Source organism: Tachyglossus aculeatus, chromosome 15 (genome assembly GCF_015852505.1).
Source record: "Tachyglossus aculeatus isolate mTacAcu1 chromosome 15, mTacAcu1.pri, whole genome shotgun sequence".
Taxonomy (NCBI): Eukaryota; Metazoa; Chordata; class Mammalia; order Monotremata; family Tachyglossidae; genus Tachyglossus; species Tachyglossus aculeatus.
Window position 1 is genome coordinate 9,880,922 of NC_052080.1, and position 288,358 is coordinate 10,169,279.

The window sequence follows — 288,358 nt, forward strand, 5'->3', positions numbered from 1 at the left end:
CACAGTAGAGTAGTGGCATAGCTGGGATTAGAATCCGGGTCCTCTGATTCCCAGGCCTCTATGCTTTCTCTTAGGCCATGCTGCTTATGGGCAGCAATCACATCTACCAACTCCAGTACCTTGTACTCTCCCAAGAGCTTACTACAGTGCTCTCCACACAGTAAGCATTCAATAAATACCAGTGGTTGATTGATTGAAATGAGAAATCTCACTTCCTGAGCAGGGTGGAGACACCCTAAAGGCCATATCAACATTTACTCAGTGTTTGTGAGGTAGCATGAGCCCTGGTAGCCTGCCCCAACTGCCACAACCCCCCAACTCTCCAGCCGTGTCATTAACCCTCACTAGCCTTATTCCTATAGGCCCTCCCATTGAGCACTCACAGTATCATCCGCCCCTGCCAACCCCCTTCTGGGTGACAAGGTCTGACCTTCGCTTTGAGCTGAAGGTTTGGGAGCCTGCTGTCAGAAAGAATAATGAATGCTGAGGCTTCTATTCTGCACCTCCTGCAAAAACTGCTATTTTACATCTTGGCACACTAGCAACTGCAGCTCAAATTCATTTGCTGGGCAGGCCCAGACAGGAAGTAGAACCTAGACAGTCAGGGGGAAACCTATTGGAAAACACGATGAAACTTGGCTCACCGACTCTGTAGCCCTCTTCTTCACTTAGGGGCTCCACTGCTACTGAGCTGGAAATGCTTGGGCCAAACTGGGTATCAATGATCACTCACTTCTGGGGGCCACAAAAAGTAGCACCACGGGCTGCTGGTAACCACACATAAGCTATGTGGGCCTTTCAGGAGCAGGGGCCTTCCATCTTCTGATTGGCCAGGGATTTCTTTGACAATGTACAGAGGTTGTGTCAAGGCCTACTACTGGGATGAGATGATAGAGCAGCAGCAGAGGTGGGTATCACCATCCACGAGATGGTGCTGGATGAGGTGTCAGTCCATTCAGTGGGAAGAGCTCAGTAATGGTGGACATGCTGGGAAAATTGAGGCAGAGAACCCACTCTGCTCCCTGCCCATGTTGGAGGGGTGGCTACGGAAGCAGGAAATCTCAGGGCTTGAAAGCATAACTTTCCTTGTTCTGAAAAAATGATGTCATCCTTCTGGAATTGTTACTTTCCCCAATCGTAACTGGAGTTCACATTCTTTTCCTCCCCTCCCAGGGGATCTGTTGGTTTGTCCAGATCACCCACATTTTTTTTTACCTACCCAGAGATACTCTCAAAAGAGGGTCTAGAGGCCATGTCTTTTAAAAGGCACATCTAGATCCAGATGAAAGATAGTAAACTCAATGATGGGGCATGCCATCAATGGTGCCTTGGGGGGAGGGGGTCAGCATTTTTTTAAGCAAATTTGTTTTGCTCTAAGCATCCCTCTCCCTGTCCACCTGTTTCCGTTGAGAATGAAACTACCGCTCTCAGGTTTTATTAAGGGCACTGCTGGAGTTTCTTAGAATGGGTTTTCCAGTTAGAGGAGGTTTTAAATTGTTCTTTCCGTCTAGAATTCCTCTAGGTTGTAAAACTCCTTGTGGGCAGGGAACGTGTCTACCAACTCAAATGTACCGTGCCTCTCTCGAGCACTTAGTACATTGCTCCACACACAGTAAGCATTCAGTAAATGCCACTAATGATTTGACCATTCTACATCTGGGGCGCTCACAACCTGCCCTGACGATCAGGGTGGGGTGGGGTGGAACTGATGCTTTCCATTCTTGGGAATGAGGATGGTTTATCTATAGGCCCAGGATGATCCCGAATATCTTGAAAGCGGGAGAGTTCTAGGGCTCCCACCTGGCTTCTATTACTGACTTGGGATACCACAGGTTGTCTCTGAAAGGTCCAGAAAAATAACAACAATAATTGTGGTGTTTGTTAAGTGCTTACTATGTGCCACGCTCTGTAATAAGTGCTGGGGTAGATAGAAGATAATCAGGTTAGACGCAGTCTCTGTCCCACATGAGAGCTCACAGTCTAAGGGGAGGGAGAACAGGTGTTGAATCCCCATTTTACTTGCCCAAGATCACCCAGCAGGAAAGTGGCAGAGCTGGGACTAGAACCCGGTTGCCCTGATTCCCAGACCCCTGGTCTTTCCACTAGGCCACACTGCTAAGGACCAGGAAGGGGAAGACATGGCAGATCAGTGAAGCCTCATATAGGAAAAAAAAAAGCATCTTCAATATGCCATTCCTTATCTGAGTTCAAAATGCATTTGGCACTCAAGTCTCCAGGAGACTTGGGTGTCTCCTTCCCGGATTGGATTTCTTTCCCTCACTACCAGTCACCCACAAACCAACTGGCAAGACTGTGCAATTTATTTTGTCTACTACCCTGGGTTCCTTGCTCTATGTACAACATGAGAGGCCTTTTCTAGACATACTGCCTAAAATGGGGGTGGTGATGGTGTGTGCCCCTGCATTTGTGTGTGTGTTTATGTATTTCTGTTAGAAGCTCGATGCCCCCCATCCAGTAAAATGCTGAAGAAACAATGCTTGAAAACCTGAAAGCCCCAATCAAGTCTTAGATGGATTCTCCTGGGGATTGGACCCCAGCTACAGTCTTTCCTTATCTAGCACCCTGCTGTTAACCTTCCTGAAACTAAATCCCGAGCTATGCTCTTGGATAGCAACTACCCAGGCAGAGACAGCAGGTGACAAGGACTCAGACTACAAGGGGATCAAATTCAACACCTTAAATTACAGCCTCTGCAGGTGTACTTCGGTGGCGGGGGAATCCCAAAGAAGCCAAGCAGAGGGCTAAAGAGAAGGAAACAGAAGCAAGGCTTTCAGGGGGACCACATGCTGCTGGAGCAACAGGGATTTGGGTTAACAAACATCCCCAGGGTTTAGAAAAAGTGTCAAGCATACTATTTTGACAATTTTCACTCTGGCACTTGGGTAAAAACTGGAAAAAAAAGACCCGGGAAATTTTGATGATTGGCTGTAAATAGTCCTTCCTGGAGAGCTTTAGGCTCAGGGTAAGAGTGATGCAGGTAAGGGTGATGTTAGAGCAGCAATCCACTTAAGGGCAAAGATGACTTAGGTTAACTTTTAAGCAGGAAGCTGTCTCTAAATTCCAGGAAGGATTTCACTACAGAAACCTCTGTGCAAGAAGCCCTTGTTCTTTCTGAAGCAGTGACCAGACAAATTTTCTCTTCAATAATAATAAAACAGAGAAGGGGAGAAGAAAAGCCCCTCAAAGCCCCAGTGCTCAGTGATGTCTACAAAGCACGAGGCTGTGTGTGGGAATGTCCCAGGCTTAGACTTTGATCAGATGCCACCATGTGATATTATAATCTACATTTTTTCAAAAAAAACACATAAAACTCATGCAAGTTCCCACGAGTTTGGGACTTCAGAGAGCCCGGAGTTAATTGAGATCATTCAGCGCCTCTTATGGCTTCTGTCACCTCCTCCTTTTTCTCCTGGGATGTAATCAGAGGAGCCAGAATGACAGGAAGGAGGAATAGCCCAGGCCATCTAGATTATCCTCCTCTTCCTGAATTGTAGGCTTCCCTAAAGGATTCTGGGAGGATGGGCCAAATTTTGCTCCATTGCTGGGCTACTCCTCGGGGTATAGGGATGTCTGGTGACTTGCGGAATTAGTTGCACTTCTCCAGGGGTTGGAAGGGGTGTATGTGGGGATGGTGAGAATGGTAGCTTTTCCTTCCAGATGCAAACTTGTGAATTCCAGGGTAGTCTCACTAACTCCAGCTTCGTGCTGTACTTAACAATGAATGGCAAGAACGGATCCCAAACAAAAGGGTTCTCGTTCTAGCAGGCATCCAGATCCATTGGCATCCAAGCAATTTTTGTCACATCTCACTTTCTCTGAGCATTTCTGGACACCTGTTCTCTCTCCCACTGAGTCTGCGAGCCCCATGTGGAGCCTGATTATTCTGTATCTACCGCAGCCCTTAGTATAGTACTTGACATATAGTAAGAACTTAAATGCCACAATTATTATTATTATTGTTATTATTTGAGAAGAATGAATGACAGCAGGATACCCCAAGTACTGCTGTTCAATGAGTTGAAATGGGGAATATAAACAGGGAGGACCAGATATGAGATGAATCTGACCCATAAAACAGTCATGAAGTACATAAAGGTAACAGAGATTCATCATACAATGTATTTTCATAGGGGATATCATTCATTGGGTGGACGTTGAACTCAAAATGGAATTTGAAAAAACTCCATCCCAAGTTAAGAACCTGAAATGTGCCCATCTTTTCCCAGGAGATGCAGTGCTTCCCTAGACATGAGATTTGTGGGAAGTAACTGACTGGTTTCTCCATTTTGCCTCTAGGTTCCGATGCCAGGACGATTGAAATCCCTATTGCGAGTGCATCTTATAACCTAAATGATGTTGATGCCACTCCAGAGACCCAGGGGAATCATGAAAAGCAAGCGCTGGTGAACTAGAGAGTTGGATTCCAGCGCCATTCTGAAGGACCTATTTGAGGATTTCCTGTTTTACCATCATCCTACTTTATTCCCCACAGCACAATTGCCTCACCGTGACTCTTCCCTGCAGCCTGAGTTTGAGGGCTAGAGAGGGATGTCTTAGTGGAGAATTCTTTAAAATTCCTCTTTTTAAAAATTATTATTCTAGTCAAGCTGATTGTGTTATTTTTGTGGAGGGGGGGGACATGATCCCTAGGTGGCAAATCAACCTGGTTAACTTGTCTAGCCAGCTTTCCCTTTCCTCTCAGTGAGCCCGAGAAAGTGTAGGGTTAAAGTTCCTCAGCATTCTGGGACGTCTGAGCTACAAATCCCCAACTGCTGAAGACAGGAAAATGAGCAACCACAAAAGTACTATTAATTTATTGAATGATCAATCAATGCTACACACTGAGTGCTTACTGTGTGCCGAGAACTGTATTAAGTGCTTGGGAAAATGCAACAGGGTAATGTGATATGCCAGAGCAAGGCTTAGTGGAAAGAACATGAGCCTGGGAGTCAGAGGACCTTGGTTCTAATCCTAGCTCTGACACTGCCTGCTGTGTGACCTTGGACAGGTCACTTAACTTCTCTATGCCTCAGTTTCCTCATCTATAAAATGGGGATGAAATACCTGTTGTCCCTTCTTCTTAGCCTGTGAGCCCCTGTGGGACAGGGACTGTGTTCCATCTAATGAACTTGAATCTACCCCAGCACTTATTACAGTGCTCCACCCATAGTAATCATTTAAAATGAACTACAATAGCTTAGGGTTGGTGGAAGGAAATTGACCAGTTTACTTAGCACAGTCCCTAAACTTGGTTATTTGTAAATTTGTTTTTATCTGCCCTGTCTAGCCTGTAAAATCTAGGGCTGCCCCTGCTAAACTGGAACATAAGGCTAACCTGGGTAAAGTCCAAAATGCCAAATTCAGGTACCTTCTTGAATAAATAAAATGCTCTGATGTTTCTTATCAGGTATGGGATTCTGTTTGTGGGATGCAGCTCGAGTCATCTAGCTCCAGGAAGATGCGAGTAAATAACTACTACTAGGCACTGGGCGTGCTCACATCACAACAATCAGGTTGTAGTGAAAATGTCCTAAATCTTGTATACTGCCATGTACTTGAGGTGGAACAATACCATAAGTAATGACAAACTTGTTTCCTGTCCTGATGCTTTGTATTTTTAGAAAGACACTTAATCTCTCTATGGGGAGGCACTGAGGTCTAGTGGAAAGAACATGGGACTGGGAGTCAGGACACTGGCTTCTAATCCCAGCTTCACCATTTGCCTGTTGGGTGACCTTGGGCAAACCACTTTACTTCTCTATGCTCAATTTCCTCATCTGTCTCAGACTATGAACTGCATGTGGGAAAGGGACTCTATCTGACCTGATTATCTTGTACAAAACCCTACTTACTGGTTGGCACAATGCCTGGCCCACGGTAAGTGATGAGTATATACCATCATCATTATGATCTTTGTGTATCTTTCTTCAGTGGACATTGGCTCTACATCACCATTATCATCAGCTACAGAACTTATTAAGTGTCTACTGTTTTTAGAGCACTGAATTAGGTGCTCCGGAATAGTTGCTAAAAGTAGAAGATATTGTCTCTGCCCTTGAGGATCTTTCAATCTATTGGGGAAGCCTGGCAGACAGATAGTTTACACAATAGAAGGAAAGCAGTTTGCCCATTGAAAAGAGCATGGACCTGGGAATCAGAGGACCTGGGATCTAATCTTGCCTCTGCCACTTGCCTGCTAATTGATCTTGGCAAGTCACTTGAGACTTCTTTGTGCCTCAGTTAACTAACCTGTAAAGTGGGGATTCAAGCTGTGAGTCCCATGTGGGATACAGACTGGGTTACACCTGATTATCTTGCATTTACCCCAGTGCTTAGTACAGTGCCTGGCATATAGTAAGTACTTAACAAATGCTATAAAAAAAGAACAATCCCAAGAGCCCTGTTCAAGTGATCAAAACAAAAGTAAGCAAGTCTCTAAATTCTTCTGTTAGACTGTAGGTTCCTTGCAGTAAGGGGTCATGTCTACCAACTCTGTTGTATTGCACTCTCTCAAGCACTTAGTACAGTGCTCTGACATAAATTTCTCGATAAATACCAATGATAGACTGATTGAAGAATAAATGGAAAAGAGAAGCAACAAGAGGTGGACCTCATCATACTAAATGACAGTCTCAGATGATGCTCATAATTTCCCCAGCAGAGAAAATGTTTCATTTGGGCAATCCTAGGTATGTGATATATGAGGTTTTGGAAATGAGAAGTACTGCTGTCCTCTATACAGTGGTCAGTCTGGGTCTCCCTGGTGGTCTTGTCTTGTCTTTTTGAAAATGTTTGCAGAGCAGTTTCTACTTACACAGAGTGGTAATTTATAAAATGCCTAAGGCAACTCCAGCATGTTTGCCCTTTTTGGTACCTAAGTTCCTGAGGACTGAACACCTGCTTTGGGGGGGATGCAGAAGGAAGGACCACTTCTCTCTGATTCCTTCCAATTCTCTGCTGGCAGAAGGCACTGTTTACTTCTAACAATCACTCTTCTGCAAGCAAGTGATCTGGGCAGTGCATTCTCCATCCCAAAAATTTACCAACACAACTTTCTCAACCCCATGGTGAACCACAGGCATTCTAGAGGCTTAAAGATCTGCAACTTGCCAGTTTTCAACTTTCCAGGGTCCAAGGCTGTTCTGCTACTTCTTACCCAAATATTCTTGGTCGGGAAACTTGGAGAAATGGGTGCCAACTTCATGGTAGTGAAAGGGCTGATTGTCCCCATAGGTTTTTGAACTGGGCAAGGGATAACAAGAAAAGAACATGTTTGAGATAATAGTAATAATAATAATAATATTTGTTAAGGACTTACTTCATGCCAAGCACCATATTAAGTGCTGGGGTAGACACAATATTATCACACTAGACCCAATCTTTGTTCCACATGAGGGTCACAGTCTAAAGAGAAGCAGTGTGGCCTAGTCAAAACACCATAGGCTTGGGAGTCAGAGGACCCAAGTTCTAATCCTGCTTTGCCACTTGTCTGCTGCTTGACCTTGGGCCAGTCACATAACTTCTTTGTCTCAATTACCTCAAAATGGGGATTAAGACTGCGAGCCCCATGTGGTAGCTAGACTGTGAGAAGCAGCATGGCTCAGTGGAAAGAGCAAGGGCTTTGCAGTCAGAGGTCATGGGTTCAAATCCTGGCTCCACCAATTGTCATCTGTGTGACTTTGGGCAAGTCACTTAACTTCTCTGTGCCTCAGTTCCCTCATCTGTAAAATGGGGATTAAGACTGTGAGCCCCCCGTGGGACAACCTGATCACCCTGGAACCTCCCCAGTGCTTAATACATAGTAAGCGCTTAATAAATGCCATTATTATTAAATTAACATGGTATCTTCTCCAGTGCTTAGAACAGTGACTAAATACAGTACAGTAGAAAGGGAAAGGAGAAAAAGTATTTTACCCCTATTTTACAAATGGGAAAACTGAAGCATAGAGCAGTTGAGTATCCTACCCAAGGTCCACAACAAGCAATTAGCAAAACCGGCATTAGAAACCAGGTCTCCTGACTCCCAGCCCTTCACTTTGTTCCCTAGGCCATGCTACTTCTACCAGAGACCAGGCCAAGTCTTCAGCACATAGGTGGCTACTCCACCAGGCTAATGGAGATGATTCCATCATCCATCAGAACTGGACCCCCAGCCTTGCTCATCTGAGTCTCTGAAAAAACCCAAGAGTTCCCAATCAGGGTGGAAAAGATCTTAAATGATGGCTTTCTGGCCTTGTAGCTATGCTGGGACTGTAGAGACCAGGTTGCTCTCTGTCTCCACAGCCCACAGGGCAGACAGGCATTGCCCCATTCATCCCCCTTAAGTCCTACTCCCATGCTAATGTCCCATAAGCCTTATGAAAAGCCACATCAACCATCTGCTTCCTGACCCACAATGCAGCACAAAAGTACCCCCTTTTGTTGCGGCCCCACTGCTTCTTAGCCTTTTGAGTCTCATCCTACAAGTTGGTTAAGGCACTCGGCATTGCATTTTTTCTATTTCCCTCTCCACGGTGAATTCATTCACTACCCTCCTCTCTCGGGTATCTGGTAATTTTATCTTCATTCACTCAATCGTATTTATTGAGCGCTTACTGTGTGCAGAGCACTGTATTAGTATTTGTTACAAGTTGGCATTTAGGATCCTTTGGGATTTTGGGCTATCAATCTGTCTTCCAAAATATAGCTCCATGATCATCTACATCTCTCAGGAACAGGCCTCCCTTCCTGAAGAATGGCAGAATGATCACTGTTTTTCATCCCTTCCCTTAGCCACTTTTCCCATGGACTTTGGCAAAGGTTTCTTTTCCACTTGTGTTCCACTGTTTGGTCATATTTGATGCCCTTACCATTTCCCCAGACCTCTCCCTATTTTCTCCTTCTAGCAGAGGCCCTGGACAAATCAGCATCTCTAATGATGGTATTCATTAAGTGCTATATGTCAAGCACTGGGATAGATGCAAGATAATCAGATTGGACACAGTCCCTGTCCCTCATGGGGCTCATGGGGGTGGATAATAGGTATTTAATCTCCATTTTACAGAGGAGTTAACTGGAGCACAGAGAAGTTAACTGACTTGGCTGAGGTTCCACAGCAGGCAAGTGACGGTGCCACACTAGAACCCAGGTCCCCTGACTCCCAGTTCCCCGCTCTCTCCACTGGTTTACAAGGTATCCAAGAGGAAAGTTTGATCCTGTGTGGGGAGGGCAGCCTGCCCCCACTCTCCCTGTTTCCAGAATCTCTGAAAGCATCGGCTTGTAGGAAACCTGCCGAAGTGGCTTGGAATATATTATGGCATTTGGGCCTCTCACTGCTCTCCCCTCCTTTAAGGTCTTTCTGAAATTACATCTCCTCCAGGAAACCTTCCCTGATATATAAAAGCCATTCAATCCATAATACAGAGTGCCCATGTCTAACTTTTCATACCCAAGCCATCTTACCTCCTTCCCTTCCCCACAGCACCTGTATATATGTATATATGTTTGTACATATTTATTACTCTATTTTACTTGTACATATCTATTCTATTTATTTTACTTTGTTAGTATGTTTGGTTTTGTTCTCTGTCTCCCCCTTTTAGACTGTGAGCCCACTGTTTGGTAGGGACTGTCTCTATATGTTGCCAACTTGTACTTCCCAAGCGCTTAGTACAGTGCTCTGCACACAGTAAGTGCTCAATAAATATGATTGATTGATTGATTCATGCTGATGTCTGAAATCCATCAGCTGGAGCCTGTTCAAAGTATCCCTCCTCCAAACCAGGTTATTTCACTTAGCGCCACCCTCCCATCACCTCCTGTCCTTACCCCCAGCCATCACTGAAGTGGGAGTGATCTCATCACGCCACGTTTCATGCATACAGACTTTAAAGGAAAGAGATAATAGTTTTGATCAAAACGAAGCCAATTCTCCAAATCTCAGGATCTCCAAGTTTACCTAAATTCAGCTCCTATCTTTTCTGATGTGTACACCGTGACTCCTCAACTGGGACGCTGTTGTGATTGTCTTCATCTTATTCATTATACTCCGGGATGCCACTGACTCACCAACTGCCCCCTTGGGGATGCAGAGATTGGTGCTGGAGGAGGAATAAGGACCATATGCAAAGAGTTCTCTAATATCAAAATATAGCAATTTATTCAAGACACTGAATATATCTGTTGATTCTCTCCTTGAAACAAATGAGCTACGACACACAAGGTGATTCTTGAGAATGTGTGGGTGGCTGAAGGGGAAAAGAAAACAGGGGTCGATGTTACCTTAACTGAACCTGGGAAATGCTGACAGAGAACTAAGTCTGGCTGCAAGTCTGACACAGACAATAAAAACTGCAGAAGCCAGAATTCAAAACTTCAGTGAGTGGCTGAAAGAACATTTCTGCATTGGACAAGAAGCACAGTTCCCTCCCCCCTGAGGAAAAAAAAAGGAAAAAAAAAGGCAGCAAAACAAGGATATTAAAAAAAAAAGACACAAAGAAGGGAGGGGGAAAAAATAAGAGAAAGCCAACCCTTACATTTGACAAAGTGCACGTCACTTGGCTCTAATATGATCTATTTTTTTTCAAAGACAAATCAAAAGGAACGCCCTACAATGAGCATGGGGTTAGTGCGTGTCAACCCTGAAATGCCAAGCCTCTTTTCATCCCTGGTTGCCCAGTGCTTTCTGGATAAAGATGCAGTCCCCTTTCTCACACTGAGCTCCGGCTAATTTGTACATGGCTCAAAACACCAGCTGAAGACAGTCACTTTAGCACAGCTGCACTGTGTAGGTCCACAAAATTACAGTTCAGCTCTGTGGTTGTCTGTCCAAATTCATGTTTCTTGGACTTTTCAGAACAGTAAACACTGCTTAAGCGTGGAATCAGGTTTACCAGTTGGATTGACCACATTCTTGAGCATGACCCTGGATGCTTATATTCATGGGAAGCATATCTGCTGGGCTCTCCAAGAATCCCTCTTCCTTACCCTGTCCCAGGAGAGGTCACTGACCTAGTGGGAACACAGCATTCAGGAAGGGCTGCCATCTTTGGCTGCTGCCACTGCCAAGTCCTCCAGATTTTGCTCTCTGATTTGGAACTTTTGGAGCTTCCTTTCTCTGAAGGGCAAATTGGAAAAGGTGTGGGAAGGGTTGATTTTTTTTTAGAGCTCACCTACCCTGCACCACATTCCCACACACCAATTGTGGAGGACACTTCGAAGGGGGCAGACAAGCCACACCCTGGGCTAGGAGAGCCAGAACCTCACGCAATGGTTCCCATGGGATCCAAGGTGGCCCCAAGATAGATACTGAACACCACCCAGCCTGCAGACTTCAGTCTGGAGCTTCGACCTCACGCTGCTAGCCGCTCCTGGAAGTACTGACTGAAGGACTGAGTCATCGTAACCTTCGGCTTGCAGTTCTTCCTGGACAGAGTTACAGCTTACACTTCCCACCTGACCAAGTGCCTTCCCTGCAGCCCGTGTGAAAACAGGCCAGGGCAGGGCTGAGACAGCGGTGTCTCTCAATATCATCTGCCCAGAGAAATCAGAGCATTCTGGGACACAGAGCGGGACCATGGGCATCACCTAGGGTAGCCCATACCCTCCAGGCGAGAGGCAGGACCCAATCTCACCTCATAAGAACCAGCCAGTTTGAGTCCAGACAAAATTGGGCTCAACTTTTCAAACAGGAGTAAAGACCTATTTTTTCCAAAAGAAACATCTTCCCCTTACTTTCCAAGAGTGGAAACGCTATCAAGAGCGGAAGAGGGTGTTAAACAAATCCTACCTACTTGATCTTCAGGACTGATAGATATTCACTCATTTTAGTGACTGTTTCACCTCTGCCTTTGAGCCTTTGCAAATCTGTCTTTGCTATGACCTGTCCAGGTGAGATGACAAAAGATATTTGCAAAACAATAATGAATAGCAGTAGAATTCAAGCTGCCCTCTGAGTGGTAGTTTCTACTTCCGTGGGCAAAATATGAATCCGGGGATATTTCTACAGGTTAGAATGCACCTATTATTTCACTGATTTACTGTTAGCTACTCAGGGAAATGGGAAACTCAAAAATGAATACTGTCCTCAGTATCAAAATGCTCTGATGGCTTTTTCAAAGAAGCCCCATGCAAAATCTGCAGTGAGGGAAATCGGGTGATAGTCACCCAGACCTCATTTTTCCTCTAGAATTTCATGAGGCAAAGGGGAGAATAGGGAGACTGCATCTTTAGGAACCTCAGACTCCACCTGTGTGTGTTTATTTGACATGAATCATACAAATCTGCCTAGGTCTGCTGGCAATTTCGCTTTTTAAAATTGTCTCCAACATAAAAAATATTTTTTTTTATTTTTCAAAAATATTCCAGATTCTTTCTCTTATAAGTCATCTTTCTCCTGTAAAAAGTTTCCCTGGACCTGCATTCTTATATAAAGCACTTATTACACAAGTCATTGAAAGTGCCTTAGCGACGCTGAAGATCTGAAGCATGGAGAATGGAAATAAAAGGAAACTGGGGGGAGGGAGAAGCATATGGGGAGTGAGAGACGGTGAGGGGAAGAAAGAAAGCTGTCTGTCAAACATTTTGTCATCATGTCCACCTGTCTGCATCTATTCTGGGCATCCTGAAACAAAGGGGAAAAAAAGAAGAGAAAAACAGGAAAAAGAAAAAAAAAAGGCAAAACAAAACAGTAAAGAAAAAAAACAAAACAAAACACCCAAACAGTTCCAATCTAAGCCTGGAGATTCCTAGCTGATAGAAAAACCACTGAACAAAAAGGACCCTAGAAAATAGAAAGAGTTGTGATTACAAAGTTGCGCGTTTTATCAGTATAAACTGGTCTTAAACGTCCTTTGGGAGAGGAAGTGTAGTGTCCAAATTGGAAGGAAAAAACCCAGCGCCAAAAGGAGGAGGGTTTGTTTTCCCTTTTGGTTTCTCACAGCGTTTTGCTATTTCTTTTTGTTTGTTTTTGGCACAGCTTTTTTGTTTGTTTTGATTTTTTTTCAGCCATCAGAGCGAGTTCTCAGATGCAAACCAAACAGTGCGTGTGTCTAGCTGGTGGCTTCATGCTTTCCAAGGCTGATTGTTCCAGTTGGAAACCATCCTGTCCCCTGTGATGTGACTGTGGTTTTTACTCCATGATGAAGATTACAGAAAGATACTAGGCTCCCGTGGCCAGGGAGGGTTGGTTTCATTGTACACTCTAACTGGATTCAAGTTCGTACAGTTTTGGAGCTGTTAAGATTGTTTTTGAAGAGTGCCCACACATTCACTGCTGGTCCATTTAAAATTTCTTCTAAAACGCTTTGCTGCTACTTCCGCAGATCTAGAACACAAACCTGTGGGAAGACGGTGGGGGTGGGGAGGAAGAGACATATATCGTGATTTGGAAACAACTGTGGTACATTCCGAACCTGAATCTGAAAATCAATTTTCAAATGCAAACGGGTAAGCCACTTCAGTGATGACCGCTCTTCCAGGGGCCCTGGGTTTGTTTGCTCACCCTCCTCACAGTGGGGCATTAGAGGATCTGCTTATTTGTCTGGAAAGCCTTCAAGCTCTGGAATGGCTCTGAGGCCCCTCTAGATTCTGGGGCCGAGACCTTAATCCTCACACTGCCTGGGCGACAGGCTGGAAGAATCTTAACATTAAAGCCAACAGGTCTAAAACAGGCCTCCTCATCTTCCCTAGTATGGTTCCTCTTTCTCATGGTCCCTTCCTGGCCAAGAATGCCACAAGCCTCCCTGTCCTGCAAGTTTACAACCTTGGATAGTCTCGACTTTTTCTCCTTCACCTCGCCACCAGTTCGAAACTGATATGGACTCTTGTTTAACTCTTTTTGTAACAATGCTTCATGACTCTGTCCCTAATTTCACAACTTGGAATCAGTGCTGTGGATTATTTGGAAACGTCCTGCAGCCCGTGCCTCTAACCTTTTCCCTGTTCAGTCTACTCTCCTTATAGTCACAAGAGGGTCCAATCTCCTCTCCCCAAGGACAGCCATGATTTCCCTGCTGCTTCTCATGTAAAAAAAGTCCAGGAAGATCTCCTCAAAGATTCCCTAGCTACTTGGCCCTGTCCTCTTATCCCACTACAAACCAAACTGTGTTCTGGGTTCCTCCCAAGGAAGTCCCTCCTGACTCTTTTTCCTCACACTCACGGCTCCCACCTTTCCCCCTACCCAGAACATCCTCCCAAACAGCGTTTCCAGAGAACAGCCCTTTCCTCCTTCACAGCCCCTCCAGAAACCTGCTTTCTCCATGAAGACTTCTGTGCTGTGCTGGCTTGAATTTATTGGTTTCTTCTTAGTTTTTACTTTGCTATTCAGACGCAGGCTTATCTTCTTCATAATACGAGAAAGCCCACAGTGTCCAGTCCCATGCCAGTAGATATGCACTAAATAGTTATTGCTACTGACATTCATCTAATGCAGTAATCATGGCGGCAGCAGAAATTAGGGACAAAGCAAGTCAGCTGGTTTGAGAGCTGACAGGTAACTGGTTTGCAGGCTGAACTTCACAGTTTTTAGGGTGTGGCAATGGACAACACCAAGTCACATATAAACAGATTTCATGTGTGACAGACACCGAATATTTTCCAAGCTTCAAATCGCCCTTCTTCAACATTCCCAGAAATCTTTGGATATGTGTTTATTGCAGGGAAGGAGAAAGGGGCTTGAGGAGGAGATATTGTATTGCTTGGCTGTACAGAGCTGAGATGTCAAATATCTTCAATTAACAGGTATAAATGCAGTAGCTAACCGAGAGATTGTAGGCCAATACCTGAACGCTGATATATGGGCACAGGTGAGCAGGCACACACACACACACACCCCAAGATAATATTGGAGAGGTTTTCATGGCTGATGATAGACATAGCAAATGGAACTAACCCTATATGCAAAGCTTCTCCGTAAACACACCCAGACATCTATTGGCTCTACCTGATGTGCTCTCTAGGCCAAGTCTCGATGAGGAGGATGGAAATCAAGCATGCTGGGAACTCTGCCCACATGGCTCTGATAGCCAGCCTCCCTTTCTCCCCGCCTCCCAAGAGCAACGATGAGAATTAGTGAAGGGAGGATGCTTACGGATCCGTCGGATGCACTGGCTCCCACTTTGTCTCCTCGAGCATTCCAACACACTTCAAAGATCCCTCCTGTGCCTCTGTAGCTGTGTACTAGGGTCCCACTCTGCAAGACAGAGCAACGTTCTCATGTGAACCACAGTCCAACACTGAAAATACTGCATTTGGGAAAGGGTTTGCCCATGGGACGGAACCCAAGAGCTGAGTCCTTATTCTGGCAGGATGAAAATATGGATTGTTTTAAGGAAAAAAAGTATTTGGAACAGGAAGCTTGCAGCCGCTCACGCAAACCGACAGAAGTAATTCAAGATGGAGAAACCACAACATCCGCCTTGCATTTTAAAATGAATACGACCCAGAAAATGCAAACATTTGGCTAGAGAATGGAGGGCAATGGTGGGGGAAGTTGCCCTCCACAGCTTTTGAGCTGGACTTTCAGCCTTTCTCATTGCAGGTCTCAGAAAAGAGCTTCCAGTCAAGGCTGAAAGGATCTGAAATGGTGGGGTTTTAGCCTGTTGGCTCTTGGAAGCTTGTTCTGTCTCAGGCCACTTCCTCTTAAGTCCCCACCGCCTCTAGGCGCCTACTCTCAAAATAAAGCATAAGCACCGATGATTATATTGCTGAGAGCTCTAGCTTTAGTTCAGTGGGCAGACAAGCCAACTGTGTGCTTGTTAAATCTTCCCTGAAGGTTCATCACAGGCCTAATAAAACCTTCATTTTCCCCTCCCCACTGCCCCCTGACCCACAAACACTGCATTTATATTTCATTTCTAACAGAACTAGGAGCTTACTTGGGTGTTCCAGATGTGGACACATTTATCAAATGAGCCACTGGCCAGGTATTTTCCATCAGGGCTGAAAGCTACACTGTAGACAGGCTCTTGATGCTTGGTTAGTGTATGGATGCAAACTCCTCGTTCAACATCCCACAGGCGGACAGTTGAATCGAATGAAGCGCTAGAAACGAGGACGAGAAGGAGAGTGAAATGGTGATGACCTCCTGGAGAAGGTTGCGGGTTTGCAGCCTGGCTAACTCTTGCTTTGTTTTCTGGGTTGCCCTCTGGAGCAAGACATTTGATCTCTTGAGGTTTGGAGTTTGCTCAGGGGCCCGTAGAAGGATTCTTGCAGTACCGTGAAGCCAAGACTACTCCTGAGCTCCTGAAGCAGCAACCTCCCTGATCTGCCATGGGCAAGAATGGGGGTGGGTTCCTACTGACACAGCCTTACCTGTGTGCGCACACATCAGGCACGGGTAGCAGGGTGGCCTAGTGGAAAGAGCACAGGCCTGGGAGTTAGAGGGCTTGTGTTCTAATCTCGGTTCTGCCACCAGCCTGCTGTGGGACCTTTGTCAAGTCACTTATAACTTCTCTGGGCCTCAGTTTCCTCACCTGTAAAATGGGGCTTCAAAAACCAGTTCTCCCTCTACTTAGATCATCAGCCCCATATGGGATAGGGACTGAGTCCCACCAGGTTAACTTGTATTTACCCAGGGCTCAGTACAGTGCTCAGCACAGTGCTTAACAAATGCCATAATTATTATTATTAGTTGTAGTAATAGGTAGTATCTAATCTTGCCATTCTGTGGATGAAATTTATCTTCTAAGAACAGAAGGCCTCTTTTCACATCCCCAACATATACAAGGGGGCTTCTTTAGAAAATGTCTCATTTATTGCTAGATCTCCCATTCCAATCAGTCATGCATCTAATGCTCCAATGTCAAATGTCAGGATAAGCAGTTGTACTGTTTACTGGCTTGTGACTTTTTGGTGGTTAGGGAAAACAACTTTGCAGTTACCACAGAGTGGCGTGTCCAAAAACCCTTGGTAAGTCCAAATTAGGCTGATGCAAGAGGCTTTCTGTCCAGTCAATCAATGGTAATTACTGAGCGCTTTCCCAACTGTAGAGCACTGTTGTTTGGTCTTACCTCGCTAACATAATGTTGGAGTTTGGATTGCTGGTGCCTGGGCCCGTGGGACTCCACTTGATGGTATAGATCTCTTTGCTGTGAGCTTGAAGGTCGTGGACGCAGGTATCTTGCTTCATACTCCAAATCTGAAAGTCGATCACGGGAAAAATGAGAACTTTGTCTTTGCTCTTTTCATGCCCATGTCCTGCCCCACTTATCATCGGTTCTCTTAACTGACATTTGGTCACCTCTCTCCCAAGGGGCTTTCCCTGATTAAGCCGTCTTATGCCCAGCCCCGTCTCCCCTCTGTGTCATCTATGCATTTGGATTTATAACCTTTGGGCAATTGATTCCACCCTGTACTCAAACCCACAGCAATGAAGTACACATTTTAAAATTATACATTATAAATGTTTTTTTTCTATTAATGTCTGTCTCCCTCTCTAGACTAAACTCATTATGGTCACAGGGAACATGTCTGCCAACTCTGTTGTACTGTAGTCTCCCAAGAAATAAGTGGTGTTTCTGCTTAACAAGTGCTCAAGAAATACCACAGACTGATTACAGTGCTCTGCAACAGTAAGCGCTCGATAAATACCACTGATAGATTTATTTCCTCTCCTGAGGAAAATTCTCTCTCACTCTCAATCATCCCATATTCCCAAAGGAGAGAACGGAGTCTAGCCCATAGAGCCTAAGGCGTGGTGATCAGTGGGCTCAGGGTTTTGATTCTCTACAGCCACAACAATAAATCCCCCTGAGGGGGGGATGCAAGAACATATGAAAACAAAATACATTTTGCTACATACATTTGGATGAAAGAAGAAAAAAATGAAAGCTGAAGAGGCAGGTTAGTGGCAGTCTTTTCTCTAACAGATTTCTTTGGAAGAAATACAGCATTAGAGTGTTGACTCAAAGTGTTGGGTTTTGGCTTTTCAGAAAGAGGTCACTTTAGGGAAGTGGGGAGTCTATCTTTTGGAAAACAATAAAAGCACTTTCCTCCTGGCTAATTTTGCTACCAAGATGCCCTATTTAACACCGGAGAAAGAAAAGGAATCTGCTACTGTGTTTTGGGGGTCCATTTTTAATTACCTTTAATGTCATGTCATCGGAACAGGATGCTAACAGCATGCCGGAAGGATCCCATTTGATTGCATTTACCTCATTCTAAAACACAACACATTTTTTTTTTTAGAAAAAATAAAAACAAGTGACTTTGTCAAGCCTCTGCTACACAGCAGAGGGCACTCTAGCTTTTCTTTAGGGAAGCACACGGACTGATTTTAATCTACCATCCATGATTCCCAAAATTCTCACTGAGCAAGAAGGAAGCAGAGGGCGTCTCATTCTGTTTGCCTGTTTTCACACACACTATCTCTCTTTCTCCCCCGCCTCACCCAGTCCTTCTCACACACAAATTCTGTACCTACACCACATCACCCAACTGATAAGTTTTGGTACTCATAAAGGAGGGAGTCTCAGTCTCCTTTGCCGGCTCCTCCTCCCCCTCCCATCCCATTACTGTAGGGGTTCCCCAAGGGTCAGTTCTTGGTCCCCTTCTGTTCTCTATCTACACTCACTCTTGGTGAACTCATTCACTCCCATGGCTTCAACTATCATCTCTACGCTGATGACACCCTATATCTCTGCCCCTACTCTCTCTCCCTCCCTTCAGGATCATGTCTCTTCCTGCCTTCAGGACATCTTCATCTGGATGTCTGCCCACCATCTAAAACTCAATATGTTCAAGACTGAACTCCTTATCTTCCCTCCCAAGCCCTGCCCTCTCCCTGACTTTCCTGTCAATGTAGACGGCACTACCATCCTTCCTGTCTCACAAGCCCTCAACCTTGGTGTCGTCCTCGACTCCTCTCTCTCGTTCACCCCACACATCCAATCTGTCATCAAAACCTGCCAGTCTCATCTCCACAACATCGCCAAGATCCGCCCTTTCCTCTCCATCCGAACCGCTACCTTACTGGTTCAATCTCTCATCCTGGATTACTGCATCAGCTTTCTCTCTGATCTCCCATCCTCCTGCCTCTCCCCACTTCAGTCTATACTTTGCTGCCCAGATTATCTTTTTGCAGAAACACTCTGGGCATGTTACTCCCCTCCTCAAAAATCTCCAGTAGCTGCCTGTCAACCTAAGAATCAAGCAAAAACTCCTCACTCTCGGCTTCAAGGCTGTCCATCACCTCGTTCCCTCCTACCTCACCTCCCTTCTCTCCTTCTACAGCCCAGCCCGCATCCTCTGCTCCTCTGCTGCTAACGTTTTCACCGTACCTCGTTCTCGCCTGTCCCGCCGTCGACCCCCGGCCCACGCCCTTCCCCTAGCCTGGAATGCCCTCCCTCCACATATCCGCCAAGCTAGCTCTCTTCCTCCCTTCAATGCCCTGAGAGCTCACCTCCTCCAGAAGGCCTTCCCAGACTGAGCCCCCCTTTTCCTCTCCTCTTCCCCACCCCCCCCGCCCTACCTCCTTCCCCTCCCCACAGCACTTGTATATATATTTGTACAGATTTATTACTCTATTTATTTTACTTGTACATATTTACTATTCTATTTATTTTGCTAATGATGTACATATAGCTTTAATTCTATCTGTTCTGACGATTTTGACACCTGTCTAAAACGTTTTGTTTTGTTGTCTGTCTCCCCCCTCTAGACTGTGAGCACGTTGTTGGGTAGGGACCGTCTTTATATGTTGCCGACTTGTACTTCCCAAGCGCTTAGTACAGTGTTCTGTACACAGAAAGCACTCAATAACTACGACTGAATGAATGAATGAAAAGGAGTACCTGCACATTATTCCCAAACTGTACTTAGATTAAAATGTATTTGCATACTCTTGCTTCATGTGGGGAAAAGCTGGGCATTAGGTGAGGAGGATGAGTGTGAGGTGGGTTCTGATAGTACTGGAACTAATTTAGTAATATTCATCACAGTAATGATAATCATCATCATCATAATAATATTTATGAAGTGTTCTCAATGTCCCAAGAAATGTTCTAGGTGCTGGGGGTAGGTACAAGACAATCAGAGCCAACACGGTCCCTGTCCTACATGGGATTCACAGTCTAAAGGGGAGGTAGAGTAGGTATTTTATGCCCATTTTACAGGTGCCACAGGAAAGTTAAGTGATGCGCTGAAGATTACACAGCAGGCAAATGATGGCATCAGTACTAAAACCTGGGTGTCCTGAGTCCCAGTATCTTTCCAGTAGTCCACACTGACCAGAGTTCTTTTGCTGACCAAGAGGTCTTAGAACCACCTTCCAAAGATGTCTGTGGCCTGAAGAGTTGCAAGCTGGATCACGTGTAGCCTATCACATCCTGCTGTCAAGCAACCACTCTCCCTCTCCTTCAATCACACCCCTCCTCCCTGACCTGCCTATCACACGTCCTGAACACCACATTTCCTCTGCCTCCAAAAATTCAGGGCCCAGTTTGTTGGATCTGCCCAAGAAAAGGGAGGCTTAGTGGAAAGAGCACAGGTCTGAGAGTCAGGGGACCTGACTTGTAGTCCTAGCTCCACCACTTGCTGCTTGTGACCTTGGGCAAGTCACTTAACTTGTCCAAGAATCAGCTGGGCTTAGTGGACAGAGCACAGACATGGGAGTCATAAGGACCTGGGTTCTAATTCCAACTATGCCACTTGGGCAAGTCACCTCACTTCTCTCTGACTCAGTTACCTCATCTGTAAAATGGGGATTAAGAGTCTGAGCCCCATGTGGGACAGAGGGCTGATTAACCTGATTAATTTAAATCTACCCCAGTGCTTAGAGCAGTGCCTGGAACATAGTAAGCAAGTACCACAATAATAATAATAACTATTATTATTAACTTCTCTGTGCCTCTGTTTCCTCAACTGTAAGTCGGCAATGATACAACTGGTCTCCCTTCCCCTTAGATTGTGAGCCCCACCTGGGTTAGGGGCTGTGTCCGATCTCATTATTTTGTCTCCAGCTCAGCATTTAGTAGAGTGTTTTGGCATACAGTAAGCACTTAAATACCATCATCATTATTATTAATATTATTATCATAAATATTCTTAAGCCTCAAAGGCTCTCAAACAACTGGAGAGAGAGATACTGGAGTCAGACTACTCACTGTGTGTCCTTGAAAGGTTTTGACAGGGCGATCACAGCCAAGTCTGCACACGTGAATACACATGTCAGTACTGCAGGAGGCAAAAGTAGTGTTGTTCTGCCAGTCCACATCCAAAGCAGGGGCTGTGGAGCATAAATGACAAGAGTCAGGTAGGAGCCTTTGGATAGGAATGCCTGCCCCAGCTTCCATGCTGAATCGTGAAGCTCTCAGTTCTATGGCAAAAATACCCGAGGGAGAAAGGAGGGCTGGGATGCATTTATTCTCAGTTACCAGGGGGCACAGCAGAACATTTTATTGTAATAACAAGTCTGACTCCCCCAGGAAAGCGGGCCGGAACCCAATGCGAGGAGGCTATTTTATAGGCCTGGGCACACGCAGCACTGTCCAAGGGGCACCTGGGGGCCAAACGGAGAGAGCGCATTAGAGATGAACCTGTTGCCGGCCACAGTTTCGCTCCTGAACCACAGCCCAACGGCACCGGTAAAAAAGACATGTGGTACCCTCCAATGGACACCACCACCGAGTTTAAGACTGGAAAGAAGGGAGCTTCGTGTCCTTTATGTGGCTCCTAGTGACTCAATTCTGGGCCCTCGGGAACCTTGGATGGGACAATTCATCTTATTACTGTTATTCTTGCATTTCACCAATTGGTACAGGATCGGGATTCCACTTGGCTCTGCCTAAACAAGTGTTTACCGCAAACATTTTTACCAGAAAACTCTTAGGGAATGGTTGGACACTGAGAGCTTATTTGGGCTCGCCGGGTTGTGTTACAGAGGAGCTTGTGTGCACACATATGGTGTCTGAACTACTGAGCGAGTCTTTCTTAATGCGAGGTTGTGCGAGAACACAACCCTTGTGTTGTTCATCCACTGGTTTCATCCTCCAAAAGACTGTAGTGCTTAAACAGTACTGCTGAACAGAACTAAATTCAATTAACCTACTCTGGCAATGAGAAAAGTTTAAAGTACTTTTTCCCCAAGTGAATAAGCAAACTTTTTCAGCTGTCGCTCAACACATCATAGCCAGAATGGCACAGCATTAATGCAAATCTGGAGCTTGAGACTATCTTGATAGTCTTCCTTTCAGCATCATGAAAGATGTCCATTGGGTCCATGCCTGACAAACTGTATGCACTCAATAAATATTATTGACGGATTAATTAGTAGAGCCAAGAGAACAGGTTCTGATCTCAGGAAGATAGTGGAGGAGCCCTTAGGGTCTCAGAAACACTCCAGGCCTCAGTTTATAGGACTCATTACATATAGTAGATCTGCCTTGTCTATAAAACACATGGTACTCGAACCACATAGTACACCTATAAGTGTACTTAAAATACCCATGCCCCACTCTGAATATATACGATACATGATATACTGGCCTTGTCTATGCCACACTTCAAATGCACACTGCTCTTAGTTCACCTGCCCAGCCTGGAGTGTCCATTTCAATTTGGATTATTTGGTAGAAATCATAGCTATGTGAGCTCTCGGGGCTTTCCCGTATTATTCAGGCATCTGCTTGTTCACTACAGAGTCCTCAGAATAGCCTGTAATTGTGCAGATTGGTGTAATCACCTCTAGTTATGAGATGAAAGAATTCTGAGAGGCCACCTGGCCTACCATTAACAGATGTCACTAAAGCACAAAGGGAGGCCAGTTCTGCACCAGGTGAGAAGTCACCAAGGGCTAGAATGACTAAGGCCATTTGGAAATGGATCCACTAAAAGGCATTCATTTAACAGAGGCACCTCAGTGAGTCTGCATCTGAGTCAGAATGAGAATGTAGATTTCTAGTTCTTCCGACTCAATCTCTTATTTCTTTATTTAATGGGCTGAACCTTCCCACTTTCCCTTCTAATTGCAGGGATTCCATTAACTTGACTGTACAACTCTATGCCCAGAGGGAAGAAGCTAGGTGGGAAGAGCAGGCTAAAGGTTGCTAAGGGAGTTTTTAATGATATGAATCACAAGAGCAAAGGGCTTCCCTTTTTATACTTGCCAAGCGGTAGTCCTAACTACAGCACCATTATCCATATAGCATCTCCCCTATTTACCCAGAGGAATCAAAGACATCATCAGTCCTGTCAGATTGAGAGATGATCCAGAGGACAAAAGCTACAGTTGATTCTCATTTGAAAGCAGAAAATTAGTCCAATAATGGACTCTAGAGGGGTGCTTTGCCAGGGAGGTTCTAGGAACCCATTAGGGAATGGGAAGTTCTGACTGGGGAATGGGAAGTTCTGATGAATGAATACTAGACAGTAATGACTAAGGCTGAGATACACCAACCATTAAAATCCACGAAGAAAAACTCTCCATCGAGACTTGTCCCTTGGTTAGAATTTTCCCAGGCCCTGGGAGGAGACGCACATCTGAGCTCCAGAGAGCTGTCATCAGCCAGATTTCTCCCAAACAAAGGCTTGTTTTGAGAATGCCAGGTAAAATGGGAGACATGGAAAGAACAGGTTCTCAAGGGAGTGAGAACACTTTGGTCCTGGCATTGTGGCTGGGAGTGGTTGTCTCCCCAACTAGATTGCAAGCTCCTTGACGGCAGGGATTATGCATGGTAACCACGTTCTCTAAACTGCACAGTACAGTGATCTGCCTATGCTGGGTGTACAACAAATATGATTGATTGAGGCTGAGAGGATTCCACTGTGAGCTGGCAGAACTGCAAATCCAGCTTGGGAGAATCCATTCTCACCATGCAAGAGTGATATATGAGGGGATGGATGACTCAGAAGGGAAAATTGTCCCTCTAATAACCTTCACATCTTAGCTGTAATCAATCATTGGTACTTATTGAGCACTTACTGTGTGCACAGCACTGTACTAAGCTCTTGGTAGAGTACAATAGAACAGAGTTGGCAGATAATTTCCCTGCCCACAAGGAGTAATTCTCACCTGGGTTCAGCAATATCTCTTAATAATCAGACTTTCTTAGAGGACCAGTGCCCATAAAATCATATAAAGAATCACTCTGTCAGGGGATGTGGAGCTGTTTGGTCTAAGATGGCAACAAGTGCATCTCAGCGGAAGCATAATTATTAGCTATCCCAACATGGGTCAAATGAAAATATCCTCCCTGAAGGCTTGGCAATGGCATTTGAGGGCTATTCCTTTATGTCCAAACACTGGAATCAAATTACTAATTAGCATCCAATGTGTTACAGCATTCAAAGCACTTTGGGCCTGAACATATTACCTCAGTTTCATCTCAACAACAGAAACATTTAGAGTTTTAGAATTCTCCAAACACAAAAGAAATCCACAATGAATGGTGGGCATGAAGTTTTGACTTGTTATTTCCCTGGCCCTCAAAGGATAGATTGGAAAAGGCCAGGCAAAAAGTAGAAACAGTCTTGTAGTAGCAAAGCTTGTGATACAAAAAGAAGAACATCTATTTCTGTAAGTGTATATGATATGAGGACAGCACCTCTGAAATCACAGAAATAATTATATATATATATGTATATATATATATATATATATATATATATATATATAAATGTTTATATTTAAATCAAGAAATACAAGTGTAGGATTTTTTTTTCCTACACCAGAATCCTGGCTTCTTTTCCCATATTTTCCTACCCATTCTCTCAATTCAAAATCACAACCTTCAACTGGCAATCTAGCCATCCAATGAAAATACTAAAAAGAGGGACAATTGAAAATACTCCTAAAATATATGGGCACACATGGCTTCAGTCCTTAGGGACCTATTCAAAACTGAGTTGCAAATCCCCTTCTCGGGTGAATGAATTCCTCTCAGGGAAGCTTACTGGCTAAGGAGGAGAAATTTTCTATTCCATGTCTTCAAGAGCCTACTTCTGTTTGCCTCTTACCCCATCAGGTATCTAAATTACACTCAACTAGTCGCTTAAGCTGCGGGGCAAATTGAATGACAGATTTTTTATATGACTCCAGATTTCTATTCCCAAGTAACAGAAAATTAAAAATTACCTGAGTGAAAAGGAAACTGTTGTTTAGCCTCTCCTGTATGGGCATCCCAAATTATTGTTGTCTGTACTCCGAGGAAAAAAAAAGAAAGAGAAAAAGTTAGTGACTGCTCTTTCTTGGAAGTTACTTTGGGGAAAAAAAAACTGTGTTTTAAGAAATTTAGTAGGATAAATCAAGTTTTAATTATTACCAGTATTTCTAAATATATTAGAATCTACCATCTTGGATGAGGATCAGAAAACAGTAGGATTCTTAAATGCCTTTTCTGTTAATTAAATAAAAATCACCAAAATCTAGGACAGCTAGAAGCAGCGTGGCTCAGTGGAAAGAGCACAGGCTTTGGAGTCAGAGGCCATGGGTTCGAATCCTGCTCCACCACAAGTCTACTGTTGACCTTGGGCAAGTCACTTAACTTCTCTGAGCCTAAGTTACCTCATCTGTAAAAATGGGGATTAAGAATATGAGCCCCCCGTGGGACAACTTGATCACACTGTATCCCCTCCAGCGCTTAGAACAGTGCTTTGCACATAGTAAGCACTTAACAAATGCCATCATTATTTTATTGGACAAGGAATCGTCAAGAACTAAATGATGTTAAAACTTAAATTCCTTTTTTTGTCAGAATTGGGCCAAATAACGCTTAAAGTTAAGGTATTTAAACATTTCCAATGGCATAACTTTATTTTCCAGAAAGATAATCTTATTTTAAGCATTGTGGGGACTGATTAACTCTTAAAACACTGGGGTCCTATTTAGTGGATTGTGACAGTAATCTATTGTCACAATGAGAAGCAGTGTGGTCTAGTGGAAAGAGCCTGGGCGTCAGAGGGCCTAAGTTCAAATCCTGCCTCCAGTCACTTGTCTGCTGTGTGACCTTGGGAAGTGTCACTTAACTTCTCTGTGCCTCAGTTAACTCAACTGCAAAATGGAGATTAAACTGTGAGCCCCAAGTTGGGCAGGGACTATTTCCAACCTGATTACTTTATATCTACCCCAGCACTTATTACAGTGCCTGGCATATATAGTAAATGCTTATAGTAAATGTCATTTAAAAAAAAAGCAATTCTCCATTTTGGGGTTTCTACATCCAGGGACTTTATAAAGTGTGTTTTGTAGCTTTTAAAAATAGTTAGAAAAGCACATTGCCACTGCTTTGTTATCCCTGGGCAGGACATTAAAATTTGTAAAATAAAACTTAGCAAGTAGCATGCTATCACAGACACCAAATGCAATTTGCATATTTTCCGTATTTGCAAGAAGGCAGCATGGCCTAATGGAAGAGGACAGGACTGGAAATCAGGAGTCCCATTTCTACCACTGGCCAGCTGGGTGACTTTGGGTGACTCACTTAACCTCTCTGGGCCTATCTCCTCATCTATAAAATGGGGATAAGGCAGATTGCGAGCCCTCTGTGGGTCAGGTACTATGTCCAATCTCAAAACCTTGTATTTATCTCAGTGCATAGCACGCAGTAAGTGCTTAATAAATGCCATAATAAAGATGCTATGGGTTTCCCTCATCAATCAGGATTTCACCAACCATATTATTTATATTCAATGACTGCTCTGCTGCCATTCTTGCTACCACGATATACAATATTGAGCAATCACTCTTTTCTGTGGCTGCATATCATCCCATAACCTGCCCATTCAAGTGGCCCAAAGTCTCATTCGCCACCTCAGTCTTCAACTGCTCTGTGCTTCAGGCCAGTAGGGTCCCAATTTGGCACATTGCAGTTCACTGTTACTCTGGCTGCCCTTCATTATGGCCCCTAAAGGAAGAGCGAGAGGGCAGTGGGTGAGGAGGACAGAGACAGTGATGGATTCGGAGATGTTGGAAAGCCTGGCATGCAAATTTTGTCTATGGGAAAGTGTTTTGGTGTAAACAGAACCATTACGGAAAGGGAGAGATGCCCAGTAGGATGGAAGCCACTAAACTGCCTAGTCTATTTGCTCTATAAGTCCTAGGTCTCTCCCCCTACAGATTTTCACCAGCAATGGGGACTTTCAGGAGCCTAACTCCAGCAGTTGGTGGGGAAAATCTGTATAAAGTGTTTATATACAGATCATTACTATGCGCTAAGTGACTGTAGCACAGAACTAAATAGAACTCTAATGGCCCAAAAGAGTTAATGTGCCTTTCAAAGTACATCATTTATTTCCAGGGAGTCACTCACACCCTGAAAGAATGTCTAATCATGTACAGCATCAATAGCTGAGTGATCTCAACAATCAAGTAAGTGTTTACACATATATTCTTTGGAATCAGACACACACACACACATACATTAATATATTGTCAGTGTACAAAAGAGATTAAATCCTTAGCTTGTTTTGAATGCCTGTTTTTTTTAAACAGGAAAATTGGCAGCTATAATTTGATTGAGGGATATCTTTGAAGAAAATAAGCAGTGTGGCCTAGTGGACAGAGCATAGGCCCGGGAATCAGAAGGACCTGGGTTTTAAACCCCGCTCCGCCATTTGTCTACTGTGTGATCTTTGGCAAGTTACTTCACTTCTCAGTGCCTCAGTTATTCATCTGTAAAATGGGGATTTAGACTATCTGAGCTCCATGTGGGACATGGACTGGGTCCAACCTGATTAGTTTGTATCTACCCCAGCACTCAGTACAGTGCCTGGCACGCTGCTGTTGTTGTTTTATGCTGTCGAGTCATGTCTGACCCCCATAGCACGGTCATGAACACATCTCTACCAGAATGCTCCACCTCCATCTGCAATCATTCTGGTAGTGTACCAATACAGTTTTCTTGGTAAAAATACGGAAGTGGTTTACCATTGCCTCCTTCCGCGCAGTAAACATGACTCTCCACCCTTGACTCTCTCCTATGCTGCTGCTGCCCGGCACAGGTGAGTAGTTAACAAATACCATTTAAAAAAAAAACCTTGAGAATGAAGGCTTAATGGTATTTATGATAACCACAGGAGAAGAGCAGGAATGCCAAAGTACTGGCTTGAAAAGTTAGTGTTTCCCAGAAGGATTTCCGGTACTCTTCCAGTGAGCCAGTGGCCCATATATGAGCAACTCTGAAAAATGTGACATACCAACTTTAAAGGCTGATCAGTTGATGTTACCAAGACTACCCATGATCAGCATGGCCTAGTGGATAGAGCGCGGGCCTTGAAGTTAAGTTGTCATGGGCTCAAATCCCAGCTCTTCCACATGTCTGCTGTGTGATCTTGGGCAAGTCACTTCATTTCTTTGTGCCTCAGTTACCTCATCTGTAAAATGGGGATTGACACTGTGAGCCCTACATGGGACAAGGACTGTGTCCAACCCTATTTGCTTGTAACCACCCCAGCGCTTAGTAAAGTGCCTGGCATATAGTAAGTACTTACCAAATATCATAATTATTATTATTACTATTATGAATAGCTCCTGATATTAGGCAACTTTCCTGTTCATCAAATTAGAAAGAAAATGAGTTGTTGTTGGGAAGAGGGTGATCTTACCCACTCAGTTATATTGTTCTCTTCCAAGAATGTAGTACAGTGCTTTGCACACAGTGAGCACCAAATTCATCTGTTGTGAGAAGAGCTAGGACAAGGTTCAGCAATGTCCATAAGCACTGAGTGACACCAGGGATTAGAAAAATCATAGGCTACACTGTCAAGTCTAAGGTATATTGGCAGATGGGAGAAAGAGGGAGGGAGAAGAAAAGAGGGAGAATATGAAGGGAAGAGAGAGAAAGACAGCGAAGGGAGTGTGGAGAGCATCATAAATGTCTTTGGGACTCATTTAGAGTGGATTCCAGCTTGTACAAACAGACTGAGAACTTTACCAATCTCCTGTGAGATGTATTTCATGCACATTTCAAAAGAAGATAATCCAGCTCACCACAGGGTATAAATTTATTCACCTTCAGAATAACCCACCCTCTTCTCTTCAAAGAGATGAAGACTCACTACAATCCACGAACCTCAAGTGTATTCTTATGACTGCTCGAGGCAGCCCGCATAAAAATTCAAAGTAAGGATTCTTTAGCTTTGAAGGCCCACAAGACATTCTTACTCAAGAAATAAAAGTTTTCCCATACTCACTTTGTCAACACCGGCACTCAAAATGTAATTCCCCTTTTTGTTCCATTTCAGAGCAAAGATGGGACCTTTATGTTGACCTAAGGTGCTTGCTAAATTACCTGTTATTGAAAACAGAAGATGAATCAGGCTGAGCACATTGTTCGGTTACTTGAATCAAAAAAAGACGATCCCAGCAGTGGGTGTTTTATACTTTAAAAAACACATGCACAAGACTTACCATCTTCGGTCCATATTCTTGCAAAACCATCATATGAACCAGTGGCCAATAGCGTTCCATCACTCTGTTAAAAGGGAAAAAAGCAATAAAATGATTTTGGGATAGGAAGAGACTACAGAGGCAGCTTTTGCCCACCCTTCATTATTTTCTGATGTGACTGTCACCCACCAAAGATCCTAATGCTAAGGAGAAGCACCTAGAGTTAGAAGAGGTAAACTGGGATGGTGATAATAGCATTTTTTGAGCTTATGCCAACTTCAAATATGCCATTAAATACTTTTACTGTAATTTAACATCTGTCTCCCCCTGTAGACTGCAAGCTCCTGGTGGGCATGGACTATGTCTACCAACTCTATTATACTGTACTTTCCCAGAAGCTTAGCACAATGCTTTGCACACAGTAAGCACTCAATAAATATGACTGACTGTGGTTGTCGTATCTTCCCGAACCACCTAGCATGGTGCTCAGCAACCTGTGCCCACTCTTTGTGATAAAGGTGACCACCTGATGGAAGAAAGAATTCTTCTGTGTGACCTTGGGCAAGTCACTTAACTTCTCTGTGCTTCAGTTACCTCATCTATAAGACTGTGAGCACCAAGGGGGACATGGACTGCGTCCAATATTAGCTTGTATCTACCCCAGTGTTTAGTACAATGTCTGACACACAGTAAGTACATAACAAATACCATAAAAAAAGAACTTGAAACCAAATGCTGAAAACTAAATGTGTAGTTCTTGCAGGTCTATTGATTAGTAAGCCTTATTTTTTGTATGAGTCATCAAATAACTTCTACTAAGCCTCTTTGATTATGCTTGCTCCTAATTAAAACCTGATGCATAGAAGAATAAAGCGGAGCAATAAAAACATTATAAAAGCTTGTATTTTCATCTCCTTGGAAACACTATAATGTGCAAAACGCACTATGGTTTTAATTAATGAAAGCAGTAAAATCACCCAGTAGAGAAGGTACAGAAAATATTCTTGGCTATTTAAACAAATGTTATCTTTCTTGCCCTTTTCAAGTTAATAGCTAGAATGGAGAATTACTGACTGGGTCATAGCACTGCAAAATTTTACAAAAACACTGCGAAATATGTTGTGGCAGTCAGAGAAACACATCAAAGGAAGAACAAGATGACAATGGAGGGGGCTAAACTGTCTGGGATGTACACAAATGCGCTCTTAAAAAGACCATCCTTTCTAGTAACACACTTGGTAGCAAGCTACAGTCGGTCTCCTAGACTGTACCCTCCTCAAGGACAAGAGATCGTCTTTATTTATTCTGATGTACTCTTCTGAGAGCTTACTGCAGTGTTCTGCATGCAGTAGGACCTCACTATATACTACTGATGGATTCATTGACTGATATGCAACTGACAGTTTCCTGCTTTTCTAAATTCCACTGCCAAGAAGCATCTAGAACAAAACTCTGATTCAATCAATCAATCAATAATTAGTCAATTGATTATATTCATTGAGCACTTACTCTAATAATACTACTACTAATAATAGTTGTGGTATTCATTAAGTGCTTACTCTGTGGTAGGCTCTGGTGGTAGAAACATGATAATCAGGTGGGACGCAGTCGCTATTCCACAATGGGCTCACACTCTAAGTGTGAGGGAGAGGAAGTACTAAGCAGTTGGGAGAGTTCAGTTGTGTAAGGAGGCATGATCCCTGCCCCCAAGGAGCTTACAGTCCAATGGGGGTGGTGAGAGTTTCTTCAGCAGTAGCAGATTCAGGTCATCTGACCAACGGACTCCTTCTGGAGAAGGTATGCACGTCCAGCAATAACAATTCAACTGGCCAATGCCTCAAGTGCCATGGAGAAACAGCGTGGCTTAGTGGAAAGGGCATGGGCTTGGGAGTCAGAGGACCTGGGTTCTTTCCCCGGCTCTGCCAACTGCTTGCTGTGGGACATTGGGCAAGTCACTTAATTTCTCTGTGCCTCAGTTCTCCTGTTTTAGACTGTGAACCCCATACGAGACAGGGATTTTGTCCAATGTAATTCACTTGTATCTACTCCAGCACTTAGAACAGTGTTTGATACATACAAAGTGCTTAAACATCATAAAAAGAAAAAAAGAGCCCAAGAGAGCCCTTTCGGAATGAAAATAAGGAAGACGCATGTATTTCCAGGAAGCACATGCAAGAGAGGCCCTGCTACATCACATGCCGTTGGCATCCTCTAGACTGTAAGCTCAGTGTGGGCAGGGATTGTCTCTATTGCTGGATTGTACTTTCCAAATGCTTCATACAGTGCTCTGTACACAGTAAGTGCTCAATAAATACATCTGAATAAATTAATTACAATGATATAGATGCAGAATGGTTATTAGTCGGTGATCATCTGCAGACAGTGAGACCCTGGATGGGACACATTTACTTACATTCCAGTCCAGTGAAGTAACATCTTTATTACTAGGGACGTCGTGCCCCCCTTCTCTTATACAGTGCCTCAAAACAAGCTGGGTCGACCCACCATTGCTGTTTTCGTTCAGATTCCATATTCGTGCCGTCGAGTCTCCAGATCTACAGAGGAAAACAGCACAAACACAATGAGCTCATGATAAGGCATTCTTAGTGAAATCCTTTCCCATCGACAGCTCTTGTTTCTTTTTCCACATCTGGAGCTCTAACAAAAGAGGGAAAAGCTCTTTTTGCTGATTTCAAATGTCACCCCAGTGTCCAGTTTTTGCAAAAGGAAAGCTGCAGTTGGCAGCCCTAACTGGTGGTCAGTATAATCCGTGGAAGATCAAACTTTTATTTTCAGAGGGGGAGGAAGGGGGGGGGAAAGAAAAGCACGTCTGGGAATTAAGCTCTGGCAGAGTTAGGGAAGGGTATGTCAAAAATTTGCAGTAGAACTGCTGTTTCTCCATTAGCCTATCACATTCTGAGGTCCCTGGCCACAGGGAGACTGAAGCAGTGTGTGCTGAAGGCAAATCACATTTGCCAGGCTGGTTGAGAGAAGTAGAATGTGTGGAGGGAAGAAGAGCGGTCCAGTGGAAAGCTCGTTGTGGGCAGGAAATGTGTCTGTTATATTGTACTTTCCCAAGCACTCAGTCCAGTGCTCTGCACACGGTACGCACTCAGTAAGTACGACTGATTGATGGATTGAAAGAGCATGGACCTAGGAGATGGAGGGCTGGAATAGAGACCCAGCAGTGCCACTGGTCTACTTACTACAGTGATATGGGACAAGGCTTGAGACAGTTTCCTCAGCTGCACAATGGGAATAACATCACCTGCCTTTCCCCACCTCCCCTCGCAGCGATGCTCTGAGGAAAAAGTGAGGTAATAAATGTGAAAGCACTCCGGAAATGACCAACTGCTGTATAAATTCAAGCTATTAGTATGATAATATAATAATAATAATAATAACTGTAGTATTTGTTATGCATTTGCTATGCGATGAGCACAGTACTAAGTTCCAGGGTAGATACAATACAACCTGATCAGACACAATCTCCATCCCATGTGGGGCCCAGTCTAAGGGGGACAGAAAGTATTTACAGGTAAGCAACCTGAGGCACAGACAAGTTGTGACTTGCCCAAGGTCACACAAAGGGGCATGAGGAGTGGCCTGCAATAGGACCTGAGCCTTCTGACTCCCAGGCCTCTGTGCTCTTTCAATCAATCAATCAATCGTATTTATTGATCGCTTACTGTATGCAGAGCACTGTACTAAGTGCTTGGGAAGTACAAGTTGGCAACAAATAGAGACAGTCCCTACCCAACAGTGGGCTCACAGTCTAGAAGGGGGAGACAGAGAACAAAACCAAACATATTAACAAAATAAAATAATAAATAAATAAATAAATAAAATAAATAATATAAAATGAATAAATAAAATAAAATAAATGCTCTTTCCTTTCCACCATGCTGCTTTCTTGAATAGTGTCCAGGAGTGGGACAAATGCTGGTTCTTTCTGGTGCCGGACAGCCCCAGCCCACATGCCCGTAACAGAAATAATTTGTAATCCATGTGTAACCTTTGAAAACCCCTGAGATTTAAACCACCCCCTCCCCTATCGTGCAGCTCCATACCCAGTACAATGACATGACTGGCCCTGGTGGCCTGGGATTCTCCCCGAGTCTGGCTGAGGCAATGAGACTGTGGCTTCGCTCCCATCGAAGGCCATGGGGGAGCTATCTGCTGTCCCCACAGCCCAAGATTTCAGCCTTCCCAATGCTAAGAACGCTTGGGAAAATTGAAAGACTTGGAGGCCCTGGGCCAGAGGGGGCCGTTCATTTGCCATTTGGCTCATCTCCGCTGTTCTGGCTATTTGGCCGAGTTACGCCTTTTGAGTACCCACAAGGACCCTACTGGAGTTAATAATGATAGCATTTATTAAGCGCTTACTATGTGCAAAGCACTGTTCTAAGCACTGGGGAGGTTACAAGGTGATCAGGTTGTCCCACGGGGGGCCTCAGTCTTAATCCCCATTTTACAGATGAGGTAACTGAGGCCCAGAGAAGTGAAGTGACTTGCCCAAAGTCACACAGCTGGCAATTGGCAGAGTCACACTGATACTGCTCCTGCTAGTGTCACAGCTGGGTCAGCAGGCCTGGGGCTAAAGGATAAGCAAATAAGCACCAAGTACAGTTCTTGGCATGCAGTAAATGCTCAATAAATAGCACTGACTGATTGACAGAAAATCTGCACCCACTGTTGCCCTCCCCTGGGTCACAGTTCTGGGAGGTGGAAATTGATGGAGGCTGAAAGACTGGGATTGGGGTCACTCAAGCCTCTCCCACTCAAATACGCTCAGGTTCTGGTCTTCAGCAACCACAAGGTCTACCCTTGTGGAGCTCTGGGAAGTGAACTTTCACCTGTCAGGACAAGCCTCCAGCAGGAGTCTCTAAGACAACAGTGTGCCGGCTCCTCTAAGGTATGGAGAACTTCTTGGGGGGAATCCACGGACCCCAACTCTAGGGGCACTGGGGGAAGAGGAAAATGTGCCCTATGGACTTGGTACCTTGAGCTTCCTCTATCCACTCCCCGGATGCCTTTTGCGTGGTCTGAAAGCTGAAGCCAGGACAGGCTTGATGGCTGGGACTCCTTTCATTTGCGGTTTTAAGCAGGGGATAGGCAGTGCAGCCCCATCAGTACCCTCTGGCTTTGAGGGGTGAAAGCACTGTCCTGAGTCCAGCTGGCCTGGACTGTTTCCTGTGTGTTCTCTTCCTAGCCCTGGCTGCAGGGAGAGTCCATGCTTCCCTCTCCCTGACCTGAGTCTATCAATTCACTTCCCTGAATGCGTGCTTGTGTGCATGCTTGTGTGTGTACATGTGTATGCTTTTCTGAGTGTCTCCTTTCCAGGGTTTGGATGGCTTCTCATAGATCTAGGGAACCCCTCCCATCCCCAAAATGAAAGCCAGCAGCCCAGAGCATTTATGGGCAAATCCTTATCCTCTGCTCCTTCCTCTCTATGTAATTCATTTTAATGTTTGTCTCTCCCTGTAGTCTATCAGCTTCTGGAGGGCAGGGATGGGGTCTCCCAACTGTATTGTACTGTATGTTCCCAGGCACTAAGAACAGTAGGCACTGCACACAGGAAATTCTGAATATATACCACTGATTGATTGAGTGGTTACAGCTGCTGATGGAAAGAGTTTCAGTCCTGATCTTACCCAGAGGCTAGGAGATCACTGACAGGGTTCCAGGCACAAATAAACACTTCAGATTCATGACCCCGGAGGACCGTGGCTTTGTTGGGTGGAATCTCAACATCTCCATCAATTTCCATTGGTTTTGAATGATTATCTGAGGGAGGAAAGAGACAGCAAAAGGCATAGGGCTTGAAATCAAAATGCAACTGAGTCGTAATGAGGCTTAGCTAGCTCATCATTTGCATGCACAAATCAAAGTGTCACTAGGGACTCCCACAAGTTCTCTATTCTATGTGTTAATTGAAACTTTCATTATTTAACATTAAGCAAGCACCAAGAGCGAGGAGAAAGTATAAAGGCAGGCTTCCTGCTCTGGGGGAGATTCCATTATGAAATGTTCCAGGTGACACGGCCTTAAAGAGATTGTAGTGAGGGCCTCCCTGCCGTGAATATATGAATTTTCTCATGACATATTTGCTGCTGCATACTGGATATTATTTTTCAATTTAAACACTCTATTGTTTAAGCATTCATTCACCCTCAGTTTCTGTCCGTCTCTTCCTAGATTATATACTCCTTGAGGGCAAAGAGTATATAACAGTATACTAATAGTAATGAAAACTGTGGCACTTTTTAAGCATTTACTATGTGCCAAGTACTGTACTAAGGACATACAGACTGGACATAGTCCCTGTCCCACATGGCCTCACAGTCCAAGCGAAAGAGAGAATAAGGATTTAATCCTGATTTTACAGACAAGGAAATGGAGGCAAAGAAGTCATGGGGTTTGCCCAAGGTCTCACAGCAGGTAAATGGCAGAGCTGGGATTAGAACCCAGGTCCTCTGACTCCCAGTCCTACACCTCCTCTATTACGTACTCTCCCAATTGCGTAGTACAGTGCTTTACACCCAGTAGGTGCTCAGTAAATAGTATTGACTGACTGCATTCTTCAGTTTTTCTACCCATTTCTCCCAAAATGAGAAAAAGGGGCTTAATGAACCTTGGAGAAATAAAATTCAGTTAATCACATTTTACAGTAAATGAGACAGTACAGTCAAGGCTAATATGCAATTTGAGAGCAAATTTCGCCCCATCATGAGAGTGAGGAAAGGTTTATCACACTGAGCATTTTAAAAAGGAACATCTTGCCCCAGAGAGCTGAACACACAGCTGCCTCATCCTGGCTACTTCCTGAGTGGTTGCTTGACCTTTGCAAGTCTCAGCTTTACCATCTGCTAAATAATATTAATGTTGGACCTTCTAGTTTTTGTCTTTGTGGAGGGAATTTGGACTTTTCTTTTTAATTTTAAGGCACTATATGAGTTTAAAGTGTTACTTTTATTCATTTGATTTTACTGAAAGAAACAGGCAGAGAGAGAGGGAGATGAAGCATATAACAGCACATTAAGTGTTGACATTAGCTAAGGATTTAGCGGCTTGCTCTATGTGCAATTCGCTGCTCTGAAAACTAGACAAGGCTTCTATTGAAAAATGGAGTCCCTTTACGTAACATATTCTATTGAACAGGCAAATTTCCAAAGGCCAGGGCCAGGGATAGATTTGGGTTTACCTGGACAGTAGGGTACTAAAAAAAAAAAGAACCCAACAAAAAATCAAAACCATCCCTAAAATTGTTGGGTAGGGACCGTCTCTATATACATTGCCGACTTGTACTTCCCAAGTGCTTAGTACAGTGCTCTGCACACAGTAAATGCTCAATAAATACAATTGAATGAATGAATGAACTAAGTTTATTTAAAAGTCACTACAAATGAGAAGCAGATTGCATTTAAGTTACAATGTCAATTTGGCAATATATAGAGAGTTCCAAAAGGGATTAAAACCTTGGAATTTTGAAAGAGTCCTTTCTTATCATTTCAAAGTCTGCAAAGCTCTGGTGACTTCTAAATATCACAATATGTTTAAAAAGGTGAACTATTCTTTGTAATGGCAGAGAAAAAACGTGACAGGGATGATTGCTATTTCCTAAAAGTGAGTTTAATGGACTCAAAGAGATCATTGAACAAACAAAAAATGAAAAAGAACATTAGAACCTAAATTCTATCTGTCTCTCCCTGGGCAGCAAAGCAACTTGTTTGCCTGGTCTCTAGGAAGCAATCCCAGTGTTGACCAGTTTAAATTCCTCTTCCCTGATCCTGAGTTTTCCCAACTCAGACAGCAATACATTTTAACCATTCTTTTTAGGAAATTCTAGACTTGGCCCTCTGGTGGGAGAAGTGACTTCATTAAATGATGTGCTCAATCCCCCGCCCCTGCTGCTGGGCAGAGTATCCGTCCAGCTGCTATGGGGTGTGGACACCGGAGGCCTCTTAATCCCCATCAGCTGTCAATTTTACATTTTCCTTGGCCTCAGGGATATGGACAAGAGCATGTGAAAGGTATGTAGTCTCTGTGGCAACCAACGCAGCCGGTAAACCTTGCTGATGGTTAGCAATGTAGCTGTCATAAGCAGCATTTTCAGCAAACAAGGAAGATTCATTATTTAGACATATCCCAGGGTCTAGAGCCAAACCCACATCTAAATAAGTAACTGCCATCAGACAAGAGCAATCTCTCTCTCTCTCTTCCCCCTAAACCCCCTACCGGGTAGGAGGAGCAAGCCCCACTCTGCCCCAAGGTAGAAGACACAGTTCCAAGAATATTGCTGGGCTGCCTTCCCAACTGGTTCCCAGATTTCTGAGGGCAAGCCTGAAGCTTCAGAGTTGTTCTGGGGGAAGGGGAAGTTGGGGGCTTGTAGTTGAGTGAGATTCCCACACCAGCAGAAGAGTTTTGGGGTTTATTCACTGGAGCTCCATGACTGATCCTCCTCATCCTCTCTCTATTGTACCAGGAAAGCCAGCAAAAAGAAAAGATGGGAATGAAGTGGCATTTGTTACGCACTTATTCTGTGTCAAGCCCTGGTACAATAAAATAAGATTCGACAGAGTCCATTTCCCACCCAGGGCTCACAGTCTAAGGGGGATGGAGAAGTACAGTGACTTGCTGTAGGTCAAACAGCAGACAAGTGGCAGGGCTAGGATGAGGACCCTTGTTGCCCATGTCCCAGTCCCTGGCTCTTTCCGTCAGGCCTTGCTCCTGCTCTCCAAAATGGTGTCTTTCCAATCTGTTAACTCTTGACACCTTCCCCACCCCCAGCACTGCCAAAGTTCCCCTTTCACCCTCACACTCGGAATGTAAAGTTGGCAGCTCTGAAATTGCTTTTACATTTTAGGGGATAATTGATATATCATCTCTGTGGGCCCTGCATATGAAAGCAACACTTTTACCAAGGAATTTTTGATCAATAGCTTTCAGCCCCTTTTCCGATAAAATCCTGTTATTTCCCAAGAGCCGAACCATGAGCATACTTATTGCATGGGCCCCGTTCTCCTCTCCATTCACAGTGGCTTCTCCATTCTTTGGTGGGGTTTGCTGCGAAACGGCAACAGGAGTAGCCGCTGCCGCCGCCGCCGCCGCAGCTGCAGTTGCTGCTGCCGCCGCTGCCGCCGCCGCCGCACTAGCTTGTTGTTGAGCTAATTTCTCTCGGAAGGCTTGTTGCCGGGTCTGCACAACGTCGGGCATCACGGCATCGATCAGAGACAGGGATTCTATTGGCCGACCATCGAATACTGTTCCATCCTGAGAAAGAAAGAAGATACGGTCCATCCTGGGCCAAGAAAAGAGATACGGGCTGGTGGTTTCCTTGGTGGGGGGGGGGGGGGGTAGAGGGAGTGGGGAGCGGGGAGAGAAAGAGAGGCGCCACCAGGGAGCGGTGGGAGAAATGTTCACCTTGGGTGGGCTGCAGTCTCACAACAATTCCGTAAAGCAGACTATTGGAGAAATTTGAAATTCCCAAGAGCAAGGGGAGTCACTCCTACCACACCAATGGACATAGGGAATAGGGTGACCAGCCAGTGGACTCTGACCTAGATACTGAAATAAGGAGCACAAGTGGGCACAATAATAATAGTAACAATAGAAATAGTATTTGTTAAGGACTTACTTTGGGCCAAGCACTGTACTGATCCCTGGGTTAGATGCAAACTAATCATTTGGGACATAGTCCCTGTCCCACATGGAGCTCACCATCTAAGGAGGGAGAACAAGTATCGGCTCCCCGTTTTATAGATGAGGAAGTTGGAGTACAGAGAATTTAAGTAGCTTGTCCAAAGTCACACAGCAGGCAAGTTGCATAGCTGGTCTCAAGTCTTCTGACTTCCAGCCCCATGCTCTTTGTGCCAGACACCACTACTCCAGCTGGCAAACAGCTCTTCTTTGTAAACTGCTTCTCTACCACCTCTACCCTCCCCACCTTCGGGTACAAATGGTCCTAGGCAGAGTCTAGACAGGATCTGCTAGGGGCCACCAGAGAAGTCAATAATCAGGGAGAGTAATCTGTTTTTTCTTTCCTGTGCAATGAGCAACATATATCCATCACCACCATGCTCAAGAGGCAAAATCGACTTCTCATCTTTACCACCAGATCATTCTTTCATCAAGGCACTTAAAAACCCCAGACACCCCTCTGCCTTCTCAGAAGCAACAGATGCATATTATTTTGAAACACAAAGGCTTGGTAAAGTCATGTCATGGCATCATAAGGACACACGAAGAGATCCCTTACAGAAATCGGCAGAATGTGAGGTCTGTGGTCAGGATGACTTCTGATTCCCACCCTTGCTCCAGAACTACTGTGTAGTCCTCCCGGTCAACCTAGGCACCGCTTCTGAGCTGCGGGGCAGGGGCTGAGCGGAAGGGAGGCTGAGTGTTTCAAATAAAAAATTGGACAGAAAGGCACCTAGCTCTATACCAGAACAAGACAAGGGACAGAGTAGCTGAAAATTGGGCCGGTACGATCACGTATAAAACCGGACAATTTGGGCCACTTAATTTTGCCCTCCCTGTTTGTGTGGAAATCAAAGAGAATAGGGAATATGTCAAATGAGGTGTAGTCGAAAATATGGAGTGTTTATGTGGTTTGGCTTTATTTTCACACAGAAATCATTACCCTGTTTAAAGCCCTGAACAGTCCTCAACAACTTCCTATTTTTATTTCAATATAAGGAAGAGCCCCAAATCTATTAAGGCAATGAAATAATGTAAATAAATCCATAAACCCCACCCAACGTCTCTCAAGGGCCCTCTGGGAAATCTTCATTAAATTAACACTTGTTTTCAAAGACAGGAGTTTTGGAGCCATCCACCGGTGCTCTCCAAGGGTGTGATTTCATCCGCTGCCTCCTAGCCCGAAGTTAATTGCACAAGTGCACTTTGGGTCTGCCGCCATGGCAACGCGGGTACTTACTTCATTGATGCTGATCTCGGCCTCCACATACTGCAGGCCTTTCTGGAGAATGGAGATGAGGGCTGCAGGGGGCACTAGTGTTCCATTGATGTTGGACTGACTGATGTGACTTTCAATCCCGAATGTAAAGGCCGAATGGGAGAAGCCTGAAAGCAGAGAAGAAAGGCATGACACCAAACCCAAATTCACTGCCATAACGCACACCCCTTCATGTCTAAAGCTAATATTGTTTAAAGCCACTAGAAATGGGACTAGAAATGCGGGTAGGATATAAGGTTACCGGCTCAGACACAGAGGGAGCGTCTTTCGTTTTTCGTGGAGGTAGTGAAAAATAGGCAGAGAAGAAAATTTGCGTTAGAGGAGACAAGGAAACAAATTAACAAGCCAAAACAGTATAACAAATATGCTGCAAACATTTCTCTGATAACAACTGGACTCAAATCTCTTTCCCCTTATGTTAGTAAGTTGTCCAGAAGCTATGACTTAAATATTCATTTTCATGCAGGTCGTCTCTGCCAAGGGATTGGGGTAATTCGCACAGGGGAGATATTTTTCCCAAGAAGATAAGCAACGGTGAATCCTCTGCTCCCAGCTCTAATCGGTCAGGTGGAGCAAATTAATTCCAATATAAGATGACAAAAATGAAAGAAAGGCTCTCCGGGATCTATTTTTGGAGAGAGAAGCATTTTATCAATAAAAATGAATTAAGATTTATCCCTTCAAAGGCAAAATTGCAGTTCACCGATATTAATGTTCTGCTAAGGGCAGGTTTTCTTCCTCCCTCTATCTACTTCCTTATTACTGTTGTCTTCCTAAGAAGCTGATCATAATGAAGCACATGACAACTTAAATTAAAGGAGAAAGTGGAGTTGTGAAACAGTTTGGAATTGAGCACTTGGGAAAATGGGCAAAGAGTAATATATGATTATCTATATACATATATATATATATAATGTAAAGATAAAAAATGACAAGGAGCCTACATTAGAGAGGGGTGTGTGCATGCATGTGTATGTGTAAAAGGAAAGAGAATGGCATGTGAATTTAATTGTGGGAACATATTCATCAGTACACCGCACAGAAGAACCACAATCAACCATTATGGGCCTTAGGTGGTAGGAGTAATAACAATTTCATTCTTCAGAGGGAAGATTTCTTCCATGATTACGTAAATGACAAAGGAGAAGACTTCAAAACAAAGGTGCAGTAAAAACATGAACTTAGTGGGTTTTTTTAATCCTTTAATTGCAGAAATACCTGGGTTGTGGCTGGATGGCTCTGCCTCAGGACCTCCCGGCTCCCCCCTACAGTCTTTCCCCACTCCCTGTCTGGTCAGTGCTCCCACTCCCACTGCAGCCCCTCCCGCTTCTCTGTCTGGTCTGTCCTCCCCCTGCTACCATCCGCTCCTCACTTGGGCTCTATGCTCTAGAGTCAGCATGAACCCTCACCCCTCTCTGAGGGCTCCACACTAGTAAGCTCTGATTCTGATGTCTCCATTGCTCCATCTTCCTTTTCTCAGCTGCCTTAATCTTCCCCTCATCCCTTCTTTTCTCCTACTTCAGCTCCTCCCTTCCCTCTTGGACTGGCTAGCCTCCCCAATCATCCCTTGTGAGATGTCCCTCAGTCAGAGTACAGAGCAAGCCTACTACAATAATAATATCATTATTATTATTATTATTATTCTTTCATCTGTATAATGGGGATTAAGACTGTGAGCACCCCCGTGGGACAACCTGATCACCTTGTAACCTCCCCAGCGCTTAGCACAGTGCTCTGCACATAGTAAGCACTTAATAAATGCCATCATTATTATTATTATTCTTTCATCTGTAAAATGGGGATTAAGACTGTGAGCCCACCCGTGGAATAACCTGATCACCTTGTAACTTCCCCAGCGCTTAGAACAGCGCTCTGTGCATAGTAAGTGCTTAATAAATGCTATTATTATTATTATTACAACATTACTACTACTACTACTACTAACAGTGCTTACTATGTATCAAGCACTGTGCCAAGCACTGGTGTTGCCTTCCCTGTTCTCCCCACCACCCCTTAGACTGCGAGCCCCGTATGGGACAGAGATTATGTCCAGTGTGATTATCTCATATCTACTCCACTTCTTAACACAGTGCTAGACACATAGTAAGTGCTTTACCAACACTACATGGAAAAAGGAAGGCAATGCCAGGCAGGCCCAAACTCACCTCAACACACATTTATTACCATTATTTACCCGCATATATTTTGTTGCTATGTTTACGTCATGTCTCCCATGGTCCATCTTTTACTCTGTACCGGTTTTAAGGGTAGTACAATCACAACTGAGAAATATGAAAGCTGGGAAAAGGGATAGTTCCACTAAAAGTTATGCCTGGCAACTTCCTTAAGGAGTGCAGAGAGGAAAATTACTCTCGATTGAGATATTTTACAAGGGACTTGGACTGTGATTTTATTAAACTGTGCCTGGATGTGGATTCGATAACAAAATCTGGTAGTGACGAGAAGACCAAGCAGATACCTTTAGCAGTCCCTTGCAGTCGCGGGTGCTGGGCTCCTAAAGGCTAGGGTGGCACACTCATCCTTCCTCTCATTACTGGAATGCAGAAGACTGATTACACTAAGAAAGCACTGGGAAGATTATGGTGGTGGAGACAGAGGGCAGCTCTTTCTGGAGCAGTGAGAGGAGAATGAGGACCTCTCCCATTCACCACCCTAATTCATATAGATAATAGTTGTTTTTGCTGAATTGACCCTATTATTTATTTCCCAGACTGTCTGCTCTTCCCCTGCTATTATCATTAAAAAAAATCAATGGTATTTACTGAATGCTTACTGCCTGCAGAGCACTGTACTAAGCACTTGGGAGAGTACAACAGAATTGGTCAACATGCTCCCTGCCTACAACAAACTTAAAGTTTACCATGAGGACAAATTTTAGGCTGGGAGCATCCTCTGGGCCAAGGATGCTATTTTTCCCTCACACAGTCTAATTGCCATCACACTCTCACACCTCTTTAACCAGCTTGAATAAATACCAATAATTGATTGATTGATTCAATCTGCTATGCAGTTTAACCCTGTCACACCCAGCTCCCTCCAGAGCTACCCTGTTGTAATCGACCTTGCGTTTTCCTGCGACTCCCACAGAAGTGAAACACAGACAGAATTTGTGTCAGCGCCTTATTAAAGTCAGCAACAGGCAGTTCCCCAGCAAAACAGCAATCGCTAGGAGCCAATAATAGGATGTCATCAAGGGGGATGGAAACGCTCAGTTACATCCCAAGAACTGGAGAACTTGTGTTAAAAGGAGAAGAGTAAAGAGCTTTGAGATACTTAGATGAAAGACCTCTGTGAGTAGAATTGGCCAGATTATCCCAAGTGTGTACTTCCCAGCAAACCTAGAGCTTTGATTGAAGTTAACAGCAGGAGACCTGTGAACTTAGTGAGATTCACAGCCAAAAGGAATGCGGATACCACAAGGCAGAATACCCAGGAGCAGGTCAATCTGCAGCCCAGCCGGGAGGCTCTTGGAATCATTCTTTACCTGATGCAATCCTGTGACAGACAGACTCACTGCAGGAAACAAATTAGCCAAGTCTTACCTCTGATTATTATTATTATAACGATGATAATAATAGTAACAATCGTATATATTGAGCACTTTACTGTGTACAGAGCACTGTACTCAGTGCCTGTGAGAGGACAATATAACAGACACATTTCCTACCCACAATAATAACAATAATAGTAATATACTCCCTCTTACTATGGTAGTCTCTTAATGCTATGTTCTGTGTCTCTTTCTTGTCTCCATCTACACACACATTCCTACGGCTTCAACTACCAGCTCTAATAATTATGGTACTTGTGTCAAACACTGGTCTAAGCAATGAGGTAGACACAAGTTAATCAGGTTGAGCACAGGCCCTGTCCTGCATGGGGCTACAATTCTTAATCCCCATTTTACAGATGAGGTAACTGAGGCCCAGAGAAGTGAAGTGAAATGCCCAAGATCACACAGCAGACACGTGGCAGAGCTGGGACTAGAACTCAGGTCCTTCTAACTCCCAGGCTCTTGCTCTATTCAGTAAGCCTTATTCCTTAAGGCTTCTCTGGATGAGACCTCTCCAGGCCCGGCCTCTTTCCTTTTCTGTAGGCTCACATTTCCGTCTGCCTTCAGGACATCATTTCTTGAATGTCCAACTAACATCTCAAATTTCACATGTCCAAAACAGAACTCTTCATCTTCTCACCCAAACCCTGTCCTTCCCCAAGCTTTCCCCATCACTATAGGGAACACCAACTTCCCTGCTTACAAGTTTGTAACCTCAGCATTATCCTTGACTCATCTCTCTCATTCAACCCAACTGTAAGGGTCTGTAATCCTTAAGCACTCCGATTCTCTCCCCATCACTGTTGCAGATCATTTGTGTAAGCATCCTACCATTTCGCCTATCCGCATTTCATGTTAATGTCTGTCTCCCCAAGTGCACTGTTAGCTCAGGCCTACCAACTGCTGGTTCAATCTCTCATCCTATCCCGACTGGATTACTGCATCAGCCTCCGCTCTGATCTCCCATCCTCCTGTTTCTCCCCGCTTCAGTCTGTACTTCACTCTGCTGCCCGGATTATCTTTGTACAGAAATGCTCTGGGCACGTCACTCCCCTCCTCAAAAAATCTCCAGTGGCTGCCCGTCAACCTACAAATCAAGCAAAAACTCCTCACTCTCAGCTTCAAAGCTCTCCATCACCTCGCCCCCTCCTACCTCACCTCCCTTCTCTCCTTCTACAAACCAACCTGCACCCTCCACTCCTCTGCTGCTAACCTCTTCACTGTTGCCTCGTTCTTGCCTGTCCTGCCGTCGACCCTGGCCCACATCCTTCTCCTGGCCTAGAATGCCCTCCCTCCACACATTCTAGCCAAGCTAGCTCTCTTCCTCCCTTCAAAGCCCTACTGAGAGCTCACCTCCTCCAAGAGGCCTTCCCAGACTGAGCCCCCTTTTCCCTCTCCTCCTTCCCATCCTGCCCCTCTGCCCTACCTACCTCCCCTCCCCACAGCACTTGCATATATTTGTACAGATTTATTACTCTATTTTACTTGTACATATTTACTATTCTATTTACTTTGTTAAGGATATGCACATAGCAATAATTCTATTTATTCTGATGGTTTTGACACCTGTCTACATGTTTTATTTTGTTGTCTGTCTCCCCCTTCTAGACTGTGAGCCCACTGTTGGGTAGGGACCGTCTCTATATGCTTCCGACTTGTACTTCCCAAGCTCTTAGTACAGTGCTCTGCACACAGTAAGTGCTCAATAAATACAATTGAATGAATGAATATTGTACTTTCCCAAGTCAATCCATCAGTTATACTTGAGTGCTTACTGTGTGCAGTGCACTGTACCAAGCACTTGGGAGAGTATGGCACAACAACAGACACATTCTCTGCTCACAATGAGCTTACAGTGCAGAGGGGGAGAAAATTATGGATATATACATAAATACTAAATACTGTGGGACTGGGGTTGGCAGGGAGTAATGATGAGTAAAGGGAGCAAGTCAGGGTGATGCAGAAAGGAGTGGGAAAAGAGGAAATGAGGGCTTAGTCAGGGAAGGCCTCTTGGAGGAGATGTGCCTTTAATAAGGCTTTGAAGGTGGGGAGAGGCATTGTCTGTCAGATATGACAAGGGAGGGCATTCCAGGCCAGAGGCAGGATGTGGAAGAGAGGTCGGCGGCAACATAGATGAAACAGAGGCACAGCAGAGGGTGGCATTAGAGAACGAAGTCTGTGGGCTGGGTTGTAGTAAGAAAGTAACGAGATGAGGAACGAGGGGGCAAGGTGATTCAGTGCTTTAAAGCCAATGTTAAGAAGTTTCTATTTGATGTGGAGGTGGATGGGCAACAACTGGAGGTTCCTGAGGAGTGGGAAAACATGGACTGAGCATTTTTGTACAAAAATGATCCAGGAAGCAGACTGAGTGGGGAGGGAGAGAGAAGGCAGGGAGATCAGCAAGGAGGCTGAAGCGGTAATCGAGGAGGGATAGGATAAGTGATTGGATTAATGTGGTAGCAGTTTGGATGGAGAGGAAAGGACAGATTTTAGCCATGTTGTGAAGGTTGAACTGACAGGATTTAGTGATGGAATGAATACGTGGATTGAATGAGGGAGAGGAGTCAAGGATGGCACCAAGGTGGTACTCTTGTGAGACAGGAAGGATGATGGTGCTATTTACGGTGATGGGAACATCAAGGGGAAGACAGGGTTTGGGTGGGAAGATAAGGAGTTCTGTTTTAGACATGTTAAATTTGAGCTGTATTAAGTCCTCAGTACCAGGCTCTGCACACAGTAAGGACTCAATAAATATCACTGAGTCAAGGATTGATTGGTATTTGTCAAATACTTACTATGTCCTAAGCACTGTACTAGGTGCTGGATAATCAGGTCAGACACAGTCCCTGTCCCACACAGGGCTCAAAGACTAAGGGGGATGAAGGACAGGTATTTAATCTCCATTTTATAGGTGGGGAAACTGAGGCACAGCAGCTAAATGGCTGAGCTGGGATAAGGACCCAGATCCCGACTTGTCTGCCAGTGTCCTTCCCACTAGACACAGTGCTTCCCAATTCAGGAACCACATGAGTTAGAGGGCTGAGATGAACCACTACTGGCCTCCCTTCAAACAAAAATAGAGAAACCTCAGGTGAGACTAAAAACTGTTATTCATTCATTCAATCATATTTATTGAGCACTTACTGTGTGTAGAGCACTGTACTAAGCACTTGACTGTCCTTACTGAACCAACTGGGTAAACGAAGCTTTTCCCATTGGGGACAACACTAGATTTTTGATTTGCTCATGTTTAAGAAGCTCTTTGAAAACCTCAGAGGCATTCTGTCCTAAGTTTCAAAATGTTACCATTTCACTAAAAAGGAAACATCCTAAAAATTAAGCTCTTAATCCCTAAATTAGCTTGCCAACAGATTTAAAACGGAACAACTGGATGCTTTATTTTATTTCAATTTCACATTTATTAAGCAAGTCACATTACTCCGTTTTTGAACCAATTCACGGAGGTGATCGGGTATTCACATTGTCTAACTGATGGGATTGCTCATTTATCACCTGCTAGCCCACAAAAATACGATTGAGTCTGCGGGAAAAAAAGCTTACTTTCAATACAGTGAGCTATGGGTTTCATTTGGAATTTTCAGCTGAAAATGATGCCTAGTAGCAAGATACGAAATATATAACAGGATCTACATTAAACTCAATGTGTCAGTCAACTATTAAACAGTCACAGTGTGACTTTAGAATAAAAAAAATTAATGTCAAATCAGCAAATTTAATGTACATGCATTCACACACACATATATATACATATATGTATGTATATACACACACACACACACACACACACACATATAATTGTCTTTCACATTAAAAGACGATGCCACTTATGGTAAAGCTCACCTAATACACAAGTGGCTGCCAAGGCCAATGTGGGTGGGACCCGCAATTCTGGCCACAGTTGGCACACAAAAATGCTGTACTTTGGGTTGCCATGGTTAATGTTTGCAGTGCCTGGTGCTGCCTTCTCTTTTGTCTCCATGTCTCTCACTTCTTATGAAGCTTTTGCTCAAACAGAGCCACTCCTTTCTTCACTCTAAAATGAATATGTTGCTATATAAAACTACTTTAATACACACACACACACACACACACACAAATCTATCCTTTGAGTTTGCAGATCTGTCTACTGGTGATCAGATTTTTCTCAGAGTGGGCGGATGTGACAGTTAAGGCCAATGTGTGTGTCTGGGAATCTCTTCTGCCTTGTTTTTACTCAACTTCAAAAAGCAGTTTCTCACCCCAATTCTTATGAGATCCTTCGTATGCTAAAACCAGATTCCTTTCAGGGCACAAGGTAACAATTCTCTTCCCCCCACATCCATAACCACAAAGTTTGACAGGAAGTGAAACAGCGTGGCTCAGTGGAAAGAGCACGGGCTTTGGAGTCAGAGGTCAGGGGTTCAAATCCCGGCTCTGCCAATTGTCAGCTGTGTGACTTTGGGCAAGTCACTTAATTTATCGGTGCCTCAGTTACCTCATCTGGAAAATGGGGATTAAGACTGTAAGCCCCCTGTGGGACAACCTCATCACCTTGTAACCTCCCGAGCGCTTAGAACAGTGCTTTGCACATAGTAAGCGCTTAATAAATGCCATAAAAAAACTTTGGGGTAAAATGGATGAAAAACTATTAGAAAAGCATACTGTAGAAATGCTGTAAAAAGCTGCAACAGATCTAACAGGGGTGAGCATTTTTAAACCAACATTCATGGGGGTAATGTAAATGGTCTAGTCACCCAAGTCAATCAATCAATGGTATTTATCGAGTGTGCTTACTATGTGCAGAGAGCTGTACTAAGCATTTTGGAGAGTACAATATAGTTTGTAGACAAAATCCTTCCCTCAAGCAGCTGAAAGTCTAATGGAGGAGCTGAAAGTCTAAATGAAGTCTTAATATGAAGAATCAGCTTGTCTGACATAATAGTCATTTATCGCAAATAAATGGCAATATAACATAAGGGATATCTTGAAAAATTCTCCTTGTCTTACTGATCATCCCAAAAAGAGAATCAGGAGAGAACTTGTCCTTGATAAACTGTTAAGAAGGAAGGATCCATTTATGATTCAGCAGCTGATCAATTTTTTGAGTCCTATTTCAGACAGATGAGGATAATCCGGAACTTTAAGAAGGCAATTTTATAGGTGTAGAATTTGGAAAAGTGCAATGGAAGGAAAGGTGTAAATCCACAGGCGTGAAAAATGGTTAGATGAGTTTTGTCTACAGTTTCAGAAGTAGAGGTTTTGCCGTATGCATGCTGTAAAATATCACAGTATTTGATAGTTGACGAGAGTGTATTCGATCCTAATTTTTGGTACTATAAAACAGAATACAGCAACTTCTTGGTTTTACATATATATTGCTGCCCCTTCTCGAACAAGATGCTACTGATGGCCAACTTCACATATGGCTGTGCACACAGACAGTCAGTCCTTTGTTGTGTGGCTGTGTTTGCTTTTTGCAGCGTCTGGCACTGTTTTTTCTTGAGCTTCTTGATATTCCCTTTTAAATGTCATTTGTAGGACAAGGCAACTACGCTTCTGGGAGAAATGATACATCAACAAAGGACAGATTAAGCAAGTAGTTTGAATCCTTTCCAAACTGTAAGCAAGACCAGGTCAATACGGACCTCTCAGAAATTCAGGTGAAAGAAACCAAAACTAACACAAAAGCAAGAGAGGAATGAATCAAAACAGATATGAATGAGAAAAAGTGAAAAATTAAATGAATTTCTTCCTGGGTTGCAAGCAGTTTTCATGGCTTCAGTGAAAAACAGCACAGCCCTGGTAGACAGGAGTTCTGATTCTAATTCCAACTCTACCACTTGACTGCTGTGGGACTTTGGGAAGGTCACAACTTCTCTGTGCATGCTTATTCATCTGTAAAATAGGAATTAAATGCCTGTTCTCTCACCCTATAAGACTTGAGCCCCATGAGAAGGAAGACAGGAGATAAGATCAATTGGCACATATCTACCTCAGTGTTTAGCAAATACAGATACAGCAACTGTTATTACCCCTGTGACAACTGGAGAGCCCTAACATACAGGTGGAAATTTCTGTTTTTCAACAAAATTCCTTTCTGAGAATTCCCCATTCCCTAAGTGATACAACATGCCAGTAGCCACCAGTGCTTTTCCCAATCACAAGCAGGACCCACAGAGACTAGGTACCTTAAAGGTTTACCATCTGGTGATGGATTCAATGCCTAGGTTTAAACTAGGGTAATGATAATTATTAATAGTATCATTTTGGTATTTACAAAGCATTTAGAGAAGCAGCATGGCTCAGTGGAAAGAGCACGGGCTTTGGAGTCAGAGGTCATGGGTTCAAATCCTGGTTCCGCCAAATGTCAGCTGTGTGACTTTGGGCAAGTCACTTAACTACTCTGTGCCTCAGTTACCTCATCTGTAAAATGGGGATTAAGACTATAAGCCCCCTGTGGGACAACCTAATCACCTTGTAGCCTCCCCAGCGCTTAGAACAGTGCTTTGCACATAGTAAGCGCTTAACAAATGCCATCATTATTATTATTTACTGTATGTCAAGCACTGTGCTAAGCACTGGGGTAGATACCAGATCAATGGGTTGGACACAGCCCCTCATCCAACAGGTATTTAATCTTCTTTTAACTGGTGAGGAAGATAGAGGACTATGAAGACGAGTCACTCGCTCAGGGTCAAGTGATTAGAACCCAGGTCCTCTGACTCCCAGGGCTATGCTAATTCCGCAAGGTGATATGGCATATTAGCAGCTGGACCTTAGACAGAACTCTGGAACTCTCCCCATATAGACTGTGAGCTCGCTGTTGGGTAGGGACCGTCTCTATATGTTGCCAACTTGTACTTCCCAAGTGCTTAGTACAGTGCTCTGCACACAGTAAGTGCTCAGTAAATACGATTGAATGAATGAATGAATGAACTCTAAACCTAGCTCTCCTGGCTGGATTCTACCAAACTAAAAGGAGGCTCCACAGTCAACTGGGATTCACAGGCAATCTGATCCGATTCTCTTGTATCTATCCCAGTGGATAGCACAGTACATAGCACATGGAAAGCACTAAATAACTACCATCATTATTGGTAGTCAAATACTTTGGAATCCACAAGACCAGCAACATTCTGTCCTCGAGGTTGCTCACGGCATTTGCAGCAGATGATCTGGGTTGGCTCCCAAACCACAAGGCTCCTCCAGGCCTAATGATTCCCTCAACCGGAACCCGTGAAGGGCTCTAAAGATTGTGGGTGGAGGGGAGAAGAGGTGGGAGGGAGAGAGAGAAAGAAAGAAAAGGAGGAAGGAGGGTAAGGGAGAGGAGGGGGAGCCAAAAAGGAAAAGGGGAAGCCTCTTGCTCCAAACCAGATTGCGCCAGTATTTCAAGGCACTAGTTAAGAGTTGAAATTTCAAACCTTTATAACTTCAAAACTGCTTAACCGATTCTCTGTCATTTGTCAAGCTAAGTAAACACCACATTGTTGTCACGTTTACAGATTCTCTCAGTATTCATCCATGTACATTCACTCATTCAATCACATTTATTGAGCGCTTATTGTGTGCAGAGCACTGTACAAAAACATTCAAAACAATTCATTTATAGGAATACACACGAACCAATGTATGCATGCGCCCCCTCCCCCCCCCACGCACACACATATACATACTTTTTTTCTCATTAGGGTAAGCTTAGAAAGTTCACAAATTCTGAAATTGAATTTCTGAACCAAAAACCTGTATGGCTCTCCTGGCCCACACCCTACATGGAGGTGGGGAGGAGTGAAAATACAGTTAGGCTGGTGTGTGCGAATCTGAAGATACAGTATGGTGATGAAACACCAGGCCCCATTTCTCAGGGTATATTGTTAGACCTGTTGCAATTTCTTTTTTGGCTCAAAGAGAAGAGACAAACCAGAGTGAAGCCAAGAAGGCCAAGTTGTTTCCTGTGTCAGATGGGGGAGAAGCCAGGTACCAAATTGCTTCCAAAACCTAGTGGGCATAAACTTCGTGCCATCAACTGGTGTGGCTGTGATACTTGATAAGGGCTTTACTACTGCTCAGAAGAACATGTCCATTACAACTGGTGTATTCCTTTCTTGGTCTGACTTTTTTTCTTTTCTCAAATACCCTAGGTGGGAAGGAGCAAGATCTACTTGGTGTATTTTTCCAATAAAGGAATGGAGCCTAGGGAGATTAAATTGTTTGACCCAAGCCACCCAGCGGGCCAGGGGCTGTGCTACTACTAGAAACCATCAATGTGAGTTCTAGATCATGCCTTTTCCATTAGAACATGCTGCTTCCCATGGTTGGAAGAGTATAAGCTTGTGAAAGCTGTGGGCCTCTGAAGCATTACAAAGAAAACTGCATGATGGCATTTAATTTAAAAACATCAGAGGTTTACCTTTAATTTTGATCAATTCCATTAATATTTATTATTGAACCATCATGGAATCATTCATTCATTCATTCATATTTATTGAGTGCTTACTGTGTGCAGAGCACTGTACTAAGCGCTTGGGAAGTACAAGTTGGCAACATATAGAGACTGTCCCTACCCAACAGTGGGCTCACAGTCTAGAAGGGGAGACAGAGAACAAAACAAAACACATTAACAAAATAAATAGAATAAACATGTACAAATAGAGTAATAAATACATACAAACATATATACATATATACAGGTGCTGTGGGGAGGGGAAGGAGGTAAGGCGGGGGGGTCATCCCCTTCTAGTTCTCATGTGACACCAAGGCAAAGTCGAGGCAAAGTGTGATGGAAAATGACATTCATAACACATCAGGTTTAATGGGGCCAAAACCAACATCTAAAGATGTTTTAGACTGTGAAACCAAATGGACAGAAACTATATTATCTAACTTTATTTTTTATCTACCATATTACTGGTACTCAGTCTGTTAAATAGAGATTAACAATTTTCAGTACACTTAGGTATTCTTTTTTCCTTTAACAAGGAGTGCAGATTACTGGCACCAAGGCTGGGTTTTGCTCTTGTAAAGTAAAAACGGTTAAGGGAGGAACGTGTACTTGGAAGCTGGCTGGTTCTAAGACTCAAAGAAAAAATCTTAGGAGCATCAAGGGAAGGCAAGCTGTCATTATTTCCATAAATAGGCCCATGTGGAGTTGTCAAGAGAGACTGAGGTCCAGCAAAGAGATGCACTGCACAGGATTACAGGTCCACAGTGGTTTTTTTTTTGTTTGTTTGTTGTTTTTTGCAGGGTTGGGGAGGGGGGGTGTGGGCAGGGGAGAGACAACAGTTCCATCTATGGCAAACTCATGTCACCAACCTCAGAAAAAAACCAAACCTACTTGCAAAACTGCTCCACGGACATAGGGAGCCAGATTCTAGGCTAGATAAAGAGACTCCACAGCCCAACATTTGGGTCATTGGCTGCTACCTTAGAAGGGAGACCTGCCTCATCAGGTCATGGCTACAAATGAATCGCATCTCTAGCCCCCTCATTGCTACTCCCAGGGCCTTCGGTGTCTTCTCTATCAGACCACCATGCTGCCTTCTTCAGATCATCATCATCATCATCAATCGTATTTATTGAGCCCTTACTGTGTGCAGAGCACTGTACTGAGCGCTTGGGAAGTACAAGTTGGCAACATATAGAGACAGCCCCTACCCAACAGTGGGCTCACAGTCTAAAAGGGGGAGACAGAGAACAAAACCAAACATGCCAACAAAATAAAATAAATAGAATAGATATGTACAAGTAAAATAAATAACTAAATTTTATCCCATCCCGGCTCTCTTGTGCATCACCAAGGAGAACCCACCCTGACCTGCTTCCCCCCAACCCCCACCCCCGGATGGAGAGAACAGCCACGTCCCAGTGCCGCCTCCACAAAACCTCAGGGCCACGGTCACAGCTGCTGCTGGGGCGGTCACTGCGGCCACTGTTGTGACTGTGGACTCTGAGCCATGAGGAGCACTGTACGAAGCGCTTGGGAGAGTATAAACAACAATATAACACACACTTTCCATGTCCACAATGAGGTTACAGTCTAGAGGAAGAGCTTAGTGTCTAGAGGATGAGCTTACAGTCTAGAAATTCTGCTCTGCCTGCCACAGAACCCAACTGATCTTAGTTGTTATCTTCATGGTCTACTTGTGTTTTGTTTCATCAGTCTGTAAGTGTCTGTAGCCAGTCCCCTTTCCCCTTTTTAATATTAGATTGTAAGCAAACTGAAGAACATGGATCATGGCTAACTCCCACTGCTTAGTACAGTGCTCTGCCCAAAGGGCAGTAACATGGCCTAGTGAAAAAAGCACAGACCTGGGTTCCAAACCCAGCTCTGTCACTTGCCTGCTGGGTGACTTTGGGCAAGTCCTTTCACTTGGCTGTGCTGCAGCTCCCTCATCTGTAAAATGGGGATTAAATCCTCCTCCCTCCAATTTAGATTGTGCACTCCATGTGGGACAGGTATTGTGTCCAACCTGATTCTCTTATATCTTCCCTAGCACTTAGTACAATGCGTACATAATACACATTTGACAAGGACCATAAAAAAGGAATAGACACTCAATACTAGTACTTCTACAGGAAGACTCCTTGGATGCTGTAAATCCTCACCCCCAGTTTCCAAAGGCAATCCTAGATGGAGTAAATAAGGGCGAACACTATCACACATTTTCATCAGCAACAACAAGTAGATCCAGAGCACCCGCAGGGTAACCTAGCGTTGTGTGCATTTTGTATATCACTTAGATCTGGCCTCGGTGTTCTAAGATATCACTACTGACTGTTAACTTTTATCCACTTTGGGTGAGACATTGCAGTCACACTTAGTCCTGTGAGAATAAACAGATGAAGGGACTTGTGAAACCAATTTCAGGGCATTCAGAGCAAAATTAAACAAATAGGAGGTGTGCCCTACATCTCAGGAAAAACAAAATTAGAAGTTATATCTTTTGGAACCCCTCTTCTGATGAAGTTCCAAGGAAAGCAAATTACCATGACCATGTCTGGGTCATCTGAGATTCTTTTAATTGCATATAGGGTATTGTTCTTATGTAAAACATAGTAGTGTATTTTGAAGGGCTCTCCTCACCTTTACGTTATATTAATTCTGAAGACTTAGCCACATTGTTTCACGAGTCTACAAGCATAACACAATTACACCCACTTCTCCAATAACCCGAGGGTGGTGTCTCAGTAAAACCTTGCTGAGGGGACATTTGACAATGCAGGGTGCATATAGACACCACACAAAGTATTGCCTCTGATAATGTGGGGCATTCTTCCCAAGCAGGTGTGCGTTCTGACAAACATTCTCTAATAATGTTCTAGGAACCACTTTATAACAGGGAAAAAGACAATCTTTAAATTTTACTACATAATGACTACAATAAAAGCTACTTGCCTAAGGAGGGAATGTTGGGAGAGGTGTCAGCAGGAGGGGCAGTACGGAATGTGTCTTTTTACTGTTCTATTATACTCTCTCAAATGCTTAGTACAGTTCTCTGCACATAGCAAGTGCTCAATAAATATGAATGAATAACAATAATATTAATAATAAAAATAAAACATTGTAATTTGTTAAGCACTTGCTATTTGCCAAGCACAATACCGAGTGCTCAGGTTGGTGCAACAATTTGGTATAATACAGTCCTGTCCCACCTGGGGTTCACAGTCTGTGGCCTATTTTACGTATGAGGAAACTGCGGCACAGAAAAGGTGACACACACCCACAAACAGGGAAGTGGCAGAGCCAGGGTACCTGTAATTTATTATATCTGTAATTTATTTCTTTATATTAATGTCTGTCTCTCCTTGTAGAATGTAAGGTCACTGTGGGCAGGGAATGTGTCTACTAACTCTGTTATACTGTACACTCTCAAGTGCTCGGTACAGTATGCTCAGTACAGTACTCTGCTACAGTAAGCACTCAATAAATATCATTGATTGATTCTCTGGGCCTCAGTCCCTTTAAGTGCAAAAGAGGGATTCGATATCTGTTCCCCCATTCTACTTAAGACTGTGAGCCCCGTGTGGGACCTGATTATCTTGTATCAACCCCAGCATTTAGTATAATAATAATAATGATGATGATGGCATTTGTTAAACACTTACTATGTGCAATGCACTGTTCTAAGCACTGGGGAGTATACTAGGTGATCAGGGTGTCCCTCATGGGGCTCACAGTCTTAATCCCCATTTTACAGATGAGGGAACTGAGGCCCAGAGAAGTGAAGTTACTTGCCCAAAGTCACACAGCTGACAAGTGGCGGAGATGGAATTAGAACTCATGGCCTCTGACTCCCAAGCCTGTGCTCTTTCCACTGAGCCATGCTGCTTCTCTAGTATAGTGCTCGGCATAAAGTACACACTTAAATACCACAATTATTACTATCACCAAAGACATAGTTTTGTACTTTCCAAGCGCACTGTAGTACAGTGCTCTGCACACAGTAAGTGCTCAATAAATACGATTGAATGAATGAATGAATGAGTTCACTCTGCTCTGACACAGAGGCTAAAAGCAATTGGAAAACCAAAACAGGACTAAAAGATACAGTTCCAGCCCCTGAGTAGTTTACAGCCCAATGGCGGAAGATAGACATTATCCATGTTGCCAAAGACATTATCCAGGTTGCGAACTTCCTGATCCTCAGCCAAAAGTATCTACCGAGTGCCTAGTCTATGCAAAGTACTTTGCTAAAGGCTTGGGAGTGGATGATGGAGTTAGTATACACTATTCCTGCCACTGAGTTTACAATCTAGCAGGGGAGACAGACACTATGATAAACAACATAGGTAAAGGGAAGCATAGACTTTAAATATATCATCATTGGTGCTATAGGATGGAGTGGGAGGGAATGAGCTTTCTTGTGCTTAGGTAATGGGGAAGTGCTGAAGTGGGGGTGGGATGCAAAGGATGGGGTGGGGGCACCCAAGAGCAAGGTTTCCAGCCTCTGTCGCCTCTAGATTGCAAGCTTTTTGTGGGCAGGGAATGTGACTACAAACTCGGTTATACTGTACTCTCCCAAGCACTTAGTATGGTGCTCTGCACACAGTAAGCACTCAGTAAATATGACAGTGACTAACTGATTGTGCACCAGTTCTCAAGGCAAACACTGGAGGTTTGTTGGGTCCAATTCAGAAGTTCTGGCTACACCCCTCCTCTGCCACATTACCTGTAGGCCAAAATTCATTCATTCATTCAATCGTCTTTATTGAGCACTTACTGTGCGCAGAGCACTGTACTAAGCTCTTGGGAAGTACAAGTTGGCAACATATAGAGGTGGTCCCTACCTAACAACGGGCTCACAGTCTAGAAGGGGGAGACAGACAACAAAACAAAACATGTAGACAGGTGTCAAGTCATCAGAACAAATAGAATTAAAGCTAAATGCACATCATTAACAAAATAAATAGAATAGTAAATATGTACAAGTATAATAAATAGAGTGATAAATCTGAACAAACATATATACAGGTGCATATACGTATAGGTGCATATATGTATACATATATTCATCATCTTCCATTGTATCATCCTCCTTGGAAGGTGTACTTGTGCGTGCATGTGTGCACATATACTCACACAAGCACACATCAAATCCCTTTCCAACACAGCTGGGGCTTCACTGCGTTCTTCTCCAATGAGAAAGGCTATTTTCAGAAGTAAGATTTTAGGTCAAATAGCATGCTTTATTGACCGCAAGCTTGATATTGAATCTCCCAAATTTCCGGCTTGCAGTATTTTCCCCTCTCAATTTTTAAGTAAGTGTGGGCTCTTCAGGAGATTCTCATCATTGTTCCCTCTTAACCAGAGCAACTTCAGAAGCACAAATTATCTGCTGGGATGTGATGTACCCCGAGAAGTCTGGAGGCTTTTCAGATGAACCTGTGGTATCTGGGGGAGTATTTTGAAATATTGGCCACACACCCTTCCTGGCCCCTTTTTTCCACCTACAAAGATGTGTGCAATTGCTCAGGTTTTGAGGCCAAAAGTTGATGTGACTGGCTTCATATTTTCAGCATATGCAATGTCTGGATTGCTCTTGCTGATTTAGATAAAGCACTGATTTGAAACAGCTCAACCAAGAGCAAGCCACCCGCAGCGTACATAGAAAATGTGAAGCCACTAAAGCTAAACAGATATATAAAGCATATTAACCCCTCCCTTGGCTCCTACACGGATCCATTTTAAAAGCATATTCAATGGTCCCTGTTATTTAATGCATATTTTGTTTATCATTTGGAGACAATTCATTTATTCCTTCAAAACAATACTACCTCCTTGTCCAATAACTTTAAATATGTTTAACTTCACCATTACTTATTTTTAACAGGGATTCATATTAGCAATGTAAAATAGGTGATGCAGTCAAACTATATTTTTAGAGTCAGCTGAACAATAAGCCTTGTACTTTGGCTTAGATTAAGATAGCTGAACGACTGAAATAATTTGCACAGCTCCTGCGAACCAGCACTGCATAAGAAATTCCTCAGGAAACATACAGGAGACTGTACTGCCATTGGTCGGGTGCCAGATTTGCAGTGCGCAGAGTTGCCTAATAAGCTTTGGGGAAGCAATTATTCACAAATATTAGAAGTTACACCCGTTTCCTTAGATATCCAACCCACTCACTGTGAGCCAAAAATTCAGACTGAACGTCTGCTATCCAAAATGATTTTATTATTTGCCAAAGAATGTTTCTGGCCGACTTTCTCCTTCCTCAAGCAGGAAAATTCATTGGAAAAGATTAATAAAACTTGGATATGATCCTTCACTGAGTTGCATTTCATTTAAGTCTATTTGAATACTACAGCTGAGGGAATCAAAATACAGGACTGAACAGGGTAAAAGTGCAAAACATCTTGAGCTCCCAGTGGGTGATGAATAATAATAGTAATTAATAACTGTGGCATTTGTTAAGCACTTACTACGCATCAGGCACTGTAATAACCACTGGGATAGATACAAGACGGTCAGGTCAAACACAGGGGCTGTCCCATATGGGGCTCACAGTCTAAGTAGGCGGGAGAACAGGTGTTTAGTCCCCAATTTGCAGATGATGAAACTGAGGCAAGTTACGTGACTGGCACAATATCACACATCCAGCAAGTGGCAGAGCTGGAATTGGAACCCAGATCCTCTGTCTTCCAGGCCTGGGCTCTTTACACTAGGTCAAATTGCTGCTCAAGACCAATTTTGCCCTTCAATCACATGAACAACCATGAAAAATAATCACTTTCCAGGTATATATCATATCAACTTTTCAAGTGACCAATACTGTGAAGGCAGCTCACTTGTGTAAAGCCACACGATCACCTCCTTTGAGGTCTTTGGAACCAAAGGCCATGTTGAGGCATTATGGTATAGTGGATAGAGCCCGGGCCTGTGAGTCGAAAGGTCAGGGGTCCAAATCCCGGCTCCATCACTTGTCTGCTCTGTGACTCTGGGCAAGTTACTCTGGGCAAGATCACCACAGGGACTAAACCGACTTAGCCGGCCCTGGCATAGCACTGGCACTCTGCTGCAGTCACCTAGGCCATTACTGGGATTTGCAGGTCATCATCATCATCATCATCAATCGTATTTATTGAGCACTTACTATGTGCAGAGCACTGTACTAAGCGCTTGGGAAGTACAAGTTGGCAACATATAGAGACAGTCTCTACCCAACAGTGGGGTACCTGGTGCACTTTGCCGCCCACCAACTCCCCTGTAGCACCCTCTGGCCCAGCAGGAACACAACTGGCAGGGAGGAGAGAGGGTGAGTAGTGTCGCATAAGCCACTGACATTACAGAGAAGCAAAGTGGCTACAGAGAAGCAGTGTGGCTCAGTGAAAAGAGCAGAGGCTTGGAAGTCAGAGGTCATGGGTTCAAATCCCGGCTCTGCCACTTGTCAGCTGTGTGACCTTGGGCAAGCCAGTTAACTTCTCTGGGCCTCAGTTACCTCATCTGTAAAATGGGGATTAAGACTGTGAGCCCCACACAGGACAACCTGATTACCTTGTATCCCCCCAGCACTTAGAACAGTGCTTTGCACGTAGTAAGCGCTTAACAAATACCATCATTATTGTTACTATTGGAGGCCTTCCCAGACTGAACCCCCTTTATCCTCTCCTCCTCCCCATCCCCCCCACCCTACCTCCTTCCCCTCCCCTCAGTACCTGTATATATTTGTACAGATTTATTACTCTATTTTACTTGTACATATATATTATTTACTTTGTTAATGATGTGCATATAGCTTTAATTCTATTTGTTCTGACGATTTTGACACCGGTCTACATGTTTTGTTTTCTGTCTCCCCCTTCTAGACTGTGAGCCCATTGCTGGGTAGGGACCGTCTCTATATGTTGCTGACTTGTATTTCCCAAGCGCTTAGTCCAGTGCTCTGCACACAGTAAGTGCTCAATAAACACGACTGAATGAATGAATGAATGAAAGTCAACTCCTGCGTGCAGGCTCTTAGTCCCACAGTCTCTGTGCTCAGATCAGGTCTCACCTGTTGTTTACGACCAGAGACTCCAATGATCCTAATTGTGCTGACACACACACTAGGCATAAGGGAGAAGTTGACCCTGCACCGACAGGCTGATTGGTTCTCGAGTGGCATGCGGGTTGGCAGCACTGAGCCCCAAGAGGGGAGAGGTGCAGGGGCAGAAGCTGGGGAGAAGGGAAAGGAGGATGAAAAGTAGCAGTGAAGAGGAGGAGTGATGAGAACCTGGTGCCACTACGAGAGCAGGGCATCAGACTGCGGTAGACTCGGCCATAGGGAGACTGTTGGGCCACAGTGGGAGGCCACAAGGATGCCCGATATCTCACTCGGAATTTGGGCTAGAACTATATAATGGATACAGTCTACTGTGAGTCCTTCTGAAAGGTGAAGACTTGAACACACATATGGTAACCACTAACCCACCCAGGAACAAATGATCCTGGAATGGCAGCATTCTTTGACATTGATGATGATAATGTTATTTGTTATGCGCTTACTATGTGCCAAGCACTGTACTGGGATAGATTCAAGATAATCACATCAGTCCCTGTCTCACGTGAGGCTCACAGTATACGTGGGGGAGAGAACAGGCATTTAATTCCCTTTTTACAGATGTGGAAACAGATACAGAGAGGTTAAGGGACTTGTCCAAGGTCACACAGTAGGCTAAGGGTGGAACCAGAGTAAGAACCCAGGCCTGGACTCCCAGTCCTGTGCTTTTTCTACTATGCCATGCTGCTTACCAATGGCAATGTAATGGCATTAATTTAGTGCCTACTTTGTGTATACAAACTGTTTAGAAAAGATACAGAATCTGCCCACAATCCATCAATCGATGGCATTTACTGAGTGCTTACTATGTGCAAAGCGCTGTACTGAGTTCTTGAGAGGGAACACTAGAATAAGGATCTTAGTATCAACCTGTACAGTGAAAAGGACAATAATCCCAGTAAGCAATCCCATGTAATAAGAAAATCTTAACAAAAAAAAGGACAGGGGCTTTTACTAGGAGAAAATAATTAAAACAGACTTGCCATTGCATAATCCCTATGCTGTGGTACAAGACTGACAAATTGCAAAATATATCCCCTAAAACACGGGAATGTCTCATTTTGTTAGTAATTAATCATTGAATGGAATGTATTAATTAGGTACCCACAAGTTCAAAATGCTGTTCTGGGTGTTACTCCGGAAATGAGAGGGAGGAGTTCATTCAGATATCATGCTACCTCTTCTGCACCTTGGAAGAAAGTTTCAAATGCACTTAAGCTCAAATTTCTATTCTGGGTACTAAAAACTTAGGTGTCTCTCTCTCCATCTGAAAGAATGCATGGAAGATCATATACCTTAGCCCAGAACCTAGCTCATTTCTTCTCTGTAAATTTGGCTGGATTTCAAAAACTTCTATTTTCATCAAGAATACTGGACCAGAAATTGCTGTAAAGGCAGAGGAGTTATGTAAATAAGCAAATTCACTTATTAATCAGATATCCTGTCACCATATGTTAATATGCCTTCAGCACAGGAGGCTAAAGACTCTCCTCTGTATACTAGTCCAATTAAGTCCCTTATTAAGTCTTATTAATTGCTCATGCACACAAGCTCTAAACCTAGATGAAAAGGATCCATCAATCAGTGGTATTTTATTGAGCACTTATTATGTGCAGAGCACTGTACTAAGTGCTTTAGGAGAGTACAACAGAATTAGCAGACACATTCCCTGCCCATAACGAGCTTACAGCCTAGAGGGAGAGATAGGCGTTAATATGAATAAACAATTTATAATACATAATTTAAAGATATGTACCTAAGTGCTGTAGGATTGGGGCTGGGGCAAATATCCAATGTCCAAAAGGATACAATTTAACAGTGCCGAAACTACATTTCTAACTGGGTAATAGTTCATGGATGTAGTTCATTGATTAAGTCTAATTATACCAAGGGGCATATAGATAAAACATTTGGTCAAGTGCTTCTTCCTTTAGACCTGCATCCTTCCCATAGAGCATCATGGTCCAGCTACTGGAGAGATTATTTTTCCTTCTACTAGAACTACTGGAAATATCTCTATGGAATTAGACATCTGGATTAATCAGCATGGGGCGGGGGGAATCACCAGGAACCATTCACCAGCTTCTTGAGGGCTCTGGAGACACTGACTTTTCCCTCAAATTCCTCTTTTTCCACAAGCTGCTGCAAAATACCAACCATTTCCAAGCTAACAGTCATCACTCCTTTATAAGGGCTTAGCATTTGCCTCTCTCATCTACCGTAACCAGATATTGTCCAGTTGTGGATATTGAGTATTTACAACTCGAGCCCACTTTTCCTATGATTCCAGCATCTAGTAATAGGAAGGTATGTAAAGCGATGGGTACATAAGACTCTGAGTGCAGAAGTGTTGATGTGGTAATCGGGGAGATTTAACCTGGGAGGAAGAAAATTTCACTGAGGAGATGCCTGGAGGAGGTGTAATTTCTTAAGGGCTTTCAAGGAGATAACTCTTGTCTGGTGGATTCAAAGAAGCAGAGTGGAGAAGCAGCGTGGCTCAGTGGAAAGAGCACGGGCTTTGGAGTCAGAGTTCATGGGTTCGAATCCCGGCTCCACCACGTCTGCTGTGTGACCTTGGGCAAGTCACTTAACTTCTCTGAGCCTCAGTTACCTCATCTGTAAAATGGGGATTAGACCGTAAGCCCCACATGGGACAACCTGATCACCTTGTGTCCCCCCACCCCCAGCACTTAGAACAGTGCTTTGCACATAGAAAGTGCTTAACAAATGCTATTATTATTATTATTAAAGAAGGAGGAAATCCCAAATGGCAGGAAGGGCATGAGCCAATAACTGGAGAGGAGAGAATGAGAAGCACTGAAGAGACTGGCTTGGGAGGAGCACAGGGGATGGTGTTGGAGAATAGTGGGGGAAGGAAATATTTAAGTATGGAGGGAAATGGTGGAGACCCCTGAAGTTAATGGTTGGGAGTTTTTGCTTGATATGTAGACACAGGGTAGCACTGGCAGTTTTGGGGTGGGAAGAGAAGTGTGCAGAAGGAATTTTAGAAAGAGGATTCGGAAGAAACTAGATGAGGAAGCTAGGAGAGAGGCCCTCAAAGCCACAGAAATCAGTGTTCAGTGGTTACTATACCCTCCAGTGAAAAACAGCTCCACATACATACCTTTACCCTTATATATTTACAGAGATCTCAATCAGCAAATGAGTACTTACTGAGTGCAGAACACTTTACTGGTGCTTAGGAAAGTACAATACAGTAGGGGCTTAGGAAGGTACAATACAACAGACGTGATAGACATGATCCCTGCCCACAAGGAACTTACTGTCTATTGGGGGAGAAAGATCAAAGTAAATCACAGATAGGGGTAAGAATCGAGTATATACTCCTATTATTATTACACTCTGATCTCATAAACTGTGTGGAAAATGAAGTCCCGTGAACCTGTTTCCTAAGAATTACTCATATGGCCAAAAAATATTTTAGGACTCCAAGGAGACCAAGGTAGCTTAGCTTTTTATATTAAAGCCAGACTGCCAGAGCTAATTCTAGAATAAATTCAAAATCTGTCATCACTGCACCTGGTAATCACATTAACCACTTTTTTTTTATGACTCCCTATTCACCATCTAAGGCATAGCTTCCCAACTGTTTCTCTACCCCTTAAAGAAATGGTCCATAATGCTAGAGACAGCCACTTAGTACAGTGCTCTGCACACAGTAAGCACTCAATAAATACGACAATGAATTTAAGAAAACTGGACCAATAGACCACTGCAAAAGAAAGGGTCCTTATAAGAATTTAGATTTCGGCTTAATTACAGCCCTGCATCAAAGCAGGGAAAAAGATTACATAACCTTGTTGTTCCTTTGATTCTGGGATAGTCTCCTTCTAGATTTTCCCTGGAGGTCTCCTAGAAACCTGTAAATGCATTTTTATTGGTGTGCTGGACCTATAATGACTATTGATACCAACTGTCTTCACTCGAAAATATTTGCAGCAGTGAGTGATTTCCTTTTCTACTTTTATTCATTTAGCAAATTAATAAATGATGATGGAAACCTGCAAGCTAGAGGAACTAGCTGCTAGTTTCCATCCAGAAGAATGACAGGGAGCTGAGAAACTGAGAGCAGTCTTTCTGCCTGAAAATTCTGCAGGGAAAACAGAGCTATAAAGGCCCAGATGGTACCACTGCCTAGCAAAGAGAACGGTGGAAGGAGAGGATGGGGCTGGAGCACAGAGGATTCAGAAAAAACAATCATGATAATACTATTTTTAAAAAGTGGTATTTGCTACGTGCTTCCTATGTGTCAAGCATTATAATAAATGCTGGGGTAGATACAAGAAAATCAGGTCAAACAAAATTCCTTTTCTACAGAAGGTTCACAGTATAAGTAGTATACTGAATTCACATTTTGCAGTTGAGGAAACTGAGGCACAGAAAAGCTAAGTGACTTGCCCAAGGTCCTACTTAAGGCAAGTAATATAGCTGGGATAAGAACCCAGGTCCTCTAACTCCAAGACCCGTGTACTTTCCGCTAACCCACCCTGCTTCTTCCTGAACTTGGGTGTCCTTGAGAGAGAGTGTCACTTCTCCAGATGCTCAGTGTGCTTACTGAAGAAAGCTTTAGGACAGACAGAAAACACAGACCCCTCAGAAAGAGACTAATATTCATTCTTGGGTTTAAAGAACAGAGAAATGAATTGCCTGCTTAGTAAAAGTCCCCCTAGTCATTCAAAAATCCCACCCCAAAATGCTTTCAACTGATGACTAATTTTTCTTGGTTTAAAAAAAGGCTTGAAACATTTTCAGTGCTGCCATCTGAAATTTCTGCAGAAGAGCACATCAAGCACTCTTTAACACTTTTAGTACAGTAGTTGAGTCTGTAAAGCCGTTCTTACACATGAATACACACAATGATCTAGGAATTTCCCAGCTTTTTAATCTTTGGCTCCCTTGTCATTTTCTCCTCATAAATAAAAAGAACACCTTATGTCTTGAAAAGAAGCACACAAATAAGGGAGACACAGTGAAGAGGAAATAAGAAAGATCACCTCTTTATACTTTCTAAATTTTTGAAATGACTGTTTAAAAGCCCTTCAACCTCAAACAGTACTACTACTACTACTACTACCAAACATGGTATTCATTAAGCGCTTACTATATGCCAAGTGCTTAGGTAGATACAGTAAAATCAGGTCACACAGTTTCCTCTCCCACTTGTATTGTGAGCCCCATTTGAGACAGGAACTGTGTCTGATGTAGTTATCTTGCTTTTACCCCAGCACTTGGCTTATGGCAAGCACGTAGGTACCACAGTTATTATTATTTTTTCATTCACAATAAATGATAGTTATTCATAAAACAGTTTATTTTACAAATTCCACCTAGAATAACAACCCAAATGTACACTGGGAATGGATATGGAATAGTCTGGAACTGTTACCCCATTAAATTGAACAATAATAAAAATCATGTTTCACGCCTCAAACATATAAGCTTCGTGCAGCATCACTGTCATCTTCTTGGTGTGGTTTTCTTAATGTCGGTTACAAGCTAAATATGAATGCTTAAACAATTCCTTTGTAAAAACATAAATATATTTTATATAAATATATACAAACTTCCAGAAGGCCACTGAGCCTTGCACAGAAAATCAAAAAGCCCTTAAAAAAACAGATGGGTTGGCACAATATTCCTTTCCTAATTACCACCATAAAATTCCTCCAATTGTCTACACACAAATGTGTCCAATATTTACTCGTAGCTTTCCCCCATTAAATCTTTTTGAAAATGAGAACAGCTCTCATTTTCTCCCTAATAGAATTCTGTTGAGCAAATACTATAGGGAGACATATTTTTGGAGGTTTCAATGGCCAGAATCGATTTGGCAATATCTTGTCAAATAACTGGAGAGAGTTAATGTTATATTACAGATCAAATCTTGATTTAAAACTAAATCTGTATTTAGTTTGTAACTGCATTTGAACTTCTGACCAACAGTAGCATGTATGCGAAAATTTCCATACCGACCCTCTTTGTATTAAATTGGAAATTAATGAACACAAATTCCAAGAAAAGCCATCAGCCCAACACCACTTGACTATGGATTTGATACTCAAAATCTGGGCCCCAGTAAACCAAGGGACAGGCAGTCAGGTGTGGGCCTGTGCAGAGATGGGAAAACGCCCTTCATTCCTCTCCCTGCTACACCAAAGCTGAATGCAGGAAATTACACAGCAACTAGTCTGCAGGAGTTCAAGCCCCAAAATGCATCCCTGGACTGTGCAATTTGAGGGCAAAACTTGGGGTGAACTGGGGAGCTGGGGCAATTCACCAGAGGCAAATACGCCACCCCTAACTAAATGGATTCCATAAACCAATAGATACATATAAATCTTGCCTCTGCCCTGGGAAGTGATGGGCTCCCAAGTAAGTGACTGATGGTTTCTTTGAGGGGGAGAATAGGGCTCAGTGATAACTTGAAGAAGCAGGTGGCCCAACATTTAGAACCGGTTGCAATAGCTACTAAACAGTACTAGTATGAACTCTTTTTAGCATCCCAATAGCATTTTTCCAAACAAGAGAAATCTGTTTTAACTATACTGTCGAACATTACCCTAACAGTACATCTTGGACCTGTGGATGTGTGTCACAGGCTTCCTTTGCCTTTACAGGGGGAATAAAAAATACTTAGTCTATTGTTTTCCATTTCCCGTCATAAAACACAATCTGAAGAATGACTCAAATGCATGGTTCTAGACATAGCTTCATTTTAAATGAAAGACGAGTCATTTACCTGACTCCTGGAGATATCGATATACCAAGAAATTCACTTCGTCACTGGTTATGCTCATTTTAGCCCCACCTCAAACAAATGAGGTTTACAGGAAGTGTGATCCACGCTCTGTTAAAATGGGAACACAAAAACAGGTTAGTTAACAGCCACTTGGAACCAAATTTATTCTTGTAAATCATCAAGATGACCTAGAGGAAAAATTTTCAATGATTGCATGGACTCTATTTGGGATTACTAAACATGAAATATCTACCCAATAGTTAATTTAGTCCATTTTCTGGTGCTCCAGGTTTATAACAGACATACACTTCAATTTTGAATAAAATACAAGTTTCACAGTAGTAATAATAATAATTGTGACATTTGTTTAGGGGTTAGTTTGTGCTAAGCTTTGTGGGAGATACAATACAATCAGATAAGACTGTCTCTGTCCCACATGAGGTTCACTGTCTAAGAGGCAGGAAGAACAGGAATTGTAACCCCATTTTACAGAAGGGGAACTGAGGCAAAGCATTTAAGTGACTTGTCCAAGGTCAGAAAGTAGAAGAGTTGGGATTCGAACCCAGAACTCCTGTCTCCCAGGGTTACTGTGCTCTCTCCACTAGGCCACAACTATCTCAAATTCATTTCAAAAGAAAAAGTTTCATTTTCATATTTTCAGACAGACATCACAGAGACAATCCCATGCAAAAGAGAACTGGAAACTCTTGTGAATAAAAATAAACGATGGATTCTTTGGTCAATAAATATCTGTGCCAATACTATGCTTGTATTGTTTACTGTATTTTAAAATAATTATCTTGATCATTAGGCAATAGTATTTATTACCCCAATTAAAGTTGTGTTTTTATAAGAGAATGGCCTGCTACTCAACAATACAGTATAACCAAAGATTACACCGAACAATAAAGGAAGAAAAGAGAGTGTGTGTGCTAGTAGCTGACAAATGTAATCTGCTCCTTCAGGTATTTGGACTATCAAATTCATAACAGGTTATTTGTCAAAATATGTGGATACTTAAAGATTGCAGTATTAAATGTACTTCCTGTTCATTTCAGTGGATCTAAACCTCTCCTACTGCTGTTAATCCATTTTATTTATTGAGCACAGACTGTGCAGAGCACCGTACCAAGTGCTAGGGTGAGTTGGTAGACATGCTTAATGCCCACAACGAGTTTACAGTTTAAAGGGGGAGACAGATATTAATATAAGTTACAGATAAGTACTGACGTGCTGTGGGGTGGAGAGGGGGTCAGATAAAGAGTGCAAATCCAAGTGCTAATGCTAATTTTCACAGATCAGCTAACACTGGTGGCACCCTGACACAACCTGACAAGCAGTGTGGCCTAGTGGATAGAGTACGGGCCTGGGAGTTAGAAGGCCCTGGGTTCTAATCTCCACTTCACCACTTGTCGGTGTGACCTTGGGCAAGTCACTTCGCTTCTCTGTGCCTTGGTTACCTCGTCTGTAAAATGGGGATCAAGACTGTGAGCTCCACGTGGGACACGGCCTGTGTCCAACCTAAGTACCTTGTATCTACCCCGGTGCTTAGAACAGTGCCTGGCACAAAGTAAGGGCTAACAAATAACATTTTTTCTTTTTTGTTTTAAAATAGGCTTGTGGAGAGGTAGCGGTCCACGGTGTCCTTGCCAATGAGTTGTTCGGCTGGGGACACTGGCACCTTACTTTAGGCTTCTCTAAGGTCTCTCTGAGGGGGTGTGAGCCTTGATCTAAACTGTCATTCATTCATTTATTCAATTGTATTAATTGAGCATTTACTGTGTGCAGAGCACTGTATTAAGCGCTTGGGAAGTAGAAGTTGGCAACATACAGAGACGGTCCCTACCCAACAGCGGGCTCACAGTCTAGAAGGCAGAGACAGACAACAAAACAAAACATATTAAAATAAAATTAATAGAATAAATATGTATAAGTAAAATAAATAGAGTAATAAATACGTACAAACATATATACAAATATACAGGTGCTGTGGGGAGGGGTAGGAGGTAAGGCGGGGGGATGGGGAGGAGGGGGAGAGGAATTAGGGGGCTCAGTCTGGGAAGGCCTCCTGGAGGAGGTGAGCTCTCAGTAGGGCTTTGAAGGGAGGAAGAGAACTAGCTTGGTGGATGTGTGGAGGGAGGGCACTCCAGGCCAGGGGCAACGGCGGGACAGGCGAGAACGAGGCACAGTGAGGAGATTAGCGGCAGAGGAGCGGAGGGTGCGGGCTGGGCTGTAGAAGGAGAGAAGGGAGGTGAGGTAGGAGGGGGTGAGGTGATGGAGAGCCTTGAAGCTGAGGGTGAGGAGTTTTTGCCTGTCAGCTTATTGTGATCAGGGAATGTGCCTACCAACTCTGTGTTGCGGTACCCTCCCACACGTTTGGTTCAGCGTTCTGTGGACAGTGTGATCAAATGATTGATCTAGTCAGGTTTCACAGTTACTGATGCGCCCCTGGAGCCGCCAGGCCGCTGAAGCCTATAGGCCCAACTGCCAGGAGACGCCCAACTGTCAGCGCGAGGCCAAGGATGGACCGGAAGGAACAGCCTCTCCTCAGCCCGCCAGGCCCCCTGTCCACCAGGCCCCGCCCTCTATCCACCAGCCCTGCCAGCCGAGAGGGTATGCGAGGCACAGAGAAGTGACTTACTCAAGGTCACACAGCAGCCACGTGGCAGAGTAGGGATTAGAACCCATGACCTTCTGACTCTCAGGCCCATGCTTTCTTTACACCACGCTGCTTCTGTCTGTAGATTATGGTTTTTTTTTTTTCAGTTGGGCGCTTGCTATTAGTTTCTCTGTGCCTCAGTCCCCTCATCTGTAAAATGGGCCTCATATGGGACCGGGTCTGTGTCCAACACGATGAGCTTATATCTAACCCAGAGCTTAGTGCAGTACCTGGAACACAGTAAGTACTTAAATACCATTAAAAAATGTCTCAAACAGTGTTCTAAAGGCTGAGGTAGATACACGTGAATTAGGTTGGACACAGCCCCTGTCCTGCATGGGGATCACAATCTAAGTAAGAGTGAGAAGAGGAGAACTGAGCCACAGAGAAGTTAAGTGGTTGGGCAAGGTCACACAGCAAGCGTTTGGTAGAATGGGAATTAGAACTCAGGTCCTCTGACTACGAGGTCCATGCTCCTTCCACTAGGCCATGCCGCTTCCTTGTGGGCAGGGACCATTTCCACAAACTCTATATTGTACTGTACTCTCCTAAGCGCTAGTACAGTACTCTGCACACAGAAAGCGCTCAATAAATTCCACTGATTGAAGAATGAGAGAGTTGGGACTCAAACTTCACAGGTTCCTATTCCAATACAACACACCCTTTTAGAATGTCCGCCAACTCCGCTGTACTGTACCCTCCCAAGCGCTTAGTATAGTTTTTGCACATAATAAGCACTCAAATACCATTAATTGATACATATATAATTTATTCTATAGTGATGAAATCAGTCCTACAGTTTGGTATCTTTGTGATTTTTAACAGCCATGTTTCTGCCCTTTGACTAAATCTGTCATGAAATTACAACTGTTTCTCTAAAGTGTAGTAGACACACACTATTTCTCAATCCACAATTTATAAACCCATCTTCTGTTTCACAGCCCATGCACCTGAGAAATGGATTGCTGCCTCTTAAAACAGGAGCATGGCTCTTCCAGGAAATAAATAAAAGGCTGTGAAATCCAAAGTGGAACCAATCGAAAAAGTAAAGAACAGTAAACATCAATGGAATCATTTAAGCCTCCACATACGCTATCTTGAAGATTTCTACTGAGATTCTAAGAGAAACTGATGGGTCAATCTGTTTCGTGAGGTTATGACAGCACACTTGCATTGGCCAATCAGCAAGTGTCAAGCAGCATTTAGATTTCAGGAGTGGTTTAATCCTCTGCCCTACAACTGTAATTGCTGGCTTCTTTGGCATTCTATACTTATTGCTTCCGAAGGGCTGGGCTGCAAATCAATCCACTGATTGATTGCAGTACCGATGGCTGGGTGACTGGCATTGTGTTTATTTTCACGACAACCCTATATATGATTTACTGTGGTGGTTATTATCTTTTTAGACCAGACCTCTTCTTTTGGTTTCCATCGTTATATGAAACAGACAAAATACTGTCCACCATGACTTCCCTTTCTCACTCTATTTTTAGCAGCCTCTTCATTAAGTGATTGCCTGTCCCCCTCCCCACCCCCATGGCAGAAATCCTCTAGAAGGCCCCTGCCATAATGGGGTGGCGAAGTGGGGAGAGGAAGTTCCTGAAATAGTTTCCAGCTAGAACTGTAAACAGGTTTTTTTTTCCGCCTTGACTTGTACTTTCTCCTACTTGAAGCTAGAAGGTAAACAGACTCCCTTCTCCACTCTCCAGTCAGCATATGCCAGAACAGGAATCCTGTTTGAGGAGAGGCATTCAATCGTATTTATTGAGCGCTTACTGTACTAAGAAGCAGCATGGCTCAGTTGAAAGAGCATGGGCTTGGAAGTCAGAGGTCATGGGTTCTAATCCTGACTCTGCCACTTCTCCGCTGTGTGACTTTGGGCAAGTCACTTAACTTCTCTGTGACTCAGCTCATCTGCAAAATGGGGGTTAAAACTGTGAGTCTCAAGTGGGACAACCTGATTACCTTGTATCCCCCCCAGCACTTAGAACAGTGCTTGGCTCATAGTAAGTGCTTAACAAATACCATTACAATTATTATTATTATTCTTATTATTATGAGGAGAAGGAGGAGGAGGAGAACCTAGAACCCAGGTCCTTCTGATTTCCAGGCCCAAACTCTATCCACTAGGCCACGCTGCTTCTCTCTCCTGGACACTAGGCCCTGCTTGGAGTCTGATAAATTATTGGAATAAGTGGTTACTTGTTCCCAGGAATTTCAGGGACTGTGCCTGACCAGATGACCTCGTATTCATTCATTCATTCACTCAATCATATTTATTGAGCGCTTACTATGTGCAGAGCACTGTACTAAGCGCTTGGGAAGTTGGCAACATATAGAGACAGTCCCTACCCAACAGCGGGCTCACAGTCTAGAAGACTCATATCTATCCCAACACTTGGTACACTCCTTGACACATAGTATAAACACCTAAGAAATACCATGATTATTATTCCTCACAGGGGCACAGACGTTTAATCAAGGAACAAGTTCAGAGTGAGGTGTTCCCGGAAACCAGGTCTCAAAGAAACCTTTGGAAGAATATTGATGGATAGGTTCTGAAATATGTTTCATTTGAAATTACAAGACAGAGTACTGTACTATGCATTTGGGAGCGTACGGTAACGTTAGTGGGCATGAACCCTGTCCTTGAGGAGTTGACAATCTAGTGGGAAGAGGCAGACATTAATAAAATTTACAGGTAAGAGGTAGGAGGGTGGATGGATTGGCAAATAACTGCAAGCAGATCTGCCAATTGGAAAGAGCATGGATCTGGCAGTTAGAGGACCTGGGTTCTCTGACATTAGCTAGCTGGTGTCCTTGGAAAGACACTTACCTTCCCCATTCCTAGCTGCCTTATCTGTAATATGGTGAATAAATCTTCCTCCCAAAATGCCATGTGGAAAAGGGACTTCGTCCAATTTGATTATCATCTACCTACCCCAGTGCTTAGTACCTGTACCTAGCATGTAGTAAGGGCTTAACAAATACCACTTCTTTTTAAAGGGTATATACAAAAGTTTCATGCATTATGCAGTTGGAGCAGGTGGGTTAAAGAGATCTTTCTCTCACAGACTTCCCTGAGACTTGGTTTCAAAGATATCTGTTTTATTGCTGTGTTCCATTTTTTATTTTCCCATCTTGTCACTTCAAGCAGCCTGACCGGGTGCTATTTTAAAAGGCAAGGCCCATTTTTGACAATAAGTAATTGTAGAATTTGTTATGCACTTACTATGTGCTAACTGAGGAAGATACAAGATAATCACACATGGGACTTGCAGGCTAAGGGGAAGGTAGAACAGATGTTTAATCCCCATTTGGCAGATGAGAAAGCAGGCACAGAGAAGTTGCCAGGTTCCCACAGCAGGCAAGTGGAAGGACTAGGAATAGAAGTTGGGTCTTCTGATGCCCACGTCTACGTTCTTTCCCCTAGGCCATAGAGTCTTTCATGTTGTTTTTAGAGTACGGATAACACTGATTCAACTGTCCTTTTCAACCATTTCCGTAGCAAATTTTGCGCCACCCCCCCACTCAAAAAAATGCCTACAAGTCATAGGAGGGTTTTATTTCGGTATTATTTCTCACAGTTGTAGTGAGAAGGGAAACAATAACTCTATTTTTTAACAACTTAGATTTCAATTTTGTTTCTGTTCAAAGAGCTCCAAAGGTATGAGTTATTAAATATCAGCCAATGATGCTTCCACAATTGTATCTTGGTCAGTATAAACTTGGATAAATGGATTTGCAGCATTTGAGAACAGGTGAAACAGCACCTTTGAAAAATGTGATTATGCACCAGCTAAAACAGTCAATTTTCTTTAGCTTTAGGTCAGAATTTCAAGTACTAAGTATACGAATTTATATCGCATTCCCTGTAAAGTGAAAGATTAGGAATGATCTTGCCATATGTCAACTCATATCTTTTTCACGGACTGTCAACCGGCTATAAATAGCTAAATGGCCCCTGGGTACATTAAGCTCTCCTCTTTCCTCACCCCTTGTTTCTCTATTTCATTGTCTTCCTCTATGCCCCTGTAGCACCAATGACATAATAATAATGAAATAATCAGTGTATTTTGGTTACCTTTTAAAACGATCACTTTTCAGATAAGTTTTTTGAGCCTCAAGCCATTCATATATACACTACCAAATCACATAACCCATATTAACGAGACACAAATCCATCTAAGAACAATATACACTACATATAATCTATTAACCATTAAGTAAGCACTGAAGCTTGACTTGCTATAGCTTGACAATCCAAATTTAAGCTAAACTGAGTGGGAGGTTAAGGAAAAAACTAGAGAAGAGGGAAACAGAGCAAGCTATGTTTTCAGCATTTTTTTTTTCAAGCAGAGCTGAGCTCTAGCTTTAGAGTCAAGTGAAGAAAGAACACTGAGTTAAAATGGGGCTCAATCTATGTGAGCTCCATGTGGGACAGGGACCGTCCAACATAATTATTTTTGATCTACTCCAGTGCTTAGCACAACACTTAGCACATGGTAAACACTTAAATATCACAATTATTAAATGCTTTCCCTGTGCCAAGCACTTTACTAAGTGCTGATCACTTTGTAACCTCCCCAGTGCTTAGAACAGTGCTTTGCATATAGTAAGCGCTTAATAAATACCATAATAATAATTATTATTATTACAATAGAGTAAGCAGGTATGGTCCCGGCCTTCAAGACGTTTACAATCTGGTGAGACCTACAATCTATTAATTAGGCACTTATGAACACTTAAGTAATTTATGTTAATATCTGTCTTTCCCTCTAGTCTGTAAGATCCTTGTGGGCAGGTAATGTGTCTATCACCTCTGTTGTCCTGTACTCTCTCAAGTGTTCAGGACAGGGATCTGCACATATTACACACTCAATAAATACCACTGATTGACTGGTATTAGGCTAAAATGGAGAACAGGGAAAATAGTACCAGCTGTTCTTCCTCCCCTGCACCCCCAAAACCAGGAAAAGATGGGCGATTGTAGATGTTTGGGAAAGATTAAATGTGAACAACTGATCCAGGGCAAATCCCTTTTTGTAGTAAGCAAAACTAGAACCTAGGGGAAAAAAGTATATAATAAAACTAGCTTTAAGTTAGTAGGCCCACACATCCTAGGGAAATTGAAATTCTTTAATTAGCATTGGTCTGCCTAGGTATCAGATTTTAGTGACAGCATTAATTCTGTGTCACCAAAGGAGATGATCTTTCATGGATGAACCCACAGAAAATTATGAATTGCTTTGCCACAATATGGACTTAAAATTAGTCGACGCCCAAGATGAAGTGTTGGCCTGTATTTGACGTAGCACTATATACTCCTTAATAACACTTCACTCGGTATGGTCTTTTTCTTTTTTTTTTTTTTTTTTGAAGAGTCAGAGTATCCTTACTGCATACCAGAAATTAGAATCTCTTGACAATTTTTTTTCAAAGTTAACTTAAAAAATATTTGTTTGGTTATTTCTCACCCCCCTTCTCCCTCTCCCACTCCCCCACACTTCTCAACTGGTTTACTTCATAGCATAGGCCTCCAGCATTTTAGAAGTGAGAGCTCAAGTGGTTGTTTTCCAATTCCTCCAGTTCTTAAGTAAAAAAAAAAAAAGGCTTTTGCTGAATTAATCAATCCTTCTTGGCACTAAACAAAGAAAACAAGCCCTGCTTAATTAGTGCAATTGTGCTGACTTTTCTTTCCTGACCTAGTTTTGAGTCAAGGCACCTTCAATTAGGTTGATGTGGGCTTTTCTCTGCTTTGATTTTTATAAAAGGTAAATAATGAAATCTCTCCCCCTTTGCCTCCAAATGTGAGAGTGATGGACTAAAAGCATCCAAAAAGCTGGAGAATAATCAGTGAAATGATGCAGTGACATTGAATACAACCACGTTTTTCTCCCCCCAAAGCAAACTATTTTACGATAAAAAGAAAAAGTGACTAGAGGGTTAAGAGTGGACCACAGTGAAATTTATTTATAATTGATTCTGCTTTTTAGCACTTTGTTCAAAACTCTGTGGCAAAGGCCTACAGAGTGTTAGCTTCACGTCACATTTTCCTGAATATTACCTTCTAGTCCCTGTCTTGGGGAAAAGGTGATAGTGCTGATTCACATTTTACTTTTTAATAGATTAGAACAGAGTTTCTCGCACAGCCACTCAGAGCGAGGGCGAAGTAGAATGAAGGAGATAGGATTTGCAGTGGGTCTCAGTACTAGCTGGATGGAGGGAAGTGGGCTAGAGTCAGGGTGGAGTGACTTCTATCACTATTTTGGAATTACTCAGATCTGGGGGAAGGGCAGGAAAATACACAGGTGCCTTTGTCCTCAGCAGGAACAGTTGATATCACACCACAGTGATGCATGGTGTCTAAGTGAAAAATCCTTTTACAATCTTTGAGACTAAATCTCTCTGCAGCCTCTAGGAATCACACTGTGTGCATCACCCCTGCAGTCTTCAGCCTACCAGATGTGAAGTTACACCTGGCTATTAAGGCTGGACACTGGCATGACACTCCAGAGGATTAGCTCAGACAGGACAAGGTCAGGCCCCAGATTTTCAGTTTGGGCAGAGCTGAAAATGGAGGAGCAATCAGTGTAGGGTTTCAAAAACGGTGAACAGGATTGTGCAATTTCTTGAGTTATGTCGTGCAGGCCTTGAGCATAGCAATGCGATTTGCCTTTCCTTCTGGATTTAGAAGTAAACGAGTTTGAGAGCAAAATCTGGGATCCTTATTAAATGTGCCCTTTTTTTGTTCTTTCGAGCTTAATCCTAGACAACGTGACAAAGAGTTTTAAGAGCTTGGGGACTAAAAGTATAGTTTTAATCCTACTAGAGGTTAGATGAGGACAAAAGCTTGTTGTCCAGATAGTGAAATTCAAGGTTGGGTTTTGAGTTTCAAACCTCTACCCAGATCAGCAAAATGAATCGTCCAAAACACAGAAAAAGAGGTGTGAGTGAAAATAAAACAGATATAATTTCTGGTATGGTGATTAAAAAAAAAAACCTAAAGGAGTGTACTGCAGCACCCCCTTCTGCAATTCTAAATTTTGGTTATGTATCATGACCTCCCTTTGACACATCATGGTGAAGGAATATATCCATTTTCATCAAGAAAAACCAGGAATCATTCCAATTTTAAATTTTTCCTGAATCCGGGAAATGACCTGATCCAAATTTGTTATTTTTTCATTAATTCATAAATGCTGACTATAAAAGGATTCCCCTCTCCAACTGATAGTCCAGAACCAGTGCCTCACTGGCAAAAATGTTCAAAGCAGCAGTTAGATTCTGGTTTATCTCTTCTCTGATCTTTTTATTGTCAGTAATCTGAACGGTGTGAGAAATGCACCCAGAACACCCTAGACAGTATCTATTCCTTGCATCGCCTCTCAATTTAGTTTAATGACACAATTTACAAAAATGGATACTGTAGTTCATTTAGATTTCCAGTACCACAATTGTCACCGAACACGAACAAAGATTTGCAAAGTCTGCCCCTCCTGCAGTTTGCTTTGGCCCCCACACATGGAAGGAAACTAGAGAATGTGGCCCATCACTGCCAAAGCTTTAGGCGCTGCAGGGAACAGTCATAGCAATAGAAATAATATTTATTAAGCGCTTACTGTGCACAGAACATTGTATATACTATACTAAGCTCTGGGAATGAGACAGTCCCTGATAGAGTATTTTTAATAATAATAATAATAACAGTGGTATTTGTTAAGCACTTACTATTGCCAGGCACTGTTCTAAGCTCTGGGGTAGATACAAGACAATCTGGTTGGACACGGTCTCTGTCCCACATAGGGCTCACAGTTTAAATCCAGCGCTTAGAACAGTGCTCCAGCGCTTAGAACAGTACGCTGCACACAGTAAGTGCTTAATAAATGCCATTATTATTATTTTACAGATGAGGGACCTCTCAACAGACAAGTGGCAGAGCCACGATTAGAACCCAGGTCCTCCTGAATCTCAGGCCCATGCTCTATCTGCTAGACCATGCTGTTTCTCACCTCAGCTCATTACTGCCATATTGGGAGCCAGAAACAAAGTCCAGCTTCCACATCAATAGGTGTTTTTGATATGCATTAGGAAAAGCTTACAGAACTGCCCTCAATACAGAAATGGCATGTGCTTTCCCGAAAACAGGCATTAGACTGTGAGCCCTATATGGGACAGGGACCGTGTCCAACATAATTAACTTGTATCTGCCCCGGAGCTTAGAACAGTGTTTGACACACAGTAAACACTTAACGAATACCAGAAAAAAAATCACATTTCCTTAATATTGCTATATTGTCCCAATCAAAATGCTAGGCTCTACAGCACACAACTTTTTATAAGTCAGATGGGGCATTAAAACTTTTTTCTATTTCTGTCCAAGGTGACTAAAAACAGAGCTGATGTTAAAGAAGATGGACTGCAAAGGAAATGAAGAAAACTGAAATGAGACATGCACCTTGTGAATTCAGAATTTCACGTAATTTTCTGAGAAAGAAATTGCATGCAAGGTGGGCGAGGAAAGAGAAGATGGATAACTTGTCAAATAAAAACCTGGCCTTGATTCTGCCTCTTTTTCGGGTGTAACCAACTCATTGACGGGTTAGAAATAAGAATAAGCGGGGAAGCAACATGCCACATGATACTGCTCTTCAAACTCACAGCATATAAAATGAAGCTTTGTGCATGTTGGATGAACACCGGAAAAATTAGCCTTTTTAAAACCAGAAAGAAATTTTAAAGGAAGTGGTGAAATGATAGGGGCCTTCCCTCACGACCCTGACTTGAGGAATTATTTCATGTAATTTGTTGTAACTATCAAATGAGAGTGAGAGTTCTCCGTTTTTGAGTCCCAAAATTGGACTCAAATTGAAGTCAGTCAAATCTTTCGAAATTCTAGTCTTCAGACGTCCTGGGTTAAGTACACAAGGTTTCAGCAAAGCATTCTTCGACAGGTCAGGCATTCAGATACCACAAATGGATTTACTTCTTGCTTCCTGAAACAAAAACTAAACAATCCTCTAAATTTCAGTGTCCCTCAGTTTCCCACGAACGCTAAAATGAACCCAAGAGTCCTATGGTCGTTCAGGTTTCCTCGGGAAACTAGTGCCATGATGACATCTTTTTGCTTTTGTTCCTGTATTTATTTCCTCTTCCTTGATATTGGCTATTTTCATTCTGCATTGGTGAATGCTGAAGATTGGGGATTCTGTTTTGAGAGGCCTTTCATGCATGAGTCTCTGCAATGACTCATCTTAATAATCACTGCTTCTCACTGATTTTTTCTACTGGCCTGGAGCAGCACATGCTGCCAGCAGCCAAAGAGGAATGACTATTTTCTTTTATAGCTTTATGGATGCAGGAAATTGTAGCCTGGTTGTGTTCTACTTTCCTCTCACAATGCTAGCTATGCTTGGGAAATTCTGCTTCAAATGAATTCTTGGGAGGAAAGCTTCCCTAAGACAATCACAAAACAGTAGTCTAGAAAACAGTGTCTGAGAATTGACAGAGCTTTTAACCAGGACACTAGCATAACAGCCAGACTTTAATGTAAATTAACCAAGGTGACAAAGGGATGAAAATAGAATTTTAAATATTTAGTTTAAGTAGGGATAATAGCTCTCAATAATGTGTTCATTCAAAACAGTCCTCAAATATACACTAAATTCCTAACATGCCACAGTTCAAGTTTTTATCCACCACACTGAACATTCCAAAGTTAAGATTTAAATTGAGGAACATATCAAAAGATTTAACATTCTCTCCCTCCCCATAACGGGAAAAGAGGGAAGGTGCATTGACTAGACAGCAATATAATCTATCAATTAGTCACATTGGATTTTAAAGTAACCAATCAATGGCTGACTATCATCACTGTGGCTTCTAGCTACAAATGGTTAATCAGTTTACAAATATGTAGCTAAAATAGAAATATCTGTTCAGGTTCAAAAATCATATTCAAGAAAAGCTTATACAAACTGTTCCCATAATGACCCGAGTCATTATGGGGAGCCAATGGGGACCTGGTGAAGAGAGTTTTAGACTGGTGCATTTTTCTTTTTTTTAAATGGTATTTGTGAAGTGAGTACTATATGCCAATCACTATACTAAGCACAAAATAGATCCAAGTTAATCAGGTTGGGCACAGTCTCTGTCCCACATTGGGATCACAGTCTAAGTTTGAGGGAGGAGGATTCAATTCCCAACTTACAAATGAGGCAACTGAGGCACAGCAAAAAGTTAAGTGACTTACCCAAAGTCACATAACAAGCAATTCGCAGAGTCAGGATTAGGCCCACCCTCTCAGGCCCATGCTCTTTCCACTAAGCCATGTTGTCAATTCATGACACAAATGTGCTAAATTGATTTAAGTAGACTTTAGCAGATTTAGGATGGATTAGTACTTTAATTTGTATCCATTTGGGTATTGAAAATGTTCATACAAATTTATTTTAACAAACTGAATGATCGATTTTGTGAGGGGAAACCACCTTGGTTTGTAAAGGTGCTTCTCAAAAAAAGCCTCCCAAACTCCCAAAACCTTGATTCTAATTATTCCTCCTCTTAGGAATTTTGCTCCTCATTGTGAGAGAATACCACTGTTTATGTGAATACAGTGAAAGAATGACATTGCAGCTAACCATTGAGTAAACACAGAAAGAAGTAGTCCAGAGTTTACTTCAGTGAAGACATCAAGTCCACCAAAACTCTAAGATCTATAATTAAAATTCTCTTCAACTTAACTTTTCCTTACTTCATAAAATGTGGGAGAATTTAAAATATAAAATAAAATAAAATAATGACCATACTCTTCTAGCAGTTAGACCAGTTATGTAACTCCCACATCCATTTTAACTCCAGCAGGAGAAAGGACCTGCACATTCCTTCCCCAGAGGCTGTAGCTTCATAATATCTGCAGGCTTCGATGTGAAGTGACCTCTGTTTGATTTTGTGTCTTGACCGCATCCTCCTACCTCATTTTGGATTCACCCCTTAGGTGGCCTCCAACTCAAAAGGTGGTGACAAATTCAAAAGAGGGAGAGAGTTATCAGGTCTCCAAAAATCTCTTCAACTACCTTTCACTTCTCTCTAGGGTTCACGCTGTATTTAGGTACCCCATTCGGTAAGGAAAGAGAACAATCCCAGAGCACTCATGCACATATCTATTTGTAATTGATTTTAATGTCTGCTTCTCCCCTCTATAGTCTGTAAGGTCCTCAGGAGGACGGATCCTGTCTACCTACTCTATTATATTGTATTCTCCCAGGAGCTTAGCACAGTGCTCTGTACACAGTAAGCACTCAATAAATACAATTGATCAATATATTAATATACACTAAAATCCAAACTTAAATGGGAAAAAACTGTTCGCCAGTCTTTCAAGTTGAATTAAATGCCAAAAATTAGTATGTGAAATCCGCTGATTACACACATTTAGGATACACGACTGAAAACTGGTTTCTGAATTTGAAGAAAATGAGCAGCCCAGAAACACAGTGCAAATGTTATAAAGAACTGTTAATGTCCTATTCAGTCTCCTCCATCTGCAAGCTTATGGTCTAGTGAGGTGAGATGAGACTGAATATTTTTTTCCGTAACTGTTAATGCATTATTCTATATCCGACCCAGTGTTTAGCACATAATAAGCGCTTAATAAATGCCATTAAAAAACAACACAGATAAAGGTTGAAGGGAAAAAAGGGGAAGTGTGTCAAGTGGGCACACCTGATAGTCAAATGGACACGAGGCGACTAGCCAAAATAGAAAATCAGCTTTGTTTGAGGGAGGATTTAAATTCGCTTTAGACCGTAACCTTGTTGTGGGCAGAAAACATGTTGTACTATACTCTCCCAAACCCTTGGTACAGTGCTCTGCATATAGTAAGGGCTCAGTAAATACCATTGATTAATTGGCAGTATACAGGGGCACAAGGGCCCTTGGAGGTCCACTGAAGGACTCTAAAAAGGGATAGGGCAATACAAGATGCAGGTGAGAGTAGGAAAGGGAGTATATTTGTAATCATACAAAATGAGTTGGATCCTCTCTAATTCTGAAGGTTATGTAGCTGTCAACTCTCATGCAGCAAACACCTACAAAACTCCACTATGTTCAACACCTTTGCCTTGTGAATCCCCAAATTAACATCATCTCCAAAATCTGATAGAATTTAGTTGCAGGGGTGGAAAGGGCGGGGGGGGGGGGGGCGGAGAGAGAGAGAGAGAGAGAGAGAGAATGCATGCCAACACACTTACTAATATAATTTAGATTGAGAGGTTCCAAAAATAAATCTTTGGAGGCAGATAATTGTTAACAAGCTCCCTAAATGTGGTGCTGACCACATTATAATTCCTTTTTGCCATTCCCACATATTAAGCTAAAGAGGTTGCTGCCACCACATTAAACCCTGGAGGTTTTAGATTTCATTTTCTCTCCTATTGGGATAATTCAGATTAACTTTAGACCATAGGAAAAGTAGGCAAATATACCTATTTTCAAGGTGACCTAATGTTTTGGGAATCTCTGACCTCTTAACCAACACCTACTCATGGCAACCAAGGTGCATATTTCATGTTCAGTTTTCCATTTCAGGACACTTGTCTAAATTCCTAGGGCCAGACTCCACATGCATAGTGAAGAGGGCATTTGATCAATTCAGTTAACTTGATCTGTGATTTCAGTCCAACTGGAAAAATCACGCTAAGAAAATCTCCATTGGATCTGACTGTTCTGTGCTGTGTAGCAAATTAACTGGACAATTTCCAACTTTTCTCTCTCATCTGTGCAAGGGAGGGTAGACTTTATCCATATTTTAATTCACCATCTATACCTTCTAGCAAAACCTAGCCGAATTAATTGGTGTGTCTGTCAACTCTTAGTACAAAGCCCACCAGAACAAATAAAATGGAGTAGAAAAATCACAATGTAGAGTCAACTTCAAGACATACACACACACATTGAGCAGATGAAACATTTATCTGGAAATGTTCATGTTAATTACAGGGTATAACATTAATGTATGAGAACAACGTTAGGGTGAGATCATTACCATCCATCTTTGCTATCGGTGAGGCCTAAGAAAACATAAATGGCTGACTCAAAATCACATTGTTATTCAATCTCAGACATATGGAGCATGTTTCAACATCTCCACTTAGCTGAAAATTGGCTATTCCAACTCACAATCATTTTAATACCATCTATAGGCCTGCTTATCTTTGCTTCAATTAAAGGAAGGCATACAACCTACATGCTTCATTTTGGCAAAGGTTTCAGGGTACAGAAGGAGACGGTCAGTTTTTGCAATGAGGTTGATTCGGATGTTTAGAACTAAAAGCTAAGTGAGAAGAATCAAATGGTAGAGGTGATTTGATTACCTTTACGGTGACTTCATGGGTAGACTTTTTAAACAAGTGAACTTTCAAACATCCAACCACATAAACAGCACAGCATCTGCCTGGAGGAGACCTTCCTAGTAATTCATGAGAAATGGGGAGAACTTATTACAAAAAATACTACTATGATTTACTGTCTTTTTTAGGTTCCTTCCATCTCCCCACTTCCTACCCAGCCTCCCCCAAGAAGGACCAATAAAAAAATTGACTAGATTGTTTTTTTGCAAATCTAAACTGCAGTGACACCATATGTGGATCACCTATCTAAGCACAAATCAGTTTATCTCAGGGTTGAACCTGATCCAGTTGAATGACATCTCAAGAGGATGCTGAGCCTAGACTGTGAGCCCGTTGTTGGGTAGGGACCACCTCAATATGTTGCTAACTTGTACTTCCCAAGTGCTTAGTACAGTGTTCTGCACACCGTAAGAGCTCAATAAATACAACTGAATGAATGAATGAATGCTGAGGGATCAGGATGGGGGAGGGGGAGCGGAGAGAGGAAGGGGTGTCTGTGGATTCAAAATCCCAAATTTGAGGAGTCTAAGATTCCACACTGCAAACAAATCTAGGTAGAGGACCTTACTGTGTATGGGGAGCACTGTACTAAGAGCTTGGGAGAGCCCAATACAATAGACACATCTGGGAGACACAGACTATGGTTGTTTAGCCTAATGATCGAAGTTTCCAAACAACGGAACATCATGTCTAGAAAAGTTGTAGAGGCAGAGGGAGAAGGAAGGGATGCAGGTCAGAGAGTGAGAACGGGTCATAGATGTGCACTATTTTTATTTAAAAAAAACCCCACCACTAAGAGGATTACTGAAAGGCAGTGGCCACAGTTTTTTAAATCCAAGTTTTACTTAATTCTTTTTCAAAATAATCATAAACATATTCAAAAGAAAATCGTAATCCCCAGGGTAGTTTACGTAACCAAAGTCGGCATCCCAATCTCTCCTCCTATAGCAAAACAGAATTGAATCACATTCATCCTTTTGTGTTTTCTTGGAAAGTCATTTTCCAACTTTATAAATGAAAATGGAAAAGTGTGGAAATGAAGAGGACATTAGAAAATAATTCTGATTAAACTCCAAGGAAATAATTTTTGATAAATGTGTGGAGAATAAACAAAAGTAAAAACAAAAATCTGTTCTCAGGATAAGAACCTCCATAATAAGCTTCTAAGCATAGCATGAGCCCCTTTTTTTTCCATGGTGGTGGTGTAAAATGTGAAACCACAAGGAAACTAATGAAATCCTCATAAGTATGAGCATGTTTACTTCCAAGATAAACTTGCTTTTTGACAAAGAGTTTCTTAAAAAAATTGATAATTTGATTATTCAAAGATAGACACCACTTTAATTTTTGTGCAAGAAAATCATCCTTCAAAACTTATGAAGATGAAAGGCTCCTTAAAGGCAGGGATTGTTTTGTACCACTATTTTAGCCATACTTCTGTAGTAGGTGTTCTATAAATCCTTTTGATTAATGGGACCAAAAGTGAATCTTTCTTATACCTTGCAGGGCTAGAAAGATGTGCTTACCTTTCCACTTGTGAGGTATTTGTGCCAATACTGCTACGAACAATAACTGTGGCATCTGTAAGAGTTTACTATGTGCCAAGCACTGTGCTAACTGCTGGGAAAGAAACAATTCAATACTCTACATATTTCTGTCCACACGTATCTCAGAGTGTAAGGGGGAAGGAGACTGATAGCTGGTACTACTCGACTAAGCTCCCTCACTAGAATGTAAGCTCTTTGTGGACAAGGTCTCTACCAATTCTGTTGTACTCTTCCAAGTTCTTAGTACAGTACTCTGCACACACTAAGGTCTGAAAAAATACTACTGATTGATGGATGGCTCTATACGTCCACAGTAACAGCATATCTTAGGTTCAGAGGCAGACAGGCCCTGCCTGGTTTTAAACTTTACAGAAGCACAGGAAATAAAACAAAAAAAAATAAAGTTAGACTACCGAGTTAGTTCTTTATATCAAGAAGTGAATTTATGGTCACTTTAGACTTCAATGGACAATCAGGAATTGAGTACCAAGCAGCCATGACAGAAAATTTACAGCCCAAAACACTTATGGTGTTTAACATAAAATTTAGACCATCTGAAGGTTTGAAAGTAGTCACAAAATCTGGCTGTATTTTAAACTATGTTCCATTATCTGCGAACCACTACTTATTCTTCTATTTATCCTTAATGCAGCTGTAAACTAGTTTTCCCCTTTGTCTAGAAACCCCTTGAAGGCTATTTTGTGATATAAGGCATTAGCTTTGGCATAGTGGATAGAGCACAGGACCGGAAGTCAGAAGAACCTGGGTTCTAATCCCAGCTTCACCACTTCTCTGCTGTATGACCTTGGGCAAGTCACTTCACTTAACTGAGCCTCAGTTCCCTCATCAGTAAAATAGGGATTATGACTGTGAGCCCTATGTGGGACACGGAACGTATTCAACCCAAGCATCTTGTATCTACCCCGGGGCTTTAGAATAGTGCCTGGCCCAGAGTAAGCTCTTAACAAATGCCAGAATTATTATTCTTGTTGTTGCATACTTGATCCAAAAGACCACTATAATGCAACAGTTTTGGGAAAATCATTGCTAACACTTGTTGTCAGATGTTTTAAGAAAGAGTAGGTTGGTAACATATTTTATAGCCACTTTTCAAGTGTTTTTACTACCTATCAAGTCATTCATACAAATAGTAAAATTGGATTTTGAGATAAGCATGTGAAATCTATAGTAGTCCAAATTACACGTTTTCTCATAATATAGTTCAATTAAAGAGTAAATCGAAACTGCTGAGATTTTTTTTTTTTTTTCTTTTTTTTTTCAGACAGTGGAAAACTTGTCTCCTGATCAAGGATGGCCATTTGTGAAATAGATTTTCTGTATTGGGCCTGGATGGAAATCACATATCAAAAATAAATAAATTCCATTTCCTGATTTAGTTGGTGGAGCTCAGCTTATTCAAATCAATTAAACAGGGACTAGATCAAATTCATTTTTACAGATTTGTCCTACATTTACCAATTTCTTCTGTAGGCTGTACAGTGATCATTGCACAGTTTTTTTCCTGAAGGGAAAAAAAGTAACTACTTGGGAAAAGTCACTTTTCCCTTTTCATTATGCTTAATGAATTCTCTGAATTCCTATTTTGGAAAGCCCACACAGCTCCAGCAATTTGAGAACTTGCCTCTGTCATCTGCTACCAAGAGATGGGGTTGCAATTTAAAAGCTGTTCCTGGCTCAAGATTTCCTTCTGTTGGCTTCCCACAGCTGCCCCAATCTTTCAGAGTAAAACACCAGAATAATTAAATTCACTTGGTGGAGTGTCATCGTTTTATGGAAAAAAAACCCAACCTTGCTTAGAGCATTCCACTCTGGCAGTTCCTTAGTCTGGCTACTTCACCCAGTTTATTTGCAGATACTTTGCCATGCCTTCCAAAAAAATGATAATGTTTAAAAGATATTTAAATCATAGTCTAAATATCTTAGTAACATGCCACTGTAACATGGATTTAAAAAATGGTAAACTGATAATGAAATGTAGATGCATTAAATCCTGACTCACAGTTCGTTTCTGAGCACAAGTATTTGTGATTTGAAATTCTGAGGACAGTCCTTGGTGAATGCTACTCCTGCATCTATGCAATGAATAGCTTGCCTTCAAAAGTAAATATTTCCTTGTATTACGGGAATATATGGAATTTCACTTTAAGTCTGTAAATAAAAAAGGAGTCCATGTTCATTATGATAATAATAATAATGATAATAATAATAATAATAATAAAATTGTATTTGTTAAGCACTTACTATGTGCATGGCACTGTTCTAAGTACTGGGGTAGATACATGATAAGTGGGTTGGGAACAGTCCCTGTCCCACATAGGGCTCACAGTCTTAATTCCCCTTTCACATATGAGGAAACTGAGGCACAGAGAAGTTAAGTGACTTGCCCAAGGTCACACAGCAGGCAGATGGAGGAGCCGGGATTAGAACCCAGATTCTTCCGACTCCCAGGTTCGTGACCTATCCAAAGGATTTTATGTAATTACTGTTCATCTATGATTTTTCATGCATTTTTAAAAACAGATGTGTAAGATCTTAAAAGACATTCCCTATGAACTCCAGTATTTGACACAAGCAGCTAGGCTGTAAGCTCGTTGAGGGCAGGGATCATGTTTACTTTATTGTATTTTCCCAGGTGTTTAGTCCAGTGTTCTGCACACAGTAAGTAATCAATAAATACCACTGATTTATTGTTTGAATCAGTCCACCATTGCAGCAGTTACTAAGCAGACTTGTCTACTTGGAGAAATTCAGCAAGTTCTTTAACGTTACTTGAAGCAACTTTGATCATCTGAATCCTGGTTCAAAGTGCCTCATCTGCCCCTTCACCACTGGAGTGAAGCACGTCTGTAATGAGAACCCTGGAAACTGGCATCCAAATCAACTTCCATCCATCGGAAAACTCCTGCAACACAACAGATTGTGCCCACAATTAGAGTGTTTAAGATAACCTATATGGTGCTCCTCAAACAATGTAGTGTTTGAGTAGTAGCATGACCTAATGGATAGCATATGGGCCTGGGAATCAGAAGGATCTCATTTTTAATCCTGGCTCTGCCATTTGTCTGCTGTGTGACCTTGGACAAGTCACTTAACTTCTCTGGGCCTCAGTTACCTCATCTGTAAAATGGGGAGTAAGACTGTGAGCCCCATGGGGGACAAGGATTATGTCCAACCTGATTAGTTTGCATCTATTCCAGCGCATAGTACAGTGTCTGGGAAAGTGAGAGCTTAACAAATACCATAAAAACAAAACAAATCAAAAACCCTCCAGAGGCTGCCATGTAGAGATGGCTGCCCTGAAGCACTTAGATATTCATAGGTAACTCTGCAGAGCCTACACCATGATAGGGACTCAAAATAAATGAGAAAAAGACTGAGGTTAGACACCAGTTCAGAGAATCCCTAAATTACCATCATCATCATGAAAGTTGTGGTATTGATTAAAGCTCCTACAACTAAGTACATCTTAAAATGTACTTAAAATATACATAAAATGTACATCTTAAAATTGATTAAAGCTCCTACAACTAAGTACATCTTGGAAGTACAGCGTGGCTGGAAGTACAGCGTGGCTCAGTGGAAAGAGCCCGGGCTTGGGAGCCAGAGATCATGGGTTCGAATCCCGGCTCCGCCACATGTCTGCTGTGTGACCTTGGGCAAGTCACTTCACTTCTCTGACCCTCAGTTACCTCATCTGTAAAATGGGGATGAAGAATGTGAGCCCCACGTGGGACAACCTGATCACTTTGTATCCCCCCCCAGCGCTTAGAACAGTGCTTTGCACATAGTAAGCGCTTAACAAATGCCAACATTATTATTATTATTATTATTAAAATAACCAAAGGTTTTCATTCATGGCTCAGACCCGAAGGCCACCCCAGATTTCTGCAACCTTATCAGCACATAACTTGGTGGAGTCGCTTAAGTGTTGGTATGGTTTGCATGATTTTAATTGATGCATAGTACGAGTGGCAGGAGAAGATGCATTATCTGATTAAACTGATGTAATACTTTCACTGAACTCCTTCCATCTCCAAGGATTTGACATCCTGCTATTCTGCTAATTTTGAGGCAATAGATTTGTTGTATTCATTGAAGCAACAAAATCCTTTTGGGCAGGGGAAGTAGGTGCACCTAATGGGTACTTTATCAATGCTATCACTACTACTACTAATTCTACTACTACTGTTAGAGCATGATTAGGCCAATCAAATAATGATTGGACATACTTGCAGAACGTGCATATTATTACCTGATTATTTTCAACCTCAGGACTCAGTACAGTGATTGGCACATAGGAAGCACTTAACCAATACCACAATTGATGGGTTTTTACTGCATTTTGCTTCTAAAAACACAAAAGCATGTTGCAATTTACTTAAATAGTTCATGGTTGTTCATTTGATACTTTGTAGTCTTACAATGCACTCATAATTGTCAAAACAGTTTCTTATAAACACTGTTGCAATGTATCATTTCCAGTTTTACCAATAAGCTTCTTAAAATTCTAGTTAGTAAACCAGCAGTGTACCAAGACGATTCATCAATTCTGCTTTTCTTTCCTCCTTGTTTTAAAGATTTCGGTAAAGATTCCCAAGCTGAGCAAAATATGCTAATAAACCAGCAGGTTGAGTTTCAAACTCTTCCTTTAAGCATTACAGAAACAGATGATGCTTGCTAGTTCTTCCTTTTGACAAAGCCTCGTTTAGCATCTCTGCTTTTGGGATGATAAAAACTAAAGTGTTCGATGAGAGGCTATTCTTTATGGAAACGGATAAGAATTCAAGGGGATTGACCATCATCTCTTTCTAATAAACTAAAGTAATAACTGACGTGTTCAAGTTCTAATAACATCAAAGAAAAAATTCATTTTCCAGATACACTCTTAGAACAAAGCCCTATTCACATCTCGGTGTTTTGGTTGGCTTTTTGATGACTGCACTCGTGATCACTGCTGAGATTGTCAACAGAGTATCAGCACCGAGTAAAAACTGGAACATCTAATTACGTGTTACAAAAATACCTTTGATGAGACTGAGTCAATCAGCAGATTAACAGGAGAGCAATGTCTACGGTGATGTCAGGATCAGAGTTCAGAACGCAACTGCTGTTTCCCACTCCAGTCCTGACTGGACAGAGGAGTGAAGTTTGCTGAGAAAACATGTGCTTGAAACCAGAGGTCAGATGAGGGAACTTCTCTTGCAACCAGGATGACTGACCCAAGCCATGTGGATGAGCTCAGTGAGAAACCCTAGCCATTCTAAGGCAAAACACCAGGTATTTTACGTTCCAACCAACTGGATTCCCTCCAGAATTGTCTACATAGCCCCAAAAGGAGAAACTCATGCACAGAGCAGATGGGAGTGGAGAAGAAGAAGAAGAAGAAAAGTGGGTGAGGGAAAGCCCATTCGAGGTCATCCCTAATAAAACAATTATTTACCATTAGAGGTATATATGTCAGTTGTGTAAATGCTTCTGACCGGTCCCTATGTTGATGGGAGATGGAGAAAGCCAATTCAATTTTCATACCTACTGTCAACTGGAGAAGTAGCATGGCCTGGGAATCAGAAGGACCTGGGATCTAATCCCAGCTCTGCTAATTTCTTGCTGTGTGACCTTGGGTAAGTCACTTGACTTCTCTGTGCCTCAGCTTCCTCAACTATAAGATGGGGGTACCTGTTCTCCCTCCTACTTAGACTGTGAACCCCATTCAGTAAAGGGATTGTGTCCAACGTAATTTATTTGTACCCATCCAAGCCCACAGAACAGGTTTGGTACAGTAAGTGCTTAACAAATACCATAAAACAAAAAACAAAAACAAAAACCTTCTTCCTTGAGCCAGCTCAGTTAAGTGGTTTTTGCTTGCTACTCTATTAGACTAGAAGTTCCTAATAAAAATAATAATACTTGTGATATTTAATAGTTTGCTATATGCCAAGGCTCTGTTCGAGAGATAGGTACAAATTTATCAAGTCAGACACAATCCCTGTCCCATTTGGGGCTCACTGACTAGGTAAGAAGGAAGATGGGTATTTAATCCCCATTTAGCAGATGAGAACACACACAATCGGAATTTCAGTGACTGGTCCTAGGTCACACAGCAGGTAAGTGGCCTAGCAGGGATTTAGAATGCAGGTTCTCTGATTCCCATGCCTGTGCTCTTTCCACTAGGCCGGACTGCTTCTTGAGGTCATCCTATAGAGCATCTTTTCCTTCTATTGAATATTACGCTATGCTAGTACAGATAGCACTGACTGTTCTCTTTTTAGGCTTCACAAAATCATTTGCTACCATAGTATATCTGGGTCATTAAAACGTTTAAGTGTTACAAGGGAGAAACAGCATGGCCTAATGGAAAGAGTATGGGCTTGGGAGTCAGAAGGATCTGGGTTTTAATCCTGGCTTCACCATTTGCCTACTGTGTGATCTTGGGCAAGTCCCTTCTCTCTTCTCTGTACCTCTGTTACCTCATCTGTAAAAGGGGAATTTAGACTGTGAGCTCTATGTGGGACAGGAACTGTGTTCAATCTTATTAGCTTATATCTACCCCAGAGCTTAGAACAGTGCCTGGCAATCAATCAATTGCATTAATTGAGCGCTGACTGTGTGCAAAGCACTGTTCTAAGCACTTGGGAGTAAGTGCTTAAATGCCATAAGACACACATACACACACACACACAAACACATACATATATATATATATATACACATATATACGTATATATATGTGGCTCAGTATGTGTGTGTGTGTGTGATGGCATTTGTTAAGCGCTTACTCTTTTATATACTTGTATATAAGTATATATACACACATATATGTAACTGAAAAAGTATACCAGGATTCTGAGAATACTCCAACATGGGGGAAGCAGCATGGCTCAGAGTTCATGGGTTCGAATCCCAGCTCTGCCAATTGTCAGCTATGTGACTTTGGGCGAGTCACAACTTCTCCGTGCCTCAGTTACCTCATCTGTAAAATGGGGATTAAGATTGTGAGCCCCCGGTGGGACAACCTGATCACCTTGTAACCTCCCCAGCGCTTAGAACAGTGCTTTGCAAATAGTAAGCGCTTAATAAATGCCATTATTATTATCATTATTATTATGGGCATATTTTTCTCCCCTCCTACCTTACTTCTTTGAATTCCTACTACAACCCAGCCTACACACATCCTGCCTCTTGTTTGGAACTCTCTCCCCCTTCACATACAACAGATGTTGACTTTCTCTGCCTTCAAAGTCTTATTAATTGGTACATCTCTCCTGAGAGAGGCCTTCCCCTAGGAAACCTTCACTTCTTCCCTCACTAACCTCCTGCATCGCCCCTGCCCTTGGATTTGCACCCTTTACTGAACACACCCTCAGCCTCACAGTACTTACATACATAACTAATTAATTTATATTTATGTCCATCTCTCCCTCTAGACTGTAAGCTCACTTGGGGCAAGGAGTGTGTCTACCAACTCTGTTACACTGTACTCTACCAAGTGCTTAGCACAGTGCCCTGCACACAGTAAGCAGTCGACACATGTGTTTGACGGATTGATTAATGGTGGCAAGACTGGTCATATCAGAGTTGAGGGTTTAGAATATTCTACCTCGACAGCCGGATCAATGTTTTATGTACTAAGGTCAATTTCTCAAGATGTTTACTGTACCATGTCTGTCACCCACATAAGGATGAATTTGTTTATCTTAAAACATCTCGTACATTCTCCGGAATCTCCGCCAGACTTCCTTACTTATTAATTTTTGCATTCTAGGAATGTTTCTGCTTCAAGAACCACCCAGATTATATGCCTCATTATTTCGCTAATTTTTTTTTTTCAAAAAGGAGAAGTTATGTTGTTATGGAAGTTGTATCCCAGGATAGTATACAGTAGCTATTTTCTTCCATGCCCTTGGGTTTCTAACATGGCTAGAAGTTAAGTGACCAATGTCTCTGCTGACACCATCATCCACAACTGGCACTAAGCAAGTTAGTATGTTCTTACTGTGACCAGTATAAAGATTGTTTGGATCTACCACTAACCCTCATCAAACAGCAATGTTTTCTTCAGCCAAAATCGAGTCAGTTTTAGCTTTGTAATTTAGGCAAAGGTGATGCACCTAAATAAGAAGCAAAACCTCAATCAAGGAGGCATCATGATGAATGGCTGGAAGATACCAGCTCTAGAAAGGCCATTCAAAATAGCATCCACCTCCTTAAGGGCTGAGGGTTCGATAGCCTTCCCAACTGCCGGGAGCAGAACTGAAAATGGCACCACCAACTACAATCATAAGCATACAAAACCATCTTCACATACGCCCAATTTGGAAGGAAATGCTAGCAGCCACATGCACACAAAATCTCACCAACAGCCTCACCTTCAAAGCACAAAAGGATAGCTAAATGTGTATATTATTAAAAGTAATTTGAAACTAAAGAACTGTGTCTGTTGAATGCACACAATGGACTAGTCACTGAGCAGGACATCTATTAGACTGGGTCCCTGATTCCCACGGCTCCTGAAGTTGGAAATCCGAGCAAATGCAGGGGAAGTGTCCATAATGGTTAGAGCTGTCTTTATGCTATTACTTTCATTGCAATAATAGTATCTTTAACTAGGACAGTTCAGCTTGAGACGCTATCCACTGGGGACCAGATTCAGGCCACAATCTCTACTTCTCCTTTCTTACCCATCTATTAAACTGCTATTCAGAGACGATATCATGAATTAATTGGTCCATCGGCATCTCTCAGCTCTTTTGCCTTTTGTCCTGGACTGTACAGAAATGAAGGTATTACCATCAGTTGCACGCTCTCTTCTATCATTTGGGGCAAAACTTCGTAAGTAACTCTAAAAAGAAATGACTGCCAGTCTTTTCACCGAAACAAAATCTTCTTCACATGGGAACAATGTTTTGTGTCCTTTTGAAATGACAAACAGCAGTAATATTTTCAATCAGTTCCTGAGGGAAAATCTTCAGTGGCTTCATGAAAAGGGAATACAGGACAAACTGCTTTGCACTGTAGCTAAATTTGGCACAACTCTGCAAAATTTGAGAATTCTTAAAAGTATAAAAAGTTTCCTAAAAATAGACACATTGACTTGGTTAAATATATTGGCAATATGTCGTGGCAAATGATTTGGCCCACTAACTTTTTCAATGGCTTACAATTTGGTATTTTAATTTCCACCTTCTACACTTTCACAAGGAAGGGAGAGGAGCCAGAAAGGAAACTGAATCACAAACTTCAATCAGACTCAATGCAAAACACGTAGCCAGTTTCCCTAGTAGCCAATTGTAAGAGAAATATTTTAGTCATGTTTCAACCAACACAAATGACGTGGATTGTAGGCAAGGCAACACATCTGCTTAACATATTATGCTAATCAGTGCACATATTTTAGCCAGATTTCCCCCTTACATGAACCACTTCCTGAAACTAACGTGGGTATTTTACGCAGTTGCAATAATTTTTTCAGACCACTACTATTTATTGCACCAAAGCCGACATCTGTTAAACCAATCAGTGATAATTATTGAGACCTGGGCGTACGATACTGTACGCTTGGAAGAGTATAATACAATAGGTGGTAGGCAAGATCCCTACCCACAAGAAACTTACAGTCCCGAGAAAGAAAGACATTGAAATAAATTATAGATAGGGAAAATGGCAGAGTATGAGGGTATGAACACAAGTGCTGCTGGACTGAGGGTGGGGTGAATATCAAGTGGTCAAAGAGTACAGATTCAACAAAAGAGAGAGTGAGCAGGGAAAACTTGGGGTAAGTCGAGGAAGGCCTCTTGGAGGAAATGGGATTTTAGGAGGGCTATGAAACACACAGTAAGCTCTCAATAAATACCACTAATAGACTGATTAATTGAAGGTGAGGAGAGTGGTGGTCTGCTGGATATGAAGGGGGAGGGCGCTCCAAACCAGAAAGGGGACGTGGGCAAGGACTTAGTGGTGAGACAGACAAGATTCACTGTACAGTAAATTAGGTTGGTGTTAGAGGAGTGAAATGGGTGGGCTAAATGATCTCTTATTATCCACACTAGTTAACACAGTTTCCAAAAATGCTTAACAAATCTCAGGGCAAAAATGGCTGTGAAAATGATTTTGGATGATGCTGATGAAGGAAAAGAAACAAACACTGAGTTTTCCAATAATGCCAGTCATCAATGAACTGTGAACATGGGAAAACTCCTGCTATGGTAAGTGCATCGTTACCAGGGTTGCAGGTACACTTGAAGCCATTTCTCCCAACGTTACAATCATATTTTAGTCAGATAGATTTGTGCTACTGGAAGGATGCTCCCAAACTCCCTAACGGCATCCTGGGCAAAACTTGCAATGAGAATCCATATGAGGCAAGAACCTGGTTCAACATCAAAAGGAGAAAATTAATCTGCTGGTTCAGACCAATGGCCCGTCTATCCTATTGCTCTGTCTCTGATTACAACATCAAATGAAACTTAAGGAAATTATGGTTATTGATAACCATCCCCACCAAATCTTCTTACATGCCTAATTTTTTTCCTCCAATAGCCCTTTACAGATTTTTTTATTCCTACACAGCTCACTGAGGTCAGGGATTGTGGTCACTAATTACTGTACTCTCACAAGCACTTTATATAGTGCTCCCCACAAAATATGCTCGATAAATTATGGTATTCATAATTGATAAATTTATCCAGACCTTTCTTAAACCTATTGAAATTTCCTGCTTGCACTATGTTATGTGGGAAGGAATTGAGTGTAAGCAATGGGTGAAGAGTATGTCCCATTTATTCACCTTGGACCAATGATCTTATGAGAAGCAGTGTGGCTTAGTGGAAAAAGCCTAGGCTTGAGAGTCAGAGGTTGTGGCTTCTAATCCCAGCTCCACCACTTGTCTGCTGTGTAACTTTGGGCAAGTCACTTAGCTTCTCTGTGCCTCAGTTACCTCATATGTAAAATGGGGATGAAGACTGTGAGCCCAAGGTGGGACAACCTGATCACCTTGTATCTCTACCCCAGCGCTTAAAACAGTGTTTGAAGCAGACAAATGGCAGCAAACCTTTTGACTCCCAGGCCCGTGCCCTATCCCTATGCCATACTGCTTTTCTAGCGATGGTTATCTATCTCTGTACTGAGCGCTCGCTTGCTTTGTGGAGAGCCCCATACAAAATGCTCGGGAGGGTACAGAGTTGGTAGATGGGACCCCTGCCCACAAGGAGTTTAGAGGAGGAGTTGGGTGTTAAAAACAGATTATTGGATTGGTTTCATCACACCCCACAGACAAACGTTTGAAGTCAATGCCTGCCAATGACAAAGGAAGAAATCATCTTTAGTAGGCGTGAAGATGGAGCCATCCAGTCTCGGCTGGCTACCGCTTCAGCAGAACCCTTTAATTTTGGCCTCTTGATGGCTTCTGCTTAGTTACTCGGTTTTATGAAGAAAAATTGGATCTTGCACCTGCAGTATTGGGGAACATCCAGCTCCTCCATTTTACTCGCTTTTGGCCCCGCTACACATCCGCCATACATCCCCCGGCCTGGAATGCTGTCCCTCCCGTCATCCGCCAAGCTCGCTCTCTTCCTCCCTTCAAGGCCCTATTGAGAGCTCACCTCCTCCAGGAGGCCTTTCCAGACTTAGCCCCCTTCCTCTCCCCCTCCTCCCCCTCTCCATCCCCACCGCCTTACCTACTTCCCTTCCCCACAGTACCTGTATATATGTATATATGTTTGTATGGATTTATTACTTTATTTATTTTACTTGTACATATCTATTCTATTGTACGGATTTATTACTCTATTCATTTGACTTGTACATATCTATTCTATTTATTTTATTTTGTTAATATGTTTGGTTTTGTTCTCTGTCACCCCCTTCCAGACCGTGAGCCCGCTGTTGGGTAGGGACCATCTCTATGTGTGACCACCTTGTACTTCCCAAGCACTTAGTACAGTGCTCTGCACACAGTAAGTGCTCAATAAAGACAATTGATTGATTGATTGATTGATACCCCCTTCTAGACTGTGAGCCCACTGTTGGGTAGGAACCGTCTCTATGTGTTGCCAACTTGTACTTCCCAAGTGCTAGTACAATGCTCTGCACACAGTAAGCGCTCAATAAATACTATTGAGTGAATAAGCGCTCAATAAATACGATTGAATGAATGCATAATAATAATAATGAGCCCATTGTTGGACCCTCTCTATATGCTGCCGGCTTGTCCTTCCCAAGCGCTCAGTAAATACGATTGAATTAATGAATGAATAATAATAATAATAATAATAATAATGAGCCCGTTGTTGGACCATCTCTGTATGTTGCCGTCTTGTCCTTCCCAAGCACTTAGCTCAGTGCTCTGCACAGAATAGATGACTAAGGCACAGAGGAGTTGAGTGACTCACCCGGGGTCACGCAGTAGATAAACGGCAGCAAACCTCGTGACTCCCAGGCCCGTACCCTATCCCTATGCCATACTGCTTATCTAGCGATGGTTATCTATCTATATACTGAGCACTCGCTTGCTTTGTGGAGAGCCCCATACAAAACGCTCGGGAGGGTACACTCCAACAGAGTTGGTAGATGGGACCCCTGCCCACAAGGTGTTTAGAGGAGGAGTTGAGCTTTAAAAACAGATTATTGGATTGGTTTCATCACACCCCTCAGACAAACGTTTGAAGTCAATGCCTGCCAATGACAAAGTAAGAAATCATCTTTAGGAGGCGTGAAGATGGAACCATCTAGTCTCGGCTGGCTACAGCTTCAGCAGAACCCTTTCATTTTTGCCTCGTGATGGCTTCTGCTTAGTTACTCGGTTTTATACAGAAAAATTTGATCTCGCACCTGCAGTATTGGGGAACATCCAGCTCCTCAATTTCACTCGCCTTTGTCCCGCTACACATCCGCCATACACCCCCTGGCCTGGAATGACCCCCCACCCCACATCCGCCAAGCTCGCTCTCTTCCTCCCTTCAAGGCCCTTCCCTGACTGAGCCCCCTCCTTCCTCTTCCCCTCTTTCCCCTCTCCATCCCCTCTACCTTACCTCCTTCCCTTCCCCAAAGCACCTGTATATATGTATATATGTTTGTATGGATTTATTACTTTATTTTACTTGTACATATCTATTCTATTGTACAGATTTATTACTCTATATATTTATTTATTTTACTTGTACATTTCTATTCTATTAATTTTATTTTGTTAATATGTTTGGTTTTGTTCTCTGTCACCCCCTTCCAGACTGTGAGACCGCTGTTGGGTAGGGATCATCTCCATGTGTGGCCAACTTGTACTTCCCAAACGCTTAGTACAGTGCTCTGCACACAGTAAGCGCTCAATAAAGACGATTGATTGATTGATTGATTGTCACCCCCTGCTAGACTGTGAGCCCACTGTTGGGTAGGAACCATCTCTATGTGTTGCCAACTTGTACTTCCCAAGTGTTAGTACAATGCTCTGCACACAGTAAGCGCTCAATAAATACTATTGATTGATTGAATAAGCACTCAATAGATACGATTGAATGAATGAATAATAATAATGAGCCCGTTGTTGGACCCTCTCTATATGTTGCCGGCTTGTACTTCCCAAGTGCTCAGTAAATACGATTGATTGAATGAATGAATAATAATGATAATAATAACAATAATGAGCCCGTTGTTGGACCGTCTCTGTATGTTGCCGTCTTGTCCTTCCCAAGCGCTTAGCACAGTGCTCTGCGCAGAATAGATGACTGAGGCACAGAGGAGTTGAGTGACTCGCCCGGGGTCACGCAGCCGACAAATGGCAGCAAACCTTGTGACTCCCAGGCCCCTGCTCTATCCCTATGCAGCAGACAAATGGCAGCAAACCTTGTGACTCCCAGGCCCGTGCCCTATCCCTATGCCATACTGCTTATCTAGTGGTGGTTACCTATGTACTGAGCGTTTGTATGGATTTATTACTTTATTTTACTTGTACATATCTATTCTATTGTACAGATTTATTACTCTATATATTTATTTATTTTACTTGTACATATCTATTCTACTTATTTTATTTTGTTAATATATTTGGTTTTGTTCTCTGTCACCCCCTTCCAGACTGTGAGCCCGCTGTTGGGTAGGGACCATCTCTATGTGTGGCCAACTTGTACTTCCCAAGTGCTTAGTACAGTGCTCTGCACACAGTAAGTGCTCAATAAAGACGATTGATTGATTGATTGACTGTCACCCCCTTCTAGACTGTGAGCCCACTGTTGGGTAGGAACCGTCTCTATGTGTTGCCAACTTGTACTTCCCAAGCGCTTAGTACAGTGCTCTGCACATAGTAAGCGCTCAATAAATATGATTGATTTATAGAATAAGTACTCAATAAATACGATTGAATGAATGAATAATAACAGTAATGAGCCCGTTGTTGGACCGTCTCTATATGTTGCTGGCTTGTCCTTCCCAAGCGCTCAGTAAATACGATTGAATGAATGAATGAATAATAATAATAATAATAATAATAATAATGCGCCCGTTGTTGGACCATCTCTGTATGTTGCCGTCTTGTCCTTCCCAAGCGCTTAGCACAGTGCTCTGCGCAGAATAGATGACTGAGGCACAGAGGAGTTGAGTGACTCGCCCGGGGTCACGCAGCAGATAAATGGCAGCAAACCTTGTGATTCCGAGGCCCGTACCCTATCCCTATGCCATACTGCTTATCTAGCAATGGTTATCTATCTATATACTGAGCACTCGCTTGCTTTGTGGAGAGCCCCATACAAAACGCTCGGGAGGGTACACTCCAACAGAGTTGGTAGATGGGACCCCTGCCCACAAGGTGTTTAGAGGAGGAGTTGGGCTTTAAAAACAGATTATTGGATTGGTTTCATCACACCCCTCAGACAAACGTTTGAAGTCAATGCCTGCCAATGACAAAGTAAGAAATCATCTTTAGGAGGCGTGAAGATGGAACCATCTAGTCTCGGCTGGCTACAGCTTCAGCAGAACCCTTTCATTTTTGCCTCGTGATGGCTTCTGCTTAGTTACTCGGTTTTATACAGAAAAATTTGATCTCGCACCTGCAGTATTGGGGAACATCCAGCTCCTCAATTTCACTCGCCTTTGTCCCGCTACACATCCGCCATACACCCCCTGGCCTGGAATGACCCCCCACCCCACATCCGCCAAGCTCGCTCTCTTCCTCCCTTCAAGGCCCTTCCCTGACTGAGCCCCCTCCTTCCTCTTCCCCTCTTCCCCCTCTCCATCCCCTCTACCTTACCTCCTTCCCTTCCCCAAAGCACCTGTATATATGTATATATGTTTGTATGGATTTATTACTTTATTTTACTTGTACATATCTATTCTATTGTATGGATTTATTACTCTATTTTACTTGTACATATCTATTCTATTTATTTTATTTTGTTAATATGTTTGGTTTTGTTCTCTGTCACCCCCTTCTAGACTGTGAGCCTGCTGTTGGGTAGGGACCATCTCTATGTGTTGCCAACTTGTACTTCCCAAGCACTTAGTACAGTGCTCTGCACACAGTAAGCGCTCAATAAATACGATTGATTGATTGATGATTGTCACCCCCTTCTAGACTGTGCGCCCACTGTTGGGTAGGAACCGTCTCTATGTGTTGCCAACTTATACTTCCCAAGCACTTAGTACAGTGCTCTGCACACAGTAAGCGCTCAATAAATACAATTGATTGATTGATTGAATAAGCACTCAATAAATACGATTGAATGAATGAATAATAATAATAATAATGAGCCCGTTGTTGGACCGTCTCTATATGTTGCCGGCTTGTCCCTTCCAAGCGCTCAGTATATACGATTGAATGAATGAATGAATAATAATAATAATGAGCCCGTTGTTGGACCGTCTCTGTATGTTGCCGTCTTGTCCTTCCCAAGCGCTCAGCACAGTGCTCTGCACAGAATAGATGACTGAGGCACAGAGGAGTTGAGTGATTCGCCCGGGGTCATGCAGCAGACAAATGGCAGCAAACCTTGTGACTCCCAGGCCCGTGTTCAATCCCTATGCAGGAGACAAATGGCAGAAAATCTTGTGACTCCCAGGCCCATGCCCTATCCCTATACCATACTGCTTATCTAGTGATGCTTATCTATCTATGTACTGAGCGTTTGTATGGATTTATTACTTTATTTATTTTACTTGTACATATCTATTCTATTGTACAGATTTATTACTCTATATATTTATTTATTTTACTTGTACATTTCTATTCTATTAATTTTATTTTGTTAATATGTTTGGTTTTGTTCTCTGTCACCCGCTTCCAGACTGTGAGCCCGCTGTTGGGTAGGGACCGTCTTTATGTGTGGCCAACTTGTACTTCCCAAGGGCTTAGTACAGTGCTCTGCACACAGTAAGCGCTCAATAAAGACGATTGATTGATTGTCACCCCCTTCTAGACTGTGAGCCCACTGTTGGGTAGGAACCATCTCTACGTGTTGCCAACTTGTACTTCCCAAGTGTTAGTACAATGCTCTGCACACAGTAAGCGCTCAATAAATACTATTGATTGATTGAATAAGCGCTCAATAAATACGATTGAATGAATGAATAATAATAATAATGAGCCCGTTGTTGGACCCTCTCTATATGTTGCCGGCTTGTACTTCCCAAGTGCTCAGTAAATATGATTGAATGAATGAATGAATAATAATGATAATAATAATAATAATGAGCCCGTTGTTGGACCGTCTCTGTATGTTGCTGTCTTGTCCTTCCCAAGCGCTTAGCACAGTGCTCTGCGCAGAATAGATGACTGAGGCACAGAGGAGTTGAGTGACTCGCCCGGGGTCACGCAGCCGACAAATGGCAGCAAACCTTGTGACTCCCAGGCCCGTGCTCTATCCCTGTGCAGCAGACAAATGGTAGCAAACCTTGTGACTCCCAGGCCCGTGCTCTACCCCTATGCAGCAGACAAATGCCAGCAAACATTGTGACTCCCAGGCCCGTGCCCTATCCCTATGCCATACTGCTTATCTAGTGATGGTTATCTATGTACTGAGCGTTTGTATGGATTTATTACTTCATTTATTTTACTTGTACATATCTATTCTATTGTACAGATTTATTACACTATGTATTTATTTATTTTACTTGTACATTTCTATTCTATTAATTTTATTTTGTTAATATGTTTGGTTTTGTTCTCTGTCACCCCCTTCCAGACTGTGAGCCCGCTGTTGGGTAGGGACCGTCTCTATGTGTTGCCAATTTGTACTTCCCAAGCGCTTAGTACAGTGCTCTGCGCACAGTAAGTGCTCAATAAATCTGATTGATTGGTTGATTGATTGATTGAATAAGCCCTCAATAAATATGATTGAATGAATGAATGATAATAATAATGAGCCCGTTGTTGGACCGTCTCTATATGTTGCCGGCTTGTTCTTCCCAAGCGCTTAGCGCAGTGCTCTGTACAGAATAAGCGCGCAGTACGATTGAATGAATGAATATCAATAAATATGATGGAATGAATGAATAAATAATAACAGCAATAATAATAATAATAATGAGCCCGTTGTTGGACCATCTCTGTATGTTGCTTGCTTGTCCTTCCCAAGCACTTGGCGCAGTGTGCTGCGCAGAATAAGTGCTCAATAAATACGATTGAATGAATGAATGAATGAATGATAATAATAATAATAATGAGCCCGTTGTAGGACCGTCTCTGTATGTTGCCGGCTTGTCCTTCCCAAGTGCTTAGCACAGTGCTCGGTGCAGAATAGATGACTGAGGCACAGAGGAGTTGAGTGACTCACCCGGGGTCACACAGCAGACAAATGGCAGCAAACCTTGTGACTCCCAGGCCCGTGCCCTGTCCCTATGCCATACTGCCATACGATTGAATGAATGAATTGATGAATGAATGAATGATTGAAACAATCAATCAATCGTATTTATTGAGTGCTTACTGTGTGCAGAGCACTGTACTAAGAATGAATGAATGAATATCAATAAATACGATGGAATGAATGAATAAATAATAACAATAATAATAATAATGAGCCCGTTAGTTGGACCGTCTCTGTATGTTGCCGGCTTGTCCTTCCCAAGCACTTAGCGCAGTGCTCTGCGCAGAATGAGCGCCCAATACGATTGAATGAATGAATGAATAATAATCATAATAATAATGAGCCCGTTGTTGGACCGCCTCTGTATGTTGCTTTCTTGTCCTTCCTTCCCAAGCACTTAGCACAGTGCTCTGTGCAGAATAGATGACTGAGGCACCGAGGACTTGAGTGACTCACCCGGGGTCACGCAGCAGACAAATGGCAGCAAACCTTGTGACTCCCAGGCCCTTGCTCTGTCCCTATACCGTACTGCCATACGATTGAATAAATGAATTGATGAATGAATATCAATAAGTACGATGGAATGAATGAATAAATAATAACAATAATAATAATGAGCCCTTTAGTTGGACTGTCTCTATATGTTGCCGGCTTGTCCTTCCCAAGCGTTTAGCGCAGTGCTCTGTGCAGAATAAGCGCGCAATACGATTGAATGAATGAATATCAATAAATATGATGGAATGAATGAATAAATAATAACAATAATAATAATAATGAGCCCATTAGTTGGACCGTCTCTCTCTGTATGTTGCCATCTTGTCCTTCCCAAGCGCTTAGTATGGTGCTCTGCACAGAAGAAGTGCTCAATAAATACGATTGCATGAATGAATGAATGATAATAATAATAATGAGCCCATTGTTGGACCGTCTCTGTATGTTGCCGGCTTGTCCTTCCCAAGCGCTTAGCACAGTGCTCTGCACAGAATAGATTATTGAGGCACAGAGGAGTTGAGTGACTCGCCCGGGGTCATGCAGCAGACAAATGGCAGCAAATCTCGTGACTCCCAGGCCCGTGCTCTATCCCTATGCCATACTGCTTATCTAGCGGTGGTTATCTATCTATGTACTGAGCGCTCGCTTGCTTTGTGGAGAGCACCGTACAAAACGCTCGGGAGGGTACCCTCCAACAGAGTCGGTAGATGGGACCCCTGCCCACAAGGAGTTTAGAGGAGGAGTTGGGTGTTAAAAACAGATTATTGAATTGGTTTCATCACACCCCACAGACAATCGTTTTCAGTCAATGCCTATCAATGACAAAGTAAGAAATCATCTTTAGGAGGAGTGAGGATGGAGCCATCTAGTCTTGGCTTGCTACCGCTTCAGCAGAACCCTGTAATTTTTGCCTCTTGATGGCTTCTGCTTAGTTACTCGGTTTTATGAAGAAAAATTGGATCTCGCACCTGCAGTATTGGGGAACATCCAGCTCCTCAATTTTACTCACTTTTGGCCCGCTACACATCCGCCATACACCCCCTGGCCCAGAATGCCCTCCCTCCCCACATCCGCCAAGCTCGCTCTCTTCCTCCCTTCAAGGCCCTACTGAGAGCTCACCTCCTCCAGGAGGCCTTCCCACACTGAGCCCCCTCCTTCCTCTCTCCCTCCTCCCCCCTCCATCCCTCCTGCCTTACCTCCTTCCCTTCCCCACAGCACCTGTATAAATGTATATATGTTTGTACGGATTTATTACTTTATTCATTTTACTTGTACATATCTATTCTATTGTACGGATTTATTACTCTATTTATTTTACTTGTATATATCTATTCTATTTATTTTATTTTGTTAATATGTTTGGTTTTGTTCTCTGTCACCCCCTTCTAGACTGTGAGCCCGCTGTTGGGTAGGGACCGTCTTTATGTGTTGCCAACTTGTCCTTCCCAAGCACTTAGTACAGTGCTCTGCACACAGTAAGCGCTCAATAAATACGATTGATTGATTGATTGTCACCCCCTTCTAGACTATGAGCCCACTTTTGGGTAGGGACCGTCTCAATGTGTTGCCAACTTGTACTTCCCAAGTGCTTAGTACAGTGCTCTGCATACAGTAAGTGCTCAATAAATATGATTGATTGGTTGATTGATTGATTGAATAAGCGCTCAATAAATATGATTGAATGAATGAATGATGATAATAATGAGCCCGTTGTTGCACTGTCTCTATATGTTGCCGGCTTGTCCTTCCCAAGCGCTCAGTAAATACGATTGAATGAATGAATGAATGAATAATAATAATAATAATAATAATAATAATAATGAGCCCGTTGTTGGACAATCTCTGGATGTTGCGGGCTTGTCCTTCCCAAGCACTTAGTGCAGTGCTCTGCGCAGAATAAGCGCTCAATAAATACGATTGAATGAATGAACAATAATAATAATAATGACCCCATTGTTGGACTGTCTCTGTATGTTGCCATCTTGTCCTTCCCAAGCGCTTAGCACAGTGCTCTGCGCAGAATAGATGACTGAGGCACAGAGGAGTTGAGTGACTCATCTGGGGTCCCACAGCAGACAAATGGCAGCAAACTTTGTGACTCCCAGGCCCGTGCTCTATCCCTGTGCAGCAGACAAACGGCAGCAAACCTTGTGACTCCCAGGCCCGTGCCCTATCCCTATGCCATACTGCTTATCTAGTGATGGTTATCTATCTATTTACTGAGCGTTTGTATGGATTTATTACTTTATTTATTTTACTTGTACATATCTATTCTATTGTACAGATTTATTGCTCTATTTATTTTACTTGTACATATCTATTCTATTTATTTTATTTTGTTAATATGTTTGGTTTTGTTCTCTGTCACCCCCTTCTAGACTGTGAGCCCACTGTTGGGTAGGGACCGTCTCTATGTGTTGCCAACTTGTCCTTCCCAAGCGCTTAGTACAGTGCTCAGCACACAGTAAGCGCTCAGTAAATACGATTGATTGATTGATTGTCACCCTCTTCTAGACTGTGAGCCCACTTTTGGGTAGGGACCGTCTCAATGTGTTGCCAACTTGTACTTCCCAAGCGCTTAGTACAGTGCTCTGCACACAGTAAGTGCTCAATAAATCCGATTGATTGGTTGATTGATTGAATAAGCGCTCAATAAATACGATTGAATGAATGAATGATAATAATAATGAGTCCGTTGTTGCACCGTCTCTATACGTTGCCGGCTTGTCCTTCCCAAGCACTCAGTAAATACGATTGAAGGAATGGATAATAATAATAATAATAATAATAATAATAATGATTCCGTTGTTGGACCATCTCTGTATGTTGCTTGCTTGTCCTTCCCAAGCACTTAGTGCAGTGTTCTGCGCAGAATAAGTGCTCAATAAATACGATTGAATGAATGAATGAATGATGATGATAATAATAATAATAATGAGCCCATTGTTGGACCGTCTCTATGTTGCCAGCTTGTCCTTCCCAAGCGCTTAGCACAGTGCTCTGCACAGAATAGATGACTGAGGCACAGAGGCAGCAAATCTCGTGACCACCAGGCCCGTGCTCTATCCCTATGCCATACTGCTTATCTAGCGATGGTTATCTATCTAGGTACTGAGCACTCGCTTACTTTGTGGAGAGCCCCGTACAAAACGCTCGGGAGGATACACTCCAACAGAGTTGGTAGATGGGACCCCTGCCCAGAAGGAGTTTAGAGGAGGAGTTGGGTGTTAAAAACAGATTATTGGATTGGTTTCATCTTGTCCTTCCCAAGCGCTCAGTAAATACGATTGAATGAACGAATGAATAATAATAATAATAATAATAATAATAAAGCCCGTTGTTGGACCGTCTCTGTATGTTGCCGTCTTGTCCTTCCCAAGCACTTAGCGCAGTGCTCTGTGCAGAATAAGCGTTCAATAAATACGATTGAATGAATGAATGAATAATAATAATAACAATGAGTCCATTGTTGGACCGTCTCTGTATGGTGCCGTCTTGTCCTTCCCAAGCACTTAGCACAGTGCTCTGCGCAGAATAGATGACTGAGGCACAGAGGAGCTGAGTGACTCACCCAGGATCACGCAGCAGACAAATGGCAGCAAACCTTGCGACTCCCAGGCCCTTGCCCTGTCCCTATGCCATACTGCCATACGATTGAATGAATGAATTGATGAATGAATGATTGAATCAATCAGTCAATCGCATTTATTGAGCGCTTACTGTGTGCAGAACGCTGTACTAAGAATGAATGAATGAATATCAATAAATACGATGGAATGAATGAATAAATAATAACAATAATAATAATAATAGTGAGCCCGTTAGTTGGACCGTCTCTGTATGTTGCCGGCTTGTCCTTCCCAAGCGCTTAGCTCAGTGCTCTGCACAGAATAAGCGCTCAATAAATACGATTGAATTAATAAAATAATAATAATGAGCCCATTGTTGGACCGTCTCTATATGTTGCCGGCTTGTCCTTCCCAAGCGCTTAGCACAATGCTCTGCGCAGAATAAGCACTCAATAAATACGATTGAATGAATGAATAAAAATAATAATAATAATAATGAGCCCATTGTTGGACCGTCTCTCAATGTTGCCGGCTTGTCCTTCCCAAGCGCTTAGCACAGTGCTCTGCGCAGAATAGATGACTGAGGCACAGAGGAGTTGAGTGACTCGCCCGGGGTCACGCAGCCGACAAATGGCAGCAAACCTTGTGACTCCCAGGCCCGTGCTCTATCCCTGTGCAGCAGACAAATGGTAGCAAACCTTGTGACTCCCAGGCCCGTGCTCTACCCCTATGCAGCAGACAAATGGCAGCAAACGTTGTGACTCCCAGGCCCGTGCCCTATCCCTATGCCATACTGCTTATCTAGTGATGGTTATCTATGTACTGAGCGTTTGTATGGATTTATTACTTCATTTATTTTACTTGTACATATCTATTCTATTGTACAGATTTATTACACTACGTATTTATTTATTTTACTTGTACATATCTTTCTATTTATTTTCTTTTGTTAATATGTTTGGTTTTGTTCTCTGTCACCCGCTTCCAGAGTGTGAGTACACTGTTGGGCAGGGACCGTCTCTATGTGTGGCCAACTTGTACTTCCCAAGCGCTTAGTACAGTGCTCTGCACACAGTAAGCGCTAAATATAGATGATTGATTGATTGACTGATTGATTGTCACCCCCTTCTAGACTGTGAGCCCACTGTTGGGTAGGAAGTGTCTCTATGTGTTGCCAACTTGTACTTCCCAAGTGCTTAGTACAGTGCTCTGCACACAGTAAGGGCTCAATAAATACAATTGATTGATTGAATAAGCGCTCAATACATACGATTGAATGAATGAATAATAATAATAATGAGCCCGTTGTTGGACCCTCTCTATATGTTGCCAGCTTGTCCTTCCCAAGCACTTAGCTCAGTGCTCTGCACAGAATAGATGACTAAGGCACAGAGGAGTTGAGTGACTCGCCCGGGGTCACGCAGCAGATAAATGGCAGCAAACCTTGTGACTCCCAGGCCCGTGCCCTATCCCTATGCCATACTGCTTATCTAGCGATGGTTATCTATCTATATACTGAGCACTCGCTTGCTTTGTGGAGAGCCCCATACAAAACGCTCGGGAGGGTACACTCCAACAGAGTTGGTAGATGGGACCTCTGCCCACAAGGTGTTTAGAGGAGGAGTTGAGCTTTGAAAACAGATTATTGGATTGGTTTCATCACACCCCTCAGACAAACGTTTGAAGTCAATGCCTGCCAATGACGAAGTAAGAAATCATCTTTAGGAGGCGTGAAGATGGAACCATCTAGTCTCGGCTGGCTACAGCTTCAGCAGAACCCTTTTGTTTTTGCCTCGTGATGGCTTCTGCTTAGTTACTCGGTTTTATGCAGAAAAATTTGATCTCGCACCTGCAGTATTGGGGAACATCCAGCTCCTCAATTTCACTCGCCTTTGTCCCGCTACACATCCGCCATACACCCCCTGGCCTGGAATGACCCCCCACCCCACATCCGCCAAGCTCGCTCTCTTCCTCCCTTCAAGGCCCTACTGAGAGCTCACCTCCTCCAGGAGGCCTTCCCAGACTGAGCCCCCTCCTTCCTCTCCCCCTCCTCCCCCTCTCCATCCCCTCTACCTTACCTCCTTCCCTTCCCCACAGAACCTGTATATATGTATATATGTTTGTATGGATTTATTACTTTATTTATTTTACTTGTACATATCTATTCTATTGTATGGATTTAATACTCTATTTTACTTGTACATATCTATTCTATTTATTTTATTTTGTTAATATGTTTGGTTTTGTTCTCTGTCACCCGCTTCTAGACTGTGAGCCTGCTGTTGGGTAGGGACCATCTCTATGTATTGCCAACTTGTACTTCCCAAGCACTTAGTACAGTGCTCTGCACACAGTAAGCGCTCAATAAATACGATTGATTGATTGATGATTGTCACCCCCTTCTAGACTGTGCGCCCACTGTTGTGTAGGAACCGTCTCTATGTGTTGCCAACTTGTACTTCCCAAGCGCTTAGTACAGTGCTCTGCACACAGTAAACGCTCAATAAATACAACTGATTGATTGAATAAGCGCTCAATAAATACGATTGAATGAATGAATAATAATAATAATGAGCCCGTTGTTGGACCCTCTCTATATGTTGCCTGCTTGTCCTTCCCAAGCGCTCAGTAAATACGATTGAATGAATTAATGAATAATAATAATAATGAGCCCGTTGTTGGACTGTCTCTGTATGTTGCCGTCTTGTCCTTCCTAAGCGCTTAGCACAGTGCTCTGCGCAGAATAGATGACTGAGGTACAGAGGAGTTGAGTTACTCGCCAGGGGTCACGCAGCCGACAAATGGCAGCAAACCTTGTGACTCCCAGGCCCCTGCTCTATCCCTATGCAGCAGACAAATGGCAGCAAACCTTGTGACTCCCAGGCCCGTGCCCTATCCCTATGCCATACTGCTTATTGAGTGATGGTTACCTATCTATGTACTGAGCGTTTGTATGGATTTATTACTTTATTTATTTTACTTGTACATATCTATTCTATTGTACAGATTTATTACTCTATATATTTATTTGTTTTACTTGTACATCTATTCTATTTATTTTATTTTGTGAATATATTTGGTTTTGTTCTCTGTCACCCCCTTCCAGACTGTGAGCCCGCTGTTGGGTAGGGACCGTCTCTATGTGTGGCCAACTTGTACTTCCCAAGCGCTTAGTACAGTGCTCTGCACACAGTAAGCGCTCAATAAAGACGATTGATTGATTGATTGACTGTCACCCCCTTCTAGACTGTGAGCCCACTGTTGGGTAGGAACCATCTCTATGTGTTGCCAACTTGTACTTCCCAAGTGCTTAGTACAGTGCTCTGCACATAGTAAGCGCTCAATAAATATGATTGATTTATTGAATAAGCACTCAATAAATACGATTGAATGAATTAATAATAATAATAATGAGCCCGTTGTTGGACCGTCTCTATATGTTGCCGGCTTGTCCTTCCCAAGCGCTCAGTAAATATGATTGAATGAATGAATGAATGAATGAATAATAATAATAATAATAATAATAATAATAATGCGCCCGTTGTTGGACCATCTCTGTATGTTGCCGTCTTGTCCTTCCCAAGCGCTTAGCACAGTGCTCTGTGCAGAATAGATGACTGAGGCACAGAGGAGTTGAGTGACTCGCCCGGGGTCACGCAGCCGACAAATGGCAGCAAACCTTGTGACTCCCAGGCCCGTGCTCTATCCCTGTGCAGCAGACAAATGGCAGCAAACCTTGTGACTCCCAGGCCCGTGCTCTACCCCTATGCAGCAGACAAATGCCAGCAAACCTTTTGACTCCCAGGCCTGTGCCCTATCCCTATGCCATACTGCTTATCTAGTGATGGTTATCTATCTACTGAGCGTTTGTATGGATTTATTACTTTATTTATTTTACTTGTACATATCTATTCTATTGTACAGATTTATTACTCTATATATTTATTTATTTTACTTGTACATATCTATTCTATTAATTTTATTTTGTTAATATGTTTGGTTTTGTTCTCTGTCACCCCCTTCCAGACTGTGAGCCCACTGTTGGGTAGGGGCCATCTCTTTGTGTGGCCAACTTGTATTTCCCAAACGCTTAGTACAGTGCTCTGCACACAGTAAGTGCTCAATAAAGACGATTGATTGATTGATTGATTGATTGATTGTCACCCCCTTCTAGACTGTAAGCCCACTGTTGGGTAGGAACCGTCTCTATGTGTTGCCAACTTCTACTTCCCAAGTGTTAGTACAATGCTCTGCACACAGTAAGCGCTCAATACTATTGATTGATTGAATAAGCACTCAATAAATACGATTGAATGAATGAATAATAATAATAATGAGCCCGTTGTTGGACCCTCTCTATATGCTGCCAGCTTGTCCTTCCCAAGCGCTCAGTATATACAATTGAATGAATGAATGAATGAATAATAATGATAATAATAATAATTAGCCCATTGTTGGACCGTCTCTGTATGTTGCCGTCTTGTCCTTCCCAAGTGCTTAGCACAGTGCTCTGCGCAAAATAGATGACTGAGGTACAGAGGAGTTGAGTGACTCGCCTGGGGTCACGCAGCCGAAAAATGGCAGCAAACCTTGTGACTCCCAGGCCCGTGCTCTATCCCTATGCAGCAGGCAAATGGCAGGAAACCTTGTGACTCCCAGGCCCGTGCCCTATCCCTATGCCATACTGCTTATCTAGTGATGGTTACCTATCTATGTACTGAGCGTTTGTATGGATTTATTACTTTATTTTACTTGTACATATCTATTCTATTGTACAGATTTATTACTCTATATATTCATTTATTTTACTTGTACATATCTATTCTATTTATTTTATTTTGTTAATATGTTTGGTTTTGTTCTCTGTCACCCGCTTCCAGACTGTGAGCCCGCTGTTGGGTAAGGACCGTCTCTGTGTGTGGCCAACTTGTACTTCCCAAGGGCTTAGTACAGTGCTCTGCACACAGTAAGTGCTCAATAAAGACTATTGATTGATTGATTGACTGTCACCCCCTTCTAGACTGTGAGCCCACTGTTGGGTAGGAACCGTCTCTATGTGTTGCCAACTTGCACTTCCCAAGCGCTTAGTACAGTGCTCTGCACATAGTAAGTGCTCAATAAATATGATTGACATTGAATAAGCACTCAAATACGATTGAATGAATGAATAATAATAATAATGAGCCCGTTGTTGGACCGTCTCTATATGTTGCCGGCTTGTCCTTCCCAAGCGCTCAGTAAATACGATTGAATGAATTAATAATAATAATAATAATAATAATAATGATAATAATAATAATAATAATGAGCCCGTTGTTGGACCACCTCTGTATGTTGCCATCTTGTCCTTCCCAAGCGCTTAGCACAGTGCTCTGTGCAGAATAGATGACTGAGGCACAGAGGAGTTGAGTGACTCGCCTGGGGTCACGCAGCCGAAAAATGGCAGCAAACCTTGTGACTCCCAGGCCCGTGCTCTATCCCTGTGCAGCAGACAAATGGCAGCAAACCTTGTGACTCCCAGGCCCGTGCCCTATCCCTATGCCATACTGCTTATCTAGTGATGGTTATCTATGTACTGAGTGTTTGTATGGATTTATTACTTTATTTATTTTACTTGTACATATCTATTCTATTGTACAGATTTATTACACTATGTATTTATTTATTTTACTTGTATATATCTTTCTATTTATTTTATTTTGTTAATATGTTTGGTTTTGTTCTCTGTCACCCGCTTCCAGACTGTGAGCCCGCTGTTGGGTAGGGACCATCTCTATGTGTGCCAACTTGTACTTCCCAAGCACTTAGTACAGTGCTCTGCACACAGTAAGCGCTCAATAAATACGATTGATTGATTGATTGATGATTGTCACCCCCTTCTAGATTGTGCACCCACTGTTGGGTAGGAATCATCTCTGTGTTGCCAACTTGTACTTCCCAAGCGCTTAGTACAGTGCTCTGCACACAGTAAGCGCTCAATAAATACAATTGATTGATTAAGCGCTCAATAAACACGATTGAATGGAAGAATAATAATAATAATGAGCCCGTTGTTGGACCGTCTCTGTATGTTGCCGTCTTGTCCTTCCCAAGCGCTCAGCACAGTGCTCTGCGCAGAATAGATGACTGAGGCACAGAGGAGTTGAGTGAGTCACCCGGGGTCACACAGCAGACAAATGGCAGCAAACCTTGTGACTCCCAGGCCCGTGCTCAATCCCTATGCAGCAGACAAATGGCAGCAAATCTTGTGACTCCCAGGCCCGTGCCCTATCCCTATGCCATACTGCTTATGTAGTGATGGTTATCTATGTACTGAGCGTTTGTATGGATTTATTACTTTATTTATTTTACTTGTACATATCTATTCTATTGTACAGATTTACTACTCTATTCATTTTACTTGTACATATCTATTCTATTTATTTTATTTTGTTAATATATTTGGTTTTGTTCTCTGTCAACCCCTTCTAGACTGTGAGCCAGCTGTTGGGTAGGGACTCTCTCTATGTGTTGCCAACTTGTACTTCCCAAGCGCTTAGTACAGTGCTCTGCACACAGTAAGCGCTCAATAAAGACGATTGATTGATTGATTGATTGTCACCCCCTTCTAGACTGTGAGCCCACTGTTGGGTAGGAACCGTCTCTATGTGTTGCCAACTTGTACTTCCCAAGTGCTTAGTACAATGCTCTGCACATAGTAAGCGCTCAATAAATACTATTGATTGAATAAGCGCTCAATAAATACGATTGAATGAATAATAATAATGAGCCCGTTGTTGGACCCTCTCTATATGTTGCCGGCTTGTCCTTCCCAAGCGCTCAGTAAGTACGATTGAATGAATGAATAATAATAATAATAATAATAATAATAATGATAATGAGCCCGTTGTTGGACCGTCTCTGTATGTTGCCGTCTTGTCCTTCCCAAGCGCTTAGTACAGTGCTCTGCGCAGAATAGATGACTGAGGCACAGAAGAGTTGAGTGACTCGCCCGGGGTCACGCAGCCGACAAATGGCAGCAAACCTTGTGACTCCCAGGCCCGTGCTCTATCCCTATGCAGCAGACAAATGGCAGCAAACCTTGTGACTCCCAGGCCCGTGCCCTATCCCTATGCCATACTGCTTATCTAGTGATGGTTATCTATGTACTGAGCGTTTGTATGGATTTATTACTTTTTTTATTTTACTTGTACACATCTATTCTATTGTACAGATTTATTACTCTATATATTTATTTATTTTACTTGTACATATCTATTCTATTTATTTTATTTTGTTAATATATTTGGTTTCGTTCTCGGTCACCCCCTTCCAGACTGTGAGCCAGCTGTTGGGTAGGGACCGTCTCTATGTGCTGCCAACTTGTACTTTCCAAGCGCTTAGTACAGTGCTCTGCACACAGTAAGCGCTCAATAAATACAAATGATTGATTGATTGATTGTCACCCCCTTCTAGACTGTGAGCCCACTGTTGGGCAGGAACCGTCTCTATGTGTTGCCAACTTGTACTTCCCAAGTGCTTAGTACAATGCTCTGCACACAGTAAGCGCTCAATAAATACTATTGATTGATTGAATAAGTGCTCAATAAATACGATTGAATGAATGAATGAATAATAATAATGAGCCCGTTGTTGGACCCTCTCTATATGTTGCTGGCTTGTCCTTCCCAAGCGCTCAGTAAATACGATTGAATGAATGAATGAATAATAATAATAATAATGCGCCCGTTGTTGGACCATGTCTGTATGTTGCCGTCTTGTCCTTCCCAAGCGCTTAGCACAGTGCTCTGCGCAGAATAGATGACTGAGGCACAGAGGAGTTGAGTGACTCACCTGGGGTCCCACAGCAGACAAATGGCAGCAAACTTTGTGACTCCCAGGCCCGTGCTCTATCCCTGTGCAGCAGACAAACGGCAGCAAACCTTGTGACTCCCAGGCCCGTGCCCTATCCCTATGCCATACTGCTTATCTAGTGAGGGTTATCTATGTACTGAGCATTTGTATGGATTTATTACTTTATTTAGTTTACTTATACATATCTATTCTATTGTGCAGATTTATTACTGTATATATTTATTTATTTTACTTGTACATATCTATTCTATTTATTTCATTTTGTTACTATATTTGGTTTTGTTCTCTGTCACCCGCTTCCAGACTGTGAGCCCGCTGTTGGGTAGGGACCATCTATGTTTGGCCAACCTGTACTTCCCAAGCGCTTAGTACAGTGTTCTGCACACAGTAAGTGCTCAATAAAGACGATTGATTGATTGATTGTCACCCCCTTCTAGACTGTGAGCCTACTGTTGGGTAGGAACCGCCTCTATATGTTGCCAACTTGTACTTCCCAAGTGCTTAGTACAGTGCTCTGCACACAGTAAGCGCTCAATAAATATGATTGATTGATTGATTGATTAAATACCATCATTATTATTAATATTATTTAAGCTTGAACAAGTGGTTCCCTAGTCCTGGGGCTGGGAGATTTAGAGAGCAACCATTTTGGGCTCACCCTAGTTCATGGACATCATCATCTTATAAACTTCAGCCATATTCTCTGTCAGTCTGTATCTCTTCAGACTGAAGAGGCCTAAAAGGCTTTTTTTTTTTCTGGTTCCCTTAGAGTGCTGGGCAACCAGAGCTGCACAAAATCTCCCGGAAGAATGGTAATTATACTTTCTCTTTTGTGTTCACTAGCCTAGATGATGATTAGGGTATTTGTTAAGATTTCACTAAGTGTTAAGCACTGTTCCAAATACTGGGGTAGCTTCAAGTTAATTAGGTCAGACAGTCCCTATTTCAGATGGAGCTCATGTCTAATTAGGAGGGGGAACAGGTATTACATCCTCATTTTACAAATGAGGAAATTGAGGCAGAGAAGTGAAATGACTTACCCAAGGTCACACTGCAGGCAAGTGGCAGAGTTGGTATAGAGCCCAGGTCCTCTGACTCCCAGCCCTGTGCTCCATCCACTAGGCCATACTGCTTAATTAATGATGCCCAGCATACCATTAGCAATTCTGGTAGCTGCCAGTGGCCAACAAGAGTGGTAGTAATAACAATAATGACATGAGTCACAGTGGTAGTAATAAATACAATGGACATAGTAATATTGTTAGTATTGATGAGTGAGACATGATATGAGTAATAGTAGTAATATTGTTAGTAGTTGTAGTAGAAGTACTAATAATATATATAATAGCCATAGTAGTAATACTGTTAGTTGTAGTAGTAATGAAGCAGTGTGGCCCAATGGATAGAGCACAGGCCTGGGAGTGAGAAGACCTGGGTTCTAAACCCAGCTCTGCCACTTGTCAGCTGCATGACCTTGGGCAAGTCACTTGGCTTCTCTGTGCCTCAGCTTTCTCATCTGTAAAATGGGGATTAAGACTCTGAGCTCTATGTGGGACAGGGACTGTGTCCAACCCAATTATCTTGTATCTACCCCAGTGCTTAGAACAGTGTTTGGCACATAGTAAGCTCTTAAATACCATGATTAATGATGCTTATGGAGGATAAATGGGTCAAGGATAATTTTCTATAGCGACAGCTTACCTCAAGGTAAAAATTTGTAACTGCTGAGGAGGATTGCCATGAGTGGTTTGGGATGGAGAATCTGCTGCAATCAATAGTCACCCTGGGGCAAAGGGGACTGGTGAAAGTGAGCTGGGCTGGGGGACTCCCCAAGGGACCAGGGCCTTGGAACTGGAGGGAACCTAAGCCACAGCCACCCCGGATCACGACTCAAAGCACCACTGAGGCCCAGAGAAGTGAAGTGACTTGCCTCAGTTCACACAGCAGACACGTGGAAGAGCTGGGATTAGAACCCATATCATTCTGACTCAGGCCGGTGTCTATCCACTACACTACGCTGCTTTTCAGGTGCCTTCTGGGTGACCATGGGCAAGTCACTCCAATTCTCTGTGTTCAGTTTCTGTCGCTGTAAAAATGGAGATTCGATACCTGTTCTCCCTTCTACTTAGACTGTGAGCCCCATTTCCAACCTGATTAAATGCTCTCTACCAGAGCCCAGCACTTAACAAATACCATAGTTAAAACACCAGAATTGTCTGCGTCGATAAAAGGGCCAGACTACCCTGTAACCTAATGTCACTCACCTACGAGTAGCTAAATCTCTGTTATGGTGTTACACTTCCCGTGTTTTGCAAAGTGAAAGAAAAAAGAAAAAAGTCAACTCTGAGTTTCATGTACTGAACTTCCTGGGTCTGTCAGTTAAGAATACAGCTGAGCGCTTACTGTGGCTTCATATTTTCATCTTGGCCTTGATAATATCTAGCAGAGAAACATCCTTTAAGGACGATACCATAAATTAGAAATGATACAAGTTGGCCAAGTGAGAAGTGGAAGCACGAACTGTGTTTGAGACAAATTGTCCCTGGCCTAAATTTTCTCTTGATTAATAATATCACTGAAGGGAAAAAAAACCCATAAAATTCCAATCTAATCTTTCAGGGTCCAAATATGGCCCAGAGGTAAAGTTTATCAGGTTTCTAGATTAGCAGAATTTTTTTCTCTTTGTCTTTTATGCTTTACTGCAAGGATTTCTATCTTTTGCTTTAATTTGGAGGGAACAAACCAACACCCACAGTGTAAGTTCTGTGTTATCCAACAAAGACAAGAAAAGTGCTGCCTCTGAAATCCCATTTCACAATGAGATTTTCTTCAATTTCTCAACAAAACTGCCTCTCATAAAAGCCACTTTTTCTCCCTCTTAAATCAATCAATGCAGGGATCTTATTCAAACATTTAGTCTTTTTGAAGCCCAACTTTAATAATCACAAAAATATCTTCACCTCAATATGTAAGACTGCTTTGATGTGGAAAGACCCCACTAAATCATCTTTTAATCTGACAGAAACCCGGGAACCAGGTAATGACCAAATCTGGCTCACCTAAATGCTACTTTGTTTAATCACCTACTCTGTAGTAGGATTAAAAGCCTTTGCCTTTTGTTTCCCATGCTACACATCTTAATGCGGTAAATAGCACATCTCTTGGAACACGTTAGTTCAGGGGGAACAGAGAAATGAGCCACAAACTGGTACAAAAATACAGATGAGGCAGTCAAAAAAAAAATAATGAATTTAAGCTTTTTGCCCTGAGAATGGGTTTGTGGTTTGAGGGAAAAACTGATAATCAATACTGGCCATTTGAACTTAAAAACACACACGCTAAGTGGTGTGTGATGTTCACGTAGCCTGCAGTACAGATGACTAACTACTCATTTGCTTTGTCTAGGAGAAAAAAGAAAAAGAACATGAAAAATACGAAGCTAACAGCCCAATCAGAATTAAAGTGTCTAGGGGAAGGAAGACCTACTAAGCTGAAACTTTCACTTAAAACAATTTAGAAATCGCCTGCCACCAGGCTTGACAAATAAATGGGAAATCAGTAGGTGGCAGTCTCCCCTTTAATTTAGTGCTGAATGAATGCGATTTGTTTTACTCTCCCAAAACATTGTGCATGGGCACTGGGTTATTGAAATTGTTGTGTGCGGTGTGAAATACAAAACCCTCGCCTTATCCAGACCCGTATCCCAAAGAACGTGTTTTGATGAGTAGGTAGGTATATGAGCTCTGAATCCCTGTTTCGAAATTGCCATCGGACGATTAGAATTTGCCCTTCCCAAAATCTGCCTTCAAGTTCATTTCTTGTCTTAGACATATTTGTCTTGCTGCCATGCACCATTAAACAGAAGCTATGTTTCACTGCAGAGTTGTGCATGGTGTTCCAGCAGAAGAAACGGCTTCTGTTTATAAGCCGTAGCCCAGTTTTAAGTTATTTTGGTTCCTTTTGGATAAAAATACCATTTTAAAGCATCGGCGTTCTGCCTAGAGGTTTAAAAGGGAAAGGCATAAGTTGCTCAATAGACTTTCACTATTTAAACTGGTATTAGTCCTATTAACCCTGTGATAGATTTGTGTAATTTAGAAGTATTTGTTTGGTTTCCATCATGCACTGCCAAATATTAAGGCCGAAACAGTTTGGTTTTCCTGTAGTGATTCGCTTAGGACCACTGCTAATTTATCTTCAACAATGGAACTTTGTTTATTTGCTCTTGATGTAGTGATGTTGACCACTGCAGAGAAAGATTTTTATGTCCCTTACTGCCCCACCCCCAGCCATGTTTTTGTAGGATAGAGGATTATGGGACAGCAGTTACTGAATCAGGACATGGAACAGAGTCAGAATTAAAATGTCTTTTTAAGTATTGATTCCCATTCTCTTTTTCATGTTGGCTTCCTAGAATCTTCCCCAAGTAAGCATGAAAGGGTAATGAGTTTCTGAACACATGGAGTAATGGTGCACCCTTACATCAAAGCTTTCAGCAAATGCCTGGACGCTGCTTCCCAGCAGTACTAAACAACTTAAATATAATTAGCTGGAAGCCCTATGGGCAACATTTCCCCACTGGAGCACCTCTTACACTAATCCATTTATCAAGCTGACAGATGACTGAATCATTGATATTGTGGGCCCCATATTCCATTACTATTTCTCTAGTCAAAAACATCAGAGTGCTCCTTATTCTGTCTTTTGAGAAGAAAATATGGATTATTTGGGCAAGAGAGAAATCTAACAGTCTACTCTCCTTGGTGGCCAAAAGTGACATTATCAATTGACTGAAATCAATGTTGGTATTACAGCATCACACTTTATCCCGAAGAATTTTCTCAGTGTCACGACTGTAAAGACAGAGCGGGTGGGGTTACAAGGAAACGATAAGAGTGACTGCAAGGAGAAAGAAAATTGATCAAAGTTTTCTCTCTGGGTTTGTTAATATCACATCAATAATGGAATTTGGGAATCCTCCCCATCGGGCTCACATGGCAGTGTGAGCTGAGTGACTTCTCCCAAAATAGTGTTGCCAGGAGCAGGACTGTGAAATACCCTGCAAAGAAATCATGTCATTTTTTATTCCATTATGCCTGCCTCAGTGGGAAAACTGTTCCTTGAAATACATTCAAATTCTCTACCACAATCATTCCTACAGAGATGAAAACACAGTCAACATTAATATCTTTAAACAACATAAATAATAATAGTAATAATCACAATATCAAAGCAGCTAAGCAGATATGGAGGATATCCCTATTCCCTTCCACTGCTACTTCAGTGCATCCATGTCACTCACCTAAATACTTCCCTATAGAACTTAGGTACTATTTATAATTTATTTTACTGTCTGTTTCCCCCCCACCAAACTTCAAGCTTCCTGTGGGTGAATACAGTGTCAATTAACAATTGAATTGTACTTTTCCAAGTACTTAGCACAGTGCTCGGCCCAGAGGTACCCCATGTGGGGTAGGGTTAGGACCTGAGCAGACTACCCTGTTCCTTCGCCAGCACTTAGTATAGTTCTTGGCGCAAAGTAAGTGCTTAACAAATATCACCACTATTTAAGTAAGCACTGAGTATATACTACTGATCGACTGATGATCTCCTTAGCCTCCCCAACAGCACCAGAAATCTCCATGTTCTCTCAAAAGAAATGATGCCCAGGGATACGTGGGCAAGTCAGAGGTTGTGGGCCGGGTGGACTGTTAAAAAGGGTCAAACCTCCTGCATGTTTTGTCCATTGAGGTCTTAGTCTCATATCAGCAGGAGATATTATATCTTGGCCCACGGCAGGAGTGACTCAGTGGGCTATGAATTTGCCATATCTTTTCTCTATCACACTGTGAAGATAATATAGTTCTTGGCAATGATACTTGGTTTAGCCTGCAGGGATTTGGAAATATTGGCTGGCCAGGGCTTCTTCTGGCTCTGGTAAAGGAATACATTTGCTTGGTTTGTGGCTCGGTTTGTGAATTTACATGAGACCTGAAAAGGAAACGAGCAGGGAATCCTGAGAACTCCATATCCGTTTAACATCCCATTTAATTTCGAGCAATGACCAAATTTCCTTCCTTTGCCCAGAAAGGAAAAGTATACTCCCATTCACATCCATTAGATTGTCAGGCCCTAGGGTCAGGGTCCTTGTATGAATCAACATCAACGTGCTTTTCATTGCATTTGTATAGTGCTTCTCATACTGTAAATGTGTAATAATTGTTGTTGATCTCTTTAATACAATACCTTTTTTTGTAATAGCAAACATAAAAGGGTTTTATCATTATAGCCTGATGATTTTCTTACAGAAACATACACCAATTAAAAAAATCTTAAGCATGGAAATGAGCAAAATTGACTGGAATGCCATTATGATGTTTACTGTTGGTATTTTTAGAAAAAATTTTAGAAGCTAAATCTAAGCCTCTCATGCATATTATGCCCATTTGGCCTCTGAATAACACACACAAGAGGCATATAGCTCTGCAAAATGAAACAGAGTGCTGAGAATATCAATTGAATTGGGGACATTGAGATTTCCAGTCTGGCTAATTCAGATTTTAGTCCTCAATTACTTATTTGTGGACATAAACCTTCTCATGGTGAAACAGTCTATCTTCGCTCACCTCATGTAGAACAAATTTCTGGTCCTATGCAAGAATCTAAAGAACTGTTCTTTTTAACACCACATTTATAGAAAAACATTTGAAATTGCTTGCTTTACATTTGTGTTCCATCCCCTCTCTTAAAAAGCTGCTGAATTGAGGCTGCCTTAAACAGAAAATACCAACTCAGCAAATGTTCTGACCCAAGATACAAGGAAGCAGTTCTGCCTATCGTCAATTCCTGGATAGATTGATCAATTGGCTACAGATCACCTTTCTGGTGAGGGTTAGAATTGTCTGTGGTGTCTCAATATTCTGCCCTCTCCAGGGGAAAGGACAGCTGATGAATGGCTAATTCCACCTCTCCTAAGGAAAGGGGCCCCAATTTGGGAGCAAAAGGCAATAACAGTGATAACTGTGTCCCCTTGATTTTGAGCGGGGCTCTTTCCCAGAAGATCTCAAGGAGCCTGACTCAGTCATCACCAATGGTATTTACTGAGCACTTACTGTGGGCAGAGCCCTGTACTAAGTGCGTGGGAAAGTACAAAACAACAGAGTTGGTAAACTTGTTCCCCACAACGAACTTATATTCGACTTCAAAACATCCCTTGCAGTTAGTCAGGACACCATACAACACTCTGTATGAGATAAGTTCCTTGAGGACAGAGGCCATGTCTACTCATGCTATTGCATCTTCCAAGCACTTCCAAATACAGTGCTCTGCCCACTGTAGGTACCCAATCAATACTAGTGATTGGTTCATTGATTCACTCATTCGTTCAACTGATGAGGAAATGAGCTCACCCCAGTAGTTAGTCAGTTGTAGAACTTGTGTAAATTGTTGAGTTTTCAGTATTTCTTCTTCTGACTAGGTATTTATGCATTTTTATGAGTATGAATTCATGGAAGGAAAAAGACAATGCATGCTTAGACCATGGGCCTCAGAGTCCGATGGTCCTGGGTTCTAAACCTGGCTCTGAGACTTGTCTGCTGTGTGACCTTGGGGAAGTCACTTCACTTTTCTGTGCCTCAGTTTCATTTGTAAAATGGGGATTACATTCTTAGATTGTGAGGTCCATGTGGGACAGGGACTGTGACCAACCTGATCATTTTATATCCACTCCTATGTTTACTAGAGTTCTTGGTGCATAGGAAGTACTTAAATGCCAGTATTCTTATACCACTATTATTAGTAGTAGTATAATAATAATCAGAAAATCCATATTCCTTTCTATATCACTGCAGCAAAGATGATTTTGGGAGACCATAAAAACTTGAAGGAAAAATATGACAAACATCTTTCTAAGACTTTCTTGTATCAGTCCTGTGGACAATTTTCTTGTTAAGATGGTATCATTAGACATTCTCATTCACTCAATCATATTTATTGAGCGCTTACTGTATGCAGAGCACACTCTCCCATTCCAGAGTTCAATAAGTTGGATGGCATTTCTTTAAAACCTAGTGATTCAGGGTAAACCTGAAAATTTTGGGAGGAGGGTTCTAAGAAACCTCCTCCCCCAAAACAATAGCTTCATTGGCAATTAAAACTCTCAAACCTAGTCATCTTCTGTTGGGCAATTCTGCAGTTCAGTTGCTCTTTCACGAGTATTTCAGCATTTCAGTAAACCTCATTTTAAGGATGGGTCCTTGACCACATTTTAGGATGCAACTCCAATGGACGGAATAAGAAAACTTGCTCGATTGGTCTGTGTGTGAATTTTGAGTATATTTCCAGAAATAAAAACACATTATCCCATAATGAATATTTTGATATATGCTGTGCTATAATGAAAGGAGAAGTTAAAAGACGGAAAAACTATGCTGCATCAAATTTCCTGGTCCTTGATCAGAATTTTTCAAAAGACCTCCAACAGACCCATTTTACTGAGGAAGAATGATTTTGAAACACACACACACACACACACACACCCAAACATATGTTCCAAACATAACTGCAATAAACCAAAGGAAAAAATGAATGAGTTTTAAAGTGCCTGTTATACTGTACTCTCCTAAGCGCTTAGTCAAGTGCTTTGCACACAGTAAGCCCTCAATAAATATGACTGAATGAATGAGAAACCTCCTCAATTTGATTGGAATTCTGTGGGCATTCTTATGTTTTGTAAAAGGATATGGCCCCAAAACAAAGGACTTAAAATCAAACTTTAAAAATCCAGACAGAAAAAGAAGCTAGGCGACCAATCTAGACTTCACTAGCGTACCGTAAATCAATGGTATTTATTGAGCACTTACTGTGGACACAGTACTGTACTAAGTTCCTGGGAGAGTAAAATACAACTGAATGTGTAGACATGATCTTTACCCCCAAGGGGCTTACCATCTAGTGGAAAGAGCTTAAGATCTATTGCCTTAATGAAGCAGCAACTATGACAGGTCCTCTTAATCAATTTCTAATTACATTTTAAATGGGAGAAACATGCTGGGTATGGGTGACTTTGGACCGATTTCTGCAAAATGGTATGCACGCCATTATAATGTTACATTGTGTGCCCCACACTATGCATAGTATTCCATGTGTGTCTAGATCCAATACTTTGAGGAATATCAATTACCAACCCTTTAATAGCATAAGCTTCTAAATATGAAGAAAATGTTAAAAAAAAAGCTGACAACGTGTATCTTCTCAACGTGTTAAAAGGTGATGTTAGAAGGACCTGGGTTCTAATCTAAGACTCTGCCACTAGTCTGCTATGTGAAATTGGGCAAGTCACTTACTTTCTCTGTGCCACAGTTAACTCATCTGTAAAATGGGGATTAAGACTGCAAGCCTCATCTGGGACATGGACTATGTGATTAGCTTGTACCTATCCCAGTGCTTAGTACTGAGTCTGGCACAAGGTAAGGGCTTAATAATAATAATAATAATAATAATAATAATAATAATAATAATAATAATGGCATTTGTTAAGCACATACTATGTGCAAAGCACTGTTCAAAGTGCTGGGGAGGTTACAAGATGATCAGGTTGTCCCACCGGGGGCTCACAGTTTTAATCCCCATTTTACATATGAGGTAACTGAGGCACAGAGAAGTTAAGTGACTTGCCCAAAGTCACACAGCTGACAGAGCCGGGATTTGAACCCATGACCTCCGACTCCAAAGCCCGGGCTCTTTCCACTGAGCCATGCTGCTTCTCTAATAAATACCATTAAAAAATGGAGACTCTTCCCAACCATTCTTGAACGGCGGGAGCAGAAGAATACAGAATAGAAATTTCCTACTTCGAAAATTATCTTAATATTTATTCCGCGTGGCTCAGTGGAAAGAGCATGGGCTTTGGAATCAGAGGACAAGGGTTCAAATCCCGGCTCCGCCAACTGTCAGCTGTGTGACTTTGGGCAAGTCACTTAACTTCTCTGTGCCTTGGTTACCTCATCTGTAAAATGGGGATGAAGACTGTGAGTCCCCCCCATGGGACAACCTGATCACCCTGTAACCTCCCCAGCGCTTAAAACAGTGCTTTGCACATAGTAAGCACTTAATAAGTGCCATCATTATTATTATTATTCCCTAAAATGTGCCATGTAGACTTCTTAGGGATTATGGCCAACTGAAAAAATATGTGCAAATATGCTTTGCACATAGTAAGCGCTTAATAAATGCCATCATTATTATTATTATTCCCTAAAATGTGCCATGTAGACTTCTTAGGGATTATGGCCAACTGAAAAAACATTTCAACTTCTGTCTTGGCGATAGCACTAAATGCTACCTAACTTGTTGGCCAATTAGCACAGGTTAACTGGATGTTATTGGATGCTCGGAATTCTTTTCACAACTTGGTAGAGATGGGCTGAAGAGCCCCTAGGCTCAAAGGACTGGCACCGGGAATGATTTTTGGAAGTTGCCACCTCAGATATGCCTCCTGATTGGCTCATTCTTCCACCCAATCAATAAATATTATCTGGGTGCTGTAAAGCCTAGGCTCTCCCTTGTTCCTTCCCATTCCTCATCAGTCAGCTTCGTTCTTGAGCACAACACCATGACTTTCTAGATGAGCAATTACTCCCTCCAGTTACAATTACTCTCCCCACCTTCAAAGCAAATCTCCTCCAAGAGGCCTTCCCTGACTAAGCCCTCATTTCCTCTTTTCCCACTCCCTTCTGCACCTCTCTGATTTGCTCCCTTTATTCACCACCCCCAAGCCCCACTTCACTTCTCTGTGCCTCCGTTCCCTCATCTGTAAAATGGGGATGAAGTCTGTGAGCCCCCTGTGGGACAACCTGATCACCTTGTATCCTCCCCACTGCTTAGAACAGTGCTTTGCACATAGTAAGTGTTTAAATGCCATTATTATTAGTATATATACATTTTATTTACTTACATTAATGCCTGTTTCCCCCTCTGCACTCTGAGCTTCTTATGTGCAGGGGATGTGTCTACCTACTCTGGTAAAGTCTACTCTCCCAAGTGCTTAGTATAGTGCTCTGCAACACAGCAAGTGCTCAATATATGTGTTGATTCAAGATTGATTGAGCTGTAGGGGTAGCTCGATAGGGAGGAAAGAGAAAACAAGGAAGGGGTGTGGGAAAACCTAAAACACTTAAACCAAGGTTCCTCAAAGATTTGGGGGTCAGCTAGAGCCACAAAATGTTGATTCTGTCAGCCAAGTGTTGTACATTCCCAAGTGCATATTGGTGGCAAATTTCAAGTGTGGTGGGAATCTACCAATGTGAAATTTAGAGATTCCCAGAGGAAAATGCTTTTCCTGAGTGATCTGAAGCTGCCTACACTTAAAAGACAACATCTTACGGCTAAGCTTATTCTTGTCAGTTGCTTGGTGTTTACAACGTGATACCACATTAATCAAAAAATATTTCAACATTGAAATGTCTCAGGCTGCATACTGAGAAGTGATTAACTCACCACCTTCAGTGTGCTACAAAGACAAAAGGTTGAAGGTTGAAAAATGTTTAAACCCAGAAGAAATGCAATATCGTTAAAATATATTGCTTCTCTTCCCTCTCTGTGGTTGCTATACTGTGCTGCTTATGAGAAGCAGGGCGTGACCAAAAGGATACCCTGTTTAATGACATTTTTCCTCCCACCTCGAGGGCATCCCTAGAAGGATGGCCCACTGGCACATCGAACACAATATATCCTAAACTAAACACTGCAACTTCCCTCTCACATCCTTGTCCATCTAACTTTGCAATCACAGCTGACATCACCATCTTCCCCAACTCCCTGGTCTATAATCTTCCCACAATCCTTGACTCCTCTCTTTCTTTCAAAGCCCACATTCAATCTATTGCTAAATCACAGTGGTTCTTCCTCTGCAATACTTCTAGAAACTGTCCCTTACTCTCTGCCACAGTGGTCTAAACATTTGTCATAAACCTGGTTTGAATAGTGCATCAGCCTCCTCGCTGACTCCCTTGCCTACCCTGTATGAAATCTTTCACTTTGCCCAGAACATTCGGACAAGTATGGTGTCTGCCCACAGTATCTTGTATCTATCTTAGTGTTTGGCACAGAGTAAGCACTCAACAAATTCTATTATAATAATTTTTCTAAACCATTTTTCTGTTCATGTCTCTCCCCTCCTCCACAATCCTCCCCACTGCTGATTGTTACCCTTTCCCCTCTGCATCAGACACTCCTGACCATTGGCTATAAGAAACCAAATCAACTCTTTCCACTTTACTTAGCCCTCCTTTTCCCTCACTGCTCCCCAGATCACATATTTGATTTCTCTCTGAGGGAACAAGGCCTGCAAGTATGAGAGCTTCTGAGTGCCCAGCACCAGCCCATAATTCTATAATCAATTCCTCTGCACAAGTTCTCAGTCCTGAGGCTGGAGGCTCACCGTCATTTCTGACGGGAGTCATCAATTTCTACTCGATCCCGACTCTCCGGTTTACATCGATACGGGTCAACTCCTGGTTCCTAGAGCAGTCCAACCACGATAACAACCATAGATCATTAAGGGGATACCTTATCTGTACTGCCAAATCATCAATAAATGTGAAATTTGGTAAGCCTTTACCATGTGTCAAGTACTGTACTGTACCAAGTGCTGGGGTAAAATTATATAATACAAGATAATCAGGCTCCTCATGGGGCTCACAGTCTGAGTTGTAGGAAGAACAAGTACTGAATCCCCATTATACAGTTACAGGAACTGAGGCAGGGAGAAGTTAAGTTGACTTGCCTAAGGTCACACAAGTGGTGGAGCTGATTAGAAACCGGGTCCTCTGAGTCCCAAGCATTGCTCTTCAGCAACTTGAATTGTTTAAGCTCCATGACAATAGGCTTAAAGCCAGCCAATAAAAAAGAACAAGTCTAATGGGTCCTCTTTCCAGAAATGGAGAGAAACAGATGAAATGTTTCCTGCTGCCTTCAGCTCGGGGTGGGGCACAGGAGGTTGAAACTGGTGAGCCAATTCCCTGTGGAATTCCCTCTGTCCCCAGGGGGCTTTTTAATGATGCAGAAAGTCATCCTCAGCAGACTCCAAGGGAAGAGACTGTCTCTGAGGGCAGAACATTCTCAGTGCTCTAGCAAAACATCTTTGACAGGGCAGCATCAATTTACAACAGATCCCCCAATTAGATGATCATTAGGAATTTGGGGGCAATTTTTTCAAATGCAATGGATCGATCCCAAACGACACCTCATTTCCATGGCTGAATGGTCGATATTTCAGAAACTTTTTCCCCCTACATATATGGCACTGATTATTTGTCATAATTTGAATGGAAACACAAATTGTCAGCTTTATCACCTACTTATCTGTAAGTCGATAAGCCTACTTTCAATAATCCATTTCTTGCTAATGGCAAATTAATTGCATTAGTTAAATAATCACATTCAGAAAGAACTAACCTGGGTAAAAATAATGGACTTCCACACTATCCAAACAGAGACTATCTATAGACTAATGGATATTAAAAGTTTTTTCCCTTATGAAAATCATGTTTGATAATAATAATAATAATGATGGCATTTATTAAGTGCGTAATCTGTGCAAAGCACTGTTCTAAGCACTGGGGAGGTTACAAGGTGATCAGGTTGTCCCACGGGGGACTAACATTCTTAATCCTCATTTTACAGATGAGGTAACTGAGGCCCAGAGAAGTTAAGTGACTTGCCCAAAGTCACACAGCTGACACTTGGCGGAGCTGGGATTTGAACCCATGACCCTGGCTACAAGATTAAGACTGTGAGCCCCATGTGGGACATGGACTGTATCCAATCTGATTAGCTTAGTACATGACAAATATCATAAGAAAAAAAAAGACATCTATAAGCAATGGCAAAAGAAATTTGGAGTCTCTCAGAACTGTTCAGTTTTCCATTTTCTACTGCAATGCTTTATGTCTCACAACGTACATCATTTCAAAATCTTTACCCAACTTAAAAGGAAAATCAAGAGGTGGAGGAATTTTCTGAGTAGAGACAAAAGAACCAAATGTTTTTTTTAACACACCTTGATAGATCCCATTCACATTCCTTTTATTGGAACACTAATGGGAACTGCACAGCACCCTGCATGTTTTAAGTGGCAACATTTAAGAAAGAGGAGTTTACAAAGTTAAGGGATACAGAGGGGTATATGGTGTATGCCCTCCAGGAGAATGAGTAATGGTGAGTTAATGAGCTTCCATATTTTAATCTTGTAATCTATTGTTCTGACCTTCAGCATTGTCATTCTTTGAAAATTATGGTTTTAAAATGACAAGATCTGAGGCAAACATTTAGCTAATGTGAGCACTTCAGCAAATAAACGTACCCTCCTAAGCACTTAGTACAGTGCTCAACACACTCAAAGCGCTCAAATACTATTGACTGATTGACTAAATGGCAGAGGCTACTCCTTGAGTCTTATAACTAGGCTCTATGATAACAGAATTTGCATTTCTATAACAAAAATGATGCCACTGGTGCTTTTTAATTTTTCTTTTTCCCTGTGTCCTGTGATGGTCAGTTCAAGTGCCCAGAGCCATATGGGCCTTTCTCCACATAGGGAAAGATTCCATAAACCGCAAAACAAACCGAAATCTAGACCCATTTCTCTCAGCTCCTCTGGAAGTGGAGAAGCAGCATTGCATATTGGATAGAGCACGGACTTCATCAGAAGGTCACGGGTTCTAATACCAGCTCTGTCATTTGTCTATGTGACCTTGGGCAAGTCACTTCACTTCTCTGTGCCTCAGTTACCTCATCCGTAAAATGGGGATTGAGCTCCACATGGGACAGGGACTGTGTCCAACATGATTTGCTTGTACCACCCCAGTGTTTAGTACAGTGCCTGGCACACAGTAAGCTCATAACGAACACCACAATTATTATTATTATTATTACCATTAGGGGAAATAGCCCCTTAGCAAGATTGCAAATTTAGCATCTCCTCTGTCAGGAAAAGATGCTTAGAGGGCTATATGAGCTGTCACAGAGTTAAGGTTTACTGATTGCCATCATAGATTCCCCTCAAGGTTTCCAGATGATGATGATGGTGTATGCTGAGTGCTGTTCTTTATTAAGCGCTGGGGTAGATACAAGATAATCAGATGGAATCTAAGCTCTGTTCCCATGTAGGGCTCACAATTACTGAACAAGAACCTTCACTTCAACGACACTTGTTGATGCAATTCTATAATGTCTTTGTTACGGTACTTGTTAAGCATTTACTATATGTCAAAAACTCTTCCAAGTGTCGGGGTAGATACAAAGTAATCAGGTTGGACATAGTTCCTGCCCCACATGGGGCTCACAGCCTAAGTAAGAGGGAGTGGGCTTTAATCCCCTTTTTAACAGCTGAGGAAAATGAGGCACAGAAAAGTTAGGTGACTCGACAAAGGTCATACTGCAAACAAGTGGCAGAACTGGGATTAGAACTCAGATCCTCGGATTCCAAAACCCGTGTTTTTTCCATTAGATCATGCTGTGGGTGTGAGCCAGAATGTGAAATCCCAGAGTAAAGCAATTATATTTTGCAGCTGGGTAAATATACCACATTTAGGGCTGTTGGATGTGGGAGGAGAGGGAGAAATAAGCCATTAGCGGCTTCTCTGCATATTGTTCAATATCAGAAAGGCTATGGGTTTTCCTTTGTGGGGAAGAAATGTCTGCAGTGTTCTACAAGTGAAAAGGGAGTCTATAAATTCATGCAAGTGTCCTCACCAAACATACACGCTGAAATTCAAGTTCCATCTCAGAACCGTTAACCTTTAGTTACATTCTGACAGCAACTGAAAACTTGAAAGGCACTTCTCATTTCCCAACTTCCAGCCTTCCTGTGCACTTTACAAGATCTGAGGCAAACTTTCAGCTTATGAGAGTAAGTAATTCAGTAAGTAAGGTTTAGTGAACTGCTCAAAATTTCCAGCTCAGGAGGAAACCTTTTCTAAACCTTTTTGCGTGCAACAATATCAGAGTATTTAGGCCAGAATGACGACACCACAACCATTGTGTGGCTTCAATTCTTCCTGCTGTTAAGGATGAATCATCCAACTGCAAAGGTTGTGAGACATTGGGACACACTCTAACAGTCAGCTTTTCTTGGTAAGATTTGTCAAAAACCCACAACTGGTGATTCAGGTTCTATACAGGCATCCTGAAACAATGAAACTCGAAGGGGCCTCCAGTAAAACTGCTCATTTGTCCACTCCACATTCTACTTCTCCCCACCTATTCTACTGGTGGGACAGCCTCCCAAGTTATCTCTTTTCCCTTTATTTTATTTTTTTCAAAATGGTATTTGTTAAGCGTTTACTTTGTGCCAGATACTATACTAAGCACTGGGGTAGGTGCACACTAATCAGGTTGGGCGCAGTCCATGTCCCACATGGGGCTCCCAGTTTGAATTCCCATTTTACAGATGAAGTAACAGGCACAGAGAAATTATGTGACTTACCCAAGGCCACACAGCAGACAAGTGGCGGAGCTGGGATAAGAACATAGGGTATTCTGACTCACAGGCCCATGCTCTATCCAGTAGACTTTGCTGCTTTTCGGGGCCTGTAGCAGGTATGAACCCTTTCTAGATAGTAAGGATGGAAACCAAGGACACAGAAAAAGAGAACGCGGCAGGAAGAGAGGGAAGATGAGAAGAAGAGGAAATACTTCTAACACACAAATGGAAGCAATGTTCCTTCCTTCATTCTAGGTCTCCAGAAGCAATTGGGCACTAGCTCTATATTATATGCCCCCAAGTGTTTAGTACAGTGCTCTGGATGGAATAAGTGTTTAATAAATACTACGGATAGATTGATAATTGGGTACCACAAGCTACTTTGGGGTCTTCCCTAAAGCAGGAGCGGCATAGCTGAGAAGAGAGTCCCTCAAAGTAGGTTTCCCATAGCTGCATCAACCCGTTCAATTCCATCTTATCGAAACATTGTTCCCTCTGCCTTCACCGTCCCAGGAATACCCTTCCCCCTTTCAACATAACATCCAAAACAAAATTAATTCATTTGACATATGTGATATTTGTACATGTCTGCATCATCCCCCCACTTCCACCCCAACAGCACTTAGGTACCTATCTGTCATTTATTTATTTATATTAATGTCTGCCTCCCCCTCTAGACTGTAAGCTCATTGTGGGCAGGGAATGTGCTTATTGTTGTACTGTGTTCTCCCAAGCACTAGTTAGTACAGTGCTCTGCACACAGTAAGTGCTCAATAAATGGATTGAATGAACTGGACAGACGGTCACCATTCCAATGCTTTCTTCAGAGCCCACCACAATCCCATGTAAAGTGAATAAATTATCTTGCTGCTGACAAACTCCCTGAGTCTGAACTATTTCCCGTGCTTCCTAATCTACTGCAACATGGAGTCACTGCCTCATACAGGCATTACGGAGCAGGGGATTGCCTCTCTAGATGAATTCAGATCTGGGTGATAATTTGTGTTATGGTGAGGAGGCACAGAGGGTGGAGATTGAGGTAGGAAAGGAGGGGAAGGCTGAGAGTGGATTACTGAGAAAGGTCTCCAACTCAGCTTTGTTAGTCTTGGTTTGGGGAAAGTACGCACTGAGTGCCCTACCACATAGACTACTTTGCCGTATTATTGGCTCCCCTGAGTCATGCTCTTCCCTCGTTTCCCCCTTGAATTGATTCTAGAATAATGATGTCCAGATGGGGAGTGGAGTGCTCAGAAGCAGCAGAGACCTAGTGGAAAGAGCACAGGACTGGGGGAGGGGTGGGGGGGGCAAACAACCTGGGTTCCAATCTCAGCTCTGCCACTTGCCTGCTGTGTGACCTTGGCAAAGTCCCTTCACCTCACCATACCTCACTTTCCTTATCTGTAAAATGGGGATGAAATTATCTATTCTCTCACTCCCTTGGACTATGAGTGTCATGTAGAATAGGGACTGTGCCTAATTGGATTATTTTGCATCTATCCCAGCACTTAAAAACAAGCCTTGGCCCTTGAGAAGCAGTTTGGCCTAGTGGCAAGAGCCCGGGCTTTGGAGTCAGAGGTTGTGGGTTCTAATCCCTGCTCTGCCACTTGTCTGCTGTGTGACCTCGGGTAAGTCACTTAACTTCTCTGTGCCTCAGTTACCTCATCTGTAAAATGGGGATGAAGACTGTGAGCCCCACGTGGGACAACCTGATTACCTTCTATCCCCCCAGCGCTTAGAACAGCGGTTGGCACATAATGAGCATTTAACAAATTCCATCAGTACTATTACTATTTCGAGTGCTTAACCAACACCGCAATTACTATGTTATTCAGAGTAAATACCACGACCTAAAATTAGCACCTAGTAGCCGCGGAGGGGCGGTTTCGGGGGAAACTGCTCCTAGCGCCCACAACTGGTAAAATTCAGAAGCCCTTGCGCCTGCCTTGTTTCCTCTTTCCTTTAAGCCCCAAAGACCCTAAGACAAAATGTGACTTTTCTGGTTCAATTTCAACTGGTGAAAATTTCCTGGTTCATCCCCTACCCAGCACTCTGTCTAAGCTAATTTGCTCCTGAGTTTTTTTTTCTTCCTTGGCCTTCTCTTCACTGTAAGATGCCATTAACTTCCTAACCAGGAGCTGACCATCCATGTGAAATTTGAATTTTTTCTTATATTAGGAATCCAACTGGCTGGGTGTCAAACAACATTTGCCACTTATAGTAGTCTGAAGCATACTCTATATTTATTTCCATTTTCTCACCAGCCATTTAACCAGGTTTGCTTACATTTCATCTTATGAATACAGCTACATTAATTTTTTTTCTCTTGAAAGAGTGCACCTGCTTTTTTTCTTTAGTGATTCTATGGGTTATTAGAAAAAAGAAACCACGGAGAGCTCAGTGCATTTGGAAATTCAAAATGAGGAAATATAAGATAAGAGAACAACATAAAATGGGGAAAAATTTGAATTGTCCATTATTAACGCTGATGGGAAACAATATGCCTTCTGACCTGTATGTAATGCCAGCACTTTACTCTCTACTGTGGCAGCCACAGAAAATAAAAACATTTTAAATAAACAGATTAAAATAAATGTTCCAAGACATTCCTTGTTCACTGAGTTCAGAAAATTGGCGATACCCTTACCAATTTAATTTCTTTCAATTCCTCACCCTGCATTACTGCATTAAGTCTGAGCTACGTCTTTCCATTTTAGTGTCATAAATACCAGGAGAAAAAAAAAAAAGAGGTGATATCTACCAACTCTACTGGACTTTCCCTAGTGCTTAATTCAGTGATCTGCACACACAATAAATCTTATAGATCTTATTAACAGTGGAAGACTATATTATAAATGTTTGGAAAAATACCATTTCCCTGTTTCATTGACCTCTATTTAATTTTGACCTATGGACACAGAAAATGCAACTCTTTCATTGTATGTTGCACTACCACCAGAAAGGCTTCTAAATTGATCACTTGTGAAATGTAAAAAAAAAAAAAAAAAAATTACAGCTACAGGAAAAATTCCATGGTAATAAAGAACTCATGACAATAAAATGTAGTCAAACCCTCAACCATAATCCTTAGCTACAACAATGTCCGACCTTCAATTAAAATGATCTTAAAGTTCTTCTCTTAAGGCAGGAACTAGCACCTGGCTGGCAGCTTCTTATTTTTTCAGGGAAATACATTCCAAAATGTGCATTTTGGGGAAGAGGAGAAAGATGGACCAAAAAGAGGTCCTAAAGTATTTCCTCTTCATTAGTATCATCTGCCCCCTTTCGTCTTCCATCCTGGTGCATTTTTTACTACTCTACCACTTACCTGCCAGGTGACCTCGGGCAAACCACTTAACTCGACTGTGCCTCAGTATCCTCATCTGTAAAATGGGGGTGAAATACCCATTGTCTCCCTCCTTTAGACCGTGAGCCCCATGTGCAACAGGGACTGGGTCTGACCTGATTGTCTTGTATTTACCCCAGTGATCAGCACTGTGTTTGGCACATAGTAAGCATTTAAATACCACAAATATTATTATTATTATTACTAGGCTACTACCCAGAACAGAAAGAGTGGAGTTATTAATGTGGTCATCTACCCTTAAACCTCCCTTCTCTCCCAGACCTTCATTTGGAGTGCCCTTCTGTGACCTTGTCAAGGGCTCACATTTAAGTTTCCTCCACTGACCAGGAGTGGGTGTGGGTTTGGGCCACTCAAACCTTGAGGGTCGCCAGCACTTCTCATTCTCTCTCCCTCCTCGGACCCCTTCTTTCTCCCTCTTTGCCCCCATCCAAAGCCTTTTCCAGCCCAACCAGAAACAGAGAAGTCCTACTTTCACCTATCCCCCCCAGCCCCAACCTGCCATCTGTGCAGAAAGGGCCATCAGTGCTAGAGAAGGGCAATTGCCATACAGATTAATGTTCCAGGCCTGAGAGGAAGGGTAGAATTGGGCATGGGAAGCCTGAATAATTACTTCCAAACAGGTCAATATATCAGTGGTATTTATTGAACACTTATTCCGTGCCCTGCACTATGCACTCCACTAAGCACTTGAGAGAGCAGAACAGAGTCAAACCATCAAGAGTCTTTCCAATCAGTGATATTTACTGAGCGCTTATTCTGTGCCCTGCCACGTGCACTGATATTAAACACTTGGGAGAGTACAACAGAGCCAGATCTTATTTCTTCCAATCAATCCGTTTGGTATTTGTTGAGCACTTCCTGTGGGCAGAGCACTGTTCCAAGCACTTGGTAGAATACAATACAGCAGAGTTGGTAGACATGTTCCCTGCCCACAAGGTGATGAGTCAAGAGAGGGTGACAGACATTAAAATACCTAAGATGAGCTGTGGGCCAAAGGACCTTACAATTTACTAGTTCTCTCTCCTTATGCTCAGACTTATGCAGATCCCAAGGCTTGAATCCGAGGGCAAGGAGGTCTAGTACAATGGCAATCCCATAGTCTCCAATGATATCTGAGGTAATGGGGTTTCAAACATCTTTCTTTGACATTAACTTGGGTTTGCTAGGTGGGAAGGCCTATCCGTGACATGCAAGGTCTCTTACATTGTTATCATGGCTCCTTATCAAAGATGCAGGAGGTGAGAATGGTGATGAGGAAGAATAATATTGCCATTCAGGGGTAGTGACTGATGCAGACAAGAAATGCATTCAATCGTATTTATTGAGCACTTACTGTGTGCAGAGCACTGTACTAAGCGCTTGGAAAGTACAAATTGGCAACATATAGAGACGGTCCCAACCCAACAACGGGCTCACAGTCTTAGTGGTGATTCATACCATTTTCCCTGAATTTTTTTCTTATGTTCCTTCCTTCCCCCACCTCCCTCCCTCCCTCTCCCTCTCCCTCTCTCTCTCTCTCTCTCTCTCTCACACACACACACACACACACACACACACACACACACACACACACACACTCTCTTCCCCTCTCTCTCCTTTTCCACATAGAGGGAAGGAGGGGAGAGAAGGTGGTAAAAATCAATTAATGGCACTTTTGAGCACTTTCTGTGTGCAGAGCCCTATACTACGTGCTTGGGAGAATACAATCAAACTAAGCTCAACTCTCCATTTGTGCTAAGTGAATGTGAAAGGGCAAAACTAAACTCAGTTTGTAAAACTTCTCCTGTTTTCCTGATTCTTCTTATTTCAGAAAGGGATCAAGAGGTTTTCATTTGTGTCTGCCTTTAATCGTGAGCCTTGCTGAGAGAAGACAGAAGGGAACTTGAGACAGCTCTATTAGCAACAATTGGAAAGATAATTTGATTCAAGAATAATTTGATTTTTTTTAAAGGTGAATGCTGTACCCTTTGAGTCAGAAAAGAGGAAATTAAATAGGATTTCATGCATCTTTCTAAATATTATAATCCACGAGGCATCAATACAATTTTAAAGGTCTCAACTTCACGGAGCTGAAGCGAAATCCTGGCCAATTGGATTTCTTGTTTATCTCCCCAGCCTTATGTAACCAAAGAACCCAGACTGATTTTTCATTCATTCTAAAACACTTGCTCATCTAAGTTAAACGTTTACTGAACCAAGTGGTAGACCTGGTATTGGTTCTCTAAAGGAGAGTTGTTTTAAGGTTCCTTTTCGGTGGTTTGTGATTTACTATCGTTGCATTTGTAGTGTGGATAGAGAGATGAAAATGAGGTTTGTCACATATTCTGCATCAATACTGAGGAACAGATTCGCCCTGGGATAAAGGTTAAGCCCTTGTGATCTTTAAAAACTGCTTGGCTGAATTCATTTAAAAGATTTTGGAATTTCCCCTCAAACAAAATAGGTTTCCATTTTCTAGCTGGGGTGTTTTTGGGGAGGGGCAAGCCAGAAACTGCTGTCATTGTAATAATATTAATAGTGGTATTTTTTAAATGCTTATCATGTGCTATGCATGGTACTAAGCACTGCAGTGTACAATGCAGTCAGATCTGACAGTCCCTGAGCCATATGAGACTCACAGACTAAGAGGGAGGAAGAAGAGGTATTTGATCCTCATTGTAGAGATGAGGAAACAGAGAAATTAAGTGACGTAAGGTCACACAGCAGGCAAGTGGCGGAGCCAATATTAGAACCCAAGTCTCCTGACTCACAGTCCTGGGTTGTTTTTCTTATTCTTTGCATGCATTGAGCATAAAACAGAAAATTATTACTCATTAGAGACCACACTCAAATTTCTCTGGAGTTTTCAGTGCCACAGGCTGCAGTGACTGGGTTCATCCCCAAACAACCCCTGTTTGTACATATTTATTACTCTATTTATTTTACTTGTACATATCTATTCTATTTATTTTATTTTGTTAGTATGTTTGGTTTTGTTCTCTGTCTCCCCCTTTTAGACTGTGAGCCCACTGTTGGGTAGGGACTGTCTCTATATGCTGCCAACTTGTACTTCCCAAGCGCTTAGTACAGTGCTCTGCACACAGTAAGCGCTCAATAAATATGATTGATTGATTGATTGAAACTGACACACCCACTACTCCTGGATGGTATGCATCGATTGGCCTTTTCCACTAACCTTACCCCCAAGCTGCTTCCTTTCCACTGAGTGGCTCCCAACATGCCAGTTCGAGGAAACACGTCCGACGTAGCACACTAACAAGGGAGACTTCGAAATCAGAACTTTGTTGAGATGTTTTGTGTTTACCTAACAGTTCCCTGAAAAGAGTTGCCATCGTCTTGAAAGATGAGCAACTTATCAGAGAACCAGCCAGTCAACTGGGCTAAACTGTGCAAGGCTTCGTGAAAAAGCCTTTTGACTGCACGCCTACAGGCAAAAGCAATGCTCTGCTAACTGCTTCTCTTCCTGTGACCCTTCCCCGCCTCAAAGCATGTAAGAAATGGGGGAGACAGGCTCAGAAAAGGTCATAATCAAGTTATCCCTTAGTCGTGTTTGACCCTCACAGAGTTAATGTTTTACAGTTGATCCCTAATTTACTCCCGAAGACTAAGTCACAGTGGGAATATAAATCCAACATATTTGCTGTAATACTATCAACGCTTAATAGTAATGCCTCCAGTTCAGTCATGTGGAAAAGCTTGTTTAAGGTAATGTGTAACTAAATTAAGTTTTTTTAGAAAAACTTGCAAGCCTGACAAATGGGGAAAATCCACATTTTTAAAGAAAGGGGCAGATCTAAAAGCCATTTCACAGACCTAGGAGGATGAATACTTGTACGTCCATATACAATCCCTCTTGTAATTTACTTAAATTTTAAAAAGTTGCTCTAATGATCAAGAAGTGTCCAGATCCGTGGGAGAAGAACATAAATCATTGTGTTAATAACCTCTTGAACATTCAACTTAAAAAAAAAAAACAACTACTTGACACCCCACATTTTCTAGGCAGCTTCTTGGGATACTTTAATTACTGTAAAACCTAAAGTACTTGGAGGTTTACAAAAATAAACTATGCTACAAGCACCAGTGAAGCAGAGGTGTGTTTGCAAATTTAATAATGTACTTTGTATAACTTTATAACAGGATCACTGAAAATATTAAAGGATTTAAGATGATAATCCATGAACTAGAAGATCCATTTGTCTAATCAGAGACACAGCAGGTGGTATACATCTACATACTGATCGAAAAGTCTGCTTTTACCCCAACTCTAGGGGGACAGTTTCCGAAACCTGAAAAATACTAGATTCTTCACTCAAACTTTGAATTTTTTGGTATGTCTTCCAACAATAATTTAATATGATATCCTAATGTTTTGCAAACATGTAAACAGGTCGCAGATCACCAATTTCATCAGAAAAGACTTTCAGTACCAAATGACTTGAGCTTGATTTAAAAGCTTCTGCGTCCTATTACTAATTCCATAGGCTATCCAGGACACCAATATTTTCAAACACAAAACACATGCCTTTTCGAGTGATTGAGACCTTTCTGGCATTTAAGTATCTACCTCTTGTAGCTTAACATGAAGCCTGAGTTTATGATCCAGGTGATCCAGTGTCTAAAGCTGGAGGGTTTATTTATTTTTTTTTTAGTTGAAAAACACAGCCGGCTACATCTATACAGCCATCCGCTTGCCTGAACATGGAGCTGAGTTTTGTCATTCTGAAAAGATGGAGATACTAGAATTTTATTAAAATTGCTTTGGGTTAGCACTTCTAGTGCCACAGTAACAAAAAAAATCCTGATTTTTTCAATGATAAGACACACCACTTCTAGGAGCTCTTCCAATCAATCACCTTAAAACTCAAAGGTCTTTGGCAGAACAGATAGGTTCTGATAACTTACTCAATTTAGTAGAGAAACCAGATCAAAGGCTTGTGCATAAGTCCCATAGCAAGCAGACTAAACAGGCTATAAATGTTACAAGAAATAAGGACCATCAAGAAGCACATGTGTTTTGTGCTTAATTGTAATTTCTATTCAGTTTAGACATAACAGCATTAATTAGATCAACTGCCAATCCTGCTTAAGAAATATGAGAACCTTAAACAGAGGAAGTGATCAACAAATTATTTCTACCAATCTAAGCAAGTCTGAAGAACAAGGCAATACCTTTCTAGTCTTCTGGTTCAAAAACTTGAACCCATTAATCATAGTTAACAAGAAAAACGAAAAAGGAGAAATAAAAACAAAATAACAATAATAATATTTCCTAAGTGTTTACTACGGGACAAGCACTACGCACTGGGGTAGATACAAGACAATCAGGCCCCACATGGGGCTCACAGTCCAAGTAGGTGGAACAAACAGATATTGAATCCCTGTTCTGCAGACGAGGGAACTGCGGCACGAAAGTTAAATGATTTGCCCAAGGTCACCCAGCAGATTCATTCATTCATTCAATCATATTTATTGAGTGCTTACTGTGTGCAGAGAACTGTACTAACCACTTGGAAAGTACAATTCAGCAACAGAGACAATCCCTGCCCACATAAGTGAGAAGCCAGGAGTAGAAACCAGGACCTCTGAATCCCAGGCCCGTGTTGTGTCCACTAGAGAAGCAGCGTGGCTCAGCGGAAGGAGCCCGGGCTTTGGAGTCAGAGGTCATGGGTTCGAATCCCCACTCCACCACAAGTCTGCTGTGTGACCTTGGGCAAGTCACTTCACTTCTCTGGGCCTCAGTTACCTCATCTGTAAAAATGGGGATTAAGACTGTGAGCCCCCCGTGGGACAACATGATCACATTGTATCCCCCCAGTGCTTAGAACAGTGCTTTGCACATAGTAAGCACTTAACAAATGCCATCATCATCACTAGGACACACTGCTCCCAAACCACTGGACTTCTCTCTCTTTCTCACATCCATATCTGCTCTAAATCCTTTCATTTAAACCCTTCTGCTCTCTGAGAGCCAACCCCACATTTGGATCTGAGCCAAGGCTGACAGGGGGGTTGGGTACAATGTAGGTGACTAGGACCATTTCCTTCACAGGCCCAAGTCTCACGTGTGGAGAATTATGTTGAAGCCCTAACCACCCACGACTGCCCTTGTCACTGTGATTCTAAACTTGAGTTTCACTGTGTATGGACTGGGGGATTTTTGTTTCACTTGGGGTCTCTTGTACAACTACGTATTTTTCCCAATGCATCTAAACCCTGAAATAAGAGTGGGAACTACTTTTAACTCTGGATGCCTATTTTCTGTAGGATTAACTGGTTTATAAAGGCATTCCCCCTCCAGTTGGTAAGCTGTCTTCTTTCAGAAATACAAAGCCTGTCATGTTTGCTTCTCAGATGGCAAAAAGCAAAGGAGCCCCTTGGGGAGCGTTATTGATTTTATTGAGCTAGACATATCAGAGGCTGATGCTTAATTCCCAATTTGGATTCTGTTTTAAAATATCTATCCACGGTAAAGAATCACAAGGTAGAAATAGTTCTGGAAATGACATCCTATCTGTCTGTTACCTTCAGGCAGGAATCAAACTAAATCACCTCAGAAAGGGTCTTTTCTGTTGTCAAAGATCTCTAAAAATAGGAGCTCTCACATGTGCTCTTGCAAATTTTAGCTCGCTACAATATTCAACAAGCCCTCCCTTTCCCTTCCCAGAGAAGCACTGTGGCCTAGTGGAAAGAATACCCGTCTGGGAGTCAGGTGACCTGGACTCTAATCCCAGCTCCACTGCTTGCCTGCTGGGACTTAATTTTATTGTGCCTCAGGTACCTCACCTATAAAAATGGAGATATTACTACTACTACTACTACTACTACCACCACCACCACTACTACTACTACTAGCATTTATTAAGCACTTACTATGTGCAATGCACTGTTCTAAGCATTGGGGAGGCTACAAGGTGATAAGGTTGTCCCACATGGGGCTCACAGTCTTCATCCCCATTTTACAGATGAGGGAACTGAGGCCCAGAGAAGTTAAGTGACTTGCCCACAGTCACACAGCTGACAAATGGCGGAGCCGGAATTTGAACCCATGACCTCTGACTCCAAAGCCTGTGTTCTTTCCACTGAGCCATGCTGCTTCTCTGAAGATAAAATACCTATTCTCTCCTCCTTAGACTGGGAGCGCTGAGAGAGACAGGAACTGTGTCCAATTCAATTATCTTCTATCTACACCAGCATTTAGTACAGGGCTAGGCATATAGTAAGCACTTGAATACCACAATTACATATGCCCTCCAAAACCCTTGACACTCATCCTGTTTCTGTAATCTACCCTCTCTTGAATCCCAAGACAATATTCACTTTTTACACTATATCATGCACATGCTGATTCATGCAATTCTAAAATTCATGACATAATTAACTGGTCCCCGAAAATTGCATTTTAAGTCAGAACGTTCTAAGTAGAAGCCGATTTTCTCACAGGGGCAGTGTTATAAGTGGGAGATTGGTTCCAGAACCAAAGCTAGGCATACTATTAAAAATGAACTATAATCTTGGAAGAGAAGAAACACTTGAGTCGAGAAGCAGCGTGGTTCAGTGGAAAGAGCACGGGCTTTGGAATCAGAGGTCATGGGTTCAAAACCCTGCTCTGCCGTTTGTCAGCTGTGTGACTTTGGGCAAATCACTTAACCTCTCTGTGCCTCAGTTACCTCATCTGTAAAATGGGGATTAAGACTGTGAGCCCCCCGTGGGACAACCCGATCACCTTGTAACCTCCCCAGAGCTTAGAACAGTGCTTTGCAGATAATAAGTACTTAATAAATGCCATTATTATTATTATTATTGTTATTATTAAATATCATACTTACAACCCACTAGATTGCCAGCTTAAGCTCTTTGTGACAGGGACTGTGTCTATCAACTCTATTGTACTGTCCTGAGTGCTTATCAGAATGTTCTGCACTCAGTAAGCTTGCAGTAAATACCACTGATTGACTGTTGACAACTAAGTGGAGTACACTTGGAGCTCACAGTCCAAGTAGGAGGAACAACTGATTTTAGCCTCCATTTTAAAGATGAGGAAACTGAGGTGCACAGAAGTTAAGTGTCTTGCAGGAGAGGGGTGAAAGCCTTACATATCTAAAGAAAGGAAAGGGACAAAGGCACCTGAAATGCTGCACACAATAAATTTTTCTACAAAATCCTGAACACATAAAGATTAAGGACCTTAAAAGGCCCCTGGAACAACAATGGGCTCACCCCTCTCTTTTTCTTTGCTATCCCAGAATCCTAATGTTTCGTAAACTAGCAGACACCATTTGAATTGTTGACGTAAAAAATAATCCTCTGAGTGTCCTGTCAATTGGGCAAAATGGGGCTGTTCAGTAAATGGTCAAGAATTCCAAATGTTCCCTGGGAAATAAACTAAAATACGACAAAGCTTTCTCCAAAATGATAAGGTGAAAACTTAATATTGTCTTTGCAAACACACACTACTGGGGGCTGTGGGGTCACTCGCTTGAAATTTATAAGTGACTGGGGAATAAGGAGTGGAAGAGGCAGCTTGCTATTTTACTGTCTTTCTCTCCTGACAGGAAAATAATATGGACAGATTTTATAGTTTCAATCTGTGACACTGAAAACAACGCAACCAAATTGCCAATACTTCTGTAAATAAACATGTACTGCAAATTTTAAGCATCTAAAAACCACACAAAGGAAAGTCTGTTAAGTCACTGGGCTGCAGATTTTAAACATTTATGACAGATATAGATGTCATTATTGCTATCTAAAGGGTATCAGATGGCTTGGGCTGCTTTGTGAAACATTTTCCATGAACATCATGCATTTCATAAACCTTTTTTTTTATTTTTTTTGAATGCCCATGACTTCTGACATTTAGTAGCATTGCTTGTTAGTGGGAGGTTGAATATGTAAGTGGGTGGATGAATTATCTGGATATTGTCATTCAGGGCTGTTCCAAGTTAGTACTGAAAAGAATAGTGTGCACACTCAACAGCATGAAGGCTATTTAGAAGCAAGAGGATCTGGAAAAGGCCCGAGGGGGAAAAAAAATCTGGGCTGGAGGGACCTTTAGTACACTTAGGGGGAGACTATTGTCACAGCGGATAGAACTGTTGAGTCAAAAGCAGTGTAAGCAGAGGGCAGGGGGGCTCTAAAATGATAACATAAAATGAATTTTCAACTGAAATTTGTCTTATTGTCATCTGCTTTCAAAGTATTTTTCCATTCCTGATGCTCTGTGCTTGCTTCCCCTCTTCTGACTCTAGTGTGATGGATCCTCCATGCTTTCCAACACTGACAACTCAATTTCAATTTTCACCCCTTTCCGGAACGTAATACCTGTATTCCTGTTGACAAGGAGAGAATCCCTTAGAGGTTGGTGTTAGAGGAGCAAAGCAAAGTTGTGGTGTTGTACTGATAGAGGGAGAAGTTTAGGTAGGAGGGAGAGAGCTGACAATGCCTTAAAGCTGATGACCAGCTCCTTGTGGCGAGGGAATGTGTATGTTTATTGCTATATTGTACTCTCCCAAATTCTTAGTACAGTGCTCCACACACAGTAAGTGCTCAATAAATATGACTGAATGGATACATGCATAGGCAACCATCAGAGGTTTCGGGGGAGTGGGAAGATGTGCACAGAATGATATTTTAGAAAAATGACCTGAGCAGCAGAGTGAACTATCAGAGAAGCAGTGTGGCTCAGGGGAAAGAGCCCGGGTTTGGGAGTCAGAGGTCGTGGATTCTAATCCCGGCTCTGCCGCTTGTCAGCTGTGTGACTTTGGGCAAGTCACTTCACTGGGCCTCAGTTCCCTCATCTGTAAAATGGGGATTTAAAAATGTGAGCCCCACGTGGGACAACCTGATTACCTTGTATCTTCCCCTGCACTTAGAACAGTGCTTGGCATATAGTAAGCAATAAATGCCATCATGAGGATGATGATGACGGGAGTGGTGGGAGGTAGCAAGGAGGTTGATGAATATCATGATGGGATATTTTTCTAAAGGAAATGGTGGGGGGAATGCTGAAAGGAACTTGAAAAATTTGGGTTACACATACAGAAGAATTTCCCAAGATTACGGGTTGTAGAATCTACTTGTGACATCTTTAAAACTAGAAGACTCATTTTTTTGAAGCAGTTTAAGACAGTATTCTCAAGTCCCTTCCAATTCCATGAATTTTATGAATTGAGGACTCTCTTAAATGGGCTAAAATTATTGTACAAAGTTTTGCGTGACAGACACAACTTGACAAATTGAGATATACTTCAGTGCAGTTCTCAGATCTGAGTGTGCAGGTATTATTAATAGAGATAAAGCTAGAAAAATAGCTGAGGAATCTGCTCAGCTTAACACAATTTTGGCATGCGGACACCTGGCATCTTCCCTTCATATCAGGGAGATTTGTGTTATATGTTATGTTAACCTCGGATAACAGTGCTGGGAAGAGGTTTGTTTTGGGTGTGTGTTTTTATAAGCAAGAAGTGTTTGAAAAATCAGGGTTTGGTTTACTGTTGGATATAGTAACTCCAGGGTGTTGACTTAGAGGAGCATGTGAAAGTAGCTGAATATCTTATTAAGAAGGGCATCTATTATTTAAACCAAAAGATCTAAGAACCTGAAGAAGAAAATGGCATTTATTTTAAGAGAAACCTGCATTTGAATTTCAAACAGAAAAAAAAAAATCACTTGTAATTTCTCAGACTAGAATTGTGTGTGTGTCACCCACAGGTCTCTCTCCGTCCTACGTGGCCAAACAGGTTGAAGTGGTAGCTAGTTTAACCTGGCTACTGAGAAGAATACTTTCAAACTTCTCACTTCCATGGTAGAGTCCAGAAAGCTGGGAAAAATGGAGAAAGAGTATGCTTTGTAGAATAAGAAGCTGCACCACTCAACAACATACCTGTTGAAGAAGAGAGTGTACCACCAGTTGAATTCATGTCACTCCGAATAGCGAAAAAGTGCACGAGCAAAAATCATAGTTACAAACGAAAGAGGTGTGAGACTATGGCAGAGGGGATTCCCTAAGAGCCTATGACCTGATGCTTCTCATCCAAAAAAGAATAACAAATCCACTCAACTAAAAAAAAGAAAACTCACAGACAAATATATAGGAAAAAATAAGGATTTCTGATATGATGGTTGTATATATTTTAAACACTTGAAACTTTGACCCTCAAAACTGGTTTGATAGCGTACACTGTGGTTAGAATGAACACAAATTCTGAAACCTCAGATCTCCAAAGAAAGGGTTACATTACGGCACAACTTCACAAAAGAAAATGGTGCGGGTGTGGGCAGAAAAAGAGAACCAATGTTATGAAGAGACTCTTGAATCCTTATACTAACAATCCAAAATATGCATCCAAGGTCAAAGTCTGGCATGGTGTGGAGAAAGACTAAGGAAAATTATGGATGGGAAACCTGAAAATCATTTCGGACAATAACCGTAGGTTTCCGCAACCCAGTATTATTCTTCCGATCTTGAGCTCAAGAAAAACATGTTTTGCTAGGAGCCCTTTTCAAAAGATTAAAAGCATTCCAAGCTCTTGAAACCCATTTCCCCTGCTAAAGGGGACAGATTCCAAACTGTCTCCTGTTCCACTTGCCGGTTTGGCTCTGCAGGACACACCCAGACCCCAAATTCTCCAGCCCCCTCCTTCCCTGGAGCCCTCTCCCCAAAAACCAAGGAGAAAAAAGGGTAGGGGCTGGCAAAATAAACCAAGAAGGTTTTCCTTTGCCCTAAACATCGAGAAAAAGCACCTCAAGACAAGGAACCCCAAACAAAAATGTGGACAATTTATCACCATGTCATCATCTTTTTATTTACAGTGAAAGTCGAAGGGAGTGGCCTGTCTCCGTACTTTCTTATGACCAACGTGTACTTCACAAGTCCTGGCATATCGGAACACTTTTTCCATAGGAAAACTGAGGAGTTCTGCAATGGATTCAATCCCTTGCTTGAATAAAAATGGTGCTTTTCAGGAATCACAATGTGTTAGTAGAAGGATTCGGTTTAAGTTTCAGAATATAACTCCATCCATTTTGGGCAACTGCATTCAAAATTCTAGCGTGCGTGAATGTAAGAAAAATGCTAATATGGGGACAATTATGAAAGATGCTTGCCAAGTTAGATGTTTACAATGATATTCCTCAATTAAATAGTTGAACCCCAATTTTTTGCCTTGTGGTTTCAGGTGTCTTTCAGGGTGCAGGACCATGGCTTGTTCCGTTAAATACTAAATTTGCTAAGCTTTTATTCTAGGAGTAAAATCATTCCCCTGGCACCCTGTGATTGGAATAAGCTATCTTTCAAATAGCACTGCCTGGAGTCATTGTCATATGGGCAAAATCTTAGAGTCATGCAGCTACCTGGAAAGAAAAAAAGGATCCTTCAGAGAGAGAGTATTTATAAATGCTAAATGGCACGGGAAACCACTGAGTTTTCTCAGGCTCAGATCCTCATTTTCTCCTGCATGGTCATCCCTGGGAAAAAACACAGGAAAACAAGGCAGCCATTTTCTCAAGCTGTTACACTCAGCCAACTCGATTGAAGGGCTCGATAAGCCGCCGTTCTCTTCCGCCGTTCTCTTCCGTGCCTGCAGCAATCAAGGGGAAAACAACCATTCCACCACAAACAGGTAGCAACCACAGCCATTTTTGTACTGGCCTGATATGACTCACAGCTCAACAACAGATGGGGGCAAGGAGAGATGGGGGGAGGAGGTGAGATGGTTGTGGGGAGAGGAGGGCAGGACAGTTGAGGAAGGATGCTGGCAGCAGGGGAGAAGAGGCAGGGGGAGGGGACTCGATATAAACAAATCAATATTCTCCTTCATGCAAGCGTAATGTATGATTGGCTGATTTTATAATTGTTCCCAATAGTCTTTCATAATAAAATTTCCTTGACCAAACTGAATGACTTATTTCATCTTCTTTCATCTCCCCAAAAGGTTTTGAATGAAAGTATTACTCGGGGATACTATAATAGGGTGTTTTACATCACTCATGTTTCACTTAGAGAATCAGATCGGTGCCCTTTAAAAAATGGCTAGTGGAAAAAAACCAAGAGAATGAACCCCCTTTTTTTCTGGAAATTCAAAACAAACATTATTAAAGGCTGGCTTACAGTTGAATTTCGACAAGAAAAGCATAGTTTTACCACCACGTTCTCAAGATAATGAAGGTGAATAAAATTCTGGGAACTGTAATTTTCCTCTATATGAATTCTTAAGCACCATCTAAGGCCTTGTACACATTTTCATGACACTGCTTTCGGGGAAATACAAAATGAGGTCTGAAACGGGAAAAATGGTGAACCAACCCTTTCAAAGATTCAAAACTGGAAAATCTCATCGGCCATTAAAAGCCATCCTTTTTACAGCTATAGGTGTCAGCATTTGAAAATGGCTTTCAAACAATCAGTCATTGACATTTACTGAGCAGAGCACTGTGCTTGGGAGAGTACAACAGTTAGACACATTCCAAGACAAAAATATTCTTCCCGACCCCACTATATGCTAAATGCAACTAAACCCACTCACACACCCAAAACTTTTTCTTTATTCCTCCTGTGGATGCAAAAAAAACAACAAAAAAACCCCAATACAGATTCTAACCCCTTATTGCATACTGAACAACTGAACCATTGAAATCCTTCCTAGAAGTCTCCCTTACAGAGAAGGGCAATAAATCTATTAGTTACAAGGGTGTGGGGGCATCTATCTTTCAGTGAAAGAGTAGGGTGGGGGAAAATAGGTACTGAGTGTCCTAGTACAGAGAAGATAGCAAAACAACATACAACCAGAAAAAGTAATCGAATATTGGAGCTCCTACTCTGGTGGAGAAGATGCAGTAGAGCACACTATTACAACTCCCTTCATTTGGCTATGCTCTATAATTTCTTATAAGAGCAAATCAAGCATTATGGCCTAGTACAAAGAACATGGGGATGAGTCAGGGAACCTGGGTTGTAATCCAACTTCCATCACTTGGCTGTTTGGCCTTGGGCAAGTGCTTAATTTCTTTGTGCCTCCATTTCCTCAACTGTAAAATGAAGATAAAATGCCTGCTCTCCCTCCCATTTGGACTGTGACTTGTACTGTATTGTATCCCACCTGATTATCTCATATTTAACACAGTGCCTGACACACAGCAAGCATGTAATAAATACTCCAACTCTTATCACTGAGAAGCAATGTGACCTATGGGACTGAATCAGAGGACCTGGGAACTAATCCTGGCTCTGTCACTTACCTGCTGTGTGACCCTGGTAAAGTCACTTAACTTCCCTGTGCCTCAGTTCTCTCATCAGCAAAATGGGGATTCAATACCTATTCTCCCTCTTAATCAGTCTGTGAGGCCCAGGTGGGACCTGATTATCTTGTATCTTCCCATCTCTATTACTTTATTGATCAATCAATCAGGAGAGCAATGCCTGAACCCCCTTCCTTCTAGATAAGCTGGACCCGCCTTCCACCAGATCCTGGCAAACTTCTACCTGACATCTTGTCTCTTCTCCCAACCATGCCCAGAGACCCTTCAAAGACCACCAGTAACGCAGCGACAACTAGAATAGCTGCTGCAGCTCTCCCTGCAGGAAAGCAGAGTGGCTCTCCCTGCAGGAAAGCAGAGTGGCCTAATGGAAAAAGCATGGGCCTAGGAGTTGAGGACCTGGGTTCTAATTCCGGCTCTGCCACTTGTCTGCTGTGTAACCTTGGGCAAGCTTTACTTCTCCGTGCCTCAGTTCCTTCTAGACTCTAAGCTCGTTGTGGGAAGGGAATCTGTCTGCTTATTGTACTCTCCCAAGTGGTTAGTACAGTGCTTTGCACAAAATAAGAGCTCAATGAGTACAACTGAATGAATGAATAAGTAAAATGGGGGTTAAATCTGTGAGCACCATGCAAGGCATGGACTGTGTCAAACCTGATTAGCTCGTGTCTACTCCAGCGCTTAGTTCAGGATCTGGTTTAAATACCATTAAAGAACAAAAGAAAAAAAAAACCAGTGGGCTGGGTGGGACAGTGATGAAGAGCTGGGGGAAAGAGGAGGAGAGAGGAAGGAAAACAGGGGAATTGTGGAAGTGGAAAGGGAGGTAAAGGAGGAGGTGGAGATATTGTAGGATGCAGAAAATAAGGAAGCATGCCACAACTGCTTCACTCTGCAGTCTGGTAGCAGCAAGAAAATAGATTTTCCTAATGATGACTATGAGCAAGAGTCAGGAGGAGAAAAGAACAAGCCTTGCTACAAGCTGGTGAAAAACATAAGTTTTGGAAACCTGAGAATTTACATTAAAGGTGGGAGCTTATCACATAGTAAGCGCTCAGGGACTGTGTCTACTAATTCTCTTGAATAGTATTCTCCCAAGTGCTCAGTACAGTGCTCTGCACATAGTAAAATACCATTGATTGATTGGAAAGAGGCTTGTGTCATTACAACACTTCCAATTAAGGGAATAAGAACTGGATACTGTATTTTGGGTTCTTGCCTGAGTTTCTTGCCTCTTTGCCCACTGGATTAAGAAACATCACCTGTATCTAAAAAAACGTTCCACAGGAATTCAGGAAGCTGGCCTAGGTTTGAGTCATGGAATAAGAAAATGAGGTCTGGAGGAAGAGGCAATGATTTGGAAACTGGTTTCCTTCTTTCCTTTCCTCCCCTTGTTCCTTATCCTCCTCCTCCCCCCTCTGTGAAAATATCGATGGAACCAAGTTTAGTTCCTGAGTCAATGTTTGATACTAGTGAATGAAGAAGCATTTGACACACATTCTCTAATATCAAACATTAACACTGATTCACCAATGTCTGCGACTTCAATGGCAATTTAATAGACATTTTATGACATGAAAATGTTCAAATTGTCCTGGCCCCTTCCTGGATCCTTTTTGAAAAGGAAAGTTTTTGTTGTCAAGCCTTCAAAAAATGCATTGCTCTCACATGAGAATTATAAATGTGGAGCTCTTTTCTTCTATGTGTTGAAATGTGTGTGTCTATACACACACACACACACAACCATCCCCTCGGGGGCAGAAGTGGAATAAACTAGAACCCAGCAGTGATGTCTTTGTGTTTACAACACCTTCAACCCTTCACAATCCTGCACACCTTAAATTCACCCACTCCCAAAATATGGGATAATGAAACAACATAAAGGAGAGCACTTTGCTCAGAAAGGAAGGGAAGGGGAAATGTTTTGAAAGATTTATTTAGAAAAGTTGCAACCAAGAGGAAAACCAGGGAAACTAAAGACCAGACAACACCACAGGCTTAATGAAAGCCTAGTGCGGAAGCCCACCTCAATGGGCTGAATAAGTAGGGATAACAAGTCTGCTTATGCAAGGTCTCCAATGTTTTGGACCACAGTGGCCTGGTCAGCAAATTACCACAAAACCCAACTGATGCACCCAATCAGCATTTAAGTGCATGTACAAAAGCAGTGAGAAGGAGTGGGGAGCTAGGGGATGGAGCATGGGCCTGGGAGTTAGAAGACCTGGGTTCTAAACCCGGCTCCACGACTTGTCTGCTGTGTGACCTTGCTCAAGTCACTTCTCTATTTCCTCAGTTACCTCATCTTTAAAATGGGGATTATGACTGTGAGCCCTATGTGGGACAGGGACTATGACCATCCTGATTATTTGCTATCTACCCCAGCGCTTAATACAGTGCTTGACATATATTAAGTGCTTAACAAGTATAATTTAAAAATAATTCACACAGAATCTTGTCTTCTACTTAAAAATTAGCTTACTATGTGCCAAAGCACTGCACAACTGCTAGGGCAGATACCCAGCAATAGGATCAGACAAGTCCCTTTCCCAGCAGGGTTGACCATGAAAGAAATGGGGAGAGCAATTTACTATTATTGCCATTTACTAGATGAGAAAACAGTCTTAAGGAGACACAAAAACTTGCTCAAGCTCATACAGTAGACCAGTGGTAGAGCTGGGACTAGACTGTAAACTCATCCCTGTAGACTGTAAGCTCGTTGTGGGCAGGGAATGTGTCTGTCATTTTCTTATATCGTACTCTCCCAAGTGCTTAGTACAGTGCTCTGCATACAGTAAGCAGCATGGCATAGGGGATACAGCACAGGCCAGGGCGTCAGAAAGGCATGAGTTCTAATCCTGGCTCCACCACTTGTCTGCTGTGTGACTCTGGGCAAGTCATTTCCCTTCTCTGGGCCTCAGTTACGGCATCTGTAAAATGAGAATTGAGACTGTGAGCCCCATGTGGGACAGGGACTGTGTCCAACCCAATTTCCTTGAATCCACCCCAGCGCTTAGTATAGTGCCTGGCACATAGTAAGCGCTTAACATATATCACTATGATGATGATGATGATGATGATGATGATGATTACTGTTAGTAAGCACTCAAAAAATATGATCACTGACTGGCTGACTAGAATCCAGGCCTCCTGACTCTCAGACCCAAGCTACTTCTGCATTCTGTAGCAAATGCAAATGTAATTAATATCAGTGAAATCCACAAGCAATGACAACTTATAGTTACAGAGAATAGCACACATGACTTGTGTATACAATTCACATCCTCTCACTCAGGGTCTCAAGCAACGAAAACTTTGAAAAAACAATCAGCATCACTTGTGTATATGATTCCTAGTTGACACAATGGTACATATACATCTATCAAACAACGGTTTACTGAGTACCATCTGTATGCAGAACATTGTACAAAGTGCTTATGAGAGTAAGCTTGGGAAGAAGCATGGCCTAGCACAAAGAGCATGGGTCTAATCCCAGCTCCGCCACCTATCTGCTGTGTGACCTTGGGTAAGTCGCTTCACTTCTCTGTGCTTCAGCTTCCTCAAATGTAAAATGGGGATTCAGTACCCACTTTTCCTCTTACTTAGACTGTGAGCCCCACATGGACAGGGACTATGCCCTACATGACTAACTTGTTTCCACCCCAGTGCTTAGAGCAGTCCTGGACACACAGTTAGCACTTAACAAATACAATTAATAATAATTACTATTATAGTAGATGTCAAAGATACAATCACTGTCCCCAAGGTGTTTATAATCTAAGCACTTAATATAGTTCTCTGCATATAGAAAGCGCTCAATGAATACCATTGATTAATTGATTAAAAGGGGAGACAGGCACAAAAGTTATTCATGTTTTATTCATGTTTCAGCCGTTCAGTTATTTGTTCAGCTGCTTTGTTCTCACGTGTTTCTACTTATTCCTCCCGTTTTTCCTACATATAAATAAATCCCCACTGAAACTGTAAGCTTCCTAAAGGCAGGGAACTAAGTCTTGATTCTTTTGTACTCTCCCAACTGCCTAGTCCACTGTCAGGCACTAAGAAGGAACACGGTTAAAAATAGAGGAAGCTGAGTAGCCCAATATAATCAACATGTTCCCAACGTTTTCCTACTTAGGACATTTTCTTATCGTAAAAATTCTACAAGTGAACTTCAATGAATGGAAATGCAAGGTATCAGCATCCTATTTGACAGAGCACCGGAAACAATAATTCTCAGAACCACTGAGAGTAGATAAAGAAACAGGAATGGCAGGAAAAATAGAAGTCTAAAGTCACAAATCATGCCACCGTTCCAAAAGCAATGCCACTAGACCTAGGAGAAAATGCTATACTAAATCTCCTTCACTAAAAGTGTTTGGGGCCTAGTACTAAACAGTGAAACTGCAAAGAGGAAGGATCAAAATCTAGTGCTCCACCCTAAATGGTGGACTTGACAATGGTCCTATGGAAGCCCCGCTGCTGGCCCACTGAAAAGGGCACCACTGCACTCTGGGACTTGGAATAATAATGATAGTAATAGTATTTGCTAAGTGCTTACTATGTACTAAGCACTGTTCTCAGTGCTGGGGGAGATACAAGGTTATCAGGTTGTCTCAGTTGGGGCTCAAAGTATTAATCCCCATTTTACAGATGAGGGCACTGAGGCACAGAGAAGTGAAGTGACTTGCCCAAAGTCACACAGCCAACAAGTGGTTCAGCCGGGATTAGAACCCATGATCTCTGACTCCCAAACCTGACCAAAAGTGCCACCTAGGGAATTCTGGGAACTGGACAGGAACCATCGGGTGTCCTTACAAATAGGAGGCCAATGAAGGCAAGAGGAAAGACAGTCTTTTGGGTTTTTTGCACCCAGTGTAGCCAGAACCGTGGGTCCTACGTGGGCCATTTCAGTAACACATGGACAGTGACTTCCACTGTCAGAGCTGTTTTCTTCCAATATGAAGGACAGATTTCCCTGTCCGTCTCTCTCTCTCTCTCTACACACACACACACACACACACACACACACACACAGATTAAAATGTGCCAAGCATTACAATAATAATAATAACTGTGGTATTTGTCAAGTGCTTACTATGTGCCACACAATGTATTATGCACTGGGGTGGATACAAGCAAATCGGGTAGGACACAGTCCCTGTCTCATGTGGGACCCTCAGTCTCAATCCCCATTTTTCAGATGAGGGAACTGAGGCCCAGAGAAGTGAACTGACCTACCCAAGGTCACACAGCAGACAAGTGGTGGAGCCAGGATTAGAACCCATGACCTTCCGATTCCTAGACCCAGGCTCTAGCCACTACACCACGCTGCTTTGCTAAACGCCGGGATAGATAAAAGATAAGGAGGCCCCATATGGTGCTAACAGTCTACGTAGGAGGGAGAACAGGTATTTAAACCCCATTTTGCATAAAAGGGAACTGAGGTTCAGAGAATAATAATAATAGTAATAGTATTTGTTAAGTGCTTACTATGTACCAAGCACTGTTCTCAGTGCTGGGGGAGATACAAGGTTATCAGGTTGTCCCAGTTGGGGCTCAAAGTATTAATCCCCATTTTACAGCTGAGGGCACTGAGGCACAGAGAAGTGAAGTGACTTGCCCAAAGTCACACAGCCAACAAGTGGTGCAGCTGGGATTAGAACCCATGATCTCTGACTCCCAAACCTGTGCTCTTTCCACTAAGCCTGGCTGCTTCTCAGAGAAATGACTTGTCCAAGGTCACACAGCAGGTAAGTGGCAGAGTCCGGATTAGAGCCCACGTCCTCTGACTCTCGGGCCTTCTTACCACCAGGTCATGCTGCCTCTCTTGCTTTTTGACCCAATATTAAACAAAAAAGGTCCAGGAAAACCCAAAATCTCAATTTGCTCCACTAAATCTACATTGTACCAAGGTTTCCATGAAGGCTTCCAGAGGCATGTCATCGGTGAAAAGTGGAATAACTGTTTATTGTTATCAGACAAGAACACTGCAGGGACCACCCCCACTGCTTCTTCAAAGGATGTAATACACTTAGACAGACTTCCTGGCATCCTTCCATCCTAAAATTTCCTACCATTATTATACCGATGAGTCAAATCTAATTTTAACAAGCGAGCCTTCTGCTGTCAGCATCCATTGTTCCAGGACTCAAAGAAAATACATCTTCACATCTTTAATAACATTGTTTTTGTATCTCTTGATTTGTGGGACAGAATATTTGTGTGTGTGTGTGTGTGTGTGTGTGTGTGTGTACACGTATATGTGTATGTGTGTGTGTAGGGAAGGAAAACAGGGAAGAATGTTTCCACTGTGGGGCATGGGTGATAATGTCTGCTACCTAAACAGCTCACTTTCAAAAATGGAAAGTGTCACTTAAAATGTCATGCGCTTTTAACATGAACACCCCTCAGACACTTTGAGAAGTAGCTCAAGCAACAGTAATATAATATGGATGTCAAATGGTATACCTAAGGAGAAAAGTAATAGTATTTATAGTACTAGTCATTGTATTTATTAAGTGTTTTCTGTGTGCAAAGCAATCGGGTGAACACTAGGAAATGAAAGAATACATGGGTGAGAATTAGGTAAGATTCCTGACCCTCAGGGGTCTCACAGTGTCAGAATAAAGGAAGGCAAGAGGGGAAGGCACCAAGCACATGAAGGATAAAACAATGAAAACATGATACCTTGCTCCTCACTTGAGGACTTGAGAATCGCCCAAAGTACCGATAATAATAATAATTACGATATTTGTTAAGCGCTTACTATGTGCCAGGCAGTGTACTAAGCAGTGGGGTGGATACAAGCCGATCAGGTTGGACACAGTCCCTGACCCACATGGGGCTCACTGTCTCAACCCCCATTTTACAGATGAGGTAAGAGGCACAGAGAATTGAAGTGACTTGCCCAAAGTCACAGAGCCGACACGTGGCAGAGGCGGGATTAGAATCCCTGACCTTCTAAGTCCCAGGTCCATGCCCTATCCACTATACCATCCTGTGTTCCTACGCCGATAGCTATCATGGGCTAGTGCCCGCCCCAGACCTCTGTAGCAGAGCCAAGGGAAATGGCATTAAGGTCAGACTAGGACTGTCTCTTGTAACCTCCTCAGAGCCCATTGGCACTACCAATGGGCCAGAGGTGCCTCTAGACGCTAAGCTTGTTGTGGGCAGGGATTGTGTCCGTTTATTGTATTATACTCTCCCAAGTGCTTAGTAGAGTGCTCTGCACACATTAAGTGCTCAGTAAATAAGACTGACTGACGAACTGCCCAATGGAGGGACAGAAGATGGAAAACCTTGGCCTTAGGTACATAATTTATCTAGCCTACCAACGCAGAGCTCACCCACCAACTCTAATTTATTCTTGAAAAGTGAGTACACGATTTCACATTAAAATTCAGTGTGAGGGGAAGGGTACATTCTTAACCCAAACTGAGGTAGAAGACCAGGCTCAGATGCAGACAAACCCATGGTCTGTTTGATGCATAGAGATGAATCGGTTCGACTGCACTGCCTTGCATGCAGTTTTCAAAGATTATCTGGTCTACCAAGTCTGCACAAGCCCTTCTCCCATTACCAGTTGCATTTTGCTATCATTCTTCTTCAACTGTATTTTCTGAGCACTTACTCTGCGCAGAGCACTGTACTAAGCGTTTGGGAGAGTACAATACAACAGAATTAGCAGACACTTCTGCCAATAAAGAGCTTACAGTCTAGAGGAAATAAATTTCTTTTAGACTGCTGCCTGATTTCTTCTTGGATTCCTCCATACCTGGACTAACATGTGCTTTTGAAGTTGGACTACTGCATGCCGTTTTCCATGTAAAGATCATTTCTGATACTTCAACAGCTCAGCAGGGCACTATTAGTGATCAACAGATGCCAGGGAAAGAAAACGAATGGAAACATATTAGCAATCATTTCTATAAGCTGGAAAGGTAGATTCCATAAAAGCAACGTATAGGTCTCATAAACTGGATTGCTAGGATATATATGTTATTAGAATCATATGGATTAATTATAATAATTAATGGGGATTCATTCTAGTCCTGCATATCTAGGCTAGTCTCCATTCTTTTTGTAGTTCTCACTTTTTAGAAGGCATTTTCTGCTGTACGACACTTCTGTTTAAGTTTCTCTCAATTTCAACGGGGCAGAATTATCAAGAAAAACAAATATTCACAACACATAATTTGATAAAGTTCATTAGTTTTCTAAAAGAAAAACCCTCATTTCAATGAATGCCAGATTTTCTCAACCTGCATTCTACCACATTAAACATTCAATTTTGTCTTCAGTGAAATGATTATCCATCCTGAATGTTGTAGGTAAGCTGACACTCATTTTAGATTACTGAATCAAAGTTATCTTTGATAGAGCAATTTTAATTAATAATTGCCATCACAAAAATAATTTCACCCCTCTTAAGTGGTCTAAGTAATGCTATCAGATTTGATGCTCATCTGCCACCAAAAGAGTCTCTTCTTGAGTGATATCCCATTGAGCTTCCCTCTTATCAAAACACTATGACTATATTGTTCATAAAAAGACTCATTTTAAAAATGGTATTTGTTAAGCTCTTATTATGTGCCAAGCACTGTACTAAGCATGCGGATAGATAGCAGATAATCAGTTTTGATACACTCCCTGTCCCACATGGAGCTCATCCTCTAATTCCCCAATTTACAGGTGAGGAAAATGAGGCACAAAAAGTCAAAAGGCTTCCCCATGTACACAAAGCAAGCACACAACAGAGCTGGGATTAGAACCCAGGTCCTCTGACACCCACTCCCGTGCTCTTCTAAGCTCCTTGTGGGCAGGGAATGTGTCTAACCAACTCCGTAGTATTGTTCTCTCCCAAGTGCTTAGGACAGTGTTCTGCACACAGTAAGTACACAATAAATAGGGTTAATTTCTACTATATTTCTACTATAATTCTATTTATCTATTTTGATGGTATTGACACCTGTCTACTTGTTTTGTTTTATTGTCTGTCTCCCCCTTCTAGGCTGTGAGCCCATTGTTGGGTAGGGACTGTCTCTATTGCCAAATTGTAGTTTCCAAGTGCTTGGTACTGTGCTCTGAACACAGTAAGTGCTCAATAAATACGATTGAATAAATGAATGAATACTAAGCCATGCTGTTTCTTCATCTGTGTATTCATTCCGATGATTAATACCCTTCAAATACACCACTGCCTCAACCACCATATCTCTCCACAGACCTGTATTTTGGCATTCTTCCTAAATGTGTTTCACCTGTCCTTTCTTGTAAAATCAGGAGCAATTTCAGAGGGTATTGTTTAACCGATTCCACATGCTAGGTGTGTGTGGAGTTTTCCTTCTCCCAAAGCTTTGCTAGAGGAGGGAAATTTTAAAATCCTCAGTATTCAAAGCAGTCCAACACACTGTCAGTGATGCCCAGACCCTAAGAATCATAGGAGTTAGACCTAGTCAGATTGTTCCAACAATAACATTCATCACTGCACTTCAAGCCTCCAATAAAACACTTTCCTACGCATCAACAAGCACCTTTCATGCAGCCGAATCAAAACTAGTGTATGCCTTCTCTTTCCGGGTCACCGTAAATTACTATGGGAAACAGAAAGGAAATGGTAGATTTGAGCCTGGGTCTGAAGTGGAAGCCAAGGTTAATTGTTAAACCGTCAGGATTTTATGAACCACAAATTTGGAATTTGGAGAAATCTGCCCGATTCAGCCCTCTCCACCCTATGGGCGTTGCTTTATATATGACCAGCTTTTTGACCTGACTGCTCCAATCCGTGTTCTACTCTCTCTCCCGCCAATCCCCAGTCTTTCCACTCAGCACAGTCTGACAGTCTGTGGGGTGGTGGAACCCACATCAGGCAGGCAAATTCAACTACACTGAACAAACGGAGACATTCTGGAGCGGCACCAAAAATAACAGCTAGAGGGAAACCATTTTCCAGTTTGCAGGGTTCAGACTTAAGTGGAGCAAGGTTTTGATGCTCCGCAACCTTTAAATTCAACCTTGCTGATGTTAAATATGTTGAAATCCCCACCAAAAACAAGAGAATTTGACTAGCATATATTTCGTAACTGTGCAGCACAAGGTTAATTGTATAGCCTTTGCCAGTGACCTTCTGCGCCTGCAAAAATAGTTTCCTGATGATCACAGAGCTACCCATCAACTGAAATGGTTTGGGAGCATTGGGGGAGGGGGAGAGAGACTTGGTTTGTGCAAGGGGAGATGGGGGAGTGTCATTAAAGTGAGAGAAGTCTCTGGGGTTCAAGGTGGACCACCCAAGAGTTTTTGCCTATACCCTCTGAGTCTCAACAAAGGCTTTGTAAACCAGATCAATTTTTAACATCTGGGCATGTCTGCAGCACAAACTGTTACCTCGCTAGCTTTATTTATTGCAAGTTTATGAATTCGGCTGGCTCTCACACAAATTATGACATGATGGAGAAACGTTCTTGTAATTATTTATATGGCTTGAATGAAAACAATATCCATCTGTGCCCAAATTCACTGCCCTGTGATTTCCTTCCTCATCCTCTCAAAAGCAAACAGGGGCTGCTTTAGAATCCATTCTGGGCCAGTATCTTGGGAACAGTACAGCCAGTGGAAATTATCTGGATTCCAATTTCTAACTTTATCAGTAGGGCAGTGGTACAAGAAATTGGAATGCCAGTCTCATAAATATAGTAAGATCTAAGAGCAAACAGTTCTTCATTGCCTGCTCTCTCACCATGTGGCCTACCGCCCGTCATAACACAATTTACGTTTAGTGCTGCGTTTCAGTGGAGTGTTTCCCCACGTTTTGATGCTCAATCTTTATATAACAGATCTAAGATACTTTGCTGCTCGTTGCATCACCTAGCTGTCTCAATAGAATCGGTTACAACAAGATGCATCAATATTCTCCTGCAGCTCACCCTTTTGTCACTGGAAGCCGTGAAAAACAAAGTAATCCACACATTCTCAAATGCTTGGGAAAGACAATAAACAGCCAGGAACAATATGCAACAAAATGCCTGCTATTCTTTCCTTCAAGGATTCCAACATTAAAGGCTACCCACATTCCTCTAGGACTTGGCTTTTTGTTGTGAGGGGGTGTCGCTTTTATGAATTATTTCAATTTAACTCCCTGTTGGATAACCATCTTGCAAGATTTCTGACACATCTGGTCCTCGGAAAACATTTCCATTCAGCTCTATGGATTTGGCAACAACCCATAAGACGATTTCCATTGAAGCATGAGAATCAGTTTTATTTTTTTATTATTAATAGAGTATGTTTGGGAAACTGTCTGATCTTCCTTATGATGATGAATGCTGCAACGAACGATTCGCTGTATCTTTAACAGAAATGGCCAAATCAATTGCATTCTGACAGAAAGCTCACACATCCCTCCCTGCCAAATGTCTTGGCTGTATCCTGCCACAGAGAGCCAGCCCATTTGTATTCCAGCCCAGTAGGGCGCTTGTTTTATTGACGCATACAGTTCTACTTAGGTGCTATCAACAGAGCACTATTTCAGTTTTCCGATTCTGTGTCCCTTTCTTCCGGCTCTGGTCTTGGTTTTCACATTTTCAATTTGACTGATCCAAACGTGTGTGTATTGCTAATTGCAAGCCGGAAATCTAGCTGGAGACAATAAGAAAAATACATTAGTGACCAATTACAGGCCATTTTGGGGGTGGGGGGTGGGGGAGGGGGAGGGGGAACGAAGGGGGAATCAGCGCAGGTTACCATTTTAAGGGATTGAATCACTGCACTTGTAGTGAAGCTTGAGGTTCCCTTTGAGACTATCCAACTAATTGCTTCTGTTTTGCCAGTTATTGCATGAGCTGGTTTGCAAAACGGATTGTTGAAAAGGCTTTCTAAATATCAGAGAGCAATAAGTAAACAACTTGTGCAAATCAAACCAGTAATGAGCTCTCCCTCACCTACCTAAAGAGTGCTGAAATGTGCATTCATGTCACCTAGTTTTCTCTTTCCCTCCTGTTTCCCATTACCTCAACAAGTAATGAGCATGGGTAGGTGGGCTTCTGTCATTTTCTGTTTAAATGTACAGCATGTTGAAGGTGAAACTGGTGTTGATGCAAAGTAGCACTTTTTGTTTACCTCCCTCCCTAATCCATACTTCATTCAGCTGCCCGGATTATTTTCCTAAAATATCACTTTGCGCTCATCATCCCAAGCCTCAAAAACCTCCTCCAATGGTTGCCCGTCCCCACTTCACATCAAGCAGAAACTCCTCACGATTGGCCTTGAGCCAATTAACAATCCCTCCGGCTACGGATCCTCACTCCTCTCCCACTACCACTCAGCCCACCCACTTCCTTCTTCTAATACTTTGGTCTCATCACTTCTGCTGTCGACCCCTTACTCACGTCCTCCCTCTTGCCTGGAACTATCTACTCCGCATCCAACAAACCAATCAATCAATGGTACTCCTTGAGTGCTTACTCTGTGCACAGCACTGTACTAAACTCTTGGAAAACTATAGTAGAGTCAGTCCCTGACCACAAGTATCCCCATACTCAAACCCCTTATAAAATAATGTCTCCCCTGGGAATCCTTCCCTGAATAATCTCTCACTCTCCTACCCTATCTTTCCTCACTACTGCATTCCTCAAATTCTCCTTCCCTAAGCACTTAGGGTACTCACCCTTCACCACACAGTGTTTCTGTACTATCTTTATATTCAATTGCTTCCTCTATGGGTAATTTATTGTAATGACTAAAAAAGTCTGTCTACCCCATAAAATTTTACACTCCTTGAGGTCAGGTGTCATGTCTATTTACTCGATGGTGCACTCCCAAGCACTTAATAGAGGTCTTGTACACAATAAACACTCAATAAGTAGCTCTGATTGATTGAAGTGTGCTGTGGGCAGGGAACGTGTCTATCAATTCGGAATCACCGTACTCTCCCAAACGCTTACTACGGTGCTCTGCACACAGTAGGCGTTCAATACGAATGATGATGGCAATGATGATGATATGAAGTAAAAAAAAAAAAAAACCACCCAAACAAACCACCCACTACTTGTCAAACAGCAAGTGCTCAAAAAATTCCATTAATGGTGATGATGTGAAGTAAAAAAACAAAACACCCACTCCTTGTCATGAGAACAGGGGGTGAACTTCTTCGATCAGTTGTGAAGGTTTCTCACCTACAGTATCATATGGAGGGCAGACAAGGGGAATCCTGAAACCAGCTGGTTAACGTGGTTAATAATGACCCCAGTGGCTACTGAGGTGGCTGTCTACCCTGTGGCAGCACCTGCCAGTTCATGAAGCCACAGCACAGCATCTGCATTATACTGTGGTCCCTTTAGACTCAAATGGGTTTTGCACATAATATTCTTGCATGAACTTAGCAATATGCTACTCTCCTACTCACTTACTGCACTTCATGCTCCAGAAGGAACACTGGCAATGGACAAGAGAGTGCAAAGGGGTCTAGTCGAGAGAGCATTAATTAGGAGTCATGACACCTAATCCCACATCTCCCATTTGCCTGCTGTATGAGATTTAGGCCTAATCACTATGTCTCTGTGCCTCATCTTCCTCATCTGTACAATGCCATTCTCTCTCCCCCTGACTACAAACCCTATGACTGTATCTGAACTGATAACCTTGCAACTACCCCAGAGCTTAGCACAGTGCTTGGCTCATTAGACACACTTTACAGAACCACAATTATTCCATGGTGCTGGGGAACCACCATGATTCTTTGATGCGTAATCTTGGATTCAAAGATGTTATGTCTAGATTGTGGCTTGTCCTTCATTTATGATGGAAGACCATCAATATCTCACACTGGTACACAGAAGGATGACAAATTAGCCTTGGGAATACTAGGAATTGATTAAAAAACTTACAAACCTAAGTCTGTTTGTTTCCCAAACACCTTCTAATGACCAGTTCTGTCACTGAAAACCTCAGGAAGCAAGAATATCTAGTGAGAATATCTAAAACTAATGAAGTACTGCTATGTGACCTCCCAAACACCAATCAAGTGAGCAATTCTGTATTTCAAGATAACCCAAACCAAAAGATTTAGTATGTTAATATTTAAGTTACTTTAAAAGTGATGATTAAATGCCACCCTTCAAATTCCCCATTTCCTCAGGACCCCAAGGCAAAGCCTCAATTCCTTTGCACTACAGATCAGTGTTATTAAACTTAACTTTTGACAATCCTTTAGAGAAACTTCAAGACGCAATGGGCCCACACAAGCCTAATACAATTCTCCTACAATGGCGAAATGTCATAAATTGATAGAAATCTCTCATAAAAAAGTTGACTCAATTAGAAATTTCTGAATATCATTACTGTGTTTACTGAAAGAGAATTATACTCTTAATTAAATTTTGCAGTTGCATTGTAGTTTGTGGGGGTGGGGCGGGGGAAATCAGTATTCATTCCCTACATTCACATTTTACCCACAAGATACATATTTTATTTTTCATTAAGAGAAACCTAAAGCAATTCAGGTGCATATTATTCCTCACTATGCCGTAAAGTAGCCAACAGGGTGCGCTTAGTACAGTGCTCTGCACACAGTAAGTGCTCAATAAATACGACAATGAATTACGCCTCAAGACATCTCATAGCTAAACAGACCCTTTCACCACTTGCCTTCCATAGTTCTAAAAGACCTTTAACAGAGTGAAGAGTATACAGAACTCCTGAATATCCATGTTTCTGTCTGCATTTTCACTCAAGATTAACACTATACGTACCTTTTGAAAATGATTAATAGCTCAGTAAAGTTAAATGACAACATTCTAGGAAAATTAACCGTAGAATTCTTGTAGCTCATATATACCACTCCTACTCTATTTTCTGCTACAGCTCCAGTCCTACATTTTTCAGGACCCTGCAAAAGCACACAGAGAAAACCTTAAAATAGATGTCCGAATCTGTAAAATGTCCAAAATACTAAAGGTCAGTAAATACCTTGTCTTTCATCACTGTCAAAAGTAGCAGGTTAAGATACGCACAAGGTCACAAAATCAAACAAATGAAAATACCAGGTATTTAATTAATAAAAAGCATGACAAGTTTAAAGAAATGAAAATGGCCTCAAATCGTATTTGTACATATAAGATAAAAAGTAATTTAATTTCAAATTCTTAATGAACTTCTTCACTCTATCAAAGACCCCTCAGATTTGAGATAACATGGAAGAGAAATACAAGAGACCAACTAATTCATCGCAGTAGATGATAGCAGAAAGCATATGAATATAAAAAGCATTTCAATATTAAACACACGGTGACATGTATGTGTGCAAGTGGTACTTGCCTCAGGTAATTATGATTTAATACATAAAATGTATTAACTTAATATGACCTACTTGAAGGAATTGTTGAATTATCAAAATCATCTGCAAGACAAATCAACCGAATAACACTTTATAGATCATCTCCCCACCCAAGTACAACTTTCAATCCCTTTCATCTGTCAGTAAATATGCCAGTATTTTCAGATGAACCCAGAGGCTCTTAGTGAAGCTAAAAAATCAGAGGTGAAGTGAAAATGGTGGTTTTCTAAACAATGAAAATCTGATTACATACAAAGTTGGGAAACTAACTTTTTCAATGCAGGGTAAAATATCATTTCTCTCATTATTATTCCATCTCTATTTCTAATTTCTAAATGAAAAACACATTTCAAGTCTGTTGTTGAAATGGTCCTTGGAAAGCAAGTGATCTGGCAAGCGACATTATTGGATTCTATAGGTTTAAGAATACTTTCCTTGAATCACTCAACATTCTCATTTGTAATTGAAGACTGGCCAGGAAAACATTTATTCTTAACAACCACCGAGACTTGGTGATTTTAGAAAACATGACCGACGCTGAGGGAAGAGAGGCAATTCTAACTGATTCAATGCCATCACTAGACTAGTTAAAATCTCTTGGGCATTCCCTAACCAGCGTATTGGAGCCCACCACTGGAAAACTGTCTAGAAGTTCCAGACAGTTCCTATTCTGTTGAATTTTACTAGACCATGCAGCATGGGATTGTGGAAAGGGCACAGACCCGGGAGTTAGAGTACCTGGGTTCTAATCCCAGATCCGCCACTTGCCTTGGTGTATGACCTTGGACAAGTCACTTAACATCTCAGTTCCCTCATTTATAAAATGGGATCAATTCCTTACCTCCCTCCCACTAAAGACTGTGTGCCCCATTTGGGACAGGAATTGTGTCTGACCTTATTAGCTTGTATCTACCCCAGTGCTTAGTGCAGTGCTTGGAACATAAGAAGTGATAAAAACTACATTATTAGACGTAGTGACTAAAACATTGTTTATCTCCCATCCAGGGAATGTTTTTGATGCTGAAGGAAGAAGGGGGGTGAGTTGAATAAAAAAGTCAAGAATGAATCTTGGAAAAATGATGTCTACACAGACAGATCTTTAAGGAGACACAATGCATGATGACCCATGTGTGCGAAGAAACAGATTAAATTAAGCCCTGCCTGCATTCTATGTTTGATCACAAATATTTCACAGAGATTTCGACAGGATTGAAAACACAAATAAAACACCTTGACTAGTAGGAGTACTAAACTCAGTCCAATGCCTGTCATATCCTTGCTTTTATTTCAGCTAGATAAAGTTACAGAAATTACAGAATGGGATGATTCAAATTGAAATTGAGGCTTTATGTCCAATATGCAGCCCAGAAAAACCCAAGTTATTGGCTCAATTTTTCACACAAATTAAAGGTGAATGAAGTTAAGCCAACCTGATTTCTGCAGCACAGAAATGTGTATAAGTTCAAATTTATTCAAGGGGCTATGGTTTCCTATCTTTTACACATTAATAATCCTAAAACAAGCACTCAATTTGTAGCTCAAGACACAGTTGAAGGTCAGCAGGGGAAGTTTAAGATGAGGCAAATAGATGTTTTTTCTTTCCAGATACATGAATGTAGTACCTCCCCAAAGGTCATTTTGCCCACTCCTGTGAATCTTGGTGACAACGGGCATCTGGACAGAGACTTCGTCTCTGTTCCTGGGATATATGTTGATCGGAGAGGGAGGTGTGGGAATTCCTATAAGCTCTGTGTTTTCTGGTCAGGGTTCTCCACCACAGGTGCAGATTCAGGAGCAATGACAATATAGAGCAACTGTTTTAGAAAGAACCTGTTTGAACTTGTCTTTGTCCTGGATGGGAGGCTCACTCCTCTGGTGGTTGGTCAAATCCTGACCAGGGAAATTTAATGGATGGCACCTCATTGGTTCACTACCCCTCAGACACTAAAACTAAGCAATCCTCCAAATAATTGGACTAATTTGAAAATAACTATTGGAATCCATTTGGATGAAAAACCAACAAAGAACAGCTGAAGCCGAAGAACAGCTCTACCCTACAGAACCTGATGCAATCGGGTTCCCTAGATAGCATGCCCATTCCTGGACATTACTTTTATCACCCTGAGCACTGACAAACATCAAAAAGCTTATTCCTTATTATACCACTGAGGCAAAATAAAAAAACAAAAACTAAACAACCAAAACCTCAGTTTGCCTCATTTACTTAAATCTTCTTTCTTTGCAGCTTCTGTGGAATTCTCAGAAGCTTAAGCCTCTACATTTAACACGAGGAGTTTCATCTTACCAGCCACTTAATTTTTCTCTCAATAAGCTTCTCGAGAGTTAACTGCTCCCAAAAGGCTGGAGAAGTATCTGGTCCAAGCTCCCCTTGAAGATAAGGAGTTTGGGGGCCCTCAAGGAAGAGTTCCCATGTGAAGAGCCTGCTAAATTTCTTTGGCTTTCCCACTAAAGAGGGTTACTTTTCAGCAAGGATAACCCACTTCTGGAATGCTAGACCGCTGTTCTTGATACAGTGAAGGACCCCTGCGCATTTCTATCACAGAGGGAAAGCTAATTTGCTCAGTCTACCGGGCTCTGTTCTGAGAACACAGAACTCAGTCCAGTTCTCCAAGGTCTACCCAGATCAGGTTCCAGACTGGAGAAGGCAGTTCCTGCTGGGGAACAGAGTTCCCTGTAGTGTAACATTAAAAGGCTTTCACTCTCCCACAGTCAAATCCCCAAGAGAACTCTCACACTTACCCCAGTGGCCCCCCTGTAGTTTCCGATGGCCGCATTACAGGATGCAGCAAGTGAATCACTGGAGTATTTGACCTCAGTACAACAAAAATCACCAAGTTATGCCTGGTGATTCTAGGAGTTATTTGCAATTCCTTCCTCACTATTGAATTTTGGTCAACCTCTATGTTTTATATATCCTTCATTTGCAGGAATCACGAATCATTTAAAACAAGGACAAAAATATCCAGAATGAACAAACAGAAATGTACCTGGTCTATAGTACTGGAGTGAGTGTGAAACTCTTTAGAAAAAACATGGCTCTTTCAAAATAAACACACTTCAATATCAAAGTCTCTACACATTTTACTGACTGTTGAACTTCATACTTAACGCTGAAAGCCTAAATAGAAAGGAGAATTATTATGAAAGGCTAATAGTGATATACATTTTTATGAAGCAGGCACAAGTATTCTTGGATTTCTTTCCAAGAAATCTTGAGTCATCATCTTCATAGTTTCCAGTAATGCCAATTCAGTTGATATTTATTTCTTTTAAGCACAAAAAATCCTGCAGAAGCTGACAGAGCATGAATTATATAACCAGAATTCCATTTTACACATTCATTCACTTACTCAGGGGCAAGGTGGCCAGGCCCTCTTTCTCTCCAGATTTCCTTATCAGCCCCGCTCTTCCTCCCCAGTTACCTGTCAACAGACCACAGAGAAAACAAACCATTATTTTCAGTCTGAACAAGGATTAACATGCATATGCAATTGACCTCAGGATCCAAAGGAATGCAACTAGAGATCTGGACAGCAACGTGGCCTAATAGAAAGAACACGACCGTGGGAGTCAAAGGCTCTGGGTTCTAACCCCATTTCTGCCACTTGCCTGCTGTGTGATTGGGTGAGTCACTTAACCCACTGACACTGAATGTTGTGCTCTCATCAACAGCTTTAATGGCATCAAATTTTACAACAATCAGTTATTACAACTAATAATAAATCCACTTTTTTTTTTACACACCAAATGTTGCTATTTCCACACTACATTTTTGGCATCAAAGTTTACGACAATCATATTTGTCAAGGGCTTGCAATAGCTGATGGCTAACCTGGCACTCATTCCCAGATAATTTTCATGATGAATTTTTTTTAATGGCATTTGTTAAACACTGTGTGCCAGGTGCTATACTAAATGCTGGGGTAGCTAATCAGATTGGACAAAGTCTATGTCCTACATGGGGCTCGCAGTCTTCATCCCCATTTTACAGTTGAGGTAACTGAGGCATAGAGAAGTGAAGTGCCTTGCCCAAGTTTACACAGTAGACAAGTGATGGAGTTGGGATTAGAACCCAGGTCCTTCAGCCTCCCAGACCAAATGCTAAATAAATTAGAATTGCTGAGATTTGGGGGCACAACCACATCCCATACTGAGATTCCACAATCTGGACAGGAATAACGAGTGAGCTTTAAGTCAACTCCCCAGAAAAATGACATCTTGCTTTGCAGGTTTTCATTTGGTATATAAACCTGAATGAAAATATGGCACACATACATATTTTAAAATAGTTTCTTTTTTGTGCTTTGAAAGATATCCTTCTCTGCTGAGCTCATAGCAGCTGTTAAAACACCATATTCAGAGCTATGTTGGCATCTTAAACAATAATGTAGTACATCACTTGAATTTATAATAATAGCCTACAAGGTAATTCCAGCCCCATTTGAAATGGGAGGAAAAAGTGAGGGGGAAGGGACGGTTGTTAGTCAAATAAAAAAACAGAAGTCAATGTAAGTTTTATTCTGCCCCTCTCCATCTCCAAGAGGCTTTTCAAAAGAAAAGCATTTGCTATTTAAAAAGCAAAATTGACCATATCCTCTCAATAAAAATTCTATCATCACCTTGTATTAGATTTCACCACAACTCATTTTACTAATTCTTCAGGGGAATCATTTTAAGCAGGCCCCAGAAACTGGTTCCTAGGATTCCTCTCCAGCGTTGGCTCTCAGGAATCTTCATTACTACATGGCTAACAGCTTAGAATAATAAGAATAATAATATTAATGGCATTTGTTAAGCACTTGCTATGTACAAAGCACTGTTCTAAGCGCTGGGGGATACAAGGTGATCGGATTGTCCCATGTGGGGCTCACAATCTTAATCCCCACTCTACAGATGAGGTAACAGGATCAGAGAAGTTAAGTGACTTGCCCAAGGTCACACAGCAGACATGTGGCAGTTTCGGGATTCAAACCCATGACCTCTGACTCCCAAGCCTGGGCTCTTTCCACTGATCCACACTGCTTCTCTTAGAAGAGAAACAAAGAGAGAGACCCCAGCAAAGAGTAGAGTGATGTCCTGGCTTTTTCATTCATGGCCAGGATGGTGGCATAGGGCTCTCCAACCTATGGTCAATTCAGGAATAATCCTAGGGTTTACGGCCTGCAAGAAAAGTACAATTATATTGAAGTCAACCTTCAGGTGCCAAAGATTGTCAAGGAGCCATCTGAAGTCTTGATGACTAGAAAGACACTGCCTTCCTCTGTTGTTCACTGGAGGCTGATACAAAGGAAATAGCTGTCCTTTGAACCAGGATGTCCTCTCCCAACGTTTCTCAGATAATGTCTAGGTGGTTCTCCACTTTGCCTACCCCAATGGGGCTCGATAATCAACGTGAGACTCCATGACTGCAGCGCCCATCATTTTCAACATAAATTCTACGATCTATAGTGGCCAAGGTCATAGATCAATTAGGGGATAATATTTTCTGCTACCAGTGTCCACAGTGGGAATCTTGGATGGGTTGGGTAGGTTAACACATGCCCCTAGATGAGGAAAAGGATTAGAGAAAAAATATGCCCAAAATATATTTGTCTGCTGATTTAGATTTGAAACCATTCATTCATTCAATCATATTTATTGAGCGCTTACTGTGTGCAGAGCACTGTACTAAGCGCTTGGGAAGTACAAGTTAGAACCACACAGCATCCCGTGCTTTTTCGGTTATTTGTGAGGTTTTTGTATGGCTAGTTTTCCTCTCTGAGATGGGGTCCACTGGGTAGGGAAGGAGCAGAGAATTATTCCATTAGAAAAGCACAGGGCTGGAAAGGAAGAGGTCATTTGAACTATCTGCTTGATCTCCCAGGCAGATAAGTATCTCCCATATTTTTAAAGACTTTCAGAAAAGAAATGTCCAAAATCTATTTCCTCCAAAGTAGTCCTCCTTTTCATTGAAAGTTGTCATCAAGTCCTGCTCACAGAACAGAATTACAGCTCCTTCACTCTTCCTCTCAGGTTCTGTGTTCCAACCCTTCACTATCTATCTTGGTGGTTCTTTCTAAACTCTCACCAAGATTTTTTTTTTTTTTTACATTGGAGAACAGTTTTCTGGAAAGGCTTTGACCAGGGCCAAGTATAATGGTAATCTTTTCTTGTAGCAAATTGAAAATGGCCATTGTGTAAACAAATGTAAAATCTGACTTTATATTTCGGGTATTCTCAATTTATTGAAGGCCTCAGGCAAAAAAGATCTACAGAAATCTCTTCTTCACAACTTATCGAAATGTTCAATTTTCATGCAAGTTTGAATCTGAGCATTTTTTTTTTTCCAGAAGGAGATGAATTCCCCTGGCAGTCATCTCAGGGGCTCAAAACCAACTCAGACTGACCCAGGAGCAAATTCCACTAGTTTTATTTTTGATGGCATTTATTAAGCGCTTACTATGTGCAAAGCACTGTTCTAAGCGCTGGGGAGGTTGCAAGGTGATGAAGTTGTCCCACGGGGGGCTCACAGTCTTGTCCCCATTTTACAGATGAGGTAACTGAGGCACAGAGAAGTTAAGTGACTTGCCCAAAGTCACATAGCTGACAATTGGAGGGGCTGGGATTTGAACCCATGACCTCTGACTCCAAAGCCCATGCTCTTTCCACTGAGCCACGCTACTTCTCTGGAAAGCAAATAGTCTCAAAATGGTGATTTTAACCATTTGACATAAAGGCCTTAAAGGTAAGAGGGCCGAATGCACCTAACGTTGAAAGAATTTGATGAGCTCAATGTCAGGCGTTTGACTATGGCTTTTAGTCCGAAAAGATAGTAAGCTCCTTAAGGGCAGAGAACATGTCCAACAACTCTGTTATACTGTACTGTCCTAAGTGCCTAATGCAGGCAAATGTAATATAATGCCATTATTATTATTATTATTATTATTATTATTAATAATAATAAGCACTTGGGCCAGTACACTGCAACAGCTGCCTACACACAGTAAGTGCTCAACTGATTGATGATTTTCTGGATCCTATCCCCTGACATGTAAGGATCCAGTTGAGGCTAACAGTGCTAGTGAGGGGAGGGGACCCGGTGACTGTAATGCCATGAGATTTTTTACAGTCGGTGTTGAAGCTCCTAGCCCACTCTCAGGCAATGAACTTGGCACAGCACAGGAGAACCCCAGAATATGTACCTAGATCCCAGCAGCAAGAGGAGGCTCAGATTGCAACTAGCCTACAATGGAGTTGAAGCTTCCCTGCAAGAGCTAGAAATGAGGGCGACAGTGTTTCCCATCCGACAGATGTGCAGCTGGAATTTCGCTAGTCTAGCGCGCAGTGTCAAGGTTAATCTGGTTCCATCTCTGTCACCTTTGCCGTCCCCACCACCCCAAGTGAACACGGATCCGGTTTGGGTTTGGTCCGGGCTTATTTCCAGTGGGGTTGGGGCTAGGAAGTTAGGGGTGGGAGTTATTCAGAGGGCAACAGGAGCTGGAACTAGGTCAAATCAAGCATCAGAATTTTAGCTCACCCAGGAGTGTCTCCTGAGACCCAGTTAGGGAAACGCAGATATAAAAGCTGAACTCCGTAGGAGGGGTTAGGAAAGAGGAGAGGGAGAATGCAAGGAAAGTATGTACATACGCTATATGTTATAAATTATTTATTTCTACTAACATCTGTTTCCCCTCTACTTAAGATCATTGTGGGCAGGGAATGTGTTTGCCAACTCAGTTATATTGTACTCTCCCAAGCACTTAGTACAGTGCTCTGCATGTATTAGACACTTAATAAATATAAAAGAGCAGGTCTGGGAGTTAGAGGATAAATATAAAAGAGCAGGTCTGGGAGTTAGAGGACGGGCTCTTCCACTTGCCTGCTGTGTAACCTCAGGCAAGTCACTTACCTTCTGGATACCTCAATTCCCTTATCTGCAAAATGAGGATTCAATGCCTGTTCCCCTTCCTACATAGACTGTGAGCCCCATATGGGACCTGATGACCTTGTTACCCTTCCTACATAGACTGTGAGCCCCATATGGGACCTGATGATCTTGTATCTACCCTAGGGCTTAGGGCTTGGCACACAGTAAGTGCTAAATAGCAAAATTATTATTATACATAATGTGTAATTATATATAATAATAATAAATACCACTGATGAATTGGTATATATTTATAATCTATTTATTTATATTGATGCCTATTTACTTGTTTTGATGTCTGTCTCAGTGCTTCTAGACTGTAAGCTTGGTGTGGACAGGGATTGTCTCTAATGCTGAATTGGATTTTCCAAGAGCTTAATATAGTGCTCTACACACATTAAGCGCTCAATAAATACAACAAAGAATGAATGAGTAAAGGAGGAAATCAGAGTCAGAAGGAAAGGTCAGGGGCAAGTGAGAGACTTGCAAGACTGACACCAATGACCCAGAAAAAAAGAGGAATAGAAAAGGGCATAAAGCAAGGACAAGGTCAGATAAATCAGGCCTGAGTGAATAAGGGAGGGCAAGCAGATGGGGTAAGGCAAGGAAACTGGGCAGACTCAATCTTACCTTGGCCCTTCCTGCCCTATCCAGTACCTCTGTGTCCTACCTCTCCCAGAGAGCTCTACTCAAGCAGCCTCGAAAAAAAGCCCACAAAAGGGCCGTAAACACAATGAAAGTCTGAGCTACGCAAATGACCGTGCAGAGCCTGTAAGGAATTCGTTTCTAAACAAGTTTTGGGTTTTACCGACTTGGCAAATATAACCCACAACACCAGCAGGGTATTTCTCCAGGGCCCTAATGCTGGAGGACTAAAGTGCAGTTCTGTGATCCTTCAATAAATATTTGCTGGGTCACTGGTGCTATGTGCGATCCAAGACGTCACGGTCTTAATAATGGAAAACAGGAGATGGGGTGGTGCAAAGAGTGGATAAGGTTATAATACTTGGAAACTAGCAACATCTGCAAAGGTGGATTATTCATTTGTTTGCTCATTCAAACACACATAAAGCAGGGAAATATGTTTCCCATTTCACTCCCCCCCCCACCCTACCTCCTTCCGCTCCCCACAGCACCTGTATATATGTCTGTACAGATTTATTACTCTATTTTACTTGTACATATTTACTATTCTATTTATTTTATTTTGTTAATGTGTTGTTTTGTTGTCTGCCTCCCCCTTCTAGACTGTGAGCCCACTACTGGGTAGGGACCGTCTCTATATGTTACCAACTTGTACTTCCCAAGAGCTTAGTACAGTGCTCTGCACACAGTAAGCGCTCCATAAATACGATTGATGAATGAATGAACCTGCCATCTCCTGTCCAATCAAAAGCCACTCACAAAGATTCTTGATCTACAAACAAGAACACAACAATGCAAAAACACAACGAAGAGCAACTTTTTTGGTGCCCACTGAGGGTGTGACTGTGGATCCTGCATTGGCCTTTTATCCCCCTTTAGATAGTAAGCTCCTTGAAGGCAGAGAGTATATCCAATTGTTTTTCAATTGTACTCAGTGAGCACTTGTGCAGAGCACAGTACTAAGCATTTGGGAGAGAATGATACATGGTAGTTGTGAACCCTGCTCTCAAGAGGGTGCTTAATACAGGGCTCTGCACTAAGCACTCAATTAACACCACTGATTGACTGATCGATTTTCTGCCACACACCCACTCAGGTGAAACTGGATAATTGGATAGAGGTGGACTAAGTTTTTCAGATGCTCTTTTAATGTTTAATTAATCTTCATCCATACTCTTTCCTTTTATTTCAACTTGTCTGTACCTGTGGCTCCAACTTTTTAGGATCCAATTTTTAAAAATTATATGTCTTTAAAATGCAAGTGCCTTTATGCTAATTATTTAGATATTGTGCCCACATAATGTAGCACCAAAATGACAGTTTGATGCTGGCTGTAGCTGAGAACAGACTTGTGGGGCCTAAATGCTTTGCCAAAGACTAAAAATCCAGATGGGACACCATACTAGAAACAAATACACCTCTTCGGATCAAGTAACCAGAGATCAGTGATTTGCATTCCATTGCTTATGCTGCTTTGCCTCAGTTTTAAAAGGCTACTCCTCTATGTTAAAGGCAGACTTACTCTGATATTATTGAACCATTTTTCCTTCCAATCTGGGGTGCAATTCCTTCACCCTATCAGGCACCGGGATAGGAAGCAGAGGAAGATGAGGGCTAAAGTGATGCACATTATCAGCAAATGAATGATTCTATTACGAGATTGAGCTCCAGACACGTATGTATCCACTCACTCACAAATTCCAAACAGAATGAATGAAAATGTGGGAAGGATAAGAGACGTCTAACTGTGGCCTGGATCAACAACTCTCTGCTCTAGGTGGGGACTGTTTCATTTTCGAAACAGATGCAATATCATCCAAACTTTGCTATCCCTTTGGTTTTGGTGGAAGTGGATCTAAGACATTTACTTATCAGGAGCCCTCAAGGGGGAGAGGCTATCAAAACCCTGAAAACTATAGATTTAAGAATCATTTGGTAGTACTGAATTCTATTCTCCAAATACAGAATCACATAGAGGGAGAGAATGGGGTGGAGGGGAAAGAGGCATGTGAGAAGTTTACAACTTGTGTTGCATGTAATCAACACAGCAGTGTGCCCAAGTGGAAAAAGAACAGGCCTGGGATTTAGAGGACATGGGTTCTAATCCCAACTCCAGCAAATACCTGCTGTGTGACCTTAGCCAAGTCACTTAAATTCTCTGGGTCTCAGTTCCCTTATCTGCAAAATGGCGATTCAGTCATTCAGTCGCATTTATTGAGCACTTACTGTGTGCAGAACACTGTACTAAGCACTTAGGGAAGTACAATACAACAATAAATGGTGACATTCCCTGCCCACAATTAGCTAACAGTCTAGAGGCGGGGAGACAGGCAATACAAATAAATAAAATTACAGCTAGGTACATAAGTGCTGTGGGGCTGGGAGGGGGGAAGAGCAAAGGGAGAAATTCAGGGCAATGAAGAAGCGAGTGGGAGATGAGGAAAAGTGGGGCTTAGTCTGGGAAGGCCTCTTGGAGAAGATGTGCCTTCAATAAGGCTTTGCAGGTGGAGACGGTCACTTATCTGTCAGAATTGAGGAGGGAAGGTGTCCCAGGCCAGAGGCAGGACGTGGGCAAGGAGTTGGTGGTGAGACAGGTGAGACTGAGGCACAGTGAGAAGTACTCAGTGATTCAATACCTGTTTTCCCTTATACTTAAACCGTGAGCCCCAAGTGCGACCTGATTATCTTGTATCTACTCCAGCACTTAGTACAGTGCTTGGCAAATCGTAATCGCTTAACAAATACCTTAATTAATTATTATTAACTCTCTCTCTCCGGAATGTGACCAAGGGTGAGATAGTTGTTTCCTTTCACCTGCAGGAATGGTTTGGTCTCTTTGAAATGCAGTAGAAAGGGGCCAGATTCCAGCCCTCCATGGTGTGTCCCCTCCTCCAAAGAGACACATGCAGGGTTCCTCAGAGGCCTCCCCACCACCAAAATCCCAGGCAGATCAGGGACCTCTGAAATAACCCTCCCAGCCCTGAGGCTTGGCCTTCAGCTCAGAGATCCCACAGTTACTTTCTGGTCAACTGAAGGGAATTCCTTTCACATTTCAAAAATTCATCATTTCCAAATAATGTTTCTCCGTAGCAGAACAAGGCTTTTAGTGAATAAATTTCACGCTTGTAATCAATCCTTGCAAAAAAAAAATCAATGTATATTTAGTATTGTCAGTGCACCTATTGCTTACAGATTGTTTTATATCTTAGTATAATTAGCAAGTTAGTCGGATGCACATATCCGATGCTGGAGTGACAGAATTATGAGCTCTCTCTTTGCTGGAACTACGTAAAGAAAGCAAATTTTCGATAGATGAGTTGCTGACCACATGCAACTTTATTCAGTAGACATTGGGAGACATCCAGTTAATAATCAACAGATCATTAAAAACACAAAGAGTACAATTTGGCCTAAATCTCACCCAGGAAGCCAGCATTATAAAATCACAAAATAAATCTCTAAAGAAAATTTTGATTTTAATGAATGGTTCTGTTTCTTTCTTTGTTAACTGGTGGAATTGCGTGTTCTTTGACCAGATTTATATGGATGGTGATGTGCTTCTCCTGACTTTTCAGTCTCCAAATTAGTTTTCTCTTTCTGAAAATGTAATTCCCTTTCCTTTGAACAGCCATAGACATACACATACACACACATTCATATTTACCCCCACACACATTTACATATAAAACAGCTTCACTTCCACAGGCTCACAACATCCTCTAACATACTCACACATCTTTGGAAGCTCACACACCTACTAATCCACAAAGCCTTGTTCATATAGCCTCATCCCTTCTCATTAAGATAAATTACAAATCATTCCCTGCTGTCCCTCCAACTTAGACCGTGAACACCATTCATTCAATCGTATTGAGTGCCTACTGTGTGCAGAGCACTGTACTAAGTGCTTGGAAAGCACAATTCAGTACAAATAGAGACAATCCCTATCAAGCAGTGGGCTCACCATCTAGAAGACGGGAGACAGACAACAAAACAAAACTAAACCAGTAAACAGGCATCAATAGCATCAATATAAATAGCATTATAGATATATACACATTAATCCAATAAATAGAATAATAAATATGTACATATATTCACACTTGCTGTGGGGCAGGGAGGGGGGTGGAGCAGAGGGAGAGAGTGGGGGCGATGGGGAGGGGAGGAGGAAAAGAGGAAAAGGGGGCGCTTAGTCTGGGAAGGCCTCCTGGAAAAGGTGAGCTTTCAGTAGGGATTTGAAGGAGGGAAAGCATGCTAGTTTGGCAGATTTAAGGAGGGAGGGCACTCCAGGCCAGAGGTAGGAAGTAGGCCAGGGGTCGACGGTGGGACAGGTGAGAACGAGGCCCAGTGAGAAGGTTAGCCGCACAGGAGCAGAGTGTGCAGGCTGGGCTGTAGAAGGGGAGAAGGGAGGTGAGGTAGGAGGGGGCAGGGTGATGGAGAACTTTGAAGCCAATAGTTATGAGTTTTTGCTTGATACAAAGGTTGATAGGCAACCACTGGAGATTTCTGAGGAGGGGGGTGACAAAAGGACTGCCCAACTTAACTTGTATCTACTCCAGTGCTCGGAACAGTGCTTGACACGTAGTACTTAGCAAATACCAAGTGCTCCGAACAGTGCTTGACACGTAGTACTTAGCAAATACCAAGTGGGCAGTCACATTCCATGGCCACAATTAACTTACATCTAGAGCTGACAAACATTAATATAATAATTTCTAATGTATCATTTGAAGATCTGTGAAGAGAGAGTATCTATGGGAGAGAGCCTGGAGGAGAAGGATGGGAAAAGTGTCAGTTTCAAATGCACTGAGATGGGGGAGAATTCGTTGCTAGGTGACCCTTGAAGAGATGAGTTGCATGCCTCATGCAGGGCCAAATAAGTGACTAATCCCAAAACATGCATATTCTAGTCAGAGAAGGAGGCCTGATCCTAGAGAACTACCATTAGACTGCTGATTAGAATTTGAGAGGGAGCTTAAATGTGTATACAGTTCTCCTATTATGGGCAGGTTTTCTCCCAAAACCTCACTTAAAGGAAACATTGTGCTGCAGCATTCACTTGTTCAAAAGTCACACAAATGCACGAAGTGTTTGCTAATCACGCCACACACCAAGCTCAGACAAGCTCATAAAGTGCTCCGCATACAGTAAGTGCTTGAAAAACACCATTAATTGTTGCAAGAAAATTCCTTAGTTTTCAAAAGGCCATCAGGTCAAAAATGCTTATTGAAAACACACATTGTTATTATTGAATATCACACAAACAGTAGTATTTGTAGAGCACTTACTCTGCTAAGCACTGTATAAGCACTTGAGAGTACAATGGAGATAGTAGAAGCTAACCCTGCCTTCAAGGAGTTTGCAACTCAGGGGGAACTAACTCTTGTCAACTTGTACTTCCCAAGTGCTTCGTACAGTGCTTTGCACACAGTAAGCGCTCAATAAATACGATTGAATGAATGAAATGAATGAATTGCATTGGCCAAAGAAAATGGAGAAAATGGCCAAAGAAGTCTTACTGGCATTACATGATTAAATTAGTTTAATGAGTACCTACTGAGTGCAGTACACTGTCCTAAATTTCTGAGAGAACAATATTAAAAAGAAACCATTCCTGTCCTCATGGAGGTTATAACCTAATGAATAACTTGTGATTAACAAATCTTACAGAAAAAAATTGGCAAAAAACCAAGAGAATTAAATGGGAAGATCTGATTTATATTTTGATATTTTATTGGTTAAAGCAATCCTTTATTTTTATCCATTCTAAAAGTAGCACACCCAGAAAGTTGACTTGAAGTGACCTTTCTACTACTTCTTGAATTCTGGAAGAACGTTGGCAAACACTTGAACTGCAAATTGGCCCTTGGCCTGAAATGTACAAAAGTACTACTCAAGATAATAAGGAAAAAATATTTGTATCTTTCTCATTTCCAATAACAGTTCTTTTTTCCCCAATCAAGATTTTTAAAGGCTTTTTTTAAAGCACTCTCTGAAATTATCTTTAAAATTGCACTATTTTTTTCTATTCTAATAAAATGACCAGATCCTTTGTCTTCTTGACTTCTTGTTCCAAGAAAAATAGTAGTTCCTGAATTCCATTCCCCACTTCTCAGGATGGAGTCAACTCGGGATAGTAGAAGCAAAGTGATATGTGAGGGAGAGGAAAAGTTAAATCCATTTTCTGCCCTCTATCTATAGTAATAACTGTGGTATTTGTTAAGCATCTGCTAGGTGCCAAGCACTGGGCCCAAACCTGGGGTAAATACATTATAATCAGATCAGACACACCCCCTTGTGGATGCACAGTCTAAGGGAGAGAGAAAAGTTATTTAATCCCCACTGTTTAAATGAGGAAACTGAGGCTCAGAGAAGTTAATGACTTGCTCAAGGTCACAGAACAGCTGCCAGGATTAGAATCCATGCCTCCTGACACCCTCTGGTCCCGGGCTCTTGCCACGTGATTAATCAGTCACATTTATTGAGCACTTTCTGCATACGGAACACCGTACTAAGCATTTGGGGGAATGCAATATAACAGAGTGGGTAGACATTTCCAGACCGCAAGGTGCAGTTTCTCTGGGAAAGCCTGGTGCAGTTTGTGATGGGTCTTCCATTAAAATTTAGGAGAGAATTGGAGGCATTTTGTTGGAGTGTACTGATGGCCGTCACTTACTCGTTGTAAACAATGGATTAGTCTTGCAAAGTGTTGACAGGAGTGTGAGCCGGAGAATGCTGAGAGCCACTAAATTCATCTGACAGTTCTCTGCTTCCAAAGGAAGAAGAATGGCACGATTCAGAGAGGAGAAACTGAGAGTTGCTCTGTCTTGGCAAAGGATGGAGTAAGTGAAAACTTGCAAAATCAGGAAATGAGGAAGGCTCACTTGCAGGGTCATAAGGCAGAGCACAGGGCTGGGAGTCAGAAGGACCTGGGTTCTAATCCCGGCCCCACCACTTGTCTGCTGTGATGACCTTGGACAAGTTACTTAGCTTCTCTATGCCTCAGTTCCCTCATCTGTTAAATGGGCATTGATACTGAGCTCCACATAGGACATGGACCTGTGTCCAACCTTGTATCTACCCCAGAGCTTACTTTAGTGCCTGGCACACAGTATGTACTTAAAAAATACCATTAAAAAAAAAACACAATGTTTTGGTTCGGGTAGATATTGACTCTTCCTACTGGATTTAGGGAAGAGGTGAAATATTCTTCCTACCCTAAATTTTTAGGTGCAACACTTTCTGAAGGCTGGGTGGATGGGATATTATCTTCCAAGGCTAGAATTTCTTCACACAAAACATGAAGCGAGGTCTTGATTATCAGAAACTATTATTAATAACTGGATTTGACTTCAAAATCCCCAACGACAGAATTGAGCCATACAGTTTTGGGAAGAGCAGCAGACTTGCCTCACTGCTGTGAAATCAATGGCATTTATTGAGGGCTTACCATGTGCTGACTAAATTGTACTAAACAACTAGGAGAGTACATCAGAGTCGGTAGACACGATTACAATCCCTTCCCTCAAAGGCTCAGGGCTTGCCACCTGTCCTCTAGAGGTGAGGTTTATGAGGTGAGGTGGGATGCACTGGTTCCCCAAACTGAAGAGGATGCAATAAGATGCCTTTCACAAAGGCCCAAACTGGGCCGGCCTGCCACTGTGTGGAATGTGGGGAGAAGGGAGATGGGACCAGATCTGGTCAGACTTGGCTATCAACAACAGAGCACTCAGACTCACAGGCCCCTGTTGATTTTGGGTCCTGAACGTGGCTGCTCTCTAGCTGGGCAAGGAGGGGTGGTATGAAAAGCGGAACTACTTGCCCCTTCTGCTCTTTATGTTCCTCTCCCCTTCTCCCCTAAACCCCAATTCCTCCCGGAAGGAGAGTAGGACCATCCCAGCTCCACCCCTTGCCTGCTGGGTGACCTCAGGCAAGTCACTTCACTTCCACACCTCAGTTGCCTCATCTGCAAAATGGGGACTAAAGACCTGTTCTCCCTCCCGATTTAGACTGTGAGCCCCAGGTGGGACAGGGACTGTATCTGATCTTAACTGCATTGCATCAACTCCAACATTAAGCAGTGCTTGGCAAATAGGAAGCACTTAAATAATACTATTATTCTTTTCCTTAGGGATCTTACACTGGACAACTGAGGCTTGGTAGATGGTCCCTCAAAATTGGAGGCACCAAATGATTATTCCCTTTGCCATCCCCAAAACTGACTCTAAAGACATGAAAAATTAAGGGTAGGATATAGGCATTGAAGTGACTAGGCCCAGCATGGCCTAGTGACAGCAGCCCAGGCCTGGGAGTTGGAAGGTCCTGGGTTTTAATCCCAGCTAGGCCACTTTGCTGTGCGACTTTGGGCAAGTCACTTCTTTGGGCTTCAGTTACCTCATCTGTAAAATGGGGATTAAGAGTGTCAGCCCCACATGGGACATGGACTGTGTCCAACCTAATTAGCTTGTATCTATCCCAGCGCTTCAAGTGCTTAAATACCATACGTACACGCTTAAATACCATAAAAGAATGAGTGCAGTTCTTTTTATACATATCCCTGAATGCAATCTACCGGCCTCCAACACAATCTTTCCCACCCCTCTTTTCTACTTTTACCAGTGTCACAATAATGAGGCACAGCTAATGGCAGAGGACATCGATAGCCTGAAGTAATGCAGTCTTGCTGGCTAGCATGTGTCCTCGCTACCATTCCTACTTATTCACACAATCTTAAGTCCAGCACAATGTCTCTCACACCTTGGACCTGAGGACTGTTTTAATTACATGGCTGTTTAACTTCAAATGTCTCAAACATAAAAGGGATTTATTCTTCCAAACAATTAGAAGCTGTGACCATTTATATTTTAATTCTTCAGGGTCTTCCCTGTGAAATTCCAAAACGATAGAAACCCAAGAGAGTTAAGTCAATCACGTTGTTCCAATGAATAAAATGAATTTTTACCCAGAAAGAAGCAAACATTTTACCAAATAAGCAGTTATGAACAGTTAGAAGAAATTCAAGTTACTGGGCTCAGCAAGTCTTCATTTCTACAATAGAACTGTTCTGACCTTAGAATCCATTTTTTCTATCCTGGCCCAGATTTTAGTAGGTCACATAAATATTACATTTAAATTGCTATTTATTTTTATTCAGCCTGTGGACAAAGAATAAATGAGATGGCAGGAAATGGGTCTACATGAAAGCATTTTTTTTTTAACAAGGACTCAAAAGGGAATTTTTATGCTTTCGTCTATCTGACCCTTTGTTCCAATGAATCCTGGTTCAGTTGGCTACAAAATTACCATTTTGTTCCATGACTTAAGTGGAACATTTCTGGGGTCTCATATTTTGGCAAGAGCTGTATGCCCCAAGTCCAGACATGTAAAGAGCCATTACTCCATATACCTCCAAAGACTTCCCATTGTTCTTTAGTAATTAGTTGCAAGCTGGAGCTGTTTAGCTTATTAGTTTAGTACAGATGACTGTGGTAACTGGAAACTTGGGTTTCATATAATGTATGCATTGTAGAGGCTAAGGAACTGAAATGTGTGATGATCATTTCTAATATTTTGATGAGTATGCTTTTCTAGTTTCATGATTCCTTTTTTAGAAAAAAAAAAACACACACAAAAAAACTAGCCCACACAGTCCTCACTGCCTAAGCATTCAGCTACTCACTCCAACTCCCTCTTTAGGCAGTGAGGACTCAAACAGGAAAGTGTAGGAACTGTGGGAAAAGGAGAGCAATGTCATGATCCTGGAAATTAGTGTCAGGAATAGGGGAAAGAAAATTCAGAAGAGGCAACAGGAATATTTGACTAAATATGTGGGCTAGTTAAAAAAAAAAAAGGAATCATGAAACTAGAAAAGCATACTATGACTTCAAAATGCTAATATGGGAATCAAAAGTGTAGTGGTGGGGGGTCTGCTTGTGAGTGCTGGGTTTGTGTCTACCAACTCTACAGTAATAATAATTTTGACATTTATTAAGTGCTTACTACGTACCAAGCACTGTACCAAGCTCTGGAGTTGATAAAAGGTCATCAGTTCCCACACGGGACTCACAGACTAAGTAGGAGGGAGACTAGGTACTGAATCCCCAATTTGCAGATGAGGCACAGAGAAATTAAGTGATTTGCTCAAGGTCACACATCAGACAGGTGGCAAAGTAGAATTAGAACCCACATCCTTTAACTCCCAGGCCCGGGCTCTTTCCATTAGGGCACAGTATTTCTCTATTGTATTGTACTTTCCCAAGCACTAAGTACAGGAGTGCTCTTTACACAATATATGTACAATCAACACCACTGATTGACTGATGGGAGTGGAGAAGTGGGTCAGATGTATTCAGAACAACTGACTGAAGGAAATTGGGTGACCATGCAGGAGGAGTAAAGGCATCTCTTGGGTCCTATAACTTGGACATTGGGAGAACATGGCTCATTTTAGGTCAGGAGGGTGTGATCAAAGATGAAGAGTAGAGATCTGCACAATGTTTTGCTTCCATAACTGAGCTCTTTAAATTCAAGTGAATTTCTATTTAGTCCATTAACACACACTGTACAGCATTTCAGCTCATTGTGGACACTAAATAAAACGTAATTGTAATCAGAACAGTCATCATCATCATCATCTTCTTAGGTAAAGCACTCGTATCATTGGATGACATCCAATTTAACACCTTTTAACTGGCACAAGGCCCATGAACTAAGCATTAAGAGAAAAGGATTTCTTATTAAACTCTGCCCTGAGGTGTAAATCTTGTCATGAGCAAAATCTTAAGCTCTTTTTTTAATGGTCTAGTAATACTCAAACAGCCTTTGGGCTGTTTAAAAGCAATTTTAATAAATGAATTTTATAATTTGGATCAAGTGTTTCTATTCAAGGATGCTTGTTCCTGCTTTGCACCTTTAAGATTTCTCGGTTAACGGCATATTCTTGTTAGAAGTGTATCATGTTATTTTAAAGCCAAATATTCCAGGAATGGAATGTCATTTCCTTCTTCACACTTAATATTTGTTGTAACAAATTCTTTTCTTGAGTTTTGAATATTCTATTACCTCTCTCAGGGCACTTTCTCTGAAGCAACACTTTCTAGTCAACTAAGTTGGGAGTAGAGGCTTAAGAGGGCAGAGCTAGAGGCAGCAGATACTGGGGAAAAAAACAAAAAAGAAAGGAGGAATTGGGAGAGAGAAGACAAAACATGCATACAGAAGGAAGGGCAAAGGAAACCAACTAACTGACCCAACAAACAAACAAACAAAAAACCCATCAGGCCCAAGCAATGGGAGAAGAAGAATGTGGTAAGCCTTCTGCCTAAACTCTCATTTCCTCTTTTCTCACTTCTTTCTCCCTTTATTCACAACCCCCAGCCCCACAGCACTTCTGTACATATCTGTAATTAATTTTTTTTTATATTCATGTCTGACTTCCCCTCTAGACTGCAAGTTTGTTGTAGGCAGGTGATTTGCCTGTTATATTTTTGTGTTGTAATCTTCCAAGCACTTAGTACGGTGCCCTGCTCACAGTAAGCACCAAATAAATAAATAATAATAATGGCATTTGTTAAGCGCTTACTATGTGCAAAGCACTGTTCTAAGCGCTGGGATGAATACAAGGTGTTCAGGTTGTCCCACGTAGGGCTCACAGTACTATTCTCCATTTTACAGATGAGGTAACAGGCTCAGAGAAGTTAAGTGACTTGCCCAAGGTCACACAACAGACATGTGGTGGCACTAGGATTTGAACCCACGACCTCTGACTCTCAAGCCCATGCTCTTTCCACTGAGCCACACTGCCAAAGGGTCATCATTCATTCATTCATATTTGTTGAGCACTTACTGTGTGCAGAGCACTGTACTAAGCGCTTGGGAAGTACAAGTTGGCAACATATAGAGACAGTCCCTACCCAACAATGGGCTCACGGTCTAGAAAGGGGAGACAGACAACAAAACATGTGGACAGGTGTCAAGTCATCAGAACAAATAGAAATAAAGCTAGATGTACATCATTAACGAGATAAAATAGAATAGTAAATATGTACAAGTAAAATAAATAGCAGGAACATCTATTTGGATAATGAAGTCCCCAAGGATCAATGGAGGCACAGAGAAAGACAGAAGGAATGTGAGAAAGGGATCAAAATGGTTAAAGAAGTTGGAGGTGGGATCTGGTTGTGGGGGGGGGGGGGGCGACAGAATCTAGACTGGATGGTAGAGGTGGATAATATAGGCTTCAAAGGAAGGGAAAGAAAAGGATAGGGGAGGTGGAATGGTACAAAAGAATTAGAAGGAATGCATTAGAATGCAAGAAGGAAGACTACACCTCCTCCTTTCCTAATGAGTCTGAGGGAGTGGGAGAAGATGAGGCCCCTCTGGAGAGAGCAGCAGGGGGGACTGTGTTGTTTGGGGAGCGCCAGAATTCAGAGATGGTGAGGAAGAGGAGTGACTGGGTCAGGAGCAGGTCAAAGGATGAGAGGAAGCCTCCCATGATGGAACGGGGGTCCCACAGGCGGCACTTAGTTGAGGCTGTTGGGGGAGCTTGAGGGGAGGGGGCAGTGCAAGGGGTAGGGAGGTGTTAGATGAGAGTGAGTTGATGGGGGCCGGTGAGGGGGAGGGACACAAGGGACAGGATTACAGGGATGGGACAGGGATGAGAGGTGGGGATGGCCCAATGAGTGGGTAGGGGTTGGGTGGCCGAGAGGGAGGTGAGGTGGGAGAAGAGGACTGGGATGGGCTGACAAGTGATTGATTGGAAGTAAATGGACAAGGGCAGGAAGGTTAAAAGGAGAAGGTGTGAAAAGGTGAGGAGGAAATAGGCCATAGGAATAGAGAAAAAGAGAGGAGGGAGAGTGTTGGGATGGTAAAGTCTCAGCTCTTCCACAACACACATTTCTACTAGGCATTTTGGACAGAATGTTGTTAGGGATTACGGAATGTTTTTCCAACAGAGCTCAATTACCTGGGTATAACACACTGTGATGTTCAGAGAAAAGGTTGTGTCCGTAAACTCGTTTGCTAATTCTGGTGCACTGTACTCTCTCAAGTGCTTAGTACAATGCTTGGCACATAGTAAGCACTCACACATCATTGATAGATTGAACTGCACAGGACGTCATTGGTACTTGTCAAGCGGCGCGTACTATAACATCAGATTTAACAGAAGATTCATCAAGAATGTAACCAATCATCCTAAACTGTATAAACCTATCATGCAACTGCACCATTTATGGACTTATTTATATCCATGGACCTCAGCGCTCTCATATATGCTTAGTCAGTCACACAATTATTTCTTTTGGAAATTTGTTTATGGTTGTCTTCCACACTAAAGGATAAACTCCTTGTGGGTAAAGAGTGTATCACTTCCTTTTTCCAAACTTGCCAACTGCTTAACACAAGGCAATGCAGTGGACCCATTTTCCCCCGCCCACTGCAATACTACTGGAGAATTAAAGTAAATGACAAAAATACAGGTAAGACACGTTTTTCATCTAGGAAAGGACAATATGTCAAGGCTATGCAGTAACTAACATGCACTCATGCCTACTTTTAAATTACAAGACTTCCAGTTTATACACTATATATTATAAATTATTTTTATAAATGTTTGCGTCCCCCTCTAGACTACAAGCTCATTGTGGGCAAGAAAAATATCTACCAGCTCCATTGTACGGTACTCTCCCACTTAGAACAGTGCTCTGCGCAGAGTAAGTGCTCGATAAATACCATTGATATTCATTCATTCAATCATTTATTGAGCACTTACTGTATGCAGATCACTGTACTAAGTGGCTTGGGAAGTACAATTAAACAACAGAGAGGGACAATCCTTGCCCACAATGGGCTCACAGTCTAAAAGGGAGGAGAAAGACATCAAAACAAGTAAACAGGCATCCGTAGCATCATTATAAATATAATTTTAGATATATATACATTAGTAAAAAATAGATTTATAAGTATACGTACATCTGTACTTTTGTACTTCCCAAGCGCTTAGTACAGTGCTCTGCACACAGTAAGTGCTCAATAAATATGATTGAATATGAATATACATCTATACATATGTGCTGTGGGGCAAGGAAGGGGGTAGAGCAAAGGGAGCAAGTCAGGGCGATGGGGAGGAGAAGGGGAGCAGAGGAAAAGGGGGGTTTAGTCTGGGAAGGTCTCCTGGAGGAGGTGAGCTTTCAGTAGGGCTTTGAAGTGGGGGAGTTTGGTGGATTTGAGGAGGGAGGGTATTCCAGGCCAGAGGTAGGACATAGGTCAGGGGTCGCCAGTGGGACAGGAGAGAGTGAGGCACAGCGAAAAGATTAGCACCAGAGAAGCAGAGTGTGTGATATGATGATGAAGACCTTAAAGGGAGCTAACACTATCATAGAAGAAATACATCTCCCTAAAGTGAGCAAAATATTATATATGGAGTTTTATCTCGCATGAAAATTATGCAAAGAATATCATTTGTGTAGATACCAGCTATACCTAGCAATAAATGGAAAATATAAAGTAGCAAATCAGAAATCATTGATAAGACTGCACTATATGGGATATATGATAAGACTGAGGCTTGTTGAGATTACAGTAAGCAACTGGGTTTGGCTTTTTTAACCGAGTACTTGCCCAATTCTGTTCAGTGTTCTGAACACTTTCTCCTTTAGATTTTCTGAACTAGCTCACCTGTGGTTCAGAGTTAAAATAATTGGCTTTCTACTGAATATAATTATTAATTTGGCCTCTTGACCCCTATTTTCATTTAACTTGAAGACTTTCCAATTGTGTTTAGGGACTCTCATTACAATCCTCTTTCCAAGGCTCTTTGTTTTCTGACCCTTTATTTGATTTTCACAGAGTCTTCTTTTAAAAAGCAAATTGACTATGAAGTTGAGTCAGAATATATAATAGCCATGGTAAACGCAGCTAGCAGCAGCCTTATGAAGTATAATTTGTATTAGTCACTAGAAATAGAGAATGATTAAAGGATAGGAAAAAAATGAAAGGAACTGAGATTAGTATAAATGAAAGGAAGAGGTTACAGGTGTTATTTCATGTGCACCACACATGAGTTTACACAACAGTGATCAATTTTTCTTCATCAATATTGAGGCAAAAATGGAAAGAAATATTACATTAAGCTAGTTATAAGTTAAAATTTTCTGTCAAGGATGCTTGCCAAGTATTTAAATGGGAATTGAGGTAAATTGCGGAAGCAGTGTGGCTTACGGGAAAGAGCCTGGGCTTCTGGAGACCATGTTCTAATCAAGGTTCTGCCACTTTGCCTGCTGGGTGACTCTGGGAAATTCACAACTTTTCCGTGCCTCAGTTTTCTCATCTGTAAAATGGGGATCGTATACCTGTACTTCCCCCCACTTTGGCAGTGAGCACCTTGTGGGACAGGGATGGTGTCTTATCTGCTTATATTGTGTTCAGTTCTTAGTGTAGTGCTCTGCACATAATAAACACCTTGATTGACTGACCTCACCACAGTGTCTGGCATGCAGTAAGTGCCTAACAAAGACTGTGAGCCCCCTGTGGGACAACCTGATCACCTTGTAACCTTCCCAGCGCTTGGAACAGTACTTTGCACACAGTAAGCACTTAATAAATGCCATTATTATCAGCGCTTAGAACAGTGCTTTGTACATAGTAAGCGCTTAACAAATACCATCATTATTATTGAATACCACTGTTACTGTTTATTATTATTTCCTGGAGAACTACCTGAATACGATAGATTCCTAACTGAAATGATTTGATGATCCCTACCTAATGAAGCGGGATGAAGTTGATCGACAGTTGATCTAAAATAAAATCAAATTGTCTAATCATCCAGAGTTGGTGCCTGGAAAAAAAATTTAAACAAAAAAAGGGAAAGTAAAATCTTGTGCGGTCTCAGTGTTACTCTGAGAAAATCCCTGGCATGACAGCCCAGGCAGAGGTTGTTCAGCACTTAGTGAAGAACTGTATCCTCAACACTACCATCACCATTCAAAATGGGCACAGGAGGTGGGTAGAGTTCATCATTTTGTTTCTCCTTTCTACTTTCATTCCAGTCTTAACCCTGTCTCTTTCTCATTAATAATGATCATTATTATTATTGAGAAGCAGTGGGGCCTAGTGAAAACGCACAGGCCTTGGAGTCAGATCTAATCCCAGCTCCTCCACTTGTTTGCTGTGTGATCTTGGGCACATCATGTATCTTCTCTGTGTCTCAATTCCTTCATCTGCAGAATGGATTCAATACCTGTTCTCCCTCCTACTTAAGTTGGGAGCTCCATGTGGGACCTGCTGATCTACTCCAGCACTTGACACATAGTAAGCGCATAACAGACACCACGATTATTATTACCATGATGATGACATTTATTAAATACCGTGTACTAAGCAATAGGGTGCTCACCTGGGACACAGTCTCACACAGGGCCATCATAGAGGTAAGGACAGCAGGTATCTTCTCCCCATTTTCAGGTGAGGAAACTGAGGTACGGAGAGGTCATGCAGCAGTCCAGTGCCAGAGCTGGATTAAGAACTAGGGTCTCTAGATTCATAGTTCTTTTCACTGCTTCGCACAGGTATGTTTACAACGGACTTTCCTATGAACAGGCACAAATAGCTAGTCCCACCATCTGCTGCAGCAATTTAGCATCCTGTCTTGGTACTACAAGGTCCCACTCTGTTTATGCTTCTTGTAGACAAGTGCACATATACCTTGGCCCCCCTCAATTTGCCTCTAATGATCCTTGTCCAGGTCCCCTAGCCAATCACACACGGCTCGGGTCTAGCCATGAGCACTATGATGAAACTCTGGGGTATTTAGCATGCGCTATGTTCTGCACAACAGATAGTACAAGAAATAATATCACCCACATAAACTTCTAAGTTACAGGCTGAGGCAATCCCCACAGACAAAGAACTCCGGTGAGTTCTCATCAGCTCCCCGAGGGAAAGGGGACAGGAGGAAAATAATGAAAGCAATAGGATTTTATGCCCTGCGGAACAGTGAGAATGAAACCAGTTCACTCCAGGCAGGAAACAAGCCACCGACATACCGATATGGGAAGCACTGCCTAAAACACAAAGAGTTTCAGCCGAGATTGCACAGTCAATTGAACTGCCCATCAATCATGAAGAATTGGAGTTGATGACAGTACTGCGTGGGATTGGGGAATGATAAGTACCAAATACACAGCCATGAAGATTCAAGGGCAGAGTCTCATCTTCCACTATTCTGGATTAAAAAAAAAATACAGTTGCAAGATTAAACCAGTACTTCTCAAATTTAATATGGAGATATTCAAAATTCAATTTTTGTGGGCCATTTTTATTGCTGTTCAGTAATCCCCAGACACGGTACTGATGTCACAGTAAGCATTACTGCCTACATCATACACATACTCGAATCAAATTCAGTTAGTCACCAGAACAGGACAAATGGTGAGGGCAGGAGATTAGTCCTAGTACTGCTACTGTGTCCTCCCACTTCCCTCTGGAGCATTTCCAGTGGCATGCCTTTCTTCCGCACAGGGGTCTGGTGAACCTGGATGCTTACGTTCCCAATCAATGAGTGATATGTATTGAGTATTTACTCTGTGCAGAGTACTGTACTAAGTATTTGGGAGAATACAACCATTGGAAAACAGGATCCCTGCCCTTGAGAAACTTACAATCTAGTCAATTGTGCTTTCCAGTGATGCTAAAACATTTTCCAGGATGACCTGCCTTTATGTAATACAAACTATTGTCATCTATTTTTGGTCCTTATTTGGAACCATTTTTCAAGATTCTTTATAGGTGATTTCTTTATAACACATTGAGGTACTTATTGGAATGGCCCAGAGAACTCAAATCCTTCATATAAGAAGTATACAGCAGTTAGAATAGTTGTACTAAAAGAAAAAACACAACAATGCAACACTTCAGTGAATACCTGAGGTTCATTACACCACCCATTTGGATATACCATCAACCTCACATGGAGACCTAAGTTACTGAAGCTTGAACTTCATTGTAGTTTGAGTTATTCAGCAATAAAGTGGCATTATCACACCTTAGTCATCAAGAGTATAACGAGCTTTCATATACTTTTGAATTATTACTGGGACACTGTAAGCTATTCCACCTCTCTAGACTGTAAGATCCTTGGGGGCAGAAATCATGTCTAAGTCTGTTGAACTCTTCCAAGAGCTCAGTCCAGTACTCTGAACATGGTAAGTGCTCAATAAATACAATTGATTGACTGCTATAATAATAGATAATTACAGTACTTAAGTACTTAATATGTGCCCTGCACTGCATTATGTTCTGAGGTCGATTCAAGATCATCAGGATGGACAGTCCTTTTGCCACATGGGGCTCATGGTGCAAGTAGGAAAGAGTAGGATTTAATCCCCATTTTACAGATGAGGAAAGTGAGGTACAAAGAAGTTAAATGACTTGGCCAAATTCACGCAGAATATGTGACGGAGATACCTAGGTCCACTGCTTCCCTAAAGGTAAGAAAGATAACTTGTGTGAATTCACAGCATCTCTTACGCTTTGAAGTCCTATAGGGCTGAGTTTAGGCATTTAAAATTGGGCGAGGATCAAAATCTTGGAAATTATTGGAAATGTGCTGCTTAAAAAAAACCCAAGATAATTTTGTGACAAATTTCTATTTATGAAGAGGACTGATTCAGAGAACGCATTTAATCCACCATCCATTCAGGACCTCATTTTAAGAAAACAGCAACACTTGTCTCTTTTTCTTGGAATACATAGATTATTCTGTAAATTATTGAAAGAATTCCAGCTCATAAGATTAGGTATCTGCAAACTGAATTTCAGAAACCCGTAGGACAGAAGTGGTGTGTATGCCTTCTACTTATTGCTCCAGGCCTGAAAAATCAATATCAACTGACTACTGTGAAACTTTTTTCTGAGGGAAATTAAAATACAAGAAAACCTTTATTGAAACAGACACTGAGCTTCAATACCAGTTAAAGGGACATTGCCCTTGTCTAAATACATTTTCCTCTTATTGAAAGGGAAATTAAAAGGCATATAGAAAAAAATTATTACCTCAATTCAATAGCTGAAAAAGGTCTTTTCTTTATCATGGAATTCTAGCCAGGAGTTTTTGACCTCCAAGTAATTTTACAATGTAATTTATTTCATTCTGGGGGGAGGTTAAATGCTTTCAAGTGGTCTAGAAGCTACCCAATTTGACAAGGAGTGTTGGCCCATTTTGCAATTACTCCTGCTTCGGCTTCTTAGCGATGCTAACGATACTTTTACTGAATTATACAGCGCTCCAATGAGTAAAAATAATAGTATAATTACTGTCTGTGCATAATAAGTGGTGTTTGCTTAATTTAAACAGGCAGTTTCTGAAATGCATTCTCAGCCAAATAATGAAATTGTTAAAGTTAGGCTTGACCAAAATTTGAATGATGTGAAACATTAATTTTATTTTTATTTTCTGGGAAAAGATCAATTTTTTTTTATTAATACAGACTTTGAAAACACACAGGGCTCAGCCTAGATGTGAGTTTCACTATGAAGCAGAAGATGTTACTGGTTTCTTTTGAAATCTCAACAATGTACTGTTAATAACCATGGTATTTATTCAGAGGTAACTACGGGTCATGCACTGGGATTAATACAATACCGTCAGATCAGATAGGGCCTCACAAGGGCCTCACAGACTAAAAACAGAGGTAGAACAGTAAATGTAGAGATTTTATCCTGATTTTACAGATGAAGGAACACTTTGGCAGGCAAAAAACAAGCAAGCAAGCAAGGAAAAGAGTCCTGCCTCTGACGTTTTCCTCCTGGCTTGTAAGTGAACCTTCAAAAAATATGTGCACTCTTGGCGATAGAGGATGATCCATTTCAACAGTCCCTTTTTATGGAGACTAAGTACCAGTGGGTTTTCAAGTACATCATTCAGGGGTACTTTTCAACGGAGGAAATAGAATTGTTAAGTGAGGTACAGCCAACAATTCTCCATTACTTCGAAAATGGACTAGATAGCATAATAGGTCAGTCCTCTCCCTAATTTCGATCATTCTTACTGTTAGGTCCTATTCATAGCTACTTTACGAAATAGTTTCTTTGACCTAACTCTAGCCATCATTCCCCTTAACTCCACAGAAAGCTTAATTTTTAGACTAGTATTTATAATCAGAAAATCACTTCTAGGAAAATGAAGGGCCTGGCAAATTAATTTGAGCAAGCCATTTTGGAGAATGAGTTACAATAGCTAGAGAAGCAGTGTGACCTAGTGGAAAGAGCCCGGGCCTGGGAATCAGAGGACCTGGGTTCTAATCCCAGCTCTGCCACACACCTGTTGTGTGACCTTTGGCAACTCACTTTACCACTCTGTGCCTCCATTCCTTGGCCTGTAAAATGGGGATTCGACACCTGTTCCCCCTCCTACACTGTGAGCTTCATGTGGGACCTGATGATCTTGAATCTACTCCAGCGCTCAGGACAGTGCTTGGCACATAGTAAGTGCTTAACAAATACCACAATCATTACTATTATAAGAAATATATTGTCCCACAGGGGGCTCACAATCTTAATCCCCATTTTACAGATGAGGGAACAGAGGCCCAAGGAAATTAAGTGACTTGCTCAAAGTCACACGGCTGACAATTGGCAGAGCCGGAATTTAAACCCATGACCTCTGACTCCAAAGCCCATGCTCTTTCCACTGAGCCACGCTGCTTCTGAAATCACATTTGTTCATTCATTCAATCATCTTTGAGGACTTACTGTGTGCAAAGCACTGTACTAAGTGCTTGGAAGAGTGCAGTACAGTAACAGACACATTCCTTTCCCATCTCTTCCAGGAGGCCTTCCCAATATAATAGACATTCCCTGCCCAACTCTTCCAGGAGGTCTTCCCTGACTGATCTCTCAATCTATCCATGCTATGTTTCCCTTCCAACTGCCACCTCAAACAATCCATGAATACTATTTATTGAGCACTTACTGTGGACAAAGCATTGTACTAAGTGCTTGGGAAAGAACAAAAGAGTTGGTAGATGTGATCCCTGCCTACAAGAAGCTTTCATTTGATCTGAGAAGGTCTTTGTCACCTCAACACAGACCTCCACAGCACTTATATACACATCTTTATGCTCTATTACTTCCTCCAATCTCTAATTTATTTTAGGGTTTGTGTCCCCTGCTGAAGGGTAAGCTCCTTGAGTACAGGAACCACATCTCCAAATCACATCTTAATACAGTGCTCTGCACAAGCAGATGTTCAGCAAAAACTACTGATAATTCATTCAATCGTATTTATTGAGCGCTTACTGTATGCAGGGCACTGTACTAAGCACTTGATGAACTGATGGACTGTGAGGAAGAAGCAAAGCAGGCACAGCAAGATCAGGTAATCCTGGAAATTGGCCTTACTACCTCGTCTTCAGATTTCAGCAGCATGGTAACATGGCGGTGTCAACCATAACTGCAAAACTGCCTTTAATTCTCTTCTCTGCCCTGCTTTTCTACTTCCCAGTTCTTTAGAGAGAAACAAACTCCAGGGACACGGTAGTGGCCTTGGCAGCAGGAGCCATAACACATTTCTATTCTTAATTGCTGCTACTCTGTTTCACCATTCACATGCCAGCAACACTTGTATGTGGGGGAAGGTGTGTGTGTGTGTGTGTGTGTGTGTATGTGTGTGTGTGTGTGTGTGTGGGTGTGTATGCATGCATGCACGCACATAAAAATGAATCTGCTAAGAAGTTGGGGGGGAAAATAAAAATAATAATAATGGTATTTGTTAAGTGCTTGCTATGTGCCAAGCACTGTTCTAAGTACTGGGGTAGATACAAGGTAATCAGGTTGTTTCTCATGGGGCTCACAATCTTAATCCCCATTTTACAGATGAGGTAACAGGCACAGAGAAGTTGAGTAACTTGACCCAAGTCACACAGCTGACAAGTGGCAGAGACGGAATTAGAACCCACGACCTCTGACTGCCAAGCCCCCACTCTTTCATTCATTCAATCGTATTTACTGAGTGCTTACTGTGTGCAGAGCACTGTACTAGGCGTTTGGGAAGTACAAGTCAGCAACATATACGGTCCCTACCCAACAACGGGCTCACAGTCAAGAAGGGGGAGACAGACAACAAAACAGTAAACTTTCCACTAAGCCATGCTGCTTCTCCCCCCCCCCCCCCCCCCACCGCCCACCCAAAAGACAGAAACTAGGGAGCCAGCAGGAAAGTGGAGAATCACTGGAGCAAGGAAGCAGTAAAGCAAGGAAGACATTTTGATCAGTCACCCTGATGCAAATGCAGGTTATCACCTTCTTTCACTGAATACCCACCTTATTTCTCCTGCTACTAAGCCACCTGTCCCCTTGAGTTCTTACCCCCTTGAGCACTTAGGTACTTACCCTTCTTGGCTATAAAGCCCTTATAATAATAATAATAGCATTTAAGCGCTTACTATGTGGAAAGCACTGTTCTAAGCGCTGATAATGATGGCATTTGTTAAAGGTGATCAGGTTGCCCCAAGTGGGGCTCACAGTCTTCATCCCCATTTTACAGATGGAGGTAACTGAGGCACTGAGAAGTGAAGTGACTTGCCCAAAGTCACACAGCTGACAAGTGGTGGAGGCAGGATTAGAACACATGATCTCTGACTCCCAAGCCTGGTCACTTTCCACAAAGCCATGCTGCTTCTCTTTACACTCTTTGATATTCACCCTAGCAGCCCAGCACTTATGCACATATTATTATACTCTATTTCCCCTTCTACACTATAAGCTGGTTGGAGTCAGGGAACTGCTAACTCTGTTAGACTGTACTCTCCCAAGTGCTTAATAATAATGATGGCATTTGTTAAGTGCTTACTATGTGCGAAGCATTGTTCTAAGTGCTGGGGGGATACAAGGTGGTCAGGTTGTCCCATGGGGGGCTCACAGTCTTAATCCCCATTTTACAGATGAGGTAACTGAGGAACAGAGAAGTTAAGTGACTTGCCCAAAGTCACATGGCTGACAGGTGGTGGAGCCAGGATTAGAACCCACGACCTCTGGCTCCCAAGCCCGTGCTCTTTCCACTGAGCAACGCTGCTTAGTACATATTAAACACTCAAGTATCATTGACTGATTGAAGTTTCCTAAACAGCATGATGCTCTGCACACAGTAAGTGCTCAATAAAAATCATCGAGTAATTCATTGACAGAGTGCTCTGCACACAGTAAGCACTGAATTCATTCATTTCATTCAATCGTATTTATTGAGCGCTTACTGTGTGTAGAGCACTGTACTAAGCGCTTGGGAAGTACAAGTTGGCAACATATAGGGAACCGTGCCTCGTTCTCGCCTGTCTCGCCGTCGACCCCCGGCCCACATCATCCCCCTGGCCTGGAATGCCCTCCCTCCACACATCCGCCAAGCTCGCTCTCTTCCTCCCTTCAAGGCCCTACTGAGAGCTCACCTCCTCCAGGAGGCCTTCCCACACTGAGCCCCCTCCTTCCTCTCCCCCTTTTTCCCCTCTCCATCCTCCCTGTCTTACCTCCTTCCCTTCCCCACAGCACCTGTATATGTATATGTTTGTACGTATTTATTACTCTATTGTACTTGTACATATCTATTCTATTTATTTTATTTTGTTAATATGTTTTGTTTTGTTCTCTGTCTCCCCCTTCTAGACTGTGAGCCCACTGTTGGGTAGGGACCATCTCTATATGTTGCCAACTTGTACTTCCCAAGCACTTAGTACAGTGCTCTGCACACAGTAAACGCTCAATAAATACGACTGATTGATTGATATAGAGACAGTCCCTACCCAACAGCGGGCTCACAGTCTTTAAGGGGGAGACAGACAACAAAACAAAACATATTAACAAAATAAAATAAATAGAATAAATATGTACAAGTAAAATAGAGTAATAAATATGTACAAACATATATATCTATTTACAGGTGCTGTGGGGAGGGGAAGGAGGTAAGGCGGGGGGGGATGGGGAGGGGGAGGAGGGAGAGAGGAAGGAGGGGGCTCAGTCTGGGAAGGCCTCCTAATATATACTCTTGATTCATTCATTCAATCATATTTATTGAGCTCTTACTGTTTGCAAAGCACTGTACTAAGCGCTTGGGAAATACAAATCGGCAACATATACAGATGGTCCCTACCCAACAACAGGCTCACAGTCTCTCATGGATATTGTACAATGCTCTGCATATAGTAAGCACTCAAATGATTAATTGATAGTAGTAATATTAGCAATGGTATTTTTTGAGCACACACTGAGATGAATGCACTACGACGAGTGCTTGGGAAAGCACAACAGAAGAAAACACACCAAAAACACAACAAAACACAGGGAGAGTTCTTCCATAGCCCAGTATTTTACTATTCCTTTGGGCCAGAGCTGGAATTAGGGAACGGTCTTGCAATACTGGGAGGTGTCTGGTTCTAACGACACCTGGTGTTGGAAGAAATGCTTATGTCCCATGTATATGACCTCAAACACAGCATGTACATTATCATGGGCTTAGGTACTACCTTTAAATTATATTTGATAAATTTCTTATTTATACTAAAATCTGTCTCTACCTCTAAGCTGTAAGCTCATTATAGGCAGGGCACCTGTTTGATCATTCTGTTGTATTGTACTCTCCCACACTTAGTACAGTGCTCTGCACAAACTAAGTGGTTAATAAATACCACTGATAGATGGGCCTGCCTTCACAAAGCATTCTGCAAGAATGTTGCCCCTGTTTTCTTTGAGCTTGATGAATCTCTTTCAGGAAATCTTGGGGGGGTGGGGGGGGGGAGGGAGAGAGAGAGAGAGAGAGAGAGAGAGAGAGAGAGAGAGAGAGAGAGAGAGAGAGAGAGAGAGAGTGTGTATGTATATAAGAGAGAGACAGAGAGAGAGAGAGAGAACTCCCTGTTTATTTTCTATATTCCTCACTCTCAAACATGCTCCAAAAGATGCAAAATGACCAAAAGACACTGATGTTTCATATCTGTGCATGCACTGCTCACACACACAGACACACACCCCCCCCATCTTGAACTTTGTAAACAGCTGCCCACATTCTCCTTAACCCTGTTGGTGGAAACAAATGCAACAAAAATAAGTTAAGAATGCCCACGCAAATTAACATCACAGACCATTCAAGTATGCGTTCTTTTTCCTAGATGGGGGGGGGGGGGGGTAGGGGGATGCGCTAAAATACCATCTCTGGATTTAAACACTTCCAATAGACTGTATCAGACCATATTATCCTGTATCCAACCCAGCACATAAAACAGTGCTTAACAAATACCCCTTATTATCATCATCATCAGTATTGGAAACTCTTTTGAAGCACAGAAAATCTCCTTGAAAGGAAAGGATTTTCATTGTGTAAACAAGCAAGAACAATTGTGAAAACCATGTACATGACAAGAAAAATATTATTTACAAAACTATTTAGGCATATGCTCTCAGTGTGATTTCCGTTCATACATAAATTTAAATGCCTGCACATATATTTATCTCTCGTAAGAAGTGCCCTAGTTTCCACACCTAACAGGTACTCCAATAAAACGCAAGTTATCTTCAAGTCGGAAACTACAAAAAACATAACACTCTTGAGACCTTGAAAATTTTCCATTCCTTTTTTTAAAAAAAAGCTAAACCACTCCAGTGTAAATCCTGACAAAAGCCTCTCGTTATTAAGCAATTACATAATAATTGTATACTCCCGGGAAACTTTAATAACATCTTGCCACAGTAGCATACAGCCAAGGTTTCATTCCATAGTATTCCCAGCTACAAGTCATGGCTATGTTTTCACTTGCCTTAATAGGAATTTGGCCCAAATTCCTGAGCGTTTCTTTGGAGGGGGTGGGGTGGGGGGTTATATTTAGGGGTGGAATGGAGAGGGAAGCCACAGTGAAAAGAAGGTTTTAGAAGTATCCATCTACGCCTTGAAGGAGGACAAACCGTATGACTGATTTTTCTAAGCTGAGCATGAAATCAACTCCCATTTTCAGCACTTAGAAAACTCCTCACCAGCTAAGGGAAACTACTGATTGTATTTTCCTTTCTCAAGGCTAAATGTCAGCATGGATGAGATTAAAATCCTGTAGGGAGAGGTGAAATGATGGCTTTCTAATATCTACAGTTCCAACAAGATGAGATGAGCCAAGGAGTACCAGATTTGTGAGTGATGGCGGCCCTACTTCTGTTACACCTCCCCAACGCATAACTTGCCCCTCCTTTTTCCTCAGATAATGCTTGCCTTAATCAGTCAAACAAATATTTACTGTGATTCCAATTGAACACTACACTCAGTGTGCTGAACCAGGTTAAAAGAGAAACAATTCCTTGCCCTAATTAATAAACAAACAAATCCAGGCACAATACAGGAGGATCCATTTGGATCAAACCCTATAGATATACTGATCCCACTGTTTCAGTTTGGGCTGCACTTGGTTCTAAGTTGTCCTCGCTTGGCTTTTTTTTTTTCTTCGACTCTTCATCATTAAGATGAAGAAAGGGCAGTGTGGGGAGTTAAAGGAAGAAAACAAGCAGCGTGGCTCAGTGGAAAGAGCCTGGGCTTTGGAGTCAGAGGTCATGGGTTCAAATCCCAGCTCCACCAATTGTCAGCTGTGTGACTTTGGGCAAGTCACTTAATTTCTCTGGGCCTCAGTGACCTCATCTGTAAAATGGGGATTAAGACTGTGAGCCCCATGTGGGACAACCTGATTACCTTGTAACCGCCCCAGCGCTTAGAACAGTGCTTTGCACATAGTAAGCGTTTAATAAATGCCATCCAAAAAAAAGATAAAATAAGAAAACAGAAGGGTCATGCGGGTGGTGGAAAGGTGGGGGAAGCAGCATGGCATAGTGAATAGAGCACGGGCCTGGGAGTTGGAAGGTCATGGGTTTTAATCCCAGTGATGCCACTTGTCTGCTGTGTGGCCTTGTGCAAATCACTTCACTTCTCAGTGCCTCAGTTATCTCATTTGTAAAATGGGGATTAAGAAAGTGAGCTCCATGCAGGACAGTAACTGTGTCCAACCCAATTTACTTGTATCTACCGAAGCTCTTGGTACAGTGCTGGAACAGAGTAAACGCTTAACAAATACCACAGTTACAAAGGTGCAGTAGGGAAGAGATACTCCAATCACGTTGGTTCTGAAACGCAGCTTCTGTGGTCTACAATCTCACTGAACCCAAATGGTAGTTGCTAGATCAAAGACCCACTTCATTTAGTTAATGTATTCTTTTAGGCCGCTTAGGACATGAAATACAGATAATTTCCAGTTGACTGGCTTGGACAATTGCTTTTAAAAAAGGTGAACGTTACAATGATCATTGCTCATTCTGTCCATTTTAAATTTTAGCTCCAGTTTCAATCCCAGAGTTAATAATTCTTCAAGAGGGGATGGGGAAAGAGGTGGGAACTAGAGTCAAGAAAACCATGTCATCATAGTTGAATGAATCCAGTGTCATAGGAAAATACTTTACCACCAAGCTTATCTAGAGGAAAGTACCTGCTGAGGGAGGAGGTCTTTTAAAGGAGTCCAAGTATTGCAACTCTCTTCAGTTTCAGGTCCATTGGGCTAATGTTCATGATCCTATCTAACACAGCTGTGTGTGGGAACCCACAAGAAATTAGCAGGCAATCACACCTTTGACATGGTGTCAGAGGAAGGGGACCTTCCCATGGAGGCCCAGTCTTTACCTCTTGACCCCGTTTTCTTCCTCATTCCTGCCCTCCACACCAGTTTATATAGCAAAAGTAGTTTCGTTTTCCTCATTTATGGAGTATACATATCTCCTGATCCCAGAAACAAGATCAAATTGTGTGATTTGTAAATTCTACGTAGGATGGGATCATGCCTACGAACTCTTGTATTCTACTTTGCCAGGTGCTATGTACAGTGTTCTGCACACAGTAAGTGCTTAATAAAAACCACTGATTGATTAATTTGCACTTAGGACAAAAACCATAAATAATGCACCTTGGTATATATTAGCTATCTAAAGCAATGTGCTAGACTCTATGCTCTTTGTGGGCAGGGAACGTGTCTACCAGCTCTGCTATACTGTTCTCTCTCAAGGTCTGCACACAATGAGCATGATTGATTGCCTGATGTTTCTCCCTCCAGCAGTGGTTATACAGAGTATGTGGGGAAAAAAGTGTGATGATTGCCTTATTCCTTCCATTATAGACAGGCCATTCCACAGTTCCACTTTTTCCACCCTGGGCCAGCTGCCTAAGGGAGAGGAGAAATTAGGGGATTCTAGGAGTTTGGTAGATACACCAACAACTTTAATAATTCATCAGGGACCTTTGGCCCATGAAATTCCCCAGCCCAATTGAACCCACTTCTGTATGCACTGGAATACATGAAATTCCATATTACGTCAAACAGTTCACAGCCTTTGTAACCAGATTTAAAACACAAGAACAACTATGTTTAAGCACGCTTGTTGCTGCTAAAATCTGCTCATTTTGACTCTAAATACACAAGATGATTAATAAATTACTGGCATTTGAGTTCTTGTGTACAGAGCACCATCCTGAGCACTTGAGACAGTACAGTAGAATGACTAGGCATTACCCCTGCCCTCAAGGAGCTTGCAATCTAGCATGGGATGAACCCTGGAAAGCTGCGTTCCTGTATAATTTTCACACTGTCTTGTTCTTTTTTCTCTCATCAGTACGGTTAATATCATCGCTCAAGACAGTCCCAATTCCAGGCAAGGTTTGAGACTTACTCATTAGTCATTACTCTATATTCTGGTGTAAAGAGATACTAACACCCACAGAAACGCCAAGAAAAGAACACCCTGAGACAGCGTCACACTATTTAAAGAGGAGAAGGGAAGGAGAGGCGGGAGGAGGCAGACGTAACCTAGCCATTTGAGAAACCCAGTCTGCCCCCTGAATACAGAGACGGTGTCCCCTTTCTCATTCTCTGAGTGAGAACGAATTAATCTCAGGCTCTCCCTGTGCTGGTTGTCTTTTTTGGCCCTGCACGTCTCTGTCACTCCTTTTACCACTATAATAGTATTTATTAGGCACTTGTGTTCAGAGCACTGTACTAAGTACTTGGAAAAAGTACATAGGTGGTAATTAGACACGGTCCCTGTCAGTGGGGGAACTCCATTTTTTGCTCATTATGGGTAGGGAATGTGTCTGCTACTTCTGTACTCTCCCAAGCTCTCAGTACGGAGCTCTGGACAAGGTGAACACTCAATATATACCACTGTTTGAATGATTTTGTGAGCAGGCTTGTGTGATTGTATCAGAATCCCTGTGTGTACGGCCTCTTATGCATGCACCTCTGTCGGAGCTCTCTGCCTTTGTGTGTCTGAACAAAATTTATTTCTGTGCTTCTCTACCTGCATGCGGCCCGTGAAAGTGCATGGGGATAGACTGTTGATCCCTCTGTGGAAGGGATACTTCAGTCCCTATTTCACGCTGCTGCCCGGATCATATTTCCACAGAAACATTCAGGACGTCACTCCGCTTCTCAAAAAACTCCAGTGGTTGCCCATCCACTTCTGCAATAATTAAAAACTCCTCACCACTGGCTTTCAAGCACTCCATCAACTTGCCTCCTAACTCACCTCGCTTCTCTCTTACTATAACCCAGCCCACGCACTCCGCTCCTCTAATGCTGACATTCTCACTGTGCCTCCATCTCTTCTATCTTTCCGCCGATCCCTCACCCACGACCCGCCTCTGACCCGGAATGCCCTCACTCCTCAAATCTGACAACAATCTCTCTCTACCCCTTCAAAGCCCCTTTTTGAAGGTATATGTCCTCCAGGAGGCCTTCCATGACTAGGCCTTCCCCCCACCCTCCCCCGCCACCATTCCCTCTTCTCCCACTCCCTTAGGCCTCACCCTGATTTACTACCTTTGTTCTTCCCCCATCCCAGCCCCACAGCACTTATGTACCTATCTGTAATTCATTTATATTATTGCCTCTCTCCCCACCCTATAGACTAAGCTCATTGTTTACTGTTGTACTGTACCCTCCCAAGTGCTTAGTACAGTGCTCTACACACAGTAAGAGCTCAATAAAAAACTACTGAGTAAATAAAGGATGTGTGCATGTATTTTCATATGTGTTTGTGCTGCGTGAATTCTTAGATTGTGACACCCACTTCTACATGTGGGACATGGGTAGTGTCTGAGCTTCTTATACTTATATACCTCAGCATTAAGTACTGTGCTTAAATACCACTACTGTTATTATTATTATTAGGGTTGTTTTGAGGTAGGGGAAGAGGAGTTGAAAAAGAGGGGAAAAAAGCCAGATTGAAGGCTACTTCAAGTTTGGGGTAAGTATGAAGATACCACTCCTGAGGCCTGTTTCAACTTTACCACCAGACACCACCGAAATGCCAAAAACCCTGGCCCCCCTCTCTGCCCACCCAAGCCTTGAGATTGTGAGCCCCAAAGAGACAGAGGCCACGTTTAGTGCCCACCTGTGTGTTTTCTCCCAGTGCTCTGAACACAACAGGTGCTTTTAAAATACTATTTCCACTGTAAGAAGCTTAATAACAGTAGGGGAGATTTTTCCACTTATCTATTGCATGTTCAAAGACTTTTCATTTTGCCAAAACCAAGTTAAAATGAACATACACCCAGACAAAGATGCTATTGGCAGACCCAATTCTGAAGTCACCACATTAACAAAAAACAGAGCCCAGACTATCTCTTTGCCTTAGACCATCCTAGGGTTCTAGAAATGACAGTTCCAAAAGAATAATTGGTTGTGACTACTACTATAGTCCCAATACGTATGGGGACACGTTTTATAAATTCTTCTTTGAATGCCATCGAGTCATTTCTGACCCATAGCGACTCCATGGATGCATCCTCTTCAGGGCTTCCTATAAAAATGTATTATCTTGTAAACTGAAGGTGCCCAGATGAATTAGCAGTTAAAATATATGAAATATTTTCAAGAAGTACAGTTAAGAGTTTAATCACTTGATTATTTTGTTGATTGTCCACACTTGAGAAGCAGTGCTCCACAATTTAGGTGGCATGAGAACTAAACTCGGGTTTATTAATCCAGCACCTGCTGATGTCATCACTCACAGCACTCCCTTCCAATATCAATCAATCAACTGTATCTATTGAGTCCTCACTGTGGGCACGCACTGTACTAAATTCTTGGAAGGGTACAGTACAGCGTTGCCAATCATGTTCCCTGCACACAAGGAGCTTACAGCCTAGGGTGGAAGACAAACACTAAAATGAATTATGGATATGGGCACAAGTGCTCTGGGGTGAATATCAAGTCCGGAAAGGCTATGGAACCAAGCGTAGAGGCAAAACAGAAATTAGAGGGAATAGGGGAGATGAGGGCTTTTGGAGAATAGTTCCATTCTTTCAGCAGTAGGGCGCAAGCATTTGTACCCCACACGGGTGCTGAGGATTGTAGATTCCAGATGCAGTCAAAGATGCAACAAGACAGCAGCCAAGCACTATTTTTTTAATGGTATTTGTTAAGTGCTTACTACATACCAGGCACTGTTCTGAGCCCTGGGGTAGATACAAGGTCATCAAGTAGGACACAGACCCTGTCCCACGTGGGGCTCTCACTCTTAATCCCCATTTTGCAGCTGAGGTAACTGAGGACCAGAGAAGTTAAGTGACTTGCCCACGGCTGTCCAGCAGACAAGTGGTGGAGTCAGGACTAGAACCCAGGTCCTTCTGGCTCCCAGGCCTGGGCTCTATCCGCTAGGCTACACTGCTTCCCACTATTCTAAACAAGCTCAATGATTACATTGTTGCTGAAACTACTGACTATATCAGCCATTCCCCAAGGGTCTAGTATGTCTACTATTTTCCCCCTCACCCCACCCCCCAAAGGACTCAAACCTTTCCAGAGTGTTTATGAGTGGAAGGAAAGGAGAGAGGATTGTTAGTGCCATTTTGTATACGTTTAGAGCAGAGTAACTGAGGCCCAGGTAGGTTTTCCCGATGCCAGGGAAAGAGGGTGAGGCCATAGGACAGAATTGGGCATTTGGCACAGGTACTGGAGCTGGCATCTAGGGATCAACTTCCTTAAACTTTCTGAACTGCCTGGGTTTACATAGGGCAGATACGCCCATTCCGGCTGAATCATGGAGACTCAAGAATGCATCACTGTAGACTTGCCGTGACTCACAGTCATTCTAGTGCATCTGAGATGTATCATTTTATAAAATGCAAAATATTTTAATCTCTTCAACCCCCAAAATAGAGAAATAAGGAGCAGAATGAAGTTATAGTTCTCATCTTAAATGATGCAAGTCATTCAGGCCATAAAAGCCCTTACACTTCACTTGCTGAATCTCATTTATAGAGGAAAGAGACGGCAGAAGGAAAATGTGTGAGTCAGCAATACCCAGTTCTAGGCAAAACAGCAATTCTGGCATTGAAATAAACATAATCTTTCATTTGGTGTTCTCCTGGGGAAAGAGAAATAAAAACTGAAGCGAAGGCAGAACGCATTGATCAGTTCTTATGGGATTCACTTAAAGACTGATCTATTTACATATCAGAACCACTGTCAACAGAATGTTGAAGAGGAATTCAATCAGCCCCAGTTTCAGCCAAGTCACATCTTTAAAGGCAGTCTCAGCTTTGGTCTGATGGAAAAAAAAATACTCAAACGTTTAGACATGAGTGCAGTTATGATCATTATCATTATGGTATTTAAGTGCTTATTACGTGGCCAGCACTGTCCTTAGATTTTGCGTGGACACAGTCTCTGGCCCACAAGGGGCTCAGAGTCCAAGTGGAAGGGAGACTGATAATGAATCCTTGTTTTACCGATGAGGAAACAGACACATATAAATTAGATTACTAGCCCCAGGTTGCAAAGTGGACAGTGGCAGAGCAGCAAGGAAAAGCTAGCTCCTTTGACTCCTAGGCCTGGGCTCTTTCCACCAGGAAACACCACTCCTTAATGTGTCTAATTATAAGCAACGTAACTATTCACAAGAGGTTTATTAGAAAGTGAGATGAAATCAGTCATGGGAAGCAGCTTAGCATAGTGGATAGAGCACGTGCCTGGGAATCACAAAGACCTGGGTTCTAATCCCAGCTCCACCACTTATCTGCTGTGTGACCTCGGGAAAGTCACTTCACTTCTCTGTGCCTCCGTTCCTCAGCTATAAAATGGGGATTAAGACTGTCAGCGCCATGTGGGGCATGGACTGTGTCCAACCCCATCACCTTGTATCTAACCCAGCACTTAGAACAGTACACAATAAGTGCTTAATAAATGCCATCCAAAAAAAAAATTCAGCCAATCAACAGTACGACAGAGTTGGTATACACCATCTGTAAAATGGGGATTGAGACTGTGAGCCTCATGTGGGATAGGGACTGTGTCCAATCTGATTTGCTGATATTCACCCCAGCGTTTGTACAGTGCCTAGCACACTGCACTTAAATACCATAATAATACTTATTAATAATATCCCTGCACACCAGCAGCATCCAGTGTCCAGGGGAAGGGTTGCAGTTTATTTTAATGTCTGTCTCCCCATCTGTACAGTAAATTCTTTTACAGCAGGGATCGTGTCTACTTACTCTGCTCTCCCAACTGCTACTCCCTGTGCTTTGCACCCAGCGAGTGTTTAAAAAAAATACCATCAGATGCCCCAGGGATGACCTGACAGGGACTCACGGGCCCATTCAAGCTGGTAACCTGACAGCATCTGGGCTTCATAACCTGAGGGGGCTTAGTTTCCCGGTGACGGTAGCCCTCCGATCGGTCCAACCCTCTGCCCGCTGCTCGGCCCTCATGTAGGACAAAAGCGAGCTGACTGGCCTAGGCTTCCAGGGCAATGAGGGGCATGAGAGGACTTGGTATGGCAGTGCCAGTGTCCAAAGCCGCAGCTGTGCCCCTGGGCATCCAGAAACAGCATCCACAGCTGCCTCAAGGCCCTGGCTCCTGGGGATTCCCTCACCCTAACATGTTCCACAGCTCCACACAGCAACCCAGCAGTCTAAGCTCCTTATTGAGCACTTCCTCTGGGCAGAGCTCTGTACTAAGTGCTTGAGCGAGTACAATAGACTCAGAGGTCACAATCCCTGCTCCGAAGGGGCTTACAAATCTACACAGAAATAGCTAACTAGTTAACCACTACCTCTCTAAGCACCAAGTTTTTTCTAAGATTCAGAAGACCGCGCTCCATATTAAGTCTTGTAGAGAGCCGAATCAGCTCTGTGTTTCTGGAAGCGGCCAAACAGGCATCTTCGGACTAAAGGTCACAGCATGTTCACTTTTGCTTTAGGATATTAAATTGTACTAGATTAGCCGTGATATTTCAAGGCCTAATTTATAAACCCAAGAGCAGTGTTTCCTAACCATTTTTAGCTTGAGACAACCCCATGAATGTTCTACAATTTCCATTCCATCCCTAACTTGAAAACCCTCCTTTCACCAACCTTATCCACCCACCCTTACCTCACCTGACCCCACGGCGAACTTTAGGAGGTGGCTATTGCACTTCTTAGGACCAGCCTGCTCTGATACATTCAAGCCTCACAGCACTGTGACTACCAGTCGCAGCAATGCCCAGGGACATCACTATAATCATAATAATGGTGGCATTTAAGCCCTTACTATGTGTCGAACACTGTGCCAAATGCTGGATAATCAGATCGGACATAGTCCTTGTGCCCTATAGGTTTCACAGTCTAAGGGGGAAGGGGGAAATGGATATTGAATCCCCATTTTATGGATGAGATTACTGAGGCAAAGGGATGTTAAGGTCACACAGCAGGCCAGTGGCAGAGCCTGGATTAGAACCCAGGTCTCCTGATCCCTACACTTGTGCTCTTTCCAGTAATATTAATAATAACTGTGGTATCTGTTAAATGCTTACTATGTGCCAGAAATTCTTCTAAGCGCCGGGGTAGATACAAGCCAATCAGTTTGGATGCAGTCCATGTCCCGCATGGAGCTCACATTCTTCATCTCCGTTTTAAGGATGCGGTAACAAGCATAGAAAAGTCAAATGACTTGCCCAAGGTCACACAACAGACAAATGGCAGAGCTGGGACTAGAACCCAGCAACTTCTGACACCTAGGCCACACTCTATCCACTAGGCTTCACTAGTAATTCTCTGAATAAGCCTGCCCATCTCTACCACTGGCACCCTTCCCCAGTTCAGCACAGCTCTATTGCAGTGGAATTTGGGGCTCCCTTCTGGCCCACAAATGGAAACCTGCTGGTGGAAGAGGGTCGCTCCCATTCCTTAAAAAAATATAAAATACAAGAAACGTATGCCAATTAAATTCCAGCCCTCGAGTTCAGGTCAGGATCACATTTTCCACCGCTCTCTGCCAAGACTTTTCCGGCTAGTCTGCCTGGGACAATCTGCAAGGGGAACTGATCTGTCTTCATTCATCAACAAGAAAAGAAAAAGAAAAGACATATGCAGACGTGCAATATGCCGCAAAACACATCCGGTTTTTAACCTCTGATAACATCTCTCTGGTAATACCACCTCTCTGACCCCCTCTTCTGCTTCCCTAGAGGCAGAGATACTTTGAACAATGTGTGAAATTTCAACTATTTTGGGTAACATTTATTCAACCTAATGTAAGTGTACAATTTGTGCTTGTTTCAAAAGAAAAAATAAAGCTTATTTCTCTTAGCATCTAGTTGATAAAATCTTTGTTACTGTAGCTGCTTGGTGGAGTTTTCAGGGTGAAATGGCAGTGAATTTAAGGTACACAAATGAAAATAACTATGGTATTCTTTCTTAATCAGTAGAAACTAAATTGACACAAATAATAGGTATCAACCACAAAGAACAGTGTTCTTTTCTTCCTTTGTCCCTTCACCTTCCTAGGAGCCCTGTCCCTTTCAAGCCAAAGACTTGTTTTGGACAAACATGATATTAATAATCAACTGGATGGCAGAGATTTCGGCTGCCTCACGTACAAAGAGTTCTACCCTCAATATTTCTCTCTCACCCCCTCCCACCCTCCATTTTTTTTAAACCATTGCTTCACAGGCTATTAATCACTTCCCCCTGATGTGTAAGGAGTTAACGACAAAAGGGCAGAATGGTTTTGCAGTTTCTAACCCAGCAGACACTCCATTTTTCCTTTCTTAGAATATAAATTCTTTGAGGTCAGGGGCCAGGCCTTCTCACTCCACCGTATTGTGCTCTCCAGAGCACAGCATCCAGGCATTAAATGGATGGATTTGGCATGTCCCAGTGGGAAAAGCAAGAGATTGGGAGTGAGGAAACTCAGGTTCTAGTTCAGATTCCAGAGCTTCTCTCCTGTATGACAATGTGCAAGTCACTTAACCTCTCTGGGCCTCAGTTCCCTGATGTATAAAATGGGGTTCAAATACCCATTCTCCTTACCCTCATACTGTGACCCCCATGTGGGAGAGGAACTGTATCCGACTTGATTATCTTGCAACCCAGCACTTGACACATCCTTATTTTGAGTCATTGGTGCGAACTTCAAGGGAGCAATGAGGGTGAATATCCCCACCGATTTGAATAATTACAATAATGATAGTATTTACGTGTTTACTATAAGTGAAGCATTGTCCTAAATGCTGGAGTAGGCACGATATAAGCAGTTTGGACCCAATCCCTTTTCCACCTGGGGCACACACTAGGTAAATAAAGGGAGAAAACGTACGGAGAGGTTTTTGAGCTGGAATCCCAACCTCGCTCAGTACAGGTCTTGCATAAGACCAGAGAGTTTACCATCTGGCCTGCAAAGACCCAAAACCTTGGCCTCCTCAACAGTAGCATGACCTAGCAGAACGGGCATGGGGCTGGGATTCAGAGGAGTTGGGTGCTCTGCCACTTCCCTGCTACGTGACCTTGGGCAAGTCACCTAACATCTCATCAGATGAATGGCAATACTTCAGAATTAGAAGCAGCAGAACAGTTCTAAAAATCCTGCCCAAAATTGGTGTATGCATCTGCTCCATCCCCAACTTGACTCCATTAGACAGCATATCATTTGGTACTCTTGTTAGATGGTGGGGAATTTTGTGTGTTTTAAAAAATGATATCCCACGGTCCAAAGGAATGAGGGATTTCCAAACTCAATCGACTATTTATTGAGCACTTACTATGTGTAGAGTACTGTACCAAGCACTTAGGAGAGTACAATATAACAGAGCTGGTAGACATCACCCATCCACAATGAGTTTACAGTCTAGAGTTGAGCTTGCAGTCCAGAGAAATTAAATTTACTCAGAAACTAAGACAAAACTGCACAACTCAGGGAAACCTGATGAGATTCAGTGAGATATAGATTATTTCTCATCTTGAATTTCTGGCTAGAATCCAGGCCAAATCAATACAGAATGCAAGTCATTTCATCTAATGACTGCTTGGCATTTGACATGAAACAAACTGATACTCTGATGCTCCTTCCCACTGGACAAATCACCACATGGCAGAAAGTGATTGCCGTGGGCACACACCCATGGTGTTTCTCAGCTGAGAAGTCCAAATTGTTGATTGATCAATTGCATTTATTGATCACATTCTGTGCAGAGCACCACATTAAGCACTTAGGAGAGTATAATATAAAAAGTGTTGATAGACATGTTCCCTGCCCACAACAAGCTTATGGTCTAGAGGGAATCTGATCTCTTGATCAGGTTCCATTGAGGTCCAGAGAAAACTCTCTCTAGACTGGAAGCTCTCTGTGCGCAAGGAACGTGTCTACCAACTCTGTTGTACTACACTAGCCCAAGTGCTTAATATAGTGCTCTGCACACAGTAAGTGTTGAATAAATATCATTGATGATGTTGATAACAGAAGCTTACCCGCCTCTATTCACAGCCAAAGTTCTCAGAGAACAAAGGAAGGTTAAACCAGTGCTTCTTTGCACTAAATGAATTTTTGATATACCTACAGCTATAGATTTATAGATGTAGACATACGTAAACCCAACATATTTCAATTTGAAGGTTAAGGTTCCTCAGAATTAGAAGTATTAGCTTATTAGGGTTTTCCCCCCCTCTGTAAATGAAGGTGGTGGTTTTTATACAAACTGCTTATGAAGTTCAACATTTTGGTGATTCATTAATTTGAAGACTGATAATTAAAACTTCCCCCCATACTAAACTTTTTATTTAGATCTACATGGGAGATAAGGTTATGGAATTACTTTTGCAGTGTGACACCACTGAGAAGCTATTCAACTCATGAATTTCAAAAGGTTACCCAGATTTATCGAGAAGCCAACTAAGCGTCTTAGGGAAGATACTGAAGGAATAGGCTCTGCTGAGAATAAATAATCAAGTCCATTGAGATTGATGACGAAAATAGTGAAAAATACAAACCCGTGTAATTACTTAACCTAAACAAATGGAGTGGGGATTTGAATGGAGGTGAGTGAACAAAAATCAATAACAAACCGATAAAGAGTTATATTCTGAGATTGTCAGTGGGTTGGTGGGAACCATTAGGAGTGGAAGAAAAATAGCTGAATGGTCCAAAATTCATTCATTCAATCGCATTTACTGAGCACTTACTGTGTGCAGAGCACTATAGTAAGCACTTGGGAAGTACAAAATCTAGGAAAGCATTTTAAGTTTTTTAGATATTTATGTTTAAAATAAAGGCTCTTTTATGTACAAGTGGAGCCAGCATGGTACCAAATCTCACACATCTACAAAAACTAAAGTTGTAAGAAACAGGTAACCTAATTCTCTATTTCCATTTAGAATAACTGTCTGATTTTGGCCGATAGTCAACTTTTGCCCATGTTACTTCACCCAGATTCACATAACTAGATAATGAAGAAATTATACTTTGTTCCCCCACTGATTTTTTTTTTCTATTTCTCTATTTGGGGCTTCCTTATTGGTCTATTAATCAATCAATGGTATTTACTGATGATTGATGCAGAGAACTTTACTAAGCATTTAAGGAGTGTACAATAAAGGTGTTGGAGATGTTCCCGGATCCCAAGAAGCTGGGATTATTATTCATGTCCTCTAACTCTCAAGCTCCTGCTCTTTCCACTGGGCCACACTGCTCGTTTTCCACCTAGATCACCTCAAAACCATGAGTGCATGGCAGCTTTGTTGTGTCTTTTAATCCAGACTCATTAAGGCAAGTATTTTTGCTGGACAGCCATTAAGTGGATAAGAAGCAGTCAATCATATTTATACATATTTACTACATATTATATATATTTACTATTCTATTTATTTTGTTAATGATGTGCATCTAGCTTTATGTCTATTCTGATGACTTGACACCTGTCTACATGTTTTGTTTTCTGTCTCCCCCGTGTAGACTGTGAGCCCATTGTTGGGTAGGGACCGTCTCTATATGTTGCCAACTTGTACTTCCCAAGAGCTTAGTACAGTGCTCTGCACTCAGTAAGCGCTCAATAAATACGATTGAATGAAGGACTGAATCAATCGGATTTATTGAGCTTGCCAAATGCACAGCACTGTACTATGCATTTGGGAGAGTACAACAATCAACAGACATTCCCTGCCCACAATGAGCCTGCCGTCTAGAGGCAGACATTAATATAAACAAAGAAATTACAGATATGTACATAAATACTGTGGCCTCATGAAAAGAGCAGGGCCCTGGGAGTCAGAAGTCTTGGGTTCAAACATCCACTCCACCACCTGCCGGCTGTGTGACTTCAGGCCTGTCACTTAACTTCTCCTTACCTCAGTTCTCTCATCTGCAAAATGGAGATTCACTAGCTGTCCTCCCTCCTACTTAGGTCCCACATGGAGTTAACAGCCTAATTATCTTCCACCAGCCTCAGCACTTAGTATGTGCCTAATACATAGCGAGTGCTTAGATACCAGAGTGATTATTATTATCACTACTGAAAGCTCAAGAACAAGAGTTGTGCTGCTACCGCTTCAGCCCTAGGGACTTAATCACTTGGCAGAATCCACAGTGTTGCCAGGCCTTTCCAGACTGAGCCCTCTTTTTCCTCTCCTCCTCCCCATCCCCCACCACCCTACCTCCTTCCCCTCCCCACAGCACCTGTATGTTTGTACAGATTTATTACTCTATTTTACTTGTACATATTTGCTATTCTATTTATTTTGTTAATGATGTGCATCTAGCTTTATTTCTATTTATTCTGACGACTTGACACCTGTCCACGTGTTTTGTTTCGTTGTCTGTCTCCCCCTTCTACACTGTGAACCTGTTGTTGGGTAGGGACCATCTCTATATGTTGCCAACTTGTACTTCCCAAGTGCTTAGTACAGTGCTCTGCACACAGTAAGCACTCAATAAATACTTTTGAATGAATGAATGAAATGCTCTGCCTACCTCTTTCTCAGATAATACTGTGGAGATGAAGTCTTAAAACACTGGTGGCATTGCAGGGTGGCCATTTTGCAGCAACTGTTTCCCTGCTTCCACCCTATTCCACCTCCTTGGGAGTGAGAAGTTTACCCTGAGTGATGGTCTGAGAAGACCCTAGTTAACAGGGATTGGAGAAAGTTAGAGCTCCATCTGAGTATTCCAAAGGGTAAGTCATTCCATAGATCCATTTTCTCTCTCCACATCATCTTCTACGAAGGTGATACATTTATGTTCTTTATTTTGGGGGTGGGGGGGTATTTGTTGAGCACTTACTATGTGCCAGGCACTGTACTAAGCACCGGGGATGATACAAGCTATTCAGTCCATGTCCCATGTGAGGTTCACGGTCTTAATCCCCATTTTACAGATTAGGTAATTGAGGCACAGAGAATTGACTTGCCCAAGGTCACACAGCAGACAATTGGCAGAGCCAGAATTAGAACCCAGGTCCTTCTGACTTTTAGGCCCATGCTCCACCCACTAAGCTGCTTCTCTAGAACTAGCCAAGAGTACAGTAAGTCATCTCAGCTTCTTCAGGGTGAATAAAAATGGGGGTTGGAGAGGGTGCAGAAGACTGCAACTATAAACTCAAGTGGAACTCTGTCAACACTTGCCAGCTGTGAGATCTTGGGCTAGTCACTTCACTTCTCTGTGCCAGTTTCTTCATCTGTAAAATGGGGATTAACATCTTGATTCTCCCTTGATTGTGAGCCCCATGTAGGACTGGTAAACTTGAGGGTGGGGATTACGTCTATAACTCAATTGGATTGTACGTCACCAAGTGCTTAGTAGAGTGTTCTGCACATAGTAAATGTTCAATAAATACATTGATTGATGTGGGACAGGGACTGTGCCCAAACAGCATAGACTGTATCCATCCCAGAACTTAGATCTGTGTCATGCACATAATAATCACTTAGGAACCACAATTATTATTGTAATCATTATTAACAGAGGAAGCATATGCGTAAACACTCAATTATATCTGTATTTAGATCCTAGAAACTTCCTGCGGAATTTCTCTTTTCCTACTGTCCCATGCTTGTTGTCCAACCCTCAGATCTCTCCAGGTCCCCCTGGGCACTTTTAACAGAAGAAAAACAAAAACCCAACAAAACAAAAAACCCACCACTCAGAATCCTCTTTGTAACCTAGTGGAGCACTGGCCTGGACATCAGGAGACCAGGGTTCTAGTCCAGCTCTGCCACGTGTTTTCTGTGTGACTTGAAGCAAATCACTTAACCCATCTGGACCTCCATTTGCTCATTTGTAAAGTATGGGATAATAGCAATAATAATTGTGGTATTTCTTAAGCACTTACTGTGTGCCAGGCACTGGGGAGGCAGAGCTCCCTTCCCCTGAGGTTGTCAGCCCCAAATGGGCTATGTCCCAACTGGTTATCTTGCATCTACTCAAGCATTTATTCATTCAGTCAACTATTTATTGAGCGCTTACTGTGTGCAGAGCACTGTACTAAGCGCTTGGGAAGTACAAATCGGCAACTGAGACGGTCGGAACCAACAACTGGCTCACAGTCTAGAAGGGGGAGACAGACAACAAAACAAGTCTTGTTTAGGATGTTTGATTTAGGATGGTGCTTAGCACCTAGTAACTGATTAATACTTCAATCCTTATTTAGTGAGTGTTTACTGCATGCAGAGCAATGTACTAAGTGCTTGGGTGAGTACAGTCTCCAGTCCCTTCTTCACGCCTTTATATTTTAAGGTTGTGAGCCTCCTGACAGGGACTGGATCTAATTCTCAAATGTGTATTCTCTCCCAGCACTTAGTACAGGGCTCTGAACCCAGTGAGAACTTGATACTTTAACTACTACTGATGTTTGTTTGATTTAGGATGGTGCTTAGCACCTAGTAACTGATTAATACTTCAATCCTATTTAGTGAGTGTTTACTGTGTGCAGAGCAATATACTAAGTGCTTGGGTGAGTACAGTCTCCAGTCCCTTCTTCGCACCTTTATATTTTAAGCTTGTGAGCCTCCTGACAGACAGGGACTGGATCTAATTCTCAAGTGTGTATTCTCTCCCAGCACTTAGTACAGGGCTCTGAACCCAGTGAGCACTTAATACTTTAACTACTACTGCTACACTACAAAATAAACAGACAATCCCTAAATTTCATCTTTATTGCTACTGATGATTAAGAGTTTTTTGTTTTTAGTGATATTTGTTAAGCTGTTACTATGTGCCAAGAGCTGGAGTATGCACAGGTTAATCAGGTTGAATGGAGTTCCTGCCCCACATGGGGCTCACATTCTAAATATGACGGGGAACAGCTATCGGAGCCCCACTTTACAAATGAGAAAACTGAGGCACAAAGAAGTTAAGTGATTTGCTCAAGATCACAGAGCAGAAGAGTGACAGAGCTGGGATTACAACCCAGGTTCTCTGATTCCCAGGCCCATGCCCTTTCCACTAGGTCACTCTGCAGTTACCATTTACATGTCTTTAAGAGGCATATGAATCTTTTTTTCCCTCCCACAGAATCATCACAATAAGAGAATCCTGCTCAGAAATGTAAAAACAAACAAATTAACAACCAGATCAAATAGCAAACGGGGTGAATGACAACATGGCAGCCCAGGTTTGGGCAACTGGATGCAGTAATGCATCAGAAAGATCAACCCAAAGCACTCATGGACTCTATAAATTGTTACAAATCATGTGTTCATATTAATGTCTGCCTCCCACTCTAGACCATATGCTCATTGTGGGCAGGGTACATGTCTACCAACTCTGTGGCTGGAACGCTCCCAAGCACTGTACACGGGAAGAGCTCAAATACCATTGTTGATGGTGATGAAGATAACCCAGGCTGGGAGTAAAATTAGACATTTCCGTGGGACCCTTTCTTCACTAATGGAGAGGTATCTGGGGAGTTTGTGACCATCTACTTTTTCTTCTAAAGCATAAATCTTTTCCATAAACTTGAAACATTTCACGTAAGAGCAATAAAATGACAACCTTGACTTTAAAATTGTGGATTTAAATCATGAAGATGGTCTTTTTGATTCAGATGAGCGCTTAGAGAAATCATGCAGAGCTGTAAGAAATTTGGCTGTGACATAAGAAAGCATTTTATTTGAAAATACCATCCTGAGCACTTCTTTATGCCACTGATACAGTAGTAATAATAAAAATAACAATAATAATAATAATAATAATAATAATGGTATTTGTTAAGTGCTTACTATGTGCAAAGCACTGTTCTAAGCACTGGGGGGATAAAAGGTGATCGGGTTGTACCACGTGGGGCTCACAGTCTTAATCCCTACTTTACAGATGAGGGAACTGAGGCACAGAGAAGTTAAGTGACTTGCCCAAAGTCACACAGCTGAGAATTGGCAGAGCCAGGATATGAACCCATGACCTCAGACTCCAAAGCTCGTGCTCTTTCCACTGAGCCACGCTTCAGTAGGTGCATCATCACCAAGGCACTGGCAAAAAGGCTAGTGAACATTGCACTGACAGGCTGAAATGAGTGGGGTTGAGGGCATTAGATGTTGTTCCATTTACCTCCCACACAAGAGATATCAAGAGAAGATTCAGGCACAATCCTCCACTGACAAACCCAGCTAAACAGGAGCTCATTGCCTGGTTACAGGGCAAGAGCAAAGCTGCAAAGTTGTATTTGGGATAGAGATAGAGATCATCCTTCACATAACCAGGGCTCAACATATTTCCCCCAATGCTTACTCAAGTCTCCCTACTTCTCAGTGGCTGGCGGAAGGAAGGGTACGAAATTCCTGCTTGTTTCTGTACCATCACCGTAATGACCCCTGCTTATTCTCCACACAGTAAACACTCAATAAATACGATTGATTGATTGATAGCACAAGGATCTGAAAAGGGACAAAGAGGAAAGTACTTGCACACAACTCATCCTCTCAGGCATTCACTGGTAGTTATTGAGCACTTACTACGTGCAGAGCGCTGTACTAAGAGCTTGGGAGACAATATAACAGACATATTCTCTGCGCACAACAAAGTTACAGTCTGGGGGGAGACAATATAAATAAATAAAATTACATATATGTACATAAATACTGTAGTGTTGGGTGGAGGATGATTTAAGGGAGCAAGTCAGGGTGACAGAAGGGAGTGGGAGATAGGGAAGGAGGGCTAAGTTAGGGAAGGCTTCTTGGAGAAGATGAGCCTTCAATTAGGCTTTGAAGTTGGGGAGAGGAATCCTCTTTCGGATTTGAAGAGAGAGGGTGTTACAGGCCAGAGGTAGGAGTGGGCGAGAGGCTGGTGGTGAGATCGATGTACAGTGAGAAGATTAGAAGAGTGAATTGGGTGAGCTGGGTTGTAGTAGAAGAATAGCGAGCTGAGGTAGGAGGGGGCAAGGTGATTGAGGTTTATAAACCACTCTTCTCCTGGCTCCCAGCAGGGCCTGCCCGACTCCAATGATAGCACTTGCATCTGATCCCTAACAATACTAACTGTGGTATTTTTTAAGCACTATGTGCCCAGCACTGTATTAACTGCTGAGATAGATAACAGATAATCAGGTCAGACAAAGTACCTGTCCCCAAGTGGGACTCACAATGCAATTACATATTTAACCCCCACTTTACAGATGAGGAAACTGAGGTTCATAGAAGTGACTTGCCCAAGATCACTCACAGCAGTAAAGTGGCAGAGCCAGGATTAGAATCCAAGTCCTCAGGCTCCCAGGCCTGAACTCTTTCCACTCTGCTTCTTGCTACCCCTCCATCCACTGTTTGGCAGATGAGGCTTTGTAAACTGTCAGTACACCCCTCTACTGCAGATAATCTTCAGGGTTTAAGCATAAGATCTGAAGGCAGCCACTACCAGGGAGAAAGAGATAGTGAAGTGGCTGCTGAATTCTGTGAGTTCCACGAAGAGTTATAAATTATTAAGGAGAACGATCTAACAATGTACAGCTTTCTCTGGGTAACAAAATTGTCACTAAAACAAACTAAGAAATCAATAAGGTGCACTGGAAGCCTAGACCTAAAACAGGGAAGTAAATGGGAGGAGGCATCCAGTGCTTAGAACACAGTAAGCACTTAAATCCCATAATTATTATGAAGAGATGCAAAGAATCTACTGAAGGCTGGAGTGTGCACTTTGGTGCAGTCAGTTGGACTACCGGAATCCATATTTGCCCCCAGAAGTGGAAAATATAAAAATAATGACAGCCAATTTTAATAATAGATACAGACAGTTCTAATACCCTGCAATGCTCCCCATTACGTATGGTTTCAGAGATAAAAGGGCAAATGTAAGATAACTACATACAGTTTTTATGATTGTGATTACACATTTCCATTTTCTCTATGTTAAGGTTATATATTTATTTTCTCTTGGTACCAAAGAACTTGCTTATTAACACATTACTTTTCACCAGACTCACATTGCCTCATTCAAGCTCTCAGTTCCCAAACATCTCATCGTAATGCATCGTAAATATTATATTACACATTTACAAAGGCTGCCAAATAATCAGGACATGGACATGCATTACTTTTGGATATTCTTTTTTCTTTCACATAGAGTAACTGAATCAAGAACTAAATAATTTAGTTACAGAGGAACACTTTCCAAATACAGGACTCTGGATAACAGTGTGCTAAGTATAAATTCTGTTTATGTTTTAAGGGACAGAATGGTGGAATAGAGAAACAGAAAATCATGTATTGACAAATATACTTCAAGTATTTGCTTTGCTTATTTTCCTTTAGCTTTTATAGAAAATTTTAATGTGTTTTAGTCTCTGGAGAGAAGAACATAAAGGTGTTAAAGTTTGATTAGTGAAAACCCTTTTATATCCTTTTCCTTCTCTTTAAGAGTAGATGCCCTCTGGACATTTCTCCAAGAGAACCAATTATCTTTCAAAGGAGGGAAAGAAAATCAAGTTCAAGATAAACATCTCAATTGGTTATGGCAGAAACTGATACAAAATCTCCAACGGGTGTTGAAGACATTTTGCCCTGGTGACCCATCAATATATACAAATTTGCAAGTTTCTCTACATCGTCTTGTATTTATGCACCGTTAAATTAAAGCTTCACTATTCTAGGGGGGAGCAGGCTGAAGAGGCGCAAGGGACAGCTGGAGGAGGGGAAAAATGATCTAACCCCCAAGAATTTCAGCAATCTCAAGGCGATAAAGGCAAAATCTCCATAGCTGAGAATATAAGCGGGGTCCAGCAGTCCCCAAAAGGAGGGAGGTGGCAATAATACTTTTGAGTAATCAAAAACAGAAGGCCTTAGGTTCCTTTGCTCTGTAACCTAAAATATAAATGCTCTTTTGACCTTTATTTTCTACCTGACAACTCCAGTATGGAGAAACTGCAGTCTTCTCCATACAGTCACAATACGAACAGTCACGATCAATTCTCTCCACCAGGCTCCAAATAAAGTTAGGCCCTATGGCCCTCTTATTTCCATCCATGTATGCGGAACACCATTCATGTTTAGAAAATCAATTGCCGGGAAAAGCATGCCGGAAAATAGCAGCCGAGATCAATCTCTTTTAGACACCAAACTTGATTTTCATTAGCCTGATCCTAGTTTCCGTTAACCTGTCTAGTTCTCACTGGCACATAGTCACATGGGGTTAAGACGTATTTTCAACTAAACTCCTTGTGAGAAGGGAATGTATCATTTCTTTATTCTATACTTCACGAGCACCTAGTACAGTGCACTAAGCCAGCTGGGCACTCAAATGATCAACACTACTGGATATTTCTTTGAGATTATTTCTTTTAGCAAGGCTTTTTACTGTGCTGAGCTATAGACTTCTGGAATTAGTTAAAATCAACATAAAAGCAACTGTTTTCCAAACATAAAACCCTAGGCAGGAATTTATCGTGACCTAATTAATAAAAAAAAAATACCAGCCCCATTTCATCGATCAATACTGTCAAAAACTTGCCTACTCTACTTTCTTATGCCCTCAAATAAAAAAGGAATGAGTTTTTATTATCTTTTAACAATAGGGCCCACAATACTGTGATTCTAGGGTTCTGAAATATAATTAGAACTGATAACACTGAATTGTGAACCAAAATCTAAGCTAATGAACCAAGTTTATATGTTTGGAAACAGGAAATCTAATACACTGATCACTAAATGAAGATAAATAAAATAAAAATTAGGGGAACCAGAATGACTCTAAGATAAACCTCTGTCCTGTAAAGAAGCAGCATGGCTTAGTGGAAAAACCATGGGCTTGGGAGTCAGAGGTCATGGGTTCTAATCCCAGCTCCACCACTTAGCTGTGTGATTTTGGGCAAGGCACAACCTCTCTGTGCCTCAGTGACCTCACCTGTAAAATGGGGATTAAGACTGTGAGCCCCACCTGGGACAACCTGATTACCTTGTAATTACCTGTAATTATCCGAGTGCTTGGCACATAGTAAATGCTTAACAAATACGATTATTAGGAAAGGCATCAGAACCAGAAACCTCAACTAGTACCAATCCCATTCTTGAATCCCTGTGGCCATGTTAATAATAATTCATTCATTCATATTTATTTAGTTCTTACTGTGTGCACAGCACTGTACTAAGTGCTTGGAAAGTACAATTTGGCAACAGAGACAATCTCTATCCAACAACGGGTTCAATATTTGTAACGAGAAGCAGCATGGCTTAGCGGAAAGAGCCCGGGTTTGGGAGTCAGAGGTCCTGGGTTCTAATCTTGGCTCCACCACTTGCCAGCTGTGTGACTTAGGGCAATTCACTTAACTTCTCTGGACCTCAGTTCCCTCACCTGCAAAATGGGGATTAAAAGTGTGAGCCCCACCTGGGACAACCTGATTACCCTGTATCCACCCCAGCGCTCAGAACAGTGCTCAGCACATAGTAAGCGCTTAACAAATACCATCATTATTATTATAATAATGATTAATTACAATATTCTAAGCACTGGGGTAGATATAAGCTAATCAGGCTGGTCACAGTCCCTGTTCCATATAGGGCTCACAGTCTTAATCCTCATTTTACAGATCAGGGAACTGAAGCACAGACAAGTTTAATGACTTGTCCAAGGTCACAATGCAGTCAAGAGACAGAGCTGGGATTAGAACCCGGCTCCTTCTGACTCTCGGGCCCTTGCTCTATCTACTAGGAGAAGCAGTGAAGTAGCCAAGTGAAGCAGAGAAGCAGCACGGCACAGTGGAAAAGAGCACGGGCTTTCACATCTGATGTCATGGGGTCAAACCCTGGCTCCACCAATTGTCACCTGTGTGACTTGGGGCAAGTCACTTTAACTTCTCTGTGCCTCAGTTACCTCAGCTGTAAAATGGGGATTAAGACTGTGAGCCCCACGTGGGACAACCTGATCACCTTGTAACCTCCCCAGTGCTTAAAACAGTGCTTTGCACATAGTAAGTGCTTAATAAATGCCATTATTATTATTATTACTAGGCAGACTGCTTCAATGTTTCTGCTGGGCAGGTGCCTCTTTCTAAAAGGATGACCAAAACCTAAACTGGATAGTCTGTTCTGATGCTTATTCCTTCACTGCCTCAATAGGTTTCTCTCCTAAATGCTTCTCTTGTTAGAATAAAGCTCAAGGGGGAGAATGTCATTGACACTGTGGAGACAAATAATTGGTTCTAAAATATTTGTGAACCTAATGATGAAAGCTGATGTGTTTCCCAACTTTTCTTGAAGGTCTTATAAAGATTGCACCTTAGGGTTTCTTTGTGCTTCGCAAGGGTTCTCAATCCATATGGTTAAAGATATTTGTCCCCCCCCCCCCACTGAAGAATTAAAGACTGAACCTGAGGCCTTAAGGACTGCATGGACTCTTCCAATCAAGGAAGGTATTTCGTTACTTGGCTGTTCAGTGTTACACTAGATTCTTGATTATGTAATTTCTTGTCGCTTTGTATTTCTGGTATTATTCTATGTATCTGTTTACCCCCATTTAATTGTGGTCAGGGAACCCTGGTCTAATCTGTTTACTTTGTAAAAGTACTCCAGCATTTCACATAAAGTAAGCCCTTAATTAATATCTGGATTTCTACAACATTTCATTGTCATTATTTCAGAAGATACAACGTTTAAGAAACAGGAAGCAGAATGCCTAGTGGAAAAAGCAAAGGCCTGAGAGGGTAAAGTCTCTCTATGTTGCCGACTTATATTTCCCAAGCGCTTAGTACAGTGCTCTGCACACAGTAAGCGCTCAATAAATACAATTGAATGAATCAATGAGAGTCTGAGGACCTGGGTCCTAATGCCAGCTCTGCTACCTATTTGCTGTGTGACAAGTGTGGTAAGTCAATTAACTTTACTGCACCTGAATTTCCTCACTATAACATGGAAATTCAATACCTGTTCTCTCCTCCCACCCTGTGACTTTGGGCCCCATGTGAGATAGGGGTTGCATCTGACCTGATTATCTTCTATTGACCTCAGAACTTAGTACACAGGGATTTAAAATTATTAGGAAGACAAGGAATTGAATCTGTGATGTCAGCTAAATAATAATAATAATAATGGTATTTGTTAAGCACTTACTCTGTGCCAAACACTGCCACGCCAAGCAAGTTCATTCCCTCTCCTTCCCCCTGGCTCTTCTCTTCATGCCTCGGTACCTCCCACACAAATACTCCTCCAACTCATATTAATGCAGAACCAAAAGCAGTAGGTGAAAAAAAATGCTAAGTGCATCCCACTTTTCCTTTTCTTCCTTCTACTTTAAAAAATCCTTCATTTAGTCTTCTCTAAACGACCTGCTTAATCTTACCAAAACAAAAAAAACCCTCAACTACCATCTGCCTAGGTACCACTCTATCTCTCTTGTTTCCAGGTGTGCCTATGCAAAATCTCCCTGGGTTTCAGGGGTGCCACCACCTTAGAAATAAACCTATCACACATGTAAATAGCACTTTCAATTCTCTTCTATATACTCTTCCCAGGAGGTACTTACATATTTGTTGATGACAATGAGAAGGAAAACGTTCAGAAGGAGGATCTAGAAGGCTTCACGATCTTCTGAGATCTGTAATATCCACCAAATTACCCTGTTTTAGTCACGCTATTTACTGAGCCCCACCTGGGTGAAAAACACTCTTACGAACTGAAGAAGGCAAGTGAATTTCAGCCTCTGGATCTCAAAGAGAACAAAAACCCCAAGGAAGTGCTGATAAACATAAGATTGCAACCCTTTTGGGGTGAGGAATGACACCTACTTTAGGATACACTCCTTTGCTCTCAGCACAACCCTCTGCAGAGAGTAACAGCTCAATAAATAACACTGGCTGCGCAAAGACTAAATAGCCTAAGGAAACACGGACGACAATAAAAGCACCTAAAAACTGCAGTTGAAGAAATCAAGCCGGGATTCCCACTGTCCTTTCTGCCCAAGGCACAGTCAGCACTCTGTAGTATGGAGAGGCTGAGGGCCTTCCCACCCAGGTCAAGATTCCCTTCATTGTGCTACCTTCTACTCCCTCTGCAACCAGACTCTCTCCCTTGGCTTTTACTCTCACTACCCTTCCTCTAGCTCTCCAGCTGCCCTAACTGCCTCAGGCAGCAGTTCATTATACCTATTTCACTTCCTATGCTTGCCCCTCTTTCTGCTCCAGGTGATGCTTATGCCATTCCTTTAATTCAGCTCTCCCAGCCAATCAGAGCTCAGATCAATCAGCACTTCTGAGCCAATCAGAACATTCCGTCTTGACCCAAATGGGCACGAGATTTTCTACTTATTCCCAACCCAAAGGCTCAGCCTTTAGCACCTCTGGAGGCAAATCCCCTGATTCCATTGTTTTCCTTCAGCCTTTTAAGTAGCTCTCTATCTTGATTCCACCTCCCTTAAAACGAGCTCATTTCCTGTCCCCCTCCACCCTCCTGGGTTTTGACTTTGGTCCCAGTGAGTTCTCCTGTGGGGCTTTCCAAGAGGGTCTCATGAAAAGGAGAAAGGTAGGATTGATACTTTCTCAGTTAACATCGTTCTCAGAGGGTTTGTCCCGTGAAGAACAACAATGGTAAGTAGAGTTTACAAACTTCTCATATAGTTGCTTGAGTAAAATTGTAATTTTAAAAACATGCTCTGGGGAGAAAGATATATAACTTACACACTGTGGTGGTGGGTTTTCACAGCATAAGCAAAGAATCTAAGATGTCAAAAAACACACTTGGGGTGTTCCTTCTCTCACCCACCCTGAATCACTTCTTATCACTCAGTACTGGTTTATACATTGCATCCTCATATATGTCAGATGTATATATTCAGCAGGAATATTGCCAGGGAAGTTTAAATCCAGAATTATAACAGTGACAGTCTTTTTGCCAAATGGTGATGGGTCCAGCCTCTTCAGGTTTGATCTCAAAATCTACCCATGGATGAGGCTAGATAAAATGCTCATTTTGGCTTAAAGTCACCTATCAGTGACCTGCCAGCTTGTTAGAAAGGGGGTTGATTGGAGCTAATTAGACTCTTTACTAGCTCTCCTGGTCTTTATGGCAGAAGAGTAAAAGGGGGAAGTAATCACTGGGAGACATCAGCTGTGATGTGGATCCATATGGCTTTTTTTTCCCTCTCCTGGTTGTCATTCTTCATGAAACAGTGATGCATTCTGCTAATGAATATCCCATAGCACTTAAGTATATACCCTAGTATGTAAACACCAGTTGATACACATTTCTTACAATATTTCTTCCTCCTGTCTGAAGTTATCATCTATCTTGTTTGTTAAAAGGAAACTCTTGTATGGCCGTGATTGTGTTTAAGTCTCCTGAATTCCTCCAAATGCTCAGTACAGTGGTCTGTACTATTTGTTTTTTTGTATTGAGCATCTATTTATTTTACTTGTACATTTACTACTCTATTTATTTTGTTTTGTTGTAGACTCTGAGCCCGTTGTTGGGTAGGGACTGTCTCTATATGTTGCCAACTTGTAATTCCCAAGCGCTTAGTACAGTGCTCTGCACACAGTAAGTGCTCAAAAAATATGAATGAATAAATACTATTGATTGAGCAAACTCCCTGAAGAATGAGGTGCAAGGAAGCCACTGAATTCTAGAAATGTAAACCTCGGGGGTGGTTCCATTGAGTTGCGAAAACCCCAGTTAATTGGTTGGATTATTTAGCACCCTTTACTAAACAGGAAAGGTCTTACTTTTAGCTACTTGACCTAGAATAACACGCTGCACGCAGTAACCAGTTAATGAATACTGGTGATGATGAAAATCTGGCCTTGATGGAACCGTGGGGCTTTTGTTTAGCTCTTTTCTTGTGCTATTGTTAATGGATTTCTCAAGAGAAACAATTTAAACACATTCTGAATAGCTTTCTCTAGATTATTCTGTAAAAATGGAGAATAAGCCTTCTATACCCCAAACTTCAGATAACTGACACCCCCAGAAATATTCTAAGCAGATTATTGGCCCTTAAGAAAAGCAGTGTTGCTCAGTGGAAAGAGTGCGGGTTTGGGAGTCAGAGGTCCTGGGTTTGTATCCCTGCTCAGCCACTTGTCAGCTGTGTGACCTTGGGCAAGCCACTTAACTTCTCTGTGTCTCAGTTACCTCATCTGTAAAATGGGGATTAAGACTGAGTCCCACGTGGGACAACCTGATAGCCTTGTATCCCCTCCAGCACTTAGAACAGTGCTTTGCACATAGCGCTTAACAAATACCATTATTATTATTATTATTATTTAAATTCCCATTTAAACTGCTGTTGGAGCTACAGATGTTTCCAAGGGTAGAAACCAACCCTTGTGAAAACTATTCCAAAATCTATACTGTAGGAGGAAAAAAAAAACTACATTTCCAGACCTGCAGACAAGATACGTGGGCAGGGAACATGTCTACCAACTGTGGTATTGTATCCATCAAGCAATTATATTTATTGAGCGCTTACTGTTTGCAGAGCACTGAATAAAGTTCTTGGGAGAGTACACTAGAGCAGAGTTGGAGGCCCCATTCTCCGCCCACAATAAGCTTACAGTCTAGAGGGGGAAGCAGACATTATTATAAAGAAATTAAATTACAGATATGCACTCAAGTGTTGGGCTGAAGGAGGGGTGAGTAAAGGGTACAAATCTTAGTGCAAGGGTGACAAGGAATGCAGTGGGAAAAGAAATGAGGGCTTAGGGAAGTATTGTGGGCAGGGAATGTGTTTTACATTGTGTTATACTCTCCTAAGTGCTGAGTGTAGTGCCCTGCACACACTAACGCTCAATAAATGATCTATTGGAAGGTCTCTGGGAGAAGATGTTTCTAATAAGGCTTTGAAGGTGGGGAGAGTGACAATCTGCTGGATATCAAGAGGGCGGTACTTAAGTGCATAGTACAGTGCCCTGACCACAGTAAGTGTTCAATGAACCTCACTGATTGACATGGGAAAGTTTTCTAGTAGCTCCTAGTATTGCTTAATGGTGGTCCAGTTATCCACTGTAGAAGGGTGACTGAGAGATTAAAGAGCAAAATATGTTTGGAATTATGTCTGCTTTCCCTAGCTCTTGGTACAGTGCTCTGCACATAGTTTATGCTCAGTAAGTACTACGGATGGATGGCTTGATTAAAGATGGGCCAAAACTGGGGCTTCCTTGTTACCAAGGGTCTTGGGAACTGACCAAATGATCAGGCAGTTTACCCTTTTCCCACTTGACCTTGTGGGAGCCAATCACACCCCATCCCTTACTGGAGGAGCAGGAGCTACCAGCTGCTTCTGGAGATTACAGGGTAAACCTTCCCAACTCACTGAATTCTCATTGATCTAGGCTTCTTCCTTCTCCCATTTGGACTGATTGCCCCTCATGGGTCAGAGATAAGATTGTATTTTTGTGTGTGCTTTAGTAGGTTTTTGGCACAATTTAAGTATTTAATCAAAATTAGTAATAAAACAAAGAAAATTATTCAAAAATCAACATCTGAAATTCTGCAACTTCATTTTTATTGAGGTGAATGCAAAGTGGCCTAGTGGAAAGTGCACTTGCTGGGAGTCAGAACCTGGGTTCTAATCTTGGGCTCTGCTGTATGACCTTGGACAAATCAATTAACCTCTCTCTGTGTGCTTGAGTTCACTCATCTGTTTAGACTGTGAGCCCGTTTGGTGGGGCCCATCTCTATATGCTGCCGATTTGTACTCCCGAAGCGCTTAGTACAGTGCTCTGCACACAGTAAGCACTCAAATATGAATGTAAAATAGGGATTAAATATTTCTCTGCAGATTGCGAGCCCCTTGTGGGGCAGGGACTGTATCTAATTTGATTATATTGGATATACCCCAATGTTTAGAACAGTGCTTGGTACATAGTAAGAACTTAACAAGTACCTTTAAAAAATGCAGGGGAGCAACGGGAGGTGAGAAAAAGTAAAACGATGAGGGAATAATCGTAATCAATGGTATTTATTGAATGCTTACTGTGTGCAGACACTGTACTAATCATTTGGGAGAGTACAATACAACAGAGTTGCTAGACCCGTTCCCTGCCCACAATGAGCTTAGAACATCTTCTTCAATCAATCAATCAATCGTATTTATTGAGCGCTTACTATGTGCAGAGCACTGTACTAAGCGCTTGGGAAGTACAAATTGGCATCACATAGAGACAGTCCCTACCCAACAGTGGGCTCACAGTCTAAAAGGGGGAGACAGAGAACAGAACCAAACATACCAACAAAATAAAATAAGTAGGATAGAAATGTACAAGTAAAATAAATAAATAGAGTAATAAATATGTACAACCATATATACATATATACAGGTGCTGTGGGGAAGGGAAGGAGGTAAGACGGGGGGATGGAGAGGGGGACGAGGGGGAGAGGAAAGAAGGGGCTCAGTCTGGGAAGGCCTCCTGGAGGAGGTGCTCTCTCAGCAGGGCTTCCTTCTTGCCCTGTGATAGCAATTAGTAAAATAGCCAATAGTGACCAATCATACCAAAAAGCATTAGCAGTGGGCCTGAAAAATACCCCAAAAATCATCTGTTTACTACTATCAGAATTTCATATTCTCATATGGCACTGGAGAGGGACTCAAGTATTGCTGTAAGCAAAAGATTTATAAGATTTTAAAGTTGTCTGGCCTCCCAGAAGGGTAATTTATGTCCAACACTCCCCTCCCATCGTATCCTGACAAACACTTAAATGGTATGAATCTGGGCCTGTTACCTGATGAACATATTTGCCACTGATGTTATCACTAGGCCTCAGAATGAAAAGAACCGTGGTAAAGTTCAAGACACTTCCTGTGTTAGTCGCACACGTGTTTGGTGTAGTCAACCTTAAGCATGTGCTATGTCTAATGTAAGGGCTAACTAATAAACTATATAGATTTATTATTACATCTAGGCATCAGGAGGGCTCTACAGAAATGACCCAATTCTGACTCTGCTGCATTATGTATATGGAGAAAACTCTCATCTGTAGTACTAATTTTGTAAGCTTCAGTAGTTTCACATACCATCCATTTTGATCAAAATTCAATCTAAGAATGATTTGATACCAACTTTGGAAAAAACATTTTTTTCCTGCAGTTTAATTCATGTGGCTATAGCCAAAAGATTTCTCTTCTCTTCTCCACCCCCTCCGCACCACCTCACCTATTAGCTGTGCCCCTCCCCCTTCCCCATTAAAAGTGAGCTGTACAGTATGCCAGGAGAGAAAAATATCCCACAGTAATGAAAAAAATCTTGTGTGGACTCAGACAAGAAAAATATCTATCTTCAAATGAACCAGAGTTTTCCGGTTCAATCTGATTACCCATTTGAAAAGGAAATAATGCCTTGCATGTCTACCTTTCCAAATTTTCACTAGCCATGTATATGTCTGAGAATCAAACAAACAATTAAACAGGTCTGAGGTCATCAGCTTGACAAGCCATTGCAATCGTATATTAAATCAAACCATTCTAAATCAACCAAAATATTAGACCAACCGCTGACTTTTAAAGCAGTACAAAGGCAAGTGGAAAAATAAATGACTGAACTGTTGGGAAGGGGAGGTTTACACCTCTTGCAGAGAGCATCAGGCATCTGTTAGGCACACACTGAGGGACTTCTGGCCTTTATATTTGGGGGGCAGATAATATGGGATCAAACGAGGTCTCTTTGAACACCAAGAATACATGCAACAGGTCTGTAATTTTGTTTTCTTGCAAACATGGCAGCATTGTGCATCCACTTAAATAAAAGCCACAGTCCATTTCATAACGTCAACACTGTTACACTGGTTTAAGAAGGTGGGGGAAGGGATGAGAGTAGATTTTAAGTTATTTGACAGTACAGCACATTGTCGTTCCAGGGTGTGTGTGTGTACACACACACACACACACACACACACACACACTACTAACTTATTTAACTATTAGGAGTGTAACTCAGATCAGTGTTTTAGAGTGTAATTCCAGCCCTTGCTGTAGCCATACTGTAGTTGAATGAGATCTCCCCTCCCCCCCGCCCACCCCCCTCCCACCCCCTCCCTGCCTCTGGGCTGGTGGAAATTCCACACCCTCTGCAATGTGAATCCTTTATATTTAGCAGTTTTTCCAGTTAAAAAATACAGGATCCACAGGCAGGGGGATTATTCCGAAAACACTTTTGCAAACTTCTTCACCTTCCTCGTGGGCCCAAAATAGTATTATTGTCATTGTTTTTAAGAAAAGCAATCCCACTGCTTTCTGGCCATCAGTTCAGAACAGCACTTTTGAAACTGCCACATTTGTTATTGTCCTGCCTTAAAAAAATTCAACATGGTCTTCCAACCTCTGAAACACCACAATAACAACACTAATAATCCTTTCCCTCTAGAAAGCAGGTACTCTCACGTTTCTCCAAATGAATTAAAACAACCCAAACACACACAAACACAAGCACATTCACACTACCCAAACACTCAGTAAAATGTTGGTAAATCTCACTAGGAACGACAAACAGTAAAGCCAAGTCCCAAAACAAATCAAGAGGGAATAGAACAACCGAAAGACAGAGCCAGGGGAAGTTTGTTGATTGCAATGAAAAATATGGCCAAGGAGAGCCAGTTGATCAGGAAATTACAATTCACACAGAGCACTCCCCCCAACACATACATACATACACACACTCACTCCACCTCCCCTTCCCCTCCCCCTCTCCCCCCAAAAAGGTCTAAATGATGAATAATCCGCCTTCCAAACTCACCTCACTCAACGTATATTAAAGGCACAGCTTTCTCCCTTGGAAAACAGCAGGAAAAAAGCCTCAACTTGCGTCGGAAGCAACACACAGACTTTTCTTTCACTTGCTGTACATGGTGCAACTCTTCCAAGGTCCCAGCAAGCGTTAAAGGAGACTGTAAATCCCAACCCCCACTCCTCCCTCCCCCTCCTCCTCTTCCTCCTCCTCTTCTTCTCCTCCTCCTCCTTCCCAGCACACAACAAAAAAATCAAAAGGAAGTCCCAGAGAGTGAGAAGAGGAAAATGGAAAGTTTTGGGTGCGGAATGGCGGTCAGGGAGGTGCTGCACACTAGTTCATTAGCAGAGTTAGTGTTTGGAGTGTGTGTGTGTGTATGCACACACATGCATAAGTGTGTGTGTGTTTGAGACAGAGACAGAAGAAGCAAGCAGCTTTAGGAGAGAGACAAGAGAGATCCACACTGAGACTGGAAACAGAGACAGTCAGTGACCTCCTAGGGAAAAAAAAACAACCAAGCACATCGACCTGAGCTGGTAGGAGAGAAAAAAAAAACCCAACAAAAACACCCTCATTTCTTTTTACTCTTCCCCCACCTCCAAAATCTTACCCTTCCCCCACCCACGCCGGGAAAAGGGAGGAAAAAAGAAAAACACACCCAAGTAAAAAAAAAAATGCACACACACACAACTTAAGCAACAACTAGATGTTTTCGCTCCCCCCAGAAAAAAGATCTCCAATGCCCCAAAGTAACCCCCATTTAAACCACATCTTAGGGATTTTTCTTGCTAAAATTATGTTGCTGGCACATTCAAAAAAACCTCCCCCTCCCTGGAAAGGTTCAAATCTAAGCACCGTCGTTTTGCACATTTAACAAATCACCCGTCTTCACAAGCACTAGTGTGTTTGTGTGTCTGTGTGCATAAATGTAATCATAAACATATACAAGAGCTTATTTTGTTTCTTTAAGGTCGAGAAAACCAGCCCCAGACACTCGTTCATCTGCCAAGTTTCAGAGAGCAGGCATTTGCAAACATATCTATTTTTTAATAGAATGCTCTAACTTTAAAATTTTAAATATTTCTTTCCCTCCCCCTTCTAGAACCCATGTGGCACTTACCTAGCACTCATTAGTTAGATCCATTTAGACAAATACTCGAGAACAACCTTGGATTTTTTTCCCCAGCCCCCACCCCCCGAAACAACACCCATAATAATAAATTTCCTGTACAGTATGATCCCAGCTTTCAAATCCCAATATTGTAATTTAAACACCGCCTCCTTGATCTATTTGAATATAAAAGCAATGCTGGGGTTGGGGGAGTTGATTTTCTTTGTTGTTTTTTTGTCAATAAGGAAGGAGTCACTTATCAAACAAGGCAAAATGAAGTTGCAACAGAGATTATTATAAAGCATGAGTGATGCAAAAATTTTTTCCTATGCCATTATTAGAGCACATCAAAAATATAGACTTACACAGTCTCCATAATTGTGAATCAGCAGAATGGACTTTATTATATATCAGTTGCAATTCAAGACCCCCAAAAGGGTTTGTTGATGTTCTCTTTCCCTTGAACCTGCCCTTCCTTCCTTATTTGTTCCCTGGATTTGTACAGATGGGTACTGAGGTATTAGATTCAATCGAAAAAAGAAGGGAGCTATAGAAAACCAAGGCAAGTAAATGATGCAACACTGCCCTGGTTACATGTGCTTCCCTTCCCCCATGCTCTTGCTGGTGGGAGTGCTGTGTTTTTTCCGCCTGTAGGGTCACATTGTGGTTGATTGATTCTCCTTTCGCCTTGCTCAGTCATTCAGATTTGGAAAGTAAATAACAAGTTGACATCATTACAGCTCTCTGCATTACTGTGACACATTCCTCTGGTACCACACACTCTGTACTAGCTGCGCAGCCAAACCTTCCCTACCCCCCCCCCCCCACCCCACCCCCGCCCCAGCCCCCTGGTCCCTCATCTCAAGCCCAGGAACACCGGATTTTCCAGTGAAAGCCTCGCAAATAACTTACCTTGATGCCGCCTCTCCTTGGCGGGGGTCAGTGATTTTAAATTCCCGAGAAAGGGGTGGAATCTGAAGCCCAAATGAAATTTTCGGGCTGCCTTTCCAGGAGTTACAGCTTGTGCCATTTAATACCCAGTTAATACCCAGAACTCAGCATTCAGCGTGACTTTTTATTAATGCGCCTTGAAGGGAGGGATCCTGGACAACTTCGCTTTTTCACATTAGTGGGGTGGCGGGGCTCAGATCGATGGAGAGGCCATCTAGTCACCCCTCTTCCATGTTAAAAGGATTGCACTCAAATCAGCCAAAAAATACAGCTGTGTATCCTCCAATCTGTAGCTGTCTATCTTCCTGGTGCCTGCCTGAAAGCCAGAAGCAGAAAAATGGTGTGCAGGGGCCCCAGAGCAGAGCTCTTGGTCTCCTCGAAGGATAATGCTTCCATAAGTCTGTATAATATGTTTACTTTTCCGTCGATCTGTCTCCCCCTCTAGAATGTAAGTTCTTTGAGGTCAGGAAGCGGTGTCTACCATTCTGTTGTACTCTCCAAAGTTCTTTATACAGTGCTCTGCGCAGAGTAAGTGCTCAATACCATTGATTAATTTTTTTTATCTTCCTACTACCTTTACATGGCTGGAATTATTCTGCTCAGATAAGGAAATTGAGTCTGAGTGGTTAAGGGACTTTGCTCAGTGTCACACAGCAAAATGGCGGCAGAACTAGAAATCAAGTCTCTGGACTACAGAACTTTCCTCTTTCCAGTAGGCCAGTAGTCATGGAAACATGACTACTGTCAATATGACCAGAGGACAGTCATCCCTAGAATTTATGTAGATATCAATTTATAAACCCTACTATTGAAGAACTCTCTCACCTATCTTTTCTCTTATCATAAGACGCTGAATCCCTTCCCCTTCAAATGGTAGTCTCCCCATTAGATGGTTACTCCTTTGAGTCATGTAAAGAGTATTTATTAAGTGCCTACCATGTATAAATTACCTGACTAAGCCCTAGGAAAATATTTCTGATTGAAAATTATACAAAAGGCTCGCAGTTGATTTGGAGGAGGGGTGGTGACACACACAGATAGAAAGATGAAAAAATAGAAGGGACCCGGCTGATGATGAGAAGGGTTTCAGGGTCTGTCTAGCCACAGCCTTCCCAACTTTCAAAAAACGGAGAAGGCCTCATGCTACCAGGGTTTGAGTCCTTCCTAGGCTGGAACAGATGCTGATGGAGGGCAGATGCTGTGTCTTTTACCTCCTGAGCATTTAGAACACTGCTTTGTACACAGGCACTCAAAACACATCACTGATTAACATAACTCCAAGGCTAAAGTATGCTCATAGGTGCTACCTAAGTATCCCTGATGTGTCTCCAGGAAGGCAGGCAAACCTCAAATCTGGAATCATAGAGGCTTTGAGGCCTCCTACTGTAAAGAATGGCTCCTTTGGTTCTGGAACAATCACCTGGCTGTTCCAAAGATATATAGTAAGCACTTGCTATTAAGTGCTGAAGTAGATCAGATTGGACACAGTTCCTGTCCCACCTGGGGCTGGCCATCTATTTTAATCTCCTTTTCATAGATGAGGAAACCAAGGCTCTGAGAGGTTAAGTGACTTGCCCGATGTCACTCAGCAGGCCAGTGGCAGCCCTAAGATAAACCTCGTGTCTCCCGACTCCCTCTCCTATGCTTTTTCCGTTACAACATGCTGCCTCCTTCCAATTATAGTCGTACCCTTGCCTAAATCTCTCATATCGAATTTTCACTTCTCCTGTCCCCAGGAGAAGCAGAGAACAGCTGCTCTAATGAGTCCTAGAAATTTGTATATAAATGCTTTGCTGATGTGAATTTATTTCACAATATCCCAGCAAAGAAAGTAGAGCAAGCATTTTCTCTCAACAGTGAGGGGGGCAGAGGTATGGAGGTTAAATGATTTGCCCACGATAATTAGCAGAGTCTAGAAGAGAAGGCAGGTCTCCTGACTCCCATTAAAATGCTGTTTTCACTGGACCAGCCATGAAAATAAGCACTGGCCCATGTCACCGAGGCCTAAAGGAATAAGGAATTCAGTAAGGGTTTAAATTAAGCATAGGCCTAATGAGATATTTAATAAACTCTGCCTGTCCTCTTCTATTCCTTTTTAGTTTGATTTTCCTGGGAACTCACTTGTGGCAGGGACAGCATATTCACTGGGCTGATCTTAAGATGGTGTTGCTCTATACTTGAGCCAGTAGTAATAATATTTATCAAGTGCTTACTCTGTGCAGGGCACTGTACTAAACAGTGGGAAAGATCTTACATACTTCTTTATGGTATTTATGAGCTTACTATGTGTCAAATACTCTTCTATGCGCTGGAGTAGTTAGAAGTTAATTAGGTTGGTCACAGCCCCTGTCCTGCATGGGGCTCACAGCTAAGTAGGATGGAGAACAGGAGAACTGAGGCCCAGAGAAGTTAAGTTAGTTGTCCAAAGTCACACAGCAAAGATTTGGCAGAGCCATGCTTAGAACCCAGGCTCTGTGGTTCCCAGGTCTGTGCTCTTTCCACTAGAACATGCAACTTCTCACCCAACTCCCAGTGCCTCCAGCACTTACATTCGTTCGCATCTTTAGACTTTGCTGCTTCCTCTAATTTATTTTGTCTGTCTCCCCCTCCTAGACAGTAAACTTCTTGAGGGCAGGGATCATATCTATCAATCCTGATGTATCATACTGTCCAGTGGGCTTAGTACAGTGTTCTGCACATTTACTAAGTATTCGATAAATACCACTGATAGAATAGAAGAAAATGTGAAAGAGTAAGAGGAGAAGCAGTAGCAGTGGAAAAGTGCAGAGTTTTCTGACCATGGAGATAGGGAAGGCTGATGATTTTCAGATCATGAAACGGGGCCATAATGCAGGTCATTCATTTAGATTTTTATGCATAAAGACAGGAGATGTATATCCGACCTAGATTACGCCCCGTTCTTCCATCTCTGTTACAAAGTAATGAGGGAGGATTCCTTACCACTTACTCAGCCTTGTCACCCTCCAAAGGCAAACAAACAAAGGCCTATTCGCCACACTGGTTGGAGATATTTTGGGAGAACCACACAGTGGAAGTGTTTGGCAATAAATCACTTCTTGGCTTTCATAAACTTATGTCCTAACTGGTCACAGTGGGCTCTAGTAGTATCTCCCCCTCCAGATTATGAGCTCCTTGAGGGTAGGGATTGGGTGTACTAACTCTATTGCACTCTGCCAAAGGCTTGGCACAGTGCTGTGCATAGAGGAAGCAATCAATAATTATTAATCATAACGATGACGGCATCTGTTAAGCACCCGATATGTGTCAAGGACTGTTCCAAGCGCTGGAGTAGATGCAGACTAATCAGGTTGGATACAGTCCCTGTCCCAGATGGATTGATTTATTGAATAGTGGAAATTGCTGAATATTGTTTCATATTAATCATTTCTCCCACCCAACCCAACTGAGACTAATCTCAATATACCCAGCATCTCTACAGACTTAACCCTTTGCTTCCCACTTAACCCTTGCATAGCCCCTTCATGAGAAGCAGCATGGCTTAATGGAAAGAGCATGGACCTGGAGTTGGAAGAGCTGGGTCCTAATTCTGGCTCTGTCATTTGCCTGCTGTGTGAACTTGGGCAAGTTACTTAAATTCTCTATGCTTCAGTTACCTCATCTAAAAAATAAAGATTGAGACACTGAGCTCCTTGTGGTGATAGATACTGTGTCCAAGCCAATTAGCCTGTATCTACCTCAGTGCTTAGCAGAGTGTCTGGCACATAGTAATCAGTTAACAGAAAACATTAAAGCAAATTTTGTTTCCAACAATCACTTGTCCCATCTTCAAAGCCTTATTAAAAGAACAATTCCTCCCAAAAGCCTTCCCCAACTAAGCCCTCATTTCTTCTCCCACTCCCTTCTGCATTGCCCTTGCCCTTGGATATGCACCCTTTATTTCACCCCTCCCTCGGCCCCACAGCATTTAGGTACATATCTGTAATTTATTTATTCATATGAATTTCTGCCTCCCCATCTAGACTGTAAGCTCATTGTGGACAGGGAACCAACTCTGTTACAGTGTACTCTCCCAAGTGCTTAGTGCAGCGCTCTAAGCGCACGCAGTAAGCGCTCAATAAATACCACTGATTGATTTAGCCCAAGTGCTCACTTGGATTCTAGCAACTCTGTGTTCTTCAACTGGTAAGAACTAAGTGGAAAGAAAGAAAACTCACCAGAGCTCATAATACAGGTAGCTTATAATGTTTCCCAAGCGTTCATTGTCATCTGGGTCAGTTTATGTCAATATGAATCAAGCCAAATACAGGCTAAGCTGAAGAAAAACTGAGGCCATAGATGATGGAAGATTAGGGAGGCATCAGTTCAGGGAAGCGGCGTGGCTCAGTGGAAAGAGCACAGGCTTGGGTGTCAGAGTTCTTGGGTTCTAATCCCAGCTCTGCCACTTGTCAGCTGTGGGGAAGTCACTTAACTTCTCTGTGCCTGTTACCTCATCTGTAAAAATGGGTATTAAGACTGTGAGCCCCACGTGGGACAACCTCATTACCCTGTGTCTACCGCAGTGCTTAGTACAATGCTTGGCACATAGCAAGAGCTTAACAAATATGATCATTATTATTATTATAATTATCAGAAAAATCTGGGTGTCGGATGACAGGCTGAATGGAATGTGTGCACAGCTGTGCAGTGCTCGAGAGTCCGTGATCTAGCCTCCCTCAGGAATAATAATAGTGCCATTTGTTAAGCCCTTACTCTGTGCCAAGCACCGGGCAAGATACAAGATAATCAGGATGGACACAGTTCCTGTCCCACATGGGACTCATAGTGTAAAGGAAAGAGAGAACAGTTATTTCATTCCATTTCACAGATGAGGAAACTGATACACAGTGAGGTTATGTGATGCCCAAGATCAGACGGTGGGCTAATGGTGGAGCTGGGATTAGAACCTTGTTTCTCTGAGTCTGGGGCCCAGGCTCTCTCTACCAGCCACTGTGCTTCTCCTCTTTGTTTACTTAAGTTCACTAGCTGATGTAGGTCAAAGTGCAAAGGAAGACTGGTTCCATGTGTTTCCCTCTGGGCAGGCCTGGGCTTGGTTCAAACACAGACCAGTTTGGCAGCTGCATCACGGAAAAAGCTTTACTTCCTATTTTTTTTTTAAATGGTATTTTAGTGTTTACTATGTGCCAGCCACTGAACTAAGCGCTAGGGTAGATATAAGCTAATTAGAGTGGACACAGTCCATGTCCCAAGTGGGACTCACACTCTTAATCCCCATTTTTCAGATGAGGGAACTGAGACAGAGAAGTTAAGTGACTTGCCCAAAGTCACACAGCAGACGAGTGGCAGAGCCAAGATTAAAACACAGGTCCTCTGATGCCCAGGCCTGTGCTTCTTTCACTAGCTCAAGCTAATTCTCCAAAACCTTCCTTTGATGTCTGTTGAGTGGACAGCATAACAGTAATCCAAAATATGCATTTTGACAATCTCAAATTTTATGAGAAAAAAATAAATCTACCTTTAATTCTTATTGACAATAATAACATGGTCTTGGGGAAAATGCATGGGACTTGGAGTCAGGGCATGTGGGTCTAATCCTGCCTCTGCCACTTGCCCAGGGCAAGTTACTTGACTTTTTTGCCTCAGTTTTTTCATCTGAAAAATGGAGATATCATTCCCATTTTATCTGCCTCTTTGACTGTGTGGGCCAGAGCTTGGGTCTAATCTGATTATCTTCCATCTTCTCCAATGCTTAGAGCAGGGCTTGGCATGTAATAAGCACTTTGTTCATTCATTCAATCATATTGAGCGCTTACTGTGTGCAGAGCACTGTACTAAGCGCTTGGGAAGTACAAGTTGGCAACATATAGAGATGATCCCTACCCAACAACGGGCTCACAGTCTAGAAGGGGGAGATGGACAACAAAACAAAACATGTAGACAGGTGTCAAAATTGCCAGAACAAATAGATTTATAGGTATATGTACATCATTCCCATTATTATTGTTATTGCTTTTATTTGTTATCTATTGTTATCTACCCACTGTCCCTGCAGACCAGAAGGAAGAGAATTATTAACTTATTTGAACATAAAATGTGATTCAGAGAGTTTAAGGGCTTTGTCTCGAGCATCAGGAAGTGCAAGGTCCTACTCTTTGAATAAATTCCTTAGTGCAGCTTCTCAGGGAAGCACTCATCTCCTTGGAAATAAGAAATAATATCTCAGCACTTCCCCTTGTGGGTCAGTCCTTTCCTCAGAATAACTGCGCAAGGGCTTGGAACACAGTCTCCCACTGGGAAGATTGGACTTGCCCTCCATTTTGCTTGTCATTCGTATTTATGGAGGGCTTATGTGCAGAGCACCGTACTAAGCACTTGGGAGAGTACACTACAACAGAGTTAGCAGAAAGGTTCCCTGTCTATAATGAGCTTACAGTCAAGGTTTAGATGTTCCTGAGCGTAGGGAGGCATTTGCCTAGTGGCGTCCTGGAAGGTGACCTTTGAACCAGCTTGTGGCCCTTGGCTGCCTGTGATGGGGAAGTCTCTCTGAGCATATTCCTACCAGGGCCTTTCTTAAAATAATAATAATTACAGTATTTAAGCGCTTACTATGTGCTAAGCATTGTTCTAAGTGCTGGGGTAGTTATAAGGTAATCAGGTTGTCCCACATGTTGCTCACAGTCTTCATCCCCATTTTACAGATGAGGTAAGGCCCAGAGAAGTTAAATGACTTGCCCAAGGGCACATAATAGAACAGTGGCAGAGCGGGCATTAGAACCCATGCCCTCTGACTCTCAAGCCCCTGCTGTTGCCACTAAGCCATGCTGCTTTCTTCCTCTAGACTGACTATTGATTGCGTTAGGGAGCAGGACAGCAACCTCCACAGAAAGCCGTTGTTGCCATAACACAAGGCGATTTCATATGACTTTCACAAGTCAGACAAGTTACCACAGTTGGGTTATAAGAGAAACAGCATGGCCCATTTGAAAGATCATGGGCTTGGGAGTAAGAGAACCAGCAGTCTAATCCTGGCTCCGCCACTTGTCTGCTATGTATCCTTGAGTAAGTCATTTAACTTGGCTGTGCCTCAATTACCTCAGCTGTAAAAAGAAGATTAAAACTGTGAGAACTGTTTAGGACAGGGACTCTGTCCAAACTGTTTACCTTATATCTACCCCAGTGTTCAGTGACTGGCACATAGTAAGTGTTGAAATATCATTTAAAAAAAATTCAAAGCGGAAAAATCTTGTCAACAGACACAATTCCTAATTGAGGTACCACGACTGGAAAATGCCAACAGGATTCTGAGACTACTCAATCAATTTGATTTGTATTTGTTGAGCATCTATTGTGTGCAGATCTATTATTAAGCACATGGTTTGACTGAGTGCTTGCTGTGCTGAGAGCACTTTACTAAGAGCTTGGGAGAATACAATACAATAGAGTTGGTAGACAGGATCCCCACTCTCAAAGAGCTTACTATCTAGTCAGGGGGACTAGACATTGACATAAAACTGCATAAAGGAGAAGCAACACTTAAGCATTTACTTTGAGCCAAGTGCTGGTAAAGATGTAAGATAATCAGGTCAGACACAGTCCAGGTCCCACATGGGGATCTTGGGCTACATAAATTCTGGGGGAGTAATGGAGTGAGTAGACACAATCCCTGCCCTCAAGGAATTGACAATCTAGCAGGGGTGAGGGATAGGAGCCACTTAGACTCTTCTCCAAATGAAACAGCATGAGGAAGGAGAGTCAGTCACAGTCCCCCCTCAGCACCCCCTTCTAGACTGTGAGCCCGTTGATGGGTAGGGATTGCCTCAATTTGCCGAATCGTACTTTCCAAGTACTTAGTACAGTGCTCTGTCTACAGTAAGTGCTCAATAAATACAATTGAATGAATGAATGAACAGTGTCAGTGTGTCATGTTGCAGGTCTAAATGAGTCCGGAGTTGAATGAACTTCACAACAGGCTATTTTTTTTTGCCACTGTTCAAGTTCCTTCACTGACTCTAACACCTGGTCTTGCCCTTGGCTGTTATATTCAGCTCCTGGCTTTCAATATGACACATTTCTGTATTATCCTTTACGTCACTGAGAAGGGTAGAATCCCCAGTTGTGACATTTTAAGGCTCCTTCTCACCACAGATTGCTGTTCAGTGGCTTGGAACCACGAACCCAACTCAGGTTTGGTTGCTCGTATAATGAAAGTTGAATGGAGGAGCTGTGCACAAGACAAGCAGAAGAAACTTCACATGGAAACAGTGAAACAAAACTCACAACAACGTGACTGAAATCTGCCATAGACAGATATGTCTCTAGGGAGAATGAGAACCCATGGACTGGGCCAGAACTAGTTTCATTCGATCTGGGATTTTTTTTTAAAAGACGTTAGAATTCAGCTGAGGGAGAGGAAGAGTTGGCTCTAAATGTCCCCACCTCCTTCTCTTGACTCTCCCTATTCCTTGCCTTGCCTCCCTCCTTTGGCCTTTACTAGAGAAGCCACAGACCCTATTATTTGAGCCCAATGCAGGGCTCCTGATTTCCTCTTCATGGCAGCTGTGCCAGAGGGGAGAAAGGTCAGAGGTCAAGCCTGACAATCACCAACACTAATCCCTGAGACTCCCTGCCTGGGATTCAAGGATGGGAGCCACAATGTCCCCCTCTGAGGCGTAAAGCCCTGAAAGATGCTGGGAGCGCCAGTTGCGGAGCCCAAAAAAAAGTCCCATAACCTTGTCATCACCCCAATCTTCTAAGCACCTGTCACACTTTTAACTGTCTTTGCCAGCCTGTCAGATTCCACAGGGAATTCCACACAGAATTCCAGCTTCACGGTTTTTCTCCTCTCCTTCAAGCAGACAACTCACACAATCCCCAAACCCCCAAACCAACACCTGCTATTTCTCCTCTGCTCTGGAACAGCTGTGGAGGGGCTTTCAATATCGGTATTGTAGGGTCGAAACAGAGGGCAACCTTTATGGGTAGAGTTGGTAGGATTTGTTCCTAGGTGATCATAAGACAAACCTTATAAGTGTGCTTTCCTATGTTTCAGCTGATCTGGGTTTTTGAGAGTTTAAATGAATGTTGCCCGGATTTATTAAACAAACAGGAAAAATAAATATTGTGTTTAGTTATACTGATAGAAAAGGGGATAGACTTTAAGGAAATTTGGAGTTGGGAGGCTAGCATTTCAAATACCTATCCACCATGATAATACTATGTGTACAGCAGGGAGTCTGTTTTGGGGGAACAAGCATTTCAGTCAACACATTTATTTTTGCCACATCAAATGTTCAGTGACTAAGAAACACACACTGCAGGAGTGTGGTGCCTTTGTTCCCAAGCCTTCAGGGTGAGCATTCTTTACCAATTCTACCTCCCATCCCACCTGAGAGACCCTTTCTTTAGCTGCTGCTGGGTGCACCAATCAACACCCTGAAGGCGTATCATTCTCAACAGCATTAAGAAATGCTCTAAAGGACACTAAGTACTTCATGAATACAGCAATAGAGAAGCAGCATGGACTAATGGAAAGAGCATGGGCCTCTAGGCTGTAACCTCATTGAGGGTAGGGAATGTGTTCATTGATTGTTCTATGGAACTCTCCCAAGCGCTTAGTACAGTGCTCTGCTCACAAGCAAGCACTCAATAAATACAACTGACTGAGTCAGAGGGCCGGGGTTCTTAATCCCAGCTCCACCACTTGTCTGCTGTGTGACCTTGGGCAAGTCACTTAACTTCTCTGTGCCTGTTACTTTATCTGTAAAATGGGGATTAAGATTGTGAGCCCTGTTTGGGACAGGGACTATGTCCAAACTGATTAGTTTGTATCTACACCAGAGATTAGTATAGTACCTGGCACAGGGTAAGTGCTTAACAAATACCAGTGTGGTAATAACAATAACAACAAAAACAAAACCACAATGCTGAGAAACAGATGAGGTTTGCTGAGTAGATTTTTATGGCGAGCTTGTTTCTTTAAGACTTGACATGAGAGGGTGATAAAGCATTTAGCATTGGGCAATCATTTAAATTTTTTTTACAACTCAAAGCACTTCAGACTTCTCCTTATCAGTACTGTAGTTTATCTTAACTATTCCAAGGAATCCAGTGGACTTTCTTTCATCTGGAAAAAAGATATTTTACTAGTGCACTAGTTTCAGGAGTTTAGGCAGTACTATTATGAATATAACTTCTTAAAGCAGTGACGGTGGATGGAGCAGGTTTTGGATGGGAAATCTTGGATTTTTGATCCACATTTTCATTTTTTTCCCCACAGTGTTGTTTGATACTTTATTCAGTGGATTCTCAAAATGCTTTCCTTAAAGACTGAAGATTTGATACTCGGTCTATTTTTGGTCAGGAGAAAAGTACGTAGCAAGACTAATGTGTTCAGTATTGTGGTCCCAGGGGAGAAACACAATAATCCTCTGTTTTTCCATTGTATGAGTCTTTCTAGAACCTGTTAGCTTTGTGGGTTTTTTTTTTTTTAACCAAGATGGAGTTTTACAGAAAGGGTCAGTCCCTTCCCTCTGCGCCCACCAACAATCTCAATCAAGTGAGGCCTCTAAGACTTCCCTGTTCCAATATGAGGAAGCTTCCTTTCATCCTTGACGTGTTCCTAACCCACTCACTGCCGCTCCTCATCATTTTCGAAACCTGACTCTCCGCAGACGACACTCTCGCCTGCCACTTTCTCTAGGGGCTGGGGGGTTCATTTTTTAAAAAATTATGGTATTTGTTAAGCACTCACTTTGTGCCAGGTGCTGTACTAAACACTAGGGTAGATGGAAGATAATCAGGTTGGGTAGTTCTCCCACTGCCTAGGACTGATTGGGAAAGAGGGAGGAGTCTGCTTTCTTCTTGCTCATCAATGCTGCTTTCCCACCATCCCAACTCCCCCGTCACTCTCTTTCCCTTCATTTGAAGGCCATATCATTTGTCTCTGCTACCCACTAGTCATGGTTATCTAGCACTTCTCACACCCTTCCTTCAACTTTCTGATCCCCTTTTCATAATTTTTCTCTCTTTCTCCACCCTTACACTGATCCTCAAGGACATAAATATGCCTATGGATGTTCCTGATGACTCTTCCACTGCCTGTTTCTTCTCACTCTTTAGCTCCACTGACCTCCAGCTCCACCTCACCCATTCACTAACCTGGACACATGCTTGATCTGATCATCTCTAGTCACTGTACAATCTCTACCCTCATCAACTCTTAAATTCCTCTACCCAACCACAACCTCCTCACTTGACTTCTCTTCCACATCCCACTTCCTGACAGTCTGTCCGGTTCTCCCACAGAGATCTCATATATTCTGACCTTGTTCAATTTTCTGAAACCATTATGCCCCATTTTTTTAATGGTATTTAAGTGCTTGCTGTGTGTAAAACACTGTTCTGAATTCTGGGATAGATACAAGTTAAACTGAATTCAGTATCTGCCTTACATCATCATCATCATCATCATCATCAATCGTATTTATTGAGCACTTACTGTGTGCAAAGCACTGTACTAAGCGCTTGGGAAGTACAAATTGGCGACATATATGGGGTTCACTGTCTAGAAAGGAGAGCAGGTCTTGAATTTCCATTTTGCAAATGAGGAAACTGAGGCCCAGATATATTAAATGACTTGCCCAAGATCACATAGCAGACAAGTGGTAGAGTTGGAATTATAATCTACATCTTCTGGCTTCCAGACTGTTCCACTAGGCCACATTGCTTTCACACGTGAAGAATGAAGAATGTCCATGATGAGGATGGGGGAAGGAATTTTAAACTGCTTTGATTTGCTTAGAATAATGAGTTTCAAGGATAATGTAGTGTATTTGTTCCAGAGCTCAGCATAGTGCCTGGCACATACTAAACACTTAACAAATACCACAGGAATTAATATGATTGTTATTGTTGCTGTTATAATAAAAAGTTCCTCCTTATTTGACTGGCTCTTTGTCCAGTTAGACAATGTTACTTTGGTAATCATATCTTCCAAGTTGCTAAGTATCCCTTCCGAGTTGAGATCTACTGTACTCTCCTAAATGCCTAGAAGAGTGAGTGCTCAGTAAATACTATTGATGGGACTGACTAGACTGTAAACTCTAGATTGTAAATTCTCCTCTAGCCTGTAAACTCCTTGTGGGCAGGGAACATGTCCACCAACTCTGTTGCATTGTACTCTCTCAAGCGCTTATTACAGAGCTCAGCATGCAGTAGGTGTCCACTAAATACAATTGATTGATCAATTGATTGGGTCACAACATGCAGAAATATCAGACTCTTTATTCCACCACCCCAGCCATTGATAAGAATATTCAAACATGCAGTTAAAAGCCTCCAAAGACGACTTGGAAGCTTTGGTTCGTTATTATATATAGCTTGTCCTTTGAAATTGAAGGAGACACTCAAATCAAATTTCCTAGGTTGAATTTCTCACTATCAGCAGAATTTCTGCTTGACCCTTGAAATGTTGGCTTGCATTGCCCTGTCCACACTCTCCACTGTGACGTGTGGTCCAGTGTCTCGAAAGGGTTCTCCTTCCGGCTCTGACCACAGCCCCAATTCATTTCAATCTCTCTCTTGAACAGTGAAACGGCTCCAAGATCCACAAATATTTTGTGTACTCTGGTGGAGAAGATATCCCAATGTCTACTATGTCAGCTGTTTCATTGACTGTCATCACATGGATCAGTTTCCACTTGAGAGTTACCAGAGCACTGTCCAGGACAAGGAGAGAGAAAGACCAGCTAGGGATTCATCCTTCTCCCCATCTATTCTTAGCATTCAAACCATTCTGTGTTAGTTGGGTCATGGATTAATTGTAAAGGCCAGGCAAGGAGAGGCCCCAGAGAAAGGAGAGGTGAAAGGGAGAATGTTCATGGCCTAAATAGAACTGGATCTGAGATGGGACCAGGGAGGAGAGAAAGCACTGGACAAGGAAATGACGATGTTACCAGAAATTAACAGACCATAAAAAGGCCATGTGACCAGAGCTATGTTGAGCATTGCCTGGAAAGTCACTTTAATTTTTATTTTAATGGTATTTGTTAAGAACTTACTGTGTACCAGGAACTATACCAAGTGCTATGGTAAGTACTAGCTAATCATGGGGCTCACAGTCTTAATCCCCATTTTCCAGCTGAGGCAAATGAGGCACAGAGAAGAGAAGTGATTCATTTGCTTATATTCATGTCTACCTCCCCCTCTAGACTGTGAGCTCATTGTGGGCAGGAATGTGTCTGTTGTAATATTGTACTTTCCCGAACACTTAATGCAGTGATTTGCACACAGTAAGCACTCACTAAATATGATTGAATGAATGATTTGCCCAAGATCACAAAGCAGACACATGGTGGAGCTGGGATTAGAACTCACATCATTCCAGGCCCGGGGGATGACGTGGGCTGGGGGTCAATCCCAAACGCTCAGTAAATACGATTGAATGAGTGAATAATAATAATAATGAGCCCATTGTTGGACCGTCTCTGTATGTTGCCATCTTGTCCTTCCCAAGTGCTTAGCAAAGTGCTCTGCGCAGAAAAGATGACTGAGGCACAGAGGAGTTGAGTGACTCTCCCGGGGTCACGCAGCCGACAAATGGCAGCAAGCCTTGTGACTCCTAATCAATCAATCGTATTTATTGAGCACTTACTAAGCGCTTGAGCACTGTACTAAGCGCTTGAGCACTGTACTAAGCGCTTGGCCAGTGCCAGTCCGGGCCCGTGCTCTATCCCTGTGCAGCAGACAAATAGCAGCAAACCTTGTGACTCCCAGGCCCATGCCCTATCCCTATGCCATACTGCTTATCTAGTGATGGTTATCTATCTATGTACTGAGCGTTTGTATGGATTTATTACTTTATTTTACTTGTACATATCTATTCTATTGTACAGATTTATTACTCTATATATTTATTTATTTTACTTGTACATATCTATTCTATTTTTTATTTTGTTAATATGTTTGGTCTTGTTCTGTCACCCCCTTCCAGACTGTGAGCCCACTGTTGGGTAGGGACTGTCTCTATGTGTGGCCAACTTGTACTTCCCAAGTGCTTAGTACAGTGCTCTGCACACAGTAAACGCTCAATAAATACAATTTATTGATTGTCACCCCCTTCTAGACTGTGAGCCCACTGTTGGGGCAGGAACCGTCTCTATGTGCTGCCAACTTGTACTTTCCAAGTGCTTAGTACAGTGCTCTGCGCACAGTAAGCGCTCAAAAAATATGATTGATTGAATAAGCACTCAATAAATACGATTGAATGAATGAATGATAATAATAATGAGCCCGTTGTTGGACCCTCTCTATATGTTGCCAGCTTGTCCTTCCCAAGTGCTCAGTAAATACGATTGAATGAATGAATAATAATAATAATAGTAATAATAATAATGAGCCCGTTGTTGGACCGTCTCTGTATGTTGCCGTCTTGTCCTTCCCAAGCGCTTAGCACAGTGCTCTGCACAGAATAGATGACTGAGGCACAGAGGAGTTGAGTGACTCGCTCGGGGTCACGCAGCCGACAAATGGTAGCAAACCTTGTGACTCCCAGGCCCATTCCCTATCCCTATGCCATACTGCTTATCTAGTGATGGTTATCTATCTATGTACTGAGCGTTTGTATGGATTTATTACTTTATTTTACTTGTACATATCTATTCTATTGTACAGATTTATTACTCTATATATATTTTACTTGTACATATCTATTCTATTTATTTTATTTTGTTAATATGTTTGGCTTTGTTCTCTGTCAACCCCTTCCAGACTGTGAGCCCGCTGTTGGGTAGGGACCGTCTTTATGTGTGGCCAACTTGTACTTCCCAAGCGCTTAGTACAGTGCTCTGCGCACAGTAAGCGCTCAAAAAATATGATTGATTGAATAAGTGCTCAATAAATATGATTGAATGAATAATAATAATAATGAGCCTGTTGTTGGACCCTCTCTATATGTTGCCGGCTTGTCCTTCCCAAGCGCTCAGTAAATACGATTGAATGAATGAATGAATAATAATAATAATAATAATAATAATAATGAGCCCGTTGTTGGACCGTCTCTGTATGTTGCCATCTTGTCCTTCCCAAGCGCTTAGCACAGTGCTCTGCACAGAATAGATGACTGAGGCACAGAGGAGTTAAGTGACTCGCCCGGGGTCACGCAGCCGACAAATGGCAGCAAACCTTGTGACTCCCAGGCCCGTGCTCTATCCCTATGCAGCAGACAAATGGCAGCAAACCTTGTGACTCCCAGGCCTGTGCCCTATCCCTATGCCATACTGCTTATCTAGTGATGGTTATCTATCTATGTACTGAGCGTTTGTATGGATTTATTACTTTATTTTACTTGTATGTATCTATTCTATTGTACAGATTTATTACTCTATATATTTATTTTACTTGTACATATCTATTCTATTTTATTTTGTTAATATGTTTGGTTTTGTTCTCTGTCACCCTCTTCCAGACTGTGAGCCCGCTGTTGGGTAGGGACCGTCTCTATTTGGCCAACTTGTACTTCCCAAGTGCTTAGTACAGTGCTCTGCACACAGTAAGCACTCAATAAAGATGATTGATTGATTGATTGTCACCCCCTTCTAGACTGTGAGCCCACTGTTGGGGCAGGAACCGTCTCTATGTGTTGCCAACTTGTACTTCCCAAGTGCTTAGTACAGTGCTCTGCGCACAGTAAGCGCTCAATAAATACGATTGATTGATCATTCTGACTCTCAGGCCGTCCTGTATGCACTAGGCAACACTGCTTCTCCTAAGTTATCTGAGATACTGAATGAGAGTCATTCACTGAGGGAGCAAAAGCATTTGGTACGTAAAGGAATACGGACCGAAAAAGCACTTTATTATTTCATGATGGAATATCCAACAGCTATTTTTGTTCACTAATTGTAGCTACTTGCTCTTCTGCTTACCCGTTGATCAAAAATGTGGAAATCTGATTTTATTACCTAAAGAGTGTTTGGGTCAGTGGTAATCATGGTATTTATTAAGTGCTTGCTGTGTGTCTAGCACTGAGGTAGATAAATGATAATCAGTTTGGACTCTGTCCCTATCCCACTTGGGGCTTGTAGTTTAGAAGGTAGGAAGAGCACATATCATGTCTCGATTTTTTCCAGCTGAGGAAACCAAGACCTAGAGAAGTTAAGTGACTTATCTGAAGTCAGGCAGTAAGCCAGATTCCCCAGACTCCTGTTTCCCAGACCCAAGCTTTTGCCACCTAGGCTATCAAAAGTTTTATTTTGACTGAATTTTTATCAAGCATTTTTTTCATTTAGGCACACAAAGTATTCATTTTTAGAACAGTGATCCAGTTTAAAATAATTTGGGTCATTAAAATAAGATTCCTCATTTAAACCATGTGCATACTGGGATCAAATAAGCCCCTGGAACAAGATCAGTTCTTTAGTCCAAGAAAAGATCCCATTTTTAACTCAGGAACTATAAATCCTTCATTTGGGTTGAGATAAATTATATCTATCCCTTTAACTGTCAGCCAGGCTGGATTGAAAAAGGAAGCATAACTAAAACATAATCAAAGGGTTCAGGGGTTATATAAATATGACAAGAATGGGATTGTAGATGCAATGGCTTATTCTGTGATTACTGCCATTTTAAATCCTTTGGTAGAAAGAGTGAATGAAGAAATAAACCAAACAAGTCGACAGGTAAATATCTTAAATGCTTGCTGTGATATTGTTAAGGGAAGCAGAATCCCTTGACTCTGAACAGCCTATACGGATAAAGTAGTTTAGGATATGTGACCTAGATTGTTTCCCCTGAATGGCAATCATTATAATTGTAAAAGAGTTTGTTGGATTTTTGAATTGTTCAATGCCGTTATTTCTTAATTCTTTCTGGGTAAGAAACAGCAAGACCAACATGAAAAGGGGGCAGAGATTATTCCAGTCTCTGCTTGAATTTTTTTTCCAGTCTACCAGTACTGATAAGAGAGGAGACAGACTCGTACAAAACACTGAATCTAGAAAATTGGACAACTAGAGTTGGAAAATTGGTCTGAGATCAAGGAACCGATCAGTTTGGTGCTTTTGTTCTATGAAAATCAGAGGTGACAGAGCTTTGCTTACCCCAGCAGGACAAAAAGCAGTTTAGTATTAATCCCTCAATCAATCAATGGCCTTTATTAACAACTTACTGTGTGCAGAGCACTGTACTAAGCACTTGGAAGTGTATAATACAATAGAGCTGATAGACGTGTTCTCTGCCTACTAGGAGATTGCCGTCTACAGAGGGAGACAGACATTACATAGTAAGTGCTTAACAAATACCATCATTAAGATTACGTTGTCATGGCTATGCACATAAGTGCTGAGGAGTGAGCATGGGGTGAATATCAAGTGTGATCCAAGTGCAAAGGAGACAAAAATGGGTGAGGGGGTAGGGGAAATAAGGTCTTTTGGAGGAGATGTGATTTTTAACAAGGCTTTGGGGATGGGGAAAGTGGTGGTCTGTCATCAGTGGTATTCATAGAGTGTTTACTGTATGCAGAGAACTATACTAAGCATTTAGGAGAGTACAGTACAACAGAGTTGGGAGACATGTTCTCTGCCCACACTGAACTTACAGTATAGAGGGGGAGACAGACATTAATAGAAATAATTTATAATAATATGATTTATAGAAATGTGTGGAAGTGCTGTGCGGCTGAGAGGAAGAAGGAGAGTTAGGGAGCGAGAGGGATGACATTTATTCAAATCTTTCCAAGCCCAGCAATTCCACCTACACAGCCCCTCTAAAATCTTATCTGGAGGATGAATTCCCCAATTAATTTATCTTCCCACCCCATGTTAAAACAGAGAAGCAGCCTGGCCTTGTGGAAACAACTTGGGCCTGGTAGAGAACTTGATGTCTAATCCCGACTTTGTCAGTCATTTTCTGTGTGACCTAGGGCAAGTCATTTAACTTCTCTGTGTCTGTTTCCTTATCTGTCAAATGGAGATTAAATGCCTCTTCTCTCTCCTACTCAGGCTGTGAGCCCCTTGTGGGACAGAGACTGTGTCCAACCTGATTAACTTTCATCTATTCCAGCACTTTGAACAGTGCTTGATTCGTAGTAAATACTTACCAAAAAATATATATTATTGTTATTATTATTGGCTGTAAATGCCACCTCAGTGTCTGATCACTGAAGTATTTACTCACAAACTCCCATTGCTCCATGCATATATTTTATATACTCTAGTACTGTATGAAGACTGTTATCTGGACTGGATCCTACTCCTGCCCAATGTTTTGCCCATTTGCAGGTCTGCCAGGTAATATGCATTACACTGTCTCCCTCTAACTAGAATGGAATGCTGCATTGAACCTGGCCCTCTGGTTCTGTTCAGCTCATCCAGGCAGTTGAAAGTTCCTGACGGTAGGCTCTCCCTTGAGAAGCAGGACAGTCTAGCGGAAAGACTATTGATTTGTAGTCACAGGACCTGGGTTCTAATTCCAGTTCGACCACAATTGTTATTATTACTCCTCAGTGTTTGTCAACCACCTCCTTTAGAGCAAAACTCATAAAGTTGCACAGAGAAAATGCTCAATAAATCTGATTGAATGACCTTCCCTCTATCCCTGCTCACAACAGACCACACCTGATGAAGCACAGCTCCAGAGCAAGAATATTCCCATCAGTATCCTGGGGCCCAGGTACTGAGGGATTTTTCTCCAAATTACATACTGGTTTTATTTTCCAGTTTATGCTAAAGAGGATAAAGCCTCTCTCCTGACAGCTGTCAATCAATCAGGTTACAGAGTCACATCTCAACAGGTCAGAGTATTTGGGCCATCTTTGTAAATAAGCCTCTGAATATCCTTATAATAATAATGGTAATATAATAATGATAAATATATATATATATATATATATGCACACACCCACACGTTTTGTCTTGTTGTCTGTCTCCCCCTTCGAGACTGTGAGCCCATTGTTGGGTAGGAACCGTCTCTATATGTTGCCAACTTGTACTTCCCAAGCGCTTAGTACAGTGCTCAGCAAACAGTAAGCACTCAATAAATACAATTAAATGAATGAATACTGTTATATATATATGCATCTATATAACATAATAATGGTAATATAATAATAATAGTGAGGAGTAGGGTTTGCCTTTTTTTTAATAGTATTTGTTAAGGGCTTACTATTTGCCAGGCATTGTACTCAGAGCTGGGGTAGACACGAGATAATCAGCGTGGCTTAGTGGAAAGAGCACGGGCTTGGGAATCAAAGGACGTGGGTTCTAATATCACATCTGCCACTTGTCTGCTGTGTGACCTTGGGCAAGTCACTTAACTTCCCTGTGTCTGTTACCTCATCTGTAAAATGAGGATTAAAAGTGTGAGCCCCACATTGGGAAAACCTGATTACCCTGTATCTACCCCTGCATTTAGAACAGTGCACATAGTAAGTGCTTAACAAATGAAATAATTATTATTCCTATTTAAATCAGGTTGGACACAGTCCCTGTCCCACATAAGGGTCACACTCTTAATCCCTATTTTGTAGCTGAGGGAACTGATACACAGGTAAGTTAATTGCCCAAGGTTACACAGGCCAGTGACAGAGAAGGGAATAGAGCATTGGTCCTTCTGACTCGCAGGCATGTGCTCTATCCACTAGCCTGTGGTGCTTCTTTAATTATATTTCATTTGTTTTCCTTCCTGAACATCTAATGGCTGCTAAACTACTGTTGTTTCTGGGGTAATGTTTAATTCTTGTTGTCAAGGCTGCTTTAGAAAATTCAATTTTGTACCCAATGAATCTGTACCAGAGACCAGTTGGCTTTGGTTTTCGCACCACTGTCTTAAGTGCCTTCTAGTGTTTGTGTTTGCAGGACTGTTCCTTCAAATACTTTTTGTTCACTGTAAATGAAGCAATCTTTGAAGTTTGGTCACTTAGTTAAAAAAAATCGGACACAGAGCCTGCTGTTAGATTTCTCCCCAGACTTTTAGGGGGTACTAGTGGGAATACCAACGTTGCAGAAAATAATGCACTTATATTGAGTGACCATCTAATCCTGCCTCTGCCATTTGCCTGATGTGTGACCTAGGGATGGTCACTTAATTTTGCTTTACTTGTTTCCTCATGTTTAAAATGGGGATTTAATACCTGTTTTCCTTCTCCCTTTGGCAGTGAGCTCCCTTTGGGACAGGGACTGTGTCTGATCAGATTATCCTGTATTCTACAACAGTGCTTGGCATGTAAATATTTAACAAAAAATAAATAAATTCAAACAGCGTGTCCTGGTGGATAAAGCAGATGCCTGGGAGCCAGAGGACCTGAGTTCTTAGCTCCTCTACTTGCCGGCTCTGTGACCTTCTCTCGGCCTCATTTTCCTAAACTGCAAAATGGGGATACAATGTCTATCTTCCCATTTGACAGTGCATCCCATTTGGGACAGGGACTGTATCCATCCTGATGAACTTGACTCTACTTAGCACTTAGAGAGTAGTCTTTGATACACAGGAAGCACTGGGCAAATACCATTAAAAAATGCCATAATTATTATTAGTCGTATCATTAAGCACATACTATGTGCCGAGCACTCAACTATTTGGGAGAGCACAGTAGAGGAAGAAGGCCTGCCCTGGGCCTCAAGGACCTTTTCATCTACCAGCGGAGGTATTGTGAACTGTCCTTGAGAGATTTGTACTTCCCAAGCACTTAGTACAGTGCTCTGCACACAGTATGCACTGAATCAATACAACTGAATGAATGAAAGGCAGATCCATCATTAGGAGATGTGGGACCAGGTAAGGGTAATTCTGAGCAGTAGAGAGCATCAGATAGCCACAGATAAAATCTGTCTTTCTTTATCAATATCCTAGTCTCTCTTCCACAGTCCCTCCCTAGATGGGGTGCTTAAAAAAATCAATTAATTTTAATCAAAATTTAAAAAATGCAGGGTACCATTAAGAATATGTTACTCTGGAGAACAATGCTCCTCCTGAGATAACTCATCTCGGAGGCTTGTCAAAAGATGAGGATGGAGGTGGAGGTCTCTATTTTATGGAGTGAAATCAATCAGTAGGATTTACTGAGCCATTACGATGAGCTTGGGAAAGTACAATAATAATAATTGGGGTATTTTTTTTTTAAGCTTGACGTGGGCAGCAAATGTTCTCTACCAATTACGTTTGTACTCTCCCAAGCGCTTAATACAGTACTCTGCACATACTAAGCATTCAATTAATACCACTGATTGATTTTTTTTCAATGGTATTTAAGTGCTTACTGTGTTCCAGGAACATACTACATGCTGGGCTAATTCAGATTGTACATTCATTTTACAGATGAAATAACTGAGGCACGTAGAACTTAAATTAAGCCCAAGGTCTCACTGCAGACAAGTGCCAGAGCTGGGACCACGACCCAGGTCTTCTGATTCTCAGGCTTAAGCTCTTTTCCCTAAGCCTCGCTGCTTCGCAGGATTAAACATTTGTTTTGTGCCAAACACTATGGGCAGATACAAGAAAATCAGATGAGACACTGTTCCTTTCCCACATGATCTCACAGTCTAGGGGGAACCTAGGAAACTGAGGCAGAGAGAAGCTAAGTGACTTTGCCAAGATCACACAACACGGGGCTACTGGAGGCATGATTAGAATCCATGTCTCTTGACGCCTAGACCTGTGCTTATTTCCATTCTATTGCTTCTCTAGAGTTAATAGACATGATCCCTGCCTTCTAGATGCTTATAAAAGATGTCTAGTGACCTAAGGAGTTAACCATTAGAAGAATTGAGTAAAATTCATCTTTGACCATTAGAGAATATTGACTCCTTTACTCCTCCGTCTTCTGCCCTTCACTCCTTCTTTCCTTCTAGATCTATGGAGAAAAGCCAATTGATATATTTTCTGAAAGGTTGGTTTCTCTTTCCTTTGCAGTAAGTTTTTCAGCCTGGGGAATTACCATGTCCATATCTGAACACCAGAATGAATTTGTTTTCACCATAAATAGTGTTTTTCATTTGTTATCACTGAGAAACTGCTGGTAATGGAAAACCTGAGAAACTGGGAAAGAAACATGCAGTAATAGCTTTGAATTTAGCACACTTTTTGCAAGGAAACATGCCGCCAAACCTGTTGACAAAACAGTCAGACATTTTAAGTCCATTTAACCTTTCCTGAAAATCCTCAGTTGAAAATAAAACAATCCTAAAAATGGAGGCTAGGGAAACAAGCAGTTTCCTAAACTTCCAGACATGTCCAAGTAAGACTTGTAAATGTATTTTAAATGTATTATGTGGCTTAAACATGGTGGTAAATAATGATATTAATAGTATCGATTAGGTGCCTTTTCTTTGCCAAGCACAGGGGTAAATAAGATGTGGTCAGATCAGACACAGTCCCCGTCCCACTTTGAACTCGCAGTCTAAGGAGGAAAGAGAACAGGTATTACTCCCCATTTGGCAGATGAGGAAGCTGAGGTCCAGGAAAATTGTGACTTGCCCAAGGTCTCACAGCCAGCAAGTGGCAGAGGTGACATTAGAACCCAGGTCTCCTGACTCCCAGTCCTCTATTCTGAAGCAGCATGGCATAGTGGATAGAGCACGGGCTTGGGAGTCAGAGGGTCATGGGTTCTAATCCCAGCTCCACAACTTGTCTGCTGTGTGACCCTGGGCAAGTCACTTCACTTCTCTGGGCCTCAGTTACCTCATCTAGAAAATGTGGATTGAGACTGTGAACCCCACATGGGACAGGGACTGCGTCCAACTTGATTTGCTTGCATTCAGCCCAGTGTTTAGTACAGTGTCTGGCACATAGTTAACGCTTAAAAAAATACCAATACAATTGTAATTATTATTACTCTTTCCCCTAGATCACTCTTGTTCTCTGGTGGGAAGTCAAGTGGTTAGTACATGTAAATAATTGGAAGTAGTTTTTTATCCCAAGATATTTCAGGACTGAGAAGAGTACGGTGGGGTAAGGAATATCCTGCCTTATTACATTCTTACTTCTTTTCCTCTAGATGATGATGATAATGATGGCATTTGTTAAGCACTTAACTATGTGTGAAGCACTATTCTAAGCACTGGGGGGATACAAGGTGATCAGGTTGTCCCATGTGGGGCTCACAGTCTTATTCCCCATTTTACAGATGAGGTAACTGAGGCTCAGAGAAGTTAAGTGACTTGCCCAAGGTCACACAGCAGACATGTGGCAGAGCCGGGGTTAGAATCCATGACCTCTGACTCTAAGCTCTCCTTTACAATGAGGGTGAGGATTGTGTCTACCACCTCTAATATATTGTATTCTCAGCCAAGTGCATGGGCCTTGGACTCAGAGGACTTGATCTATAATTCCAGTTCTGCCACTTGCCTGCTGTGTGATCTTGGGCAAGTCTTTTAACTTCTATGGGCCTCGGTTTCCTCATCTGTAGAATGGAAATCCAGTGCTTCTCCCTACTCCTTTAACTGTGAGCTCCATATGGGACAGGGAATGTGTCTGAACTGGTCATCTTGTCCTTCTAGACTGTAAATCCTTTATGGGCAGGGATTGTGTTTACAAACGGTACTGTATTTTCCTCTCTCCCAGATACTTAGAACAGTGTTCAGCACATTCAATTGTATTTATTGAGTGCATACTGTCTGCAGAGCACTGTATTAAGCACTTGGGGAGTACAATATAACAAGAAACAGACACATTCCCTGCTCACAGTGAGCTTGCAGTCTACAGGAGGAGCTTACAATATGCTCTCCCAATAACTTGGTACAGTCCTTGGCACATAGTAAGTGCTCAATATATACCATTTATTGACACTGTTCTTGAATCTAATCCATCTGCACTTATCTAACAGGTTGCGGCTGGTGTAGCATGGGGCTAAGAAACAGAACATGAAACAGTAGTATTGAGCATTTACTCAAAAGCGCAGAGCACTATATGAAGCACTTAGGAAAGTACAATACAGTTGAATTGGTAGACAGAATCCTGTCCCTAAAGAAGCTTTTAGTCTAGTGGGGAAGAAAGGCATTAAAATACATTACAAATGGGGGAAGCAGCAGAGTAAAAGGATATGTATATAAGTGATGTGGGATGAGTATCAAAGTGATTAGGTGGTATAAGGCACACAGCTCAGACAGGACGGAGGGGGAACAAGGTAGAGAAAAGAGAAGTTAGTCCGGGAAGGCCTCTTGAAGATGTGTTTTTGGTAGGACTTTGAAGATGGGGGCGAATAGTGACCTGTCGGAGATGAAAGAGGAGGGAATTCCGGGCCAGAGGAAGGGGTCAGAGTTGATAGAGACGAGATCGAGGTGCATTATTATAATTATTATTATTATGGTATTTAAGCATTTACTATGTGCCAGGCACTGTACTAAGCTCTGAGGTGGATATGAACAAATCGGGTTGGACACGATCCTTCTCTCATGTGGGGCTCAGTCTCAATCTCGATTTTACAGATGAAGTAACCAAGGCACAGAGAAGTGAAGTGATTTGCCCAAGGTCACACAGCAGAGTCTCCTGGGAATGATCATTGACTGCTTTCATTCCTCTCTAAATCATTATATGTGCACACCTTGAGCTAGACATGGATAGGCAGCAGAGAGGATTATTGCATTAAATGTCCAGATCCTCTGGAGATGAGGAGAGAGAGGACACCATCGTTCTTCCCATGCTCACTTGGAATGCATCCTCTCCTACTGGATGGGGAGAATGGAGTCATTCAATTAAGTCCTCACAAATCCCAGAGTAACAACTGGAGGGAAAATCCTTATCTTTTAGGAATGAACAAGCAGCAGACATCTTTCCAGAAGAGGCAAATGGCTTTCCTAGAGTGAGCCCAAAGTCTCAGCATCCCTAGTCTTCCCCGGGGTGAATTAGCATGCAAAAGCAAAACCCCTCCCGGTGTTAAGAGACTCTGGCCATAAGCATCACAAGCTGCCACATAGTCTCCTGGAAAAACAAAGTCAACATTTCTTCTGTGATGAGCAATCAAAGGGATATTCACCCATGGTTTCTTTTCCAAGTCATTAAAAAGCTTTTTTCAAAAATAAGATACTAGATAAATTATAAACAAAAACACACAGCATGTACAAAAATAATTTAGAGTTCCCAACAATTGTATTTGAGCCAATCGTACTTACTGAGTGCTAGCTGTGTGCAGAACAGTGGATAAGGCACTTTGTAGAATGCATTATAACAGACTTGATAGACTTGTTCCCCGGTCACAATGAGTTTACAGTGTAGAGGAGAAGACAGACAGTAATATAAATAAATTATGAGATGTACGTAAGAGGGAGTGTTGAATAAAGGGTGCAAATCCAAGTTCCAAAATAAATTAAGGGTAAATAAATTTCAGTCAGTCCAATCAACCAAACAGATATGTTTCAAATCCTGAAGGACATCCCCAGCAAATAGGGCCATGAAGCAAATTGAAAAGCTCATCTGGTGTTTAGGATGTAAATATGTTGCATTCTTCAGAATGGCACTAACACAACGTGGCCTAGTTGAATGAGGCCTTTAGCCTAAGGAAATATAGGATTAAAAAACTGTGATATTTGTTATATTCTTACTATAATGCCAAATACTGGGGTGGATACAAAATAATCAGGCCAGACACAGTCCCTGTCCCCACATGAAGCTGTCTAAATAGGGAGAGAACAGGGTTTTCCCCACTTTACAGATGAGAAAATGGAGAGACAGAGAAGTTAAGTGACTTGTCAAAGGTCACAGAGCAAGAAAGCAGCGGACATAGGATTAGAACTCAGGTCTTCTAACCCCGAGGTCTGTGCTCTTTTGACAAGGCCACGCTGCTGCTCAGGAGACCTGGGTTCTGGTCCCAGCTCTGTGACCTTGGGCAAGTCACTTAACTTCTGCATGTCTCACTTTCCTTCTGCATAAAATAGGGATGAAACGTCTTGTTTTTTCCCTCTTAGAATTGAACTCCATGATCTGATTGCCTTGGAACTATCTCTGTGCTTGGCTCATAATAAATGCTTAATAAACACCATCATTATTATGGCTATTAGGAAAAAATAATGTTTGCCATAGTTCTTGTTATTAGTCAGATATGAAGAAAATCCTTAGAGTGTTCTGGGTCTGGAGTGATAGCAGGATACTTTACCTTCCAGGGGATACAATGCGGGGCTGTGAAACCTGTCAGCAAGAGAAAGAGGGGAACTAGATTATTTTTCCTGGGTAATGGGAAGTAATTCATAGTAATTATAATAACTCTGCCATTTGCTAAGTGCTTACTATGTGCCAGGTACTGTACTAAGCGCTAGAGTGAATACAAGCAAAGGATGCTGGCTGCAGATGGCATCATCTGGTGGATGATCCTGGAAACTTTCCCTTCATCGTTCTGGTCATTCTTCTGGCTTAGTGGATAGAGCACAGGGAGTCAGAAGATTATGGGTTCTAATGCCAGCTCCGCCGCTTGTCTGCTGTGTGACCTGGGGCAAGTCACTTTACTTGTGCCTGTTATCTCATTTGTAAAATGGGGATTGAGACTGTGAGCCCCATGTGGGACAGGGACTGTTTCCAAACCGATTTGCTTGTATCCACCCCATCACTTAGTACGGTGCCTGGCACATAATAAGCACTTTAACCGATGCCATAACGATTATTCTTCTCAGGCTGTCAGGCTCACTTTGTGCCTAGCTGAAGTTCTGGGAGTGCTTCCTGGGAACTGCTTAGCACTTGCAGGGGAGGGAGTGTCTTGCACTGTTCTGTAATGACCCAAGGAGCTTTAGTAGAGTCTTGCTTCTGGCAGGCAAACAGGCCCCATAGAAAATCTTCCCTGGCCAGGGAAATATGGGAATTTCAGAGTCAAGGAGCAACTACCCAACAAAGAACTTCCATTCTAGGTTCATAACAAACCAAGGAGCAAACCCTGGTAATAAAAAATGGTGGCATTTGTTAAGCACTTACTATGTGTGAAGCACTGTTCTAAGCGCTGGGGTGGATACAAGGTGAACAGGTTGTCCCACAGTCTTAATCCCCATTTTAGAGATGAGGGAACTGAGGCCCAGAGAAGTTAAGTGACTTGCCCAAAGTCACACAGCTGACAAGTGGCAGAGCTGAGATTAGAACCCACGACCTCTGACTCCCAAGCCTGGGCTCTTTCCACTGAGCCACACTGCTTCCTACCCTGGTACCCTGCCTCACCCAACCAACAACTAAATGCTCGAAAATGAGGATTAAATACCTGATTGCCCCTTACCTAGACTGAGCCAGTATCTGACCTGATTATCTTGCATTCAGCCCAAGGCTCAGTACAGTGTTTCATGCATACTAAGTACTTAACAATTTTATTATTATTTTCTCAAGGGTCCAAGTTTTCAAACTTATTAAGGCTTCCAGAAAGCCAACTTGCCATCAGAATGTAGCGTAACTACTAGGATAATCTGATGTAGCGAGCACAATATTCTCCTCCACTCCACCCCAAATCAATCAGTGCTGCTTTCCTTTCTGTGAAACCTCTTCACCTTTTCCATTTAATCCACATAGCGTTCACATTTTGGGACCAGAGTTTTTGCGTGCCCCATTGCTTGGATCATGAAAAGTCGGCGAAAATGTGACAGCAAAAACCAATTTGACCTTTTTGCTATTTTCACTCAGCTTCATGATAGCAGCATCTAACAGCAACCGTATCATATTTGACTGCCAGATAGATGGTACCTTCAAAATAATTAGTTCTAGGGTGATAACATAAGTAACTCATGTTCAAAGACATACAGAATTCTGGTATAAGTTGCACCTGGAATCATTTGAAAACCTTTTGAAAATGTTAGTCATTCCAGCAAATCGAAAAAAAAGTGTGTTCATCTCATTTAATGCATAATGCTTGTTAAAATGTAATCAGTTGAAGTGGGCAATTTTTTCCATGAATTTAATTAAAGAATAGCATGGGATTTGAATTTTTTTTTAATTTAAGGTTTTCGTCAGCTGTCAGCTTATCTGCTGTCACTTCCTCAGTTTAATTTCTATGAAATATAAATAAAAATGTTCCCTGAACCTGTCTTAACATTTCCCATGCATTTTCAAACGATGTAAATTTAAATAAAACTGTTTGAGACCCTATTCAGAGGCAGATTCATCTCTTAAAAGCTGCTAATTCAAACCATTAATCCAGATAGATAAAATAGATTTTACAGCTTCTTGTTTTTGTACCTTTTGGTTGTTTAAAACATTTTAGCCTGCAGCATGGTTATATCAGAAGAGATATTACCACCAGAACCACTAGCACCTTCTGAGGGAATTGTGGCCAGCTAGAATGCAGGGAAGCAGAATAGATTAGGGGAAAGAGCACAGCCCTCGGAGTCAGAGGACGTGGATTTGAATTCCCAGTCTGTCACTTTTCTGCTGTAAGACCTAGAACAAATCACTTAACTTCTCTGTGCCTGTGTTTCTTCCTCTCTGAAATGGGGATTAAATGCCTATTGTTTTTCCTACTTGGACAGTGGACCCACGTGGAATAGGGACTGATTGACCTATCTTGAATTTACCCCAGCACTTAAGGAATGTGTCTGTTTATTGTTGTATTATACTCTCCCAAGCTCTTATTACAGTGCTCTGCAAGCAGTAAGCGCTTAATTAGTATGATTAAATGAATGAACAGTGTTTATCAAATACCACTATTATTATTTTAATACAGAAGGGCAAGAAAACTTTAGGATATCTATTCCCCTCTGTACTCACCAAGACAATTCCCTTGAGATCTTAAAGTCCTGATTGAGAGACCAGAGACCAAAATATACTCTGTCAAAGTCACTAAGGCAACGTTTAAAAACATTGAGAAAAACCAGTATTATACCTAAGAGACTGCTGGGAAGTTTTCTATCTGGAACAATAAAGAAGGGGGAAGTTGGCATGTTTTTTCAGATTGGTTCATTCAAAGCTTATTGACAGAACTACCAAGATCGTTGTTCCTGTTTATAAATGGGTTTGTGTGGGAGACTCACTGATTTATTGCTTTCTTTGTGACACATAGAAAAATAGTGCTAAATATAAATGTGAAAATTAAGCATATCTGGCTGAACAAAGGCTCACTAGCAGCAGAGCTGAAAAGTTGAGAAGCAGCATGGCTTAGTGGAAAGAGAACAGGGTGGAGACCTGGGTTCTAAACTTGGCTCTATCACTTGCCTGCTGTGTTTTCCTTGGACAAGTCACTTAACTTCTCTGAACCTGTTTCATCATCTTTAAAATGGGGATTAAATATTTACATAGGATGCATGATAGCAAAAAAACCTCAAAGACCCGAAAAAAACAAAACTTTAGAATAGATGTAAAGCAATAGATTTGAGATGAAGATGATTGGGTATGGTTTTGAATTTTTTTTTTTACCCTGGCCCTACAAAAACCTTCATCAGTCCATAAAATTTGCTTAATCACCAGTCTTGTCCACATTCCTTGTCTTGCACACAGAGACCCACTGAACAATAATAATGATCATAACTGTGGTGGCTTGCTGTACTTATAGTTTGGCATTGTTGCAGTATAAGCCTATAGGACACATTTCTCTGAAATGTGAAAAGAAAATTATCTGGGTAACGGAGCTAAAAATTAACATTGGCCCAAGTTATTCACCTCTCACTACTCCACAGACTGATAGCTCTCTTGCTTTTCTTCCTCCCTCTTTCATCCCCAATCCCCTCCAACTTAAGATGGTACACTCGAATGATCTTGAGACAGAAGAAGGAGATGAGGATGTTCTGAGGAGAGTGGGGATTCCTGGATTCTGCCTTTGGATCCTGTGCTATTCTCCTATTGCTTTGGAATGATGTGAGAGAGATTAATTAATTCAGTCAATGTCACGTTTATTGAGCACTTACTCTGTGCAGATCACTGTACTAAGCACTTGGGAGAATGCAGTATAACAATCAAAGATGCATATTCGATGCTCACAAAAAGCTTACAGTCTAGAGGGGGAGATAGACATTAATATAAATAAATAAATTACAGATCTGTACACAAGTGCTGTGGGGCTGGGAGGAAGGATGAATAAAGGGAGCAAATTAGGGTGATGCAAATTGGAGTGGAAGAGAAGGAAATGAGGCTTAGTCAGGGAAGGCCTCGTGGACAAGATGTGCCTTGAATAAGGCTTTGAAGCTGGGAGAGTAATTGTCTGTCAGATATTAAGAGGGAGGACTATCCAGGTTAGAGGCAGGACATGGGCAAGAGGTTAGTGGCAAGATAGATGAGAATGAAGTACAGTTAGTGGGTTGACAGTAGGTTGTAGTAGGGGAGTAGCAAAGTGAAGGAGGAGGAGGCAAGGTGATTGAGGGCTTTAAACTGAAGACATTTATTGAAAAACATAGTAATGCAGGGGAAAGGTCCATATACATGGATTGCTAGCGTTACCGGTCTGCTAGGGGATCATGCTCTATAGCTGGAAGGAGGACAAATCCACCAGGAACATAAATTACTGCAGCTAAAACAACCATTCAGTGGCAACAAGAGAAGTAACAGTCCTGAGCTGCTGGTGGGAATAGTTCTCAGCCTCCTCCCTGACCACGTAGGGCTGATTGGGTATATGCCAACACTGCCAACCCATGTTCTAACTGTGGTTCAGGGGTTTCTGTCCATCCGCAGTCCCACAGAGACAGGGGAGAGGGTGGTCTTCTCCTCTAACAGCATTTCTTAGGTGGTTACTATGTGCCAAACACTAGAATGTATACAGTCAGATCTGGAACAGCAACAGTGGGCTCACAGTCTGAGAACAGGAATTTAATCCCCATTTTAATCACCTCTAATAGCATTTCTAAGGTGGTTACTATGTGTCAAACATTAGGGTAGATACAGTTGGATCCAGAACAGTCACAGTGGGCTCACAGTCTAAGGAGAACAGGAATTTAATCCCCATTTTACAGATGAGGAATCGGAGGCCCTGAAGTCAAGTGACTTGCTTGACATCACACAGCAGGCCGGAGGCCGAAACAGGATTAGAACCTACATCTCCTGACAGTTCTGGCTGCTTTTTTGTTCCTTCTACCCACCTCCCACCTTAGAAATGAGATCTCAGATATTCAATGGGGAATGTAGGTCTAAACTGATCTTAACATCATGTCTCCCCAAAGCTGACCCTCTTTAAGATGAGACCACGTCTTGGTTTGACCCAAGAGTGAAGGGCTGAAACTAATTTTCAAGGATAATTTATGAGTTTGAAGCCAACATAAAATCAGTTAGCAGCAAGGACACAAATTGTTTGAAATTCAAGAGCTCTCCCTGAAAGCAGGCAGACTGAATAATGCAGAAAAGATAAGTAGGATGTCACAGGTGAAAACAATGAATATGGAAAAAGTTTGTAGAATTTGAGCTGGAAGAAAATTCTTTGGCTATTTTGGAGTCACAAACTTTACCGAGCGGGTTAAGCTATTTTCTGTTTTGCCTTCAGCTGCAAGGGAGCATGAGAAAAGTAATGAAATGCTGGAAAAGTTCCTACCTCTTAACATTTCTTCTTCAAATACTGTCGAGTGGTTTCTGACCCATAGCTAGTTCGCGGACATACCCTCTTCAGAATGTCCCATCTTCTGTCATAAAGTCATTGTGGTATTTATAACCACAGAGTTTTCTTGGTAAAGATACAAAAGTACCATTGTTTTCTTCCGTGGAGAAAAACTTGAGTCTCTGCCATTGTCTTTGATCAATGTTTTGATCACTTGATCATCCGCCTTTGATTCTTTCCCATGCCGCTGCTCCCCGGCACAGGTGAATAGACTTGGATGCTTTGGCTTAGACCTTTCCATTATTGGTAGCCCTATATGGCATAGCTCTAAGCTTCATCAGTGTACGTGAACTCTCCTGCAACAATAAGAAATCAAGTCATAGGAGAGACTTCTTAAGGTAGTTCTTCTCTTAACTCTCTGGTCAATATTTCTCTAGCTCTTCCTGTCTGCCACCCCTCTATCTGTGGGTATTCTTCACTGATGCTTTCCGGGTGTCCTCTTCTCAACATACTATCAATCACAAGATTTCAACCATCATCTGTATATGGATAATTCCCAAATTGGTCCAACTAGCCCATGTCAGTCAAATTTATTGAACACTTACTGTGGACAGAGCACTGTACTAAGCACTTGCGAGAGTACTGTATAACAGAGTTGGCAGACAAGTTCCCTGCCCACAAGGAGCTTACAGTTGAGAAGGGGAGACAGACATTAATATAAATAAATAAAGGATATCAAAGTGTCATGAGGCTGAGGGTAGGGTCAGTTAAGGGTGCAAATCCAAGTGCAATGGTGACACGGAAGGGAGAGGGAGTAGTGGAAATGAGGGCTTAGTTGCGGAAGGCCTCTTGGAGGAGATGTAATTTTTTAATAAGGCTTTGAAGATGGGGAGAGTGATCATCTGTCAGATATGAAGAGGGAAGGAGTCTCAGGACACGGGCAAGGGGTCAGCTGCAAGATAGATGAGACTGAGGTACAGTGAGCAGGTTGGAATTAGAACAAAGTATGTGGGCTGGGTTGTAAAAAATCAATAAGATAGAAAAGGGTGAAGTGACTGAGTGCTGCTGGCCATGTTTATTGTTGTATTGTTTGTTAAATCGTACCTACCAAACTCTGAGTACAGTACTCTGCACACAGTAAGCATTCAATAAATATGATTGACAAATGAAAAAAGGACGGACTTGAGAACTAAAGGACCCGAGTTCCAATTCTGGCTCTGCCACTTGCCTGCTATGTGGACTTAAGCAAATCACTTAAACTACTTTGTGCCTCAGTTTCATCATCTATAAATTGGGGAGCCAATACCTGTTCTCCCTCCCTAATTGAACTGTGAATCCCATAAGGGATAGGGACTGGGTCTGATCTGTTTATATTGTATAAAATAGTTAACACTTAACAAATACCAGTTATTATAATAACAAGGGTCTACGCCTTGGCTTGGGATAGACGGAAGGAGGAAGAGAGAGAGAGGGAGAAAGAACAAGCAGCATACTTCTGATATCCTCCTGCCCCTTCAGGCTGTCTGCTTCTGTCATTTTCCATATATTTAGGTCAATGTAGATGGATTTTAGAATCATTTAATACATTTTTATGAACCCCAGCAGAGCATCTTGTTAAAAATAATTCTGTCAAATGTATTTTAACAGGAATCAATTTGAGACCTAAAAATAAAAAAAAAATTGAGGATGGGACAGCCCAGGAGGAAACGTCAATTAAAAAACTACACCTCACAATTCAAATGTTTTTGGTGTCACTGCCTTGATACCTAATCATCTTTTTCTCTTCATTTCCAGAAATATAGTTCTATATTTTGCATACCATGGCTTTCTTGCAAATGTAATGCCTCTTAAGCACTTTGATACTCACCCTAGCCCCACAATACTTCATGTTAATATTCATATACTTGATATTTCCCCTATCCCTAATGTACTTTAATATCTGTCTCCCCCTGTATATTGTATGTTCCTTGTGGGCTACCAACTCTATTGTGTTGTACTTTCCCGCGTGCTTGGTACAGTAATCTGTACACAGTAAGCATTTGATAAATACCATGGATTGATTGATATTTTTGTAGAAAGCGGTGTAATGGAATAGCTATCAACCCAATCATCTTGTATCTACCCCAGGGCTTAGTACAGTGCCTGGCACATAGTAAACACTGCACAAATATTATTAAAAAACAACAAAACACACACTCAAGGGACTGTTAAGACTAGAGCAGATCAACAGCCCATCTGACTCACTATGCAGTGTGGCTTATTGGAAAGAGCATGGGCTTTGGAGTCCGAGGTTCAAATCCCAGCTCCGCCAATTGTCAGCTGTGTGACTTTGGGAAAGTCAGTTAGCTTCTCTGTGCCTGTTATCTCATCTGTAAAGTGGGGACTGTAAGCCCCACACAGGACAATCTGATAACCTTGTATCCTCCCCAGCGCTTAGAACAGTGCTTTGCACATAGTAAGCACTTAACAAATGCCATTACTATTATTATTATTATTATTATTATCATTATTGTTATTTTTATTCTATCTGTGACAGCACCAGCTAGTATGTTTGGAGTAACCCTGTAACCTCCTGGACATCCAGTCAATCAATGGGATTTATTGAGCACTTATTGCATGCAGAACACAGCTTTGGAAAGTCCAATAGAGAGGCCTGTACTATACCAGACCCTTGACATTTCCCCCTTCCCAACTCTATCTTCCCTCCAGAATTCCATTACAAATCTCTCTTGCCCATGAAATCATGCAAAACCTTTTGAACCAAATATTTTTTTGTCAGCCCTGAAGGTTTTTTTTTCCTTGACCACATTTGCTTATGGAAAGAACAGCTTCTTATCATCCATTGGTTATACAGCCTCCGTTTCTTACACAGCTATGATTAGGATCTCCTATTTATAGTCATTTCGTTTGCTTACATATTTGTATATTGTGCCTGGGGGTTCAGAATCTTGTGAGAATTTGAACGCTGGCACCCAGGAAGCCAGGAGTTGTGGTCAGTGTTTGAGGAAGAGGGGTTTGATGGAAAGTATTACGATAATGGGAAAGAGATAGTAGTTTAATAACTACAGACTGCCAAAATAACATCATGTGTGGCTTGTTAGATGCTTTCTTTCCTAACTTATTCATTCCATCCATTTCACTAATCGAAAAATATACTTATCTGCCTGCTTTCCCCATTAGTTGGTAATCTCCTTGAGGACAGGGATTGTCTCTATTTTCACTGTACTTTTACTTGTACTTTCCCAAGCACACAGGAGAGTGCTCTGCACGTACTAGGTACTCAAAAATGCTTTTGCATGAAGAACCTTCTGCATCTCAGTTTCATCATCTGCAGTGTGAGTGTTTCAATACCTGTTCTGCCTCCTAGTCAGACCGTGAGCCCCATGTGGGACAACAACTGTGTCTGATGTGATTATTATGTATCTACCCAAGTGCTAAATACAATGCTTAGCGCATAGTAAGTGCTTAATGAATACCACTCTTATTATGATTATCATCAGTGGATGCTAAATTCTCTTCACTTCAGCTTGTTTCCACATGCTACAGCTCCTTTTATTCCCCTTCTCATTTGTTGCCCCCAATTTGAAGAGGAATTAATTCATTCTTTCATTCAATCATACTTTTTGTGTGCTTACTGTGTGCAGAATCAATCAATCAATAGGATTTACTGAACACCTCTGGGTAGAGCACTGTACAGAGAGCTTTAGAGATGACGGAAGATTGAGTAGATCGGATTCCTGACTTCAAGAAGCTTACAATCTAGTGGAGGAAACAGGCTGTAATATAAATTACGGCCCCTCTCTGGACCATAAGCTCCTCGAGGGCCAGGAACATATCTGCCAAATCTGTACTTTTGTACTCCCCCAAATGCTTAGTACAGTGTTCTGCACACAGTAGTTGCACAATAAGTATGATTGATTGTAGGAAAAAGAAATAGAGATTAAAGAGTTGTATGTAAAATTTTCTGTGGTGTTTGTTAAGCACTTAGATTGTCAGGCACTGTACTACGCACTGGAGTAGATAGATAAAGGTAATCAAGTTGGATACAATCCCTGTCCCATGTAGGGCTCACAGTCTCAACCCCTGTTTTTACAGCTGAGGGAACTGAGGCACAGAAAAGTGAAGTGACTTGCCCTGGGCCACACAGCTGACAAGTTGCAGAGCTGGGATTAGAATCCAGGTCTTCTGACACCCAGGCCTGTTCTCTTTCCACTAGTCCATGCTGCTTCCAGTAAATCCTGAGTGGGGGTGGGCTGGGGTGAGTATTTATATGCTTAAAGGGTGAGGACTAAGGTGCATAGGCATCACCATAGTAGGGGAATAGCATGGAGGTAGGAAAGACTAGTCAGGGAAGGCTTCCTGGAGGAGATTTGATTTTAATAAGGCTCTGAAGATAGGGAGAGCAATGATCCGTTGGATGTGAAGAGGGAAACGGAAATAAGGCATCTTTAGGAGATGTTATATTTTTTCCTAATGTTATTTAGTAGTTGCTCGTGCCAGATTTTTCATTTCAGTGTACATCTACCTCTTGGTTCAACCAATTCTCCTGTAATGGAGAGGGGGGCTAAGGGGGAGACCATCCTCTTTCAAAACCCCCTTCTAAGAAAATGCTCTGGAGGATGTTCCCATTCTGATGCTACACTCTTGAACACACAAGTACATGTGTGTCCAAGTTATTTCTGACATCACAGTGAGCCATATCAATTGATCTTTCAATCAGTAGTATTTACTGAGCACCTACTGTGTACAGAGAACTCTGCTAAGTGCTTGGGAGAGTGCAATAGAATTAGAAGACATGACCCCTGCTCTCAAATTTACACTCTAGAGGATCCAAGCAGGTTTGTATTGTCAGATAAACATTTCCTCAACAGGCTTTTTCCAGAACATGTAGTGAAAACATATGTCACGGCAGGGCTGAGTGTATTTTGTCTCATTAAACTGTAACATAGAATGATCACTGACTGCATGTAGAAACTACAGTTATCCTTAGAGATTGTAAGCTCCTCTGGGGACTGGGATCACATCTACCAATTGTACTGTACTCTCCCAAGCAGTTAGTACATTGCTCTGCACACAAGAACTCAATAAACACCATTGTTTGATCCCCTAGGTACATATAAAATGCATCAAGAAGAGAATGATCTTGAATTCAATCAATGGTCAGTCAATGATATTTATTGAGCACTTACTATGTGCTTAGTACAGTGCTCTGCACCCAGTAAGCACTCAATAAATACAATTGAATGAATGCAGAGCACTGTACTAAGCACTTGGGAAAGTATAATACAACAGAGTTGACATACATGTTCCCAGCCCAAAATGAGCTCCCCAGAATGTGTCTATGAATATCAAATACTGCATAGCTAGTGTGTGGAATTCCAGTTAGAGGGCAAAGGTAGTGCCTATATTAACATTTACGAAACTCCTGGGCGATATGGCATTTTTCATTCCATTAAGGTACTTCCCAAGTGCTTAGTACAGTACTCTGCACACAGTAAGCGCTCAATAAATGTGATTGAATTAAGGTGAGCTCTTTGAAATCCACTGCTGCATTCCGGAGTTGAGGTGAGTGTTTGGCTCACGGCAGGTAGAAGGTTGAATGTGGCTTTCTTAAGCTTGATAGTAAACCTGTTGTGGGCAGGGAATGCGTCTTATTGTACTATGCTCTCCCAAGTGCTTAGTACAGTGCCCTGCACATAGTAAGTGCTCAATAAATACGATTGATTGACTGACGGACTGAAAGAAGCCTAATTCGTCAAGAAGTGGATGCCTGAGAGGGAAATGAGTTTATTTCCAGGGAGAATTCTTTCCTGCTCATGGGAAAGCGAGGGAGGTAGTCAATCTGATAGACTAGCACTCCAATTAGATTCTCAAAGCTTTAAAGAAACTATTTAAATGGAGTTAATTTTGTTCGGAGAAGCACACCCCTAGGACTGGGATTTTGACATTAACCAGCAATAGAAACTGGAATTTTAGATTTAGTGATACAAATGAGAAGTAGCATGTCCTAATGGTTAGAGCATAGGCCTAGAGTCAGAAGGTCCTACGTTCTAATCCCCGGCTGTGCTACTTGTCTGCTGTGTGACTTTGTCCTTGTTACCTCATTTGTAAAATAGGGATTAAACACTGTGAGCCCCATGTGGGTCATGGATTGTGTTCAACTTGATAAATTTGTATTTATCCCAGTGCTTGGTACAGTGTCTGGCATGTAATCATTCATTCATTGTCCTAAGCACTTGGAAAGTATAAATCAGGAACAGATAGAGACCAGTAAGTGGTTAACAAATACCATTAAAAAACAATAAAGTTGGAGGCTCTGCCCAGGGTAAATCGCTCCCATGTTTATGGTCTTTTGGTAGGGCCTTTTTCATTCCCAATTTTGATACAGAAACTTCATGATCCAAAGACAAGCAGTATGGCTTAGTGGAAAGAGGAGGATGGGAGTGAGAGCCAGAGGACGTGGGTTCTAATACTGGCTCCACCATTTACTTGCAGTGAGACCATGGGTAAGTCACTTAGCTTCTCAGTGCTTCAGTTTCCCCATCTGTAAAATGAGGCTCCAAGCCTGGTTCCCCTCCTACTTAGACAGTATGTCCCATGTGGGATGGGTACTGTGTCTGACATGAAAATTTTTGATTTACCTTATAAGAGTTCTTGGCATATAGTAGGCACTTAGTAGGTGCTCAGAAGCAGCCTGGCCTTGTGAAGCAGCATCCCTGGTAGAAAGAGCATGGCCTGGGAGTCAGAGGACCTCCTGTGTGACCTTGGGCAAGTCACTTAACTTCTCTGTGCCTCAGTTATCTCACTTCTGAAATGGGGATTGACTGTAAGCCCCATGTGGGACGTGGACTGTGTCCAACCTGAGTACCCCAGCAGTCAGTACAGTGCCTGGCACATAGTAATTGCTTAACAAATACCATACAAAAAACCCTCAAAAAGCAAAACTTAATCCATTGTGCCTCGATTTTCTCAACGGTAAAATGGGGATTAAATACCTGTTCTCCTTCCTATTGAGATTGTGAGCCCCATGTGGGCATTGGACTGTGTCCAACCTGAAAGCCTTGTATCTACCTCAGCACTTACCACAGTGCTTGACACCTAGTAAGCGCTTACCAAATACCATAATAATAATGATTATGATGGTGTTTGATTACCAGTACCTTGTGAATGTCACCATCTACTGCATTTGAATGGCTGTTAAATCAAAAGGATAATCTAGGCACTTACTCTGTTCCGAGACCTAATCTAAGCACTGGGGTAGATAGAAATAATCAGATGAGACATAGTGCCTGCCCCACTTGGAGTTCTCATCTAAGGGAGAGGGGAAACAGGTATTGAATCCCCATCTTACAGATGAGGAAACTGAGGCACAGAGTAGTTAAGTGACTTACCCAAAGTCTCACATCTGGAAAGTGGTGGAGTTAGAATTAGGACCCAGGTCACCTGCCTCCCAGGCTGAGCTTCTTCCATTATGCCATTCTGCTTCTCCAACTAGAATGTAAAGTCTGTGTGAGAAGGGAAGCAGCGTGGCTCAGTAAGAAAGAGCACGGGCTTTGGAATCAGAGGTCATAGGTTCAAATCCCGGCTCTGCCAATTGTCAGCTATGTGACTTTGGGCAAGTCACTTAACTTCTGTGTGCCTCAGTTACCTCATCTGTAAAATGGGGATTAAGACTGTGAGCCCGGCGAGGGACAACCTGATCACCTTGTAACCTCCCCAGTGCTTAATAAAAATGCCATCATTACTTAAGGGAAAAAGCCTCTGATTTCTCTTGTACCTTCTCAAGGGTGTTTAATAAATATCTTTACTGTGGAGCGAAAAGTTACCCTGACACAAGTAAGGGTGCTTCAGCACCCACCTGCTTCTCAAGGAGACTTTAGTTTAATATTATCTTTTGGAGGGAAGCACGAAATTCAGAAACATGATTTCTGAATCAGCAGATGTTTTCCTGGGGCCTTAAATCATTGCAAAACCACTTGCATGGGGAGCGAAGACAAACAAATTAGAAAAAAAAAAACCCAACCAAAACTAAACCTTGAAGGCAGTTCCTGAATTCTTTATGTACTCCAAATAGAAAAGGCGTTTCCCAAACAGTCCGATTGAATGTAGCTTCTGTGGTATTAGCTAAGCTATTTTGCCAGACGGAACAAATGCCATTTTCAAGTTGCCTGCTTCAGATCTAGATCCAAGAGGAGAAAGTTTGGAAAGGAAATAGGGTTCTCTGGATAAATGTTAGTATTCTTAGGTGATACAGCAGTTCCAACAAAAATTGCACAACGAGGGATTACATTATGCCTCACAATACGTGACCTTAAAAGGAATTTGTGTCCACATGAACTCAAAGGAATGAAAGCCTGCATTGTTTTATTTTCTGTGCTTTGTGCCCTCTACGAATACCTGTTAGAAAGAAGTATCTAAGAAAAAAAAAAAGCCAGCTGGATTTGGTGAAAGCCACCTGTTTCCTAAGAAAGACTTTTTTCTTGCAAATGAATAGCTTGTTTATAATTCAATATCCACTTACAAGCTGGCAATGATTAAGTAAAGCTTAAATATTTGTGTGCATGATTCAGTGGCTTTTGATGCTAATGATAATTATAATCTGGATTCCAAAATATTTGGCGGGTGAAAATGGCTTTCTATATGGAGGTGGAAATGGTAGAAACCCTAGAAAGACCCATCATGCCTCAGTCTTCATGTTGTGGCATGAGTGTACTGCTCTGAGATTTTATCTCCTCCAGGAAGCCTTCCTGGTTAGGTTGCTAATCTCCCCATATTGTATTGCTGCTGCTGCTGCAACCTCACACTTCGCTGCCACCTAAGCCCTTGGTTGCTCTCACCTCACGTGGAACGTTCCACCAACGGTGGTATTTATTGAGCGCTTCCTGTGTGCTGAGCTTTGCATGAAGCATTTGGGAAAGTACAGCAGAGCTGCTAGCCACAATCCAGGCCCACACTTACGTACATACTTTTAATCTGTATTACTTATCTGTAATGTATCTTAGCCTCTGTCTCCTTGCTAGATTGCAAATTTCCTGAAGGCAGACTCTAAGTAATTTTGTTCTACTTTTCCAAGGGCTTAATATAGTGTTCTGCCCACAGAAGGCTGCTAATAAACAGTACTGATTGTGATTAATGGTCAGTTAATCAACCTATGGTACTTTATTGAGCCCTTACTGTGCTCAGGGCACCATACTAAGTGCTTGGGAGAGTACTACATAACAGAGTTGGTAGACACATTCCCTGCCCACAGTGAGAAGCAGCTTAGACTAGTGAATAGAGCACAGGCTTGGGAATCAGAAGTGTCTGTGTTCTAATCCCGGCTCCGCCACTCATCTGCTGTGTGACCTTGGATTAAATAGTTTCCCTTCCTCCTACTTAAACTGGGAGCTCCATGTGGGAACGGGGCTGTGTCTTTCAGGATTAGCTTGTATCTACCCCAGCATTTAAAACAGTGCTTGACATGTACCCCCAATTATTATTGTTGTTATTATTTGGATAGTGCTTATAGGTGGCATATTTCGAGTGAAATACCTAGGTAATTGTGGCCCTAATGCCTTATCCCAGGTAAGCAGTATTTAAATATTTGCTTCTTAGCTTACAGATCTGTTTCTGGAACACCACATGGCTCTCAATGTTCTTCAAAAGTAGGCACAGAGGATTCTTTCTAATGAGAAAAACCTAACTAAAGCTCAAAGATATCCCCCCCCCCCCCCCCCATGCACCATATCAGAGTAGGTTAGCTTCAAATGTTGAAAATTAAATTATTCAGGCTGCACAGTAGTGAGGTTAACTCAGAAGTGATATTCTTCATAACTTAATATTTTGGGATTTTAACTGTTTCCTAGCTGTCCTTTGGAAGCTGCTTTGAATAATGTTGTTGCTGATACCTTGGGGGTTGGAGTGACAACCCTGGTGAGCACGAGGGACATAGAATTGGGACCTAGAATTGGAGCCCTAGCATCCTGAATTCAATACCATTAATAAATTGACCAATCGATCATATTTATTAAGCACTTACTGTGTGCAGAGCACTGCACTAAGCACTTGGGAGAGTGCAGAATAACAATATAATGGCCCCATTCTCTTGCCACATGGAGGTTTACAGCCTGCAGGGGGAGACTGACCTTAATATAAATCAATCAATCAATAAATTTACAGCCTAGAAGGGGAGATTGACTTTAATATAAATAAATAAATTATGGATACATATATCAGAGCTGTGGGGCTGAGGTGGGGTGAATAAAGGGAGCAAATCAGGGCGATGCCGAAGGCAATGGGAGAAAAGGAAGTGAGAGCTTAGTGGGGAAGAAGGAGATGCACCTTCGATAAGGCTTTGAAGGTGGGGAGAGTAATTGTCTGTAAGATATGAAAAGGGAAAGTGTTTCAGGCCAGAGTCAGGATGTGGGCGAGAGGTCGGCGGCGAGACAGACGAGATCGAAGTACAGCGAGTAGGTTGGCATTAGTCCAGTGAATTGTGTGGGCAGGGCTGCAGTAGGAGAACAGTGAGGTAGGAGGGGGCAAGGTGATCAAGTGCTTTAAAGCCACTAGTAAGGAGTTTCTGCTTGATGAGGAGGTGGATGAGCAACCACAATGGAAGTTCTTGAGGAGTGGGGAAACGTGGACTGAACGTTTTTGTAGAAAAATGATCCGGGCAGCAGAGTAAAATATGGACTGGAGTGGGGTGAGACAGGAGGCTGGGGGGTCAGAAAGGAGGCCGATAAAGTAATCGAGGCAGGATAGGACAAGTGCTTGGATTAATGTAGTAGCCGTTTGGATGGAGAGAGGAAATGGCATGTTTTAGGGATGTTGTGAAGGTTGAACTGACAGGATTTAGTGATAGACTATGTGGGTTTAATGAGAGAGAGGAGTTAAGGAAAATGCCAACATAGCCTTGCCATTAATGCTTCTGGAATAGGCATCTCGGCAAATTGTGGTAGCATAACTTTCTAGAGTTTTACTGAAAGTAGGATGGTCAGGTAGATGGCATTATAATAATTGTGATATTTGTTAAGCATCTACTATATGTCAAGCACTGTACTGAAGCCTGAAGTAGTTAAAATATGTAACTATATATATGTGTGTGTGCACGTGCGCGCACACACACACAAACACACACACACACATATATTCAGTGGGTCACAGTCCCTTGTCCCACACTGGGTTTATGGTCTAATTTATAGGGAGAACAGGTATTTAATCCCTGTTTTATGGATAAGGAAACTGGGGGATAAAGAAGTTAATTGACTTTGTCAAGGGCACACAGTAGACAAGTGGCAGAGCTGGGATTAGGATTCAAGTCCCCTGACTCCCAAAAGTCCAAAAAGAAAAGCATGCCAAACACTGCAAATATTAAACATGACAACATAACGAGGGACAGTCTTTTTGTGTTTACAATTTGGTCAGGACTGTGGGTCCCACACTGAAGATATATATTTATAAATTATATATACATACACACACATGACAATTTTTGAGTTCTTACTGTATGCAGAGCACTATACTAAGTGGCTAGGAAAGTAAACTACAACAGAGATATTAGACATGATACCTGTCTTCAAGGAACTTGCAGTGTACTACGGGAGACAGGCATTAAATAAATCACTGGGGGTGTGTGTGTGCGTGTGCGCGCATCCCCTCCAAAGCAAAGTGGGACTTCCTGGGTTGATTGGATTGGTTATTTCCACAACCATTTCTATTCTTCCCAGAAAGAAACGGCTCTTTTCTGAGGGCTACATGTATGAACTCCTTGGTCTCAGGCATTCCTCACTAGTTTCCTTCTCTCAGGACCTAACAGATTTAGGAAGTGCCCAGTCTTTTGACAATAGCTCCACATTTTTCAGTGCCGGTTTAGGCTGCATTCCTGCGGACCTGAAAAAGGGTTTTTGTGAACTCTCATTGAATAATTAATCCATTTTGGCTTTAAATAATTTACGAGTTCTGGACTACGTAATTGTCGGAGACCAGGGAATTAATTTGTTTGAGGGTTTGGCTTTCTTCTTTTCACCAGGAGAAGACGGTCAGTTATGCAGCAGAGAACTCCTTTCTTCCATTGCATTATCACCCTGAAAACTGAGCACAATTGGGTCTGAATAGGAGCGAACATGTTGGCCATTATGTTGGTGTTGTATAAAGCAGTTACCATTACCTCATGTTGGGCTTCTTCTCACTTGGTCCTGAAGTTCAAGTAAGGAACTTGGAATGGGATCCTTGGACATATCTTTATGTACAAGAACTGGTAATTCTGACTTATTTATTAGGAAGTTTTCTCTTTATCAGGTCTCAAAAGACCTAAGGTAAATTTTGGACAGTGACTTTTTTTTTGGCCTCTTTGAGGGGAAGCAGGGAAGCCTAATGGCTAGAGTCCAGGTATAGGAGTCAGGCAGTAGTATTTACTGAGTGCTTACTGTGTTCATTCCACTGCATTAAACTCTTGGGAGAGTACAGTACAGTAAATTTGGTAAGCATGATCCCCGCTTAATAAGAGCTTCAGTCTAGAGGAAGGTTGAAGGGGAATTTTTCAACAGGACCCAATCATATCATCATTAGCACCATCATCATGAGAAGCAATTTGTACTAGTGGATAGAACAAGGGCCTGGGAATCAGCAGGACCACTTTCCTGCTACGTGACCTTGGGCAAGTCATAGTTTCTTGGTGCTTCAGTTATCTATTAAATGGGGATTAAGACTGATCCGCATTTGGGACAGGGATTTTGTCCAACCTGATTAGCTTGTGTCTACACTGGAGCTTAGAACAGTGCTTGGCACATAGAAAGTGCTTAAATACCATAAGAAAAAAATCATCAATAGTATTGAGCACCTAGTGTGTGCACAGTACTGTATTAAGAGCATAGGAGAGAACTCCAGGAGCAAAAGGTAGGTGATTTACAATCTCTATTGTGTGGGTCAGTGGAGAGAAGAATGAAAATATTTAGCTTTAGGAAGGGATTGTGAAACTCTGGAGGGAAGCAGAAGACACCTAGAAATGCAAAGTTCAAAATCTCCCAACTCAGTTTGAAACTTTTAAAAATGGTACTTGTTAAGCACTATGTGCCAAGATATGTAATAATAATAATAGTGGTATTTGTTAAGCACTTACTATGTGCCAGAAACTCTTCAAAGGAGCAGAGCCAAAGTGCTGAGGGGAGGGAGTTTGGTAAATATCAAAATGCTTAAGGGTTAAAGACCCATGTTCATAGGCAACACAGAAGGGAGGGCCAATAGAGTGGGGAAATGAGATGTTAGTCAGGGAAGGTTTTTTGGAGGAGATGTAGTTTTAGTAGGGCTTTGAAAATGGAAGAGTGGTGGTCGGTCTGATAGAAAGTATGAGGAAGTTCAAGATGTGAGCGAGGAGTCAATAATGAAAGACATGAGAACCAGGTACAGTGAATAGGTTGATGTCAATGGAACAAAGAATCCCCTGCTTTTCTTGCTTCCTTCCTTGTTTGTCCTCTTCCTCTTTCTTCTTTCCTCTCCCGACTGCTATTCCAAAACGTTTGGTCTGCACTGACTTTATGCTGACCTCCACAGTAGACCCTTTGGGAATCACGTAGATTCCCTGCCTCTTATATCTTTGGATTCTTTGAAGGTGATAGAATGATCCAAGGAACCAGCCACTGTCTCTAGAAAGCCTCTATCATCTATACAACAGTATCTACTGAGCACTTACTATAGGGAGAACACAGTGTTTGGTGCTTGGGAGAGTTACTTCTGTTGACTTTTTCACCAGGGAGGGCTGCTGGTGGAAAATAGGGAGCAGACAGACTTTCCATTATGGGGCACCTAGGGTACAAGCAGACAGTTTGGGGGCAAATCCCTCTATTACTCCCGAGTGCTTCTGGTCAACCCAGTTGTTATGACTATGGCTGCCATTACAAGTCGTGAAGTCCATTTTTCTTTCCTTTGTCTAGTATTCTGAAACATTCAGAGTGGTACAGTTCTTTCCCAACATATTTTTCCAACAGCATGCATCCAAGAAGGGGTGTCAGAACCCCCAGCTTCTATCCCTGCAGAATGACAGAGGTTAAGTAGGAAGGTTAACTGAAGGGAAGAGGATTGGTGTCTGGAAGCTTTCTCTGGAGACAATAGCAATGATGGTAATGATAGAAGTGTTTGTTAAACATTCACTATGTGTCAAGCATTGTGGTAGATACCCTACATCAGATCAGACACAGCCCCTGTCCCACATGGGACTCACAATCTAACAAGAAGGGAGAACAGTTATAGAACTTTTCAGATGAGGAAACAGAGGCACGGAGAAGTGCGCTGCCCCAAATCATACACCAGGCACTTGCCAGAACAGAATTAGAACCCAGGTCTTCTGACTCACTGGTCCTTTTAAAATGGTAATTATTAAGAGCTGCTTATGTGCCTGGCACTGTTCTAAGCACTGGGGAAGATACAAAATAGTCAGGTTGGACACAGTCACTGTCCCACATAGGACTCCGTCGTAATCCCACTCTGCCAATTGTCAGCTGTGTGACTTTGGGCAAGTCACTTAACTTCTCTGTGCCTCAGTTACCTCATCTGTAAAATGGGGATTAAAGACTGTGAGCCCCCCGTGGGACAACCTCCCAAGTGCTTAGAACAGTGCTTTGCACATAGTAAGCACTTAATAAATGCCATTATTATTATTAATCCCCATTTTACAGATGAAGGAACTGAGGAACAGAGAATGATAATAATAATCATGGTATTTAAGCGCTTACTATCTGCCAAGCACTCTTCTAAGCACTGGGGTAGATAGAAGGCAATCAGGTTGTCCCATGTGGGGCATTTTGCAGATGAGGTAACTGAGGCACAGAGAACCCAAGGTCACATAGGAGACAGGCGGCGGAGCTGGGATTAGAACCCAGGCCCCTCTGCCTCCCAGGCTTGTGCTCTATCCACTAGGCCCCGCTGCTTCTGTGCTCTCTCCACTAGGATAAGCTGCTTCTCATAATTCAGAGGATTTCCAGGGGCTTGAGGCACGTGAGTTGGCTTTCTTCAACGTGTAGCTGAGCAATGGCCAAGAGTCCTAGGATGGGAGAGCTCAGAGTAATGGTAGCAATGAGTGCTATTCATTAAGGGTCTCATGCACGCTCTGACGGACAGTTGAGAGAGTAGAAGAAAATTTGTAGACGTGCTCCCTGCCTACAAGGAGCTTACAATCACATGGGTAGGATTTGAGCTAATCTGGGGCCTGGCTACCTAAGTAGCCGGTAGCTGAAGCCTTTTGGGCTGAACATGGTCAGGCTTGGACATTATATGGCCCTGGAAACATCCTTGCTCTAAACGTTAGCTTGGGAGCACCAAAAATGATCCTGCAGCCTTCTCTGCCAGTTTGTGGTTATAGATGCTGATGCTGTTTCCTGTACTCCTCACCTTTTTTTTGTTGTTGTTGTTGATGTGATTTGGATCCTCTGCTGCCACTGAAGAGGGATTTTTGGAGTTCCTGAATGATTCATTTGGGTTACCTAAATGGGACACATCAATCAGAAAGCGATTGAACCCTCCACCTCCCTGGGGTTGTCCAGATCCAGTCAAAGGCCAAATTTGCATCGGCCTAAAACATTTTCAGAACAGATAGTCTCACTGTAAATATCTGGTTATGACTCACACAACCTTGGGGCATATAAGCCTGGGGTGCCAAACACAAAGCGTGGGGATTTCCCCACCCAAGCAAATGGAATGTTTTTGGAACCACCTACCACTAGTCTCCTCTCCAAGACCGCAACTAGGATCCTTGTTGTCAGGGCAACCAGCTGATTGACAACCATGTTTTAAGCTTTCCTACACTCTCTGGCCTGACCTCACTGCTGCTCCTAACATGGTTTCCCCTGGCTTCCAAGCTCAGTGGTCTCCTTACTTAGCTAAACTGTAACTTTCACAAAGACTTGGCAGAGTAGAAGAGCAAACTGTTGATACTTAACACCCTAGGTTACTTGATGATTTTGATCTAACACTAGCACCTCACAGCGGGGCACAGTGTCAATCATTCAAACTCCTGGACCAATCAGAAAGCAACCCAAGGATGTACTCTCACAGGAAAAAGAAAACACGGGCCAACCAGACTTCAAAGGGAAGGAATTCAGCAGAATCATTCCAAACTGTCACTTCAAATCCTCCATTTGCTGCAGTGAAAACTAACCTAAAAGCCTTCCCACCATTACCAAACTGGTGGGTTTTTCTTGCTAAGGAAGTTTTGTGTCCTGTGCAGTCTTGGCTAAAAATTAGATGCTTAATAAACACGACTGATTGATTAATTCAACTTAAGCCCCCATCTACCCTTTGCTTTCCTCACTAGTAACTAACTCACTCTGACTCTTAACTTGACTTTTAAGTTAAGTTACTTTTGGGTGGCCTCTCAGAATGAAAAGTTGGCTGGCTTTTTGGATTTAGGATTAGAAGCTTATTAAAATTTATCCAAAACCATGCCAGAAAATTGGGGTGGAAATTCATGTCAGGAGCATTAAGAGCCATGGAATCTGTCAGATCATGCTTAAAGCATCATAAGCAGGAGCTGAATAGATGACATATTTTAGGTTTGAGGTTGAAATGGGGTTTGAGATTCGGTGAGAGGAAGGAACGAAAGATGAAAATGTAATTAAAGAGCATCTTATGTATTTGAAAGTACATTTCTTGGGGATAAGATGGAGGGAAAGGGAATGGACTGAAGAATATGTAATCTGAATCTTGTGCTGCTTTGTTCTTTTCCAAAAAAGGAAACGATCCATGCATTTAAAAATGCAGGGAGAATGCACCATATGGAAGCAGAGGATATTGGGAGATTGCTGCTTACTGGATATGCATCATTTTACCACCTAAAAGAGAGATAAGGATCTAATAATTATGACATTTGTGAAGAGCTTACTCTGTGCTGAGTTCTGGGGCAGATGTAAGGTTATCTGAACTCCCAGTCCCTGTGTCACTCAGGGCTGACAATCTAAGATTTTGCAAGCCAACTGCCATCAAAGTTAAAGCAGACCTTCTACATTTTACAGTACAGACTCTTGACAGAGATATTGAGGAAACTGAACTTCACCTGTGCTTGAGCATCACTTTCTTTTTAAAGAGTTGCCCTCAACGCTACCAAGGCATAATGCATTTTCTGTTTGCAGTGGATTTATATTTTCCAGCCTTATTCATGGTTACCAAATTCTCATTCTGATCATAGAGGAGTTTAAAATGGGGAGGGAATTTTAGTGAGGAAGGAAGGAGATTGAGTTTGGAACAAGAGAGCAGGATTTGAAGAGCTAACGTGTGAGAAAGACGGAATTGGAATTTTTAGGATCATTGCTTGGAAACTCTTATCACTCTTCAGCTCTGTCAGAGACCTGAGATGGGGGAGGCTCAGTCCAGTTTAGGAAAGCTGCAGGACAAAAAGCTGTAGGGTTCTTTTCCTCTTTGCCCTAGAAACAGGAACCCTTGGGGAAAATGGCACCCATTGTTCTCAGAGAGTTGACAAATGTAGTTATCTATATATAACAAATCAAAGCATTTTTATTTCTGTTAAATAGTTTTCCGATATTTCCATCTACCCAGAAACCAATTAGATTGAGACAAAATGGTAGAAAGTTAAATGGGGATTCAATACCTGTTCTCCCTCCAACTTAGACTGTGAGCCCTATGTGAGACCTGATTATTTTGCATCTACTCCAGCTTTTAGTACAGTGCTTGGCATATAGTAAATGCTAAACAGATACCACATGTATAATAATAATAATAAATATTACTATTACTACTACTAATTGTCTGAAAGAGATGCACAAGATCACAGGATGGCAAAAATTTCTGAAAGTAATACCTCCTGCCCAACAACAATCAACACACTATCTTGGCTCCTTCCACAGAAAGCTCATCAAACAATAGATCAATAATATTTATTGAATGCTTAGTCTGTGCTAAGGTTTCGAATGCATGGGAAGAGGGAGATTGGCTGGTGTTGGGTCTGTTTACAGATATGTGGCAAAAATACATATTTTTGATGGAAAAATCTGAATTCAAACTCTTCTTGTTCAGGTACTTAATGGGGATAAAATACCTGTTCTCCCTCCTTCCTAAACTGTGAGTACTACATGGGACAGGGGCTGAATTTGATCCGCTTATACTTGTGGCACAAAATAAGAGCACAATTAAATTCCCTACTCTCCTACAACAACCCAGACCACAAACTTTGCTCCTTTAATGCTAACCTTCTCACTGAACCTTAATCTTGTCTATCTCTCTGCTGACCTCTCATTCACTGGGACACTCTTCCCATTCATATCCATCAGACAAGTACTCTCCCCCCCACCCCTTCAAAGCCTTATTGAAGGCCCATCTCCTTCAAGAGGCCTTCCCTGACTAAGCTCTCCTTTCCTTTTCTCCCACTCCCTTCTGTGTCACCCTGACTTGCTCCCTCTATTCATCCCCACTCCCAGCTCTACAGCACTTATGTACAATACAACAGAATTGGTAGACATTTTCCCTGCCCACAGTGAGTTTACAGTCTAGAGGGGGACTGTGATTTATTCTTTTATATTAATGTCTGTCTCCCCCTCTAGACTGTGTTCTTGTTGTGGGCAGGGAATGTGTTTATTATATTGTACTCCCCCAAGCACTTAATACAATGCTGTGCACACAGTAAGCAGTCAAATAGGTTTGGCTGAATACTTCCAATAATAACTGTACCATTTAAGTGTTTACTATATACCAAGCATTCTACTAAGCATGAGGATAGTATATGCAGATGGTACACAGTCTCTGTCCCACATGGGCTCACAGTTGAAATAGGAGGGAGAACGAATATTGACTCCCCACTTTATAGAAGAGGAAACAGAAGCCCAGAGACTTGCCCAGGGTCACACAGCAGAAAAGAGGCAAATCTGGGTTAAGAACCTAGGTCCTCGGATAACCAGAACTGAGCTCTTTCCAGTAGGACACGCTAATGATGATGATGATGGTTGTTGTGGACATCATGGTTATTACTAAGGCTTGGCTGGTCTAACCCTAGGAGGTGAGGGAAAAGAGAATCACTAAATAGTCTACCCAGAGCAACAAAAAGCAACATCTGGTGCTACAACTGACAACTGAAGGGATGGTCCCATATGCCGACTCCGGGAATGTTTTTGAAGCTATGAATCATTGGTCTCACACCAGGGACTCCTGATATCAGCTCAGAAATCTGCCTAATTGACAGACCACACTACTTTACTTTTGGCCAGCTTTCTTGGCCTGTGTTTGGATTTTTGTCGAGTCCCACTGCTCTGATTGGGGGATGTTTTTTTTCCTGGATCTCTTCTCCTCTTCTTTTTACTCTCTATTCTCCTTCTCCCCCCTCCCCACCCCTGCTGCCCTTTTACTCTTTCTTTCATTTAGCCTCCTGTCACTGACAGCACAGTATAAAGGTTCTTTAGAGGGCAAAGAGAGGAAAAGCACTGAGAGGAGCAGTAGAAGATGAGGAAAAGGAAGGAAAATAAAGGAGACTGAGGAAAACTGGGGTGGGGAGGGTGGGGGGAGGAGGGAATGTGTCTCTGAGAAAAGGCAGAAAGACCAAGAAATTACTTACATGGCAATTTCTTACCAGATTAGTGGTCAGCACACTTTTCTAATTCAAAAGGGAATGGACAGGACAACTGCAGACCTCAATTTGAAACTAAATACTTCTGAGTGATCTTGGGTTATGGAGTCTCAGTGGAACAGAAAAGTTACATTGTGAACAAAGGAAGAACAAAACCAAACAAAAAAGTCTTTGTCATTACTGTCTTATGGAAACATCTTCAGTTTATCTATTGGCTATAGAAATCTCTGTTGAAAATTTTCTGTTATTGTTCTTTTCTCAAATGGATATTTGGTGTGCATGTTACTCCTGAAAGATCATTCCCCAACTTCCATGAATACCACTCGGAATCACGAGAAGCAGCATGGCTTAGTGAAAAGAGCACAGGCTGGGAGGATCAGAAGGACCTGTGTTCTAATCCACGCTCTGCTGTCTGTCTGCTCTGTGACCTTGGGTAAATCACTTAACTGTAAAATGCAGATTAAAACCGTGAGCCCCATGTGGGTTGTGAACTATGTCAAATCTGATTAGCCTGTATCTACCTCAGTGCTTAGTACAGTGCCTAATACATAGTACGTGCTTAACAAGTACCATTTTTAAAAAAGGAATAATAAAATAACCCCATTGTATCTGACTGACCTCTGTCTTTCAGGTCCTTATAACTAGAAGGAAATACACATTACATAAAGTGCTCAGCGCTTAGAACAGTGCTTTGCACATAGTAAGCGCTTAATAAATGCCATTATTATTATTATTATTATTATTGTTATAAATCTTTTCTCTCTAAGAGCACAATATATGTCTTTGAAATAGTCACCCAGGAGCTTCTAGACACTTAGGACTATTGTCCCCCTCTAGACTGTAAACTCATTGTGGGCACGGAAAATGTCTACCAATTCTGTTATATTATTCTTCCGAGTGCTGCTTAGAGTGCTCAGCAAGCAGTAGCACTCAAATATGCTTGATTGATTGATTGACTTTGCTTTGGAGGAATATATCCAAGAACACATTCAGACTGTTGCAAACTGCTTCACAGACTCAGAACAGCTGACAATAAACCTGAAGAAGACCAAAGTTGTGTATCAACCAGGACCAAATAGGCTCCTCACGTTACCAGATTCTAATCAACTCCCCAAAGCTGAATGTAATCATGAATTCTACTATGTAGGCTGTATATTGTCCACCAGTGACAGCCAAATAGGAAACTGAATCTTAAGGGATAGTGTATCATTTGGGAGGCTGACAGTTAATGGACTAACAAGCTTAATATCAGGCTTTGTCTCTCTCTCCCTCTCTTCTTCCTCTCGTTTCTCTCTTCCCCTCTGTCTCTTTCTGTCCTTCTGTTCTCTCTCTCTCTCTCTCTCTCTCTTTCTCAATATATATGTGTATGTATATATATTAAAATATTTGTCCTTCATACACAAAAAGGACACGACTAATGGTGAAACTCACCTAAAGATGTTAGTTTTTTTAAAAAAACAATCTTTTCAACACAAAGGTGGTATGAGGATGGATTGAGATATTGTGGAAGGGTCACCTGAGCATCTGGGATGACCTAGGTGTTTGGAAGATGATATTCCAAGGTCCTTTCTACAGTCCTCTGGCTCTGTGAAACCCATCACCAGCTACTGAATTGAGCCATCTGAAGTGCATCTGGAATACATTTTCAGAAATTTCCTTTTTTTCACCAACTTTTAGCCTGTTATCACAAACTGATCTGACATGCTTCTAAATTTTATCAGTGTCAAAAGTTTATCCGTATCTGCAAGGGCAGTATTTTCTGGATGAATGAAAATACACAAGTTCTGTGTCTGAGTGGCTGATGTCACTTCCTGCTGAGTCAGAAGTGGACTGCGGGTGGGTTTCTGGTCTGGTAAGGAAGATGATGATTTAAAACATCCTTACTGGGAAAAATAAAATCAAATAAAACTATTGATAGACTTGAGATAGACTTTCCTTGGAAGAAAAGAATTACATTCTGCAAAATTCTTTATATTTATTGGGATTATTTTGTTACCAGCTTTCTTCAGGTAAAGGAGTGTATGAACCATCATTACAACCTAACTGGATTAATATACTAACACATAGCAGAATGAAGAAAATCATTAATCTCATCTATTCTGTTCAGTGTGTTTTGTTGGGACCAATACTCCTTTCAGTAGATCTCGCGAAATGCAGTGACTCCCCAGATAATCATTCGTTCCAGATTTAAGTTCTTCAAAATTGTTGCCACACACACTTCCTTGGAAGCTTCTTCTTTTTCTTAATAACTGTCTGAATGGAAACATACTTCCTAAATTCTGAAACGAAATGCCTCTGTTTTTACTTTTAATTCCTCATGCCATGAGACTAAACACTATTGCTGCCTTTGTGGTGGAGGAACGAAGGTTTGCATGGAAGCTTAACAGAGTAGTTTAATTTTAGCCGAGAAAGATTGCAATAGGTGCATTTGAGAGGCAAAGGATGGAGTAGGTTTAGGGATTGATGGATTAAGGAGTGTCTGATAAAGGCTAGGGCAGTGACACAAGCAAGGTAAGAAAGGTTGAAAAGGATCTAGATGGAAAGTAAAAGAAGGAATACCCACCAGCTACTTGCCAGTCATGTTTAGAAGCAGCATTGCCCCGGGGGAAAGAGAGCAGGCCTGTTAATCAGGGGACTTGGTTTCTAATCATGGGTCATTGTTCTAATTCCAGCTCTGCCGCTTGTCTGCTGTATGACCTTGGGCAGGTCACTTAACTTCTCTGGACCTTGGTTACCTTATCTGTAAAATGGGGAGCAAGACTGTGAGCCCCATGTGGGACAGGGACTGTGTCCAACCGAATTTACTTGTATCCACCCCAGCGCTTAGTATAGTTCCTGGCACATAGTAAGCACTGCTTGGTGCCTCAGATTCCCCAACTGTAAAATAGTGATTAAATAACCGATCTCCCTCCTTCAACTGTGAGCTCTAAGTGGTACAGGGATTGGGTTCAACCTGATCTACCCCAGTGCTTAGCAAATACCATGGTAATGATAATACAAGATAGCTATGACATAGTGGGAAGAGCATGGCCCTGGGAGTCAGGTGACCTGGATTTGAATCCTTACTCTGCCACTTGTCTGCTATGTGACTATGAACAAATCACTTGCATTTTCTATGCCTCTATTTCTTCATCTAAAAAAACTTTCTCCTTCCTCCTTGGAATGTGAGTCCTATGTGGACCTGGAACTCTTCCCTGAGATGCTTATAACATTAGAAAAGTGGCGTGGCTCAGTGGAAAGAGCCCGGGCTTTGGAGTCAGAGGTCATGGGTTCAAATCCCTGCTCCGCCAACTGTCAACTCTGTGACTTTGGGTAAGTTACTTCACTTCTCTGTGCCTCAGTTCCCTCATCTGTATAATGGGGATTAAAACTGTGAGCCCCCTGGGGGACAACCTGATCACCTTGTCACCTCCCCAGCGCTTAGAACAGTGCTTTGCACATAGTAAGTGCTTAATAAATGCCATTATTATTATATCTATCATGGTGCTTAATACAGTGCTTGGCACATAGTAAATACTTAACAAATACCACACATTATTATTAGCTTTGGATAACTGTTGGTGGGATTGTAAATTTAGCTCTTCCAGGATGATAAACAAGGTTTTGGATTAGGGTTCAAGGCAGGACTTCAGAATGACCGGGAAGTACGATTTTCTTCTGCAGCCTCCAGAGAATAACAGTTGAGTTAGTATCTCTGGTAGGGGCAGGGTTTAACAGCTGCTAATTTTAGACCTTACACTCAGTATCCAAAAGCAGAAGCAGTGGCCAATTAGCAAACCGTAACTCAGCATCTACCGCTGTGCTCCTGTGATGGTCTCCCTCAGTTGCAAAAACTCCAAGCTGTCTTACTCCATACTGACTTCTCTGGTTGGCTTATTCCAGAGAGAAGAGAGGGAAAATGACTCTTAAAGGCACAATCAAACAATCAGTTGTATTTGAGTGCTTACTATGCACTATAATAATAGAGGTAGTAGACACGTTCCCTGCTCACAGCAAACTAATTCACCGTCCTGAATTATGCCTGTTTGATTTATGAAAGTAAAAAACAAAACAATACAAAGAATTTGGATTTGTTTTGAACATCTCATGACTTTGAAAGAAACTGAGTAATTTAATTTGGTAGTCTCCCCTGTGAACACCTGGAGATTCTGGAATTAAATCTAACAGTTTCTGCAGATTTTTGTGTTAAACTAAAAAATGTTGAACATTTCTTAGATGAATCTCTTCTTGGAGTAGTACCATGAACTTCTGAAAACATACTATCAGGATAAAGAGACACAAACAAGAGTGAAGAGTATATTAGCAGTCCACAGAACAGCTTCAATTACCCAGTTCTTAATCCAGAGACCCGATGACCGCCCTCTTTTTATTTTTTGAGGCCAGAAAAAGTACAATCAAAATTGACTGCTTTACGCTATCGTGTGCCAAGACTTAAGTCCCTGAAACTGTAGCAACAACAACCTCAGACCTATTCCAGTCTGGAATATATAATCCAGGAAATCACCTTTAACCTTGAGCCATACCCCCAACATTGTTTCAAGATTAAGACATTTGGGCTAAACAGTTTTTTCCTTTCATATCATCACTTTTGGTCTATGAATTTAGCTAGATACTATGGTGATCAGCACAAGAAATATTTGGGAGAAAGATAAATTGAGTAGGGAAACACTTAAATCTCACTATATTGTAAAGTCCTTAAGGGCAGCAATCATGTCTGTTTATTCCATTGTACTTTTCCAGTAACTTTGTAAAGAGCTCTGGTGATAATTCTGTGGTGATAATTGTGATATCTGTTAAGCACTTACTATGTTCCAAGCACTGTACTAACCAGTAAGGTGGATAAAAGATAATAAAGTTGTACACAGTCCATCTCCTTCATGGAGCTCACAGTCTAACCATGGGCTCATTACTGATTAAATTACTGGGTTAATTAGTAATATTCAGGTCCTATTCTCTTCAAGAGTCGCTAGCATTGCTCTTGACTGGTAAAGGAAACAGCATGACCTAATGAAGAGAACACAGGCCTGGGAGCCAGAGGACCTGGCTTAGTACATCTTAGCTTAGTACAGCTCAAGCGCTTAGTACAGTGCTCTGCACACAGTAAGCACTCAATAAATACGATTGAATGAATGAACCTGGGTTCTAATCCCAACTATGCCACTTGCCTGCTATGTGACTTTGGGCAAGTCACTTAACTTCTCTGTGCCTCAGTTCCCTCATCTGCAAAATGGGAATTTACTACCTGTGTTACCCTGTATTTAGAATGTGAGCCATAGGCGCCTTCACAAGTGTCATATCCAGTGCTTAGAACAGTGCTTGGCACATAGCGCTTGACAAATACCATCATTATTATAGCACGTACTTTTACAGTTTGCAGTTGATAGTTGACGGTGTGAAAGCTAAATGTACCCTCCTAAAAGTGAATTGGTGGGTCACAATTCTTTAATG

General features: G+C 42.2%; 2 protein-coding genes and 1 long non-coding RNA gene across 6 annotated transcripts in view; 2 read left to right on the forward strand and 1 right to left on the reverse strand.

The window, feature by feature from the left end:
- The window catches only part of GPR143 (G protein-coupled receptor 143), a 21,089-nt gene extending 16,515 nt beyond the window's left edge, over positions 1-4,574 (forward strand). Inside the window, exon 9 of the mRNA XM_038757316.1 lies at positions 4,318-4,574. Coding sequence (XP_038613244.1) covers positions 4,318-4,433 — 116 coding nt within the window. The 3' untranslated portion in view covers positions 4,434-4,574. The remainder of the gene's footprint in view (positions 1-4,317) is intronic.
- Positions 4,575-10,135: 5,561 nt separating this feature from the next.
- TBL1X (transducin beta like 1 X-linked) lies at positions 10,136-230,069 on the reverse strand. 4 transcript variants are annotated; one of them, XM_038757107.1, is made up of 17 exons: positions 229,940-230,069; positions 167,304-167,375; positions 83,203-83,297; positions 67,171-67,278; positions 40,260-40,405; positions 38,323-38,593; positions 34,975-35,107; positions 31,734-31,875; positions 29,342-29,405; positions 29,125-29,222; positions 25,070-25,130; positions 21,102-21,223; positions 18,084-18,158; positions 17,010-17,137; positions 15,876-16,041; positions 15,089-15,190; positions 10,136-13,337 (listed from the first exon to the last, which is right to left on the reverse strand). In XM_038757107.1, the coding sequence occupies exons 4-17, from the start codon at positions 67,226-67,228 to the stop codon at positions 13,311-13,313; spliced, it is 1,593 nt and encodes a 530-aa protein (XP_038613035.1). In that variant the 5' UTR covers positions 67,229-67,278; positions 83,203-83,297; positions 167,304-167,375; positions 229,940-230,069; the 3' UTR covers positions 10,136-13,310. The 4 variants fall into 4 exon arrangements, with proteins under 4 accessions (XP_038613035.1, XP_038613036.1, XP_038613034.1 ...); XM_038757108.1 differs by lacking the exons at positions 83,203-83,297; positions 229,940-230,069 and adding exons at positions 222,745-222,816; positions 223,007-223,035; XM_038757106.1 differs by lacking the exon at positions 83,203-83,297.
- Positions 69,640-78,392, forward strand: LOC119937555. Its single transcript, XR_005454156.1, has 2 exons — positions 69,640-69,783; positions 78,213-78,392. It is a non-coding gene; the product is annotated as an uncharacterized LOC119937555 (long non-coding RNA).
- Positions 230,070-288,358: the final 58,289 nt, after the last annotated feature.

Coding starts and splice junctions, on each gene's coding strand:
- TBL1X (XM_038757106.1), bottom strand. CDS start 67,228: ATGAGCATAACCAGTGACGAAGTGAATTTCTTGGTATATCGATATCTC. Junction 40,406..67,170: donor TCGATATCTCCAGGAGTCAG/GTAAATGACTCG, acceptor CTCTGCTTTCAG/GCTTCTCCCATTCGGCCTTT. Junction 35,108..38,322: donor GAACGGGGCCCATGCAATAA/GTATGCTCATGG, acceptor TTCCTCCCTCAG/ATAATCATTCAAAACCAATG.